Below are 288,358 nucleotides of genomic sequence, written 5' to 3'. Positions count from 1 at the left end.
TGCTCGCCAAAGTGTCGTTTCACCTCCTTTTTCTATCTTTCTTTGTTTTTGGCTGAAAAAACAATTAAAAATAAAGAAAAATATCTAATTTGATCCAAAAATTTGAGACAATTAGGTAATATCATAACAACCCACTATATACATCAATATGTAGTATTTTTGGTCGGATTTCTTTGTTTTCTCGCTTTTTCTTACTAAAAACCTCTAATTTTAGATATATACACACACTTAGAGGATCATCTTGGTGTTTGTCTTCTGTCATCTTGTTATTACTCAATATTTTAGGACATATATGTTCAACTTTCATCAAAATAATCACAATCAAACATAAAAATCCATAAACTCAAGGAAAACAGTGCCCTTTTACACTTGTAGCGTGTTGGTTCCTCCCCTGCCTAGTCGAAGTCCTCTTGGACGACCATGTCGATGTTGAAGCTTTGCAATGATGTATGCTCGTGGGGAAGTTGTCTGAACAGTAAGCTCTCAAGTATTCTTGCTCTTTCTTTGATTGTCAATAGAGTTTGGGAAGCAAGTCTGCTCAGTCTAATGGTATCTGTGATTGTTTTTTCTTAGGTCTCCACCACTGAACCGTCGATATATAGTTGATTAGAACTTGCATTTTGTCGGTTGTAGAAGTTGTGTATTGGCAGTTCTTGAGTTTGTTGCTTTCGAATCCAGATTTTGGTATGGTGGTTGTGAATGCTGAGTAGTTTCTTTGGTACCCATATCTGTCTTTGGCAAGAGTTTGGTTTTGGCTTCCTTTTTGTTTAATATGTGGTTGGAGGGTTACAATTAAATTCTAGTTTCTCCTCCTTGGTCAATTGATCTTTTCGGCCCAAATCTGCTTGATAGCTTTCTTGTACTGACCCTGTTGTTTGTGTTGGTATACACTTTGGTGACTTCTATTCTTTGTATTATGAGTCTTTGCCTTTGGGACTTGATCTTGCTACCTTGACGTGATCTTTGGAATTCCTTTTTGGTCCATGGTTACTATTTTTAGCAGTTTTCCGAATTCTGTCAGTGCCATGATGTTAAGAATGTTATAAAGCTTCGAAATGTGAATTAAAATAATTTTTGTGAAAATTTTCCAAATATAGTAAGTTTTTGGTCACCCGACCCGTCTAGTTTTGACCGTCTCGAAAATCTGCACCTGTACCCCAAATTTGAAAAAAATGCATTTTCGAACCCCGGGGAACTGCTAAATATGGCAGGTACTCGGTCCAGTACGCCTTAGTTAGAGCTCAGTATAGCAATTTACGGCATCAAAATCCGACTCGTATGGCCCGTTTTAGCCTAAAACCAATTTTTCATAAAATTGTCCAGGGAGGCACCGGGGGCCCGGGGCTGCGTGGGAACAAGTTCCAGGCCACTCCAGACCATCTTTAGCAGCTAGGGAGGCACCCTCTTGCCTTGTGGGAGTCTTTGGAAAGTTTCCGAGCTTGCAACTAAGTGTGAGAACAAGTTAACTAAACCAACTGGACACTTGGTGGGTAGGCAACTAGACTTGCCATGCAAGGACTGAGTGCTCACTCAGATGCTTATAGCAGCACAAATCGATTTTCAGCTTGAGGAGGCCTATTTAAAGGCATGCACACACACACGCACACACACACGCACACATGCTCACACACACACACCCAGTACACACACACACACACCTACACACACCTTGGGGAGGTGCTGCCGGTACACACACAGTTTTTGAAGGAGAAGCAAGGAGGGAGGTACTGCCGAAATTCTCATCTTGAGGATTCATTGGATCAGAAAAATCAGAGGATTCTCAGCCCCTAATCATGGTAATCATGGTTTAATTACTGCTCTTCTTAATTCTCATCTTTATTCTCCAAATTCCTTAGCTACTATGCTTAATCCTGGCTATAATTCCCTATAGCTGCTCTATAAATCTCCATAGCTATACTCCATTACATAATCATCATTCAATTAGCTAAATTATGCAGCCATTCATCATCCTTAACCAAGGATTAATGCATGATTAGGAAAGATTCTCTCTCTAGGCAGCATAGTTAATAAATTGTCAGCCAGTAATAGTGTAGATTTGATGAAATTCATTCTTTTACCACTCAATAGTGTTGTAATTAAAGTAGACTCAATCTTCTCCCACATTAAAATGTGATTAAGGTTGAAAATTAATCCGTCATTAGGCCATTAAGAAGAGAATTTTATGTCACACATGCCTGCAACAATTCTGCATCTTCATATTGCTCTAGGAAAATGAATGAGCTTGCTTACTTCATCTCTTTCGTGAATCAATTAGTAAAATTCTGAATTTCTTAATCATCTAAGCCAAGTAATTAGCCTTAGAGCCATTTCCCATAGGGTAAGTAAGGAATTACCCATAAAATTGCTAGGTCTCGAAGGAAAAATCTAATCTCTTGCCTAAGGAGGATTCTTTAATAATTCTAATCTGCCATTTGGTTGTTATGATACTCTCGGATTTTAGCTCTTTTCTTCAAGTTTATCATTTAAAGTAGTGAGTAAAATGGCCCCGGTTAAGAGAACTCGCTTCGGTGGTTGAGCTTCCGCATGAGATACGTTCAGAGTAGACACCTTTCTTCCCACCTTCCTTGGTGGTGCAACGGCATGGGCGTCCTTAGAACTTCGCATTACACGCTTCGGAGCCATAGCTTTGGAATAGAGAAAAGAAAAGCGTGTTGTTGGAGAGAGAGAGAGAGAGAGAGAGAGAGAGAGAAGAGAGAGAGAGAGAAGAGAGAGAGAGAGAGTGTGTTCACAAATCGGAGACGGCACGTCAACGATTGGAGATGGAGATGGCTTGAAGGTGAGAGGTTAAGGGAGAGAGCCTCCCTTCGGCGCGTCGTTGCAAGAGAGCTTCCACTTCCGTAGATGTGTGTGTTCAAAGTGAGAGGAGAAGGGTCCTTTATATAGGCCCTAGGGGCGGTGCTAAGAATACTGGGAGGGTTTCAAGAATAGGAGAAGGAGTAAAGAAAGAGAGAGAAAGAAAGAAGTATCCTAATTTTGACTCACATCTCTTTTTTTTAAAAAAATACCTGAACCCGATTTTCAATCCGATTGCTCTGATAAACTCATGATGACTCACAAAATTGAGAATCTCAATTACTTTGCAAAATAACTGAAATGACTTATATGGATAAATGTTGGGTACATTCAACTATTGTAGCTGAATCAAACTCCTCCGCTGGGGTTTGGTTATGTTTTTGTAGCTATGGTCTTTAAGGTTTATGTGCATCGTGGTTTCCATGTGTTTGAGGTATGTATGATCATATCCCCAGTCTTGAACCATCTTAAGTTGTCTCATAAATGGTCGTCCAAGTATGATGTCGTAATTGTTCTTCTTGTCAAAGTCAACTATGGAAAAGGCATGCTCATACTCAATGCCGCAAGAAGTAACAATCATTTTCTCTAGAAGTCCCAAGGGTTTTTCCATGTACCCATCTGTTAGTTGCAATGTCATTCTAGGAGCCCTCAAGGTAGGTTTCCCCCATTTTTTTGGTGGTGATAGCAACGCCAGCTCCAAAATCTAGAATTGCTACAGCTATGCACATATGAAAAATCGATCCATTTTGAGCACTTAGACATCATATACGTATGATGTCTTACAACATGAATCTGCACCCAAAATGCATTTTTGACCACATGCATAGCACCCTTAGGCCCTGATTAGCTTGTGTTTAAAATTTGAAGTCATTTGGATAGCTAGAAACTGAGTAAATGCCAGATTTTATAAACAACACTAACTTTTGCACTTGGAGTGCCCACAAGATCAATGGAAGCCATCAAATCACCAGCAACAAAGAAGATGTTGTCCTTGAAAGACATCATTGCAGCGGGGCAAAACCCTACACTATCCCTGACAAAACACTAAAACCAACCAAAGCTTGGATAGATGAAGCCACACTGGAAGATGAAGGAATCAAACTTTACCAAGGTACATTCAGAGATCCGCAGGGCAATACAGTAAATGTGCCCATGATCCTTAGAGAGCTCAGTGAGTATGCCAGCAAGAAAGGCATCCTCAACCACCTAGAGAGGTCCGATCTACATAATTTCTTTGCAGCAAAACTAGCAAGTGTGGACACTGAGGGTCTACGAGATAGCCAACTCCATTCAGAAAGACGGCAAGTGATTACTGCTTTGGATGGCCAGAAGACTAAGGTGGTATATACCCCTCAAATCATTACAGTTGCTCTAGAACTCCACAATAAGGGAAGCTGCAGCTGCTCTAGAACTCCACAATAAGGGAAGCTCTATCAGACAACAAAGACATTATGTGAAGGTCTACGCTCACACGAAGACAAGTCCCACCTTTGAAGACCTAGAGAATCCGAGGGCTGCAAAAATCTGTAAGCTTTACAACCAATACTTTCATGCTTGCAAAAGATGACCACAAAAGTGTACCACACCACCACATGGAGTAGCCACCATGATCACATGGACACTGAGAAGCAATATGCCCAAAGATATAAAGTTTGTCCAGTATATACATGAGCAAGTGGTTGGAATGGGAACAGATTAGCCGAAGTACATTGGTGGGACAAAAGTTCTCACAAGGATTGCCTATGAAGAAATAGGAGCAAGAGGATGATGGCCAGAAAAACCCACACAGAATGAGTGGTTGAGATTGAAAGAGGATGTTGAAGAAGAGACTCCAGCAACAGTAGCCCCACTTGTCTCTACACGGCTCAAGCAAAAGCTCAAGACCGTGCAAGAGGATACAGAAGAAGACATTAAAGGGAGACTTTGAAGAATATTGGGTACAAGACCCTACGAAGGTGGGTGGTAGCTCCTCTCGACCCCTCAAAGATTGGTTCGATCATTATATCAGGGCATACGGAGAGACATAGCGAGTAATAGAGCAACAAATCTTGAGCCATTTGTCCCTTACGAGGTGTAGACTATGAAGAAGAAATAACAAGAGAAACCTGAAGTTCAAGAAGAGAAGAAAGAGACAGAAGATGTCAAGACCAAAGAATAGAGTGCAACCCCACCAGAATCTCCCCTTGCACACATCCGATCGACAAGCCCTAAACCACCGACATCTCAACAGAAGGATTTACCAAAAAAGAGATCCGAAGCTCAACTGATGCCAGAAGAGAAAGAGCACAAAAATAGATGCACCTATGAAGACCTCCTCAAAGCTAGATACTCATTTTGAGGATGTGTCTGCGGCTGTGTATGCCACCTATATACCACCATGGGCTACAAAAGACAAAAAAAAAGGCTGAAGAAAATCTTATGGACCAAGACACACAAAGAAGACCACCAGAAGTGCAATCACCAGAACTTGAAGTACTAGGGTTGGTACAGATTCCACCTGTACAACAATGGAGGGCCAATGGATCACCCTTGGAGACCTCCTTCGATAGGAGTATTGCTAAGCATGGGCCACCAAGTTCCATTTTTTGGCCCACTCCTTAGACCATCGGCAAGAAGCATAATAGCTGCAAATGAAGAAGATGTGAGAGACGCCCATCAAATACTCAACAGGATCATAATGCGGTCTCTCACACTTGCCGAAGAAAACAGTATGCTACGCACCATGGAAGGCAATATGCAGGAAGAGTATAAGAGCATCACAAGGAATCTACAAATAGAAAATCAAAGAGCTGAGATGGCAGAATGAGAGCTTGAAACTCTCATTAAAATGCTAAGGGATGCAGAGAGAGAACGAGATACTCTTACACTGCAGATGGCAGAGATCTTGGCCAAAGTCAAGAGTTTACATGAAGAAAATGAAAGGAGGGAAGACGAGTTGGAGTTGGCTAAAGACACAGTACTGGAGCTACAAGCCAAGTTAGAGCTCCAAGATGTGACAATCCAAAGACTTAAAGCAACCCCAAGGGTTGCACGAACAAGTGCAGAAGTAGACAACGAGTCTATACAAGCCTTGGAGGCCCAGGTGGTAGGACTTCAGAGGAATTATGACTAGAACAAAGGCAAAGACTACACATGGCAGAAGGTTCCTTGGCCGCTGAAGAAAGATTGATGGCCAGTCAACAAGATCTAAAAAAAGAAAACGAATAGCTCAAACTCCAGCTAGAGAATCTGCAAGAGTTGTTAATAGATCAAGCAGAGGTGGCCACAAGAATGGATAGCCTTGCACAACAACAACTATTGGAGCTCCAACAAGAAGTAGAAGAGGCAAGAACACAAGAGACGGAGCAAGGGCCTAGAAACTTGGGCATCAATGCACAAAGTGATCCCATGGATATCCCCATAGGTATAGAAGACCTACAACACCTAGAAGAACAGTTACACTCACAAAGAGAAGGAGAACGACCATTGATAGCAAAAGAGGAGGCACACCTCTAGACTTTAATTGAACAATCCATAGCGAAGGACCAAAAAACATCCTTGGAATCGGAAAAGAGAATGATTCACTCCATTGGAGTCCAAGGCCACAGATGTACTTAGGGAAGAGTGGATGCAGCCATCCGTCCGCTACCCTCTCCTACAATATGAAGTTTTGGCAATAAAGAAGAGAATGGAAGTAGAAGCAATAGAGCCAGTAGATGAAGGGGATCTCAAGGACCCAGAGGCTACCAAGAAGATAGTGGTTTTCCAACCAAAATGGAGAAAAGGGTGTCTCCTCAAGTGTACACAAGATTTTTGCAATACTTGGTGGAAGCCCGAAAGAACATAAGGGATGACACTTTATTTTTCCCTATACCTCACGTACGCACTTGGGGAAACCATGCTAGACTACTGAAGAAACACCCTACCTGGCTCAACTACCCATCAATGCCACCACCTAAGGAGGGAGAGAGAATAGGTGTTTCTTATATGGTGAAAACCCTAAAGGGAATCATTAAGACTTTCACTGACTCTCCGGACTTAACGTGTATTATGATTCGAAGAATATGCAAGACCCTCATGGCTTGCCTTGACGTGTTCGCCCCATCAAATGCAATGGATTCCACATTACTATCAACGGGTGACACTGTAACCAGGATGAGATATGACTTGTCAAAGCAGCCATCCCTGGAGGTTCTACACTTGTTTTACCAAAGGCTAATGTTCTTGCTAAGCTATCACATGCAAGCCTTTGAGGAAGCCTTCTACACCGGCTTCTTCACTTATGACAGCAGGATCTTTAGCCCTACAATCACCTTGGAAACATAAGATATGAGTCATACTTAAAGCTATTGAAGCCTCACGGGCTCCATTGACACAAATGCCTAGAACACTACTACAACAATAGGACACGGGAGTTAACCACTAAACATGGGAATAGCCCAATTTTGTATTACTTGTTCCATCAGACTCAGTGTAATTATTTTTTGGGACTCGATTGATTTTTTAGATTGTAATATACTAAATATACGGATTAGCCGAACCCATGGTAGAAAGTAGGAGATGATTTTGATAAGTTAGAACCTCCAAGGCTGACGTTAAAAGCCAATTTTTGTAACCCTAAGGTCAACTTTTGAAGTAATCAATTTTTGAGCTCAACTAAGTGTGCCATGAGGTTTGTGTGAGAGAGTGAAGGTGTCTTCACCCTTGTGTTAGCAACGGCAAGAGCTACACACCAACGCCAAGCTTGCACGGTTTCAGTCTCTTCACGAAGAGCTCTCCCACAAGCTTCGAGGTGAGTTTTCTCTCTAACCGTGCACTCGATTACAGATTTCTATATGTCATTGCGTTCACGGCAAGTAGAAATACCCATTAGACTTAAACACGTCTAGAATCGGTGACGTGTAATTTTTAGCATGTCTTCATACACAATTTCTGCACCAAGTGTTTACAGGTAGAGAATTGGGCTAGAAACTTTAGGGTAGTTTCCTTTAGGTGTGTAGAGGTCATCCCTTGAGTTTTAGTGATGACTATGTTAGGTCTTGTTTTGGAGAGCGTAGCCATCATAGGTAAGATAGCTTTTGTGCAAACATAGTGTGCTTTAAGTTGGTTTTCCTTGTTAGTGGATTGTCCATAGAAGGTCGAGTAGATGAATGAAACCCATCTATTTGTTTCCACGCGCCTACGGGTCAAGCTCCGTCCTTGGTTGACATCTTGTTTGTTGGCCTCGTTCTCACTCTGCTAGCAATTGTGAGCAACGAATTTGCCCGACAACAGACGCCAATGTCTTAGGGGGCTTTTTACAACATATGTCACATCTCACAACGAGACAATCTCAAGACTATAATGTCAATCCTAGGGAATAGGTGACTCGACTAGGGCATGGAGGCATACCAAGAGGCTTGAACACGATACACTTTGTGGAAACAGTCTAAAACTCTCTAGCTATGGAAAATTTAATTTCTACCTCTTGTGGAAACAGTCTAAAACTCTCTAGCTATGGAAAATTTGATTTCTACCTCTCTGATCCATTCACACTTACACATGCAAAAGCAATAGCAAATCACCTTTGATCAATAGCACATTCCTTACTAGGTCAAAAACACTTTTGGACCAAAAAACCTAAAATCTACACACTAGAAAAAAACGTGATTTTTTTAGTAGAGAAGTAAAGGTCATCAAATTTGATGTTGGACACACCTAATAGGTGTTCCTTAGTGTTGGGAATCTAATGTAATTGATGGGATTTCAAAACAATGCTCAAATAGTGAGATATGTCACCTGGAAGGTCGTGGAGTGGACGTTCGAATCTCACAAAACACTTGCAATGTAGATATTGATGTGTATAGCTCCTCGAGAATAACACATTGATGCTTTCGGTTCATTGATATGGTAACAGTACAATGAGGTGCAAAGAGATGAAATCTTGATAGCATGAGAGTGCTCCCAACATACATAAAAAACCTTATCTGCTTATTTTTAATAATAAGAATTGAGTGTTCAAAACCTTACAATGTTGCCTTTTATACCCTAGCTAAGGGTCTTATATGTACAAAGGTTGAAGTTGCTTCAAAACTAAGTAACATATCTATGTAAATTGTTCAACTTATGATACAACTTGGAAGCTTACAGCCCCAGATTCCACATAAATAAAGTGAACAAGGATCTAATGGTTTTCTCGTGGGAAAATTATAACCTTTTTATGTTATAAGGGCTCAAAAACCTATCGAGCATCTCCTTCATTGGAGCACACATATATTGTTGGAATCTTCCAACATCCTTGTAGAACCATGCAAACACATCTCTATACTCTTTTAATGTGGCTACAAGAGCTCCTCTTCCTCTTCAGTGAGGTCAATGGAAATATATGCCGATTTTTATTCCTCTACCGTTTCAACTAAATCTATGTGCTTGGCTTTCTCAGGACCATCATATGATGTCCATGGTTCCTTAAGTTCCTACATTGGATGTTGAACTACTATCTTTCGATCTTGTATTGTGTATCTCTTGTAGTGATAAAGTACATAAAATTGATCACTATATGATTCCATTACCCATCCCATCTCGGTTGTGCAAATCGCTTTCAAGTTTGTTTCAATTTTTTATATTATTGCTTACGCTCAATTTTTGTCATCCTAGATGAAATTTTAGTTGTGCCTTTGGTTTTTGATTTACTTCATTTGTTATAACTTTCTGTTTTGGTTGAAGTAGGTTTGTAAATCTTCTTGTAATCTCGTCCTTAACACAATTTTTTGCTTCTATGAGCATGAAATACTACGCTTTATTCCTTGTGAGAGGCATATGTTTCCTTTCTTCTCTTGTGGGTTTTTGGTTAGAAAATTCATAGAAGATTGTCTCTTTTTCTTTTGGTTTTGTTTTGTTTTTAAAGCTACTCATCGCTAGCTAATCATCTGAATCCATCTCTCGAAGTTCAATCTCTTGTGACACCTAGACTCATCCTAGAATTCTTCCTCATTTTTTTCACTAAAATCTCTAATGGAAATCTCATCAACTATACATTTGCACTCAAAAGTTTCTTGTGTATCCAGGTCCCCGGTCTCTAACCCTAATTCCATGATAACACTCACCATCTGGAAGGGTGCCCTCTTTGTCACAAAATTTTGTTGGGGTTACCACGCTTACACATACATCTAGAGTAGACAATATATGGTTCCAACCAAAAGGTTCAAACAATTTCTTGGGAAATGGTTCCGGGATATAATCCTTATCCTCTACTAGTCTCTCTAGGATACAATCTTCTCTCACAAAGCTATCACACGCAGAAGCTCCACACATCCAAAGATTTGCTTTATTCTATAGCCATGCATGTATCTCTTACTCATTGACAGTTGTTGAGTCAAATTCCCCCAAAGAAGTCCAACTAGCATCTTTGTAGCTATGGTCTTTTACATTGTTCCTCATAGTAATCTCTTTGTGTCTCAAGTAGATGTGGTCATAGCCCCAATATTGTATCATTTTAAGTTGATGCATAAATGTACTCTATAAAATGACATCAAAGTTGTTGCTCTTGCCAAAAGCCACTATTACAAAGGTATGTTCATACTCTATCCCACACGAGGTTACTATAATCTGTTCCAACATACCTACAGGTCTCTCAACATAACCATCTATAAGTTATAATTTCATTCTTGTTTTTGAGAATTAGGTTACCCCATTTTTCCCATATCTCTTTGGTAGCAATGTCCACTCCATCCCCGCTATCAAGTATAGCAATTTTTCTTATCCCTTTATGTTTCACTAGCAAGGTGGCATTTCCTTCCTCCTCTTCACCATAATCACCCACTTGTTAACATGTATTGGTTTCACCTTTGGTTTGTCTTGTGTCATTTTATCCATTTGATCATCTAAGGAAATGTCTTGCAGAGAAACTTTCAATCCCATCTTCTCTAAGTTTCTTCCCACCTCTCATGTAGTCTAATCTGTAACAACTCAGTGAGAATTATCTTGCACTGCATATGAGTTGAGATTTGTTCATGCAGGCTTTTAGTGTCCATCATCTTTGGCATTGACTTCCATTGTGAGGGAAATGCCCTAACATTTGATTTTGTTTTGTATTCTCCTATGTTTTCAATGTTTCAGTTTACTCTCCATGGATGCTTCTATTCCAGTGTCACCATACAAAGATTGTATATCTCCTAGGTAAAGTGCATGATCTATGTTGATTTTAGTGATAGGTGTAGTATAAGACTTGCACTAGTATCCTTCGTATTTCTTATCATTTCCCATGAGGCTTGTGGCCAAGGCTCTTCCACCCCAGTAATTGGTATCATCACTTGTGACTTTCGGTCATCTATGGTATTCACCACTACCCTATTTTTCAATGGTGTTTCTATTTTAGGCTTCATTTTATCCTTTTTTTCATTATTCTTATGCTCAATTTTTTTGTCTCTTTGTGGATTAGTATTTCTTACGTCAAGATGTCTTATTTCTCTGGCTCCAATAGAGCTTCAGTTGTCTCTAGCCTTTTGAACATTTGAAGTCTTTGTTTCTTAATTTTTGGGTTTGGATATGTCTATCATCTCTGTTCTAATGTCTAATTGGTATTTAGTCTAGACTCGTAAGCTTTTAATATATCCTCTAAAGGTTCTATAACTTTATCAACCAGGATTGAACCTCTCGATGATGTCTTGGATGACACCACCCCTTCTGTTTTTTCCCAGTTTTCCTTTTCTTGTTTTAGTTGCTCTCTAGTTTGTTATAACTCAATTTCTAAGGCGGCTCTTTCAGTCTCTTTGCTTTCATTTTATCTCAATTAGTTTGTCATGATTTCCTTTGAGTCCTCAGTGATATGCTCACAAATTCCATTTGAACATGCAATTTATGATTCTCCTAGTCAGATTTTTTTTTGGCAGCTTTTTGAGCTTAAGCTCTAGTCACCACATTCTCTAGAATTGTAGGCTTGGTTTTAGGTCTACTCAAATAAGGTAGAATCCCAATAATATTCATCGTCTCTTTTCTTTGTTATCAGGATTTTTTTGACACTCTTAAAGAACATGATTGATTGCACATTCCTCACAATACCCAAAAATCTTTACACGTTCACCATTGTGTGGAGTCCAAATCCTTTTTCAATGATCATATTCACATTCATAGCATTGACCTGCCTATTGGGATGCTTATGGAGCCCCCATTAGTAGGATAACCCCTAGGTATATAGTTTTGGTTGGCTATGAGCATGAGTTTGTTCTCATCCGTCATATAATGATTTTTTGTTGGTTGTGTAACATATGATGGTTGTGCAAGCATCATTTGTACTAATCCAAGAAGGATGACCTTTGTCAACATACACATTACTCTCAAGTCCACTCTCAAATGATTCAATTGGCTCTTCATAGTATGAAGTTTGTGGTAGCATTCTTTGACTTGCAAGAGTTTCTACAGGGTTCACTACTGAGACAGAGAAATTGCATGCAATAGATGGAGTGATAATGCTACTACAGGGTGAGAAAACACAGAGTGCATGTGGTTTTAAATAGTATTTTGATTATCTAAAGGTGGTTTGTGGTGACTTAAAGGCTATCATGTGCATTAGATGGCTAAGTATGCCAAAAAGAGCTTGAGACATAATCGCTCAAAGAGAGAGAGAGAGAGAGAGAGAGAGAGAGAGAGAGAGAGTAAAAAAAAGGGGGGGGAGAGAGAGAGAGAGAGAGAGAGTGTTTGTGCCGAGCCTGATCCTATAAGTGAGAGAGAGAGAGAGAGAGAGAGAGAGAGAGAGAGAGAGATTGAATTATCATCCACGGAGGTCAAATATGACCTATGGGATCGGACACAAAAACAATACATTGTCAAGATACATCTCAGTTAAGGACTAAGGGTCCATCGAGGGGTGAACAAGATAAAATGAACAAAGCCTAAGGAGAGGTAGATGAGGAGGGAGCTGGTTTGGGAGTTTGAAGCTCCTGGATAATAGCTTTGCCTCCTCGATAAACTGCCCATTTTCTTGCAGTGTGCACCTCTCGACTCTTTTGTAGTTCTGCCTTCTTCTGCTTCAGTTGGGCGGGAGTAAGGTCTTCTGCGAACTAGATTTTACTATCTTTAAGAAGCCTTGATTGCTCGAGGAGTTTGATTCGGTCCGCCTTGGTCTTGAAAGTGATGATTGCATGGTTTGTACGGTGTTCGTGTGTAAGGGAGTTGATTGTGACTGGATCCTATTGTATCATGTGGGTTGTGGATTGGATGCGGGCAAAGAGCTATACTATCTTGCCGTTGTTGTTCGAGTAGCATGGACACCACACTTTGTGGAGGATGACTTGTTGCACTTGATTCTTGACCGTATTGGTGTGTGTGTGTGTGTGTGTGTGTGTGAGAGAGAGAGAGAGAGAGAGAGAGAGAGAGAGAGAGAGAAAGAGAGAGAGAGAGAGAGAGAGAGAGAGGGAAAGAGGGAGTTATTTTTTAACTAAAGTGTGCTCAACATTTTCAAAACTTAGAGACAGAAGGAGAGGAAAATAATAAAGGTATATATATATATATATATATATATATATATATATAGAGAGAGAGAGAGAGAGAGAGAGAGAATCTCTCCCCTTCTTCAAGAGATTCTCCTTGGTATTTGGGAATAGTCTATTAGTTGGTGGACTAGTCCCATGTTACAGAATTAACACTATCATATATTCAAATGTTAAACCTTCTTTTCATGGGACTGATTGTAGAACTAGACAAGCCCATATCTATTAAACTTTATAGTAATTAATACAGATGAATCTACAAATGTTACATCCTAGGAAGTTTATAAACAAGACTTTAGAGATACCATACAACCACAATCCAGAGTCATCGGTACACATAAATTTTCAGATTCTTCATTCATAAGAGAACAAAGTGGAATGTGGATACCAAATGTTTGTCTTTATTGAAATACAAAAGAACACAAAACCCCACAAATCTTGAATAATGTAGTTGTATGCAAACTACATATTTTGTCTTTCATTGCAGATCTTCTCCATGTTGGTTGCTACCCTGCACATAAACCAGCTATTTATGAGATGGTTGTTTTTGGTGACCTAGATAGCTCAATATGTGCGCTCAGTTGTTGAATCCATTTCTTGTTCATTAAACGTGTTTATTAAAGATTGAATATCAAAACTTATGCCTGGGAACTTACCTTTTGATAAAAATTATATGATTAACAATTTGATACAGGTTGTGTGAACCTATTAGATGTGCACATAAAACACAATCATTATAGATCATTATAGGCAATAATCATACTTGAAGCATTATAAATGAGAGGGAGAACCTGTGATACATAGACGTTGTATGCCATATTTTTAGGACGATTGCTAGCTGCTTGTATAAATGATACTTGATGCCCGCGTACAGTATCCTTCTTCCAAGATGTTTTCGTATTGTATTCACCGATAAAGGGTCTTTGCAAGCTTATTTTAGTGTTTAAATACGTGGAACCAACCTCTGTATGTGTTGGTTTCACAGAAATGATATCCGATGGTTGATAAATTGTAAAGGGGTCCTCAGGGACAAGGGTTTGTTGTGGTTCATGCATTGTGTGATATACGGATTCTTGATAAACATAAGATCATCCATATATCAGTTAGAGTGGATGAAAGCCAAGCGCATATCTCTTTCTTTGACTCTTGACAATTTCCTAGTGTATTCAAGTTCAAATCAAGCTAGGTATAAGCTACATCACAACAGAGAACATGAGTATCCCATAGGAATACCTTTAGTTTTCCGTATATAGTTGATCCTAGTTTTGAGCAGCAATTGCCGAGAACAAAGGTGCTAATGGTCTCAAAGAATTCAAAGGTCCATTTTACTTCTAATTTTGTATGACTACAAGCTTGTATAGGTGAGAATTCTAGGGATTCCAATCCCTCTTTAGCGTGAAGTCTAATGATTTGTTTACATTAAAAAAAAAATGGGAGTCTAGGCTGATTTACCCAAATCACATATAAAACTATGTTTCTGGATGAATTCTATCTCATCCATGATGTCTTTTTCCATGAACGAGGGGATCTGATTATGTCTATAGTTTGGGAAGGTGTCACGAAATTCTTTTTTTATTTTTTTCTTCAATTAAATGCAAGTGAAAGGGTGTACAATTTATGTCGAGCATATGGCAAAGTTTCTCCCACCCATGTTTTAATGCTAACTTGACCAAATGTAAGTGTATTGGGACCATGGGAATATGGTCGAGATCTTTATATAATATCCCTAAGTATGCAATGCCTTATAAACGTAGATTGAGTAGTTAAAACATGCTCATCACAAGTGCCAAAATCCCTCAAAAAGTTACTAAATCTTTTTTGGTATTGCATACCAAGGTTTCTGTGAGATCAAAAGGTTTTGCAAAGGTGGCAAATGGTTTACACAAATATTGTCCTATGCTATTCGTGTATTTGTAGCCAAACTAATTCAAAATTGAACTAGGTTTTTTTAGAAACCCAGATATTTCAACAATTGGTTAAAGAAAGAATGTCGGTATATGAAATCCATAAAATTTTTGCAAAAAGTTAAATGAATATGTAAGGTCTCTGCCACCCTTGGAGAGGGGATTCCCACGTAAAGGAATACACATCAAGCCATTCTAGTCATAAACAAAAAGTTACTAAGTTTGGTTGTTTTTTCACCTCTGATGAGCTAGTGATAAATACGTTATTGCAAGATTTTCAAAAATAAAATTTTTACTTTTTGTCATTTTCGTTTAAAAGTAAAAATTCTTGAGGTGCTTCCACCCACCTAGACGTGACCGTCTCGTCAAAATCTACCCCGTCCTGAATTTCCATAAAAATAGCTACCTGCTCCAAAAACTGCTAAATATAGCTAGTGTGTGCATCCGACACCTTAGATTGTCATCCTCAAGATTGTCTTTTAATAGCAACTTTCAAAATTAAATTCAGATAAGCCAAGCTCACTCTAGACAATTAATTGTCATCTTAGTGTTGATAAATTAATTCCTAGGTCTAAGGTATGCATGTGCATGGGCATGTATGTGCATGTGTATGTATGTCCATAAATGACCCATATCCATGGACTCATCTCTTATAGAATAATTGATTATGAGCATGGGGGCACTACATGAGGTGTATCACCCAAAAGGGTAAAGAGGGACACCTCTAATGGCTAAGTAGGAGCTTGTGACACCTCCACTCATTATTTTAGCAAGAGGGGGCAATCTAGGGAGGTATGGGGCTGATTCGGGCAACAAGGAACCTCCAAACTCTATATAAAGGGCATACACACTCAATTTTAAACACACTTGAACACAAATTGGAGATAGGGAGACTCTACTGCTGTGGCTACTCTTTGGTGAAGCTTCAACAAGGCTTTGATGAATAAATAACTTCAAAGCACATTTGGGTAATTTCAATCTATTATTCAATCAAGTTATTACCAATCCTTTCTCTCAATTGGAACCCTTTCCGATTGCTACCATTGTTAACCCTCACGGCTCACGGACACCCCATCACCTACGACGGACGTGTATTATGTATGATTTAGAGTCAGGTACCGGGCTTGTCGGACCAATAGGGAAAGGTAGAGTGATCGCCGATGAGAGGCGCACTTTAACTTGGACATTCAAGGGATTAGTTGGTTAAGCATGGGCGCCCAAGTGTGAATGGGGTGAGCTCCTATAAAAGCCAACTAAACCTAATTTTTACTCATTCTTTCATTTGTGCAATTGAAGAGTGCTCTTGCTCCATCTCCATCTTCTTCTTCTTCACCTCCCTTGTGTGTGTGTGTGTGAGAGAGAGAGAGGGGAGAGTGTGTGTGCGATCGAGCATTACGAAGGCACGACGGCGGCGAAGCGGTTGAGCGCGGCACGACTGCAGCTTCTTCTTCATCGCAGCGAGGAATCCACCACGAAGGCGAGCGTAGATGAGCGGTGAGTGTGACACACCCTTTGTTTCTTGAGCTTCGCTAGTTTAGTCTTGTTGTGTGCTTGGAGCCGTTTGTGGCTCGCATACGGTGTATTGGCAAGTCCCTTGCTTCGACAGTGCGGCAAGGAGCGCACATTTTTGGCGCCGCTGCCGGGGATATGCCTTACACTAAGCTCGGTTAGCACTTTACGCTTCCTTGTGGTGCAATTTGTATCATAGGAAAGGCAGGGAAGGGGTGTGTGGAGATTTCTGTTTTTTGCGTTTTCTGCATTTGCTGTCAAGTTTCAATTTCTGCTATTGTCTGCGTTTTTCAATTTCTGCAATTTCAAGTTCGGCGTGATCAATTTCTGTCAAGTTCTGCAATTTTTGCGTTTTTTCTGCAATTTCTGCGTTTTTCTGTATTTTCTGCATTTTCAGCAATTTCTGTGCATTTTCTGCATTTTCTGCAATTTCTGCGTTTTTCTGTCAGTTTTCTGCAATTTCTGCTTTTTTTTGCGTTTTTCTGCATTTTTTTAATTGCTGCGTTTTTCTGCATTTTCTGCATTAAAAAAAAAAAAACAAAAAAAAATAATTTTTTGGGAAAAAAAGTTTGTAGAGAAAAAAAAAAAATTCGAGAAAAAAAAAATAAAAAAAAAAAATAAAAAAATTCGGAAATAAAAAACGCGAGTGAGTGGGCGGCGAAATTTTTCGAAAATAAAAAACACGACTCTTAAAACGTACGGGTTGGTTTGTATAAAAGGTAGATCGGGATCGGGATTTTTCGGAAATAAAAAACGCGAGTGAGTGGGCGGCGAAATTTTTCGAAAATAAAAAACACGACTCTTAAAACGTACGGGTTGGTTTGTATAAAAGGTAGATCGGGATCGGGATCATTTTCCCAGGCCCAGGCCCAGGCCCAGGCCCAGGCCCAGGCCCAGGCCCAGGCCCAGGCCCAGGCCCAGGCCTCGGCCTCAGTCCTCAGTCTTATGATATATACTAGACTCACTCTTATATATATACCCTACTCCCTCAAGAGAGAATGAGAGCATGTGGACAAGTCCTCCACTCTCCTCCTTTCTCTTCCCACTTGCACCCTTAGACTTTCTAGTTTGGGCCTAGTTCCCTACTGGAAATTGACAGTTTTAGGGATTCCGAGGGCATAGAGTGACCAAACGGAGGGCTGTAAAGCACGGCACGACCCTCTGACCGATACGCTCGTTTCGAGCTATCACACGGCCCATTCCACGACACGCTCAAAAAAATCTAGCAAAAAAACAAACAAAAAACACGCTAAAAACTAGTCACAAGGCCTCCTAAAGCAGCTTTTTGACACCTTAGGGTATCAAAAGCACATGCACTTACGCTCTGGGCGGGTGCTAGAACACGAGCATATTGAGGGTGCCTCTGTTCATACGGACACCCATTACCCATCCACGATAAGCTCTTGACCCTCAGCGGGGACACAAGGTAGCACCACCCAAGACCCTAAAATAGCCGCTAGTGATTCCTCCTCCGACTCAGAAATCATGGAAGCATACCCTAACCAAAACACTGTGAGAGAAGGCCATGCACCTCCCGAAGCTCCACAGCCTAGTACTAGTATGTTTAGCCGTTTGATGGAAACATTAGGTAGAGCTACTCGCTCGGAACCTAATGCAAATGAAGCACACGAAGAGGATGGGTTGGACTCTGACACACCTCTACGATACCCCATTGAGTTAAATAGTGCCTATGGAAAAGTGCTATATAACGCCTTATTGGACACGGGTGCTAAATACAATCTGCTATCCTATGGGGTGTGGTGTCAGTTAGGGAAGCCACCTCTATCTGAGAGTATTATCCAAGTCAAGGGTGTCAACAAAAAAAAAACTACGGTTTTTGGAATCTGGCACACTTCTGTCAGTTATGACAATGGGGTGGTAGCTCAAGACTTTTTGGTCATGCCTACTGGAACTATGGAGGGTAATATAAACCTAGGCCGCACGTGGATGATAGCCACCAAATGCACTATTGATTGGGGGACTGGGGGTGTTACAACGCAAAAACCAACTCTTGGCCCTACCACTCAAGCCATAGTCCCTGAGATATTGCCCAAGGAAATAAAACCCAAGACATTGCATGTCCAGGAGGTTGAACCATACGTCCCCATAGCCCAACTCTCTAGAGCTTCAACTAATGTAGTTGAAAGAAAGCTTGAGACACACAAGAACCATCCTAATATAATAGAGAAAACATACAAGTGGGTCCCTAAAACCTCTGTAGTGAGCATGGTTGATGCAAAAAAACGGAAACCTAGTAAGAAACGTACCACTCGCTCCAAGAAAAGTAAGAAAATGTTGCGATGGATCCCTAAACGACTATTGGAAGCCCAAGGCTACTATCAAGGAAATGATCAAATCTGGGTGCCAAAACGTAGATTGTGCTCTTACCTATCACCTGACCCAAGTGAGCCCAATCCCGTAGCTCCAAAACGAATCAATGATCATGGAAAGAAAAAAATCACAGAATGCTACACACCCGCTCCCGAGCTAGTTTGGGTACCAAAGAAAGAACGATTTGTTCCACCTAGCTCAGGAAGGGGGGAGTCCCATGAAGATTCTAGCTCATCATGTAATACATCCATAGAGGTAAAAGCTTCTACGCAGCCTCCATCTATAGTAGTGGACCTCCATGAAGCTACAAAAGAATCCACACCTCCCAGTGTTCAAGAATCACCTGATGAACCACTTCAAGTTCGATCCTGGGAGAGTACCTTACCACCCTTACAACTTGACGAGGCACCTAGGGTAATAGCAAACTACTGGCAAAAATCCTCACCTATTACCAACTGGAACAATTGGTTTCAAAGGGTGACAAGCTCATTTCAAACGGTATGATCTACCCAAGGAAGGGGGGAGTGTTTGCTGACAGTCATCATTCACTTGTTTCCCTCTCAACCTTTTTCCCTGACCTCTTAATCTCCAATCTTAGGGAATGTATATATATAGCTTTATACTCACAAAAAAAAAGAAAAAAAAAAGAGCAAGAGCAATTAGCAAACGAGTATGCACATTAAAGTCAAAACATTGACTCAGACCTACACATGTCACATCTGGTACAGTGAAACAGAAACCTATGCCATAAAACACCTTTGATCCTCATCACTTGAGTGATGGAGGGTAGGTAAGATTAGTACGATAGGAGTGTTTCTGTTTTAGAGTTGAGTGATTAGCGAAGTTCTCTTTTCCCACTGATGTGCCTCCTAGAGGTATTGTTTTTGTTTCATAGTGTGTACAGGAGCGTGTTGCTATTGATAGGATTTGGATCTTCATGGAACCTTCAAATCAAGCGCGACCATCAACACAAACAGGTGTTTCTTGTCCATTAGCATTGCCCTTATCTTTTTGCATCTATGTTTGTCTGCTTTGATTGTGATTGGTAGCATAATATTCAGTGCATTTGCTTAGTATCCAACATTTAATTCAATGCAATCTTTTGTCATAATCACTTGTTTAGGTGTAAAAATCAAGCAGTCCGACTAAGCTAGTTTGACCAAGCTAGGTATTAGAAATCTTCTCTTAATACCATGGGGAATGCCTTCCTAATAAGCAATGGTTACTTAGGTTCTTAATCCGATTTAGGCAGCATTGTATGAAATGTACTAGGGCTTTCTAGTGGGCTTGAACCTATTGACCTTTAGCTTAAGTATTATAAAGGGAGTTTACTAATGTGATGAGCCTGGGGAGGGTAACAGTGTTATATGACCCCCCAAAGTTACAAAATTAAAATGATGAAAATGAACAAACAAAAAATCAAAGTGCCACAATGTAAAATTTTAAGCTGGAAGAGAAATCTCAGCTTGATTTGGTACTTCACTCACATGTATTGCCTATGGTACTAGAGCCCTAGAGGTTCCCAGTGTGGGGCCTTTTCCTTGAAAAGCAAAAAACCCAAGGCATACAAAATAAGCACACACATCATAATTGAATCAATGTGAAAAGACCTTGGGGGGTCAAAGAAAAAGTAATCAGTCAGGCGATGATTTCATGAGAAATTCCTTTTATGGTAGCTTAACTACAAGGTTTTCTAGATATAGCCTCTAGTCAGCCCTTGAACATGAATACTTGGCTCTCGCGATTAAACAACTTAATTGACCACAGAAAATTAAGAAGCTTACCCATGGTATTAATATTCGATCTCTAGTGCCTTTCGACCGTCATATTAGCGACCCCAGACTTGTTTAATTTTTTACCTTTACATCTGTTTATGCATTTGATTACATTGCAATTTAATGTTCATTGCTAACAAATTGTTTGAAATTCTTTTACCAATCAATGTGTCTACCTAAAACTGCATATGCTTTTTAAGAGAATGCAATTACTGTGCCAATGTTGTTTGATTTTGCAGTGACTGAAGAAGGCTAAGGACATTCATCTCAAATGCTCTTCCACCTCGACGAACCAGCTTCAACTCAATAGCTTCCGAGGACGGAATCTACATCAGGAAGGGGGGCATGTTAACCCTCACGGCTCACGGACACCCCATCACCTACGACGGACGTGTATTATGTATGATTTAGAGTCAGGTACCGGGCTTGTCGGACCAATAGGGAAAGGTAGAGTGATCGCCGATGAGAGGCGCACTTTAACTTGGACATTCAAGGGATTAGTTGGTTAAGCATGGGCGCCCAAGTGTGAATGGGGTGAGCTCCTATAAAAGCCAACTAAACCTAATTTTTACTCATTCTCTCATTTGTGCAATTGAAGAGTGCTCTTGCTCCATCTCCATCTTCTTCTTCTTCACCTCCTTGTGTGTGTGTGTGAGAGAGAGAGAGAGGGAGAGTGTGTGTGCGATCGAGCATTACGAAGGCACGACGGCGGCGAAGCGGTTGAGCGCGGCACGACTGCAGCTTCTTCTTCATCGCGGCGAGGAATCCACCACGAAGGCGAGCGGTAGAGCGGTGAGTGACACACCCTTTGTTGTTTTCTTGAGCTTGCTAGTTTAGTCTTGTTGTGTGCTTGGAGCCGTTTGTGGCTCGCATACGGTTGTATTGGCAAGTCCCTTGCTTCGACAGTGCGGCAAGGAGCGCACAACCATATTACTATTCAATTGGAATCCTTCCCAATAACTAACACATTATCATTCAATTCAAATCCTTTCTAATTTCTACTCTATTAACAAATACTATATACTCTTATTTACATGTCGTCAATTAGAACGAAAAATCATTATACCTATTTTATGGTAATTTCTTTACATTACAAAGTAATGAAGGTCTCACTACTCGATTACATAATCAATTATGTTGATTGCATGCACAATTCTTCATCAATGTAACCTAGATGCTTGCATGAATTATCTAATCATATTCAAGAATTTTGTCCAACTAAAATGATGGATTGTTCTTGCAAGTAGATATAAGTGATTAATCATGAGATTAATGTATGGGTTATAACGCATGTTTACCATAAGATTATGGCAGGATTAAGCAAGCATATGTTTTTGATTTGATGTGTAGAATAACCATATGTGTTTTGGAATTAAAACACTTATAATCATTTACCCTACTTCCATTGGATTTTTATACTTTAGCTTATAACTTCTCAAGTTAAGCTAAGTATCTAATAGTGGGGATGGCACCCAAGAGAACTCGCTATGGTGGATCACACGATCATGAAGCCGGAACCATTGATGGTAAAGTTAAAGGAAAGGCCCCAATGAATAAGGATGTGCCACTTATCCCACAAAATGATGTTATTGCTCATGAACAGGTAAGAAACTTCTTTTTTGTTCAATGCATCATGAGTAATTAGGAAGGAGAAAACCACCTTAAAAAATGTATTAGTCCCAATTCAAAACCGCATCAATTGAACTTGTTAATTCTTTGAGTTGTATTAATATGGAAGGATTGTTTGAAGATATATTGTCTGAAGTAGCAAAGAAATGTTTGCCTAGTAGAAGAACTCTTGAATCTTCTTCATTCAAAAATCCTATACTGATATAGTCAAAACTCACTTTGATATCCAAGGAGGAGAGTTTAGCGGAGTGAACGCTAAGGCAGTACATATGATTGAACACATCTTGTAGGTTGGTTCCTAGAATGCAAGATAATACTTGTGGAATGGTGCCCAGGTTGCAAGTTAGTCACTGCTTGTTTGTACCCAGGTTGCAGAGGACAATTTAGTTGTATGGGCAACTAAAGACATCGGGAGCAATAAATTCTGGCCAAGAGGAGTGAACTCTTGGGGTTTGGATATTTAAATGAAGAAGAGTGGTATGTTGTTTTTCTTCTAGGAAAGATTATCTTGGTGCTGATTTGATAATGGTTGAAGGGATGTCTTAACGACCTTGTGATGGAAATCATAAAAAGGAACTTTGTGATAAACAACCATGTTGTAGTAATTAGAAAACAAGCAAAACAAAGTGTGAGTGTGGGGGCGGAAAGTGGGGACTAGCTTAGGTTTCCAATCAAGGATGGATGGTCTCATTTAGTCGAGAAACTCTCCGCTCCTCATTGATAGAAGAAGCGAAACTAGAGATTCATTGTGCCAAGAGTTGAGAAGTCCCAATTGTACGTGCCTCTGAAAATTATGGGAAAAAAGGTATTTGGTTTGGGTTTCTCTCTTTGGAAGGTGAGAATTAGGAACGTTAGATTTTTGTGTTAGTTCATGATTTCCCAGCGAGGCATTGCTAGGAACCCTTTTCAATGGCTCGGCCTCAAGTTACTTGGTGACGAGAGTCTATCCATTAGAAATCTTGTCTATTTGACTATGCTTTTCTGAATCGATTAGGGCCTAGCAACCTATTAGGTACCGTCCTTTTGTGAAATGGATATGGTAACGGGGTGGGGACCTCACATGTGGTATTAGAGCCTAGGTTAGGAAACGGGAAAAAATCATTATTGTTTGAAATTTTGGAAAAATGAATTGGAGACTTAAGTTTGAGAACTTACTAGCATCAATGTTTTAGGAATATCCCGACGTTGAGTATCACAAGTTCGAAACCTTTGAGATAATGTATTTATAGGCTTGTCGCTCTTCAAATTTTGCTTTTTGATGCAACATGATGAAGATTTTGATGAAGTCTTTCTCTCCTCCATCAACAAGAATCCGAAGGGGATGGGAACTTGCGAGTTATCCAACTTTACTATTTTGTTGATACTACTAGGGATGACTACACTGTCATCTCTGAAGATGGGCTTGACATGACCTTAAATGAATGTGTTTTCAATCAAGTGGTGAAAGTGATCCCTACTTATAGGATCAAATTAAACCCATTTTTGTCCCTACTATCTTTCCTCAAAATAAGAGTCTTGTATTCTATGAATCCCATAAAGATGTGTATAAATCTACTACACAAACGAAATAGTGGATTATAAAAACTTATCCACAAATACCTATCAACTATACCACTATGTCCCAGGAAATCCATCTCTAAGAATCATATAGCATTTTAGCAGAGAGAGAGCTAACCTTTGTATACATCTTAATAGAATAAAAAGATGCTCACCTAGCTTCTTGATGAGATCTCAACTTTATACATATCTTGATATAAAGAAAGCTATGACATCTTGAATTTAATAAGTTATCCGCTTTTCAAATTTTGTCTTAAGCTGTGGAAGTTTAATGCACTTGGTATTGTGCTAAGTTTTAATCAAACCATCGACAAGCGTACTATTGCGTAGGTACCAACAAATGCTTTATACACGATCGTACAGGCCCAACCACCCACATTCAAAGACGATGGAACCCATGTCGAGCGTGATGCTGAAGCCTGGATTGAGGCAATGGAAGACTATTTCAAAGTTGCACGGACCCAACCTGTAGACCAAACTATGCTTGCAATGTTTTGTCTTACTAGCAATGCAAAAATATGGTGGAAACAACATTGCAATGGCTTGGTTGTTTCAAGATCTTCTCAGTCTGGGAGGATATTAAAGAAGTGGTTACAACATGATATCTTCCACCCACTCATCGAGATGCCAAAATGTATGAGTTCTTTGCTCTAAAACAACTCCCTTACTGGTGGCAGAGTACTACTCCAAATTTGTAACCTTGCAAAGATATGCCCCAAAAAATTCCGTTGAGAAACAGGTAGCACAGTTCTGTCAAGGATTGAATCATCCCTTGGATACCTGTCTTGAAGCAGTGAGACCCACATCACTTCAAGATGCTCTCTTAAGGGCAACACCTCTGGCTAAAGAGATGGCTAAAAATTAGGGAAGAGGAAACTTTAGAAACCAAAGGGCCAGGCCAAACAATTGGAGCCCCAAACCTGCTAATCAAGCTTATCAACCTCGCCCTGTAATAGAAGCAACTACAATAGCTCAACCGCAACATCCAAATGTTCGTTGCTTTGAGTGTAATGCGTTGGTGAACGTCGCCTTCCAAGTCTTCTAAATAACGTTCAATTAACCCAATGGTCCCCTAACTAACCTAGACGTGCACTAATTTGCCATAATTGTGCGGCTTTCAAGTTTCTTTTAGCAATTTTCTGATTATGTGTTCGTATTTCACTTACTTTACTATGCTTCGTAGTCCAAATATATCTGCCCTCCCAGTTTCGTAGTCCAACTCTCTAATATGCAAGATTTCTCATGTATGCATCTCTAGATATGCTATTTATGGTTAAATTTTGAATTCTCATATACATTTTTTAATGGAGTTTTTAACCAAGATTTATCAACACGCAATCATTTCGACATTTACTTGATCACTAGAATTCAAAACTACACTTCAGAACTCACAAAACAAATCAATCACTTACTGGACTTCAGATTATTGAACATTGCAACTAGAATCACTGAATATATTTGCAAACTCTTCAATGAAAAGCACCAGAATAATCTCGTAAAATGTAAATTTCTATTGAAATTGCCAAAAACTGTCAATGATCTAATTTCCCTTCCCAAATGCCATCAATCATGCAACAATATGCAGCATTTCATTTCCAAGTATGATTTTAATGTAGATACATCTTCAAATGATCCAATTTATTCTCAATTATGGAACATAATATTATTTTTAAGTTTTTAATGCTTCTATCTAATATGTTTTTAAAGATTTTAACATTTTGTTAATGTCTGTAAGTATTAAAAAAACTAATTTTTAATGTTTATTTCATTGAATGAACTTGACTAACCACTGTTCTCTTCAATTTCTTCTGAACACTTTCATGCCTAGAATCCCGTTCAGCTTCGTCTCTTCTTCTTTGCTCATTCAAAAATCAGTATTTCGCTCTTTTTCTCTCTCAAATACCTCTCAGGTAATGATATGCATAGTATTCTCTCTCTCTCTCTCTCTCTCTCTCTCTCTCTCTCTCTCTCTCTCTCTCTCTCTCTCTCTCTCTCTCTCTCTCTCTCTCTCTCTCTCAACTTCTTGCGACCCTCACACACTATGGCGCTCAATAAAGGAATACTCTCTCTCTCTCTTTCTTACTAGCCACACATAGTATGTCTGTAATACAACTCTCTCTATACTACCCATAAACATACACACTCAAGCTCTCACTCACTTGCTATGCAGGGTTTTCTCTCTCTATCTTACTCTCTAGTAGCGCTACAATCATGAACGAAATCTCTCTCTCTTTCTTGCAACTACTTCGGGCCCTACTCTCCTCTCTGGCAACCTGTGGTGCCTCTAATTGACACACACACACACAGAGCAGGTAATCAGCGTTTTCTTATTCTCTCTCTAATCCACACAGGACACACACACACTTAGCGCTATAGAGAATTCCCCTTCTCTCACTAGCATTAACAGAACATCTTCTCTCTCTCTCTAACTAACACTCACACATACAGCGCTATTGCTCATGACTATCCCTGCTCTCGACTCCTTGCGGCCTCTCACTATGGCAACCATCTCTCTCTAGCGCTATACAGAGATAGCTTCTCTCTCTCTCTAATAGCACTATAACAGGAAACTAATCCCTCAATCTCTCTCTGTTCAATATCGTTACATATAGGTGACTATTAGTTTCTTCCTCTATCTTGAATCCTACACAGAGATACGCTCACATGTGGCCTAATCTCTCTCTGCAAACAATCAGCGCTATAGAGAATTCATTTTCTCTCTCTCTACTACAGACATGGGCTCTCTCTCTCTCTCTCTTTCTCTAACACTCTCTCCATATCTCTCATTTCTCTCAACCGACCCCCCCTTTGGCGCACCTCTCAGCATGGCTCTGTTCGTATTCTCATCACTCTCACAGCTCCTCTTGCTTGGCGACCAAAATGGTGCCCCTTCGGCAGCAATCTCTTACTCAAAGCCTGCTCACACTGCCTCACCTTTCTCTCTCTAAAATGCTCCCTACAGGCAGCCTGCTCGCCACCTCCACTCGCATGGCCTGGTCTCTACGGATTCTATCATGGCATGCTTCAAAGCCTCATCATCATGGCCTCCTCTACCAAGTCGACCCTTCCCGCTTTGGGTCTGCCTCCTCACCACCTTTTCCCTTGGCGGCTCTGGCCTACCCTCGCTCTACCAACCTCCACACCTCGCAGCCCCTGGAGGCTCTCCCTGCTCCATGCAATCAACACACAGACATGCAAGGGTAGCCCTCTTGGGCTCCCTTCTCCCCACTCACCTGGCGACAATCCCCCCTCTCGTCTTCTGGCTTCCTCGCCTCCTGGCAGTTCCCCTCTCGTGACGGCTTCGACCTGGCTCAATAGCCATAAAAAACCTTTATTGTAAATTTTTTATAAATACCTATAAGCCCTTATTCCCACTACACACAAAAAGTCACTCTCGAAATCCTGTCCAGCAACCTCGACTCGGCTCTCATCGACTCTCTCGACCTCTTCTCAGAAAACCCCATGGATTTGCACTACAGGGAAACCCTCTCTACATCTTCTTAATGATTCGAAAAATTATTTCGCAATGCAGTCATCAAGTGAGAAATCTATCCGACTTCGAATCACGCCCATCCTATGACTTCAATTTAACAGATTATTTTTACCGTAGATATTTTATGCGAACGAGTCAGGAACTTCCACCTCTACCATGTCAATAGGCCATAGCTATTTCCCAAGCACCTGTGTTGATAACGTAATGGTACTTAGCTAGAAAAGCAACTACCTACTTAAGATCGTACACCCACTTTCCTCGCAAAATACTTCAATTAAGATGCATCTCACTCATCAAACAACAATCAACATCTGCAGGCATTAATTAACATTTTTGTGATGATATGCAATTCAATATGCCTAAATGCACTTAACATGCCCATGCAGACCCCAAATTAATGTCAAAAGTTTACAATTTTGGTGTAGATTGATGGGTCTACAGTTGGGTCATTACAGGATCACTGTCCTAGAAGAAATGTAGCAACAATTGCAAATGCTATTCCTATAGCTCCAAATGGTAGAGGCCAACCTGTTCGTCATGGAGGGAGGAACATAGGAAGAGGTCTTGGAAGAGGAGCGTTGGCTCAAACTCATGCCATTATTATGGAAGAGCCAACGGTAGGAGACCAAGCTGAAGAGAGAGCAACTTTACATGCCGCTATTGACAACCCTAATGCTCTCCATCAATATGTAGTCATTCAAGCACAAGGATCTTATTAAGGTGAACAAATCTAATTCTTAATTGATTGTGGAAGCACACACTTATTTCTCTCTCCTAAATGCATGAGGAAACTAAAACTAGAATAGTATCTTGCTCAAAGGCTAATTGTAGAACTAGCGAATGGAAAGGAAGTCCTAACTTAGCATACATCATGACAAGTAGAATTTGAACTAGGGGAAAACTCTACTTCTGCTCACTTTCGTACTTTACCTCTAGGAATATACGACGGGATATTGGGAATGGGTTGGTTGAAGCAAAACCAAGCTCATATTCACTATGCACAAGGTAGCTTTACCTTTACATATAAATTAGGGAATGAAGTTCTAGTTCAAGGGAGGAATGGGAAACCTAAAGCTCACTTAGTCAAAGCTAGTAGACTTCGTAAGGGTTTACAAAAGGGTCAACAAATCTATGCAATTAAATTTAACAAGGTAGAAGACACAGATTCAAACTTTCAACCTGAATGGTTGAGAGGGTATTCAAATGTGCTCCCTTAGGATCTTACAAGTCTTGCACCACCTGGAGAAGTTGATCACGAAATTACGACTATCCCTGGTTGTGAACCCGCTTCAAAGAGACCATATAAAATGTCACACGCTGAAGCAATTGAACTCAAAGGGCAACTTAGGCAGCTTATTGAGCAAGGATTTATCAAACCAAGTACTTCTCCTTGGGGTGCTCCAATCCTTTTCCAAAAGAAGAAGGATGGGTCTTTATTAAGTTTGCATAGACTACCACGGGCTTAATCAAGTTACTGTTAAGAACAAGTACCACATTCCTAGGATTGATGAGATATTGGATAGGCTTACACGGGGCTAAAATCTTCACAAAGATTGATCTTGCTCTAGATATTATCAGATAAGGATCAAAGAATCAGACTTTCCAAAGATGGCTTTTAATTTTAAAAAACTAGGTAAGGACATTATGAATTCACATATGTCTTCTTAGTAAATTTTCCATGCATTAAGCTATGGAGACGTTGTCTTCTCAGTCATAAATTTCAGTTAGTCACTAATCATAAAAGCTTGAAATGGATCTTTACACAACCCAATCTCAACATGAGGCAAAGAAGATGGATTAAACTTCTTCAAGAATACAACTTCGACATAAAATTTAGACTAAGGAAGGACAATGTAGTTGCAGATAGACTTAGTCGCAAAGTTTTCCTTAGTGCTATTTCTATACCTAATAATCCTATGTGGGAAAGAATTAAGGAAACAACCTTGAAAGACCTTGATTATCAGCAGTTGTCCTTGCAGATTCAACAAGGCATAACACCTGAGACAAAGAATATATCGATAAAGGATTACTCTGTTCAAGAGGGATTTTCGGCAAAGGCTTTGTGTACCTAAGGACCCAACACTGAAGAAAGCAACCCTATTTGAGGCTCATGATAGCCCAGCTTCAGGTCACCCTGGGTATGCAAAGACCTTAAACGCTATTAAAACAAGCTACTTCTAGCCCGGAAAGAAGGGGATGTTCTTTGCTATGTAAGCAATGTATCTCTGCCAACCGATTCAAACTGAAAGAATCAAACTACCTGGACAACTTCAACCTCTTGATGTACCTCAAATGAAATGGGAGTGTATCATTATGGACTTTGTCACAGGATTACCCTCTGTTGGAGGCTATGATTCAGTATTTGTAGTTGATGATATGCTTACTAAGGTAGCTCACTTGATGCTTGTAAAAACTACCTTCACTGCCTTTGATATTAGCTGAATTTTTGTAAAGGAAATCTTTAGACTACATGAACTACATAAGAGAATTGTTAGCGACAGGGATGCAAAATTTACCTCAAAGTTTTGGACTTCACTCTTTCAAGCCATTGGAACACAACTGTGTTTTAGCACAGCATATCATCCTCAGACAGATGGTCAAATTGAAAGAGTAAACTAGGTGATTGAGGAAATTATTAGAGCATATTGTTCACAGGAACCAAAGAAATGGATCCAATATCTTCCTTTGGTTGAATATGACTATAATTCCTCTGACCATAGAAGCATAGGCATGTCACCATTTAAGGATCTTTATGGACAAGAATTTTTGGCTCCATTAAATTTCTCAGATCCTACTATCAAGGTAGAAGCCTCAAAGCAAATGCTCGAATACATGGAAGCTCAAACCAAGGCGATTCGTAAGGATATTCAAGCCACTCATGATAGAAAATACTATGCAGATAAGAAGAGATTAGATCGAATCTTAAAGAAGGAGACAAGGTATTCCTTAGGGTCAGGCCCAAGAAAAGCAACCTATCCTTGGGAAGGTACAAGAACCTCATCCCGAGATACTATGGACCCTATGAGATTTTCAAAGTGATAAGTGATCAAGCTTACAAGCTAAAACCTCCTTCTAACCTCAAAATTCATGATGTCTTCCATGTTAGTCTATTAAAACCTTACGTTCCTAACCTTGATCAACTTTTGGATTCCGAACAAATAGTTGTTCCAACCCAAGGAGTCCTTGAGCTTCAACATGACTATATCCTAGAAACACGGAGAGAAAACTTAGGAATAGAAACATCATCGAACAACATCTCGTCAAATAGAAAGATTTCTGTGAAGAAGAGGCAATGTGGGAAGATGAAATCTTTCCTTAAAGATCATCCAGACTTTACTTTGAGATGAGGACATCACAATTCTTCAAGTTGGGTGAATGTAAGGTCTCTACCACCCTTGGAGAGGGGATTCCCATGTAAAGGAATACACATCAAGCCATTCTAGTCATAAAAAGAAAGTTACTAATATTAGCAGTTTTTCCACCTCTGATGAGCTAATGATAAAATATATTGTTGTAAGATTTTCAAAAATAAAAATTTTACTTTTTTTTTCATTTTCGTTTAAAAATAGAAAGTTTTGAGGAGCTTACACCCACCTAAACGCGATCATCTCGTCAACATCTACCACATCCTGAATTTCCATATAAATAGCTACCTGCTCCAAAAATTATAAATATAGCACGTGTGCATCCAACACCTTAGATTGTCATCCTCAAGATTGTCTTTTAATAGCAACTTTCAGAATTAAATTCTAATAAGCCAAGCTCCCTCTAAAAATTGTTTTTCATCCTAGCTATAGTAAATTAATTCCTAAGTCTAAGGTATGCATATGTATGCATGTGCATGGGCATGTATGTGCATGTGTATGTATGTCCATGTATGCCCACAAATGACCCATATCCATGGACCCATCTCTTATAGAATAATTGACTATGAGCATGGGGGCACTACATGAGGTGTATCACCCAAAAGGGTAAAGAGGGACACCTCGATCTAATGGCTAAGTAGGAGCTTGTGACACCTCCACTCATTATTTAGCAAGAGGGGGCCAGCTAGGGAGGTATGGGGCTCATTTGGGCAACAAGGAACCTCCAAACTCTATATAAAGGACATTCGCTTAAACACAAATTGGAGATAGGGAGACTCTGCTACTGTGGCTACTAGTTGGAGAAGCTTCAACAAGGCTTTGAGGGATAAATAACTCCAAAGCACATTTGGGTAATTTCAATCTATTATTAAATCAAGTTATTATCGATCCTTTCTCTCAATTGGAATCCTTTCCAATTGCTGTCATATTACTATTCAATTGGAATCCTTTCCAATAACTACCATATTATCATTCAATTGGAATCCTTTCCAATTTATACTCTATTAACAAATACTATATACTCTTTTTTACCTATCCTCAATTAGAAACCAACAATCATTATACCTATTTTATGGTAATTTCTCTACATTGCAAAGTAATGAAGGTCTCACTGCTTGATTACATAATCAATTATGTTGACTGCATGTACAATTCTTCATCAATGTAACCTAAATGTTTGCATGAATTATCTAATCATATTCAAGAATTTTGTCCAACTAAAATGATGGATTGATCTTGCAAGTAGATATAAGTGATTAATCATGAGATTGGTGTATGGGTTATAACGCATGTTTATCATAAGGTTATGGCAGGATTAAGCAAGCATATGTTTTTGGTTTGATTTGTGGAGTAACCATATGTATTTTGGAATTAAAACACTTATAATCATTTACCCTACTTCCATTGGATTCTTAAACTTTATCTAATAACTTCTCAAGTTAAGCTAAGTATCTAGTAGTGGGGATGGCACCCAAGAGAACTCGCTATGGTGGATCACATGATCACAAAGCCGGAATTATTGATGGTAAAGGCAAAGGAAAGTCCCCGATGAATGAGAATGTGCCACTTATCCCACAAAATGATGTTATTGCTCATGAACAGGTAAGAAACTTCTTTTTTGTTCAATGCATCATGAGTAATTAGGAAGGAGAAAATCACCTTAAAAAATGGATCGGTCCCAATTCAAAACCGCATCAATTGAACTTGTTGATACTGTCTGAAGTAGCAAATAAATGTTTGCCTAGTAGAAGAACTCTCGAATCTTCTTCATTCAAAAATCCTACACTGATATAGTCAAAACTCCCTTTGATATTCAGGGAGGAGAGCTTAGCGGAGTGAACGCTAAGGCAATGCTGATGATTGAACAAATATTGTGGGTTGGTGCCTAGAATGCAAGATAATAGTTGTGGATTGGTGCCAAGGTTGCAAGTTAGTCAGTGCGGGTTTGTACCCAGGTTGCAGGACAATTTAGTTGTAGGGGCAAGTAAAGAGACACGGGAGCAATAAACTCTCGCCAAGAGGAGTGAACTCTTGGGGTTTGGATATTTAAATGAAGAAGAGTTGTATGTTGTTTTTCTTCTAGGAAAGATTTTCTTGGTGCAAATTTGATAATGGTCAAAGGGTTGTCTTAACGAACTTGTGATGGAATCATAAAAAGGAACTATGTGTATGAACAATCATGTTGTAGTAATTAGAAAACAAGAAAAACAAAGAGTGAGCGCGGGGGAGGAAACTGGGGACTGGCTCAGGTTTCCAATCAAGGATGGGTGGTCTCAATTAGTGGAGAAACTCTCCGCTCCTCATTGATAGAAGAAGCAAAACTAGAGACTCATTGTGCCAAGAGTTGAGAAGTCCCAATTGTACGTGCCTCTGAAAATTATGGGGAAAAGTAATTTGGGCTTTCTCTCTTTTGAAAGGTGAGAATTAGGAACGTTAGATTATTGTGTTAGTTCATGATTTCCCTGCGAGACAATGCTAGGAACCCTTTCAATGGCTCGGACTCAAGTTACTTGGTGATGAGAGTTTGTCCATTAGAAATCTTGTCTATCTGACTATGATTTTCTCAATCGATTAGGGCCTAGCAACCTGCTAGGTACCCTACTTTTGCCAAATGGATATGGTAACAGGGTGGGGACCTCACAGAATGTATCGGTTATTTACATTATCAGCTTGTTTAAACCAATGTAGGCCATTGTGCGTGTTATATTCCAGCATTCTTGGAGTATCTCCAAAAAAATTTGATCCACAAAACTGACTTTGTTGTTTTGAAGATGAGCTCATATTTCTTGGTGTGCCAGCAATTCTTTTCAATTGCTCTTTACTCTTGGAAGACTTGAAAATAGTGTCATTGTTTTGTCTGAGTGGTCGGTGTTGTACCTAAGGAAGAAATGGTGTCCCTGGTGTATATAATACTAAGCCCTTGGCTGCATCTAATAAGTTCTCATGAATAGCATAAAATACCACAACTGCATGCCAAACTTCAATAGGAAAGAATGTTACCCAGCTGATGAAAGCAGACACCTATGCAAGTCTCCAGAAGAGTAAGGAAAAAACTTGGAAGACTCCAAAAGACAAACCACAGAAGGTGGTCAAACCATATAATTGTTAAGGGATAGCTGGATCTTGGATTTTTTTTTGCAGTTACACTTTATAAAGGCCTGTAAGTATTCCAATAGATTTTAAGGAATTTATGGATGTCATTTTCTTTATTGTGAGTGATAGTCCCATTGTACGGGCTACCATTGATGCATTAGAACACTTCTTGTTATCAATGTCTAATAACTTTATTTTCATCACTGTAAAAGCCTTATCCTGTGATAGTAAATGCTTAGATGGCATGGTTGAAGTTTTGCATTGTTCTACAACCTCCGGGGGACGACTGCAAAGATCGACTGCAAAGATGAGCTAAAGATTCAATGGTGAACGAAGCAAACTGATTCAAGATCTCAAAGTCCCAAAGTCTATTTTCCAAAGAGATGGCATCAAGCTCAATTTTCGTAGGAGGAAGAAGCAGAATTATTTCAAAAAATGCTTGGGCATAGATCTTTCTATTTATTGAATAGTGTGTCATCTGTGAAACCTAGGACATTCTTCTCATCCTGATTTAAGAGATTTAGATCCAAGAGAGGGTTAACAACCTCTTGAGACTGTCTAATTTCAAGTGGTAGAATAGGGAGGTTGTAAATGAAATAAACTTGTTAACAATAGTAGGCAAAGAAGAGAAGTAAAAATTCAAATCAACAAAGTCCTGAGCATCAATAAAGCATAAGGAGGCTAAAAAATTGCCTAAAGCATTACTCAATTGGGTTGGGTCTTTCCTTGCTAGGGCTAGAATCTTCAATCAATCATTTATCAAAGTTGTCTCAATGTAGAGAGCTACTGCTCTTGTATCGTCTTTTTCTCGTAATCTAGAAGACGTTTATGAAATTTAGTTCCTTTAAAATAGGAAAGTAAGCATTGGGTGCTGATAGGGGGGATATGGACGTATTTTTTCTCTGAATAGCCAAGACGTGTTCATGACAGTATCCAACCAACCTGAAAGAGATTATATACACCAAGATAAGCAATAGAAAAAAATGAAGTCAAGTTCTGTATATGGTGGTTGTCCGACCAAGGACAACTCGGGAAACAAGGAGAGAGAGCTTATATTTGACATCCCTTCATTCAAGAACCATATGCTGACCCTTGACACAAGAAAAATGACATAAACAAGTGACACAAGACAAAAGAAAGTTTTTTTAAAATTATTGAACTTATTCTTGGTACATCCGTTTCTCGTAGGGGACTGAACGAGCTCCAAAAGCCAAGAAAGAATAGGCATATACCTGCTACTATCCAACAAAAAAGCAGCAAGTTAGAACTTGGGCTACTTTGATGGGAAGACAGGTATCCAAACAACCCATTCTGCTTGTTATTGATGTCCCATAGCCCTAGACCCCCTCACTCTCCTTGTATAAATTAGGGGGTATGTTTTCTGCCTTCCTATCAGGCATAATCCGTTTCTTTATGAATTTTTTGTTGCCATGGCATGTTTTGGTTTTATGGGTACTTCTGGTTTGCTGAGGAGGCATGTCAACATCCTTTTGGGAAGTTTCTTATGGCAAATGGACGAGGCTTTCCATTGGTTAAGTATGCTCTCTTATGAGTTTTTGGATCAGCACCATCAAGAGAGAGTCTATTCCTTGGGATTGGAGTATGGGAATCAGCCTTCACATAACAATCCAAATCAAACTCATGGAAAAAATGGGGGGTTAAAGAGAGAAAAAGAAGAGGTGAATGGGAGTAATCAAGCTCCATCCCATCCTATCTACAAGGAAGCCAATAATGGCTTATACCATCTTGAGAGCATTAGTTATTCATAATTTGTTACCAGCCTCTTGTCAACAACTATTCCCTCGTGTTTTTTTAATATCTATTATGAGACCTTTATGGGACAACTAAGATTAAAACCAACCTCTATTTATGCATAAATGACCCACGTTTATACGAGTACTTCCAAAGAAATTACTAAGTCCCCATATTTTGGGAAATTTTGCCAGAGTTTCCCTTGTTTTCCGATAAGTTTTTAAAAAAAACCATGCGTCAAATTACCCATGGCGACTTCACAACGAGGATTTTTTATTATATTTCTCTTATCTTTCAAAAAACATCCCATAAAATCTCACAATGGGCTTAATCCAGCCAAGCACCTTATCAAATCAGCATACAATATTGTTTTCTTAAGCTGCCACAAGAACATATCAAAGTCAGCTATGTTACATTTTAAATGTGTTTTTATTAAACAATTGTGCATAGTTTAAACACAACAAACGCATTCCTGCATCAATTTAATTCCATCTTTTATGGAGCCAATTAGCCTAAAGCCATCTTTTATTTAAACCACTCATCCTTTTGTGGGTCGTCTAATTGTATAATTTACTTCTATTCATGTATAACATACCCATGTTTATATGATTATTTTAGAAATAATTTCCTAAATCCTCATTTTTTAGAAAATTTTGAAAGAGTTTCCCCTGTTTTTGATTATTTTATCCAAAAAACCTGATAAATCACCCATGGCAACCTCACATCGAGGATTTTCATACATCTTTTCATTCAAAAAGACCATATATTTGTAGTATGCGCTCTCCGGGCATCCACTAGAAAACATGTAACATAGCACGTGCAAACAAAATAAGGGACTTATAATTAGGTACATTTACGAAAATATGTACTTACATAAAGGGTTTTTTAGTTGAGAAATTGAAAATTTCCATACATAAGGACTAGTTTTTTAAAACAAAAATGCATACATAAAGGGTACATATAATACTTGAAAATATACAGGTAAGGGATTATTTAAATATCTCTTGTTCACGCGTGCTATATGCAAATTTTACATAGTGGACTCCTCGCGGGTATACACTTAACTTAGCCTGGTTCAAGTAGTGTTTTTGACACACATTATCTACTATCAGACCATAACAAAGTTTAGCACTATAAACATTTTTTAGTGTGTTTTTATTAAACAACATGCTCTGCTAAACCATCTATGCTCAGCCATGCATTAAGTACCCCATTCATCAATACAAAAAACCTTTTGTAAGTAGAGCAAATAAACATCATACAAAATACAAATCTTCTCTCAGTAGACCTCAAAGGAGTGTCTACCTGGTTTGTGAAGCCCCATCCATGAATGCGGTTGTGATGCAACAACCCGATGGTGGTTGCAACTTGGTTGAGTGCTGCCAGAAGGGAGCCTGCTGCTCCGAGGTTGATCGCCGAGCTATGTTCGTGAGTCCAAGCAGGTGTAGGGTCAACCCAAGTATTTTCTCATGATGATGTAGCGCTCATATACCTTGTGTGTGTGTGTGTGTGTGTGTGTGTGTGTGTGTAGGGGTGAATAGGGAGAGGGAGCTTGGAGTACTGATTAGCACGCGAGCAGATTCTTAGCTATGGGGTGAGCGTATTAGAACACAAGAAACCTTTGATGTATAAACACATGCAGATTGCAGGTGCTCAGAATAACTGTGTGTGAGGGTGTGATGCTCATGTGTCGTGTGTGTGTATAGCACTAGATTCTTAGCCAAGGCAATAGCACTCTAACTGTCACAATAATGAAGAACCTGTGTACACAGCTCCAATCCAAGATCCTTCGCTAGGCGAGCAAGCCAAATAGCTTCTTTGCATGCCTCACTCAATGCAACATACTCTGCCTCTGTAGTGGAAATGGATGTACAGTCTTGAAGAACTGATCTCCTAGAAATAACAAAACCAGCAAATGTGTAAATCCAACCTGTTGTTGATTTATGACTGTTAGCACATCCTGCATAATCACTGTCTACAAATCCCTTAATGGATAACTCTCCACAACCATAGCATAAATGTCTATCTATTGTGCCACTCAAGTATCTGAGAATTGACTTGACATCATCCCAATGCTTTTTACCAGGGTTAGACATAAATCTGCTGACAACTCCCACTGCATGTGCAATGTCAGGTCTTGTAGCCACCATGGCATACATGAGACTACCACAAGCTGAAGCATAAGGAACCTTAGCCATCGCAGCAGATTCGAGACAATCGTTCTTGCTAAGTTTCAAATATACAGGAAATGGGGTACTCAATGCCTTCCCCTTATGCAGGTTGAAATGCTCAAGAACTTTATGCAAATAATCCTTCTAAGATAAGTATAACAATCTCTTCTTACGGTCTCGAGTAATGCGCATACCCAAAATGTGATTTGCATTTCCCAAATCTTTCATGTCAAACTGACTCTTCAGCTTCATTTGAGGTCAGCAATGTCCTTCTTTGAATGACTAGCAATGAGCATGTCATCCACATAGAGAATAAGCATAATTAGTTGTCCATTGGGTTGTCTTTTCACATAAAGACATGGATCCTCAGTACTGTGCTTATAGCCTTGGGAACGCATAAATGCATCAAACTTTTGATACCATTGTCTAAATAATTGCTTCAAGCCATAGAGACTTTTCATAAGCTTACAGACTAAATGTTCCTTGCCCTTTAACACAAACCTTTCAGGTTGCTGCATATAAATCTCCTCATCGAGATCTCCATGTAAGAAAGTTGTAATGACATCCATTTGCTCAAGCTCCAAATCTTCAGTGGGGCAACCAAATCAAGCAACCTTCTCAGTGTCATCATCTTGACCACTAGAGAAAACATTTCTTGAAAATCTATACCATATTCTTGCTTGAAACCTTTGGCCACTAACTGAGCTTTGTAGTTTTCAACATTGGATGCAATCTTCTTCTTGTAAACCCATTTACAAGGTAGTGCTTTCCTACCTTTTGGTAATGGAACCAATTCCCAAATCTCTAATACTTGATACCCAACCAAAGCCCATGCAATCTTATGGTTGTCGGGGTCTGCTTTGGAAGCATCGCAATATTCATATGCAAACCCCCTCGCAAACCTCGTCATGAGCTCATCGTTGCAAGGGGAAGCCTGGTAGACCTTCTGATACAGAAGCCTACATGCATCATAAAGGTGGTCATGCACCTAGTGGAGGAAGATCTTAGTCTTCTTCTTCTCTGGCACCTTGAACAATGTTGACCACTGTTCATGTGGCAGGTCCTTGTCTGTTAAATCCTTGGGTAGATTTCCCTCCATGCTCAGTCCATATTCCTCATGCAAATGCAATGCAGAATAGCAAAACCTGGAAAGTATCAGATACTCCACCAATTCTGCAAGCAAAATCATGGAGGAAAATGATTTGCAACCAATGCTAAAAAAAGGATTTTTGGCCATGCATTGCCATGAGGCAATGTAGAACTCACCTTTTTGAGCATATTTTTCAATTGACAACATGCTTTTGGAGAGGGAAGTTTTGGCGGTCGTGTTTGTTGTTGGGATATGGCAAAGCGCGATGGGTGCAATGGGGGCAGAGAGCACGACTGCTACATTATGCAATGGGGGAGCACGAGCTATGGGAGCAGAGCGAGCACACAGGTACAAGCGAGATTCCGAGTGACAAGCTAGTTGCGTGAAAGGAAAGGAGAAAGAGGACAAAGGCCATGATGACTGTAAATTCAAAAAAAGGGGACCCACTCCCCCCCATAATGGCTCGCATGCATCTAGATTATAGGTACATAAATTATATTGCATGCAAATTTAGAATTTCCCTCTCCCTCTTTTCCCAAATTCGAAAAACGTTGAATTTCCCTCCAACTAGGTACTATTGGTGGTACCACCAAAAGGTGCAAAAAGTTGTACCACCTAAACATGCTATCACCCAAATGCATCTTTATAGGCTATGGACTAGATGGTCAATTTGGTTATCGTTTATGGGATCTGAAAAGCTGATCAGTAATCCGTAGCATTGGTGTTGTCTTTAATGAGATCAAGATGCATAGACAATTAGTGAAAGAGGTTGAATTTGGAAAGTGACATTTTCTGACGTATCACCTCCTTTATAGACAGCTCTAGAGCCAATTGCTACACCATCTAGTACAAGTTCTTATCAGCTTAGGAGATCTCAAAGAGTCTCACATCCGCCTGAATGGTTTGTTCTAGGAGTGGATTTTGTTTTGCCAACAGATAGTGGTCAGCCTTCTTGTTACAAAGAAGACATGCTAGCTAACGATAAGGTTCAATGGGAACATGCTATGAAGAGGGAGTTGTCTCTAGTATTCAGAAATACAGAAGTTCATGTCCGATTAAGGCGTGAAGGAAGCCCCCACATTTGAAGGGCTGATAGAGAATGCTGTGGATGGTCCTGTGGCATCCAACCACCCTCTACAACACATGTGGACAGCCTCTCAGCCCCTCTACACAGCATGGGTGGATAATCTTGCCGATGACATTGAGTAGCAGACAGTGAAGGTAGAAGAGAAGGTGAAGTCTACAAAGATAGTCCTAGTTGCAAAGCAGGACTTATGGTTGTGCAATGAAGGTACCTCCTCAGCTTGTGCACCCATCACTGCAGAGGTGGAGAGCCTCAGAGAGGAGGTGGAGAAACTGAAAGCCTCTCCAACAGAAAACGCAGCTGCGATTGCCAAAAAGGAGGCTGAAATTGGAGCCCTTACAAGGTACTATCCAAATCCTTTGGATTCAATGATGCTGCAAGGATGAAGGGGGAGGTGTCAGTCATGCAGATACTCCAGTCTTCTCTGTCTTTAAAGGGTATAAAGTGCTAGAAAGTGCTAACAATGGTTGAGAGTGGTCACCTTTTAAGCACTTGCATGCACTTTCAGCCACCTACAGGATGTTTGACGCACATGAAAACATCTGGAAATACCTACAACTGCTTGCAGGTGCATAAAAGTGGTTAACAGTTCTTGCAATTGCTAAAAAATTCTTGACTATTTAGCACTTGCAAACACCTTAACCACCCTGCAAGCACTTCCAAGCACTTTTAAACACCTAAAAATGCCTGCAAGTGCTAAAAAGTGCTAACTTTTATGCACTTGCAAGCACTTTGAACCACCATTTGACACATTAAAGCACTCTGAAGAACTTTCAACCACTCGCAAACTCTTGCAAGTGCTTGAAGAAGATTCAAAGTGGTTAAAATTGCCTTAAAATGCTTTCAAAGTGATTAAAAGTGCTTTCTGCAATCACTTCAAAGCACTTTTAACCACTTTAAAGCACTTGAAACAATTTTAAGACACTACAAGCAGCTGCAGGAGTTTGTAGGTAGTTGAAAGTGCTTCAAAGTGCTAAAAAGAGCTTCCAAGTGCTAGCAAGTGCCTTTCAAAGTGCTGCAAGTGGACAGATTGAGCACCTGAAAGCACATCCAAGCACTTCAAAAGACCTACAAATGCCAGCAAGTGCTAAAAAGTGCCTAACTTTTATGCACTTGCAAGCACTTTGAACCACCTGCACGGATATTAAAGCACTTTGAGCACTTTCAACCACTTGCAAAGTCTTGCAAGTGCTTGAAGGTGCTTCAAAGTGCTTAAATTTGCATCAAAATGCTTTCAAAGTGCTTAAAAGTTTATTCTGCAATCACTTCAGAGCACTTTGAGGCACTTTTAACCACTTTTAAGACCCTGCAAGTGCTTCAAAGTGCTAAAAAGAGCTTCCAAGTGCTAGCAAGGGCCTTTCAAAGTGCTGCAAGTGGACAAATTGAGCACCTGGAAGCACTTCCAAGCACTTTAAAAGACCTACAAATGCCAGCAAGTGCTAAAAAGTGCCTAACTTTTATGCACTTTGAACCACCTGCACGGATATTAAAGCACTTTGAGCACTTTCAACCACTTGCAAAGTCTTGCAAGTGTGAAGGTGCTTCAAAGTGCTGCAAGTGGACAAATTGAGCACCTGGAAGCACTTCCAAGCACTTTAAAAGACCTACAAATGCCAGCAAGTGCTAAAAAGTGCCTAACTTTTATGCACTTGCAAGCACTTTGAACCACCTGCACGGATATTAAAGCACTTTGAGCACTTTCAACCACTTGCAAAGTCTTGCAAGTGCTTGAAGGTGCTTCAAAGTGCTTAAGTTTGCATCAAAATGCTTTCAAACTGCTTTGAAGTTTATTCTGCAATCACTTCAGAGCACTTTGAGGCACTTTTAACCACTTTTAAGACCCTGCAAGTGCTTCAAAGTGCTAAAAAGAGCTTCCAAGTGCTAGCAAGGGTCTTTCAAAGTGCTGCAAGTGGACAAATTGAGCACGTGGAAGCACTTTCAAGCACTTTTAAACACCTACAAATGCCAGCTAGTGTTAAAAAGTGCCTAACTTTTAGGCACTTCCAAGCACTTTGAACCACCTCTGTAGGGATATTGAAGCACTTTGAAGCACTTGCAACCACTTGCAAAGTCCTGCAAGTGCTTGAAGGTGCTTCAAAGTGCTTAAATTTGCATCAAAATGATTTCAAACTGCTTAAAAGTTTATTCTGCAATCACTATGGAGCACTTTGAGACACTTTTAACCACTTTTAAGACCCTACAAGTGCTTGAAAGTGCTAAAAAGAGCTTCCAAGTGCTAGCAAGTGCCTTTCAAAGTGCTGCAAGTGGAGAGATAGAGCACTTGCAGGCACTTGCAAGTGTCTACAAGTACTTGAATGTTCCAGTAAGTGCTCCAAGGTGCTTGCAAGTGCCTGTTGTTGCTAGGGCCTGCATGTCCCCCATTATGATTGGTTGTGCAATAATCTTCCTTTGTTTTCAATTTTATACATAAACTCCCCCCCCCCCCCCCCGGGTGTATGAACAAGCCCCAATTGGGCACTGCCATAGTCAATCGACATCGCAAACGGATGCCACAATCCACCATCGGTGACAGTGGCTCCAACATTAATCACCATCTCATTGTGGGCACACATGCGAGAAGGCCACCATAGCAGCGCCCCACGGGCAAGGAGGGGAGGGAATCCATAGCTCCATCTCTCTCCCTCTTGGATACTTAGTTTCTCCCTCAATATATATACCACACCTCTTTGGACTCTATTGCACATATGGTTTAATCCCACGCCACGTGGCAGTCTCCCATGAAGTGCACCTTCAAGGGTTACCAAAACCACAAAATTTCCCAAAAAATCCCCATTTTCCCTGCTACTTTGACCTTTCCATTTCCAACTCCAATGTTAGATGGCCATGGTATAAAGCCAACGTGGAAGCTGACTCTGATCCATCAGGACCTTTGTGCATTTTGGCAAGTTGACAATAGTAAACAATCGTTCCCAAATGGGAAAAAACCATATGTAACCGCATCTCCTCTGCCAACTGTCAGCTTCAAACTTTAATATCTTGATGATCGCAACTCTGTTTGGCAGGCCGTCACTTTTGTCTAGCTCCACAAGCTTCACACTACCTCTACAAACCCTTGGCAAGCTTGAAAAACATATGATGGCACGTTTATAGAGGCAATCAAAATGGTGCAGCAGAAAAATTTAAACTTCTCATATCTTATCCATTTGGGATCCAATTACCAATCCAAAAGACCGACATACTCCATTCTGTTGCACTCATCCATTCTGTTGAGAATCTGTGAAGCACCCTTTTCTTCAAACTGTCATATCTTGAGTTGTACATTACAGATTGACAGGCCCTTTGGACTAGCCTATAAAGCACTTTGAAAACCACCTTTTGTACTTTCATTTATACACTTTAAGCTCTCCAATTAGCCAATTTGAGAAGCCCCATGGAAGAGCACGTTGGTCAAAATATCCCAAAACTGCACACACACATGGATCCACCTGTGTGCCCTTGACCTTCATACCTCCTTTATCACCCCCGGGGGATTCACCATGGAAAATTTATCGCACCACGTAAGTGCAGGGGAGGGGGGTTTTTTACAAGTTACATAAGCGTATAAGTTAGGGGCAGGCACCCAATAATTTATCTCCCAATCTTAAAAATAAGGGAGGGGGGTATCATATTTAAGAGGGGGGGGGGTACCTGAACCGGGTTGATTACTTTGTAATAATTGGTCACCGATCTGTACTAGAATTCAGATGAATTTAGGGGAAGTTTTTTATCAGGTCACACATCAAATTTTGCATCAAGCCAGTCATAAATAAGGGATAATTTGGAGCAGGTCAAGGGTTGATTTACACCAGCTGTAGATGGGTCAGAATTGGATGAGTAGCTAGAGTGCAGGTTGATCGGGCACATAATTTGAAAGTCAAACTAAGACACATTGAGGGTATATCTAGTTATCAACAAAAGTGGTTCCTTAGTACGTTGCAATTCACTATGCTACACACTCTTTGACTAGTTTTACTCAGTTAGATTATGTGCGACCTAAATTTTATATATAAGATAGGGGTATGATAGTTTTCTTCATTGATTGTCGTATAAGCGTAGAAAGGGGGGTCATATTCCCTAATATGAGTCGTATATAGGGGTTTTATCAAAGTTGTCCGCTCGCAGGTGGCGTCCTGTTTTGTATTATAAAGAGTGAATTCCCCCGGGTATCACCCTAGCATACACTTTAGACACCCATATCCCTGCTTCTTGCTCTTCCTAGCACAGACTCACTTTATCTGCACCAATGTCCCCAAAAGCAGCTTTCAAAAAGTAATGCTCAAAAGTTCTGAAAGTCAATGCTTTCAATAGTTGGCGCAAAGCTCCCAACATTGAGCTTGCCACGTCAACAACGTGTGGCCCATGTCTTCCACCAGAATTGTGCCACGTTTTGTGCTCATTATGGCCTTGACTCAGGTTCACCTTTTTGTTCACAAGCTCTCCTCTTTTCTTCCAGTCCAGAAGCAGACATGCCACATCACCAAGTTGTGACATATGCGGGAGCACAAACTCATGACTCTCCTTTTCTGACAGATCAAGATATTGGAACCATATCACCATGCATAGGCATATAACCAGGATCACTAATGAAATTAAAGAAATTAAGCCCCTTGACAAGAGATCTAATTAAACCTCTTGATAAGAGATCTCTAAAGCCGAGTATTTCCAACAAAAGTTCTAAAAGTCAAATGCTTTCATTAATTGACAGAAAAACTCCCAACATCCAACCTGCCACGTCAACAATGTACAGCCCCCTATCAGCTGAGGAATCTCAAAGAGTCTCACCATCCGCCTGAATGGTTTGTTCTAGGAGTGAATTTTGTTCCAACAGATTTGGTGTCAGCCTTCTTGTTACAAAGAAGGCATGCTAGCTAACGATAAGGTTCAATGGGAACATGCTATGAGAGGGAGTTGTCTCTAGTATTCAGAAATACAGAAGTTCATGTCCGATTAAGGCTGAAGGAAGCCCCCACATTTGAAGGGCTGATAGAGAATGCTGTGGATGGTCCTGTGGCATCCAACCACCCTCTACAACACATGTGGACAGCCTCTCAGCCCCTCTACACAGCATGGGTGGATAATCTTGCCGATGACATTGAGTAGCAGACAGTGAAGTAGAAGAGAAGGTGAAGTCTACAAAGATAGTCCTAGTTGCAAAGCAGGACTTATGGTTGTGCAATGAAGGTACCTCCTCAGCTTGTGCACCCATCACTGCAGAGGTGGAGAGCCTCAGAGAGGAGGTGGAGAAACTGAAAGCCTCTCCAACAGAAAACGCAGCTGCGATTGCCAAAAAGGAGGCTGAAATTGGAGCCCTTACAAGGTACTATCCAAATCCTTTGGATTCAATGATGCTGCAAGGATGAAGGGGGAGGTGTCAGTCATGCAGATACTCTCCAGTCTTCTCTGTCTTTAAAGGGTATAAAGTGCTAACAATGGTTGAGAGTGGTCACCTTTTAAGCACTTGCATGCACTTTCAGCCCCCTACAGGATGTTTGACGCACATGAAAACATCTGGAAATACCTACAACTGCTTGCAGGTGCATAAAAGTGGTTAACAGTTCTTGCAATTGCTAAAAATTTCTTGACTATTTAGCACTTGCAAACACCTTAACCACCTGCAAGCACTTCCAAGCACTTTTAAACACCTAAAAATGCCTGCAAGTGCTAAAAAGTGCTAACTTTTATGCACTTGCAAGCACTTTGAACCACCATTTGACACATTAAAGCACTCTGAAGAACTTTCAACCACTCGCAAACTCTTGCAAGTGCTTGAAGAAGATTCAAAGTGGTTAAAATTGCCTTAAAATGCTTTCAAAGTGATTAAAAGTGCTTTCTGCAATCAATCTTCAAAGCACTTTTAACCACTTTAAAGCACTTGAAACAATTTTAAGACACTACAAGCAGCTGCAGGAGTTTGTAGGTAGTTGAAAGTGCTTCAAAGTGCTAAAAAGAGCTTCCAAGTGCTAGCAAGTGCCTTTCAAAGTGCTGCAAGTGGACAGATTGAGCACCTGAAAGCACATCCAAGCACTTCAAAAGACCTACAAATGCCAGCAAGTGCTAAAAGTGCCTAACTTTTATGCACTTGCAAGCACTTTGAACCACCTGCACGGATATTAAAGCACTTTGAGCACTTTCAACCACTTGCAAAGTCTTGCAAGTGCTTGAAGGTGCTTCAAAGTGCTTAAATTTGCATCAAAATGCTTTCAAAGTGCTTAAAAGTTTATTCTGCAATCACTTCAGAGCACTTTGAGGCACTTTTAACCACTTTTAAGACCCTGCAAGTGCTTCAAAGTGCTAAAAAGAGCTTCCAAGTGCTAGCAAGGGCCTTTCAAAGTGCTGCAAGTGGACAAATTGAGCACCTGGAAGCACTTCCAAGCACTTTAAAAGACCTACAAATGCCAGCAAGTGCTAAAAAGTGCCTAACTTTTATGCACTTTGAACCACCTGCACGGATATTAAAGCACTTTGAGCACTTTCAACCACTTGCAAAGTCTTGCAAGTGCTTGAAGGTGCTTCAAAGTGCTGCAAGTGGACAATTGAGCACCTGGAAGCACTTCCAAGCACTTTAAAAGACCTACAAATGCCAGCAAGTGCTAAAAAGTGCCTAACTTTTATGCACTTGCAAGCACTTTGAACCACCTGCACGGATATTAAAGCACTTTGAGCACTTTCAACCACTTGCAAAGTCTTGCAAGTGCTTGAAGGTGCTTCAAAGTGCTTAAGTTTGCATCAAAATGCTTTCAAACTGCTTTGAAGTTTATTCTGCAATCACTTCAGAGCACTTTGAGGCACTTTTAACCACTTTTAAGACCCTGCAAGTGCTTCAAAGTGCTAAAAAGAGCTTCCAAGTGCTAGCAAGGGTCTTTCAAAGTGCTGCAAGTGGACAAATTGAGCACGTGGAAGCACTTTCAAGCACTTTTAAACACCTACAAATGCCAGCTAGTGTTAAAAAGTGCCTAACTTTTAGGCACTTCCAAGCACTTTGAACCACCTCTGTAGGGATATTGAAGCACTTTGAAGCACTTGCAACCACTTGCAAAGTCCTGCAAGTGCTTGAAGGTGCTTCAAAGTGCTTAAATTTGCATCAAAATGATTTCAAACTGCTTAAAAGTTTATTCTGCAATCACTATGGAGCACTTTGAGACACTTTTAACCACTTTTAAGACCCTACAAGTGCTTGAAAGTGCTAAAAAGAGCTTCCAAGTGCTAGCAAGTGCCTTTCAAAGTGCTGCAAGTGGAGAGATAGAGCACTTGCAGGCACTTGCAAGTGTCTACAAGTACTTGAATGTTCCAGTAAGTGCTCCAAGGTGCTTGCAAGTGCCTGTTGTTGCTAGGGCCTGCATGTCCCCCATTATGATTGGTTGTGCAATAATCTTCCTTTGTTTTCAATTTTATACATAAAATAGTTCAGGAAATGGACAAGGAGCTTGGTGAGTTCAAAAGGCAGGCCTCCTTCGTGAAGGGGTCTAGCAAGTTCATGAAAAGAGAGGGCAAGGCCCTTCTTGTGCCCACTCCACCTTCCAAGTCTAAATTTAGTGTGGATACTGTTTTATTGTCTGAAAATTGTGTGGCATGTGGTCAAGAACTGTGGAACAAATATGCGGCCGGTGTCTTTCAGCTGCCGTGTGCCCACAAATACCATCCGTTCTACTTTTTAGTGGTCAGTGCGACTGATCCCAAGTGTGTTTTACCGGACTGTAAATGGGAGATACCCCATATAACAAGATACTGGGCACTTGGGAATTCTTATGAGGAGCTTGAAGGTAGTTTGGTCATTTTATACAATAGAATGAAGGAGTACGAGTGGAAGTGCGACGCGAGAGAGAGTGCGAGAAGCAGAGCACAACGATATGGTGAACTCGCTCTACTGTAATGTGTAGAGCATAGTGAGTTCTTATTAGGTTTTTACAAAAGAATATGTGTACATACCTGGCGGCCCGCCCACTTACCTGGGCGACCACATTGGGCTTTATACCCCAACAACCTCCCACTTAAAGTCCAATGTGGTACTTTAAGTGTGAGAGAAGCTACTATACAAGCTAATATACAAGAGATGTAGAGAAGTGATGTACTACCCTACACCTAACTGCTTGCGAAAATGCGCAAAGCTCTCTGAGGGAAGTCCTTTTGTAAGTAGATCAGCAGGATTTTCTGTGGTGTGAACTTTGACAAGCTGAAGTTGCTTATCCTCGAGCATTTCCCTGATGAAATGATACTTCACATCCACATGCTTTGTCTTTGAGTGATAAACTGGATTGCGAGCCAATTGTATAGCACTTTGACTATCACAATATAACACAGGCATCTCTTCTTTGATTCCCAACAAATCTGTTACCAATTGATTCTTTGCATGCCTCTGATGCTGCAACATATTCAGCCTCTGTAGTAGACTGAGTAACACAATCTTGTAATCTAGAACGCCATGATACTGCTCCACCAGCCAATGTAAAGACATACCCTGACGTAGACCTTCGGTTGTCTAAGTCACCTGCATAATCTGAGTCTATAAAACCCTTTACACTTAGCTCCTGACTCCCACAGCATATACGCATACTCTTTGTAGCTTTCAGGTATCTCAATATTCCTTTCATTGCCTCCCAATGTTTCTTGCCTGGGTTTGACATGTATCGAACTACTCCCACTGCAAATGCAATGTCTGGGCGAGTAGCAATCATTGCATACATCAAACTACCCACTGCAGACGCATATGGAATCTTATCCATTTCAGCGTGTTCTTCCTCAGACACAGGACAATCTTGTTTGCTAAGTTTCACATATGGTGGCAATGGAACACTCAGTGCCTTTCCCTTCTCCATATTGAAACGTTACAAAACCTTGTCAATATACTCTGTTTGAGATAACCAAATCAACTTCTTTGATCTGTCTCTCTCAATGCGCATACCAAGTATATGACTTGCCTCACCCATGTCTTTCATGTCAAACGATTTTGCCATCTTTGACTTCAAAGCTGAAATTTCTTCCAAGTGCTTGCCAGCAATCAACATGTCATCCACATACAAAATAAGGATCAGCCAACTACCATCCTTAGCCTTCTTTGTATATAGACAGTGATCGAACTCACTACGTTTGTAGCCTTGAGAAAGCATAAACTTGTGGATTTTATGGTACCATGCCCTCGGTGATTGTTTTAAGCCATAAAGACTCTTTAACAACTGGCATACCCAATCTTCCTTGCCTTTCTCAACAAACCCTTCTGGCTGCTGCATGTAAATTTCCACATGTAAATCACCATGCAAGAACGTTGTCTTGACATCCATTTGGTGCAACACCAAATCTAATATGGCAACCAATGCAAGAAAGCATCTCAATGTAGTCATCTTGACCACCGGAGAGAAGACTTCATCAAAGTCAATGCCTTGTTCTTGCTTAAAGCCCTTGGCAACAAGCCTTGCTTTGTACTTTGGCTGACTATCATGAGCGGTGATCTTATACCTATAAACCCATTTACAAGGTAGAGCCTTTTTTCCCTGTGGTAATTTAACTAGCTTCCATGTCTTGTTTTTATGCAGAGCTGTCATCTCTGACTGCATGGCCAATTGCCAATTCCCGAGTCCTTCATTTGCACTGCTTCCTTGTAACATGAAGGCTCATTGCAATCAGTCAACATGACATAGTTCATAGATGGAACAAACCTATCAGGAGGTTGCGTGACACGTCCAGATCTACGCACAATAGGTGGCTCAAGCTCAGCCACAACCTGTGGTTCCACTCTATCCTGTCCTTGCTCCTCTTGAGCCCTGACATTTTGTCTTGCACGTGCAGGTCCATCTTCTTGGAAGACAACTCTTCTAATCTCCTCAACCCTCTCTGGTTTAGAATGATATTTGGATTCATTAAAGTGAACATCATTGCTGCGGACAACCTTTTGGATTCGGGATCCCAAAGTCTGTACCCCATCTCACCAGAATTACCATAGCCTAGAAAGATGCACTTTCTACTCTTTGGCTCAAGTTTGTTCCTAAATTCCTTTGGAACGTGAGTATATGCCTCACAGCCAAAGACTCTGAGATGCTTGTATGAGGGCATTTTGCCTGACCATACCATCTCTGGCACTGAATCCTTCTGCAAAACCTTGCTAGGAGATCTATTTACAAGATGAACAGCTATTGATACAGCTTCAGTCCAAAACCCATTTGGCAGCTGTGCATTAGACAACATACTTCTGACCTTCTCTTGTATGGTCCTATTCATCCTCTCAGCAACACCATTTTGAGGAGGATTGTAAGGAGCAGTAAGTTCACGTTTTATACCTTTTGACTCACAAAAGTCCTGAAAGGCCTTTGAAACATACTCTCCACCATTGTCAGTGCGTAAGCATTTAAGCTTCTTGCCACTCTGATTCTCCACAAGTGTCACAAACGTTTTGAAAACACTAAACGCTTCATCCTTGTGCTTGAGAAAGTAAACCCATACTTTCCTCGAGTAATCATCTATAAATGTCATAAAGTAAGAAGCTCCCCCTAGAGATAGGTTAGGCATAGGTCCACACAAATCACTATGAACAAGTGCCAACTGTGTATCTCTTCTACTGCTTCTATGCTTATGTGGCTGCTGTGTTTGCTTACCATACAGACAATGTTCACAGAATTCAAAATCATTAAATGAAAAGCCAGGCAAATAACCAGAACGAGACAAGATTTCCATTCCCTTCTTGGACATATGTCCTAACCGGCTATGCCACAAAGAAACGTTCGGCTGCTCGGCTACATTGATTACATTTTTAGAGACATTTGATACATAAATCATGTAAAGTCCTCCAGACTTTACTCCATGTGCTACTGTCATAGAGCCCTTGGATATCTTCCACATGTTCTGTCCAAAAGTGGTGACGTAGCCAGCATCATCAAGTAAACCTGTGCTGATCAAGCTCTTTGTAATTGCGGGAACATGTCTCACATTCTTCAGCGTGAAAGAAGAGCCATTCTGAAACTTCAATTGAACATCTCCAACACCTAAGATCTCACATATCTGCCCATTGCCTAGCCGAACATGATCTTTAGTGGTCACATAAGAGGTAAACCACTCCTTGTTTGGAGACACATGAAGTGATGCCCCTGAGTCTATAATCCAGTCACTCAGTGCATTTCTATCAGATGCTGTAAGAAGAGCTGAGTCCATTGTATTCTTCAAGAAGTAGATGTCTCCTGACACTAGACTGTCATCCTCTGCAACAGTGTTTGTCACATTTATTTCTTGAATCTTCACTGAGGACTTGTTCTTCTCACCATGGTCTTCAGCTTTCTCTTTGCCTTTTTCTGCTTTCCATTCTCTGCAGTCTCTTTTCATGTGACCCTTCTTGCCACAATGGTAGCATTCTATGTCACTCTTGCCTTTAGCACTGCGGGACTTGCTACGAGACTGATTCCTCTTTCCACCTTATTTGTACTTTTTCTTTGGTCCTTCCCCTGACAACTAAGGCTGTTCCTTTGCCTTTGTCCATTTTCTTTCTATTGGTTTCTTCAGTAAGCCAGACTTCCTTCTACACCTGCTATGTTCAAAACCATCTGGAGGTGCAGAATTACTCAAAGCTGTGCGAAAGTGTCCCAACTTTCCGCAATGTGATCAACAGTGAACATAGCTCAAACAGGTTCATCAAACTTGACACCTTGAGCTAACAACTGACTGTAGATTGTGTTGAATTCATTCAGATGATTGGACATAGGTGTCCCTTCTTTCATCTTCAAGTCAACAAGCTTCTTAAGCCAGTATACCTGTGAAGCTGCACTCTGCTTCTCATAAAGATCACTCAGCTTTAACCATGCTTGATAAGCCGACATCTCGTCTGCTACATTGAAGTAAACGCTTTCTGCCAAAGTCAGCATAATGGTAGAAAGTGCCAATTCATCCATTTCGCTCCATTCATCTTCGTCCAATATCTTCTGGTTTTGTCCCCTTGAGCTTTATAGTTTTATCTGCTTCTTTTGTACCAACACGTGCCAAATCTGGCTTCTTCCACAATGGGAAATTGGTTCCATCCAGCTTCTTGATATTGTAAAGAGCAGTGGCCTGTGATCCAGCCATAGCTATGCTTCACAGTGGTTTACTTTCCTGGGAAAAATTCGGCAGAGTTTCCTTTGTAAACTAACCTCTAAACCAATATCAACCTGTCAAATGAACCAAGAAAGCTTCAGATTCGTATAAATTTTGGCAGAGTCTCCTTTGTAAAATGGCTCTGGTGTACTCAAAAAACAGACCAAAAAACAGCTCAAAAAACACTGTCTCTCTGACACTGTAAGCTGCGGGAAAACCTGTGCTGCAACTGTACTTGTCTCTCACTGTCCTGTCACTGTCCTGTAAGCATAGACTGTGACAATGCCACAACGGCAGTAAAGCAAAGATGCAATCCCAACTATCTAACTCACAGTCAATACATCCTAGCTGCCTATCTAAGGGTGCTCGAGGGATTGCTCCAAGACCTGTATCACCGAAAGGATCTCAACATTCGAGAATCCCCCAGCTCAATAAAACCTCACTCGACCCTCAACAAAGGCTGCAGTAAATTTGACAGTACATAGACTTCCCACAAAGTCATACATCCACAAATTTCCCACTATATATGCTGTAACCGCTGCTGCGGTTGTTTGCTGCGTGACTCACAGCCAGCAAACCCTCAACAAACATACATCATCTCTGACAATACATCCCATGTGGAAGTACCTGCAATGCCAGGATGAAATCTGGAATATCAAGCAGCAAACACAAGCTACCTGATGAACTAGTGGATGTCGCCTACAGTCTGTGTCTAGATGCGCCCGTGTCGTATGTGACACGCCTCCGAGAACTGTGAGCCGTCCTTCGATGTGTAGACAGCCACAAATCAACACTCTGTGAGTGTCGATATCCTTAGCACCTGCAGTCGTAGGCCGAAAAACCCCAAATTTGCAGAGTCGGATCTGCACCCGCCGAGACCACGTAGTCGAAAATGGCCTGTGCAGACCTTTGTCGAAGCTGAACGGTGGCCGAGATGACCTCAGAATGAAATTCTGAGAACACCAAGCCCTATGGGCTATCCCACAAGATTTGGGCCGTGTCTTTGCCTGTCGAATTTCACTCCAATCTGAGCTGGTGACTCTAGCCTCCTGCAGTGCTGCCCCGACCCCTCGATCTGAGCTCTGATACCAGTTGAAGGAGTACGAGCGGAAGTGCGACACGAGAGAGAGTGCGAGAAGAAGAGCACGATGATATGGTGAACTCGCTCTACTGTAATGTGTAGAGCATAGTGAGTTCTTATTAGGTTTTTACAAAAGAATATGTGTACATACCTGGCGGCCCGCCCACTTACCTGGGCGACCACATTGGGCTTTATACCCCAACATAGAACTTATGCTAATCTGTTGTGGAGACTAATTGTGTGCGTTGGTTCAGTTGAGCCAGTGGATGAGAAAGAAGCTTCCACATCATCTATGCACGATGTGGACGAGGTCTTTGACCTTGATGCCATGCTGCTAAAGTACAAGAACTTTGAAGGTGGGAAAACTGTTGAGGGTGTGATCGAGACATTCTGAAGGAGACAACTCCGTCCGCAAGCAACCAAGGTAATGTCAGTTTTGTTATCTGTCTCCTCCCATGTCTGAATTATGGTCACCGTGTTCATTGTGGTCACAATATGCTGTCCAGGTACTGATGCCTATAAGGAGGACAATGTAGCTGAGGCAGAGGATCCTGAAATGGAATCAACCCTGCAATTTGTAGCGGTGGAGATGCGAAAGAAGAGAAAAAAGCAAATGGAGGACGAGCTGTCCCAGGATCCCAAAAAGAGTACTGGCATACTCCCCCAAAAACCAGAGCATGCAAGAAGCTTTAGCTTCTTGAAGCTTTGTATCTTTTTTTTTCATGCTATCTTTTTAGATTGCAGCTTTGTATCTTTTTCCCCCGGCAATATAAATTTAAGTATTCTCTCTTAGTTTCTCTACAGTTAAAATTCGTTTGATTGGCTCAAAACCCCCACCGCCCACTGATGAGGTAGAGCACATTAATCGCCAGCTAGCTTCCTTGCTACAAAATGTCTCGCTTCCCAATCCATAGAGATTTGGCAGTAATTGTAGACTTCAACAATGTGCTTGCTTGTGTGCATGATAAGCGCAAAGGATTGGAACCCCCAGATTTAAACACAATGTACTTTGACAAAGTAAAGGGGGATGATACCGTCACCTACTATGTACGGAACAACGCAGAATAATCATTGCTTGGACTCAGTCAGATAGTAGAGACTTTATGTGGTCGTCGCGCGCCTGCCACAATATTGAGAAGGGTATGGACAAGTGCCTATCTCAAGCCAAGCGCTGTCGGGTGAGTGGTGCTGGCACAAAACTGCTGCCATGTTAGCAGTTGGGAATTTGGAAACCCCCCAAAGCAAATGTTTTTCAAAACTTGAAACCTTTTGGCACCTCTTTCCTAAGTTCAATAAGTCTAACACTTTACTGCTGGATGATTCCCTTTATAAGATTTACTTCAATGATCCCAATAACTTTGTCATTCTGCCTGGGATAGAAAGAAAAATGAGAGGCAGCGGGAAAATTTTCTCAAAGAAGATGTTGCCTCATTCATAATACAGTGGGTTGAGACTCCTGACAGAGCCAAGAGTGTTAGGGAATGTCCATTTGATGCCAAGACGGATGAACTTGCACAAATGAACCGGAATCTGGCACATGGAAAAGTACAGGCACAACAAGAAATTCTTGCACCGAAAATGCAAGGTCCAGCAACCAACTATAAGCGGCCACGTCGGCAAGAATGGCCAGAGCAGTCTACTAACTGACTGACTTTACTCTTTGAAAACGCTAACTCCCTGTAAAGCAAAGTGTTCTTGTATCTAAACCTGAATATACTATGAAGAATTTTGAAAGTCAACTGTTTACTGCTGCTGTCAAGTGGAATTTGTGTTAAGTGTTGGTTAAGTGGTCAAGTGGTTTAAAGTGGGTGGTGATCAGGTGGTCAATAGTGCTTGTCAAGTAGTATAAAGTGCTTCAAAGTGCTGGTCAAGTGGTCAAAAGTGGTCCAAAGAGCTGGTCAAGTGGTTCATAGTACTTGTCAAGTAGTATAAAGTGCTGGTCAGGTGGTCCAAAGTGGTCTAAAGAGCTGGTCAAGTGGTTGTTAAGTGGTGGTCAAGTAGTACAAAGTGCTGTCCAAGTGGTTCAGGAGTTTGGTCAAGTGGTTCAAAGTGTTGGTCAGGTGGTTCAGAGTGCTTGTCAAGTGGTTCAGGGGGGTGGTTAAGTGGTTCAAGGGGCTTGTCAAGTGGTATAAAGTGCTTAAAAGTGTTGGTCAAGAGGTCCTAAGTGGTCTAAAGAGCTGGTCAAGTTTTTCAAGAGGCTAGTAAATTGTGGTGTAAGTGGAACAAAGTGTTGTCCAACCATCACTCTCTTCAAAACGGGACACAACAAGAGCCTTTTAATCCCGCAATCAGTGCATGTTCCCAAAAGAAATTTGCTGCGGTGAAAAGCACTATCAATTGGCTTTGGACACAATACAGAATCCCATAGTTCTGTCAAGGATGAAAAAGTGGTTTTTGATGCTGTGCATTGTGCTATTCCACCACTCGGACTGCACACAAGACACCTGCAAAAGCATGACATTCATGTAGCCCGTAGCTTCCATGACGCATCTGATTTAAGCCTTCCTTCAAGTAAACAAGCTAAACATGGTATTCACAATAGCAGTGTTGCGATCCTTCAACTTGCGTACGAAGTATGGCTTCAGACCCTCAAAGCATCTAAGGGATATCCTAATGTTAGGATTAGCCTCCTGGAACCGCATGTACAAATCCCTCTGCCACACAAAAGATATTTAAAAATACTATAAAGTAATGAAATCTAGTTGCAACACTTACACACTATGAAGCACTTTTAAGCACTTTGCAGCACTTTAAAGCACTTTTGGGCACTTGAAAGTACTATGAAGCACCATGTGAAACTTTCAAGAAACCTGTCATGTACTTTGGTGCCCTTTGAAGCACTAAAAAGCACTTTGGGACACTTGAAAGCACTTTGAAGTACTTCAGTGCACTTTAAGAGCATTCTGAGGCACTTTGTGGCACTTGATAGCACATTGAAGCACTAATCAGCACTTTGGTGTACTTTGAACTACATTGGTGTACTTTGGAAGCACTCTAAACTACTTGGTAGCACTTTAAAAGCACTTTCAAGCACTTTGTGGCACTTCAAAGCACTCTGAGGCACTCTGTGGCACTTTCAAGCACTCTGAAGTACCCAAGCGCTCTGAAGTACTCTAAAGTACTTTGAAGCGCTTTGAAACACTTTGAAGCACTATGCAAAACTTTAAAACACTTTTGGGCTCTTGAAGGCACTCTGAAGTGTACTTGGAGAACACTCTAAAGCACTTTGAAACACTTTTAAGCACTTTGCAGCACTTTAGGACCCCTGAAAGTACTGTGAAGCACTTTGTGGCACTTCCAAGCAACCTGTCATGCACTTTGGTGCCCTTTGAAGCATTATGTAGCGGCACTGTAAAGCACTTTGGGGCACTTGAAAGCACTTTGTGCCTTTAGAGCACTCTGAGGCACTTGATAGCACACTGAAGACACTTTACAACACACTTGGGTGCACTTTGGAAGCACTCTAAACTACTTGGTAGCACTTTAAAAGAACTTTGAGTACTTTGTGGCACTTCAAAGCGTTTTGAGGCATTGGTAGCACTCTCAAGCACTCTAAAGTACTTTGAAGCGCTTTGAAACACTTTGAAGCACTACGCAAACTTTAAAGCACCTTTGGGCACTTGAAAGCACTCTAAAGTGCACTTTAAGGACTCTTTGAAAGCACTTCAGTGCTATTAAAGAGAATTCTGAGGCACTTTATGGCACTCTGAAGCACTCCAAAGAACTTTAGAGTTTATAAAGCACTCTGAAGCACTGTAAAGTACTTTGTGGCACTTTCAAGCACCATGAATGAAGCACTTTTTTAGCACTTTCATGCACACAGAGATGCACTTTTCTAGCGCTTTCAAGCATTTGCAGGCTCTAAGTGATGCATTTTGAAGCACTTTGAGACACTTATATTCAAAGCTTTTGCAAGCACCCAAAATTACTAAGTAAAGCATTGTGACACACTTTTAAGATGTTCTGGATGATATACCTGAGGTAAATCGAGGAGATGCGCCAAATGCACCACATGTGCCCTCTTGCAGATTCTCTTTCGAACGACATCTTCGATGAAGTCCTACTGTCTTCGCAACATCATTATTTCTCATTACATTGTCAGCCCCATTGACTTCGTTGAGGCATGCCATGACAGTAGCCCGTTTCAAAAATAGCTCATTGTTTGAACGAGGAGTCTTCACCTCAAACAATGTATGACAAATGTTAGAGAAAATCAGCCTCCCAACTGTCTCCTATGTGGGTTGCAACACTGAGAACGTTGGATGACTGAGAAGTTGCTGTAGAATGCTCCATTAAAGACCCTCGAAAAGCCCGTTTGTTTGATTACGCCAATACTTAGCAACTGCCTTACATATTTTCTTTGCCTCCTGCTTATCAATGTCACCATCCTCTCACGCTCGTGCCATCCTTTTTTGCATGTTTCTTTGTTCTCTCTTCTTTACAGCGCCCAATAGTTTTGTAGACTCGGTAGAAGATCCCTTGGGATATGCTGTGTAGCAGATAATGGAGGAAGGTAAAGGGGGTTTGTACTACCATTATGAGTATTATGTGATTCCATGTGGAACGTGTGAGGATGCAATTGACACGACAATGAAGACAGTCAAAATAGTGCCATAGTACTCATGGAGAGAGAGAGAGAGAGAGAGAGAGAGAGAGAGAGAGAGAGAGAGAGAGAGAGAGAGAGAGAGAGAGAGAGGTTTTGTTGAAGCTGAATATGGCTAGCAATGAGGAGCTGGTTGATATGGCTTTGTGATGCGCCCGCAAGCACCTGCAACGGCTATGGAGGACCGAGAGAGAGAGAGAGAGAGAGAGAGAGAGAGAGAGAGAGAGAGAGAGAGAGAGAGAGAGAGAGAGAGAGAGAGAGAGAGAAGGGCACAAGAGGCGGAGGGACATTGAGGCCGCGTTGCAGAGAGCCCAGAGGAGTGGCGGTGAGGGGAATTTAAATGCACAGACAGTTTGCTACTTTAAGATTTAGTATTAAAGTGAAATGGAATTTCCAGCCCGCCTAAATTCAACCTCTCAGCCAAAAAGATTTTATCTTTCCTTTATATGAAATGAAAATGAATAATCCACCACCCATTTCATCTCCTCCCAAAGGAGTGTCCAAGACACTCCTTTTTGGTACCACCTAAACATGCTATCACCCATTTCCTAAACTTAAGATCTAGCTTAGCACGCAACTCCCTTGGTACATGTGCACAAGTCTCACAGTCGAATGTTCTAAGTTTATCATAATGTGTCTTGACCATACAACGATACATGAAATTGTAATGAGGCATGTGGTGATCTATTGATCAAATACACAGCAATGTATAATGCTTCAGCCAAAACCCTTGTGGTAGATTGGCTTTTGATAGCATAGACATTATCCTCTCTTGGATGGTGCTATTCATTCGTTTGGCAACACCATTTTGTGCGGAGCTGTAACTCATGCTTCATTCCACTACTTGAGAGTAGAAGTCTGTAAACTCTTCGGAGACATATTCTCCACCATTGTCTGATCTCAAAGCTTTCAACTTATGTTCAGATTGAGTTTCCACACTAGATAAGAATTTCTTGAAGCAAGAAAAGGTCTCATCTTTAGACTTCATGGCATAAACCCAAACATGTCGTGTTGCATTGTCAATGAATGTGACAAAGTAGGATGCTTCACCATGTGATTTAGAAGGCATAGGCCCACATAAATCACTGTGCACATGCTCTAAGGGTTTGCTTTCTTTTTCAAAAGAATGTGTACGATGTGTCCATGTTTGTTTTCCATATTGACAGTGCTCACAAAAAGGAAAATTTGAAAATGATAAAGACGGTAAGTAGCCCAAACGAGAAAGCGTTTCCATCCCTTCTTCGACATATGACCTAACCAGCTATGGCACAAAGCAACGGTTGGCAGCTTAGTTACAAAAAGAGCATTGTTTTTATCAAATACATAAAGAGGATATAATGAACCAACTTTTGAACCATGGGCTATAATAAGATGACCTTTAGCAATGCGCCAAGACTGTTGGTGAAAAGTGACTTTGTAACCCAAGTCATCAAGACGTCCAACTGAAATCAAATTGCGTGTTAGGATTGGAACACGACGCACATTATGGATTATAAACTTCATGCCATTAGCCATCTCCATGGCAATTGCACCTATGCCCACAATGTCACAAGAGTAACTGTCACTAAGTGTAACAAAGCCATTGGTATCTTTGTATGTAGTAAACCAATCTCTATGAGGTGTGACATGCAACAAAGCACCCGAATCAAGAACCCATGTGTGGGACACTTCACCACTAACAAGTAGTTCAGTTGGCATAGAACTTTGTAAAGTCAAAGTTTCTTGTGCATCAAAATACGTCTGAATGTTCAGTCAACACATTAATGTCTTGCGCATCATTGTCATCTTGAACTATGTTCAGCTCTTCAATCTTAACTGAACTCTTTGGCTTTTCGTCTTTCACATCATGATCCTTGACTTTGCTCTTGCCCTTATCATGCTTCCAAGCATGACAATATTTCTTTATGTGACCATACTTATCACAATAATGGCATTGTATATTGCGGCGACCACGAGACTTTGATCTACTTTTTGACGCATCTATATTGCCCTCTTTTTTGAATTCACTGTGCCAAGAACAACCTTTACATTGTTTATCATCCTTTTGCACATGATGAGCTTTGCCATGATGCGAGCTACTCATAGTCTTTCGAGCATTTCCTCTGACAAAAGAGAACTAGTGACATCATTGTACAAGAGTGTACCATTAGGAGCAATATCTTTAGTGACAATTGTGCAAAAGATATCCCATGATGGTGGCAGCGAACAAAGCAAGAAGATTGCTTTCATCTCATCAAAATTTGGCAAACAAAGAGTCAAAGTCACTGATATGACTGGCAACAATGGCTGACTCCTTCATGCGAAGGTTAAAGAGTTTTTGCATCATGAAAACCTTATTACTAGCCGTATCTTTTTTATAAGTGTTGCATAACTTTTGCCATAAAGCATAGGCAATATCACATTCTAACACTGATGAAAGTATACTAAATCGGCAAGGTGCAGTTTAATGGTAAACCTACATAGCTCATCAAGCTCTTCCCGCTGAAAGTGAGTCAAGTTCATGTCTTCAGTTCGGGCCGCATAGATAATAGGCAATTTCTGTTTCTTTTGGATAAGCACATTTGCATTTGGTTTTTCCAAAGCTAAAAATTAGTGCCATCAAACTTCTTTATGTCATAGATATCACGCTCGTTGTGTAGTAGACATTATGACAAGTCCAAGAGATTCTGGGAAAATTTTGGCAGAGTCTCCTTTATATTTGGGACTATATCAATCAAAATATAAGAGACAAATTGACCAATATGTCAATCAAAGTGCATACAGAGGACAATTCCACTCACAAGGCATACAATATAGAGATTAATTGAGGTGCATAAATTGTCACACTGATGATAGACCGCCAACTTGGCATCAAGAGCACCTATCCCACTCTATACATGTCCTAGGGCGAGGTCACGTAAGGGTAACTCAAGCTACCTATATCTCCGAAGGTATCTCCACATTTGAGAATACCTTAGCTCAAGAAAACCTCACCACGACCCTCTCAAATAGGATATGCAACAAACGTATAGCCAAGTCTCAAAAATGGCTATCTTTAGGACCAAGTCTCAAAAATGACCGGGACTGCCGTATAAGCCAAAAGTGGCTCCTCAAAGGGTGTACAAAGGCAGTATCCACAAATAACGTACAAGATCTGATAATGCGCTCAAACAGGCGCCAAAAGCATATGCATACAACCTTCCACCTGAGAGCGAAACCACTACCAAAAAACACGCTCTAAGAAAGAGCAAACACTGCCACAAAACAAAATGTGGAATCTTCAATGCACACTTACAAAAAACCGGTAGTAATATGATAGTAAATCGGCAAGCTATGCCAAACCATAGTCTCAAGTTGCACCAAATCACTTGCATAAAGCATAGCCAACTCAAGCAGGACTCAAATCTTATAAATATTTGTAGTTAATTTATTTATATGAAGTTGATGCTACATTGGACCTCAAGCTCAAGATTTGAGCCTAGACGGGGTCAAGGATAAGTTTTTGCAACACAAAGCTTAGATTGAACTCAACTCTCAACTTTGAATTCAACTCATTGTTCCGCTTCAACTGTAGTTCCATTCAAAGCAAGGTGCGAGAGTCCACAACATGAGTTTATGTTTCCAAGGTATCCATATCCAAGATAACTGGAAGTGTGGTTGGATCTTAAACTCAAAATTGAGATTTTTGGTTTTTAAATTTTTGAGATATTTGGTCAATAAACTATGAAGTGGAGTTTTGTAGATCAAACGCAATTGAAAAAGGCATGTTTTCCAATAAATCAAGGATCAAATATCCACCTATGTGTGTGTGTGTGTGTGTGTGTGTGTGTGTGTGTGTGTGTGTGAGAGAGAGAGAGAGAGAGAGAGAGAGAGAGAGATGGGTTTCTCCAAACAAAAGATGGGAATTATTTATAGTTGTATTAAAGCTCATGAGAAAGCACATGTATCGGCTAAATTTTGCAAAAATTGAAAAGAAAGTAAATTATGGTAATTACTCAAAGATATTTGTATTGTATTGTTAGAAAAACTATAAGCTCAAACGAATGTAGTGTAGATGTTATGATTTGGTTCTCTCTCATCTATATCTTCTCTCTTTACATTCAATACACACACACACACACACACACACACACACACACACACACATATATATATATATATATATATATATATATATATATATATATATATATATATATATATATATATATATATGGGGAAATTAAAAAAATTGGCCCCTTACATGGCAGAGGATTTTTAAGATATTGAGCTAGACCCCAAGCTCAATTTTTGAGCCTCAAAGCTTAGATTGAACTCAACTCATGAGAAAGCACATGTATCGGCTAAATTTTGCAAAAATTGAAAAGAAAGTAAATTATGGTAATTACTCAAAGATTTTTGTATTGTATTGTTAGAAAAACTATAAGCTCAAACGAATGTAGTGTAGATGTCATGATTTGGTTCTCTCTCATCTATATCTTCTCTCTTTACATTCTAATACATACATATATATATATATATATATTTATATGGGGAAATTTAAAAAATTGGCCCCTTACATGGCAGAGGATTTGTAAGATATTGAGCTAGACCCCAAGCTCAATTTTTGAGCCTCAAAGCTTAGATTGAACTCAACTCTCAAGGTTGAATTCATTAATCTTGTAATTTGTTCAACATTCAACTCATTGTTCCTCTTCAGACGTAATTCCATTCAAAGCAAGGTGTGAGAGTCCACAACATGAGTTTATGTTTCCAAGGTATCCATATCCAAGCTAAGTGGAAGTGTGTTTGGATCTTAAACTCAAAATTGAGATTTTTTGTTTTCAAAATTTTGAGATATTTGGTCGATAAATTATGGATTGGAGTTTTGTAGATCAAGCACAATTGAAAATGTATGTTTTCCAATAAATCAAGGATCAAATATCCACCTGTGTGTGTGTGTGTGTGTGTGTGTGTGTGTGTGTGAGAGAGAGAGAGATGAGAGAGAGAGAGAGAGAGAGAGAGAGAGAGGATGCTTCTCCAAAGAAAAGATGGGAATGTTTACAATTGTATCAAAGTTCATGAGAAAGCACATGCATCGGTCAAATTTTGCAAAATTTGAAAAGAAAGTAGATTTTGGTAATCACTCAAAGATATATATATTTCATTGTTAGAAAAACTATAAGCTCAACCGAATGCAGTGTAGATGCCCCTTACACGGTAGAGGATCTGTAAGATATAAAGCTAGAAGGTCTTAATAATGGACTGAAATTGACAAATTGGAGCATATGGTTCTTGAGGATATGCAGGAAAAAAAGAATTAAAAGTTTGATGGTGATTGCCAAGATATGCTTGCGAAAACTGTTAACAAGGAGAAACCATGCATTGCCTATAAATCAAGAGCCAGCTTCAAGTACCTTGTCTTAAATGCTCATACCAACCACACATGCCGTGATTGCCAAGATATGCTTGCGAAAAACTGTTTAACAAGGAGAAACCATGCCACAACCATGCATTGCCTATAATCAAGAGCCAGCTTCAAGTACCTTGGCCTTAATGTCCATACCAAGCACAAATGCCGTGAATGTTCGATGCATCATTTTGAAGCCATGAACTGAGCCTACTATTGTGCATTTGAAAACATGTGTCAATATCAAATGTTAGCTTCTCATGAAATATCTCTTTGACACCTGCTAATGCCTATATTTTGCTACGGCATTGAAATGTGGGGTTGTATCATTAGTGCACTCTCCACCAAGAGCATTAAAGACGCTAGTGAAGAATCACACAAACACAAGTGGGCATGGAGATGGAAGAAGAAGTACATACGAGCATGGTTTTCATCTCTACTAGTGTACTAGATAGCCATGAGGTATAGATAGAAAATTGCGACACGCATACCTTTTGAGTATCATTCTTCCTTCTTGGCTATTATCATGATGTGTAAACACACGTAGGATCGTCGGGTACGTGTTTTTGCCGCGGCACTAGGAGAGAGGCAGTTTTCTGGTGGCTTGTATATGCACCCACGACTCCAAAAGTAGGGAATTATCTCAATGCAATAAGGCCGGCGTGGCATCAGTCCCACAGGGCAAGCCGTGGGGCGGAGCAGGTATAAAAGCCAGAGAGAGCACGCTGGGTAGCGCATACCTTTCTCGGCCTTTTGGCTAAGATCAAGTGTAGTATCTGTTCTTATCAGTTTAATATCTGATACGTGGTCCATCGGGCCACATGATATTAACCTAATTTTTCTCACGGGGGCAGCCCCCTCCCGGCAGCTTGCTGCCCGGGGGCTGCGCGCGTCGCCTCTGTATTGCACTGCCTCAGAGGCCTGGCGCACCCCCCTTCCAAATTTTCAAACTCAAATCTCTTCTGCGATGGCCCCACAAAACGCTTTGAAACTTGTCTGCTGTGATGAGCAGTGGCTGATGACGAATTGGATTTCGTTGCTTTGAGACATGCCAATCGGGATTGCTCAGAGAAAAGAGGCTTGATAGCACATCAGAGAGCATGACCGGTGAAGTTTACCATCTCTCGAGCAGAACAACTCTAGCCCAACAAAGGGTGTCATGTCTAGGCATACAAGCACACACTGCAAGAAGGGCTTCCAAGGCTCATCCCACGCACTTGAGCATCTCGGCTTTGCCCAGACTAGGCAGAATAATAGTAGCGTGCCAAGCAACATGGGCGAGAAGGACAGATGCCCCTATCAGTGACGGTGATTCCATCTTGCATTGAGATTGCAAGGCTCTTAGGCCTACTGGAGGTTGTGTTTCAAGAGATGGCATGCTGGCTTTTGCATCACTTATTGAAAGTGTTACTTTCTTGCATCCTGTCAAAGCGCATGTTGAGGTTGCATCTGATGCAGGTCCTAAATCCTTGGTAATGAAGTTTGCATAAACCATACGCACCGGAATCCTGACAAGCCAAGACCTCTCTCTCATCGAAGTTGTCGCCCCTCAACGGAATGGCTCGATACCAATGGGAGGGCATCATAGAAAGATCTTAGACAATGATCATGCCTCCGCGGAGGAGGCCATACCACCCTATGCATACTTCCTATTGCATCCAAGATTGTTTTAAAAAAGTGGTTATGGTGGGGGGATTTTTTAATTTCTTTTGCTAAGGATTTGGTCTCGAGAGAGAATATTGTCCAGCCAACATGTTGAGCCTGAAGCTCAGCTCATGTGTGGTACAACTTTTCAATTAACTAAATTTTCTCTAAGAAATGGCAACTTCTTTTCGTCATTTGAGATGTGTGGATTGTTTGCTTTTGATCATGTCGATCCATATCACCTTTGAATCTAGCAAAGACCATGTTAGTTTTTTTCCTTGTTTACCCATTTCTTTTCCACTAGAAGTCATCTACTAAACTGTTCACTTCACCCATGAGCTAAAGGGGGGGCAATATGGGATAGTATCTAAGAAGTATTCCTGCAAGTTCTCCATACACTTGGTTGTATAAGACACCTTCCATTGTGCATTTGTACATCTCTCTCTCTCTCTCTCTCTCTCTCTCTCTCCTCCCATATAAGGGTATCCAAGTATGGCATTGCTATCAAGCAATTCTCCATCACAAGTCTCTTCCTATGGGAAACCAAGCTACAATCACAAGGAAGTGTTGACGGCCAAACACAGAAGGAGCCTTTCCAAACTTCTTGCATCATTATTTTTTGAAGCGGAATGACATCTTTGTAATGTTTTGTGCGGCCAATATTCTTTATGGGAACGAGCCTCTAAGGAGGAATTGCATATAAGCCTTTTTTGCTCGAGGTTTTTATCTATGTAAATATGGTATCAGAAAAAGATCTTAGACAATGACCATGCCTGAACGGAGGAGGCCGTACCACCCTAGGCATATTTCCTATTGCATCAAAAATTGTTTTAAAAAAAGTGGTTATGGTGGGGGGATTTTTTATTCTCTTTCGCTAAGGATTTGGTCTCAAGAGGGAGTATTGGCCAACCGGCAAGTTGAGCCTATAGCTCATGTGTGGGACAACCTTTCAATTAACTAAATTTTCTCTATGCAATGGCAGCTTCTTTTCATCATTTGAGACGTGTGGATTGTTTGCTTTTGATCATGTCGACGCATATCACCTTTGAATCTAGCAAAGACCATGCTAGTTTTTTTCCTTATTGCTACCATGTTTACCCATTTCTTTTCCACTAGACGTCATCTAAACTATTCACTTCACCCGTGAGCTAAAGGGGGGCAGGGGGCATATGGGCTGGTATCTCACTCTATAGAGCTTCTACTAGTGGGAATGTTCTACATTTGTACTCTCTCTCTCTCTCTCTCTCTCTCTCTACCATATAAGGTAATCCAAGTATGGCATTGGTATCAAGCAATTCTCCATCACATGTCTCTTCCCATGGGAAACCAAGCTACAATCACAAGGAAGGAAATAATTTGGAAGATAGTCACTAAAGATGAGCATGAGCATATTCATATAGATCCAAGCCAACAATTGGCATGTGCCCTCAGCTAATAATCTTTTCAAGATCTTAACCTCACTAAAATGGGCAATTATCTTTACTTTGGCAACCACGTTTGATATAAATTCACATCCCAAAGGAGCCTTGTCTAATGAAGAAACTATATACACTAAAGGTTGCCAGCAATGTCATTATATATTTAGAGCATGTTTCATACTTCTCATGCCTACTTGATAAGTACACATTGGTATGAGTACCACCATGTCCACAATAGAAACAAGGTGCATTCTTATAGGTGGTTTATTTGAAGGGTAAATTCTCGTCATTTATCGAACAATGTGGTGATGCAATAATTAGGACTCTATGTTAGTTATACAAGCGGGATAGAGCTATAGTCATGGGTTGCAAGCAATTGGAGGAGAAGACCGGGATCCACCAACATCTAAACAGTCCGAGGCCTACACTTGACCTTAGCCATAATAGCACCAAAGGTCAATCTATATTGTATATATTGATGGGAGAGACCCATGGGTGTTTTCTTGTGGTTGCAGCTAGGTTTAGGTATGTTTTCTTTGAGCCTTAGTAAGCACAAACATGTCACAATTCATGGCAAAAAAACACGGGCTGTACATTGTTGACGTGGCAGGTTGGATGTTGGGAGTTTTTCTGTCAATTAATGAAAGCATTTGACTTTTAGAACTTTTGTTGGAAATACTCGGCTTTAGAGATCTCTTATCAAGAGGTTTAATTAGATCTCTTGTCAAGGGGCTTAATTTCTTTAATTTCATTAGTGATCCTGGTTATATGCCTATGCATGGTGATATGGTTCCAATATCTTGATCTGTCAGAAAAGGAGAGTCATGAGTTTGTGCTCCCGCATATGTCACAACTTGGTGATGTGGCATGTCTGCTTCTGGACTGGAAGAAAAGAGGAGAGCTTGTGAACAAAAAGGTGAACCTGAGTCAAGGCCATAATGAGCACAAAACGTGGCACAATTCCTGGTGGAAGACATGGGCCACACGTTGTTGACGTGGCAAGCTCAATGTTGGGAGCTTTGCGCCAACTATTGAAAGCATTGACTTTCAGAACTTTTGAGCATTACTTTTTGAAAGCTGCTTTTGGGGACATTGGTGCAGATAAAGTGAGTCTGTGCTAGGAAGAGCAAGAAGCAGGGATATGGGTGTCTAAAGTGTATGCTAGGGTGATACCCGGGGGAATTCACTCTTTATAATACAAAACAGGACGCCACCTGCGAGCGGACAACTTTGATAAAACCCCTATATACGACTCATATTAGGGAATATGACCCCCCTTTCTACGCTTATACGACAATCAATGAAGAAAACTATCATACCCCTATCTTATATATAAAATTTAGGTCGCACATAATCTAACTGAGTAAAACTAGTCAAAGAGTGTGTAGCATAGTGAATTGCAACGTACTAAGGAACCACTTTTGTTGATAACTAGATATACCCTCAATGTGTCTTAGTTTGACTTTCAAATTATGTGCCCGATCAACCTGCACTCTAGCTACTCATCCAATTCTGACCCATCTACAGCTGGTGTAAATCAACCCTTGACCTGCTCCAAATTATCCCTTATTTATGACTGGCTTGATGCAAAATTTGATGTGTGACCTGATAAAAAACTTCCCCTAAATTCATCTGAATTCTAGTACAGATCGGTGACCAATTATTACAAAGTAATCAACCCGGTTCAGGTACCCCCCCCCTCTTAAATATGATACCCCCCTCCCTTATTTTTAAGATTGGGAGATAAATTATTGGGTGCCTGCCCCTAACTTATACGCTTATGTAACTTGTAAAAAAACCCCCCTCCCCTGCACTTACGTGGTGCGATAAATTTTCCATGGTGAATCCCCCGGGGGGTGATAAAGGAGGTATGAAGGTCAAGGGCACACAGGTGGATCCATGTGTGTGTGCAGTTTTGGGATATTTTGACCAACGTGCTCTTCCATGGGGCTTCTCAAATTGGCTAATTGGAGAGCTTAAAGTGTATAAATGAAAGTACAAAAGGTGGTTTTCAAAGTGCTTTATAGGCTAGTCCAAAGGGCCTGTCAATCTGTAATGTACAACTCAAGATATGACAGTTTGAAGAAAAGGGTGCTTCACAGATTCTCAACAGAATGGATGAGTGCAACAGAATGGAGTATGTCGGTCTTTTCGGATTGGTAATTGGATCCCAAATGGATAAGATATGAGAAGTTTAAATTTTTCTGCTGCACCATTTTGATTGCCTCTATAAACGTGCCATCATATGTTTTTCAAGCTTGCCAAGGGTTTGTAGAGGTAGTGTGAAGCTTGTGGAGCTAGACAAAAGTGACGGCCTGCCAAACAGAGTTGCGATCATCAAGATATTAAAGTTTGAAGCTGACAGTTGGCAGAGGAGATGCGGTTACATATGGTTTTTTCCCATTTGGGAACGATTGTTTACTATTGTCAACTTGCCAAAATGCACAAAGGTCCTGATGGATCAGAGTCAGCTTCCACGTTGGCTTTATACCATGGCCATCTAACATTGGAGTTGGAAATGGGACTAGGTCAAAGTAGCAGGGAAAATGGGGATTTTTTTGGGAAATTTTGTGGTTTTGGGTAACCCTTGAAGGTGCACTTCATGGGAGACTGCCACGTGGCGTGGGATTAAACCATATGTGCAATAGAGTCCAAAGGAGGTGTGGTATATATATTGGAGGGAGAAACTAAGTATCCAAGAGGGAGAGAGATGGAGCTATGGATTCCTCCCCCTCCTTGCCCGTGGGGCGCTGCTATGGTGGCCTTCTCGCATGTGTGCCCACAATGAGATGGTGATTAATGTTGGAGCCACTGTCACCGATGGTGGATTGTGGCATCCGTTTGGCGATGTCGATTGACTATGGCAGTGCCCAATTGGGGCTTGTTCATACACCGGGGGGGGGGGGGGGGGGGGGGGGGGGGCATGGGCCCTCCCCTTTTGTTTGGAGTATAAGAGGATACCCCACGATGGCGTTGAAGGGGCGGGGTCCCATGCAGTCAGAGAGATGTGGATGTGCCCCGGGCTGTTTGTGGAGTGCGCATGCGTGCGTGCACACACACACACACACACACACACACACACACACACACACACACACACACACACACACACACACACACACACACCACACACACACAGAGAGAGAGAGAGAGAGAGAGAGAGAGAGAGAGAGAGAGAGAGAGAGAGAGAGAGAGAGAGAGAGAGAGAGAGAGAGAGAGAGAGAGAGAGAGAGAGAGAGAGAGAGATTTGGGGGGGGGGGAGGGGATATATGCGTTGGGGGGGTGGGGGTTGTGTTTCCTTGGGACCATGTGGTGGTTTTTCACCCCGAGAGCGGCTTGTACTTGCTTTTTTTCCACTCAACCTAGAGGAGACTTGTTTACAGTCGTACATTCTTGGACTCTTCATGGCAATACTCGGTTACAGTGATCTCTTATAAGGAGGCTTAATTAGATCTCTTGCGGGCGTCTAAATTGCTTTACTTTCATTATTGGTCCCGTTTATTTGATCTGTCGGACAAGGAGAGTCGTCAGTCTCTGCTCCTATCTGTGACACCTTGCATTGAGACTCCTGCATAGGAGGATGTGTTGCAACAGATGGTCGAAAATTGTGTCTGTCACAACTTGGTGATGTGGCATGACTATTATTGGACTTGGAGTTGAGAGGAGAGCTTATGAAAAAAAAGGCATGACCTCGAGCCATAGTGAGCACAAAACATGGCACAATTCATGGTAGAAAACACGAGCCATACGTTGTTAACGTGGTAGGTTGGACGCTGGGAGCTTTTGCATCAATTAGTGAAAGTTTCACAACTTCACTTATCGAAAGCATGTACTTTTGGGGACGCCTTGTAAAGATGAGGCCAAGGGCCATTAAATATGTGGCTATGGGGAGTCTTATACACAATTGCAGAGTTAGCTCTCCCATGCAATTGTACACTAGCTGAGAGCATAATGAAACGAAGTACCACAAGGAGGCACCTACCTTAGCAACCAATGAATCCGAGTGGAATCTCAAGTGTTGAGTTCTCTTTCAAGTCCAAGTATGCGGTGATTATGAAAGAAGAGCAAAGAAAGAACATAGATTTCAACCTTTTATCAAACCTTTCTTACTAGAGGAATATTCAACAAGGCTTGTGGCACCTAAGAGATTAACACTTCAAGAAATTCTACATGCTACGAGACATACAATATGCTCAGAAACTTGCTACACAAAATCAAGCAAATGAGGATATTTCTATGAAGAGAGCTAGCCATGCAATTAACGCTTGAGCCACTTGATAGTGAGGACACCTTAACATCCATGAATTAGGTTTTTAGTTACACCTCATTGATAAATCAAATTCTTTTTTCCTCGAGTTTTTTTATCTTTGTAAATATGGCATCATAGAAAGATCTTAGCCAATGATCATGCCTCAGGAGAGGAGGCCATACCACCCTATGCATATTTCCTATTGCATCAAAGATTGTCTTAAAAAAGTGGTTATGGTGGGGGGGATTTTTTACTCTCTTATGCTAAGGATTTGGTTTTAACAGAGAATATTGGCCAACCAACAAGTTGAGCCTGAAGCTAATGTGTGGGACAACTTTTCAATTAACTAAATTTTCTCTAAGAAATGGGCAATTTCTTTTCATCATTTGAGATGTGTGGATTGTTTGCTTTTGATCATGTCGATGCATATCACCTTTGAATCTAGCAAAGACCATGCTAGTTTTTTTACTTATTGCTACCATTTTTACCCATTTCTTTTCCACTATAATTCATGTAAATTGTTCACTTCACCCATGAGCTAAAGGGGGAAATATGGGCTAGTATCTCACTCTCTAGAGCTTCTACTAGTGGGAATGTCTCTATGCTAGCTCCTTATCCACTAATCTAAGAAGTAGTCTTGCCAGTTCTCCATACATTTGGCTGTATAAGACACTTTCCATTGTATATTTGTACTCTCTCTCTCTCTCTCTCTCTCTCTCTCTCTCTCTCTCTCTCTCCATACAAGAGTACCGCAAGGAGGCACCTACCTTAGCAGCCAATGAATCTGAGTGGAGTCTCAAGTGTTGAGTTCTCTTTCAGGTCCAAGTATGTGGTGATTATGAGAGAAGAGCAAAGAAAGAGCACCTACCTTATAATCAATACAGATTATAAACAACCAATGTGGTTAAGTTTAGAGATTGAATAGTGAAATAAAGAAACTTTAAGTTTAGTCAATGTATCTACAAGCACCTAAACCGAGCCATGGCCTCTGAAGGTGATTGGTAGACCCACAATCAATCTCATAGAGATACTGTACATAAAATGAGGAATGCTTCATAAGCTATCAATTTTATGAATTTGCATGCCGCTTCAAATCTACCTTTGCTAAATACTAGGACCCATAACACCTAGTGCTCATGCATTTAACAAAAAATGATATGAACCTATATTTTCATGACTATAAGTACCGATGCTTATGAAATATGTGATGCTCAATGCACACATGGAAGAGAAGGGTATATAGTACTATGAAGAGAACTAAATACTTTCTACTACAATCACTTAAAAACCAAAATGTTTGAACCATAATAGAATGTGAAATATAAATCACATCTAAGCACAAACAATGAAATATTTTCATTAACAATACATAGCCTTGCTATACATACAAACAACCATTCGTGAATGTTGTTCAGTAGTACTTGTAAGCTTCACAAGTCTTACTATGTATCCTCGGATAATGTTTGACCACTAAAGACATGCTTGAAATGGTCTAATACATGGATATGACCACCACCTAGGGGATTTGTCATGACACATAATTGAAATAAAAGGTGCTAGTGTCAGTCCAAAGACTCATATTCTCAACATGTGGAATATGTCTCATATAATGATGTCTAAAAATATGACACCCATCAAGTACGAGATGTACTTGTCTGTGGAGGTAATTGTAAACACTCAACAAAATGAGTGAGAGGGACCCTGATAACTCGTACTCTGCACTCGCTAAACCAAAATCCATGAGTTTCTAGACGATGTTGCATACCTTATGACTATCAATGTGTGCCAAACAAAACCTTACTATGTAGGTCTATAAATGCAGGGTGCAAAAATGTATCTGGGACACTACATGCCCAAAATTCTTTGCTCCTACATGACCTTGTCATGTGTCTAAAGAGAAAAATGGATAAAAACATTTCTAGAATATGCATCCCACTTGGAAAACTCAATTTGGTTAGCATTGGGCAACTTGATCATGAGGGTTATCATACCGCTTTTGGAGATGCTGTTGTCAAAGGGTTATTTGATTGTGGAATTTTTTTTCAAAGATGGAACTCTTTACACTCTAGTGTGTGTGTGTGTGTGTGTGTGTGTGTGTGTGTGTGTGTGTGTGTGTGTGTGAGAGAGAGAGAGAGAGAGAGAGAGAGAGAGAGAGAGAGAGAGTTTATATTTGACATCCCTTTATTCAAGAACCATATACTGACACTTGACACAAAAATGACATAACCAGGGGACACAAGACAAAACACAAATTTTTTAAACTATTGAACTTATTCTTGGTACATCCGTTTCTGGTAGGAGATTGAGAGAGCTCCAAAAATCATACAAGAATAGGCCTATACCTACCACCATCCATCAAAAAAATAGCAAGTGGGCTACTTTGATGGGAAGTTAGATATCCAAGAAACCCATTCTACTCGTTATCGCTGTCCCATAGCCCAAGACCCCCTTAGTCTCCTTGTATATATTAGGGGGTCGGTTTTTTGCCTTCCTATTAGGCATAATCCATTTCTTTATGACTTTTTTTGCTACCATGGCATGTTTTGGTTTAATGGGTACTTTTGATTTTTTGAGGAGGTACCTCATCAACCATTAGCATATATTATTGTTTTCTTAACCTAAAGGTTTGTTGCCATCATAACATATCAAAGTCCAACTATGTTATATTTTATATGTATTTTTGTTAAACATTTGTGTGTAGTTTAAACACAACAAATACATCCATTCATCAATTTGATTCCATCTTTTATGGAGCCCCTAAGCCTAAAGCCATCTTTTATTTAAACCACTCATCCTTTTATGGGTCGTCTAGTGTACAATGTACTTCTATTTATGTATAATATACCCATGTTTATACGATTACTTTAGAAATAATTTCCTAAATCCTCAATTTTTAGAAAATTTCGATAGAGTTTCCCCCATTTTTGATTATTTTATCCAAAAAACCTTGAGATCACCCATGGCAACTTCATATCGAGGATTTTCATACATCTTTTTGTCCAAAAAAACCATATATTTGTAGTGTGCGCTTAACTTAGCATGGTTCATTGCTAAGCATGTAGTATTGTTTTCAAGGCACGTTACCTACTATCATACCATAACAAAGTTTAGCACTGTAAACTTTTTTTTTAGTGTGTCTTTTTAAACCAACATGCTTTGTGAGAACATCTATGCCCAACCATGCATTAAGTACCCCATTCATTAATAAAAAAAACCTTTTGTAAGTAGAGCAGATTAAACATCATACAAAATACAAATCTTCTCTCAATAGACCTCGAAGGAGTGTCTACCTGGTTTTGTGAAGCCCTAGCCACCATGAGTACGATTGTGATGCAATTTCTTGGTGGTGGTTGCAACTTGGTTGAGTGCTGCCAAAAGGGAGTATGATCTGAGGTTTATCGCCGAGCTATGTTTGTGAGTTTTGAGCAGGTGTAGGTTTGACCCGAGTATTTTCTCTTGATGGTGTAGTGCTCTTATGTCTTGTGTGTGTGTGTGTGTGTGTGTGTGTAGGGGTGAATAGGGAGAGGGAGCTCGGAACACACGGACGGATTCTTAGCTATGGGGTGAGCGTATTAGAACATAAGAAGTCTTTGATGAATAAATACATGCAGATTACAAGAGCTCAGAATAACCACGTTGATGGTGTGATGCTCATGTTCCATGTGTGTGTGTGTGTGTGTGTGTTGTGTGTGTTGTGTGTGTAGATGAGGGTTGAAAGTGAGTGCAAGGTATCAAGGGGCATCTCTAGCCTCAGAACCCCCACTAGGAACTCTAGTTGGATTTCCTTCTATGGCTCTCTCCTCAGGACACACAACTCTTGCTTTTGTTAAGGTAATCAGACCTCTTGTTGTATATATCATGCTATGAGCTTTATTGACCCTATGTGTAGTCATTGGAGCCCAAGGATCCCATCCGTCTAACCACTAAAAACTATTGTTGGCTTATTGAATCAACAATTCTTGATCTTTCAGGACTCAATCTTCTTATCTTTGATCTAGTCTCCGATACAGTAGGTCTGATTACACTAGGAGTGATAAAATATTGGTGGAGTGGACCTTCAAAAGATGTATATCTCTCAAGTTCTCTCTGGTCTATTGTCAAGTACCATTAGGAGAAAGTTGGACTCACTTTTGGGCCTTTCAGTTCTAGAGAGAGAGTGGCGCTCGACCAATGAGGAAGAGGCTAACATTACGTTGAGAATCGACATCTTGGAGCCAAGCTCTTTTAGAAAAAAGGGAGAAAATATTATTTTTGTTCATCAAATTGCACAACTTCATGCTTTCCAAGGCATAAATGCCATAATCATACTACTCTGTACCACGAATTTCAGAACTTTCATTGAAGACTCTATCTAGTATCTATGTTCCCACCCAAATATGACTTTGAGTTGCTCTACTTCCCTCTCAAAACTTTCTTCCCTTTTTATATTTGCGCTAACTTTATGTGTATTCTAGTGCACACCATGACCACTTCTTGACGGCCTAGCACTACCATTGACTCTGTTAGCATTTTGAACAGTTATAACTACAGATGATCAAGCATGGATACCATCTCAAATAACTATCAAAATTGGGTACTAGCAAACTAGGAGGAGGAAGAGGAGGCAACACAATGATTTCATGAAGGCTTTTAAGGGACAAGTTAAAGAGTTTAAAGTATGTGTATGAAGCAAGCGGGTGAAAGAGGTCCTCATACAACATGCTTTTCAGCATGCAGGCTTAAGGTTGCAAAAATCTCCTCCAAGTTTTCCATGGCATCAGCCCAACTGTAAGTTATTTTGAGCATCTCACTTGTGCATGATTGTATTTGAAGGTTAAATGGTGGATATCATCTTTGGTATGTTCCAGATATTTATCCATCGAATAGGACGGATTGGCAACTAGTTGAGAGCATAGTTGAGATTTTTGATGCTTTCCATGCATTTATTGGTGAGTAAATGTACCGAGGAAGACAACAAAAGAAATTTGCAGATAATGGAATATCCTTTTATGATATGTCAATTTGGAACCGAGAACTTCCTTTGGTTGGGGTCGTGTAGCTCCTTTGTCACTTCCATCCTTGACATCAAGGATTGGTCTTTGCCCAGCTTTGCAAACTAGTGAAAGCTTTAGGAATAGTTGTTTCAGGATATACAAAAGTCCCTCAAGTATTTAATTGCCACAAAAATAGTTCGGCTCGCACTATTTATGCCTCTTGAAGTGTTTGTATATTTCTTCTTTGATGAGTAAATAAGAACTACCGCAACAATGTTCATTTGCAAGTCTGAGAGCTGTTTGGACTTTTTAGATGATAATTGGGATAGGAAACAATCACAGGGCAAAATCTGTATTTTGCAAAAGAAGTCCATAATTTGCAAGTTTATAATAAGCTCTCAAAATTTCATAGTGTCGTTTTACTATTTTAGATATCATCTTCTTAGTGTGTAGCTTATTCCACTCGACCAAGATACAGAGTCTAGTCTCGAGAACAAACCTCTATCAATGGAGCTCTACTTTCGAGACTGCCTACTTGCTGGGATAGAGACAATGCCAAGCACAACTCTTGCACAGATCAGGGTAGATCGTATATGTGAAGAACTTCCACTTTTGCCGGAATTGTATGCATTTAGTCTCAACAATAGAAAGGTGCTTACTAAATGGATGAATTTTCATTGTCTTTAATACATTGAGACATAGAATCTAACTCTTTCATCTTCTCAGATTCCAAGACGCAAGGAGAAAACAAAATTGTGCAAGGAGTCCCTCTCAAATACACTTCACTTAATTGCTTCCATCGGAAGCTAAGTCACATACATTGTGCATGCAATGAGCTTTGATGCCATGCAAACCATGATGTACTCTTCAAAGTGACTAATACAGAGACATTTTTGTGCCGCTCAAACAATGTTTAAAAAATGTACACTTTTCATTGTCTCAAAACTTTACAAATTGTGTTTTTTTGTCAAGATGTATACAAAGAGAGGTAGTTATTACTCCTTCCCCTGCTACTGCTCCCTTGTCCTCTCCCCCGGTTGGTGCCACTGGTCCCCTTTCCTCTCCCTTGATTACTGCCACTGGTCCCCTGCCCTCTCTGCCACTGCTTCCTTGCCCTCTTCCCCGTTTGCTGCTTCTTCTCCCTCGGGGGACGCTCGTCTCCGGCATCCTTGCATCGTTCGAAATCATGGGTCTCTTTCATGGCTTCCCATGCATCTTGCACCTGTGAAGTTTCCCTCTACTCTTGCTCTTGTCGCTGATGTGTAGCCCATTCCTCTACTTCTGCGGCGTCCGGATCCGCATAATATTGATTGATTGCTTATTGCATATTTTGAACTTACTCTTGAGTCTGATGGCAGCGCTGCATCATTTTGTCAATGCGAGCCTGTTCAAACTCCTCAGCTCTCGCCCCTTCCTCTCTTGTATGTCTATTTATCGAGATTATAATATGTTGGATGGCCATTACAGAAAAATTTCACACATCGTTGGGGGTGTAGTTATGTAATTGAAATTCCTGTAGAAGCGTGATAATAAGAAAGTAAGTAAAGATGTTGCTTCTTTTAATACAAATGTTGCAACAAACAAACAATGAAACAACACGATTACTTATGTTTGGTCTATCCAAAATTTGACCGAGGAGCAACAAGGTATTCAAACAAGTTCGCCAGCAACAGCTATAGTCATCAACTTGCATGGGCACAGTGACCCGTTTGTGCCGGATGGTAGTCCCTAGATCATGTTCTAACAAAACATGCTCTACACAGCATACAAATTTTTTTGCGGCACTACATACGTAACCACTTGAGTCAGTAACACATTACAAAGAGATACTACTTCCAAATGTATCCAGATGTGCCTTACGTTTTTACACGAGCGTGAAACAACCTGCTTTACCCGGAGTTTGCGTAGTAGACAATCTTATCTTCAAGGTCAAATAACAACAGACTCCAATGATCACTACACCAAAACCATCAAAAGATCCTAAATCCAATATGGTTTTTACAAGGCAAAAAGAAACTCACGATTGATTGTATGCAATGACCAGAAAACGCACAAGATCAAAATTGACTCTGCTAAACTAGCGCAATAGAGCCAAAAAGGAAACTCCGTTGTTCTGTAGCATAGGCGAGATCAACGGATCTATTACGTATATTTTGTTCTGAACATCAGTGGGTAGTACCGAGATAGCGTGCCTAACATGAATCAATGGCAGAGATTAGACTTTAGATATTTTAGTGGGCTGTCACACTGCCACAAACACATGAGCCAATACCGAGCGATTGGGGCACCTATCAAATTCCATAAGCCAATGACTCGCTTGGTATTGACCCATGTCTTAGCGGTAGTGAGGTATCTAATGAACCAAGCGTGACTTATAAAGAAAATCTTGAGACGTAACACATAACAACATTGACGACTGCCACAAAGACATGGGTCAATACCGAGTGAGTGGTATAACTATCCAATTTCATAAGCCACTGACTCACTTGGTATTACCCATGTCTTGGCGGTAGTGAGCCATTCAATGAACCAAGCATGACTTATAAAGAAAATCTTGAGACGTAACACATAGCAACGTTGACAACTGCCGCTAAGACATGGGTCAATACGAAGGGAGTGGTATAACTATCCAATTCCATAATAAGCCACTGACCCATGACTTAGAGAAAGTGAGCCCTTCAATGAGCCAAGCATGACTTATAAAGAGCTTGAGACGTAACTACATAGCAAAGATGACGACCTGCATACGTTGCATTGGAGTTGGAGAAATGCGCTTGCACGAGAAGTTCCTTGTTTGAATGAGGTTGAAAATGCAACCCTCCTGTGACCTTCCAGACAGCAGTATCTGTGCATGCAGAGGCGCTGCACTAATCAGAACTTGCAACTTCTCTTCATTTTCTTTTTTGATTTGCTCTAAAATAATCAACTCCTCTGATAAAGGCCCCTCATTGGATGGCCCTTGTGAAGCAGAGCCTTTCCCTTGCCTTTGTTGAGCTTTATCTGTGGCTACTTCATTCTCCTCCCTTAATGGCACATGCTCTTCCCTAACAGGCACATGCTCTTTCCTAACAGGCACCTCCCTTACTGACACATGCTCCTCCCTAACAAGCACAAGCTCCTCCCTAACTAGCTCCAGATCCTCCATGCCTTGCTCATTTTGCTTCATAACTGGTTCCTCCATAACTATCTATGTTTCTTCAAGGATCGCCTCAGGGTCCACCCTAGCCTGCTCATGCCCCTCATTGGCTGGCTCAGTCTTCCCATCTGTGTCATTTCTCTTGACCCGTGATCGTGTCCTTCTGCTGTTTAATTCAGACCTAAAAGGCTTTGTCTATCGTGCATGAGGATGGAGAGGGGGGATGTTAAGAATATCCATGAATCTACTATCCCGGATAGGTACTGGCTAAAGCAGCCCATTGTAGCAGAAGTGAAGCCTTTGAAGACTGTCAAAACCCCGTTGTCTGATAGTAACACGCTGTGCATGGGCAGCTAGGATATATCCATCGCTGAAGAATTCAATGAGGTAGTCTTTTGCAATTTCTTGTAGGCAGAGAAGTGCACTACTGGCCCATCGCATGCCCACTCTCCAATGCTCGCAAATCTCTTGCACTACTCGCTGGAAAGGAAGTTGTGGAATGGCCGGTTGCATGTGCCGTTAAATCCTTTGCAGCTCTTGCATCGCAGCTCTTGCAGGACACCTCTGTGCTCCTCATATTGGTGCCTTCTTCCTTGAGCATGCAAAGAGTCACCTGTTGTCTTTCTACGTGTGGCCTTTGCACGAGGCATCTCTACAAATATCATAACAGAAAATTACATGTCATTTTTTTCACAAGGGACTTAAAATTTCTAGGGTCATCACAAAGCGAAGAAGTGCACCAAATACAGTTGTATTGCCTCTACTCGCTTGGTACTGACCTCAGAAAAGTATAATAGCAAACATCATTAATAAAGATGATGGTTAGTACCAAGCAAATAGGTGCAATGAACAGAGTTTTCCTTCCCTTATTCGCTTGGTACTGACCTCATAAAAGTGTAATAGCAAACATCATCAATAAAGATGATGGTCAGTACCAAGCGAACATGTGCAACGAAAAGAGTTTTCCTTCCCTTATTCGCTTGGTACTGACCTCATAAAAGTATAATAGCAAACATCATTAATAAAGATGATGGTAAGTACCAAGCGAACATGTGCAACGATGGTCAGTCCCAAGGGAATAGGTGCAATGAATAAAGTTGGCCTTCCCTTATTCTCTTGCTACCGACCTCAAAATAATATAATAGCAAACATCATTAATAAAGAAGATGGTCAATACCAAGCAAACAGGTGCAACGAACAGAGTTTGCCTTCCCTTATTTGCTTTGTACTGACCTTAAAAAAGTATAATAGCAAACATCATTAATAAAGATGATGGTTAGTACCAAGCAAACAGGTGCAACAAATAGAGTTTTCCTTCCCTTATTCGCTTGGTGCTGACCTCACAAAATACAAGTGCACAAAAGTGTAGTAGCATACCTCTTCACTGTGTGTAGAGTTCTACGTCACTAAAGCATTGCAGAATAGGAGGAAAAAGTATTAGGAAATATGACGTAGCTAAATAGATATTTGAGTAGGTTACTTAATGGAGAGAAATAGATTTCACACACACAAGATTATAGAGTAGGAAGAGAGAGAGAGAGAGAGTAAACACGATATACGTGGTTCACCCAATGTGGGCTACGTCCATGGGAAAGTATCCACTCAGTGGCTTTAGTACTTCAAAACAAGAAGTAGTTTACAAAGGGATTAGACCCTTAATAGAGCTCCCGCCTTGCTTCACTCTCACCACCTCACACTCACCTTGTTGCATCAACTTCACACTATGAAATATGTGTAGAAATGGCCTCCTTTTATAGGTCAAAAGGGTTGCCCTCTCTCATGAGAGGCAGCCATGTGTAGCCACCCTTGTAGATAAGTCCAAACCGGACCCTCCAATCCGCCCATGTGTGGCCGCCCTTGAGAAGACAAGTCCGGTTTTGAATTCGGCCACCGGCCAACTGGCCAACCGACCGGTGGTTTTTCGACCACTTTTCGGCGGCCATCTGGCCATAATATTCCGGTGAAAAGGAATATTCCGGCCCCTAAAGTTGCCCCTGAATTTTGGCCGTGAAAATTTTGGTCTCCGACGAGTGATTTTCCTTCACGCATGATGGCTTCTCCTCATAATGGGGGCCTTACAAATGTGCATTTTTACCACAAAAAATTACAAGGGGCAAATCAGGCTCCATACTTAACAATCTCCCACTTGGAGACTGATCTCCAAACCAAACCTGTGACTGCTTTCCATCCTAGCTTCTTATCCTTGAATGCCGATCGAAGATGAGAAAAAGCTCAACTTCTCCTTGTTGACCACCTTTGTAAACATGTCTGCAGGATTTTCACTTGTATGTACCTTTCCTAGCTTTAGATGTCCCTCTTCCAAAAGAGTGCGTATGAAGTGATATCTCACCTCAATGTGCTTTGTCCTTGAATGAAAGGCTGAGTTCTTCACAAGATGGATAGCACTTTGGCTATCACTGTACAATACACAATTGGCTTGTTTGAATCCAAGCTCTTCTAAGAATCTGTGAAGCCACATAATTTCTTTGCTTGCCTCCATCATTGCTACATACTCTGCTTTCGTGGTAGAAAGTGAGACCACTTTTTGCAGCTTTGAAGCCTAGCTTACTATTGTGCCTCCAACTGTGAAGACATAGCCAGTAGTGCTTCTTCGAGTATCATTGTCAGCTACCATATCTGCATTAGCATACCCTTCTAGAAAAATATCAGTTCCTCCAAAATACAAACCATTTGTTGTTGTCCCTTTTAGATACCTAAGTATCCACTTCACAGCTTGCCAGTGTTCTTTAGCTGGGTTGTCCATGAACCTACTCGCAACTCCCACTGCATGTGCAATATCTGGCCTTGTCCAGATCGTAGCATACATTAGAGAACCTACCATTGTAGCATATGGAACTTAGACATATAGGCTATCTCCTCTTGTGTCTTTGGACACACAGCCTTCATTAATTTAAAATGACCAGCCAAAGGTGTAGAAAGTGGTTTTGCATTTTGCATTGCAAACCTTTCTAGTACCTTCTTGATGTAATCCTCTTGAGATAGCTTTATTGTCTTCTTCGTCCTGTCCCTTGATATTTTCATACCAAGTATCCTCTTTGCAGCACCTAAATCTTTCATTGAAAAAGATTTAGATAGCTCCTCTTTTAGGTCTTTGATGTCCTGCATGTTAGCACTTGCAATCAGCATGTCATCAACATACAACATTAGGATGATGAACTTCCCATCTCCCAAATTCTTCGTGTAGACGCAATGATCTGAGTTGCATCTTCTAATCCATGATCTAACATCCATCGATCGAACTTCAAGTACCATTGTCTTGATGCTTGCTTTAATCCATACAAGCTTTTATTTAATCTGCAAACCATTTTCTCCTTACCTTTTACTTCATACCCCTTTGGTTGAAGCATGTAGATTTCCTCCTCTAAGTCACCGTGAGGGAATTCCGTATTTACATCCATTTGCTCGAGATTTAAATCATGAACAACCACAAGGCTTAAGACAAGCTTAATTGAGTTCATTTTTACAACATGAGAAAATATTTCATTGAAGTCAATACCTTTCTTTTGAGAAAACCCTTTTACCACAAGCCTAGACTTGTACCTTTCTTCCCACCATCTTCTTCCTTCACCTTGTGCACCCATTTGTTTTGAAGTGTCCACTTACCTTTAGGCAACTCAATTCCATGTTTGGTTGCGATGTAGTGAGTCCATCCCCACTTGCATGCTCTTCGTCCATTCTTCTTTGGATTCATGTTGCATAGCTTCTTTGTATGATTCCGGCTCTCTAGAATCTGAGATCAGGAGATGGTTGAAGGAAGGAACAAAACTTTTTGGAGGTCTACTTGCTCTTGTAGATCTTTGGGGAATATGTTGAGGCTCCTCAATTGGTTGACGTTGTTGCACATTGTCCCCGTTTGCAGTCCTTGAGTCTTCACCGTCCTCAAGCTCCATGTACTCATCACCTATTTCTTTTGTTTGTTTTCTTTCCAAAACATATTTTGTTCATTAAAAATTACATCCCTACTCCTTAATATTTTACCATCTTCAGGATTCCATAGGCGATACCCAAAGTCACCTTCTCCATAGCCAATGAAGAAACACTTTTTGGACTTTGCATCTAGCTTTGATCTTAGGATTCTGTCTATGTGCACGAAAGCCTCACACCCAAACACTTTGAGAAATGCATAATTCACCGGTTTACCTGTCCATGCCTCTTCTAGAACTCCCCCATCCAATGCCGTTGAGGGTGACCGATTGATTAAGTACACATACGTACTTACAGCTTCCACCCAAAGCTAAAGCGATAGGCCTGCATGTAGCTGCATGCTTCGTGCTCGCTCCATGACTGTCCTATTCATCCTTTCCGAAATCCCATTTTGTTGAGGTGTCCTTGGGGTTGTCCTTTGCCTCTGAATGCCATTGCTAGCACAAAAGCTTTCAAAGCTTAGCTGCAATATTCACCTCCATTGTCAGATCTGAGGCATTTAACCTTGGTACTTGTTTCATTCTCCACAAAGGCTTTCCACCTTTGAAATATGGAAAATACATCGGACTTATTCTTCATGACATAAACCCATGTTTTTCTAGTTGCATCGTCTATGAATGTTACATAGTACAATGAGCCCTCAAGTGATGGTGTACTTGCAGGACCCAAAACGTCAGAATGAACCAACTCAGGTTTTTTTTTTCTTTCATTTCCTGGTTTTTGAAAATTTACTCTCTTTTGTTTACCATAAACACAATCTTCACAGAACTCTAAGTCCACTTCTTTCAAACCTGGCAGAAGCTTCTTTGTTTGAAGGATTTGCATTCCTTTGGCACTCATATGCCCAAGCCGTAGTTCCACACCGCACTGTCAACTTCTGTACTTGCTGCACAAGCTGAAGGTTGCGTGCTCATAGTACACAAGTAAAGTGTACCAACCTTTTCTCCCTTCGCAACCACCAAAGATCCCTTTGAGATCTTCCACCGTTTGTTTTCGAATGCAATGTTGTGACCTTCATCATCCAATTGTCCTGTAGATATCAAATTTTTTTGAAGAGAAGGAACATGCCTAACATCTTTAAGCTTCCATTCATGTCCGTTAGCAGTTTTGACAGAAACTATACCTTTGCCGACAATCTCACAAGCTTCATCATCTCCCAAGTATACATACCCAAAATTACCTTTGGTGTAATCTTGGAAATGTTGCTTATGTGGTGTCGCATGGAATGAAGCCTCGGAATCTACTATCCAGGAATTAGACACATTGTCTAATGAGAGAATTAGAGCATCTTGTTCTACTTTACCTGCCACATTGGCCTCTGATGTTGGCTTGTTGTCTTGAGAGTCGAGACTCAGTCTCCTTCCTCTTCTTGGACCACCAATCCTTCTTGACGTGGCCCTTCTTTCCGCAATTCCAACATTCAAGAATTGACTTTGTGCGTGACTTGCTCTGTCTTAAGCGATCACGACCCTTTTGGTTTTTGAACCTCTCCTTAGGACTTCCTCTTGTTTCCACTGACAATGCAACACTTGATGATTCTCCTGTGCTTCTCCTTCGTATTTCCTCGCTTAGGAGAACACCCATAACATCATCAAACTTAAGAGTATTTGTGCCAAAATAGAATTACTTATAGCCATCACAAGGCTGTCCCAACTATCTGGTAGAGATGATAGTATAAGGAGAGCTCGCACTTCGTCATCGAAATTGATTTTCATCGATCGAAGTTGAATTATGTTTGTGTTAAAGTCATTTAGGTGTTCTACAACTGAACCATTCTCTGCCATCTTTAGATTGAACAAGCGCTTCATAAGAAATACCTTATTGGATGCCAATGGTTTCTCGTAGAAGTTGTCAAGTGACTTCATCAAGTCCTCCGAGGTCTTCATCTCCGAAACATTGAAGTCCACCGTTGATGCCAAGCTTAACCATATTGTTCCCAGTGCTTTTCGATCAAGGACAATCCACGCTTCATCTGCCATTGTTGCAGGCTTCTTTGCAAGACCGCCTAGTGGCAAATAGAGGTGCTTTTGGTAGAGATAGTCTTCAATCTGCATCTTCCAATGTTGGTAGTTTTTGCCGTTGAACTTCTCAATCTTGAGCTTCCCTTCCTCCGCCATAATTCCCACTCAATTCAAGGAATCATTTCCTTGAGATAACTTAGCTACGAGCAAACCTTGCTCTAATACCAGTTGTTGTTAGGAAATATGATGTAGCTAAATAGATATTTGAGTAGATTACTTAATGGAGAGAGATAGATTTCACACACACAAGATTATAGAGTAGAGAGAGAGAGAGAGAGAGAGAGAGAGAGAGAGAGAGAGAGAGAGAGAGAGAGAGAGAGAGAGAGAGAGAACACACGATATACGTGGTTCACCCAATGTGGGCTACATCCACGGGAAAGAAGCCACTCAATGGCTTTAGTACTTCAAAACAAGAAGTAGTTTACAAAGGGATTATACCCTTAGTAGATCTCCCACCTGAAATGTATGTAGAAATGGCCTCCTTTTATAGGTCAAAAGGGCTGCCCTCTCTCATGAGAGGCAGCCATGTGTAGCCACCCTTGTGTAGATAAGTCCAAATCGGACCCTCCAATCTGCCCATGTGTGGCCGCCCTTGAGAAGACAAGTCCGTTTTTGAATTCGGCCACCGGCCACCGGCCAACTGGCCAACCGACTGGTGGTTTTTCGACCACTTTCCGGCCGTCGTCTGGCCATAATATTCCAGCGAAAAGGAAAATTCTGGTCCCTAATGTTGCCCCTGAATTTTGGCCGTGAAAATTTTGGTTTCCGACGAGTGATTTTATTTCCGACGAGTGATTTTCTTCACGCACGATGGCTTCTCCTCATAATGGGGGCCTTACAAATGTGCGTTTTTACCACAAAAAATTACAAGGGTAAGCAGGCTCCATACTTAACAGAGGAGGATGCGCAAAAAGGAGGAGCACTAGAGAGTAAGATGAGGATGCACAAAAAGGGTTGGGAGCACAAAAGAGATGGTTGCTTACTGCGTAGCATCGACGGGGCAGAGTTAAAACGCTAGGCAGTAGAGGATGCAAAAAAGGAGGGAGAAGAGCGCTCAAGCTTTTTACTGTTTGCTCACTGTATGAGCGCTCATCTGGGCCTAGGGTTATAGTAAAATGTTGGCAGGGGTGCTTCCTCTAAACTTAGTATGCTTAACTCGACGAGGGTGACAATTCACTTATGCACATGATTACACCCAGATTGTGGTTGGTAGATCGTACTGCATGGGAATCTGATCCCGTTTATTACTCCTAAAATGGTTGTCCTTGTGAGCACAACCCACATGCCTTTTTCAAGTGACCGTTTAGAGTCAGATGTTGATTTTTGTTGCAGTCGACATCTCCATCTCCAAGTAGAACAAACAGACCGCCCTTGTCTTCGCCTTTTTGCACTCTTCCCCTTGGCCACCTCTCACGATCTTGCATTGACAGACCTCCACTGGCTTGAGTCCATTGCTACCACGTCGTCTTCGCCCTTGCCTTTTCCTTTTCTTCCTCTCCTCCTGGCCACCTTTTGGTTCTTTCTCTCAGCGACCTGCAACATCACCATCCAATTCGGCCATGGATTTTGTGAGAGAGGTTCTCTCTCTCTCTCTCCTCTCTCTCTCTCTCTAGGTCCCATAGGTCATATTTGACCTCCCAGGACGATAATAGAACATATCTATCTCTCTCTCTCTCTCTCTCTCTCCTCTCCCTCCTCTCCTCTCTCTCTCTCTCTCTCCCCCCCTCCCCCCCTTGCCTGTGGTTGTTAACTATGTGTGCACCAAAGCCCACTGTGTAACGGGGTTAGGGCACAAGGGGAACAACACTTCAAGGTCAAAGAGTGGTCGTTAGGGTAAGATTAGAAGTCTCCAACCTCAAGATTCGCATAGTTACAAATCGTACGTATTAGTTGAGATTCTCCATGCACCGCATGTTAGAATAAATACTCCTTATGTGACAGTGCCTGAGTTGTTATTCAATGCTATGTTTGGGCATAGTGAGTGAGTAGGCCAATATATCTTTTATTGATACATTAAATTCTCTGTTCCAATCCACCTGTTTTGAATGGACGTGGGTACAACGTAAATTCAACTTGAGTCAGAACCAAGCGAATAGGGCCCTTGAAGATTCTTGGGGTCCCTGTTCGCCTAGTTCTGACTCTAGTCATGTCACCTATTATGACATGAGTGCATGGGACAGAACCAAGCAAATAGAGATCGTGAGGGATACTCCAGGTCCAATATTCGCTTGGTTATGACACCAAATACAGACCAATTTTCAATAGTAGTTTTGCTTGCTTTTTCTTTTAGACATGGGGATCATAGTCCTGGAGACATACGATGTGGGCCAGGATACAAAGCATTTACTGATAACATTAAATGCTCTGTTCCAATCCACCTATTGTAAATGGACGTGGGTACAACATAATTCAAGTTGGGTCAAAACCAAGCGAATAGGGTCCTTCGGAGATTCTTGGGCCCCTATTCGCCTGGTTTTGACTCTAGTCATGTCACCTATTATGAAATTAGTGCACGGGACATAACCAAGAGAGTAGAGACCTTGAGGGATACTCCAGGCTCAATATTCACTTGGTTATGACACCAAAAACAGACCAATTTTGAAAAATAGTTTTGGATTGCTTTTTCTTTCAGTCATGGGGATCATAGTCCTGGAGAGAGACAATGTGGATGAGGATACATGTGAAGAAAAACTATTCACGTTCTTATTTAATGCCTATGCTCATCACCGTGCATCAGAACTATCAGGAATGTTTAATGCAGAGTTTTCTATAGAGAGGATCATAGATTGCTCATTTGAGTACCTACAAACCCATTTGCAACAGTATGAGGCAGTCATTTGTGACAATTCCATGACAATTGATGGCATGAGATATGTGCCCCCAGCCGACCTTGACCCTGACAAGAGTGCGGCAAGGAGACTGAATTGTTGTCTAGAAAAAAGTGTCCCTCCAATGCACTGCTTGTACAAGGACAGGTGTATGAAGCATTAAAAAAGTGTTGCTTAGTGGAATTCAACCACGAGGTTGTCTATTACTTGTATACAGACGGATGGTGAGTCAGAGACTTCCTAGTCAACAACTTTTGGTATTGTCCATTGGCGCTAGAGGAAGAGATAGAGGATGTGGAGGTGCAGTTTGACCCAGAAGAAGAGTGGGTAGAGGTATTAAGGAAGCATTTGATGCGGGCTTAACTCTTGCTTCTCTTGCGAATGCGCATCAAGGTGCAAGCAAGAAAGCCCAAATAAGGGAAGTGGACTTTGCCTCTGAATTGCTTCCCAGCTTTGCTTGGCAGGCGACACCCATATTTTCTGCTCACAATTATCATGCATGAGATAAATTATGGAGAGGACTACTGCCTAGCTGCAATTGCAGATTTTTGTGAGGCAGCATGGATTTGTGGATGATGATGGAGTGGACTAACAATTTATTGCGACATAAGCTATCCACAACTTACATTTTCACTTCAGGGGTGGCAACTGTCAAAGATCATTCAATGAAGTGAAGTTAGAAGAGGCCAATTTGCCAACAGATGAGCAGTTTCAATCGACAAAAAAACCACTCGGCTTGAAAACATTGGGTAGGGACCATGGCACAGAGCTCAGGTAATGAATAGTCAGTCAGTCTATCACTTGTGGGGAAGGTCGATTCTGGAAATGGACGAGAATTAGATGGTAGTTTTTAAAGGCATTCAGATGGTATTGGAGATGGCCCAGTGATGAAATATCATGAACAATTATTTTTGTGACACGTGCTAGTGTATGACAATAGTTTCCTTAGAAGAGGGAGGCTCACGGCAAGGCTTGTCACTGGAGTACAAGGCAAGGATGCAACGTTGTCCCAATACATCGAGCATTTCAACCGCAAAAAGGTTTGTGAAACAATTCAAGTACTTGGCAATTGTACTCAATCTCGCTTAGGGCCATAAAATGTTTTATTATTGTTTTGTAGATCATAATATACGACAAGGAAGAGGACAATGCAAAGTTCCCACTGTTTGCAATGAAAGTTATTACAAGATTTTGTGGTGGGCACCCCCTCCCACTAAACGCAGAAAGACTAATTTTGATTGAGAATAGTTTGCTCTACGAGTCTTGGGCATTGGGTCAGGGTGCCAAGCCAGAGCCCCCCATTTATGTCCTACATAGCTCAGGCTCTAGCTGCAGGGGTTGGAAGACCAGAGAGCTTAGATCCATACAACAAGTGGTTGTTTATGAGGAAAAGAAGATGCTTGATGCTCGTGGGGATGCTGCCATCAAACAAAGGAACGAGCCCGTCTACAGAGCTTGCACATCAAAGAGGTACAGAGTGAGGAAGAAGGAGGTGCATCTAAGAGGATAAAAACGAGGGGCTCAGTCCATCTTCTCCCTCAAGTCCATCTTTCTCCGCTCCTGACTCGTGAGTGTCGCCACCTCGCATGGCACTTCCCGTATTTGAATTTCCCCAAGCCATCTGTTTCTTCTCTTTTTCAGATGTGTTGTAAAGACCATGTAATTTTTGAAATCTTAAGAAGCTCCTTCTGCCTTGCTCTATGAATAAGTCGTCTATAAGTCCATTGGTGTAACTCTAATAGGCTATTGGCCTTATCATTTCCTCACCCATGTCTAGTGTGATTAAAGTAACCTGTCCTTGCCATTGATGGGGGCTTTTCACAAGCCAAGGTCCAATACCCCTCTTCTCTCGTCCCCACCCCATGAAAACCCCCTCTTAGGGAGGGAGTGATAAAAGACATTGGAAAAAAGTAAGGAAAAAAATAAAGTATGATTATGTAAATATATGAGAAAGGTAAAATAGGCCACCTCATGCCTGCGGGGCAGCCCATCCCCACCTTGCCTCCTTTTTCTTCACTGTTGCCCCACGTGTGTCCCTTTTCCTCTCCTCCACTCAAAAGGTCAACCCCCTCTCTCTTCCCTTTTTCCTTTCTCCTTTCTCTCTCCCCTCAAGCTACCCCACCTCTCACCAATAATGCATTCTAACTCACCAATAATGCACCCTAACTCACATGCAACTTACCCTATCTTCCAAAATAGTATACCCCACCCCCCCTTTCTCTCTCCTATCATATCCCATGACCCAAATACCCCCCCCTCTCTCTAAAGGGCGCCATGTCTCTTGTCTTGTAGCTAAATAACCTCCCCCACACTCACACACACTCAGTTTCACTAAAAAAGGTGCCCACAGACCCATCCCCACCCGGTGGTTACCTGATTTTTCTTGTGTTCACACACATCTGCACACAGATTCACCTCTGAACACACTCCTCTCTCTCCCCTCTTGTAATTACTTTATTCTCCATGTCACCTCTCACTTTTTTTCATCAACCCATCTCTCTCTCTTAGTCTCTCTCTCATGAGACTGCTGTTCTGGCACATATACACACAGCCAGACAAGTGGGGCCCACAGTCACATGGCCTATGTAGATAATGATTTCTTCATTTCTAAATTCTAGAATTTCTCCCCCCCCTCCTCCCCTATATAAAGAGGGTCACCATCACACAAAAACACACAACATCACCAAAGAACACACTATGCACTGTGTGTGCCTAGTGCACACACACACACACACACACACCACCATCACATCACCGCAATCACCATGCTTGTCTTGAGCATGACCTCTACACCCTTGGCTATGGAAGATGAAGGGCAACTAAATGAAGGATGATGGCCATAATCCTCGTGCGAGTCTTCGCCATCAACTCCCACCTATCCGCCATGTGCTCTACCACTCTCTCCCTTCTCATTCCCCTACCCTATGCTCCCCATTTCATCGCCTAATTCTCTAAATAAAGCTTGAGGTTTTGTGAGTATGTTTTCTTGCAATGTTTTGCCCATGTGAGGTGTGCGGAATCGCCACCTAGTCTTGTGTTTTGGAGTGAGCTTGTGTATGTGTGAAGGGTGTGCGGATTCGCCATCCTTTTGTGATGCCTAAGTACTAAGCCGCTATACCCCCTCCCTCACTCTCTCTCTCTCTCTCTCTCACTTGATCTCATTCCCTTTCCTTTTCATCATTACTCCCAAGCATCCATCTCTCTTGGATGAAAACTTTGTTATGGTGGTGTGTTGTTTGCGTCCTAGCCGCTGAAGCTAGGTGGTGCCCCCTGTTTGCTTTACCATGACAGGCTCGAGGCGCGCCATTCGGTCCCCGGTGATTTAGAGGCCGTCGGGGTTCGGGGTTCGCTTTGCTCCCGTCACCATGTAGTGCGCTTCTTCCATGCCTTGTGTGGACCATATTGATAGTGAGCCGTATGTCTTGGCAAAATATGGACCATGGTTGAACAGTATGTGCTGCATTGAAATAAAACAAAATGGTGAGTAGAGTACAATTTTAAATTTTGTTTGTATACGTAGAATGCTAACCCACCATGTAATGTGTGATATGTTGCCCACCCCACCCTGTAAGGTAAGCCTTCTTCCAATCCAGCAAAGCTGCTTGAAATGATGTGAGCTTACTTTGGTCCCAAGAATGCTGCTCAACGTAGTGGAAAATTTTATTTAGTGATTTCCACACGTTCACCTTGTGATTTTGGATTGCCCTACCACCAGCATTGTCTTTAACCACTTTATGTAATTGTTTTCATTTGTTGAACAAGTTTTTCCTCTCTTCTCTATCTGAATCTTTGAGGCTAAACCCAAGAAACCTTCTGGCCTTCACACTGCCTATTGATGCTTTCCTAGGTATCTTGTAACGACTTTGAGACATCTTAGGGTCCTCTTCGATTTTGACATTGCCTCCATGACAAACCATGTCGGAGAGAACTTCCTCTAATGATTTGATCACTCATTTTGATTTCACTCCTGGCTTTAATGTCCATGCAAAGCATATGTATAAATGAACCACCTTTTCAATTATTCGACAGAGTGCATGAAGTGTACAGACGTGAACTCTACTCAGAGGAATATCAAGCATTGGCCTAAAAGTTTTATCTTGAAGATGTCTGTTTGAGCTCTATACAATTGCACACTCTCAAGAGATTGTGCATCAGCCATGCAATATAAGCATGGATTTGCCACAACTGCTCCGTGTGTTATGTTGTACATACACTTAAGAGTCTTCAAGTCACCTGCCATGTGCCATTCCATTGTATAGTTACTAAATCCTTCCATTGAAAGAACGACTCTGTTTCTTTGTTCACTGATGATAGAAGGAATTTGGGTTTGACTAAAAACCCAATCGAGGATTTCAAAATCTTCCTTATCAACCAACACAATGAAAAATGAAAACGAAAAATCAACAACCAATACCAATATTTTTGTTATTATAGAGTGAACTAAGTATACTTGAAATGATCCTAGATTTAGAATGTTGTTTTTGGATTGCACGCTAAAGTATCATGGATCCTCTTTTGTTATTGATGGATCTAGAGCTTTGTTCATGAGGGTAATGGTGACTCTCTCCAGCTTCTTTTCTTCAGGACCTTGCACTCGTCGAGCTTCAAACAAACTTGAGAACCTCACCGCACTCCTCTCGACCGATGTCAAAGAAGTGAATTGCATACCTTTGCAATGCTTCAGGATCAACGAAGAGGTTGTTGTGCTCGTCAAACTGTACCTCTCGGCCACCCTAGCCTAAGAACGTTGCTTCAATAGGAATGGTGACCCAAGTTTCTTAAACACCTCATTGTTTACGTGCCGGCAAGCAGCCTTTACATGTGATTGCTTTGGCAGCAATGATCCTCTGTAGTTTATTTTGAGACTTTTTAGCTAATGCTTGAAGAGTGCCCTGTATCCATCTGCGAGATGCCACTGCCATCAAGTATTGCTTGCACTTCCATTGGTTCCAACTGATTCTTGTTCATGAAGTAGGTAAGGAGCCTCCCTTTCAACTTACGAATTTTTTTCCAAGTTATCATCTCTTCAACTACTTCTTCTGGAACTAGATGGCTGTAATGCACTATGGCATTGAAGCCTACATCATTTGAGTTTGGATGCAGTAAAGACATGCCAAAATCACCATGCATTATGATCATGTATAGGAAAGTGTATCCGTTCCTTAGTGAATCACATTGAAGATACAAAAGAAGAAACAAACTTTGAGTTACCTTAAAGCTCGTATTTGTTTTTTCCAGGCCACCACTACCAATCTTCGTGTTCTCAATGTTGCGCAGATCTCGTTTTCTTTTTTGACTACCAATCATGATGTCTTTCTCTCGCAAACTTGTGATCTTCTTCTCAAGGATTTGGATTGTCTCTTTGTTTGATGAAATCTTCCGAGAAGATGCTTCATTAAGTTTCTTCACCTGCATGTTCTCCATCACCAGCAGGTTTTGACACATTGAGCCACTTGATATGGTCTTAATCATTTGTGTTCAGCCACCAATCTAACCAATTTGTGGCCGCTTGGAAAGATGTCTCTCATTTTATCCTCTTGGCTTGGAGAAAATCCTGGTGGAATCCTCTCAGATATGTGCTCTGGCATCATTTTTGGTGAAAGTAAGTAGAGATCGGAGTACCCTTGTACGTACATCTCTCTAGATTAATTGGATTGATAAGTCTGTACTCTCTCCCATACTTATCTACCATCAAAAATTGCACTCCGTGGGCATCTGTATACGTGAATGAATAGAGATTCTTATGGGTGGTCAACTCTCTAGCATTGGGTTCTACACACCTGTAGAAGATGTATGGATCTCCATTTGTGAACCTATACAAGCCCTCATGAGCATAATATTTAAACACTCTCATGGATTCATTAGCTTTAATGAATCTCACATTTGGTTTTTGATCAAAGGATGCCTCTCCTCTAGGTATTCTCCTAATCCCCCAGTTGTCTGCATTGCAGTGTTTTTCATGTCTCTGAGTGGAGTAGAGAACCCTGGTGGTGGATGTTTTGTCATGGTTAAGGCTCACTCAAAACTCTCAAGATAGTCCTTGACAAGATCACTTTGGCTTAGTGCAAGTTATCCCTATTTTTTCTTGGAAAATTCTCTCAAAAGTCAGGAATTTGTGACTTTTTGGTCTCTAGAAACTAGTCTTAACAAGGTCCCTAAAAGTTTTGTCTAGGTGTGTGCATATTGCCACAAGATTTCTTCCTGGCTATACCTGACTCAATTTTGGAGTTTTGTTTTTCAAACGTTAGAGCACTTTTAGTGAACTGCACTTGAAACATCACACAAAGCAGTTTCAAGACCAGAACACAAAATTTTTGGCTTGTATCTTGGTTTCCAGAAGGTATTTTTAGCTCAAACTTGAGTTTTGGGATGTCCTCAAGTATTTCTATAAGATCATCAAATCAGATGCCCTTGTAGGGATTGGGTGGTGTGTGCAATGAGCTCAAGGTGGTTTGAAGCTTGGAGCAACCATGACTACACACAGTAGGGAGAGAGAGAGAGAGAGAGAGAGAGAGAGAGAGAGGAGAGAGAGAGAGAGAGAGAGGAGTAGAGAGAGAGGAGAGAGAGAGATAAAGAGGAGACACTCAATAAACTATAATGTACATACAATACATTTACAACATATATTATCATTCATATACTATTAAATACAAATGGAAGTGTTTATGTACAAAAGGTCTCAGAGCCAGCATCCGGTAGCTCATATCTGCAGGTGCCTTTTCAAATGGCTACACACATATATGTACTATGTGTCACATCAAAAATTGAACTGGGTGTCAAAGGAGTTCCCATGCCCATCTTTCAACCCTCCCATTGGGCATGTCATACATAATGAAGACCCAACTATCCACATAGGATGACAAGATCTATCCACACAGAATGATAAAAATAAATAAACCTCCCCTTGAACTAGAGAGAAGAAATGGCTTTAAAGTACATTTGTAACGATAGAAACTTCCCCTTCGTCCTCAGCTTCTTTTTCTTCGACTATATTAGCAGCTCCTCTGATAGGTCTCTTGCCTTTGTAGTTTATGTTGTTGTTGTTGCTATTGTTCATGTTAGCTTTTCCTTTGGATTTCTTCTTGCTAAAGGTATTTGACATAGATAACATAACTGGAATGTTACCTTCACATATTGAGGCCAACAATGTCGATAAATGCTTATCACATGTATAACATGCATTACAAAATGTGAGGCCTAATGAGTGAGGGTTTATATTGTGCTCCATGGTTTTACATCTAGCATACATCACAAAATTTTGGTCCTCCATGTGGATTTACCCCTTCAAAAAGCAATTTATGTGTGAAAGGCTGCGTACCGCACTTTGTGAGGTTCTACTGTGTGAATAGACACTTGTAGGAAATCTACAAAAGCCTAAAAAAATAAGTAGTTTAAAACAGAAAATGAGTTGAGAAAAGGCTTCTTGAGAAAAGCAGACAGTGTTTTCAAGCTGCTGGAAGATAAGGACGCCCACAATGCGTGTACGCTCATAGAGGATGGGGCCTCCTTGGCGTTTTTTGGTGCTCTCAAGTGTGTACGTAGTGCATACAACAGATTGCTGCAGCCTTTTGATTGTCTTTTGTAGTTGAGCATCAAGCTTGCACTTGAAAATTTTGGGCAATTCTAGCAGCTTCTCTGTGTGTGCGTGCGTGTGTGGACTCCGAATGTTGTGTGTGGACGCTTTCAACAAATCATGCCAATTTTAGAAAGTAGGGCCGTAGGGTGTAGCAAGGGAATCGATGATCTGCATGAGGCTGAGTTGTTGAATTCAATGAGTGTGCAACACTGTGTGACCTACATGGTGGAGCTGAGATAGAACCAGGTAAGGTGCGAATCATACAATTGAGTCCAAGGAGATGCTTGCAAAAGATGTGGCAACTGCTACAAATTGATTTGTAAGCCCACCTAATATTGAGCTGATTTTGATTTTGCTGCTTATGGCCTTAATTTATTCTAACAATTAGGTTACCTCCAATATAAATTTGCTGTGCTCTGAAACCTCTGTGGTGGTCAAATCTGAGCATGGTCGAATCCGAGCATTGCCAATTTGCTACGGCTTGCCTCACTGATGCTTACTAAGAAATTGCAAAAGCCTTGTGCTCAAATTGCAAATTTGACTTATAATGGAGATTGTGCTCACTACTTGCCTTGATTTGCTTGTTTCGACCTTGCTCAACTCAAATCTCAGCAATCCCCCAAGCTTATACTCTTGATTGCTTTCTTACTCAAACTCCGCCAGTTCTCCTAGTTTGCCCAATTCTCTCTTGATTGAATTCGCTTGCTTCAAATTTCTTTACTTGGACTTGGGGCCTGTACACGTGGGAATCCGCGACCACGCTCTGATACCAGTTATAGGGATTGGGTGGTGTGTGCAATGAGCTCAAGGTGGTTTGAAGCTTGGAGCAACCATGACTACACAGTAGAGAGAGAGAGAGAGAGAGAGAGAGAGAGAGAGAGAGAGAGAGAGAGAGGAGAGAGAGAGAGAGAGAGAGAGAGAGAGGAGAGAGAGAGAGAGACTCAATAAGCTATAATGTACATACAATACATTTGCAACATATATTATCATTCATATAGAAAAGGAAGTGTTTATGTACAAAAGGTCTGACAACCAGTATCGGCAGCTCATATCTTCAGGTGCCTTTTCAAATGGCTACACACATATATGTAGTACGTGTCACATCAAAAATTGAACAAGCCTCTAGGTGTCGAAGGAGTTCCCATGCCCACTTTTCAGTCCCCCACTATGCTGAGGTACATGGATCGCGATCTATGTTCCTCTGTCAAAAAATTTTCTCCAAATTTTGACTGTGTGTAGACAAGGTCATACGCAGGCTATATACCAATTTTTAGCAAATTCTGAGGTGGAGGTACATGGATCCCGGTTCATGTTCATATGGACTTGATCTCTTAGGAGTTTGTTCCTGACTATGTCCACAAGCTAAATCTCAATTTTTTTTGGATTTGGACTTGTTTTGACAGGTCAAATAGCCAACACTAGGTCTGTACTGTGATTTTTAGTCTGCCACCTGTTTGCTCCCTTTTGATACAAATTTGCTTACTTTTTTCCAAACCTGGACTTGTTTCTTTGTGTATGCACTACTAATCTAGAAAGTTTTAGGTCAAGCTGTCACTATGGGTACATGGATCGCCATCCATGTTTGGAGCCCAAATTGACTTCTCTTGGTACCATCAGATTCAACATGACTAGTAGATCCTATGGTATCAATTTTTTTGAAAATAACCCTCAGGATTGAAAGTTAGGTCAATTTTGGGACTTGCTTAGAGTACTTGACAATTCTGGACTTTTGGTTTAGTTTTTGATATCCAAATTCAGTTTTGAAAAGACCACTAGAGTCCTTGTGATGTCCCCTAGCTATGGGGCAAATTTGGTATCACTCTATGACAAAGGAACATGGATCGCGATCCATGTTCCTATGTGTCAGATGGTAATGAAACTTGGCACACAGCTTCCGCTTGGTCCACTGATCCCTGCTATATGGTTTTTATGTCATTTGGATCACTTTAGGTCGAGCAAAAGTCAATCCCTAGGTCTGTTTTAGGGTCTTCCTTTTTGCAGTGTTTTTGGCTCTTTTCACCCAATTTGTGAACTTTTTTGACAAAATTTATTTGGGGACTTTTGTTCACAATGGCCTCTGCTACTACAGGCTAATAAATTTTCTTTCCAAAAAATCCTCTGGGTAACATGGATCGCGATCCATGTTCCACCACTTTTGGACTTGATCTTTTGTGTGATGATAGCTTATGATGTTTGTAGCTTGCTCCACAAATCTTTTTGAATTTGGATCAGTTGTTGGAATTAGGGTTGCAAAAAAACACACACAGCTTGGAGAAGATGAAGGAAGCTCAAGGCACAGAATAGAGAGTCTGTTACTTAGTGTGCAATGGAAAGATAGATAGCCCTAGAGTGATGGGCGTATATACAATGCTCGGGGGAAAAGGACTCCTAAAGAGGGAAAAAATTCCCTGGCGGTCCTACTGTGTTCACACACATCACTACCACATGTATATGGTAACAAATCCCCCCTGGAGTGATGCGGTGAATGAGAGCTGGCACATGAGTAAAGGGAAGTGCACTATAATTTAAAAAAATACATTTGACAGCCTTATCATCGAATTTTCTGCGCTGCACTTGTGGCACTAAGCCATAAGCCAAACAACCAAAAACACGCATGTGCTCAATAGATGGCTTTCTATCATGCCATGCTTCATATGGAGTCATAGATTGCAACGCTTTTGTAGGACACCTGTTGAGTACATAAGTGGCACACATGATAGCCTCGAGCCAAAGCGAATGTGGTAAATCTTGACTCTTGACCATACATCTTGCCATTTCCATAAGAGACCTATTTTTCCTCTCAGCAACACCATTTTGTTGAGGTGTATACGTCGATGTACATTGGTGTTTTATCTCACCACTAACCAAAAATGCATTAAATTCATGAGACATATACTCCCCTCCTTGATTGGAGCGGAGGGTGCCCATAGTACATTTCGATACATTTTCAGCCATAGCGAGAAATTGTTTGAAGCACATAATGTAAGGTTTCCAGTTTCTGAAACCTTAAAGATTGTATAAAGCTTAATCAAATTGATATGATTATTGAAAAAGCAATGTAGAACTGTCCGATCGTGGAAAATATTGGTATTTTTGGAATCTTAAGCACAGCAAACCCGGGCTAGAAATTTTCAGAACAAAATTCCGATAAAATCTGGAAAAGTTACGGGCTCTGAAAGATTACATTAGGAATTTAATTAGTTAAGTAAAATTGGATGGTTTCAATAATTATTATCAATAGAGACTTTCTTATCCTAAGGTTCTAGAAATTACTGATATTTCCAATTTTCATCATTAAAAATTAGAGAAATTAGTAAAAATCGATTCTGTGTATCTGGCGGGCTGTGTGGGGTAATGATGAACTCTCCTAGACTAGTTTTAGCAGCAGGGGGCGTTTTTTAACCTGTAGAGCTGCTTGGGATGCAAGTTATTGCCATTTTCCAGCCTGTGAGTGCCCAGAAACCTATAACTATAACCCTTGCTTCACAATTTCAGACAGACTCGGAGCCTTGGCACACTCTCTCTCATCTAGAGAGATCACTACGCAGAAATCACTAGAGATCAAGCTCTAGTTGGTTAATTAAACGATAATTAGCCTAATCCTTCCTAATTAGCAAAGCTAGGTTAACCTATTTTCTTTATAAATTAAAAATTAATCGTATGTATACTCAAAAATCCTCTCTTAGTTAAATATTCTCTGCTGATTATTGTGATTAAGCTTAGGGATATTAAGCAAATTAATTATTATATCATATTAGGGCTTAAATGATCCATTTTAATCATAAATTAATGGGAATTATACTAATTAAGTTTAGATAAATTTGAGATAATTATCAGAGCTGTGTTTGACTCTCATTAAACTAGAAAAATTATCTTATAATTTTGTAAGTAATTTTTATAATTAATTAGGCAGAATTACACTGTTTTTGAGAGAAAATAAAGGGAAAAATAATCAAATTGATTGAAAATTCTTTGAGGTATTTATCAGAGGTTAATTAAATCTTAGGAAACCCGTGATAATTATGTTAACCTCAGACAAGTAGTTTATCTAATTATCTTAGTAGAATTAAACTGTTTTTAGGATAAATTAAAAGGGGGAAAATAGTAAATTGATTCAAAATGATTTAGGATAATTATCAGAGGTTAATTACATCTTAGAAAACCTGTGACAATTATTTTAACCTGAGATAATTAGTTTACCCAATTATCTTAGCAAAATTGCACTGTTTTTGGGACAAATTAAATGGGGAAAAATAGCAAACTGATTCAAAATGATTTAAGATAATTATAAGAGGTTAATTACATCTTTAAAAACTCGTGATAATTATGTTAATCTCAGATAAATAGTTTACCTAATTATCTTAGCAGAATTACACTATTTTTAGGACAAATTGAAAGGGGAAAAATAGAAAATTGTTTCAAAATGCTTTAAGATAATTATCAAAGGTTAATTACATTGTAGAAAACTCGTGATAATTATGTTAATCTTAGATAATTAGTTTACCTAATTATCTTAGCAGAATTACACTGTTTTTAGGACAAATAAAAAGGGAGAAATCAGCAAATTGATTCAAAATGCTTTGAGTTATTTATCACAGGTTAAATATATGCTAGGAAACCCGTGATAATTATGTTACCCTCAGATAATTAATTTACCTAATTATTTTAACAGAATTACTCTATATTTAGGACAAATTAAAAGGGGGAAATAAGCAAATTGATTGACAATGCTTTGAGTTATTTATCAGAGGTTAATTACATGCTAGAAAATTCGTGATAATTATGTTAACCACAGAAAATTAATTTACCTAATTATTTTAGCAGAATTACTCTATTTTTAGGACAAATTAAAAGGGGGAATTAGAAAATTGATTCTAAATACTTTGAATTATTTATCAAAGGTTAATTACATCTTAGGAAACCCGTGATAATTATGTTAACCTCAGATAATTAGTTTACCTAATTATATTAACAAAATTACACTGATTTTAGGACAAATTAAAAGAGGGAAAATAGAAAATTGATTTAAAATGCTTTTATTTATTTAACAAAGGTTAATCACATCTTATGAAACCCGTGATAATTATGCTAACCTCAAATAATTAGTTTAACTAATTATCTTGGTAGAATTACATTGTTTTTAGGGGAAAATAAAGAGGAAAAAAAAGTAAATTAACCTAAAACGTTTGGAGATAATTATCAGAGGTAAATTACATCTAGAGTAACCCGTGATAATAACTATAGATAATTATTTTAGATAATTATCCTAGTAGAAAACCACTATTACTGAGGATAAATTAAAGGGGAAAATTAGTAAATCATGTGCTATGATTACATGCTATTTATCAGAGCTATATTATATGACAAAGAGGCCGTGATAATTATGTCAAGGTTAGGAAAGTAGTATAGAGATTTATCGAAGTCAAATTATACCACTTCTAGATAAAAACTAAAGGGGAAAATTAGTAAATCATGCTATATGATTACATGCTATTTATTAGAGCTAGATTACACGATAAAAAGACGGTGATAATTATGTCAAGGTTAGAAAAGTATAAATATTTATTTAAGTCAAATTATCCTAATTTTAGCTAAAAATTGAAGATGGAAATTATATAATTAAGTTGGAAAATAATAAGATAATTACCAAAGGTCAAGAATATCCTTATCTACTTGTGGTAATTATACCACAGTTAATTAGTGATGTTAGGAAATTATAATTGACCAAAAGTCCTATTTTTAGCCAAAGATTAATTAAAGTAAATAGACTTTGCGGTCAAAAGTTTTTAGAAAAATTATAGTAAGTGTAAACCTATGATATAAAGCTGAGGAAATGAAATCTTTAAGAGAAAATAAATAGAATAAATATTAAGCCCAAAATAAGTAGATTCCAAGCTTAAAAGTCGATGGGAAAATGAGGAAAAACATATAGAAAATTAGGAGAGCTTAGAAAACCCTTAGGGAAGCGGTGGAAAAAGTTATCATGCCTATATAGGCAAATAAGAAATTACTAGGTCAAGAATTTACCAATTGAGACTATAAATTTAACCTTGGATGGGTTACAATTGAATACAAAGGTTAAGTTTAGATTTTGAATTATTTACCTAATGGTTAGACGTCCTTTTTATAAGGATAAGAAGTTATGGCACCTAAAAGGACCCGAGCCAATCCTACATCTGATGATGGAGGCAGAACTCTAAAAAGAACTAGAGCGTCAGACGACGATGAAGCTGGGCCTAGTAGTAGGCCTGTGTAGGAGAGTCTTCAGGCGCCAGCGCAGCAACAGATGGCCGATCAGTTTTAGGTGGGCTTCCCATTATTCAATTAAGTCTTTAAATAGTTTAAGTTCTTTAATAAGTTAACATTGCATACGTAAGGAGTGAGTAAGAATAAGAAAAGAATAATTGACCCAAAAAAAGGAGGGTAACTTCCAGCGTGCATTGTTTATAATGTAGAAAATAATTGTTTGGGTTAAAATTGGTTGAATTAGGAAAGATATGATTGATCATCCTTAAGACAGCTTGTCTCAAGACACCTCCGACTCCTTGGTATATTTTGATGAATAATGATGGCTTTCTAGCCACGGATAAGTCAGTTACCCCCATGAACGATGAGTTTCTACTCCGTGTCATGTCTTGATGTTTCTACATAAGTTAGGATACCGTTTTTTATCCTAGGGGAGCCGCTCGGTTGTATGGGAAACTCGTTTGGTGTATGGGCACCCGGAACCTTGGGTGGGGGTTTATCCACTCCGGATTGTGAATAAGGAATGGGTGCCGTTTTTTCACCCTTAGGTGGTCTTGAGACAAGAAGAGTACTGGTCATGGTTATTATGGACAATGTTTTGATAGACAGTACCCTATCTTAAGTTTAAAGATGTCTGTTTGTTAAAAGAATGTTTTCAATACTGTTTTCAAGGGTTGTTTTAATAAAATCCTGTTATGAAGGGATAAAAGAAATCATTATTTCAATTGTGATAAGAACGTGGTAGTAATTAAATAACAAAAGAATCATGTGTGAGTGCGGGGTGGTAAGTGGGGATTGACTAAGGCTGTCAATCATGGATGGGTGGACCTGATTAGTCAGGTAACTATCCATCCCTGCGCACTAAACATTTAGAAAACTTCTTCACTTGGAAGAGGAGTCCACCAGCGGTTGTGCCCTCACATCTGTTAGGGGGAAAAAAGTGTTGGTTGAGGATACCATAGCCCAATTGTGGCAGTTATAGGGCCGAAAAAAGTTTTTTTTTTTTGGACTTTAAATACGTTGTCCCGTTTTTGCTGCGAGACAGGACAAGGTCTTCTTCTAAGGCTATAGACCCAAGCCATTATCAATGGTAAAGGTCTATTCCTTGGATTTTTCTTGTTTAGAGACTCTGATTTTTATCAGACCTAGAGACCTGTCAAGGATCCCATCCCGATCTTGGTATTGGCAGGTTGGGGATCTCACACATAAAACTTCGGACTTCGCTTTAAGCGGAAATACCCTGGAGTAATCATCAATGAAAGTCACGAAGTACAGGTAATTGCCCAAGGACGGAGTTTGCATGGACCCACAAACATCACTATGCACAAGCTGCAACTTGCATGTGGCCCTAACTGAACCATCCTTTGGAAACTTAGAACGCTGCATTTTTTACCCAAAATACAGCCTTCACAAACATGTTTGATAGGTGCTTCAAGAGGCGGCAAAGAAGCAACCATATCTCTATCAATGCGCATACCAAGTATATGACTTGCCTCACCCATGTCTTTCATGTCAAATGATTTTGCCATCTTTGACTTCAAAGCTTAAATTTCTTCCAAGTGCTTGCCAGCAATCAACATGTCATCCACATACAAAATAAGGATAAGCCAACTGCCATCCTTAGCCTTCTTTGTATATAGACAGTGATCGAACTCAGCCTTGAGAAAGCATAAACTTGTGGAACTTATGGTACCATGCCCTCGGTGATTGTTTTAAGCCATAAAGACTCTTTAACAACTGGCATAACAAATCTTCCTTGCCTTTCTCAACAAACCCTTCTGGCTGCTGCATGTAAATTTCCACATCTAAATCACCATGCAAGAACGTTGTCTTGACATCCATTTGGTGCAACACCAAATCTAATATGGCAACCAATGCAAGAAAGCATCTCAATGTAGTCATCTTGACCACCGGAGAGAAGACTTCATCAAAGTCAATGCCTTGTTCTTGCTTAAAGCCCTTGGCAACAAGCCTTGCTTTGTATGGAGAAAGATCAGATCACTTTGAGTTTGAAACTCAACAAACGGAGATAGCAACTACAAGAACTAGAAAAGGCACGCAAGAGTCTGCAGATCCAACCACGACATCTACCTCGGAGTCGACCAAAGACGAAATTCACCGTTGGATCTCAGAAGTCAAAGACCCGTCGCACAAGGCATATCTGCAATATGAATTGAAAGTGCTGGAATCAGCTGCCCTCCTCATGATCACTCCAGATGAGGTTGTAAAAAATTTTGGGCACGAAATGATCGATCTACCGTTGATGCGGCAAGAGGTTCGATTATGGTAGCAAAAGATGCTCCCAGAAATTGAACCAAACAGTAGAGGGGATTACAGCGAGGTCCTAGTTACACCTTTTCAGATTGAAACAATCCTTGACAATCAACCCTCTGGAGAAAGAAATGGTTCGATCAGCGAACGACTGATGAAACGTATTACAGGAATGCACCCCAACATCTCTGACTATCATGAGCGGTGATCTTATACCTGTAAACCCATTTACAAGGTAGATCCTTTTTGCCCTGTGGTAATTTAACTAGCTTCCATGTCTGGTTTTTATGCAGAGCTGTCATCTCTGACTGCATGGCCAATTGCCAATTCCCGGAGTCCTTCATTTTGCACTGCTTCCTTCTAACATGAAGGCTCATTGCAATCAGTCAACATGACATAGTTCATAGATGGAACAAACCTATCAGGAGGTCGCATGATACGTCCAGATCTACACACAATAGGTGGCTCAGGCTCAGCCACAACCTGTGGTTCCACTCTATCCTGTCCTTGCTCCTCTTGAGCCTTGACATTTTGTCTTGCACGTGCAGGTCCATCTTCTTGGAAGACAACTCTTCTAATCTCCTCAACCCTCTCTGGTTTAGAATGATATTTGGCTTCATTAAAGTGAACATCATTGCTGCGGATAACCTTTCTGGATTCGGGATCCCAAAGTCTATACCCCATCTCACCAGAATTACCATAGCCTAGAAAGATGCACTTTCTACTCTTTGGCTCAAGTTTGTTCCTAAATTCCTTTGGAACATGAGTATATGCCTCACAGCCAAAGACTCATGAGATGCTTGTATGAGGGCATTTTGCCTGACTATACATCTCTGCCACTGAATCCTTCTGCAAAACCTTGCTAGGAGATCTATTTATAAGATGAACAGCTGTTGATATAGCTTCAGCTCAAAACCCATTTGGCAGTTGTGCATTAGACAACATACTTCTGACCTTCTCTCGTATGGTCCTATTCATCCTCTCAGCAACACCATTTTGAGGAGGATTGTAAGGAGCAGTAAGTTCACGTTTTATACCTTTTGACTCACAAAAGTCCTGAAAGGCCTTTGAAACATACTCTCCACCATTGTCAGTGTGTAAGCATTTAAGCTTCTTGCCACTATGATTCTCCACAAGTGTCACAAACGTTTTGAAAACACTAAACGCTTCATCCTTGTGCTTGAGAAAGTAAACCCATACTTTCCTCGAGTAATCATCTATAAATGTCATAAAGTAAGAAGCTCCCCCTAGAGATAGGTTAGGGTCTCAGTGCCAACTGTGTATCTCTTCCTATGCTTATGTGGCCGCTGTGTTTGCTTACCATACAGACAATGTTCACAGAATTCAAAATCATTAAATGACAAGCCAGGCAAATAACCATAACGAGACAAGATTTCCATTCCCTTATTGGACATATGTCCTAACCGGCTATGCCACAAAAAACGTTCGGCTGCTCGGTTACATTGATTACATTTTTAGAGACATTTGATACATAAATCATGTAAAGTCCTCCAGACTTTACTCCATGTGCTACTGTCATAGAACCCTTGGATATCTTCCATGTTCTGTCCAAAAGTGGTGACGTAGCCAGCATCATCAAGTAAACCTGTGCTGATCAAGCTCTTTGTAATTGCGGGAACATGTCTCACATTCTTTAGCGTGAAAGAAGAGCCATTCTGAAACTTCAATTGAACATCTCCAACACCTAAGATCTCACATGTCTGCCCATTGCCTAGCCAAACATGATCTTTAGTGGTCACATAAGAGGTAAACCACTCCTTGTTTGGAGACACATGAAGTGATGCCCCTGGGTCTATAATCCAGTCACTCAGTGCATTTCCATCAGATGCTGTAAGAAGAGCTGAGTCCATTGTATTTTTCAAGAAGTAGATATCTCCTGACACTAGACTGTCATCCTCTGCAACAGTGTTTGTCACATTTATTTCTTGAATCTTCACTGAGGACTTGTTCTTCTCACCATGGTCTTCTGCTTTCTCTTTGCCTTTTTCTGCTTTCCATTCTCTGCAGTCTCTTTTCATGTGACCCTTCTTACCACAATGGTAGCGTTCTATGTCACTCTTGCCTTTAGCACTGCGGGACTTGCTACGAGACTGATCCCTCTTTCCACCTTTGTACTTTTCTTTGGTCCTTCCCCTGACAACTAAGGCTGTTCCTTTGCCTTTGTCCATTGTCTTTCTGTTGGTTTCTTCAGTAAGCAGACTGCCTTCGACACCTGCTATGGTCAAACCATCTGGAGGTTGAAAATTACTCAAAGCTGTGCGAAAAGTGTCCCAACTTTTCGGCAATGTAATCAACAGGAACATAGCTCTAACAGGTTCATCAAACTTGACACCTTGAGCTAGATGGTGTTGAATTCATTCAGATGATTGGACATAGGGGTCCCTTCTTTCATCTTCAAGTCAACAAGCTTCTTAAGCCAATATAACTGTGAAGCTGCACTCTGCTTCTCATAAAGATCACTCAGCTTTGTCCATGCTTGATAAGCCGACATCTCGTCTGCTACATTGAAGTAAACGCTTTTTGCCAAAGTCAGCATAATGGTAGAAAGTGCCAATTCATCCATTTCACTCCATTCATCTTCGTCCATATCTTCTGGTTTTATCCCCTTGATTTATAGGTTTTATCTGCTTCTTTTGTACCAACACATGCCAAATCTACTTCTTCCACAATGGGAAATTAGTTCCATCCAGCTTCTTGATATTGTAAAGAGCAGTGTCCTGTGATCCAGCCATAACTACGCTTCACAGTAGTTTACTTTCCTGGGAAAAATTCGGCAGAGTTTCCCCTGTAAACTATCTTCTGAACCAATATCAACCTGTCAAATGAACCAATAAAGCTTCAGATTCTGCAGAAATTTTGGCAGAGTCTCCTTTGTAAAATGGCTCTGGTGTACTCAAAAACAGACCAAAAACAGCTCAAAGAACCACTGTCTCTCTAACACTGTAAGCTGTGGGTACACCTGTCCTGCACCTGTACTGTCTCTCACTGTCGTGTCACTGTCCTGTAAGCATAGACTGCGACAATGCCTCAACGGTAGTAAAGCAAAGATGCAATCCCAACTGTCTAACTCACAGTCAATACATCCTAGCTGCCTATCTAAGGGTGCTCGAGGGATCGCTCCAAGACCTGTATCACCGAAAGGATCTCAACATTCGAGAATCCCCCAGCTCAATAAAACCTCACTCGACCCTCAACAAAGGCTGCAGTAAATCTGACAGTACATAGACTTCCCACAAAGTCATACATCCACAAATTCCCCACTGTATGCTGTAACCGCTGCGGTGGTTGTTTGCTGCGTGACTCACAACCAGCAAACCCTCAACAGACATACATCATCTCTGACAATACATCTCATGTGGAAGTACCTGCAATGTCAGGATGAAATCTAGAATATCAAGCAGCAAACACAAGCTACCTAATAAACTGGTGGATGTCGCCTACAGTCTGTGTGTAGATACGCCCGTGTCGTATGTGACACGCCTCCAAGAACTGTAAGCCGTCCTTCGTTGTGTAGATAGCCACAAATCAGCACTCTGAAAGTGCAGATATCCTCAACACTTGTAGTCGTAGGCCGAAACTCCAAATTTGCAGAGTCGGATTTGCACCCGCCAAGACCACGTAGTCGAAAATGGCCTGCGCAGATCTTTGTCGAAGCCGAACGGTGGCCGAGATGACCTCAGAATGAAATTCTGAGAACACCAAACCCTTTGGGCCGTCCCACAGGAATTGGGGCCGTGTCTTCGCCTGTCGAATCTCACTCCAATCTGAGCAGGTGACTCTGGCTACCTGCAAATGCTGCCCCGAGCCTCGATCTGAGCTCTGATACCAGTTGAAGGAGTACGAGCGGAAGTGCGACGCGAGAGAGAGAGTGCGAGAAGAAGAGCACGATGATATGGTGAACTCGCTGTACTGTAATGTGTAGAGCATAGTGAGTTCTTATTAGGTTTTTACAAAAGAATATGTGTACATACCTGGCGGCCCGCCCACTTACCTGGGCGACCACATTGGGCTTTATACCCCAACAAATTTAACTACAAGTCCAAGTCTAGCAAGTGCAGATACAGAAAAAAGATTCTTCTTGATCCCAGGTACATAAAGTGCATCAACAAGTGTGAAAGAACTGCCATTTGCAGCAATAAGCACAATCTTTCTAACTTCTTGAACTGGATAAGAGGCATTGTTGGCACAAGTGACTGAATTCCCATGAGGGGCAGACTCGAGAGAGGTGAACAATTCACAGTGTAAGGTAATGTGCTTTGTAGCACCACTGTCAAAATACCACACATGTGAATCTACAGCAACTGACAAGCATGCATCATGGACAACAAAATTGTAAGTGCACTCTGCGCTAAAAGCCCATTCTGCATCAACATCAACATCACAGTCTCCTTTCATAGAAGACTCAACAATGGTTGCATTTGTAGTGGAACCAGCATTTGGAGTGGAACCACCCTCTTTCTTCTTAGCCTCTTTGGCCTTCAACTTAGGACACTGCTTGATCAAGTGATCATTTGCTTTACAGTAATGGCAACGCATCTTCTTTTTGCCCTTATCACCAGAATTTTTAGACAAATTGCTACTAGGAAAAGCATTAGGAACAGAATTTTTGCCACACGTAGCAGAATCATAAGAAGTGGCTGCATTGCCGTTACCACCCTTTCTTTGAGAAGCAATAAAAGCATGTTCAACTGCACACTGCCTAGTCCTATTTTTCTAGAAAGTGACTCTTGCAACAACAATGTGCATAATGCATCAAACTTGACAACTTCAGGATTTCCTTGGGTCATAAGTCTCCAAGTACTAGAAAAAGTACGGTAAGAATCTGGTAACCACTAGATTATAATATGAGGAGAGGGACACCTTTTATATTTTTGTTAATATCAATCTATTTTTCTACGTAACGTAGGCTCTTCTCTCATTGGAGGAGCTTATTTTCCTCTCTCTTCCAAAAGGCCCTCCAAAAGACCTCCGAAATCTCCATATATATGTGTTAGTGATGTGTGTGAACACACTAGGACCGCCGGGGCATTTTTTCCCTCTTTAGGAGGTTTTTCCCCCCCGTGCATTGTATATACGCCCATCACTCTAGGGCTATCTATCTTTCCATTGCATACGAAGAAACACACTCTCTATTGTGTGCCTTGAGCTTCCTTTCGTCTTCTCCAAGCTGTGTGTGTTTCTTTGCAACCCTCATTCCAACAATTGGTATCAGAGCAGGTCACGTCCTCCTGGGCTTAGTCGCCGGCTCCTCCAGCACACGCCTGCTCACTTTCTCCGATTTCAGTGAGCTTTGGCGAGCGTTCGCAGGTCGACAAATACTTTGGGCAAGCTCGTAGAGCTTGGTCTGCTCAGATTTTCGATTTGGGCTCATTTCGGCCTCCGTTTCCACTACAGGCAGTACTGCACAGGCTATTTCTTCATTTTGTGCAGAATTTTTGTGAGTGCCTTTTTTTTCATAACAGATGCCTTATAGTCTTCTACGGTTTGTGCTATATAGCACAGGTTGTTCCCGCCCCGTTTCTCCTATTTTCGGGCAGTTTTCACATCAAGTGCAACATTTACCATGGCTGACAACAACACAGATGTGTTCAAGATGTTTGCTGCCGAGGACAGGTTGGATGGGGACAACTACCCTATGTGGGCTTATATGATGCAACATGTTCTTGTGCCAAAGGGCGTCTGGAACATTGTGCACGGCATTGATGTACATCCTGGTTCTGAGGATGTAGGCGATGTTGAGGATGTTGCAGGTCTTGCTGCAAGGATTGCAGTTGTTAGAGTTGTTTTGCCTACGGTAGAACAAGCTCGTTGGGATGTTAAGGATGCGCAAGCACATGCATTGATTGCATTGTCTGTGAAGCGCACCATTGTTCCTCACATTCGTTCAGCAAAATCTGCAAAACAGGCTTGGGATATTCTAGCAGGTCTTTATGCAAGCCGCAATGAGGCTAAAATTTCTTTGCTGCGTAAAGAGATGGAGTCGAAGATTATGCATGAGGAAGATGATATGGAAACTTTCCTTGCTAGTGTGAAGGATATCAATGAGCAACTTATTTTTGCAGGTGAAGTTATTTCAGACAGTTCCCTTGTGCATACTGTTCTTGATGCCTTACCAGATTCTTACCAGACTTTTGCTAGTACTTGGAGACTTATGACCCAAGGAAATCCAGAAGTTGTCAAGTTTGATGAATTATGCACATTGTTGTTGCAAGAGTCACTTTCCAGAAAAAACAGGACTAGATAGCGTGCAGTTGAACAAGATTTTATTGCTTCTCAAAGAAAGGGTGGTAACAGCAATGCTGCCACTTCTTATGGTTCTGCTGCGAGTGGAAAAAATTCTATTCCTAATGCTTTTGCTGGCAGCAATTTTTTTGGAAATTCTGGTGATAAGGGCAAAAAGAAGATGCGTTGCCATTATTGTAAATCCAATGATCACTTGATCAAGTCATGTCCTAAGTTGAAGGCCAAAGAGGCTAAGAAGAAAGAGGGTGGTTCCACTACAAATTCTGGTTCAACTACAAATGCAGCCATTGTTGAGTCTTCTGTGAAAGAAGACTGTGTTGCTGTTGTTGATGTAGAATGGGCTTTTAGCGCAGAGTGCACTTACAATCCTGTTGTCCATGATGCATGCTTATCAGTTGCTGCATATTCACATGTGTGGTATTTTGACAGGGGTGCTACAAACCACATAACCTCACATCGTGAATTGTTTACCTCTCTAGAGTCTGTCCCTCATGGGAATTCAGTCACTTGTGCCAACAACGCCTCTTATCCAGTTCAGGGAGTTGGAAAGATTGTGCTCACTGTTGCTAATGGCAGTTTCTTCACACTTGTTGATGCACTTTATGTACCTGGGATCAAGAAGAATCTCTTGTCTATATCCGCACTTGCTAGACTTGGACATGTAGTCAAATTTGTGGATGACAGATGTACAGTTCATGATCTCAGTTTTGGTGATGAAATTGTTGCATCTGGGATTTTGTGCCGTGGGCTGTATAAGCTCACTTTGTATGACAAGTGTGGAAAAAATTTTGCAAATGCTGTTGCAGATTCAAGGGCTATTTCAGATGCAAAACTTTGGCATGCACATTTTGGTCATCTGAATTTTTCCAGTTTGCTGTGTTTGTAGAAATCTGATATGGTTGCTTCTTTGCCGCTTCTTGAAGCACCTGTCAAACATGTTTGTGAAGGCTGTATTTTGGGTAAGATGCAGGGTTCTAAATTTCCAAAGGATGGTTTATTTCGGGCCACATGCAGGTTGCAGCTTGTGCATAGTGATGTTTGTGGGCCCATGCAAACTCCGTCCTTGGGCAATTACCTGTACTTCGTGACTTTCATTGATGATTACTCCAGGCATGCATGGGTATTTCCGCTTAAAGCGAAGTCTGAAGTTTTTATGTGCTTCAAACAATTTCTGGCTTTGGTTGAAAATGTCTTGAAATGTACTATGGGCACCCTCCGTTTCGATCGAGGGGGGGAGTATATGTCTCATGAATTTAATGCATTTCTGGCTAGTCGTGATAAAACACCAATGTACAATGCCTTATACACCTCAGCAAAATGGTGTTTCTGAGAGGAAAAATAGGTCACTGACGAAAATGGCACGATGTATGGTCAAAAGTCAAGCTTTGCCGCATTCTTTTTTGCTTGAGGCCATCATGTGTGCCACTTATGTACTTAACAGGTGTCCTACAAAAGCTTTGCAGTCTATTACTCCATATGAAGCATGGCGTGATAAAAAGCCATCTATTGAGCACATGCATGTTTTTGGTTGTCTGGCATATGCTTTGGTGCCACTAGTGCAAGATGATAAGGCTGTCAAATGTATTTTTGTTGGTTATAGTGCTGAAAGAAAAGGTTACAGGTTGTATCATCCGCAAACAAAACGTATTCTGGTTTCACGGGATGTAGTGTTTGTGGAAGATTCTGTTCAGCCCTTGTTGTCATGTACTAGAGACAGTAATGTAAGCTCACAGGACATTTATGACACTTTTTTGCCTCTTATCAGTGGTGGAAATATGAATGTAAGTTCCAATGAGGCAAATGTACAGCCTATGGGGGTTTCTGAAAATGTTTTAGATTAGCCTATTACTGATGCAGATGTACATGATATACTTGATGAGGAAAGGGCTGAAAATGAGCAGGCTAGAGGTATGCCAAAATGGCTGGTGCACACTTTGCGTGACAGTAAACTGGATGCACCTTTGTCTAGTCGTACTCATTCAGGATCTCGCCATGCATCTTATGCATCAGATTGTTATGCTTTGGCTGTGTCTAGCTTACATGATGTTAAGGAGCCTCTGTCTTTTGATGAAGCACAGAATTTAGAAAATTGGATGGCTGCCATGCAATCAGAAGATGATGCACTTATAGAAAATGACACATGGACTTCATGTGATTTGCCTCCTGGCAAAAAGGCCATTGGTATGAAGTGGGTTTACAAGTTGAAACGCAAGCCGGATGGTGAGATCAATCGCCATAAGGCTCGACTTGTTGTAAAGGGTTATGCACAGCAAAAAGGCATAGATTATGAAGAGACTTTTTCTCCCACTTGTCGTATGACTACTGTGCGTTTTCTATGTGCATTGGCAGCTCATTTTGGTTGGGATGTACATCAATCAGACATTGTTACTGCTTTCTTGAATGGTGACATATTTGAGGAAGTTTATGTAACGTAGCCTCACGGTTTTGTCATAAAAGGACAAGAGGACAAAGTGTGCAGATGTAAGAAGGCTTTGTATGGGTTGAAGCAATCTCCTCGCGCTTGGTATGAGAAAGCTGACACTCATTTGGTTAAACGAGGCTTTCGTAACAGTCCAACAGAAAGCACATTGTATGTGAAGCGTGAGGGTGATGTACTTCTCATTGTGGTTCTTTATGTTGATGATTTGCTGATCACTGGACCAAATGAGAGACATATTGCTGAATTTAAGGCTGATTTGAATGCTACTTTCAAGATGAAATATTTGGGGTTGTTGCATCATTACTTGGGTATACAGTTTAAGCAGTGTGATGGTGGTATTGCCTTGTGTCAGAAAAGTTACATAGAGACATTGCTATGTAAGTTTGGACTTGAGGATTGCAATCCTATTGCCACTCCCATGGAAACAGGTTCTGAAGTTGAGTCTACATGATGCTGGCAATCCTGCTGATGTCACTCTTTACCAAACTGCTGTTGGCTGCCTCATTTATGTATGCAACACGAGGCCAGATATTCAGTTTGCAGTCTCACAGGTCAGTAGATTTATGCATAGCCCAGGGTCTAAGCATTGGCAGGCTGTCAAGAGGATTTTCCGCTACCTTAGTGGCACTTTACATCTTGGCTTGTTTTATCCCAAGGGGGGATCATTGCCGTCAGACTTACATGCTTTTTCGGACTCAGATTGGGCTGGTTGTTTTGACACGCGAGTGTCCACAAGTTTGTTTCATGCTTGGCAGTTCATGTATATCATGGTTGAGCAAGAAGCAACCTACTGTGGCCACTTCGAGTTGTGAGGCTGAGTACAGGGCAGTATTCACAGCTACAGTTGAGTGTGTATGGCTCAGACGCCTTATGGCTGATTTGGGTGTTGAACACGACACTGCCAACACTATCTACACTGACAGTCAGAGCGCATTGGCAGTTGCGAGGAACCCAGTTTTTCATGCTCGCACAAACCACATTGAGGTGCATTACCACTATGTCAGGGAGAGGCTCTCAGCAGGAGAGATCAGCTTGGCTTATGTGCCAACACAGGACAACCTTGCATATCTTTTCACAAAGGCATTGTCTCGTGAGAAGCTTGAAGCTTTCCGCAAAGCTTTGGGCTTACTCCCCTTTGTGGCACTTTCCTTTACTCATGTGCCAGCTCTCGTTCACCGCATCACTCCAGGGGGGATTTGTTACCATATACATGTGGTAGTGATGTGTGAACACACTAGGACCGCCGGGGCATTTTTTCCCTCTTTAGGAGGTTTTTTCCCCCGTGCATTGTATATACGCCCATCACTCTAGGGCTATCTATCTTTCCATTGCATACTAAGAAACACACTCTCTATTGTGTGCCTTGAGCTTCCTTTCGTCTTCTCCAAGCTGTGTGTGTTTCTCTGCAACCCTAATTCCAACAGTAAGAATACTCTCCTATGGTCAAAACAACTAAAAACAGTGATTTAAGCACTCAAATTTGCAATTAAGACTCACTAACACGTAGTCGCATAAACCACAACAAAACTGACAATGCTTACACTAGAATGAAAGAGCAAAGAAAGAGGAACACAATGTACATTTTAGGATTGAAAATAGATAACCCATTCATTAACTGCGATGATTACAAGTTGGAGCAGCTCATAGCTTGAGCGTACGTTTTTTGAGCTCCCTTCTTCTTCTAAAGATAAGCCTCCTTTCACATTAAGGTTATTGACCTTTATACCTAGGGAATTCTAAATGGCCAGTGGCCGGTTCACATGGACCTTTACAATTGTCATGACAGAATTACAACTCAGGGAATTGATCCACTACTCTGGAATCAGGATTACATAGAGTATTACTACACTAGCTCAGAAAACTAATAGAGTACAAATGTGGGGTCTGGCTATGTGTCCGACCAGTTGGTCACCCGTTTGATATGTCCTCAAACAGCAGGTGATCGAGGAAGCCCAAGAGGAAGCGTGCATTTGTGCTTTGAATAAGAGAGCAACACAACACTCAATTCCTCAAGTTCTACCCCTCAATACCCTCTAATTCAACCCGTAGCAAATGATGAGGTGGAGACCGATGATGAATGGCTATATGGACTTGATATGCGGGTCACAGTGAATGTGAAAGAGAATTACATGGTCAATGCCTTAGAAGCTACAGGTGCCAGAGTCAATGCAGTCAGCTATTCTACTTATTAAAAAGTAACTACTCAACCACGTGAGGATTGTTGGTCTACTGTCAAGAGATGCAACAAAAAAGTAACTCCAACTTTAGGGAAAATCAACTTGAATATCATTGTTTATGTATTCTTTTGCCCCCATACTTTAATATGAACAAAGACTTAATATTGGGAGTTCCATGGATGCGTACCTAAGAAGCAATCTAAGATTGGGATGTCAAAATTTTTGAGCTTACACTTAAAGGAAGACATCTAAAGGTGCCATTTGCATACGGCAAGGAATAATGGAAAGCAAGTCTTGGTGACTTCTAGTTAACAAGACACGAGCCGTCTGATTCACTTACAATGGCTGCTTTGCAAGAGATCTCTTCTCACCGTCATAACATGCAGTGAACCAGGAAAATTTTGATACCTAAAAGTCAGCTCATCAATCACCCTCAACAAATCTGGGTACCTAAAAAGCTGACGTATACAAACTAGCAGCCTATTGTGGCACCATCCAACCCACATCAGCGATGAAGATTGCAATTACAAATGACAAAGTGGGTTTGGAAACCTAAGCTGAAACCTATCATCAAGTCCAAACTGAAGACTAATTATAGCAAGATTTTCCATGCAAAACCAAACACAATCAAGTACAAATGGGTTCCATCATCCACAACCATGCCCACTGATTTCAATACTCCTGCTACGGATTGTGTGTATTACACAATCAAACAACAAGCTCAACTACTACAAGATTTACTCTTCAATAGAGTTCCAACATAGCATACCTCTCCATCAACAACCCTTGAGTACACTACTCAAGACCCACCTCTTGCAATACATAGTATGTTTACATGCATAGACATCAATAGCATGATAGGGCCAATCTTGGCCATGCATAGACATAATTTTTATCGCCATACATTGCACAAATTGGGATGTATCCTATTGTCTTGAAAAAATTGAGCAAGGAGGGGGGGAGACATTCTAGATGTCAACCCAAGCATATGAACTTGATAGAGAAAAGGGCAATGTTTTAAAGTAATTGTGTTAATGTGTAAGTTTTTTTGGGAAAATTAGATGAGATGCCCTGATAACTAGGTGATAACCCCTAGGTGTGTGTATATATTGTAAGTACAATTCATAAAAGCCAAAAATATTACAACTTTTACTCTTGTTGTGTGTTTTCAAGCCAAAAAGATGATCAAAATGGAGCAATTCACAAAAATATGGCCAAATGATCAAATTAGAAGTATTTTCATATTTTTGAGCGAGGAATGAAAGTTTTATGAGTGGTTGGGATAATTTTATTCAATTATTGTTAATAAAAGCTAATAAAGGTTCAAAATAAGTAAATAAATAAGTAGGAATGTCATAATTGGAATTTGACTTCAAACGCCAAATCTTGAAGTTCAATGGAACGACCATAAAAATGTTGGGGTATTTTTGATCAAAAAGTTTGACGGCCACTCCGACTCACCAATAGAAAGGTCCTCAGGCCTTGTTTTTCAAAAATTTGGATCCCAATATATGTTGTGAAGGCTACTTGGCTCAATGGGTAGGTACACGATGGGGGGTGTCAGGAAAGCCCAAGTATGCATAGTCCTTCAGGCCATTGCTACTCTCATTTGCATTCTAGTCCCTTGAGAGAGAGCTCCAACTAGTGGTTTTTGGACCTTTTGCACGCTTCTATGCACAATCTGTCGGTTCTTACTCACTCCAATCATGAGGGGTAAGGTCCTAGCTATATCAAAAAGCATTTTGATTACCACTTTGTCCACCATCAAAGCCATAGGGCCCGGACAACACAGGGCAATCTGGGAATTTTTGAGAACAAGGAAGCTTACACCGACCACACATCGGACATCCAAATTACACCAAAATTGAACCATAGACTCACCTCTAGTATGAGAACACAATAGCAAGCTCCAAAGTGCAAAACTTGACCAAAAACCTGATCTAGTATCTTAGGCGTGCCGAAGATAAAAGTTTCAGAATTTGACCAGAATTGACCCATGTGTAGAGGCCATCATGTAGAAGAACTGTAGAGAATTTGGGGTGCATCAAAGTCCATCGCATCATCAGGATAGGGCAAAATAACCATATTACCACCGCGAAGTGACATTTTGCACTTCTGTGCAAAATATTGATATGTTTGCCATCAAAGTCAAGAGGGGCACTCTATACACTTTGCCCGACTTCTACTAACCTTCAATGGGCCCACAAACACAGGCTAGTGACCCAGATCAAGCTCTACTCAAAAAGGGACAACCAACTTCACCAGGATCAACACTACAAGATACAGAACCGGGGCCATCACCTACCTTAACTTACATATTAGAAGCTATATAAAGCAAGTTGAGGGCATAAATGACAATAAAATGCAAAGTTTATCTTAGGCGTGCTTAAGATAATCTTCCATGATTGAAGCACTTTTTACACATCTTTTCACATAAGCAAAATCCCCTTAGCTGACACATTCTATCGAGAATTTTGTTTTTATTGTACCTTGATTGTTGTATTAGCTTTTCTACTTGTTGGGAATTGTTGGAAGAAGGCTTACAACCGTAATTGATGATTTTGACTTAGAATCTCTCATCCACTTTGGGAGCTCCAAAGAAGAAAACTATGAAGGCAAAGCTAGCCAAGATTTCATCGTATCAGATAGAAGAAGATTCCCTAAAGGAGGCCAATGTACATGGCTAGCCAAAGAATACCTAGAGAAGTGTACCCAAAGATGCATCTTTATGCTAAGTAGGATGTATTTCATCTTGAATGTATGCTACTTAGCATACATATATGCTGCTTCATGAAAAGAAGCATACATGCAATAGGACTCGTCTAGCTGGCATACACTTCTAAACTATGTGCGCTACCTAGAAAACCAATGCTACTTGGAATATATGTATGTTACCTAGAAAACAAATGTTGTATTGTTGAGCATACTTCAACAAAGAGCTTGTATCCTAGTTAGCATAGACTCCTAGATCGGCATTTGCTAGCTAGCATACTTTTGAGAGAAGATATTTGCCTACGTAGGTTTTCTACGTACTCTTTCTCTTCAAATCTTTGCTTTGATGTGCCTATGTAACAAACAAGACATTTTTGTTTTGTTAAGCATCCTTCATATGCTAATGAACATCCCATGTATGCTATTAAGCATCATGTGTATGCTAAATAAAAATAGGGGTAATGGGCACAAGGCATGTGCTCACAAACATTCCACATATGGTAAAAAGCAAAGTTTTGGATTAGGCATGAAACATGTGCTATCAAGAATCCCCAAGTATGCTAACTAGCATAGGCATGCGCCATCATGTATCTTGTATGTGCTAAAAAGCATCTTGTATATGCTAAAAGAAAGAACACATTGTATTGGGCATAGGTTAAGAAGCATGCTAGAATATTATTGTAGTTAACATGCACGGTAGGAATGCTAACAAGCATAGCTGGTACGCAAGGTTATAGCATAGTTCGCATAAAAGAAATTATTGCTTATGTCAACAAGCACATGATGTGTTAGCATGCACATAATAGTATTGTAGGTATGTTAATTGGCATAGCTAGTAGACAAGTTTATAGCATACTTCACATTAAAAAAAAGCATTGCTTATGTTAGAATGCACGTAATAGGATTATAACATGGAAAGCTATTGGAAGTAATCTTGTGAGTTGTAACATGCATGGTAGGTATGCTAACTAGCATAGTTAGTAGGCAAAGTTATAGCATAGCTCGCATAAAATAAATCCATGCTTATGTTAGCATGCGCATAATAGTATTGTAGCAAATAGTGTTAGACTTACTATTCAAATAAACTACATATGCTAACACATATAGTATGATAGCATGCATCTTATTTACAAAATTTCATGCAGTATGAGGCTATTCAGAGTGAGTTATTTATGTGTTGAAGAATCACATTACTCCCTAGTTCCATGCTCTAAATACATAATGATATTGCAAGCATCCTTTTGTGTATATGAACTATAATCTATTAGACAAGACTCCTTGTGATGTGAATTTATATAAAATGAGGTTGCCTAACTAGAGTAGTCCAAATTTTGTTTCCCATTTTAGTGAGTTAAAGATGTTGAAAAATATTATTTGCTAAGGACAGATGCAAAATGTCAGCTTGGATCTATCCAAATATGCCCATGATCATAATTAGTAAATTGTCTTTCGGACTCTTTCTTTCCTTGCGACTTCAACTTCCCTTTCCATAGAGACTAAACTAGTGGTGGAGAATATCTTGATAGCAGTGCCATACTTGGATAGCCTTATATTTTTTAGAAAGAGAGGGGGAGAGAGAGAATAACCAAGGAGAGAGAAGCTAATTAATGATCACCAAAACAATAATAATGCCCAATGTACTTGATGGAAAGGTGGCTTATATAGCCAAATGCATACAAACTTGCAAGACAACTACTTAGATTAGTGGATAAGGAGCTAGCATAGAGAGATTCCCATTAGTAGAAGCTCTAGATAGTGAGATACTAGTATGTAATGACCCTTAAGCTCATGGATGAAAAGAGCAGTCTAGATGATATCCAGTGGAAAAGAAATGAGTAAACATGGTAGAAATAAGGAAAAAACTATCATCATGGTCTCTACTAGATTTAAAGATGATGTGCCTCAACATGATCAAAAGCAAACAACTTTCACATCTCAAATGATGAAAAGAAGCTACCATTGCTAAGAGGAAACATAGTAATTCAAAGGTTGTGCTACACATGAGCTTTAGGCTCAACTTGATAAATGGCCAATATTCCCTCCTCTTTTGAGACCAAATACTTAGGGAAAGAGAAAGAAAAAATTCCCCCACCAAGACTACTCTCTAGAAACAATCTTTAGTGCAATACTGAATGTGCATAGGGTTGCTTGCATCCTCCATTGAGACATGCACATTGTCTAAGATTTTTCTATGATACCATATTTATAGAGATAAAAACCTCGAGGAAGAAAGCCTTTGATTTATCAAAGACATGAAACTAAAAACCTAATTCATGAAGCTTAAGGTGTCCTCTCTATAAATTGATTCAAGCATTAATATCATGAATTTCTTCATAGAAACCTCCTCATTTGCTTGATTTTGTGTAGCAGGATGTTGAGCATATTGTATGTCTCATAGCATGTCCAAAATCTTGGAGCATTGGTGCCACAAGCCTTTTTGAATATTCTTTTAGTAAAAAAGGGTTTGATAAAAGGTCAAAATCTATATTTTGTCTTTGCTCTTCTTTCATAATAATAACATACTTGAAATTGAAAGAGAACTCAACATTTGAGAAGGAGTTCTCCACTTGGATGTATTGGCCTCTCAGGTAGGTGTCTACTTGTGGTACTTTGTTTCATTATGCTCTTAGCTAGATATATAGCTCCCGAGGAGGTCTCAAACTACCATTGTGCACGTGTATAAGGATATCCATAGGCACATATTTAAAGCGCCTTGGCCTCAATTTTACAAGGTGCCCCCAAAAGAATATGCTTTCAAAAGCTCTAAAGTGAATCTTTTAATAACTGACGCAAAAGCTCTCAGTGTCTATCCTACCACATGAGCAATGTGCGGAAAATGTTTTCCACACGAATTGTGCCACATTTTGTGCTCAATTTGGACTTGAATCTGGTTGACCATTCTGTTCACAAGCTCTCCTCTCATCTTTCAATCTAGTAGCAATCATGCCACATCACCAAGTTGTGACATACATAAGTTTTTACCATCTTTTGCAACTTATCCTCCATATAATCGCTTGCAGTCAATGCAAGAAGTCACCAATAGGAACATAAAATTATGGCTCTCCTTTTCGATAGATCAAGATATTGGAACCCGTATCACCATAGATAGCATAAAATTGGGATCGCCAATGAAATTAAAGCAATTAAGGCTCCCAATAAGAGATAAAGTAAGCCTCCTGATAAGAGACTCTATAGCGGAGTATTTCCATCACAAGTCCAAGAATGTGTGAGCTAAAAATCACAAAACAAAGTGATCAAGGTTGCTTATCTTTAAAACTATATTTTGAGAACATTGCCAATAAGGGAAGGTAGACTAGTATGCACAATTGTCCAGACTCCAAAAGAAGCTTCCTTATTTGTATTGTTTGTTCTTGGAATTTCCTCATGTTCAAAATGCTCTGATTTTATAATATGTATGGTAGGTGCTTGAAAGAATGCTACATTGGCAGAGTGTGGCAAGCTTTAGAGTCTTTGACGGTTTTGAAGACAAAAATGCAAGGCTATATCCCTTTTCAATTCATGAGAAGAGGAGGATCCTTGAGTGGTGAGAGGAGAGGATACAAGTGTAACATGCATAGCCTTCACCAATATAGTGCACTCTCACAGCACAAAATAGGAGGTCTTTCAAAAATAATGGGCTAGGCCTTATTTGTGTTAGGCCATATGCTTTTGATGTTCAAGGAAATATTTTGCATAACATGCTAATCAATACAGAGAGAGAGAGAGAGAGAGAGAGAGAGAGAGAGAGAGAGAGAGAGAGTGAGAGAGAGAGAGAGAGAGAGAGAGAAGAGAGAGAGAGAGGAGCAGAGAGAGAGAGAGAGAGAGAGAGAGATGTGTTTTGGTGGAGCTAATTCTCACACTATGTATGAGCTCCTTATCATTCGTATTATCAATAAGAAAGAATGAGATTAGGATTAGTGTAGTGGTTAGTTTGTGATGGTATTGGCCTATGGCCTTTATTCCAACAACCTCCCACTTAAAAGGCCAATGTGCCAATAAGCAAAGAAAGGGGTACGGAGGGTTTGATGGCACTACCCAAAACCATCTAAGTCATGACGGTATGCAATATACTCAGGAGGTAAACCCTTCCTGAGAAGGTTAACAAGGTTGTCATGTGTGTTCACCCTGACAAGCTATGGATGCACTTATTCTCAAGCATATCCCGAATGAAATGAAACTTGGTCTCAATAGCACTTTAATTGTCACAATGCAACATCAAAATCTCGGCATTAATGTCCAAATTTCCTACTAGAAAAGCAAGCCAAATAGCTTCTTTGCAAGCTTTAGAGGTGGTTAAATATTTTGCCTCAGTGATTGATTGAGTAATGTAGTCTTTCAAATGATATCTCCATGATATTCCACCCCCAAGAAATGTGAAAACATAGCCACTAGTGGACCTTCTATTGCCCACATTCCCTACATTATCAGACTCTATGTATCCTTTTACACATGCCTCCTTGATCCCAAAACATAAGCATTTGTCCTTTGTACTACTCAAATATCACATCACCACTTTCACTGCCTCCCAATGCTTCTTTAATAGGATTAAACATGTATATGCTAACTATTCCCACTGCAAATGCAATGTTTGGATGTGTAGAAATCATGGCACACATCAAGCTATCAACATTAGATGCATAAGTGTCGGCCGACTGAAAAACCTCACCATATCAATGCTAGCAAAGTGAGAACCACAGACATAAAATGTCAATCTGTGGGACGTAGCAACCCGACTAGTGCATGGAGGCTACAAGAGATAGCTAATCTCTTGGAAATCCCAATTCTAATGTACTCTTACCTAGATCGGTCTTAGATGTGTGTCAAACATCAAAAGCCACTTTCCTTACCACAAGCTTAACCCGATGAATTTGTATAGCTATGAAGCTCCAAATGCAATGACACTTACTAGAGTATCATCAACATTCTCATATGCTCAAAAGTCATTTTTGACACTAAAAACAAATCCTGCAAAGATAAACAACCTATTTTGGGCAAGTCGATTTTAGTCTTTGAAGCACTCTATAGCTTCCTTAAGACGTGATCTATCTATTTCTATGGTCCAAAACCAATTTGGATGTGTGTATTGTGTGTAGGGAACGAAAATAGCTAGTAGACAGGCACGACTAAAACCACAACTTCATCACGTAAAACTTACATAGAAAGGGAGATCTTTCCCCTGTGAGTGCATTGGTATGCTCAAAATCACAATGCAACACCGCATGAGGGAGACACAAACACTTGAAAAATAGAGAACTCATAGTATTGTACTACAACGTATGCTCATTTTCATTATCCAAAAACGTAGATCAAAAGTTACAAAACTTGGATTTTATACCTTAGCCAAGGTTTAAGAAATGGATTCCTAGCTAATTGGGCTCAATGATAAAGCTTAGGAAGTGCATTTGACAATCTTTAAACTTTCATGGGATTTCTCATTAATGATGAAGTTGTGTCATTTGCAACATAGCTACTTAGGGTGCTAAGTACTGTTTGGGATTTTTGGCTTTAGTCCTCTTTGCATGTTGTTTGAGATCCTTGTGATCTGTCTACTCTGTGGGATGGAAGGTTTGTAGGCATGTAAGTAGTTATCTTCAAGATCTTGACAACATAATTCAAGCCAAGTATAGTATTCTGCGGAAGAGTTGGATAGTTGATGAGAGGTTTTCCACATGTAATCTTAAAGGGATTTTTGTTCGGTGGTGGTGGGAACCTTGGATAGTTTATCCAGGTTGGCCTCTTCTGTTGTATGATAGAGTGTTGTTGCCTGCTTATTGGAACGGGACACTACACAAGATCTTGTTGTATACTCGGTGATGCATTGGTGTATCCGATGAGATATCTGGGGTGTCGGTTCAACCAGATCTCATGCCACTTGGGATGTACCATTGTAATGTTGGCTGCAATATCCTTGAGAAATATTTCTTTGATTTGTAACACTTTGAAATTGATGAGTGGGAAGGGAAGAGCCTGGTGATGCCATTTCTTCATTAATATTTTTGCTAGTGTGAGAAAATTAACATTGATGTAATGCATGATCCTCTCCTCCCATTGCATAACTTATTTCCATATTTGCTCTTGTTTATCTTCCACTTATTTCTTTAGCGGGGACTCTTGATCTATAGTTAAGCTTTTGGGTGGAGCAAAGGTTTTGGATTCTTCTTGGGTAATCACAAGCTCTGGAGATTGCCTTCTTGATTGTTGGCTTCTTCAAAGTTCATAAACTGCAAGGCATTTGTATCTCCCATTGTTGTGTGTGGTTGATCTTCCCATGATGTGGATGCTTGAGAATTAGTAGCCTCTTGAGATTTGCTAAGTTCTTCCTTCAACTGAGTAATTGCCTTTTGGTAGCTCTCTTCCCGCTACATGAACTCAATGGAGAGTTCGCGGTGCTGCATTTTCTCTAGCTTTATATCCATTTCAAAGTTTGTCAAAGCTTGATCTTCTTCTTCACACTACACTCTCTCCCTCATCTCTCCTAATTCTCAAGCTTTCCATAGCTTGAATTCCTTTTGCCTCTCACCATTTTCTCATAGCCAAATTGGGGGTCTTCACAAGCAAAGCGAAGAGCCAACTACATCCAAAGCAAGGAGAAGACTAGACCATACACACACTAAGGTGATGTTTTCTTGTTCTTTTTATGCTCTTGAATTTGCTTGAAAGTGATCTACTTTCATGCTTACATAAATTTATGCTTAAGCTCTCATTTTTCCATAAGCAAGCCTTTTGGTTGGGAAGAAGAAATAACTACTTAATTTTGTTATTTCCCTCTAATTATTGTTCATTACTAATCATAACTAACCATGTTACTAACAACTAATCCTGATGTTATTTCAAGTTTCGTTGTTTCAAGTTCTCTAGATTACCAAGCAAATATGGCATAGAGAGAGTAGAAAGCACTCTCTTTAACCATAGGTTACTGAAGATCATACTTATATTTCAAGTTCCGTTCTCTAGATTACTACACTAATATGGCATAGAGAAAGTAGAAATCACTCTCTTTAACCATAGTGACTGGAGATCATACTAGAATAGCATGCATGTTGGATGATGACTAATATCTATACATATCCTTAAACCCCACCAGAAATATATTTTTCTATTTTTAAGATGCACGAGATAATTGCCACATAATCACGGGCAATGAAGTATTGGAAATTTTTGGAATTAATCATTTTATTCAAAGTGGCATTATAATTTACTCTAAAAAGAATGATCTTATGAAATGTTCACAAGTTTTTCTTTAAATTTAAGAAATAGGATTTTTCTTCTTTCAAAGAGAAAAAGAGCATGTGTGTAAGATTTGTTTAGTGATACCCATAAAGTTAATACTAATTCTCTCAAGGAGAGTTAAGTTTTGAAGGGTAGCTCTATCTTAATCAAAGGAGTTTTTCTTTGGAAGTGGAAATTTCCTTCCAATTAAGGTTTTCCCCATCTCTTATCAATTGGAAGGTCCCAAAACCATAAGCCTCTTCTAGCTACATAATTAATCCTCTCCACGGTAGCAAAGGTATGCCTAAATCCCTTCTTAAAGAAGAATTTGTTAATCATTCATACACTATTGCATGATTATTTTTCACTATACTAGCATGTCCACTCTTAGGAACTTTATCGAGAAGATTTGACATGGATAGCCCTAGCATAACATAGAAGATTTAAGAGTGAACTTTGTCTTATATGCTTGGAAAAGGCCGATGTAGGTGTTTACCTGTGGGATACAACAAGGGATGGTCCTTTTTGGCTAGGATTGATAACCGTTGGTCTATGTTTTGAGCTCGAGTTCATTCATTGCCCTAGAAATGGGATTGAATGAGAGTGAGTCTCGGTTGGGTGATAGGGATCCGTGGATTCATCTAGAAATCGGCCTAGTCTGGGTAGGCCTGATGCTGACGGGAAAAGGGGGAAGGAAAATGGATCCATGAAGGGATCATGATAAGGAAGGAGGATGTGATTTAATTAAGGAACTCTTCTAATTGTTTGGTAAAAGGGAACCTTGGAAAGGTGAATAACCTAAACGGGCTATTCTGTAATTGTCCTCATTCGCTGGACCTTTGCTCCACTTCTCAGATTATTGATTTAAAAAGAATCTAGAGTATATTATTTTTGTAAGCCTTTCCCACACAAGATAAAGAAAAATAAGAATTGAAAATTGTGTCAAGGCGTCGTCTCCACACGTGGCGGAGGAGTATGGTACCCAAGTCTTGGGACGAGGATAGGGATATGCTTGGAGTAGTATAGGTGATTTCTGAAAGATAACTAGATAATTTTACTAATACTAAAGGAAAAAGGAAGTAAAATATTCTAAAAGGAAAAAAAGGTGGGAACAACCTTATAAAGGCACACTTGCAAGGGTATGCAGCAATTTCATGCTACTTTCAAATGCTTGAAATCTTGATTCAACATGATTGGAATAATTTTTATAGTATCATATTACTACCTTGGGAAGGTGCATTTACCAAACGATTCGGTGGGAGGGTGGATTTCGGAGGGTTAATTTGTTGGCCTGAAAGTTGAACCTAATTTTATGTTGTCCATTAAGTTAAGATCTGAGGAAAAGGATTCCGATCTACGGAGTGGAGATCAAACTTGGGAATGAGGGTTTTGGGTAGCTATTAAATACACTCATCTTAGGGGAACGCTCTGACTGTTGTGCTTGGCCACAACCAAGAAAAAAGCGTTATTGAACTTGAACCAAGGGTGAACTAGAGAACTCCCACCAGTTGACCCTGGAAGGTGGAATTCGAGTTTAGTCTGACGACTTTGATTGGAAAGTTGGACCGGTAAGCAATGGTGCTTCGGGGCTAAGGGATCCATATGAGAGAAAGTGAATTTTATCACCCCCTTGAGTTGGCATCGAAGAGCAGGAGGAGTCTTGTCTTGGTGTTAGTCTCAAGTGGGAGGGATTTCGGAGATCACGGTGTATCCATTTGGAGATGGTACAACCGGTGATCCCTGGCATGGCCCTCACATCAAAAGAAGATTCTACAATAACTCCTCCTTCATCCAGCATTCTCAGTGTTGCAACCCACATCAAAAACAATTGAGAGAGTCATTTCTCTAACATTTGTCATACATTATATGAGGTGAAGACACCTAATTCAAATAACAAGCTATTTTTGAAACAGCTATCTACTCCATTCACCTCAGGTATATCAGCCCGAACATCTTGGATTGTGCCATAATGCTCTACTTAGTGTTATTTAGATGCGTTACTATGTGCGCTTGTAATCTTTTCAAAATGAATTTACAGCTTGAAGGTGTCTCCAATTGTTTTCGTGTGTATGGTAGTCCATTATAGTACTTAACCATGCGATTTTGTGCTTGACTGAGATTGATAAATGATTCCAACTGCTCATGATTGCCTATTAGTGCATCCAAGTGCTTCCAATTGTCCCATGATGATTATAAATGCTTCAAGGTCTCCCAAGTTCTTGACAAACATCGTGGCATTGATAGGTTGTTGTTGTGTCCAAGAGAACAGAGTGACGATATCTCTAGGATAACTGTGAAGATTTTTGATGAGGTTCCTATGAAGGAAGTGAATGAGAAAGGTAACACAAAATCCCAAAAGGACCTCATGGTTTGGTAGGTCAGTCCGATGTGTTTTGTTTCCTTGCTTCAAGGAAATCAATGAATTTCTTCAAACACAATTATGTCTACAGATGACAAGCTCAACAACTCAAGGAATGTTTGGATAACTTTTCTAATGATGTAGTGGCGTCTGTAGTATATTTTGTAGAGGACTACAGGTGCAGAATGAGATTCAGTCAATGCATTGGTATTCAACTCAGGTCACAACTTTGGTTCACATTCTATACTTACGTGATGCACTTGGTGCCATTCAAAAGATGAGTCACTTCTACGTCTCTGATGACAAAACCCATGACACTTTGTTTGTGCAACAATGTTTTCTTTTGCACAATGAGTGGCTAAAAAATTCAAGGCTATAGTGTCAAGTGACACTGGGTGTGGTTTGGTGGTGCTGCTTCACAATTCATGTCAAGGTAGCCATTGTATTTTGACGCCCAATTCTTCATTATGACTGGAATACGAGATGATGATGAATTTATTTTCTTTTGGCCATGGGAAGGTGAACACGCTATGGGCCAGTGCAATGCTCAAAAGATCTCCCATAGAAGAGCAGGTATTTGAACAAATCTACATAGCATGCCCCTAGAGGAGAACTTGTAAGTTATATCTATGTGATCATTCAAAGTTTACCCATAGTTTGTACTCAATCCATTAGAGTAATTTAACCAAGTGACCACATTTTTCTAGGACTTCACCACCACAAAAGCACCACTTAGCAACACTTTATAGGACCTCACCACCACTGAGCACTACTTTTCCAGCACTTCACCAAAACACAACATTCCTTTGATAGCACTTTCCAGCACTTCACCACCAATAAGCACTACTTGACAACACATTTCTAGAACTTTACCACTACAAAATCACCACTTTATAGGACCTCACCACCAATGAGCATTACTTTTCCTTCACTTCACCAAAACACAACACTCCTTGATAGCACTTTCCAGCATTTCACTACCAATAAGCACTATTTGACATCACACTTTCATCACCTTATCACCACTTAGCACCACTTGAAAGCACATTTCCAGCACTTTACCACCAATTAGCACCATCGGACAACACTTTAAAGGACCTCATCACCACTCAGCACTACTTTTATCCACTTCACCAAAGAAAAACACTTGATAGCACTTTCCAACACTTCACCTTCAATAAGATTTACTTGACAACACATTTCCATGACTTTACCACCTGTTAGCACCACTTGATAGTAGTTATCATCTCTAATAACATACGCAGGCTCTAGAGCTTATCAAAATGTTTTACTGGCTTGAAAGCATTAACTATGCACTTTGTTCTTAGAGAGAGGTCGAGTTTGAATTAGTGCAAAAATCACCCCTCGCCACATTTTTTGTGAGAAGCCAAAGATACTACCAATGAAGACAAGCTAGTCTTGGGAGGAGCCAAAGAAGGAGCTCACAAAGGAAGAACCTATGTTTCTAGATAAATAATGGAGGACAAGGTGATCCATACGTCAACACGAAGGATCAAGGAAGACACAAAAACTACAACAATTTTGTGAAGGAAGAGGCAAGTTGATTTGCAAGGAAATCAGCCACCTATGTGCATAATATTGAAGGTTCTCAACATACACAATCACTAGTCTTTAAGGAAGATACAATCAAGTTGAAGTAAACCTACATGAAGGTCTCAAATCAGGGAAAATACCAGCCATGGAAGAGGCAAGGACAACTTTTCAAAGGACATGGAGATTACAACATTTGTTGGAGCCAAAGTCAAGAAAACATCAGCCTCTCTTTCCCCCATGAAGTGTGGCAAGAGGATGTCACTTGTGTCTTTCTCAAAGTGTAGCTTGAGGAAGAGGAAAAGCACCACAATGATGTGTTGTTGCAGGTATGAGATGCAAGCAATGGAAGTGTTTGCATGAGGACTACAAGGAGGCAAGATGGAGATGGAAGATTGGATGCCCATCTCATCTCACACAAAAGGAGGCAAAGAATCTATGGTGGAAAATGGAACATTGGTGTCTACTTTATTCTTATTTTGAGGGTGATATAAAGTGCTAGTCAAGTAGTGTGAACATACTTTACACGCGTATGATGTCTCAGGGGCATATTTAGTGACCAAAACTACCAACAAGATTACAAAGGTGTTAAACATCTCAAGGCAAGCCTAAGGACCAAGTTTCACCCAATTTGGATTAATTTTGACCTGGTTAACCTCTTGGGTAAGCCAGCAAGAACCAAGGCCTACATAGGAGAGATTAACTTACCAACAGGGGTTAGAACTTCAAAGTGGGCCCAGGTTTGAATCAAAAACATCATGGAGAGTGCATGGTTCAAGTTTGAGTCAATTATGAGGAACATACATCATACACATATGATGTCTGCAGACCGATTTTAGTGCTCAAACTAAGAATCTACTCCTCCAGAAGCCTTTGTTGATATCCTAGCAATCCATTTGTCCTAAAAATTACAATCAATATGGAGACAATGTAGCAAAAGGAAGATGGTTATGGCTCTCTTGTCATGAATGTAGTAGGCCCCGAAAAGAGTGAGTTTAGGAGGTATCACTTGAGTGAAAAGAATAATGACAATCCATGAAAACATTGGGATTTACAAACACGTCACCTCTTACTACCGATGCATGGAACCCCATGAACAAGTTAAGCATGGACTTATTTTCATATGAGTCGATAACACGAAACCATTTTTTTTATATAAGTACGAACAAGAATATGAGCCAATTCACCCAGACGATATAGGGAGAGTGATAATGCAAGAATTGATGGCACAAGCTTCAGTAGGGAAGCAAAATCCCATAGAAACCCCAAGCAAGTCTACAAATCCCTTCTCAGAGGATTACGACACCCACAACAAAATCAAATAAACAACCACTGCCTAACCCTCAGAGCTCACAAGCATCACCACTATCATTTCAAGCGGGGCTCGAACAGTTTGCAACACCATATGAAAATACAAAAGGGGGTGGATATCAAGCAAGTCAGGGCTTGAACCACCACCAAAACCACCACTCCATCTGCAATACCAAAATGAGAGTAGGACGAGAACGCTAAATCCTATCAAGACAGAAGCATCACAAATAGAACGAGAAGAAAGAAGTCAAGCAGAAGAACGAACAATTGCTAGACCAGTGAAGAACTATGGATTAGGAGCACCTCTAGAGGAGAAACATGTACCATATCCCAAGCCAGAAAGGTCTTATAGAGGAGGAATAGAGGATCCTATGTTGAGGATGGTTGATCACCGGAGGATCAGACCCTCTCAAGTCCAAAAATGGGTTAACAAGAAATATTTAGAAAATAAAGATCCAAGGGACCACGTGGAAGCCTTTGTGCATATTGTCAAGGCTGAGGAAGTACAGGACTTTTCCACACAGTTCGCAAGGTTAACCTTAGAGAAGGATGCCACCACCTGGTTCTACCCTGTTGGACATAGAGATTTTGAATCAATGGAGGAGGTATTTGACAAGTTCATTGAGGAATTCTCTCAAAGATGGATAACTCATAACACAGTCTCATAAATCCATAAGTTCAAGCAAAAAGAAGGAGAATCCATGAGAAAGGCAGCCTTAAGGTTGAAACTCTATGTAAAAGTTTTCCCTATGGAAGAATTACCGACTCGGTCCCGACTCATACTGATAATTAACCAAGGGCTGAGAAATGCAGATCTTCAAAAGGATTTGCATATGTCTACAAGGAAGGCGACTACAAAGACTTATATGATGACTCATCATCACAACAAAGCGGAGCTAAGTCTATAAAATCAGCACAAAAGAGCGAGGTAACGATGAATCAAGAGAAACTTGTTGAGGAAGTTGTGCAAGCCCGTTTTCCAAGCCATGGGCTAAGCAACCTACGTGGTGTGCCATTGAGCAAAAATAGACAAATCATGCTATGGAAGAGTGTTACTACAACAAGGGGTATGTGAGAGAGTGATATTATGCCCCACCAGCCCAAGCACAACTCCTCAGGTACCACCAATGCCTAGGTATGCAGTAGGAAGTTTGCAAGAACCACGAGGGGTTTGAATGGACATAGACAATTTTGGGGCAATAACCACCTATTCCAAGAACATGACCAGTGGGCATCAGATATACACCCACTATAAAGTAATTGAAGGAACAAGATTTAGTGCATGTGCCTATGTATTACAAAGAGCCAAGTACGGGGTTAGTTCAACATACTATCCACCCAAAGAGCCAAAAGCACATGAACCTTGGATCATGATTGGAATGTTGGACCACCAACAGCATCTCAAGTTTTTGGAGAAGGTAGATACAGCTTGGATAAATGCACATCGTTGTTCATAGCCAATGGGGGGTTAACATGACCAAGACTTGCCTATCATCAGAGAGTGGCTCTAGGAGCACCTCACCAACCCTTAAGACCGTGCTACAAGTGTGGTGGTGACCACCTTATGAAAGATTGTCCTCACATAGAGATCATGAGAGTGAATGTGTATTGTCCATATTGCAAGATTACTCATTTGATTAGTGACTGTTTGAAAAACCCAGATAAAACAGTTGAAAACTACATTAAACATAGTGGGGGTGATCCCATCAAGCAGCGGTTCAGGAAATGAAATGCTCATACCCATACAGGTCATCACAAGAGTGCAGTCTCATAAAGCAAGGGAGGAATGTTAATTGAGGAACCTAAAACAAATGTGCTTGGTTATGAATAAAAAAGTCAACAAAATACCTAGAAACTAGGAAGGCACATATGAAAGCTAGAAAGAAGCATGAACAGACATCCCTAGTGGAGGAGTTAAACAAACCAAGGATAGATTAGTGAGATTAGAGAGCCAAACAAACCTTGAGTTGGAGAACCCTGAGACCAGAGAGCCTAATGAGACAAAGATACCAAAGAGTGCAAGTTCCGGAAGATTAGTACTAGTTGAATGAACCTCTAGACGCACTTATGAAAGCCTACAAAGCGTTGAGGCGGGTCCGGGGCGGGCAACAGAAGAGCAACCTCTAGACACCCTTCAAGGCTCCCGTGCTGCTCAATGGGGCTGGGGCACAACACAACACAAACCAAAACAACAAACCCACATCCAAATCCCAACTACACAAGGGGCACCACCTAGTTTAAGAGCGAACTAGGACGCAAAAGAGGAGAATCGTTAGAGCAACCCACAAACAAGCAAGGAATTTACACTAACCCTAACACCAATGGAACACTCTCACACACTAAAAGAGAGAGAGAGAGAGAGAGAGAGAGGAGAGAGAGAGAGAGAGGAGAGAGAGAGAGAGAGAGAGATGGTGTACAACTTAGCTTCAAATTTATATTTTTGCACAAAAAGGAACTTAGAGCTTGCGGAATCAAGTGACAAGATTTGGTTATAGCATCACTAGCACATTGTCTTAGGGTTATGGGAGCCATCTCACCATCCACCCTCTTACAATGGTAGCCAAACAATAGCCAATGAATCACAAGCAACAAAACAACAACCTTCAATGAAACAAGTCACCTTATGAAGCTGAATGAGTTTGCCAAGCCAAATTGGAGGAGAAGCGTGAGCCTTTGGACATGAATTGCACCCAAAACTACCAATTCATTGATGTTGGGGTAGATACAACAATGGTAGGAAGAATATCTTCTACTCGCACTCACTCAAACTAGCTCAAGCTTTTCTATGCACCAAGGTGATGGTGTATAGAAAGCTTACTCCTCTTTACAACCAAGATAGAACTGGCGTGTGGTACGCTCAATCTAGTGTGCAATGGTATAGTGATGTCTTTTACAAGGAGGAATGGGTTCTATTTATAGGTTTTAGAAGCCTTGATTAGGATTAAGCTTAATCAATTTTATTAGGAAAGATCAAGGATTATGAATTTTTATGAATTTCAAATGATAATGGGGTCTCTCTTTTCTCTTGAGTCACATGGATGTGGGCTCAAGTAAGAGAATTATTGATGTGGTGAAAGGAGAGAAACTTCCATGGGAGTGAATGAATTTGGTTTACTTGTGCGGTTGCCTACTCCATATGTTGATAGTGTGGGTGCATTTTTACAAGAGAAGTTAGTTGTTAGTGGTAATAATCACTAGAATTGTTAGTGATACATTTACAATGGGTAGGATGAGTTGATTTGATGAAGGAAGAGGGGTGAATTAAAAGAGAATCATTGAGATGGTGAAGCTTTGAAGAAGCTTGAACTCACCCTTGTGTAGATTGTTGAAAAAATGACCGTTGGTCTTCTTCTTCTTCTTCGCTTCTTTACGCCGCCGCCACGGTTGACCACCACGATGAAAAGAGGATTTTTTGATGAAAAATCCTCAATTTTCAGAAGCTATCATGGTTAAGATGCTAAATTTTAGATATTTTTAGGAGAGGTAAATGAAATTGTAACATAGAAGCAATAGAGAGAGACATGGAGAGGGTGTATGTATGTAGAGGTTCATAAAAGAACTATAGGGATGAAAGAGAAGGGTAATGGTGAAGAGGGTGGGAGAAGCCATGGAAATTGCAGGTTTGAGTGAGGGAAGGAGAGGGAGGGATGTGTAAGAGTGAGTAGGTGTGTGGAAGGGTGAGAGAAGACTAAGGGCTACTTGTGAGAAAAGTGGGCAGATTGGGGTCCACTCAAAAAATCATAGCTCACCGCTGGTAGCTCCAAAAATCATGAAAAAATTTGAGGTGATTATTCAGAGCGTGGGATACATTTTCTCCTTTGACCACCGCTCTAAATTCGGAGTGGAGATAGGTGCCAAAGTTTCACCAAAAAGCCTGTTTTTATGCCTGCAAAAGTCTTTTAGTGGCCCCCTCCTTTGTTGAATTTGTACAATGCATCCAAGAGTGAGCCCCTCCTTTGTCATATTATAATACAAAGCATCCAAGTTGCCCTTGACCCATGCATGGAGGAGGATTATTGGTGAATAAAGAAATATATACATGGTGGGACTAGTGTATGGACTATTCATGGCTTTAGCTCAATGAGCACATGGTGTTAGAATAATGAGTAAAAATAATAATAAAAATATGGAGGAGTTATGGATATGAAAAGATATTGGAATCATATGATATGGTCCCTCCTTGAATTATTTTGGGTGAAAGAGGAAAAGGTATGCAAGTAAATAATATAATAAACGTAACCAATGAGTAGAAATCAATTTTTTGTTTTCACGGGGGTGAGGGTGAAAATGTGGGAGTGATTTGTATAAAAGAAAAATATGAGGTTAGAGTATGTACATATTGGCAAAAATATAATTATGGTGTAAGAGGATGAAAGAAGGTGTACATAGGTTTAATAAAACACACACCTAAGTAGAAATATTTAAATAAAATACCAAAATAATTATAAAAACCCTATATTTAGGCCATATAAAATGAAATATTTACACACAAAGAGGCCGTAATATACTTTTATTTTTATTTTATTTTATTTTTTTGGCTCAACTAGCCCAGTGACTAGCTAGCTGAGGGTTTTTAAGAAGATATGGGAAAGCCCCCTAACTCACACATGCCTATGTACAGTGAAATGGTAGGGATAGCCATAGCGTTTGGGTGAATTTGGTAGGGTGGAGTAACTTACTATGGCAATTATAGAGAGCCGAAAAAAACGCTATCATTAGCCCTCCCCCAGGATGATGGCATATTCATGTACCATCATAGAGCATCTTTTCCAAAGAGAGTGCTTCAGAGTCCTTGACGAGATATGAGACAGTGGCCTTGTCCGTCGATTGTCATACCTTAGCACAAGGCTCTCCTTCCTTGATGCCTTTGTCCTTCAGTTTCTTGTCGTGCGTTTCTTTCGCTTGTGTGGCTTTCCTCTTGTAGCACTCATATGCTGCTTCTCTTTTCACTCAAGATCCACTAACGTAAGAAGTCGATCCATCCATACCTCTTGATCATCTTGTGCTCCTTTGCCATGAAGTTGCATTTTGGAATGTTGAGCTCGATAGGCTGCAAAGCCTCTTGACCATAGACCAAGTGAAATGGTGTGAACTCCGTGGCTTCCCTATATGTGGTTCGATATGCCCACACAGGCACACCATCCAAGAAGTCATCCCATAATTTTGTCTTGTTTTGCACCATCTTTCAATGATTCCTGCAATGACACCATTAGCCTTCTCCACCAAACCATTTGATTGTGGGTAGTATGGTGTGCTATGACGATGTAGAATGTGAAGCTCTTCACAAACTTCTGTGAGCAAGCCCTTCCTAAACCCTGGACCATTATCAAAAACAATCTCCAAAGGTGTGCCAAATCTGCAACAAATGTGATTGTACACAAAACTTGCTAACTGTCCTCTCATTCACTCTTGCCACACTTTGAGCTTCCACCCACCTAGTCATATAGTCTACAGCCACTAGAATGTAGAGTTTACCATTTTTTGTCCTAGGCAGAGGACCCATAGCATCAATGCCCCACTTTTCAAAGGGTCCATTTGCAAGAACTATTTGCCTTGGCCATGCACCAACCTTCTATTTCCATTTATCTGACAATTGTGACAGCTTTTACACCAATGTTGAACATCCACATGCAAGCTTGGCCAAACATACCCCGCAAGCAAAATCTTCTTCACAGTTGATTCTTGGGCAAAATGACCACTACATGCCTCTTCATGCAAACCTTTTAGAATGGCTGGAATTTCTCGATAGTTGGTACTCTTCTGCACACTTGATCCTTCCCTCTTTGATAGAGGGAGCCTTCTAGGAAGAGATAGAAACTTGCCTTCTTCATGAGTCTCCTCTTCTGAGCCTTCGTGAAGTCTTGTGGAAACTCACCCTCCAAAATGTAGCCATAATGGGAGCCAATGACTCCAATCCCTGGTATCTCGGTTGCTTGACAGCTGCTGCCACCATGATGACCTGCACTTCTCTCAACACATGTAACTGCTTGTTGTGCAAGTAATCGGCATCTTCATTTTGTTTCCTCGGAATATGATATAGTTGCACTTCTTCAAACTGATTAAACATCCTACGAATGGCATGAACTTTTGTCCTTAAGCTTTCATTCTTGCATGCCCAAATGCCTAAAATCTGTTTAACAATGAGAAGTGCATCTCCCTTTACCATGAGACGTTTTATCCCTTGGCCAATGCACATCTTCAAACCATGAAGTAGTGTGTCGTATTCTGCTTCATTGTTGCTAGTTGAACCTGTTAGATTGACCTTCTCTTTCATGACCACCTCTCCACTTGGGTTGAGCAACACTAGCCCTCCCCTGCTTTCCCTGTGGCTCGTCGAAAAGCTCCATCAAAGAACAAGGTAAAATCATTGGGAATACTTTTTGGTGGTGGCAATGGTAGGGTCTTTACTTGAGGCACCTTAATTTCCTTCTCATGTACCCTATAAGTGAGAATCCCTGCTAATTGTGCACGCACACTATCTTCTACCTTGAAAGAGTATTGGAACTCTTGCAACTCCATAATCCACTTTGAGATCCTAGTACTAAGATTCATTTGAGATGACACCCAAGGGAACAAATTTTCTGCAGTGAGAATTACAAAGGTTTTGGTAGCAGGTAGGATCTAACTTTCTCACCGCAAACATGAGAGAAAGCATCATGAGTTCTGCTTCTGTGTAGTCTCTCTCCAAAGCATTCATGACCCTACTAGCAAAGTAGATGGGTCGTATCCTTGTACTGTGGGGATCTTGTTGTAGCAACACAGCACCAATTGTTTCCCTTCCAACACTAGAGCTAACAAAGAATGTGTACTCCCAACAAGGAGGCATGAGTGTTGGTAGCTCTGACAAAATGACTTTAATGTTACAAAAATACTCTTCAAGCTCATCAGACCATGCAAATTCTACTTGTTGTGTCAACTTTTGCAAAGAATGAAGCAACTCCGAGGCTAAGTGAATGAAGCGTGATATATACTTCACCTTCTGAATGAAAGAGATGACCTCCTTAAGACTCTTCGGTGATGGGAGCTCAATAAGAGCCTTTGCCTTTGAAGGATCCACCTCAATGCCTTTATAGAAAACCTTGTGACCGAGCAAGATCACTTCATCCTCACCTATGTGGCACTTGTCGGGGTTGAGTTGACCTCCCATGTCGTAGAGCTTCTTTAAACCTTCTTCTACCCTTTGTAGATGCAATGATTTTGAGCTATAAATGCAGAAATCATCAATGAACACCCTAATTGACTTTCCAAAGAATGCTTGAAACACCATGTTCATGAAACGTTGGAATGTTGCAGGAGCATTTGTCAGACCAAATGGCATGACTCTAAAAGCATAACAACCCCAAGGAGTGATAAAGGTTGTTTTCAATTGATCTTCCAATGCGATACCTATTTGAAAGTAGCCTGAGTAGCCATCACACAGAGTGTACTTCTCATGACCAGCTACCTCATTTAGTATCTCATCCTGAAATGGGAGGGGAAAGTGATCTCTTTTTGTTGCCTCATTGAGTGGATGGTAATCCACACACACCCTCCACTTTCCGTTTTTCTTAGGAGTGACAACAACGGGAGAGACCCACTCTGAATTCTCCACTGGATAAATGAAACCTGCTGCTAGAAGCTTTCTTACCTCCTTGAGTAAAGCCTGCTCCTTGATGACTCCTAGCCTTCGTAGCTTCTGAGCCTTAGGTGTGGCCTCTGGCTTCAACTCAATTTTGTGTTGAACAGCATCTACTCCACGCACATCGGTGTAGTCTTTAGCAAAAAGCCTAGGAAATTTCCTTAGCACACATTTGAACTCCTCTCTTTCATCCTTTGTAAGTGTTGTAGATAGCATACCTTCTAGCATTATTTCATCTTCCACTTTTTGGTTCTCTTGGGAACCTACCTCCTCCAAACCTTGACAAGAGGTCTCTTGGTTGGTTGGCTTAAACCTTACCCCCATGACTTCGATGGAAGACTCCTCTTCAGTAATGCTGCCGCTACTTTCTTCTTCTGAAGTGTTATCGGTCCAACCTTCTTCCGTCTCACTTTGAGATGATTCTTCATGGAGCTCCTCTTGGCGTTGCTCCTTCATGTCAAAGACAACCTTCTTATGATTGTCGTTCCTGCAAATTAGCTTTCCACTCTCCCAATCTTGCAAAGCTCGCATTTTCATTAGCCATGGTCTCCCTAGGATAAATGGGTAACCATTTCCTTTGGTAGACATAACATAGAAATCCACTGCCTTCTTAATGCAAAGGCCTCCACAAAAACATTTTTACAAATGCCTACGCTATTGTTTGCCATCTTGACCTAATTTCAGGTGTCTCATGGATATGCATGCCTAGTTTTTGCATGAGTCTCTCTGTCATGATGCAAATTTGTGCACCCCCATCCACTAGACTTTCCTAACCAATCTCCCTTTTATGTAACAATCTAGTGATGGGGCTTTTCACAAGCCAAGCTCCCATACCCCTCTTCTCTTGTCCCCACCCATGAAAACCCCCTCTTAGGGAGAAAGTGAATAAAAGACATTGGAAAAAAAGTAAGAAAAAAATAAAGTATGATTATGTAATATATGAGAAAGGGTAAAATAGGCCACCTCATGCCTGCGGGGCACAGCCCATCCCCACCTTGCCTCCTTTTTCTTCACTGTTGCCCCGCCATGTGTCCCTTTTCCTCTCCTCCACTCAAAAGGTCAAACCCTCTCTCTTCCCCTTGTCCTTTCTCCTTCTCTCTCCCCAACTACCCACCTCTCACCAATAATGCATTCAACTCCACCAATAATGCACCCTAACTCACCTCTCACCAATAATGCATTCTAACTCTCAAGCATCCATCTCTCTTGGATGAAAACTTTGTTATGGTGGTGTGTTGTTTGCGTCCTAGCCGCTGAAGCTAGGTGGTGCCCCCTGTTTGCTTTACCGTGACAGGCTTGAGGCGCGCCATTCGGTCCCCGGTGATTTAGAGGCCGTCGGGGTTCAGGGTTCGCTTTGCTCCCGTCATTTGGTGCCCCCACGGAGGATCTTTTCATGAAACCCTTCAGTTTACAAGACTGAAACCCTTAAACTATTGTGAATGGATGAATGGCTAGCAGGATTTGCTAATTGGACGACAGAAGAAGAAGATCTCCAAGCACAACTAGACGAACTCCGCATCTCCATCGAAGCTCGAGTGCCAGGCGTAACGGTAATCGATTTGCAGTGGGAGAGTCAACCAACACGCCAAACCCAGTGGATATACATAGGCCAAGTGCCAAGAAGAAGAAGGAGAAGGTCGAAACCATGTCCACAACCTACAACCAACCCACAACAACAAAATGGAAGGAGCTCTACACAATAGAGAATCAACACTATTCTACTTTGAGAATCGGGTAACTCAAATCACCGAGGTAATTATCACAGTCAGTTTTCAAGTCGCACCTGATGCTGCAGCACAGATAACGGAAGCATTGGCTCACACTCTCACTAGAGAAACTAGGGATCTACTAAGTTTGTTTCAGGAAAGAACACCACCCCCTCTCCCACAAGCTTGGACAGTGACTAAGCACCTCTAAGCTTCACATGAATCAATACAACCTACCTCAAGACAGATCACACATACCAACACGTGTACGCTCAATCAAGGTAATACTGGATTTGAAGGCTCACTACCAGCACGTCATTGACACCATGCCGGGTGGGGAGCAGTTTTTGGAGGTTCTGGCATCAGATCAACCATTTGTCTTACCTTTGGTACAAGGCAATGTACCATTGAAGTTTTAATCTATGTCCTAGTATAAGAGGGTATACATGCCTCCTTGTAAAGAAGAAAAAAACTTTTGCAAGTTAAGCAGTGTGTCTTTCTAGATCTCTCTCAGTAATCATGGCAAGTGTAGCATTTCCAACATTTAAAGGAAAGAAGGGGGAGGATTTGGTAACAGACTTCCTAGATGACTTTGAAGTAGCATGTGTAGTGAGCAACAAAGATACGGATGAATCCCAGGTTAGAATCTTTAAGCATCTCATGAAGCTAGAAGCTAGATCATGGTACAATGCACTTCCACAAGCAACCAAGGATGACTGGGAACCCTTAAAAACCGCTTTTAAGAGGCGCTTTGGGGGAGGTACCACTTCAGAAAAGTTGTGGGACAAGTTGAGAGACTTGAAGCAGGAGGGTCTTTTAGAATATGCCACCTATGAGTCCAAATTTGTGGATTTGTGGGAACGGTGGTTGAGTCACTGGCTAGGGGGGAATCTGCACCGATTTCCTAAAAAAAGATCGGTTCACGCATGGCTTATGGCCGCTTCTCGAGGAGAAGGTGAAAGGTAGATTCCCGCTACGTACGAGTTAGCCGTTGAGATTGCTCGCCTTAAAGACAAGAAGCTGTGAATGAAAGCCAAAGAAACCGAGTCAACAGAATCGGAACATCGCTCGACCAGCAACTACGACAACCACCATTCCACCACCACCACCGGCTCTTGGGGTAAGAGATGACCAACAAGATATGTTGGCCCATATTACTGACCAACTGCAGAATTTGTCTGTCCACTTAATACACAGGGAGGAGTCAAGAAAGAGATCAAGACCTTGGAAGAGCACGACGACAAAACAGGGAGTATCATTGCTACAACTGCGGAGAAGACGGTCACGGTATGTACTACTGTCCCAAACCACGACAAAACTATAATAGAGGAGTAGGAGGAACCAATTGTCACCCCCTAGAGAAAGAACACCCCCACCCCCGAGCACCACCCCCACAACACAAATTCTACGTCCACCCCAGACACCACTACAAGCATCCATCCCACCTCTTCACCAGCCCCACACCTGATCGCCCTGTAAACATCATAAGGCTAGAAGAGAAAGGAAAAGCCATAGTAGTGGATCCACCCAGAGCAAAGGAGAGGGACAAGGTAAGGAGAAGGTAACCTTTTAGAACCACTTGAAGCCATGACTGTGAAAAGAGCTAGGAGGGAGAAAGCTACACAATCAGATGATGAGAGAAGCATGAGAGGAGAAACTAGCAAGAGGCCATCCAGGCCACGACGAAATTGGGCATCACCGACTTCCAGCTAGGGGAAAGTTTTAAGCCCTATGATCTAACATTGGATGTGGCAGAGCAAGGACCGAAGATTACATGGCCACAGCTGCTACATCTTGCACCAAAAGTAAGGCGACAATGGTCTAAAATGGTAAGTACAAGACGCTCCAAAACAAAGGTAGCCGGAGCAATTTCGGGATGCAACATGGATGACATCCTTCCAATTGTCGACGTAAACATAAAAGGAAAGAGGGTTGGAAACACCTACATTGATGGAGGTGCACAAATCTGTGTAATGAGCGAAGCTATGATGCTTCGATTAGGGCTCGAGGTTGACAAGCCTTCTCCATGCAAGGCAAAGATGGCAAACAACGCAAAAGTAAAGTGTGTGGGTGTGGTAAGTGCCGTGAAAATCAAAGCTTTCAACACTGAGGTAGAGGTAGATGTTTTTGTAATGCCTACTAAGGGGGAGGGCTATCCACTAATTTTGGGAAGGCCATGGTTGATGGCCATGAAGGCAAAACAGGACTGGGGTACTGGCCTTCTACGCATGACCGGTAAGAAAGGGGAGACAATCTACTACGACATGAGGATTGGCAAGCAGAAGCAAATGAATCTGGAAACATCGGCAGATGAAACCACTAGCGAATCTTCCAGTTCTGAGGAGGAGACCACATCCACCGACGAAAGTGACAGTTCCATTGATGTGATGGGTATCATTATGAAGGATCCACAAAGGGTAAGCACAACTGGTGATCCATCACCAAAAGGGAAACCCAATGAAGAGGAGAGAAAATCACCTGGCCTAGGAGGAAGTAGGTTGCTGAAGGGTATGTTGTCTACGAATTAACACTTGCGGAGAAGATAGTTTTTTGCAAATGTTGATGGGATTTCCTAACCTGTTCATTGACAACTATGAAAGAATCACAGGCATTACAGTGGTGGAACATCATATTAAGCTGAAGGAGGGGTAAAACCAGTTGTGCAAAAGCTACGACGCTGGGGGTTACAAGAAAAGGCACTCTTGGCCGAGGTAAGGAAACTGTGGAGGCGGGATTCATCTATCCTGTAGAAAACTCAGAATGGGTGTCACCCGTAGTGGTGACGCCTAAAAGAATGGTAAGTGGAGGGTCTGTGTTGACTACAAACCACTAAATGCAGCTACAAAGAGAGACCACTTTCCTCTCCCTTTCTTGGATGAAATTCTGAATGAAGTAGCGGGTTTTGAATGCTATACCGTCTGTGATGGTTATTCTGGATACTTTCAAATACGCATAGCCTTGGAAGATCAGCTAAAAAACCACTTTTAATCACGCCATGGGGTTGTTTTGCATACAGGGTTATGCCATTTGGTCTCACAAATGCACCTGCCACATTCCAAAGATATGTCACATATGTTTTTCAACCGTTCTTTGGACATCCATAAGAGTGTTCATTGATGATTTTTGTATATATAGCTCCCGTATTTCACATTTAGAAAAGGTAACTGAAGTTTGGCCAGGTTGCAGAGCCTAGGTGGGCAATTAAATGTGGATAAATGCCACATTGGGGAGAGTAAGTCATTCTACTAGGCCATGAAATTTTCAGCAAAAGGTATCAACGCCGACCCACGTAAGGTGTCCGCACTCATAGCCCTACCTTCACCAACGACCGCACGTCAACTGGTCTCTTTTCTACAGAAGGTGAGGTACTAAGTAGATTCATACATCTACTATCACAACTTGTTCTACCACTGCAACAACTCACTCAAGATCAACTTTCACTTGGGACGAGGAAAGCGAACATCACTACAACAAGGTAAAGGAGGTCTTAGCCACTCTGCCAACTATCTCACCACCTAAGTGGGATGAAAAATTCTATGTCACCTCAAGTGTTGGTGATGACTCATTGGGGGCTGTGCTACTCCAAAAGGATACGACGACATCTTTCATGAGGCCAATCTACTTCTCTAGTCGAATGATGACAGCAGGAGAGAAAGGTTTCACCCATGTGGAACACTTAGTCCTAGCTCTTAGATTTGCAACTACAAAGTTTAGGTCATATTTGTTGCCTAAGCAATTTGTGATTTCTAACCACGGATGAAATATTTCCCTATGTTGTACAACACATGGATATGTCTGCTAGAATTACTAAATGGCTAGTTCGTCTGCAAGAGTTTGACTACACGGTACAGGTAGAAAGCACGACAAGGGCAAGTTTGGGGGACTCATGGACCTACCAAGTCTTTGAAAGGAAGGAGAAGAAATCTAAGGAAGGAGAAGTTCGATTACCTCCAGTACCACCGATGGTAGAAGGAGCATACTCTCTCTACTTTGATGGAGCCTACAAGCGAGCGTCCGACAAAGCAGCTGCAGGCATAGTGGTCTTTGATGACAAAGGGACAAAGGTATTTTCGTTGGGCCAATTGTTAGATTCACATTCTAACAATGAAGCTGAGTATGCAGCACTAACCAAGGGTCTACAATGGTGCGTCTCGCAAGGTGTACAACGCCTTAATGTATTTGGGGATGCTCTACTTCTGGTAAGGCAAGTAAATGGAGCATGGACATGCAAGAATCCTAGTTTAAGGACTCACTTAAGTGGTGTAAAAACTTTGTTGGGTAAGTTTGAAGAAGTTCAAATACACATATCCCAAGGGCTCAAAACAAAGAAGCACATGCCCTAGCAAGTGAAAGACTACAGGAAAGTGGTGGTTGAGCAATAAAACTAAATCTCCCTCTATTTCAAGAAGTGATGCCTTGCCTGACATCATGCATTTTTTGGAAACAGGGGGGAATGCCCATCAGATTTAACAAAGGGACAGAAGCAATGGCTGACGCGGAAGGCCACAAGGTATCGACCATCAATGACGGTTCGTACTGTAAGGTAAGGACCAAATACTCAGGAAGGTGCCTCTCTCTCAGGAAATCACGGGAGTAATTGCTAGCTGTCACGACGGGGTTTGTGGTGGTCACTTTGCCCTAGACATAACAAGTAGGAAAATCTTGCGGCAGGCTTCATATGGCCTAGCCTCAACCGTGATGTACCACTGGTGCAAAACATGTAAGTTGTGTCAAAAGGCCGGCACTAGGTCACTTATGCTTGAACCTCAGACACCTATTCTCTCGTATGGCCCATTTGAAAAATGGGGTATCGATGCCATTGGGCCATTACCTAGGCCAACTCAGGAAAATTTCTACATTATCATGGGGGTCGACTACATGACTAGCTGGGCAGAGGCTACAGCCACCACTAGAATCACAGCGGTAGAGGTAGCTAAATTTATCTACGAGCACATATGTTGTAGGTTTGGCACACCTTTAGAGATCATCTCTGATAGAGGGCCAGGTTTCAGAGCAGACTTGGTAGGAGAATTAATGCAGAAACTGGGCATTACAAGGAGGCACTCTTCACCATATTACCCTCAATGTAATGGCCTAGTTGAAAAGGTAAATGGAATGGTTTCTAAAATTATTACCCAATCAGGTAAACAATCATCCTGGAGGACTTGGGATAAGTATCTACTGCCCAGCTTTATGGGCCTACAGAACATCATTTCGTACATCCTTGGGATTCACACCGTATCATCTAGTATTTGGTAAGGAAGCAATCTTGCCATTGAAGTGCAACTACACAAGTCTCAGAGTAATGGCAAGCCAGCTTCAACAGCCAACATGCATTTGAGAGATCACATCATCAACTTGGAAAGACTGCAGCTGGACAGAGAAGAAGCAATAAATTATTATGCAGCACAAGCAGAGCATAGACGCTTAGCTTGAACGAGCATCTCGGAAAAAGAATTGAAGAAAGGAATGTTGGTGCTCCGCTAGACAATCGCTTCGACACGCGCAAGGATAAGAAACTCCTACTCCGATGGGAAGGTCCTTTCATCGTCAGGGAAAAGTATGCCAATGGAAGCTACCAGCTTATGGAGGCTGATGGAAAACTTCATAAAACCAGGGTAAATGGTTGGCGACTTAAACCTTATTTTCTTCGATTTGACCAGGCTCCACCAATTGACATTCCAGATGAGGACACACCATCAGCCGCCACCTCCGACGATAATGATCAAACAGATGAGCTAGAGACATGAATGCCTCTAGCCAAAAGGGGAGGGCTAATGATGGGGCTTTTCACAAGCCAAGCTCCCATACCCCTCTTCTCTCCTCCCCACTCCATGAAAACCCCCTCTTAGGAGGGAGTGATAAAAGACATTGGAAAAAAGTAAAGAAAAAAATAAAGTATGATTATGTAAATATATGAGAAAGGTAAAATAGGCCACCTCATGCCTGCGGGGCAGCCCATCCCCACTTGCCTCCTTTTTCTTCATTGTTGCCCCGCCGTGTGTCCCTTTTCCTCTCCTCCACTCAAAAGGTCAACCCCCTCTCTCTTCCCCTTGTCCTTTCTCCTTTCACTCTCCCTCAAGCTACCCCACCTCTCACCAATAATGCATTCTAACTCACCAATAATGCACCCTAACTTACATGCAACTTACCCTATCTTCCATAATAGTATACCCCACCCCCCTTTCTCTCTCCTATCTATCCCATGACAAATACCCCCCCCCCCTCTCTCTAAAGGGCGCCATGTCTCTTGTCTTGTAGCTAAATAACCGCCCCCACACTCACACACACTCAGTTTCACTAAAAAAGGTGCCCATAACCCATCCCCACCTGGTGGTTACCTGATTTTTCTTTGTTCAACACATCTGCACACAGATTCACCTCTGAACACACTCCTCTCTCTCCCCTCTTGTAATTACTACTATTCTCCATGTCACCTCTCACTTTTTTTCATCAACCCATCTCTCTCTCATGAGACTGCTGTTCTGGCACATATACACACAGCCAGACAAGTGGGGCCCACAGTCACATGGCCTATGTAGATAATGATTTCTTCATTTCTAAATTCTAGAATTTCTCCCCCCCCTCCTCCCCTATATAACGAGGGTCACCCATCACACAAAACACACAACATCACCAAAGAATACACTATGCACTGTGTGTGCCTAGTGCACACACACACACATCCACACCATCACCATCCCCGCAATCACCATGCTTGTCTTGAGCATGACCTCTACACCCTTGGCTATAGGAGATGAAGGGCAACTAAATGAAGGATGATGGCCATAACCTCGTGCGAGTCTTCGCCATCAACTCCCACCTATCCGCCATGTGCTCTACCACTCTCTCCCTTCTCATTCCCTACCCTATGCCTCCCCATTTCATCGCCTAATTCTCTAAATAAAGCTTGAGGTTTTGTGAGTATGTTTTCTTGCAACGTTTGCCCATGTGAGGTGTGCGGATCGCCACCTAGTCTTGTGTTTTGGAGTGAGCTTGTGTATGTGTGAAGGGTGTGCGGATTCGCCATCTTTTGTGATGCCTAAGTACTAAGCCGCTATACCCCCTCCTCACTCTCTCTCTCTCTCTCTCTCTCTCTCTCTCTCTCTCTCTCTCTTCTCTCTCTCTCACTTGATCTCATTCCCTCTCCTTTTCATCATTACTCCAAGCATCCATCTCTCTTGGATGAAAATTTTGTTATGGTGGTGTGTTGTTTGCGTCCTAGCCGCTGACGCTAGGTGGTGCCCCCTGTTTGCTTTACCATGACAGGCTCGAGGCGCGCCATTCGGTCCCGGCGATTTAGAGGCCGTCGGGGTTTGGGGTTCGCTTTGCTCCCGTCACTAGACAGGTGTAATGTCCTCATTCATTTCAGCGTGTGCAATTTTTACAACAGGCACACTCTCTTTTACCTTTCTCCTAGGTGCTAACTGCCCTTGTTTAATCCCTCCTAACTTGTGGACATAATGCAAGAAATTGAGGCCATGAGATATCAGGACCCTTACCTCTCATGTCTTCCAACAGGTTGTATGGAGCCATTCCATGTCCAAGAGGAAAGTCTTGGAGGTTGATACGACGTCGAGTCCTCTTGGCTTCCTTGGTCTCCTTTGCCTTCTTTTCTCGTCCATGGTCACTTTGTGATGTAACACCTTCTTTCTCCTTACCTTTCCCTCGGCCACGCTTAATGCCATTTGCTTCCATGTCAACTCTCTTGAATTTGTCACCTCTTCCACATGCACGTTTGGGTCTGGCAAAGGTGGAACTCCTTCCACTCCTTGTGGAGGTGGTCTTGCTCCATTGGCCTTTGTATAAGCCGTGGTTGCTGACTAGTTCCTTCACCTGCCTTCATCACTGGGTAATTCAAGTTAGGTCTCCCTGGCTCCCCACGGGGCCAAGGACAATTATACATCCCATGTCCAGACTCACCGCAATTCCAACATTGCAAGACTCTCCTAGGTCGTGGGTCTCGCTCTTCAGACTTCTTTGCTTGTCCTTTGGACCTACAGCTTGTGCAAGGTGAATTACAAGCTGCTTAAAGATTCATTTAACTTCTCAATCACTTCCGCCGTTACCTCAGGAAGCTCCTTAGATGTTGATGCTTGTGACTTACCTTTGGGTCTAAGACCTTCTATTGGAACCTCCCCCCTTAAGCACTTGAGTTTCCTATATTTCTCAGCAGCCCTAGTTTCAGCCGCATCAAAGTAGCAGGTGCACCCGCCTCAACTTTTACCTTAGGTCAGGAAAGAGTTCGGCTATGAACCTCTCCTTCTTTAGAAATTCTGCACCATCACCAAGGTTAGCAAACATTTCGTATCCATAGAGCCAAAGACGTAGGAACTCTTGCTTGTACAAGTAGTAGTCATCTAAGTCTTTTTTCTTATGAGAAACAATGTCTTGCCATAAATTTCTGAGTGTTTTGGGGATCAAAGAAGTATTTCTTGAAACGATTCAAAACTTCCGTGTAATCCCTTTAACTTCCTCAGGCAAAGAGTCAAACAAGTGCTAGCATCTTTCCTAAGGACCACCTCAAACATTTCTACACGTTCTTGATCAGTTACTATCCTCTTGATACGGCAAGACATCTTGAAATTCGCTAGAAAATAATTCTGCATCCTCTCCAGGCTCTCCAAAGAAAAGAGGATATCCAGACATTTGGCGTTGGCTCTCCATTGAATTGATTTCAAAGTGACGCGTTTTTGTTTTTTTCTTTCTTTAAAGATTTACACACAATAATATTTTCTAAATTGCAATCTATTCTACAACAAAATAAAAATATTCACATCAAATGACCTATGATAATCAATAGAGGGTAGAATGACAGGGTTGGTGACGCGAGAATTTCTCCTACTCTTTGGGCACCAAACATGAATACCATACGTTGTTGAAAATGGATTTTTCTACTAATTGCAATGTTTACTCAAATGTGTGGAGTGAAATGAAAGGGAAAAACCTGTATTCCTGGTCCATTATCCATGGTCTATGCATGACCTAATTCTTAAAACAAAACAAAAATATAGACGTCCAAACTAAGGTCGTACCTAATGAGAAGCAAAATAAAAGGATTTATTGATGCGTTTATCTCTACCAACCTAAGAGGACCTAAAATTCTACGAATTACTCGCTTAAATTGCAACTTACAAACACTAACAATTATGTGTACCTTTTGCCTTGCAATGGGAATGAAGGGATCATACAAATTCTCGTGATTCATGCAAGCTACTTGATTATGCTAAAGGTTGAGCCTTCACAAAACATACACAAGCCTGTCCTCAGTGGGGGCACCAAAATTGAGGCGGTCGGGGCGCGTAGATTAGTACTAGTTGAAATGAACCTCTAGACGCACTTATGAAAGCCTACAAAGCGTTGAGGCGGGGGTCCGGGGCGGGGGCAACAAGAAGAGCAACCTCTAGACACCCTTCAAGGGCTCCCGTGTGCTCAATGGGGCTGGGGCACAACACAACACAAACCAAAACAAACAAACCCACATCCAAATCCCAACTACACAAGGGGCACCACCTAGTTTAAGAGCGAACTAGGACGCAAAAGAGGAGAATCGTTAGAGCAACCCACAAACAAGCAGGAATTTACACTAACCCTAACACCAATGGAACACTCTCACACACTAAAAGGAGAGTGAGAGAGAGAGAGAGAGAGGAGAGATGGAGAGAGATGAGAGAGAGAGAGGAGAGAGAGAGAGAGAGAGATGGTGTACAACTTAGCTTCAAATTTATATTTTGCACAAAAAGGAACTTAGAGCTTGCGGAATCAAGTGACAAGATTTGGTTATAGCATCACTAGCACATTGTCTTAGGGTTATGGGAGCCATCTCACCATCCACCCTCTTACAATGGTAGCCAAACAATAGCCAATGAATCACAAGCAACAAAAACAACAACCTTCAATGAAACAAGTCACCTTATGAAGCTGAATGAGTTTGCCAAGCCAAATTGGAGGAGAAGCGTGAGCCTTTGGACATGAATTGCACCCAAAACTACCAATTCATTGATGTTGGGGTAGATACAACAATGGTAGGAAGAATATCTTCTACTCGCACTCACTCAAACTAGCTCAAGCTTTTCTATGCACCAAGGTGATGGTGTATAGAAAGCTTACTCTCTCTTTACAACCAAGATAGAACTGGCGTGTGGTACGCTCAATCTAGTGTGCAATGGTATAGTGATGTCTTTTACAAGGAGGAATGGGTTCTATTTATAGGTTTTAGAAGCCTTGATTAGGATTAAGCTAATCAATTTTATTAGGAAAGATCAAGGATTATGAATTTTTATGAATTTCAAATGATAATGGGGTCTCTCTTTTCTCTTGAGTCACATGGATGTGGGCTCAAGTAAGAGAATTATTGATGTGGTGAAAGGAGAGAAATTTCCATGGGAGTGAATGAATGTTTGGTTTATTGTGCGGTTGCCTACTCCATATGTTGATAGTGTGGGTGCATTTTTACAAGAGAAGTTAGTTGTTGGTGGTAATAATCACTAGAATTGTTAGTGATACATTTACAATGGGTAGGATGAGTTGATTTGATGAAGGAAGAGGGGTGAATTAAAAGAGAATCATTGAGATGGTGAAGCTTTGAAGAAGCTTGAACTCACCCTTGTGTAGATTGTGAAAAAATGACCGTTGGTCTTCTTCTTCTTCTTCGCTTCTTTACGCCGCCGCACGGTTGACCACCACGATGAAAAGAGGATTTTTTGATGAAAAATCCTCAATTTGCAGAAAGCTATCATGGTTAAGATGCTGAATTTTAGATATTTTTAGGAGAGGTAAATGAAATTGTAACATAGAAGCAATAGAGAGAGACATGGAGAGGGTGTATGTATGTAGAGGTTCATAAAAGAACTATAGGGATGAGAGAGAAGGGTAATGGTGAAGAGGGTGGGAGAAGCCATGGAAATTGCAGGTTTGAGTGTGGGGAAGGAGAGGGAGGGATGTGTAAGAGTGAGTAGGTGTGTGGAAGGGTGAGAGAAGACTAAGGGCTACTTGTGAGAAAAGTGGGCAGATTGGGGTCCACTCAAAAAATCATAGCTCACCGCTGGTAGCTCCAAAAATCATGAAAAAATTTGAGGTGATTATTCAGAGCGTGGGATACATTTTCTCTTTTGACCACCGCTCCAAATTCGGAGTGGAGATAGGTGCCAAAAGTTTCACCAAAAAGCCTGTTTTTATGCCTGCAAAAGTCTTTTAGTGGCCCCCTCCTTTGTTGAATTTGTACAATGCATCCAAGAGTGAGCCCCTCCTTTGTCATATTATAATACAAAGCATCCAAGTTGCCCTTGACCCATGCATGGAGGAGGATTATTGGTGAATAAAGAAATATATACATGGTGGGACTAGTGTATGGACTATTCATGGACTTTAGCTCAATGAGCACATGGTGTTAGAATAATGAGTAAAAATAATAATAAAAATATGGAGGAGTTATGGATATGGAAAGATATTGGAATCATATGATATGGTCCCTCCTTGAATTATTTTGGGTGAAAGAGGAAAAGGTATGCAAGTAAATAATATAATAAACGTAACCAATGAGTAGAAATCAATTTTTTGTTTTCACGGGGGTGAGGGTGAAAATGTGGGAGTGATTTGTATAAAGGAAAAATATGAGGTTAGAGTATATACATATTGGCAAAAAATATAATTATGGTGTAAGAGGATGAAAGAAGGTGTACATAGGTTTAATAAAACACACACCTAAGTAGAAATATTAAATAAAATACCAAAATAATTATAAAAAATCCCTATATTTAGGCCATATATAAAATGAAATATTTACACACAAAGAGGCCATAATATACTTTTATTTTTATTTTATTTTATTTTTTTGGCTCAACTAGCCCAGTGACTAGCTAGCTGAGGGTTTTTAAGAAGATATGGGAAAAGCCCCCTAACTCACACATGCCTATGTACAGTGAAATGGTAGGGATAGCCATAGCGTTTGGGTGAATTTGGTAGGGTGGAGTAACTTACTATGGCAATTATGGAGAGCCGAAAAAAACGGCTATCATTAGCCCTCCCCCAGGATGATGGTATATTCATGTACCATCATAGAGCATCTTTTCCAAAGAGAGTGCTTCAGAGTCCTTGACGAGATATGAGACAGCGGCCTTTGGACAGATCTTTGGTAGATCCTTTGGTAGAAGACGACTCAAATAGGGCTTCAAGCGATACCCGTTTACCTTCCTGGAGTGCTCTTTACCATTCAAGTCCATAAGCTGATAGTAACTAGAATTGAAAGCCTTCTTGACTATGTATGGTCCTTGCCATCTAGTTTCAAACTTGGCATCAAAACAATTGTGAAGTCGATTGTCATACCTTAGCACAAGCTCTCCTTCCTTGATGCCTTTGTCCTTCAGTTTCTTGTCGTGGTTTCTTTCGCTTGTGTGGCTTTCCTCTTGTAGCACTCATATGCTGCTTCTCTTTTCCACTCAAGCTCCACTAACGTAAGAAGTCGATCCATCCATACCTCTTGATCATCTTGTGCTCCTTTGCCATGAAGTCGCATTGTTGGAATGTTGAGCTCGATAGGCTGCAAAGCCTCTTGACCATAGACCAAGTGAAATGGTGTGAACTCCGTGGCTTCCCTATATGTGGTTCGATATGCCCACAAGGCACCATCCAAGAAGTCATCCCATAATTTTGTCTTGTTTTGCACCATCTTTCTAATGATTCCTGCAATGACACCATTAGCCTTCTCCACCAAACCATTTGATTGTGGGTAGTATGGTGTGCTATGACGATGTAGAATGTGAAGCTCTTCACAAACTTCTGTGAGCAAGCCCTTCCTAAACCCTGGACCATTATCAGAAACAATCTCCAAAGGTGTGCCAAATCTGCAACAAATGTGATTGTACACAAACTTGCTAACTGTCCTCTCATTCACTCTTGCCACACTTTGAGCTTCCACCCACCTAGTCATATAGTCTACAGCCACTAGAATGTAGAGTTTACCATTTTTTGTCCTAGGCAGAGGACCCATAGCATCAATGCCCCACTTTTCAAAGGGTCCATTTGCAAGAACTATTTGCCTTGGGCCATGCACCAACCTTCTATTTCCATTTATCTGACAATTGTGACAGCTTTTACACCAATGTTGAACATCCACATGCAAGCTTGGCCAAACATACCCCGCAAGCAAAATCTTCTTCACAGTTGATTCTTGGGCAAAATGACCACTACATGCCTCTTCATGCAAACCTTTTAGAATGGCTGGAATTTCCTCGATAGTTGGTACTCTTCTGCACACTTGATCCTTCCCTCTTTGATAGAGGGAGCCTTCTAGGAAGAGATAGAAACTTGCCTTCTTCATGAGTCTCCTCTTCTGAGCCTTCGTGAAGTCTTGTGGAAACTCACCCTCCAAAATGTAGCCAATAATGGGAGCCAATGACTCCAATCCCTGGTATCTCGGTTGCTTGACAGCTGCTGCCACCATGATGACCTGCACTTCTCTCTCAACACATGTAACTGCTTGTTGTGCAAGTAAATCGGCATCTTCATTTTGTTTCCTCGGAATATGATATAGTTGCACTTCTTCAAACTGATTAAACATCCTACGAATGGCATGAACTTTTGTCCTTAAGCTTTCATTCTTGCATGCCCAAATGCCTAAAATCTGTTTAACAATGAGAAGTGCATCTCCCTTTACCATGAGACGTTTTATCCCTTGGCCAATGCACATCTTCAAACCATGAAGTAGTGTGTCGTATTCTGCTTCATTGTTGCTAGTTGAACCTGTTAGATTGACCTTCTCTTTCATGACCACCTCTCCACTTGGGTTGAGCAACACTAGCCCTCCCCCTGCTTTCCCTGTGGCTCGTCGAAAAGCTCCATCAAAGAACAAGGTAAAAGCATTGGGAATACTTTTTGGTGGTGGCAATGGTAGGGTCTTTACTTGAGGCACCTTAATTTCCTTCTCATGTACCCTATAAGTGAGAATCCCTGCTAATTGTGCACGCACACTATCTTCTACCTTGACAAAGAGTATTGGAACTCTTGCAACTCCATAATCCACTTTGGATCCTAGTACTAAGGATTCATTTGAGATGACACCCAAGGGAACAAATTTTCTGCAGTGAGAATTACAAAAGTTTTTGGTAGCAGGTAGGATCTAAACTTTCTCACCGCAAACATGAGAGAAAAGCATCATGAGTTCTGCTTCTGTGTAGTCTCTCTCCAAAGCATTCATGACCCTACTAGCAAAGTAGATGGGTCGCATCCTTGTACTGTGGGGATCTTGTTGTAGCAACACAGCACCATTGTTTCCCTTCCAACACTAGAGCTAACAAAGAATGTGTACTCCCAACAAGGAGGCATGAGTGTTGGTAGCTCTGACAAAATGACTTTAATGTTACAAAAATACTCTTCAAGCTCATCAGACCATGCAAATTCTACTTGTTGTGTCAACTTTTGCAAAGAATGAAGCAACTCCGAGGCTAAGTGAATGAAGCGTGACATATACTTCACCTTCTGAATGAAAGAGATGACCTCCTTAAGACTCTTCGGTGATGGGAGCTTAATAAGAGCCTTTGCCTTTGAAGGATCCACCTCAATGCCTTTATAGAAAAACCTTGTGACGAGCAGATCACTTCATCCTCACCTATGTGGCACTTGTCGGGGTTGAGTTGACCTCCCATGTCGTAGAGCTTCTTTAAACCTTCTTCTACCCTTTGTAGATGCAATGATTTTGAGCTATAAATGCAGAAATCATCAATGAACACCCTAATTGACTTTCCAAAGAATGCTTGAAACACAATGTTCATGAAACGTTGGAATGTTGCAGGAGCATTTGTCAGACCAAATGGCATGACTCTAAAAGCATAACAACCCCAAGGAGTGATAAAGGTTGTTTTCAATTGATCTTCCAATGCGATACCTATTTGAAAGTAGCCTGAGTAGCCATCACACAGAGTGTACTTCTCATGACCAGCTACCTCATTTAGTATCTCATCCTGAAATGGGAGGGGAAAGTGATCTTTTTGTTGCCTCATTGAGTGGACGGTAATCCACACACACCCTCCACTTTCCGTTTTTCTTAGGAGTGACAACAACGAGAGAGACCCACTCTGAATTCTCCACTGGATAAATGAAACCTGCTGCTAGAAGCTTTCTTACCTCCTTGAGTAAAGCCTGCTCCTTGATGACTCCTAGCCTTCGTAGCTTCTGAGCCTTAGGTGTGGCCTCTGGCTTCAACTCAATTTTGTGTTGAACAGCATCTACTCCACGCACATCGGTGTAGTCTTTAGCAAAAAGCCTAGGAAATTTCCTTAGCACACATTTGAACTCCTCTCTTTCATCCTTTGTAAGTGTTGTAGATAGCATACCTTCTAGCATTATTTCATCTTCCACTTTTTGGTTCTCTTGGGAACCTACCTCCTCCAAACCTTGACAAGAGGTCTCTTGGTTGGTTGGCTTAAACCTTACCCCATGACTTCGATGGAAGACTCCTCTTCAGTAATGCTGCCGCTACTTTCTTCTTCTGAAGTGTTATCGGTCCAACCTTCTTCCGTCTCACTTTGAGATGATTCTTCATGGAGCTCCTCTTGGCGTTGCTCCTTCATGTCAAAGACAACCTTCTTATGATTGTCGTTCCTGCAAATTAGCTTTCCACTCTCCCAATCTTGCAAAGCTCGCATTTTCATTAGCCATGGTCTCCCTAGGATAAATGGGTAACCATTTCCTTTGGTAGACATAACATAGAAATCCACTGCCTTCTTAATGCCAAAGGCCTCCACAAAAACATTTTTACAAATGCCTACGCTATTGTTTGCCATCTTGACCTTAATTTCAGGTGTCTCATGGATATGCATGCTAGTTTTTGCATGAGTCTCTCTGTCATGATGCAAATTTGTGCACCCCCATCCACTAGACCTTTCCTAACCAATCTCCCTTTTATGTAACAATCTAGTGATGGGGGCTTTTCACAAGCAAGCAAGCTCCCATACCCCTCTTCTCTCGTCCCCACCCCATGAAAACCCCTCTTAGGGAGAAAGTGATAAAAGACATTGGAAAAAAGTAAGAAAAAAATAAAGTATGATTATGTAAATATATGAGAAAGGTAAAATAGGCCACCTCATGCCTGCGGGGCAGCCCATCCCCACCTTGCCTCCTTTTTCTTCACTGTTGCCCCGCCGTGTGTCCCTTTTCCTCTCCTCCACTCAAAAGGTCAACCCCTCTCTCTTCCCCTTGTCCTTTCTCCTTTCTCTCTCCCCTCAAGCTACCCCACCTCTCACCAATAATGCATTCTAACTCACAATAATGCACCCTAACTCACATGCAACTTACCCTATCTTCCAAAATAGTATACCCCCCCCCCCTTTCTCTCTCCTATCATATCCCATGACCCAAATACCCCCCCCTCTCTCTAAAGGGCGCCATGTCTCTTGTCTTGTAGCTAAATAACCTCCCCCACACTCACACACACTCAGTTTCACTAAAAAAGGTGCCCACAGACCCATCCCCACCCGGTGGTTACATGATTTTTCTTATGTTCACACACATCTGCACACAGATTCACCTCTGAACACACTCCTCTCTCTCCCCTCTTGTAATTACTTTATTCTCCATGTCACCTCTCACTTTTTTTCATCAACCCATCTCTCTCTCATGATACTGCTGTTCTGGCACATATACACACAGCCAGACAAGTGGGGCCCACAGTCACATGGCCTATGTAGATAATGATTTCTTCATTTCTAAATTCTAGAATTTCTCCCCCCCCCCTCCTCCCCTATATAAAGAGGGGTCACCATCACACAAAAACACACAACATCACCAAAGAACACACTATGCACTGTGTGTGCCTAGTGCACACACACACACACCCACACCATCACCATCACCGCAATCACCATGCTTGTCTTGAGCATGACCTCTACACCCTTGGCTATGGAAGATGAAGGGCAACTAAATGAAGGATGATGGCCATAATCCTCGTGCGAGTCTTCGCCATCAACTCCCACCTATCCGCCATGTGCTCTACCACTCTCTCCCTTCTCATTCCCCAACCCTATGCTCCCCATTTCATCGCCTAATTCTCTAAATAAAGCTTGAGGTTTTGTGAGTATGTTTTCTTGCAACGTTTTGCCCATGTGAGGTGTGTGGAATCGCCACCTAGTCTTGTGTTTTGGAGTGAGCTTGTGTATGTGTGAAGGGTGTGCGGATTCGCCATCCTTTTGTGATGCCTAAGTACTAAGCCGCTATACCCCCTCCCTCACTCTCTCTCTCTCTCTCTCTCTCTCTCTCTCTCTTGATCTCATTCCCTTTCCTTTTCATCATTACTCTCAAGCATCCATCTCTCTTGGATGAAAACTTTGTTATGGTGGTGTGTTGTTTGCGTCCTAGCCGCTGAAGCTAGGTGGTGCCCCCTGTTTGCTTTACCATGACAGGCTTGAGGCGCGCCATTCGGTCCCCGTCGATTTAGAGGCCGTCGGGGTTCGGGGTTCGCTTTGCTCCCGTCATTTGGTGCCCCCACGGAGGATCTTTTCATGAAACCCTTCAGTTTACAAGACTGAAACCCTTAAACTATTGTGAATGGATGAATGGCTAGCAGGATTTGCTAATTGGACGATAGAAGAAGAAGATCTCCAAGCACAACTAGACGAACTCCGCATCTCCATCGAAGCTCGAGTGCCAGGCGTAACGGTAATCGATTTGTAGTGGGAGAGTCAACCAACACGCCAAACCCAGTGGATATACATAGGCCAAGTGCCAAGAAGAAGAAGGAGAAGGTCGAAACCATGTCCACAACCTACAACCAACCCACAACAACAAAATGGAAGGAGCTCTACACAATAGAGAATCAACACTATTCTACTTTGAGAATCGGGTAACTCAAATCACCGAGGTAATTATCACAGTCAGTTTTCAAGTCGCACCTGATGCTGCAGCACAGATAACGGAAGCATTGGCTCACACTCTCACTAGAGAAACTAGGGATCTACTGAGTTTGTTTCAGGAAAGAACACCACCCTCTCTCACAAGCTTGGACAGTGACTAAGCACCTACTAAGCTTCACATGAATCAATACAACCTACCTCAAGACAATCACACATACCAACACGTGTACCTCAATCAAGGTAATACTGATTTGAAGGCTCACTACCAGCACGTCATTGACACCATGCCGGTGGGGAGCAGTTTTTGGAGGTTCTGGCATCAGATCAACCATTTGGTCTTAACCTTTGGTACAAGGCAATGTACCGTTTGAAGTTTTAATCTATGTCCCTAGTATAAGAGGGTATACATGCCTCCTTGTAAAGAAGAAAAAAACTTTTGCAAGTTAAGCAGTGTGTCTTTCTAGATCTCTCTCAGTAATCATGGCAAGTGTAGCATTTTCAACATTTAAAGGAAAGAAGGGGAGGATTTGGTAACAACTTCCTAGATGACTTTGAAGTAGCATGTGTAGTGAGCAACAAAGATACGGATGAATCCCAGGTTAGAATCTTTAAGCATCTCATGAAGCTAGAAGCTAGATCATGGTACAATGCACTTCCACAAGCAACCAAGGATGACTGGGAACCCTTAAAAACCGCTTTTAAGAGGCGCTTTGGGGGAGGTACCACTTCAGAAAAGTTGTGGACAAGTTGAGAGACTTGAAGCAGGAGGGTCTTTTAGAATATGCCACCTATGAGTCCAAATTTGTGGATTTGTGGGAACGGTGGATGAGTCACTGGCTAGGGGGAAAGCTGCACCCGATTTCCTAAAAAAAGATCGGTTCACGCATGGCTTATGGCTGCTTCTCAAGGAGAAGGTGAAAGGTAGATTCCCGGCTACGTACGAGTTAGCCGTTGAGATTGCTCGCCTTAAAGACAAGAAGCTGTGAATGAAAGCCAAAGAAACCGATTCAACAGAATCAGGAACATCGCGTCGACCAGCAACTACGACAACCACCATTCCACCACCACCACCGGCTCTTGGGGTAAGAGATGACCAACAAGATATGTTGGCCCATATTACTGACCAACTGCAGAATTTGTCTGTCCACTTAATACAACAAGGGAGGAGTCAAGAAAGAGATCAAGACCTTGGAAGAGCACGACGACAAAACAGGGAGTATCATTGCTACAACTGCGGAGAAGACGGTCACGTATGTACTACTGTCCCAAACCACGACAAAACTATAATAGAGGAGGTAGGAGGAACCAATTGTCACCCCCTAGAGAAAGAACACCCCCACCCCGAGCACCACCCCCACCAACACAAATTCTACGTCCACCCCAGACACCACTACAAGCATCCATCCCACCTCTTCCACCAGCCCCACCACCTGATCGCCCTGTAAACTTCATAAGGTTAGAAGAGAAAGGAAAAGCCATAGTAGTGGATACACCCAGAGCAAGGAGAAGGTAACCTTTTTAGAACCACTTGAAGCCATGACTGTGAAAAGAGCTAGGAGGGAGAAAGCTACACAATCAGATGATGAGAGAAGCATGAGAGGAGAAACTAGCAAGAGGCCATCCAGGCCACGACGGAAATTGGGCATCACCGACTTCCAGCTAGGGGAAAGTTTTAAGCCCTATGATCTAACATTGGATGTGGCAGAGCAAGGACCGAAGATTACATGGCCACAGCTGCTACATCTTGCACCAAAAGTAAGGCGACAATGGTCTAAAATGGTAAGTACAAGACGCACCAAAACAAAGGTAGCCGGAGCAATTTCGTGATGCAACATGGATGACATCCTTCCAATTGTCGACGTAAACATAAAAGGAAAGAGGGTTGGAAACACCTACATTGATGGAGGTGCACAAATCTGTGTAATGAGCGAAGCTATGATGCTTCGATTAGGGCTCGAGGTTGAAAAGCCTTCTCCATGCAAGGCAAAGATGGCAAACAACGCAAAAGTAAAGTGTGTGGTGTGTGGTAAGTGCCGTGAAAATCAAAGCTTTCAACACTGAGGTAGAGGTAGATGTTTTTGTAATGCCTACTAAGGGGGAGGGCTATCCACTAATTTTGGAAGGCCATGGTTGATGGCCATGAAGGCAAAACAGACTGGGGTACTGGCCTTCTACGCATGACCGGTAAGAAAGGGGAGACAATCTACTACGACATGAGGATTGGCAAGCAGAAGCAAATGAATCTGGAAACATCGGCAGATGAAACCACTAGCGAATCTTCCAGTTCTGAGGAGGAGACCACATCCACCGACGAAAGTGACAGTTCCATTGATGTGATGGGTATCATTATGAAGGATCCACAAAGGGTAAGCACAACTGGATCCATCACCAAAAGGGAAACCCAATGAAGAGGAGAGAAAATCACCTGGCCTAGGAGGAAGTAGGTTGAAGGGTATGTTGTCTACGGAATTAACACTTGAGGAGAAAGATAGTTTTTTGCAAATGTTGATGGGATTTCCTAACCTGTTCATTGACAACTATGAAAGAATCACAGGCATTACAGTGGTGGAACATCATATTAAGCTGAAGGAAGGGGTAAAACCAGTTGTGCAAAAGCTACGACGACTGGGGGTCATACAAGAAAAGGCACTCTTGGCCGAGGTAAGGAAACTGTTGGAGGCGGATTCATCTATCCTGTAGAAAACTCAGAATGGGTGTCACCCGTAGTGGTGACGCCTAAAAAGAATGGTAAGTGGAGGGTCTGTGTTGACTACAAACCACTAAATGCAGCTACAAAGAGAGACCACTTTCCTCTCCCTTTCTTGGATGAAATTCTGAATGAAGTAGCGGGTTTTGAATGCTATAACGTCTGTGATGGTTATTCTGGATACTTTCAAATACGCATAGCCTTGGAAGATCAGCTAAAAACCACTTTTATCACGCCATGGGGTTGTTTTGCATACAGGGTTATGCCATTTGGTCTCACAAATGCACCTGCCACATTCCAAAGATATGTCACATATGTTTTTCAACCGTTCTTTGGAACATCCATAAGAGTGTTCATTGATGATTTTTGTATATATAGCTCCCGTATTTCACATTTAGAAAAGGTAACTGAAGGTTTGGCCAGGTTGCAGAGCCTAGGTGGGCAATTAAATGTGGATAAATGCCACATTGGGGAGAGTAAAGTCATTCTACTAGGCCATGAAATTTCAGCAAAAGGTATCAACGCCGACCCAAGTAAGGTGTCCGCACTCATAGCCCTACCTTCACCAACGACCGCACGTCAACTGGTCTCTTTTCTACAGAAGGTGAGGTACTTAAGTAGATTCATACATCTACTATCACAACTTGTTCTACCACTGCAACAACTCACTCAAAGATCAACTTTCACTTGGGACGAGGAAAGCGAACATCACTACAACAAGGTAAAGGAGGTCTTAGCCACTCTGCCAACTATCTCACCACCTAAGTGGGATGAAAAATTCTATGTCACCTCAAGTGTTGGTGATGACTCATTGGGGGCTGTGCTACTCCAAAAGGATACGACGACATCTTTCATGAGGCCAATCTACTTCTCTAGTCGAATGATGACAGCAGGAGAGAAAGGTTTCACCCATGTGGAACACTTAGTCCTAGCTCTTAGATTTGCAACTACAAAGTTTAGGTCATATTTGTTGCCTAAGCAATTTGTGATTCTAACCACGGATGAAATATTTCCCTATGTTGTACAACACATGGATATGTCTGCTAGAATTACTAAATGGCTAGTTCGTCTGCAAGAGTTTGACTACACGGTACAGGTAGAAAGCACGACAAGGGCAAGTTTGGGGGGACTCATGACCTACCAAGTCTTTGAAAGGAAGGAGAAGCAATCTAAGGAAGGAGAAGTTCGATTACCTCCAGTACCACCGATGGTAGAAGGAGCATACTCTCTCTACTTTGATGGAGCCTACAAGCGAGCGTCCGACAAAGCAGCTGCAGGCATAGTGGTCTTTGATGACAAAGGGACAAAGGTATTTTCGTTGGGCCAATTGTTAGATTCACATTCTAACAATGAAGCTGAGTATGCAGCACTAACCAAGGGTCTACAATGGTGCGTCTCGCAAGGTGTACAACGCCTTAATGTATTTGGGGATGCTCTACTTCTGGTAAGGCAAGTAAATGGAGCATGGACATGCAAGAATCCTAGTTTAAGGACTCACTTAAGTGGTGTAAAAACTTTGTTGGGTAAGTTTGAAGAAGTTCAAATACACCATATCCCAAGGGCTCAAAACAAAGAAGCACATGCCCTAGCAAGTGAAAGACTACAGGAAGTGGTGGTTGGAGCAATAAAACTAAATCTCCCTCTATTTCAAGGAAGTGATGCCTTGCCTGACATCATGCATTTTTTGGAAACAGGGGAATGCCCATCAGATTTAACAAAGGGACAGAAGCAATGGCTGACGCGGAAGGCCACAAGGTATCGACTCATCAATGACGGTTCGTACTGTAAGGGTAAGGACCAAATACTCAGGAAGGTGCCTCTCTCTCAGGAAATCACGGGAGTAATTGCTAGCTGTCACGACGGGGTTTGTGGTGGTCACTTTGCCCTAGACATAACAAGTAGGAAAATCTTGCAGGCAGGCTTCATATGGCCTAGCCTCAACCGTGATGTACACCACTGGTGCAAAACATGTAAGTTGTGTCAAAAGGCCGGCACTAGGTCACTTATGCTTGAACCTCAGACACCTATTCTCTCATATGGCCCATTTGAAAAATGGGGTATCGATGCCATTGGGCCATTACCTAGGGCCAACTCAGGAAAATTCTACATTATCATGGGGGTCGACTACATGACTAGATGGGCAGAGGCTACAGCCACCACTAGAATCACAGCGGTAGAGGTAGCTAAATTTATCTACGAGCACATATGCTGTAGGTTTGGCACACCTTTAGAGATCATCTCTGATAGAGGGCCAGGTTTCAGAGCAGACTTGGTAGGAGAATTAATGCAGAAACTGGGCATTACAAGGAGGCACTCTTCACCATATTACCCTCAATGTAATGGCCTAGTTGAAAAGGTAAATGGAATGGTTTCTAAAATTATTACCAATCAGGTAAACAATCATCCTGGAGACTGGGATAAGTATCTACTACCAGCTTTATGGGCCTACAGAACATCATTTCGTACATCCTTGGGATTCACACCGTATCATCTAGTATTTGGTAAGGAAGCAATCTTGCCCATTGAAGTGCAACTACAAAGTCTCAGAGTAATGGCAAGCCAGCTTCAACAGCCCAACATGCATTTGAGAGATCACATCATCAACTTGGAAAGACTGCAGCTGGACAGAGAAGAAGCAATAAATTATTATGCAGCACAAGCAGAGCATAGACGGCTTAGCTTGAACGAGCATCTCCGGAAAAAAGAATTGAAGAAAGGAATGTTGGTGCTCCGCTACGACAATCGCTTCGACACGCGCAAGGATAAGAAACTCCTACTCCTACTCGATGGGAAGGTCCTTTCATCGTCAGGAAAAAGTATGCCAATGGAAGCTACCAGCTTATGGAGGCTGATGGAAAACTTCATAAAACCAGGGTAAATGGTTGGCGACTTAAACCTTATTTTCTTCGATTTGACCAGGCTCCACCTATTGACATTCCAGATGAGGACACACCATCAGCCACCGCCACCTCCGACGATAATGATCAAACAGATGAGCTAGAGACATGAATGCCTCTAGCCAAAAGGGGAGGGCTAATGATGGGGGCTTTTCACAAGCCAAGCTCCCATACCCCTCTTCTCTCCTCCCCACTCCATGAAAACCCCCTCTTAGGGAGGGAGTGATAAAAGACATTGGAAAAAAGTAAGAAAAAAATAAAGTATGATTATGTAAATATATGAGAAAGGTAAAATAGGCCACCTCATGCCTGCGGGCAGCCCATCCCCACCTTGCCTCCTTTTTCTTCATTGTTGCCCCGCCGTGTGTCCCTTTTCCTCTCCTCCACTCAAAAGGTCAACCCCCTCTCTCTTCCCCTTGTCCTTTCTCCTTTCTCTCTCCCCTCAAGCTACCCCACCTCTCACCAATAATGCATTCTAACTCACCAATAATGCACCCTAACTTACATGCAACTTACCCTATCTTCCAAAATAGTATACCCCACCCCCCTTTTCTCTCTCCTATCATATCCCATGACCCAAATACCCCCCCCTCTCTCTAAAGGGCGCCATGTCTCTTGTCTTGTAGCTAAATAACCTCCCCCACACTCACACACACTCAGTTTCACTAAAAAAGGTGCCCATAGACCCATCCCCACCTGGTGGTTACCTGATTTTTCTTGTGTTCACACACATCTGCACACAGATTCACCTCTGAACACACTCCTCTCTCTCCCCTCTTGTAATTACTTTATTCTCCATGTCACCTCTCACTTTTTTTCATCAACCCATCTCTCTCTCATGAGACTGCTGTTCTGGCACATATACACACAGCCAGACAAGTGGGGCCCACAGTCACATGGCCTATGTAGATAATGATTTCTTCATTTCTAAATTCTAGAATTTCTCCCCCCCCTCCTCCCCTATATAAAGAGGGGTCACCATCACACAAAAAACACACAACATCACCAAAGAATACACTATGCACTGTGTGTGCCTAGTGCACACACACACACACACCCACACCATCACCATCACCGCAATCACCATGCTTGTCTTGAGCATGACCTCTACACCCTTGGCTATGGAAGATGAAGGGCAACTAAATGAAGGATGATGGCCATAATCCTCGTGCGAGTCTTCGCCATCAACTCCCACCTATCCGCCATGTGCTCTACCACTCTCTCCCTTCTCATTCCCCTACCCTATGCTCCCCATTTCATCGCCTAATTCTCTAAATAAAGCTTGAGGTTTTGTGAGTATGTTTTCTTGCAACGTTTTGCCCATGTGAGGTGTGCGGAATCGCCACCTAGTCTTGTGTTTTGGAGTGAGCTTGTGTATGTGTGAAGGGTGTGCGGATTCGCCATCCTTTTGTGATGCCTAAGTACTAAGCCGCTATACCCCCTCCCTCACTCTCTCTCTCTCTCTCTCTCTCTCTCTCTCTCTCTCTCTCTCTCTCTCTCTCACTTGATCTCATTCCCTCTCCTTTTCATCATTACTCCCAAGCATCCATCTCTCTTGGATGAAAATTTTGTTATGGTGGTGTGTTGTTTGCGTCCTAGCCGCTGAAGCTAGGTGGTGCCCCCTGTTTGCTTTACCATGACAGGCTCGAGGCGCGCCATTCGGTCCCCGGCGATTTAGAGGCCGTCGGGGTTCGGGGTTCGCTTTGCTCCCGTCACTAGCACAGGTGTAATGTCCTCATTCATTTCAGCTTGTGCAATTTTTACAACAGGCACACTCTCTTTTACCTTTCTCCTAGTGCTAACTGCCCTTGTTTAATCCCTCCTAACTTGTGGACATAATGCAAGAAATTGAGGCCATGAGATATCAGGACCCTTACCTCTCATGTCTTCCAACAGGTTGTATGGAGCCATTCCATGTCCAAGAGGAAAGTCTTGGAGGTTGATACGACGTCGAGTCCTCTTGGCTTCCTTGGTCTCCTTTGCCTTCTTTTCTCGTCCATGGTCACTTTGTGATGTAACACCTTCTTTCTCCTTACCTTTCCTCTCGGCCACGCTTAATGCCATTTGCTTCCATGTCAACCTCTCTTGAATTTGTCACCTCTACCACATGCACGTTTGGGTCTGGCAAAGGTGGAACTCCTTCCACTCCTTGTGGAGGTGGTCTTGCTCCATTTGGCCTTTGTATAAGCCGTGGTTGCTGACTAGTTCCTTCACCTGCATTCATCACTGGGTAATTCAAGTTAGGTCTCCCTGGCTCCCCACGGGGCCAAGGACAATTATACATCCCATGTCCAGACTCACCGCAATTCCAACATTGCAAGACTCTCCTAGGTCGTGGGTCTCGCTCTTCAGACTTCTTTGCTTGTCCCTTTGGACCTACAGCTTGTGCAAGGTGAATTAACAAGCTGCTTAAAGATTCATTTAACTTCTCAATCACTTCCGCCGTTACCTCAGGAAGCTCCTTAGATGTTGATGCTTGTGACTTACCTTTGGGTCTAAGACCTTCTATTGGAACCTCCCCCCTTAAGCACTTGAGTTTCCTATATTTCTCAGCAGCCCTAGTTTCAGCTGCATCAAAGGTAGCAGGTGCACCCGCCTCAACTTTTACCTTAAGGTCAGGAAAGAGTTCGGCTATGAACCTCTCCTTCTTTAGAAATTCTGCACCATCACCAAGGTTAGCAACATTTCGTATCCATAGAGCCCAAAGACGTAGGAACTCTTGCTTGTACAAGTAGTAGTCATCTAAGTCTTTTTGCTTATGAGAAACAATGTCTTGCCATAATTTCTGAGTGTTTTGGGGATCAAAGAAGTATTTCTTGAAACGATTCAAAACTTCCGTGTAATTCCCTTTAACTTCCTCAGGCAAAGAGTCAAACCAAGTGCTAGCATCTTTCCTAAGGACCACCTCAAACATTTCTACACGTTCTTGATCAGTTACTATCCTCTTGATACGGCAAGACATCTTGAAATTCGCTAGAAATAATTCTGCATCCTCTCCAGGCTCTCCAAAGAAAAGAGGATATCCAGACATTTGGCGTTGGCTCTCCATTGAATTGATTTCAAAGTGACGCGTTTTTGTTTTTTCTTTCTTTAAAAGATTTACACAATAATATTTTCTAAATTGCAATCTATTCTACAACAAAATAAAAATATTCACATCAAATGACCTATGATAATCAATAAGAGGTAGAATGACAGGGTTTGGTGACGCGAGAATTTCTCCTACTCTTTGGGCACCAAACATGAATACCATACGTTGTTGAAAATGGATTTTTCTACTAATTGCAATGTTTACTCAAATGTGTGGAGTGAAATGAAAGGGAAAAACCTGTATTCCTGGGCCATTATCCATGGTCTATGCATGACCTAATTCTTAAAACAAAACAAAAATATAGACGTCCAAACTAAGGTCGTACCTAATGAGAGGCAAAATAAAAGGATTTATTGATGCGTTTATCTCTACCAACCTAAGAGGACCTAAAATTCTACGAATTACTCGCTTAAATTGCAACTTAGTACTAACAATTATGTGTACCTTTTGCCTTGCAATGGGAATGAAGGGATCATACAAATTCTCGTGATTCATGCAAGCTACTTGATTATGCTAAAGGTTGAGCCTTCACAAAACATACACAAGCCTGTCCTCAGTGGGGGCACCAAAATTGAGGCGGTCCGGGGCGGGCAACAAGAAGAGCAACCTCTAGACACCCTTCAAGGCTCCCGTGCTGCTCAATGGGGCTGGGGCACACACAACACAAACCAAAACAACAAACCCACAGCCAAATCCCAACTACACAAGGGGCACCACCTAGTTTACGAGCGAACTAGGACGCAAAAGAGGAGAATCGTTAGAGCAACCCACAAACAAGCAAGGAATTTACACTAACCCTAACACCAATGGAACACTCTCACACACTAAAAGAGAGAGAGAGAGAGAGAGAGAGAGAGAGAGAGAGAGAGAGAGAGAGAGAGATGGTGTACAACTTAGCTTCAACTTTATATTTTGCACAAAAAGGAACTTAGAGCTTGCAGAATCAAGTGACAAGATTTGGTTATAGCATCACTAGCACATTGTCTTAGGGTTATGGGAGCCCTCTCACCATCCACCCTCTTACAATGGTAGCCAAACAATAGCCAATGAATCACAAGCAACAAAACAACAACCTTCAATGAAACAAGTCACCTTATGAAGCTGAATGAGTTTGCCAAGCCAAATTGGAGGAGAAGCGTGAGCCTTTGGACATGAATTGCACCCAAAACTACCAATTCATTGATGTTGGGGTAGATACAACAATGGTAGGAAGAATATCTTCTACTCGCACTCACTCAAACTAGCTCAAGCTTTTCTATGCACCAAGGTGATGGTGTATAGAAAGCTTACTCTCTCTTTACAACCAAGATAGAACTGGCGTGTGGTACGCTCAATCTAGTGTGCAATGGTATAGTGATGTCTTTTACAAGGAGGAATGGGTTCTATTTATAGGTTTTAGAAGCCTTGATTAGGATTAAGCCTAATCAATTTTATTAGGAAAGATCAAGGATTATGAATTTTTATGAATTTCAAATGATAATGGGGTCTCTCTTTTCTCTTGAGTCACATGGATGTGGGCTCAAGTAAGAGAATTATTGATGTGGTGAAAGGAGAGAAATTTCCATGGGAGTGAATGAATTTGGTTTACTTGTGCGGTTGCCTACTCCATATGTTGATAGTGTGGGTGCATTTTTACAAGAGAAGTTAGTTGTTGGTGGTAATAATCACTAGAATTGTTAGTGATACATTTACAATGGGTAGGATGAGTTGATTTGATGAAGGAAGAGGGGTGAATTAAAAGAGAATCATTGAGATGGTGAAGCTTTGAAGAAGCTTGAACTCACCCTTGTGTAGATTGTGGAAAAAATGACCGTTGGTCTTCTTCTTCTTCTTCGCTTCTTTACGCCCCGCCACGGTTGACCACCACGATGAAAAGAGGATTTTTTGATGAAAAATCCTCAATTTGCAAAGTTATCATGGTTAAGATGCTGAATTTTAGATATTTTTAGGAGAGGTAAATGAAATTGTAACATAGAAGCAATAGAGAGAGACATGGAGAGGGTGTATGTATGTAGAGGTTCATAAAAGAACTATAGGGATGAGAGAGAAGGGTAATGGTGAAGAGGGTGGGAGAAGCCATGGAAATTGCAGGTTTGAGTGAGGGAAGGAGAGGGAGGGATGTGTAAGAGTGAGTAGGTGTGTGGAAGGGTGAGAGAAGACTAAGGGCTACTTGTGAGAAAAGTGGGCAGACTGGGGTCCACTCAAAAAATCATAGCTCACCGCTGGTAGCTCCAAAAATCATGAAAAATTTAAGGTGATTATTCAGAGCGTGGGATACATTTTCTCTTTTGACCACCGCTCCAAATTCGGAGTGGAGATAGGTGCCAAAATTCTCACCAAAAAGCCTGTTTTTATGCCTGCAAAAGTCTTTTAGTGGCCCCCTCCTTTGTTGAATTTGTACAATGCATCCAACAAGAGTGAGCCCCTCCTTTGTCATATTATAATACAAAGCATCCAAGTTGCTTGACCCTGCATGGAGGAGGATTATGGTGAATAAAGAAATATATACATGGTGGGACTAGTGTATGGACTATTCATGGACTTTAGCTCAATGAGCAATGGTGTTAGAATAATGAGTAAAAATAATAATAAAAATATGGAGGAGTTATGGATATGGAAAGATATTGGAATCATATGATATGGTCCCTCCTTGAATTATTTTGGGTGAAAGAGGAAAAAGTATGCAAGTAAATAATATAATAAACGTAACCAATGAGTAGAAATCATTTTTTGTTTTCACGAGGGTGAGGGTGAAAATGTGAGAGTGATTTGTATAAAGGAAAAATATGAGGTTAGAGTATGTACATATTGGCAAAAAATATAATTATGGTGCAAGAGGATGAAAGAAGGTGTACATAGGTTTAATAAAACACACACTTAAGTAGAAATATTTAAATAAAATACCAAAATAATTATAAAAAATCCCTATATTTAGGCCATATATAAAATGAAATATTTACACACAAAGAGGCCATAATATACTTTTATTTTTATTTTATTTTATTTTTTTGGCTCAACTAGCCCAGTGACTAGCTAGCTGAGGGTTTTTGAGAAGATATGGGAAAAGGCCCCTAACTCACACATGCCTATGTACAGTGAAATGGTAGGGATAGCCATAGCACTTGGGTGAATTTGGTAGGGTGGAGTAACTTACTATGGCAATTATGGAGAGCCGAAAAACGGCTATCAGCGTGACTTCAGACTACACAAAACCAAGAACAAAAATGGATGATGTATTGTTGATAGGTACGCCACGAGCGGATGCTAGCATGGCGAGAACAAAACCAACAACTCTATGCCGAGGATGAAGCTTAACCCGTAGGTGCATGGAAACAAGAAGAGGGTTATGAACCTACTTCTAGCGAGAACAAAACCAACAACTCTATGTCGGCCGAGGATGAAGCTTAACACGTAGGTGCATGGAAACAAGAAGAGTGTTATGAACTTACTTCTCGACCTTGTAAGACAATCAGTAATAAAAAAGACGAGTCAAAGATCGCTCTAGTGAAGACAATCCTAACTACAATGCTAACACTCACCGAATCTAGGTCAAACGCATTTGAAACATCACGAAACTCATAAGGTACACTCTCCTTACCTTGAGATCAATATCCTATGGACTATGATTGGATAACCCACCTCCAACTACCCCTTGCAAAAATTGCGAATAAAGAAGGCAGCAAAATAAAAGTTACCATTTTTCGTGGCGTATGGTTCTAACATGTAGTCCTACTTGCCGTGAACCCATAGGTACAAAGAAGTCAACAAATGGACACCCGGTTTGCAAGAAAACTCACCCAGAAGCTTGTAGGTGCTCTCTTTGAGTTGTCGTCAAAATCATACACTATTGGTGTCAGAGGAAAGCCCTTGCAGTTGCTAATGCAGTGGTGGTGTCACTTCAGCAATGGGACTTCCGTAGCACGCGTAGCAAAGAGATCAAGTCACACACACACACTCTCTCTCTCTCTCTCTCTCAAACTCCACGCACAGTGATAAAACCGATTTGATTAATTCCAAAAAGTTGGGTTTAGGTTACAAAAGTTGAATTATATACATTCCTCCATAGAGGCTCGTTCCCACAAGGTCTATTGGCAGCTCAAATATTACAAAGGTGCCAAAAATAGTAGTATAATGTAATTGGGAAACCTCTTCTATATCTTGTTGTCAACACTCCCCCCTTCCGCGTCCATGTCCTCCTGACATGACTGATCTTACTTTAGTAAGAGCTACTCTTGTGTTAGTGGAAGTCTGGTCGTTTTAGCAGCTTTAGGTACGATTAGTAGCAGATGTTCCCCAAAGTGACCACGCTGGGCCAAATATCTTGCTATCATAAGTAAAGAATCCCGTGTAGAAAGCTTCTTCAAAGGCTTGCATGTGATAGCTAGCCAGAAACATGATTCTCTGATATAGTAGATGTAAAACCTCTGGAGATGGTTGTTTTCACAGATCAGATGTCATTGCAGTGACAGTGTCGCCCGTTGAGAGGAGTGTAGAATTCGTCGCTTTAGAAGGCGCGAACACTTCAAAACAAGCCAACAAGGTTTTGCAGATTTTTTTGGTCATGACGCACGTCAAATTTGGAGAGCCTGTGAAGATCTTAATGGTGCCCTTCAGGGTTTTCACCATATAAGAGACACATATTCTCTCTCCTGATTTGGATGCAGGCATAGACGGGTAGTTTAGCTAGTTGGGACGAGCCTTCACGAATTTGAAATGGTTTGCCCAAGTGCGAACACGAGGGACTGGGCAAATTAGGAGGTCATCTCTGATAATCTTTGGAGCCTCCACCAAGTATTTCAAAAAAACTGGGTACTTTAGGAGCCAAGATTTTTTCCATCTTGGTTGTGAGTCCACTATTCTACCTGTATCCTCCATCTTCTTGGCATCTCCTTCATAGACCGGCTTTGTGGCTTCCTCTTTGACTCTTTTCCTGATTATGTTACCTCATACTTTAGGAGAGGATATGGGAGTGTGGGTTGCATCCATTCCTCCCTAAGTACATTTGCCGCAGCCCTTGGCCCCTTCAGGAATTTCCATGGGCTCATCTCTAGCATTTGTTTCTATTTCACTATGCCCTGATTCTGATTCTTGTGTCCTTAAAGCCGCTATTTCCTTTTGCAAGTCAGCGATCTGTCTTTGTGTCAATGTGTCTTGTTGAGTTGCTTTCTCGGCCATGTCAACCATTTGATTTTGCAATGTCTCCAGGCTCTTTTGAAGTTCCTCATGTTCTTTCTGAAGAACTATGTGTTCTGCTCTCATTCTTTCTTCGGCGGTTGAAGATTCTTCTCCCTTATGCATCCTTTGTCTTTGCTAGATGCAGTATTTCTATAGGGTGGTGATTTGTGCCTTCAATGCTTGTATGAATTGGGCGTCTGCTCTTGCACTTGTTCTCTTGATCCTTGGTGTAGCCCTTAGTCTTTTGATTGTCTTGTCTTGGAGCTCTGACTTTTCCTTCAACTCTAGGACTTCATCCATTGCTGATTCTAAGTCATCCAAGGCCTGATCTTTTTGCTCTTGGAGAGTCTTGATTGCTCTCGATGCTTCAATTATCTCTAGCAAGAGAGTGTCTTGTCTGCCTTCAGATTCCCTTAGTGTTGCAGTAAGAGTGTCGAGCTCTTTTTCTGCTTCTTTAGCCTTCAGGTGGGTATCTTGTACCATATTTGATAGGTTCTCATGTTCTGTTTGCATGTTGTCATGCCTGGTACGCAGCATGTTGTTCTCTTCAGCAATGGCAAGAGACCACGTCCTGACTCTATCAAGTATCTGATAAGCGGCTCTTAGTTGTTGCTGTGACAAGGTTTCAAGTTGTGGGTCTATTGATTGGACCAGCTAGTGGAACCTGATAACTCATACTGATTAGCATTGGTGTCGGTGGTGCTTGGAATGGGCTAGCTAAGAGTCTCCATTGAGGCACCGTGGGGAATTGAACCATCCTTGGCACTCCGGATTGTGGTGAGTATCTCTCTGGAGTTCTTTGTTGAGATCCATGGTCTACCTTCTGTTTTCCGCCTCATCATCTCTTTCTCTGTTTCTTGGGGGATCTTGTCTTTCTTCTTCTTTCCTTGCAGCCCATGGTGGGTTCGGAGTACCATATACCACTATGGAAGCTTCTGCCATAGTATATCCAGCTTGGATAAGATCTTCATAAGTATTTTTTTCATTATGTTCCTGATCTCCATGTGTAGATGTGGCCCCTTCTGTTGTTTTTGGTGAAGATTGAGATTCGGGTGTAGATGGTTTTGAGCTCGGAGGAGGTGTGGGAGATCTTGGTGGAGAAGGTGATGTTTCCTCTTTCTTCTGCTCTTCCTCTTGATCCTTCTTCTCATGTTCTAATGTTTCTTTCAGCTTCTGTTTGATGTTTTCGATTTCCTCCATCGTGAAAGGCTCTAATTTTTGTTGATCAAGTACCCTTTCCGTCTCTTCATACGCCCGGATGAATGGTCAAATTGGTCCTCTAGTGGTTTAGAGGAGCTTCCTCCCACCTTGGCTGGGTCTGGCACCCAGTATTCTTCGAAATCTCCTTTTAGTACCCTTTCTGCTCTAAACTGTTCTATCAATCTTTCAATACGAGCAGCTTTTTGACTCTGTTTCCTTGGATCTGGATTCCCTGGCTTATGCTTCCCTTTCTTCCTTAGTGGCTCCACAGGCTCGTCTTTTGGCACTATTTCCAAATTTCTTCTTAGCCTCATGGTGATGGGCAGAGATGTTGCTTTTACCGGCGCATCTTCAATATCAGGTTTTACCTTGAACCACTCATTCTGTGTTGGTGGCTCTGGCCAATGTCCTCTTGCTCCGATTGCCTCATATGCAATCTTTGTCAAGGTTTCTCCTCCTCCAATGTACTTGGCCTTTTCCATGCCTATGCCAATCACCTGCTCATGCAGATATTGAGCGTAGTTCACCTCTTTTGGTACACTGCTCTTCAAAGCCCAGGTTATAGTGGTTTCCACTGCATGAGGAGGAGTTGTGTATTTATGTGGCCTCTTGCCGCAAATTTGAAAGTATTGGTTGTATAGTTTGCATATCTTTCCAGCTCATGGGTCCACCAGATTTTCCAATGTCCGATTAAACTTCTTTTGTGCATAAACTTTCACCTGGTCTCTTCTTTCTCTAACTGAGATTCCCTGTTGTGGAGCCCAAGTGCATCTGCTATGGTTTGATGTGTGATTAGAGTTTTTGTCTTCTGGCCATCCAAACCTATTATCACTGCCTTTCCATCTTTTTGAATAGAGCTGAATAGCTCATATACTCTCTGAACATCCACACCTGTTGGTGGAGCCATGTAGAAGTTATGAAGGTCCGCTCTTTCTAGCTGGGTAAGGGTATCTTCTTTGTTTGCCATTTCTAACATCTCTTGTGGATTCATTGGGATATCCACTGTGTTGCCTTGTGTGTCTTTGAAGGTGCCTTGATACACTTCAACTCCTTCCTTTTCTAATCTTGCCTCGTCTATCCAGGCCTTGGCTGGCTTGAGTGTCTCCTCTGGCAGTGTATATGGTTCACTGGTCGCAATTATGCCTTTTACATACATGCTCTTCTTCTTTGCTGTTGATTTATTAGACTCCATAGATCTTGCGCGGACACTTCAAGTGATTAGCCAATCTTGCATTTTCTTAGTTTCTATCTGTCCAAATGACTCTTAAATTGAAAAACAGGCTACCTAGGGCCTAAGGGTGCAATGCATAGGATGATGATTGCTTTTGGGTGTTGATTGATGCTGTGAGACTTCATACGCATTTGAAGTCTAAATGCTCAAAACAAAGTGATAGTTTACATAAGCACAACACTTATCATATACTTCAGGAATATATGTCTTGATTTTAATTTGGATGTTGTTTGGACCAGCTATGACCATTTGACTCTTTGCCGACTTGAAACTGAATTTGGGCTCACTTCTGAGTATTTGAGGCTTAAATGGGATGAAATTGGGTAAGTGTAGTCATAATCCTGTTGTTGAGGCTTAGATTGGTCAATGTTGATCTCTAGGTTCATCTCCACATCAGAGAGACTTTACATGCGTATGAAATCTAATGTGTTAGATATGACTCAGACCTTGGCTGTAAGTAGTCATTAGCATGTTATACACATCTATGACAGTGAAATTGGATTTTGGATTCTCCTTCTGAGTCTGGAGTCAGATTTCACCTTGAAGTGTAGAGTTTTGCCCTAATCCATCGTTTAACCATTATGAGACTTCATACGTCTTCATTGAGTTTTCTGGCCTTGGCTTCTTCTGGAGCTTCCTTTGGTGATTGGGACACCCAATATCAATTCTGATTCCCATTTGGATATGGACTAATTGGATGGGGTCTAGAATACTCCATAGGAGGAATTTTTGATTTTGTACTACCAATGGTCATTATCTAGCCCAAACTTGTCCAAATAGAAGGTATGCATTGTATGTAACATGGTGCACAAATTAGTGCTGAGAAATTGTTGGTTGGGCTCTCAAATAATAGTTTAGACTTTATACGCGTATAAAGACTATTGATGCAAAACAGTTAGAAAATCCATAGGCTGGTGTTGTATGGCCTGTGTAAAGTGTCCATGAACTTTGTTATGACTTTGGGCTTGTGAATTGTGTTAGAAAGGCTTCAAAAGATGTCATGACACATGTTTAGCTTTTCTGATTGGATGAAGGTCATATCACCTCCAGTTGTGATTGATGTGTGTTAGAGGGCTCATGATGATGTTTTCCAAGTGCTAAAAGCCTAAAATCCCAGCTAGCCTGCTATATCAAGGCTTGTAGACTTTATACACACTAAATATAAATTCTACTTGGGAATCCTTGATCCAAATTTGTTGCAGACCTAGTCCATGATGTTTATAAGGCTGTGATAGGTGCACACATGAAATTGGGTAAGAGTTCTTGAGCTTAATGCCATAATTCAGGCTAAGACACTTTGTTTTTGAAACTGAAGTGAGTGATGACCAATACATTCACAATTTGGTCCAAATTTGGTGTAGAGGCTTGGCATGATATATTTTATAGGCTTGGGTGATCAGTTTGTGAGCAGTACTCCCTTATTATAGAGTTAGTCTTTATACGCGTATAAAGTCTCTTTGCACAGAATGCATTTTTTAGCATAGTCATAAGATATTTGGGCTAAGTTTATGCTGTGCACAAAATTTCACATGATTTGGAGCATTTTTTATAAGTCTAAAGCCAAATATTGAGATTAGGCTGAGACTTTGCGTTTTTTGGTTCTTGGGGGCCTAAAAAGCTCCAAATTCCATGAAATTTTTTGTATTGCATCTAGAGGGTATGCAGAATGATGTCATGATTTCATGAGAGTGTTTCTTGTGCAAAAACTATCTATGAGACTTCATACGCGTATGAAGTCTGCTGTGATAAAAACTGATTTTGATGCTTTGAGGTGATTTGTGATTGTGCCTTAAGCCCTGTTAGCTATTTTTCACTTTAAAAAGTCACGTGATCAGTTTTGAAACTCCCTGCTTGATATTTCAGTTTTCAAAAGGGATTTCTCTATTGTGGCCCCATTGACTTAGAGATTCTTCTTGATCTCTATTTCCCTCGCATGTGGATGTCCTTAGGCACCCTTCTATGGCTATAATGAATCCTTTGGATTCATAAATGCCACATTTGGTGATTTGTCACTCAAATAGCATCTTTTGTTGAGGAGACTACGGTGATAGTTTTTCTTGATGTTTGACTTTATGTATTGGTTGTTGATGATATGTTGATGAAGCCTGTGAAGTTTGGTGGAAAACGGACCTCTATCTCAGCCGTGAGGCCCAAATGACACTTTGCGGACCCCGAAGCTTTGCCCCATGTTTTGACCCACTTTTGATGGTGGATTCAGGCGGAGACTTACTTGACTTAAAAACATGCTTGAGATGTATCTTCTCCTGAAGTTTTGCGTCGTTTTGGCCATTCTTTCCCGATCAGTCTTTGTCGTGCCCAAAGAAGTTAGGGTTTTTCCGGTTTACCTAAACGTGCATTGGAAGTTGTCAATGTGTTCTTTTAGCTTAGGGTTAACCCCCCATCAAATCTCGTAGCAACCCGTTGGATGGATGATGCGTTACGGGCTCTTTTCGATTTCTTTCTCGCGAAGCTACATTGTCGATTTTTGAAATTTTTCGCGACAAAGAGAGTGTAGGACAAGAAAACTCATGGTAACAAGCCTACTTCTCATATCTGGCATCGATCGGTGTGTTGTGTGCGTCATACAGAGTCGCAAAAGATTCGATCGCTCTAGGTCTCTCAAGCTGTCTCTCACTTGTGAATAGTGAAAATGAGCTATTGAGTGGGCCCAAAAGAACTTATATCGGGATTCCGAGACCACTTTTTACCAAATTTGACATGTGCTCCTATCTTGTTGTGAAATGTACTTTAGGCTCAGAAATTTCTTTATTTGGACTCCGTTTGCTCTGTTTTTGAAAATTTTGTCAATTAGCCCAAGATCTTCCAATTTGGCTTTCCGCAACTTTTTCGCATATTTGCACCCCGTCTTCACCATAAGTTTCAATTGTTTATTGACCACTCCTATATTTTTCTTTTGCTCGCCAAAGTGTCGTTTCACCTCCTTTTTCTATCTTTCTTTGTTTTTGGCTGAAAAAAACAATTAAAAATAAAGAAAAATATCTAATTTGATCCAAAAATTTGAGACAATTAGGTAATATCATAACAACCCACTATATACATCATATATGTAGTATTTTTGGTCGGATTTCTTTGTTTTCTCGCTTTTTCTTACTAAAAACCTCTAATTTTAGATATATACACACACTTAGAGGATCATCTTGGTGTTTGTCTTCTGTCATCTTGTTATTACTCAATATTTTAGGACATATATGTTCAACTTTCATCAAAATAATCACAATCAAACATAAAAATCCATAAACTCAAGGAAAACAGTGCCCTTTTTACACTTGTAGCGTGTTGGTTCCTCCCCGTGCCTAGTCGAAGTCCTCTTGGACGACCATGTCGATGTTGAAGCTTTGCAATGATGTATGCTCGTGGGGAAGTTGTCTGAACAGTAAGCTCTCAAGTATTCTTGCTCTTTCTTTGATTGTCAATAGAGTTTGGGAAGCAAGTCTGCTCAGTCTAATGGTATCTGTGATTGTTTTTTCTTAGGTCTCCACCACTGAACCGTCGATATATAGTTGATTAGAACTTGCATTTTGTCGGTTGTAGAAGTTGTGTATTGGCAGTTCTTGAGTTTGTTGCTTTCGAATCCAGATTTTGGTATGGTGGTTGTGAATGCTGAGTAGTTTCTTTGGTACCCATATCTGTCTTTGGCAAGAGTTTGGTTTTGGCTTCCTTTTTGTTTAATATGTGGTTGGAGGGTTACAATTAAATTCTAGTTTCTCCTCCTTGGTCAATTGATCTTTTCGGCCCAAATCTGCTTGATAGCTTTCTTGTACTGACCCTGTTGTTTGTGTTGGTATACACTTTGGTGACTTCTATTCTTTGTATTATGAGTCTTTGCCTTTGGGACTTGATCTTGCTACCTTGACGTGATCTTTGGAATTCCTTTTTGGTCCATGGTTACTATTTTTAGCAGTTTTCCGAATTCTGTCAGTGCCATGATGTTAAGAATGTTATAAAGCTTCGAAATGTGAATTAAAATAATTTTTGTGAAAATTTTCCAAATATAGTAAGTTTTTGGTCACCCGACCCGTCTAGTTTTGACCGTCTCGAAAATCTGCACCTGTACCCCAAATTTGAAAAAAATGCATTTTCGAACCCCGGGGAGCTGCTAAATATGGCAGGTACTCGGTCCAGTACGCCTTAGTTAGAGCTCAGTATAGCAATTTACGGCATCAAAATCCGACTCGTATGGCCCGTTTTAGCCTAAAACCAATTTTTCATAAAATTGTCCAGGGAGGCACCGGGGGCCCGGGGCTGCGTGGGAACAAGTTCCAGGCCACTCCAGACCATCTTTAGCAGCTAGGGGGCACCCTCTTGCCTTGTGGGAGTCTTTGGAAAGTTTCCAAGCTTGCAACTAAGTGTGAGAACCAGTTAACTAAACCAACTGGACACTTGGTGGGTAGGCAACTAGACTTGCCATGCAAGGACTGAGTGCTCACTCAGATGCTTATAGCAGCACAAATCGATTTTCAGCTTGAGGAGGCCTATTTAAAGGCATGCACACACACACGCACACACACGCACACATGCTCACACACACACACACACCCAGTACACACACACACACACCTACACACACCTTGGGGAGGTGCTGCCGATACACACACAGTTTTTGAAGGAGAAGCAAGGAGGGAAGTACTGCCGAAATTCTCATCTTGAGGATTCATTGGATCAGAAAAATCAGAGGATTCTCAGCCCCTAATCACGGTAATCATGGTTTAATTACTGCTCTTCTTAATTCTCATCTTTATTCTCCAAATTCCTTAGCTACTATGCTTAATCCTGGCTATAATTCCCTATAGCTGCTCTATAAATCTCCATAGCTATACTCCATTACATAATCATCATTCAATTAGCTAAATTATGCAGCCATTCATCATCCTTAACCAAGGATTAATGCATGATTAGGAAAGATTCTCTCTCTAGGCAGCATAGTTAATAAATTGTCAGCCAGTAATAGTGTAGATTTGATGAAATTCATTCTTTTACCACTCAATAGTGTTGTAATTAAAGTAGACTCAATCTTCTCCCACATTAAAATGTGATTAAGGCTGAAAATTAATCCGTCATTAGGCCATTAAGAAGAGAATTTTATGTCACACATGCCTGCAACAATTCTGCATCTTCATATTGCTCTAGGAAAATGAATGAGCTTGCTTACTTCATCTCTTTCGTGAATCAATTAGTAAAATTCTGAATTTCTTAATCATCTAAGCCAAGTAATTAGCCTTAGAGCCATTTCCCATAGGGTAAGTAAGGAATTACCCATAAAATTGCTAGGTCTCGAAGGAAAAATCTAATCTCTTGCCTAAGGAGGATTCTTTAATAATTCTAATCTGCCATTTGGTTGTTATGATACTCTCGGACTTTAGCTCTTTTCTTCAAGTTTATCATTTAAAGTAGTGAGTAAAATGGCCCCGGTTAAGAGAACTCGCTTCGGTGGTGACCACGAGGCGGGAACAAGCAATACAAATGGGAAAGGAAAAGCTCCCATGGTCGAACAAGCACCGGCCATCTCACGAGCCAATGAAGAAGAAATGGAAGAGGTAGATCACAGTTTTATTCAAGTTGTTTAATTTAACATTGCATACGTTTAGCTAGGAATGAACACATCCCCAAACATGTTGGAGAAATCCGACGGAAACCTCGACAATTGAATTCATTTGTATATTAAAGTCTAAAGTAGGAAAGAAATGATTGATGGATATACTGTTTGCAATAGGAAAGAATGTCTGCTAGGGAAAATTTAGCTCGGCATGTTCATTCTATTTCCAATGTTGAATTAGTCATGAACCCCCTCCTGATCACAGGGGGCAGGGTTCCTGGTTAAGGGCTCTTGAATCCACGTCTACTGGTTAAGCGGTGGATACCCACGACTGCTGGTTAAGCGGTGGGAACCCACGTCTGTTGGTTAAGTGGTGGGAATGTCCATGTCGTGCTTTCTATGCGGTGGACGTACCTAGTTGTATGGGCAGCTAGGCGACAACGAGAGCTCGCTGGAGGGGGGATGTTGTACCTCCAGAACATTGGAATTTTAATGAATAAGTTTGAGTAGAATTTTTACTAGAATAATGTCTTGGTGCCGCTTGCAATACTGGTTGAAGGGCTGTCTTAACGAACATTGTGACTCGGAATCTAATCAAGGAATTTTTATGTTGAACAACCATTGTGGTAGTAATTAGGACACACAAGGAAGTGTGAGTGTGGGGGTGGAAAGTGGGGGCTTGGCTCAGGTTGCCAATGCCTATGAGATGGGTGGTCCCGATTGGTCAGGAACTCTCTGTACCCATAGTGCTTACTTCGATATTAGTAACACTCATTGGCCCTAGAGTGGTGAAATCTCAAGAGTACGTGCCTCTGAAACATGGGGAAAAAGGCACTCGGGTTTTCTCTCCTCTTGGAAGGTGGGTCTTAGGATCGCTAGATAGTTTAAGAACGCTTCCCCTGCGAGGTGGAGCTAGATCTCCTTGCTAGTAGGCTCGAACTCGACTCACTTTGTGATGAGAGATTGTCCGCTAGTCGAACCCTGAACCATTTTGTTTGCTTCCGCAATAGATCTAGTGGCCACCAGGTTCACCATCAAATCCGCTGGTTGATACGGCGGGGTGGGGACCTCACACCCGATCCATAAACCATAAATATGATATGAGACTTAGTCTAAACTAAAAAGTAATCTTGTGTCACGTAGATTTGGGTCATCTCGACTCTTGGCACAATGAGTCTTTAACTTCACTTCTCTTGAAAAGAGGGAGTGGAGAGTTTCTTGACTAATCGAGACCACCCATCCTTGATTGGTAACCTGAGCCAGCCCCCACTTTCCACCCCACACGCGCACTTTTTACCACACTATTTTACATATACAAACATGTTCCTTAATTAATTCCAAACACAGGTTCTTTTATACAGCCCTTCAAACAAAACCAAAACAATTGAAACAAGGCCTAATGAAGACAGCCCTATTATTCAACAAAAATAACTTTTCCAATTTCTCATGAGTTGCCGCTACCCACGGACTTTCTCTATCAAACCAACAGAGCCTTTGCAAAGGATTTATTCGCTAACCATGAATTGCGCAACCTTCCCATCTCGCTAACCGCGAGGCATCTTGCTACCCGCGAGGCATCTCGCTACCCGCCAGGCATCCGCTAACCGCCAGGCATCCCGCTACCCGCGAGGCATCCTGCTAACTGCGAGGAACAAAAGAGAGCCGATAACCTCATCTTAATCTCCACTAACCGCGGAATCATCTCGCTACCCGTGAGGAACAAAAGATATTCTTTCAGCAATTCTTCTCTTTAAATGATTCTTCAAACATAGTCAACCAATTCTTCATATCAAACAGAATCCACTCATCACACAATAACAATTTATTAAGCAATAACAAATCAACAAACAGTGACAATTTATCAAACAGCTCTTTCACTAATCTATAAAACACGTTTTTTGGACAGTTTAAGGGGTATCTATGCTTAGTTTCCCAAGTCAAACATGAATATCAATGCAGAACTATAAATTTGTCTTATCGTATTTGGAGCGCGTGCGGCTAACTCCTGTACTAGAGGTTGGACGGCTTTGACTTCTTCTTCGGTTGATGCTTCCGCATGAGATACGTTCAGAGTAGACACCTTTCTTCCCACCTTCCTTGGTGGTGCAACGGCATGGGCGTCCTTAGAACTTCGCATTACACGCTTCGGAGCCATAGCTTTGGAATAGAGAAAAGAAAAGCGTGTTGTTAGAGAGAGAGAGAGAGAGAGAGAGAGAGAGAGAGAGAGAGAGAGAGAGAGAGAGAGAGAGAGTGTGTGTGTGTTCACAAATCGGGAGACGGCACGTCAACGATTGGAGATGGAGATGGCTTGAAGGTGAGAGGTTAAGGGAGAGAGCCTCCCTTCGGCGCGTCGTTGCAAGAGAGCTTCCACTTCCGTAGATGTGTGTGTTCAAAGTGAGAGGAGAAGGGTCCTTTATATAGGCCCTAGGGGCGGTGCTAAGACTACTGGGAGGGTTTCAAGAATAGGAGAAGGAGTAAAGAAAGAGAGAGAAAGAAAGAAGTATCCTAATTTTGACTCACATCTCTTTCTTTTTTTAAAATACCTGAACCCGATTTTCAATCCGATTGCTCTGATAAACTCATGATGACTCACAAAATTGAGAATCTCAATTACTTTGCAAAATAACTGAAATGACTTATATGGATAAATGTTGGGTACATTCAACTATTGTAGCTGAATCAAACTCCTCCGCTGGGGTTTGGTTATGTTTTTGTAGCTATGGTCTTTAAGGTTTATGTGCATCGTGGTTTCCATGTGTTTGAGGTATGTATGATCATATCCCCAGTCTTGAACCATCTTAAGTTGTCTCATAAATGGTCGTCCAAGTATGATGTCGTAATTGTTCTTCTTGTCAAAGTCAACTATGGAAAAGGCATGCTCATACTCAATGCCGCAAGAAGTAACAATCATTTTCTCTAGAAGTCCCAAGGGTTTTTCCATGTACCCATCTGTTAGTTGCAATGTCATTCTAGGAGCCCTCAAGGTGGGTTTCCCCCATTTTTTTGGTGGTGATAGCAACGCCAGCTCCAAAATCTAGAATTGCTACAGCTATGCACATATGAAAAATCGATCCATTTTGAGCACTTAGACATCATATACGTATGATGTCTTACAACATGAATCTGCACCCAAAATGCATTTTTGACCACATGCATAGCACCCTTAGGCCCTGATTAGCTTGTGTTTAAAATTTGAAGTCATTTGGATAGCTAGAAACTGAGTAAATGCCAGATTTTATAAACAACACTAACTTTTGCACTTGGAGTGCCCACAAGATCAATGGAAGCCATCAAATCACCAGCAACAAAGAAGATGTTGTCCTTGAAAGACATCATTGCAGCGGGGCAAAACCCTACACTATCCCTGACAAAACACTAAAACCAACCAAAGCTTGGATAGATGAAGCCACACTGGAAGATGAAGGAATCAAACTTTACCAAGGTACATTCAGAGATCCGCAGGGCAATACAGTAAATGTGCCCATGATCCTTAGAGAGCTCAGTGAGTATGCCAGCAAGAAAGGCATCCTCAACCACCTAGAGAGGTCCGATCTACATAATTTCTTTGCAGCAAAACTAGCAAGTGTGGACACTGAGGGTCTACGAGATAGCCAACTCCATTCAGAAAGACGGCAAGTGATTACTGCTTTGGATGGCCAGAAGACTAAGGTGGTATATACCCCTCAAATCATTACAGCTGCTCTAGAACTCCACAATAAGGGAAGCTGCAGCTGCTCTAGAACTCCACAATAAGGGAAGCTCTATCAGACAACAAAGACATTATGTGAAGGTCTACGCTCACACGAAGACAAGTCCCACCTTTGAAGACCTAGAGAATCCGAGGGCTGCAAAAATCTGTAAGCTTTACAACCAATACTTTCATGCTTGCAAAAGATGACCACAAAAGTGTACCACACCACCACATGCAGTAGCCACCATGATCACATGGACACTGAGAAGCAATATGCCCAAAGATATAAAGTTTGTCCAGTATCTACATGAGCAAGTGGTTGGAATGGGAACAGATTAGCCGAAGTACATTGGTGGGACAAAAGTTCTCACAAGGATTGCCTATGAAGCAATAGGAGCAAGAGGATGATGGCCAGAACAACCCACACAGAATGAGTGGTTGAGATTGAAAGAGGATGTTGAAGAAGAGACTCCAGCAACAGTAGCCCCACTTGTCTCTACACGGCTCAAGCAAAAGCTCAAGACCGTGCAAGAGGATACAGAAGAAGACATTAAAGGGAGACTTTGAAGAATATTGGGTACAAGACCCTACGAAGGTGGGTGGTAGCTCCTCTCGACCCCTCAAAGATTGGTTCGATCATTATATCAGGGCATACGGAGAGACATAGCGAGTAATAGAGCAACAAATCTTGAGCCATTTGTCCCTTACGAGGTGTAGACTATGAAGAAGAAATAACAAGAGAAACCTGAAGTTCAAGAAGAGAAGAAAGAGACAGAAGATGTCAAGACCAAAGAATAGAGTGCAACCCCACCAGAATCTCCCCTTGCACACATCCGATCGACAAGCCCTAAACCACCGACATCTCAACAGAAGGATTTACCAAAAAAGAGATCCGAAGCTCAACTGATGCCAGAAGAGAAAGAGCACAAAAATAGATGCACCTATGAAGACCTCCTCAAAGCTAGATACTCATTTTGAGGATGTGTCTGCGGCTGTGTATGCCACCTATATACCACCATGGGCTACAAAAGACAAAAAAAAAGGCTGAAGAAAATCTTATGGACCAAGACACACAAAGAAGACCACCAGAAGTGCAATCACCAGAACTTGAAGTACTAGGGTTGGTACAGATTCCACCTGTACAACAATGGAGGGCCAATGGATCACCCTTGGAGACCTCCTCCGATAGGAGTATTGCTAAGCATGGGCCACCAAGTTCCATTTTTTGGCCCACTCCTTAGACCATCGGCAAGAAGCATAATAGCTGCAAATGAAGAAGATGTGAGAGACGCCCATCAAATACTCAACAGGATCATAATGCGGTCTCTCACACTTGCCGAAGAAAACAGCATGCTACGCACCATGGAAGGCAATATGCAGGAAGAGTATAAGAGCATCACAAGGAATCTACAAATAGAAAATCAAAGAGCTGAGATGGCAGAATGAGAGCTTGAAACTCTCATTAAAATGCTAAGGGATGCAGAGAGAGAACGAGATACTCTTACACTGCAGATGGCAGAGATCTTGGCCAAAGTCAAGAGTTTACATGAAGAAAATGAAAGGAGGGAAGACGAGTTGGAGTTGGCTAAAGACACAGTACTGGAGCTACAAGCCAAGTTAGAGCTCCAAGATGTGACAATCCAAAGACTTAAAGCAACCCCAAGGGTTGCACGAACAAGTGCAGAAGTAGACAACGAGTCTATACAAGCCTTGGAGGCCCAGGTGGTAGGACTTCAGAGGGAATTATGACTAGAACAAAGGCAAAGACTACACATGGCAGAAGGTTCCTTGGCCGCTGAAGAAAGATTGATGGCCAGTCAACAAGATCTAAAAAAAAGAAAACGAATAGCTCAAACTCCAGCTAGAGAATCTGCAAGAGTTGTTAATAGATCAAGCAGAGGTGGCCACAAGAATGGATAGCCTTGCACAACAACAACTATTGGAGCTCCAACAAGAAGTAGAAGAGGCAAGAACACAAGAGACGGAGCAAGGGCCTAGAAACTTGGGCATCAATGCACAAAGTGATCCCATGGATATCCCCATAGGTATAGAAGACCTACAACACCTAGAAGAACAGTTACACTCACAAAGAGAAGGAGAACGACCATTGATAGCAAAAGAGGAGGCACACCTCTAGACTTTAATTGAACAATCCACAGCGAAGGACCAAAAAACATCCTTGGAATCGGAAAAGAGAATGATTCACTCCATTGGAGTCCAAGGCCACAGATGTACTTAGGGAAGAGTGGATGCAGCCATCCGTCCGCTACCCTCTCCTACAATATGAAGTTTTGGCAATAAAGAAGAGAATGGAAGTAGAAGCAATAGAGCCAGTATATGAAGGGGATCTCAAGGACCCAGAGGCTACCAAGAAGATAGTGGTTTTCCAACCAAAATGGAGAAAAGGGTGTCTCCTCAAGTGTACACAAGATTTTTGCAATACTTGGTGGAAGCCCGAAAGAACATAAGGGATGACACTTTATTTTTCCCTATACCTCACGTACGCACTTGGGGAAACCATGCTAGACTACTGAAGAAACACCCTACCTGGCTCAACTACCCATCAATGCCACCACCTAAGGAGGGAGAGAGAATAGGTGTTTCTTATATGGTGAAAACCCTAAAGGGAATCATTAAGACTTTCACTGACTCTCCGGACTTAACGTGTATTATGATTCGAAGAATATGCAAGACCCTCATGGCTTGCCTTGACGTGTTCGCCCCATCAAATGCAATGGATTCCACATTACTATCAACGGGTGACACTGTAACCAGGATGAGATATGACTTGTCAAAGCAGCCATCCCTGGAGGTTCTACACTTGTTTTACCAAAGGCTAATGTTCTTGCTAAGCTATCACATGCAAGCCTTTGAGGAAGCCTTCTACACCGGCTTCTTCACTTATGACAGCAGGATCTTTAGCCCTACAATCACCTTGGGAAACATAAGATATGAGTCATACTTAAAGCTATTGAAGCCTCACGGGCTCCATTGACACAAATGCCTAGAACACTACTACAACAATAGGACACGGGAGTTAACCACTAAACATGGGAATAGCCCAATTTTGTATTACTTATTCCATCAGACTCAGTGTAATTATTTTTTGGGACTCGATTGATTTTTTAGATTGTAATATACTAAATATACGGATTAGCCGAACCCATGGTAGAAAGTAGGAGATGATTTTGATAAGTTAGAACCTCCAAGGCTGACGTTAAAAGCCAATTTTTGTAACCCTAAGGTCAACTTTTGAAGTAATCAATTTTTGAGCTCAACTAAGTGTGCCATGAGGTTTGTGTGAGAGAGTGAAGGTGTCTTCACCCTTGTGTTAGCAACGGCAAGAGCTACACACCAACGCCAAGCTTGCACGGTTTCAGTCTCTTCACGAAGAGCTCTCCCACAAGCTTCGAGGTGAGTTTTCTCTCTAACCGTGCACTCGATTACAGATTTCTATATGTCATTGCGTTCACGGCAAGTAGAAATACCCATTAGACTTAAACACGTCTAGAATCGGTGACGTGTAATTTTTAGCATGTCTTCATACACAATTTCTGCACCAAGTGTTTACAGGTAGAGAATTGGGCTAGAAACTTTAGGGTAGTTTCCTTTAGGTGTGTAGAGGTCATCCCTTGAGTTTTAGTGATGACTATGTTAGGTCTTGTTTTGGAGAGCGTAGCCATCATAGGTAAGATAGCTTTTGTGCAAACATAGTGTGCTTTAAGTTGGTTTTCCTTGTTAGTGGATTGTCCATAGAAGGTCGAGTAGATGAATGAAACCCATCTATTTGTTTCCACGCGCCTACGGGTCAAGCTCCGTCCTTGGTTGACATCTTGTTTGTTGGCCTCGTTCTCACTCTGCTAGCAATTGTGAGCAACGAATTTGCCCGACAACAGACGCCAATGTCTTAGGGGGCTTTTTACAACATATGTCACATCTCACAACGAGACAATCTCAAGACTATAATGTCAATCCTAGGGAATAGGTGACTCGACTAGGGCATGGAGGCATACCAAGAGGCTTGAACACGATACACTTTGTGGAAACAGTCTAAAACTCTCTAGCTATGGAAAATTTAATTTCTACCTCTTGTGGAAACAGTCTAAAACTCTCTAGCTATGGAAAATTTGATTTCTACCTCTCTGATCCATTCACACTTACACATGCAAAAGCAATAGCAAATCACCTTTGATCAATAGCACATTCCTTACTAGGTCAAAAACACTTTTGGACCAAAAAACCTAAAATCTACACACTAGAAAAAAACGTGATTTTTTTAGTAGAGAAGTAAAGGTCATCAAATTTGATGTTGGACACACCTAATAGGTGTTCCTTAGTGTTGGGAATCTAATGTAATTGATGGGATTTCAAAACAATGCTCAAATAGTGAGATATGTCACCTGGAAGGTCGTGGAGTGGACGTTCGAATCTCACAAAACACTTGCAATGTAGATATTGATGTGTATAGCTCCTCGAGAATAACACATTGATGCTTTCGGTTCATTGATATGGTAACAGTACAATGAGGTGCAAAGAGATGAAATCTTGATAGCATGAGAGTGCTCCCAACATACATAAAAAACCTTATCTGCTTATTTTTAATAATAAGAATTGAGTGTTCAAAACCTTACAATGTTGCCTTTTATACCCTAGCTAAGGGTCTTATATGTACAAAGGTTGAAGTTGCTTCAAAACTAAGTAACATATCTATGTAAATTGTTCAACTTATGATACAACTTGGAAGCTTACAGCCCCAGATTCCACATAAATAAAAGTGAACAAGGATCTAATGGTTTTCTCGTGGGAAAATTATAACCTTTTTATGTTATAAGGGCTCAAAAACCTATCGAGCATCTCCTTCATTGGAGCACACATATATTGTTGGAATCTTCCAACATCCTTGTAGAACCATGCAAACACATCTCTATACTCTTTTAATGTGGCTACAAGAGCTCCTCTTCCTCTTCAGTGAGGTCAATGGAAATATATGCCGATTTTTATTCCTCTACCGGTTCAACTAAATCTATGTGCTTGGCTTTCTCAGGACCATCATATGATGTCCATGGTTCCTTAAGTTCCTACATTGGATGTTGAACTACTATCTTTCGATCTTGTATTGTGTATCTCTTGTAGTGATAAAGTACATAAAATTGATCACTATATGATTCCATTACCCATCCCATCTCGGTTGTGCAAATCGCTTTCAAGTTTGTTTCAATTTTTTATATTATTGCTTACGCTCAATTTTTGTCATCCTAGATGAAATTTTAGTTGTGCCTTTGGTTTTTGATTTACTTCATTTGTTATAACTTTCTGTTTTGGTTGAAGTAGGTTTGTAAATCTTCTTGTAATCTCGTCCTTAACACAATCTTTGTTGCTTCTATGAGCATGAAATACTACGCTTTATTCCTTGTGAGAGGCATATGTTTCCTTTCTTCTCTTGTGGGTTTTTGGTTAGAAAATTCATAGAAGATTGTCTCTTTTTCTTTTGGTTTTGTTTTGTTTTTAAAGCTACTCATCGCTAGCTAATCATCTGAATCCATCTCTCGAAGTTCAATCTCTTGTGAAACCTAGACTCATCCTAGAATTCTTCCTCATTTTTTTCACTAAAATCTCTAATGTAAATCTCATCAACTATACATTTGCACTCAAAAGTTTCTTGTGTATCCAGGTCCCGGTCTCTAACCCTAATTCCATGATAACACTCACCATCTGGAAGGGTGCCCTCTTTGTCACAAAATTTTGTTGGGGTTACCACGCTTACACATACATCTAGAGTAGACAATATATGGTTCCAACCAAAAGGTTCAAACAATTTCTTGGGAAATGGTTCCGGGATATAATCCTTATCCTCTACTAGTCTCTCTAGGATACAATCTTCTCTCACAAAGCTATCACACGCAGAAGCTCCACACATCCAAAGATTTGCTTTATTCTATAGCCATGCATGTATCTCTTACTCATTGACAGTTGTTGAGTCAAATTCCCCCAAAGAAGTCCAACTAGCATCTTTGTAGCTATGGTCTTTTACATTGTTCCTCATAGTAATCTCTTTGTGTCTCAAGTAGATGTGGTCATAGCCCCAATATTGTATCATTTTAAGTTGATGCATAAATGTACTCTATAAAATGACATCAAAGTTGTTGCTCTTGCCAAAAGCCACTATTACAAAGGTATGTTCATACTCTATCCCACACGAGGTTACTATAATCTGTTCCAACATACCTACAGGTCTCTCAACATAACCATCTATAAGTTATAATTTCATTCTTGTTTTTGAGAATTAGGTTACCCCATTTTTCCCATATCTCTTTGGTAGCAATGTCCACTCCATCCCCGCTATCAAGTATAGCAATTTTTCTTATCCCTTTATGTTTCACTAGCAAGGTGGCATTTCCTTCCTCCTCTTCACCATAATCACCCACTTGTTAACATGTATTGGTTTCACCTTTGGTTTGTCTTGTGTCATTTTATCCATTTGATCATCTAAGGAAATGTCTTGCAGAGAAACTTTCAATCCCATCTTCTCTAAGTTTCTTCCCACCTCTCATGTAGTCTAATCTGTAACAACTCAGTGAGAATTATCTTGCACTGCATATTAGTTGAGATTTGTTCATGCAGGCTTTTAGTGTCCATCATCTTTGGCATTGACTTCCATTGTGAGGGAAATACCCTAACATTTGATTTTGTTTTGTATTCTCCTATGTTTTCAATGTTTCAGTTTACTCTCCATGGATGCTTCTATTCCAGTGTCACCATACAAAGATTGTATATCTCCTAGGTAAAGTGCATGATCTATGTTGATTTTAGTGATAGGTGTAGTATAAGACTTGCACTAGTATCCTTCGTATTTCTTATCATTTCCCATGAGGCTTGTGGCCAAGGCTCTTCCACCCCAGTAATTGGTATCATCGCTTGTGACTTTCGGTCATCTATGGTATTCACCACTACCCTATTTTTCAATGGTGTTTCTATTTTAGGCTTCATTTTATCCTTTTTTTTCATTATTCTTATGCTCAATTTTTTTGTCTCTTTGTGGATTAGTATTTCTTACCTCAAGATGTCTTATTTCTCTGGCTCCAATAGAGCTTCAATTGTCTCTAGCCTTTTGCACATTTGAAGTCTTTGTTTCTTAATTTTTGGGTTTGGATATGTCTATCATCTCTGTTCTAATGTCTAATTGGTATTTAGTCTAGACTCGTAAGCTTTTAATATATCCTCTAAAGGTTCTATAACTTTATCAACCAGGATTGAACCTCTCGATGATGTCTTGGATGACACCACCCCTTCTGTTTTTTCCCAGTTTTCCTTTTCTTGTTTTAGTTGCTCTCTAGTTTGTTATAACTCAATTTCTAAGGCGGCTCTTTCAGTCTCTTTGCTTTCATTTTATCTCAATTAGTTTGTCATGATTTCCTTTGAGTCCTCAGTGATACGCTCACAAATTCCATTTGAACATGCAATTTATGATTCTCCTAGTCAGATTTTTTTTTGGCAGCTTTTTGAGCTTAAGCTCTAGTCACCACATTCTCTAGAATTGTAGGCTTGGTTTTAGGTCTACTCAAATAAGGTAGAATCCCAATAATATTCATCGTCTCTTTTCTTTGTTATCAGGATTTTTTTGACACTCTTAAAGAACATGATTGATTGCACATTCCTCACAATACCCAAAAATCTTTACACGTTCACCATTGTGTGGAGTCCAAATCCTTTTTCAATGATCATATTCACATTCATAGCATTGACCTGCCTATTGGGATGCTTATGGAGCCCCCATTAGTAGGATAACCCCTAGGTATATAGTTTTGGTTGGCTATGAGCATGAGTTTGTTCTCATCCGTCATATAATGGTTTTTTGTTGGTTGTGTAACATATGATGGTTGTGCAAGCATCATTTGTACTAATCCAAGAAGGATGACCTTTGTCAACATACACATTACTCTCAAGTCCACTCTCAAATGATTCAATTGGCTCTTCATAGTATGAAGTTTGTGGTAGCATTCTTTGACTTGCAAGAGTTTCTACAGGGTTCACTACTGAGACAGAGAAATTGCATGCAATAGATGGAGTGATAATGCTACTACAGGGTGAGAAAACACAGAGTGCATGTGGTTTTAAATAGTATTTTGATTATCTAAAGGTGGTTTGTGGTGACTTAAAGGCTATCATGTGCATTAGATGGCTAAGTATGCCAAAAAGAGCTTGAGACATAATCGCTCAAAGAGAGAGAGAGAGAGAGAGAGAGAGAGAGAGAGAGAGAGAGAGAGAGAGAGAGTAAAAAAGGGGGGAGAGAGAGAGAGAGAGAGGAATGTTTGTGCCGAGCCTGATCCTATAAGTGAGAGAGAGAGAGAGAGAGAGAGAGAGAGAGAGAGATTGAATTATCATCCACGGAGGTCAAATATGACCTATGGGATCGGACACAAAAACAGTACATTGTCAAGATACATCTCAGTTAAGGACTAAGGGTCCATCGAGGGGTGAACAAGATAAAATGAACAAAGCCTAAGGAGAGGTAGATGAGGAGGGAGCTGGTTTGGGAGTTTGAAGCTCCTGGATAATAGCTTTGCCTCCTCGATAAACTGCCCATTTTCTTGCAGTGTGCACCTCTCGCATCTTTTGTAGTTCTGCCTTCTTCTGCTTCAGTTGGGCGGGAGTAAGGTCTTCTGCAAACTAGATTTTACTATCTTTAAGAAGCCTTGATTGCTCGAGGAGTTTGATTCGGTCCGCCTTGGTCTTGAAAGTGATGATTGCATGGTTTGTACGGTGTTCGTGTGTAAGGGAGTTGATTGTGACTGGATCCTATTGTATCATGTGGGTTGTGGATTGGATGCGGGCAAAGAGCTATACTATCTTGCCGTTGTTGTTCGAGTAGCATGGACACCACACTTTGTGGAGGATGACTTGTTGCACTTGATTCTTGACCGTATTGGTGTGTGTGTGTGTGTGTGTGTGTGTGTGTGTGTGTGTGTGTGTGTGAGAGAGAGAGAGAGAGAGAGAGAGAGAGAGAGAGAGGGAAAGAGGGAGTTATTTTTTAACTAAAGTGTGCTCAACATTTTCAAAACTTAGAGACAGAAGGAGAGGAAAATAATAAAGGTATATATATATATATATATAGAGAGAGAGAGAGAGAGAGAGAGAATCTCTCCCCTTCTTCAAGAGATTCTCCTTGGTATTTGGGAATAGTCTATTAGTTGGTGGACTAGTCCCATGTTACAGAATTAACACTATCATATATTCAAATGTTAAACCTTCTTTTCATGGGACTGATTGTAGAACTAGACAAGCCCATATCTATTAAACTTTATAGTAATCAATACAGATGAATCTACAAATGTTACATCCTAGGAAGTTTATAAACAAGACTTTAGAGATACCATACAACCACAATCCAGAGTCATCGGTACACATAAATTTTCAGATTCTTCATTCATAAGAGAACAAAGTGGAATGTGGATACCAAATGTTTGTCTTTATTGAAATACAAAAGAACACAAAACCCCACAAATCTTGAATAATGTAGTTGTATGCAAACTACATATTTTGTCTTTCATTGCAGATCTTCTCCGTGTTGGTTGCTACCCTGCACATAAACCAGCTATTTATGAGATGGTTGTTTTTGGTGACCTAGATAGCTCAATATGTGCGCTCAGTTGTTGAATCCATTTCTTGTTCATTAAACGTGTTTATTAAAGATTGAATATCAAAACTTATGCCTGGGAACTTACCTTTTGATAAAAATTATATGATTAACAATTTGATACAGGTTGTGTGAACCTATTAGATGTGCACATAAAACACAATCATTATAGATCATTATAGGCAATAATCATACTTGAAGCATTATAAATGAGAGGGAGAACCTGTGATACATAGACGTTGTATGCCATATTTTTAGGACGATTGCTAGCTGCTTGTATAAATGATACTTGATGCCCGCGTACAATATCCTTCTTCCAAGCTGTTTTCGTATTGTATTCACCGATAAAGGGTCTTTGCAAGCTTATTTTAGTGTTTAAATACGTGGAACCAACCTCTGTATGTGTTGGTTTCACAGAAATGATATCCGATGGTTGATAAATTGTAAAGGGGTCCTCAGGGGACAAGGGTTTGTTGTGGTTCATGCATTGTGTGATATACGGATTCTTGATAAACATAAGATCATCCATATATCAGTTAGAGTGGATGAAAGCCAAGCGCATATCTCTTTCTTTGACTCTTGACAATTTCCTAGTGTATTCAAGTTCAAATCAAGCTAGGTATAAGCTACATCACAACAGAGAACATGAGTATCCCATAGGAATACCTTTAGTTTTCCGGTATATAGTTGATCCTAGTTTTGAGCAGCAATTGCCGAGAACAAAGGTGCTAATGGTCTCAAAGAATTCAAAGGTCCATTTTACTTCTAATTTTGTATGACTACAAGCTTGTATAGGTGAGAATTCTAGGGATTCCAATCCCTCTTTAGCGTGAAGTCTAATGATTTGTTTACATTAAAAAAATGGGAGTCTAGGCTGATTTACCCAAATCACATATAAAACTATGTTTCTGGATGAATTCTATCTCATCCATGATGTCTTTTTCCATGAACGAGGGGATCTGAATATGTCTATAGTTTGGGAAGGTGTCACGAAATTCTTTTTTTATTTTTTCTTCAATTAAATGCAAGTGAAAGGGTGTACAATTTATGTCGAGCATATGGCAAAGTTTCTCCCACCCATGTTTTAATGCTAACTTGACCAAATGTAAGTGTATTGGGACCATGGGAATATGGTCGAGATCTTTGTATATAATATCCCTAAGTATGCAATGCCTTATAAACATAGATTGAGTAGTTAAAACATGCTCATCACAAGTGCCAAAATCCCTCAAAAAGTTACTAAATCTTTTTTGGGTATTGCATACCAAGGTTTCTGTGAGATCAAAAGGTTTTGCAAAGGTGGCAAATGGTTTACACAAATATTGTCCTATGCTATTCGTGTATTTGTAGCCAAACTAATTCAAAATTGAACTAGGTTTTTTTAGAAACCCAGATATTTCAACAATTGGTTAAAGAAAGAATGTCGGTATATGAAATCCATAAAATTATTGCAAAAAGTTAAATGAATATGTAAGGTCTCTGCCACCCTTGGAGAGGGGATTCCCACGTAAAGGAATACACATCAAGCCATTCTAGTCATAAACAAAAAGTCACTAAGTTTGGCTGTTTTTTCACCTCTGATGAGCTAGTGATAAATACGTTATTGCAAGATTTTCAAAAATAAAATTATTACTTTTTGTCATTTTCGTTTAAAAGTAAAAATTCTTGAGGTGCTTCCACCCACCTAGACGTGACCGTCTCGTCAAAATCTACCCCGTCCTGAATTTCCATAAAAATAGCTACCTGCTCCAAAAACTGCTAAATATAGCTAGTGTGTGCATCCGACACCTTAGATTGTCATCCTCAAGATTGTCTTTTAATAGCAACTTTCAAAATTAAATTCAGATAAGCCAAGCTCACTCTAGACAATTAATTGTCATCTTAGTGTTGATAAATTAATTCCTAGGTCTAAGGTATGCATGTGCATGGGCATGTATGTGCATGTGTATGTATGTCCATAAATGACCCATATCCATGGACTCATCTCTTATAGAATAATTGATTATGAGCATGGGGGCACTACATGAGGTGTATCACCCAAAAGGGTAAAGAGGGACACCTCTAATGGCTAAGTAGGAGCTTGTGACACCTCCACTCATTATTTTAGCAAGAGGGGGCAATCTAGGGAGGTATGGGGCTGATTCGGGCAACAAGGAACCTCCAAACTCTATATAAAGGGCATACACACTCAATTTTAAACACACTTGAACACAAATTGGAGATAGGGAGACTCTACTGATGTGGCTACTCTTTGGTGAAGCTTCAACAAGGCTTTGATGAATAAATAACTTCAAAGCACATTTGGGTAATTTCAATCTATTATTCAGTCAAGTTATTACCAATCCTTTCTCTCAATTGGAACCCTTTCCGATTGCTACCATATTACTATTCAATTGGAATCCTTCCCAATAACTAACACATTATCATTCAATTCAAATCCTTTCTAATTTCTACTCTATTAACAAATACTATATACTCTTATTTACATGTCGTCAATTAGAACGAAAAATCATTATACCTATTTTATGGTAATTTCTTTACATTACAAAGTAATGAAGGTCTCACTACTCGATTACATAATCAATTATGTTGATTGCATGCACAATTCTTCATCAATGTAACCTAGATGCTTGCATGAATTATCTAATCATATTCAAGAATTTTGTCCAACTAAAATGATGGATTGTTCTTGCAAGTAGATATAAGTGATTAATCATGAGATTAATGTATGGGTTATAACGCATGTTTACCATAAGATTATGGCAGGATTAAGCAAGCATATGTTTTTGATTTGATGTGTAGAATAACCATATGTGTTTTGGAATTAAAACACTTATAATCATTTACCCTACTTCCATTGGATTCTTATACTTTAGCTTATAACTTCTCAAGTTAAGCTAAGTATCTAATAGTGGGGATGGCACCCAAGAGAACTCGCTATGGTGGATCACACGATCATGAAGCCGGAACCATTGATGGTAAAGTTAAAGGAAAGGCCCCAATGAATAAGGATGTGCCACTTATCCCACAAAATGATGTTATTGCTCATGAACAGGTAAGAAACTTCTTTTTTGTTCAATGCATCATGAGTAATTAGGAAGGAGAAAACCACCTTAAAAAATGTATTAGTCCCAATTCAAAACCGCATCAATTGAACTTGTTAATTCTTTGAGTTGTATTAATATGGAAGGATTGTTTGAAGATATATTGTCTGAAGTAGCAAAGAAATGTTTGCCTAGTAGAAGAACTCTTGAATCTTCTTCATTCAAAAATCCTATACTGATATAGTCAAAACTCACTTTGATATCCAAGGAGGAGAGTTTAGCGGAGTGAACGCTAAGGCAGTACATATGATTGAACACATCTTGTAGGTTGGTTCCTAGAATGCAAGATAATACTTGTGGAATGGTGCCCAGGTTGCAAGTTAGTCACTGCTTGTTTGTACCCAGGTTGCAGAGGACAATTTAGTTGTATGGGCAACTAAAGACATCGGGAGCAATAAATTCTGGCCAAGAGGAGTGAACTCTTGGGGTTTGGATATTAAATGAAGAAGAAGAGTGGTATGTTGTTTTTCTTCTAGGAAAGATTATCTTGGTGCTGATTTGATAATGGTTGAAGGGATGTCTTAACGACCTTGTGATGGAAATCATAAAAAGGAACTTTGTGATAAACAACCATGTTGTAGTAATTAGAAAACAAGCAAAACAAAGTGTGAGTGTGGGGGCGGAAAGTGGGGACTAGCTTAGGTTTCCAATCAAGGATGGATGGTCTCATTTAGTCGAGAAACTCTCCGCTCCTCATTGATAGAAGAAGCGAAACTAGAGATTCATTGTGCCAAGAGTTGAGAAGTCCCAATTGTACGTGCCTCTGAAAATTATGGGAAAAAAGGTATTTGGGGTTTCTCTCTTTTGGAAGGTGAGAATTAGGAACGTTAGATTTTTGTGTTAGTTCATGATTTCCCAGCGAGGCATTGCTAGGAACCCTTTTCAATGGCTCGGCCTCAAGTTACTTGGTGACGAGAGTCTATCCATTAGAAATCTTGTCTATTTGACTATGCTTTTCTGAATCGATTAGGGCCTAGCAACCTATTAGGTACCGTCCTTTTGTGAAATGGATATGGTAACGGGGTGGGGACCTCACATGTGGTATTAGAGCCTAGGTTAGGAAACGGGAAAAAATCGTTATTGTTTGAAATTTTGGAAAAATGAATTGGAGACTTAAGTTTGAGAACTTACTAGCATCAATGTTTTAGGAATATCCCGACGTTGAGTATCACAAGTTCGAAACCTTTGAGATAATGTATTTATAGGCTTGTCGCTCTTCAAATTTTGCTTTTTGATGCAACATGATGAAGATTTTGATGAAGTCTTTCTCTCCTCCATCAACAAGAATCCGAAGGGGATGGGAACTTGCGAGTTATCCAACTTTACTATTTTGTTGATACTACTAGGGATGACTACACTGTCATCTCTGAAGATGGGCTTGACATGACCTTAAATGAATGTGTTTTCAATCAAGTGGTGAAAGTGATCCCTACTTATAGGATCAAATTAAACCCATTTTTGTCCCTACTATCTTTCCTCAAAATAAGAGTCTTGTATTCTATGAATCCCATAAAGATGTGTATAAAAGCTACTACACAAACGAAATAGTGGATTATAAAAACTTATCCACAAATACCTATCAACTATACCACTATGTCCCAGGAAATCCATCTCTAAGAATCATATAGCTTTTTAGCAGAGAGAGAGCTAACCTTTGTATACATCTTAATAGAATAAAAGATGCTCACCTAGCTTCTTGATGAGATCTCAACTTTATACATATCTTGATATAAAGAAAGCTATGACATCTTGAATTTAATAAGTTATCCGCTTTTCAAATTTTGTCTTAAGCTGTGGAAGTTTAATGCACTTGGTATTGTGCTAAGTTTTAATCAAACCATCGACAAGCGTACTATTGCGTAGGTACCAACAAATGCTTTATACACGATCGTACAGGCCCAACCACCCACATTCAAAGACGATGGAACCCATGTCGAGCGTGATGCTGAAGCCTGGATTGAGGCAATGGAAGACTATTTCAAAGTTGCACGGACCCAACCTGTAGACCAAACTATGCTTGCAATGTTTTGTCTTACTAGCAATGCAAAAATATGGTGGAAACAACATTGCAATGGCTTGGTTGTTTCAAGATCTTCTCAGTCTGGGAGGATATTAAAGAAGTGGTTACAACATGATATCTTCCACCCACTCATCGAGATGCCAAAATGTATGAGTTCTTTGCTCTAAAACAACTCCCTTACTGGTGGCAGAGTACTACTCCAAATTTGTAACCTTGCAAAGATATGCCCCAAAAAATTCCGTTGAGAAATAGGTAGCACAGTTCTGTCAAGGATTGAATCATCCCTTGGATACCTGTCTTGAAGCAGTGAGACCCACATCACTTCAAGATGCTCTCTTAAGGGCAACACCTCTGGCTAAAGAGATGGCTAAAAATTAGGGAAGAGGAAACTTTAGAAACCAAAGGGCCAGGCCAAACAATTGGAGCCCCAAACCTGCTAATCAAGCTTATCAACCTCGCCCTGTAATAGAAGCAACTACAATAGCTCAACCGCAACATCCAAATGTTCGTTGCTTTGAGTGTAATGCGTTGGTGAACGTCGCCTTCCAAGTCTTCTAAATAACGTTCAATTAACCCAATGGTCCCCTAACTAACCTAGACGTGCACTAATTTGCCATAATTGTGCGGCTTTCAAGTTTCTTTTAGCAATTTTCTGATTATGTGTTTGTATTTCACTTACTTTACTATGCTTCGTAGTCCAAATATATATGCCCTCCCAGTTTCGTAGTCCAACTCTCTAATATGCAAGATTTCTCATGTATGCATCTCTAGATATGCTATTTATGGTTAAATTTTGAATTCTCATATACATTTTTTAATGGAGTTTTTAACCAAGATTTATCAACACGCAATCATTTCGACATTTACTTGATCACTAGAATTCAAAACTACACTTCAGAACTCACAAAACAAATCAATCACTTACTGGACTTCAGATTATTGAACATTGCAACTAGAATCACTGAATATATTTGCAAACTCTTCAATGAAAAGCACCAGAATAATCTCGTAAAATGTAAATTTCTATTGAAATTGCCAAAAACTGTCAATGATCTAATTTCCCTTCCCAAATGCCATCAATCATGCAACAATATGCAGCATTTCATTTCCAAGTATGATTTTAATGTAGATACATCTTCAAATGATCCAATTTATTCTCAATTATGGAACATAATATTATTTTTAAGTTTTTAATGCTTCTATCTAATATGTTTTTAAAGATTTTAACATTTTGTTAATGTCTGTAAGTATTAAAAAAACTAATTTTTAATGTTTATTTCATTGAATGAACTTGACTAACCACTGTTCTCTTCAATTTCTTCTGAACACTTTCATGCCTAGAATCCCGTTCAGCTTCGTCTCTTCTTCTTTGCTCATTCAAAAATCAGTATTTCGCTCTTTTTCTCTCTCAAATACCTCTCAAGTAATGATATGCATAGTATCTCTCTCTCTCTCTCTCTCTCTCTCTCTCTCTCTCTCTCTCTCTCTCTCTCTCTCTCTCTCTCTCTCTCTCTCTCTCTCTCTCTCTCTCTCTCAACTTCTTGCGACCCTCACACACTATGGCGCTCAATAAAGGAATACTCTCTCTCTCTCTTTCTTACTAGCCACACATAGTATGTCTGTAATACAACTCTCTCTATACTACCCATAAACATACACACTCAAGCTCTCACTCACTTGCTATGCAGGGTTTTCTCTCTCTATCTTACTCTCTAGTAGCGCTACAATCATGAACGAAATCTCTCTCTCTTTCTTGCAACTACTTCGGGCCCTACTCTCCTCTCTGGCAACCTGTGGTGCCTCTAATTGACACACACACACACAGAGCAGGTAATCAGCGTTTTCTTATTCTCTCTCTAATCCACACAGGACACACACACACTTAGCGCTATAGAGAATTCCCCTTCTCTCACTAGCATTAACAGAACATCTTCTCTCTCTCTCTAACTAACACTCACACATACAGCGCTATTGCTCATGACTATCCCTGCTCTCGACTCCTTGCGGCCTCTCACTATGGCAACCATCTCTCTCTAGCGCTATACAGAGATAGCTTCTCTCTCTCTCTCTAATAGCACTATAACAGGAAACTAATCCCTCAATCTCTCTCTGTTCAATATCGTTACATATAGGTGACTATTAGTTTCTTCCTCTATCTTGAATCCTACACAGAGATACGCTCACATGTGGCCTAATCTCTCTCTGCAAACAATCAGCGCTATAGAGAATTCATTTTCTCTCTCTCTACTACAGACATGGGCTCTCTCTCTCTCTCTCTTTCTCTAACACTCTCTCCATATCTCTCATTTCTCTCAACCGACCCCCCCTTTGGCGCACCTCTCAGCATGGCTCTGTTCGTATTATCATCACTCTCACAGCTCCTCTTGCTTGGCAACCAAAATGGTGCCCCTTCGGCAGCAATCTCTTACTCAAAGCCTGCTCACAGTGCCTCACCTTTCTCTCTCTAAAATGCTCCCTACAGGCAGCCTGCTCGCCACCTCCACTCGCATGGCCTGGTCTCTACGGATTCTATCATGGCATGCTTCAAAGCCTCATCATCATGGCCTCCTCTACCAAGTCGACCCTTCCCGCTTTGGGTCTGCCTCCTCACCACCTTTTCCCTTGGCGGCTCTGGCCTACCCTCGCTCTACCAACCTCCACACCTCGCAGCCCCTGGAGGCTCTCCCTGCTCCATGCAATCAACACACAGACATGCAAGGGTAGCCCTCTTGGGCTCCCTTCTCCCCACTCACCTGGCGACAATCCCCCCTCTCGTCTTCTGGCTTCCTCGCCTCCTGGCAGTTCCCCTCTCGTGACGGCTTCGACCTGGCTCAATAGCCATAAAAAACCTTTATTGTAAATTTTTTATAAATACCTATAAGCCCTTATTCCCACTACACACAAAAAGTCACTCTCGAAATCCTGTCCAGCAACCTCGACTCGGCTCTCATCGACTCTCTCGACCTCTTCTCAGAAAACCCATGGATTTGCACTACAGGGAAACCCTCTCTACATCTTCTTAATGATTCGAAAAATTATTTCGCAATGCAGTCATCAAGTGAGAAATCTATCCGACTTCGAATCACGCCCATCCTATGACTTCAATTTAACAGATTATTTTTACCGTAGATATTTTATGCGAACGAGTCAGGAACTTCCACCTCTACCATGTCAATAGGCCATAGCTATTTCCCAAGCACCTGTGTTGATAACGTAATGGTACTTAGCTAGAAAAGCAACTACCTACTTAAGATCGTACACCCACTTTCCTCGCAAAATACTTCAATTAAGATGCATCTCACCTTATCAAACAACAATCAACATCTGCAGGCATTAATTAACATTTTTGTGATGATATGCAATTCAATATGCCTAAATGCACTTAACATGCCCATGCAGACCCCAAATTAATGTCAAAAGTTTACAATTTTGGTGTAGATTGATGGGTCTACAGTTGGGTCATTACAGGATCACTGTCCTAGAAGAAATGTAGCAAACAATTGCAAATGCTATTCCTATAGCTCCAAATGGTAGAGGCCAACCTGTTCGTCATGGAGGGAGGAACATAGGAAGAGGTCTTGGAAGAGGAGCGTTGGCTCAAACTCATGCCATTATTATGGAAGAGCCAACGGTAGGAGACCAAGCTGAAGAGAGAGCAACTTTACATGCCGCTATTGACAACCCTAATGCTCTCCATCAATATGTAGTCATTCAAGCACAAGGATCTTATTAAGGTGAACAAATCTAATTCTTAATTGATTGTGGAAGCACACACTTATTTCTCTCTCCTAAATGCATGAGGAAACTAAAACTAGAATAGTATCTTGCTCAAAGGCTAATTGTAGAACTAGCGAATGGAAAGGAAGTCCTAACTTAGCATACATCATGACAAGTAGAATTTGAACTAGGGGAAAACTCTACTTCTGCTCACTTTCGTACTTTACCTCTAGGAATATACGACGGGATATTGGGAATGGGTTGGTTGAAGCAAAACCAAGCTCATATTCACTATGCACAAGGTAGCTTTACCTTTACATATAAATTAGGGAATGAAGTTCTAGTTCAAGGGAGGAATGGGAAACCTAAAGCTCACTTAGTCAAAGCTAGTAGACTTCGTAAGGGTTTACAAAAGGGTCAACAAATCTATGCAATTAAATTTAACAAGGTAGAAGACACAGATTCAAACTTTCAACCTGAATGGTTGAGAGGGTATTCAAATGTGCTCCCTTAGGATCTTACAAGTCTTGCACCACCTGGAGAAGTTGATCACGAAATTACGACTATCCCTGGTTGTGAACCCGCTTCAAAGAGACCATATAAAATGTCACACGCTGAAGCAATTGAACTCAAAGGGCAACTTAGGCAGCTTATTGAGCAAGGATTTATCAAACCAAGTACTTCTCCTTGGGGTGCTCCAATCCTTTTCCAAAAGAAGAAGGATGGGTCTTTATTAAGACTTTGCATAGACTACCACGGGCTTAATCAAGTTACTGTTAAGAACAAGTACCACATTCCTAGGATTGATGAGATATTGGATAGGCTACACGGGGCTACAATCTTCACAAAGATTGATCTTCGCTCTAGATATTATCAGATAAGGATCAAAGAATCAGACATTCCAAAGATGGCTTTTAATACTAGGTATGGACATTATGAATTCACAATAATGTCTTCTGGTCTTACTAATGCTCCTGCAAGCTTCAATTGACTAATGAAGGATATTTTTAGACCTTACCTAGATGATTTTGTCTTGGTTTTCTTTGAAGACATCTTGATCTATTCCAAAGATGAGGTAGATCATGAAGAGCACGTCCGTAAAGTATTACAGCTCTTACGATAGTATGAGCTTTATGCTAAGAAGAGTAAATGTACCTTTTGTTCTTCCCAAGTCAGCTATCTTGGCTTTATTATATCTTCCAAAGGTATCTCAGTTGAACCAGATAAAGATAAGGACATCGTAGAATGGCCTCAACCTACTTCTCTCAATGAAATAAAGGGATTTCTTGGAATCATAGGATGGTATAGGATAATTGTAAAGGATTATGCTCTCATTCCATCACCTTTAACAAAATTGCTAAGGAAAGGAATGAGAATTGAATGGAGAGCAAAATAGGAGGCCAATTTTGCAGAGTTAAAATGATACCTAGTATAAGTCCCAATTCTTAAACTTCCGGATTTCAGCAAGGAGTTTGATGTTATAACATATGCTAGCAAACTCGCTTTAGGGGGAGTCCTTAGTGAAGACAGTAGGCCTGTAGCCTATACTTCTCAAAAGCTCAGAGATCATGAGAAGAATTACCGACCCATGACTTGGAACTCTTAGCAATTTTCCATGCATTAAAGCTATGGAGACGTTGTCTTCTCAGTCATAAATTTCAGTTAGTCACTAATCATAAAAGCTTGAAATGGATCTTTACACAACCCAATCTCAACATGAGGCAAAGAAGATGGATTAAACTTCTTCAAGAATACAACTTCGACATAAAATTTAGACTAAGGAAGGACAATGTAGTTGCAGATAGACTTAGTCGCAAAGTTTTCCTTAGTGCTATTTCTATACCTAATAATCCTATGTGGGAAAGAATTAAGGAAACAACCTTGAAAGACCTTGATTATCAGCAGTTGTCCTTGCAGATTCAACAAGGCATAACACCTGAGACAAAGAATATATCGATAAAGGATTACTCTGTTCAAGAGGGATTTTCGGCAAAGGCTTTGTGTACCTAAGGACCCAACACTGAAGAAAGCAACCCTATTTGAGGCTCATGATAGCCCAGCTTCAGGTCACCCTGGGTATGCAAAGACCTTAAACGCTATTAAAACAAGCTACTTCTAGCCCGGGAAAGAAGGGGGATGTTCTTTGCTATGTGAAGCAATGTATCTCTGCCAACCGATTCAAACTGAAAGAATCAAACTACCTGGACAACTTCAACCTCTTGATGTACCTCAAATGAAATGGGAGTGTATCATTATGGACTTTGTCACAGGATTACCCTCTGTTGGAGGCTATGATTCAGTATTTGTAGTTGATGATATGCTTACTAAGGTAGCTCACTTGATGCTTGTAAAAACTACCTTCACTGCCTTTGATATTAGCTGAATTTTTGTAAAGGAAATCTTTAGACTACATGAACTACATAAGAGAATTGTTAGCGACAGGGATGCAAAATTTACCTCAAAGTTTTGGACTTCACTCTTTCAAGCCATTGGAACACAACTGTGTTTTAGCACAGCATATCATCCTCAGACAGATGGTCAAATTGAAAGAGTAAACTAGGTGATTGAGGAAATTATTAGAGCATATTGTTCACAGGAACCAAAGAAATGGATCCAATATCTTCCTTTGGTTGAATATGACTATAATTCCTCTGACCATAGAAGCATAGGCATGTCACCATTTAAGGATCTTTATGGACAAGAATTTTTGGCTCCATTAAATTTCTCAGATCCTACTATCAAGGTAGAAGCCTCAAAGCAAATGCTCGAATACATGGAAGCTCAAACCAAGGCGATTCGTAAGGATATTCAAGCCACTCATGATAGAAAATACTATGCAGATAAGAAGAGATTAGATCGAATCTTTAAAGAAGGAGACAAGGTATTCCTTAGGGTCAGGCCAAGAAAAGCAACCTATCCTTGGGAAGGTACAAGAACCTCATCCCGAGATACTATGGACCCTATGAGATTTTCAAAGTGATAAGTGATCAAGCTTACAAGCTAAAACCTCCTTCTAACCTCAAAATTCATGATGTCTTCCATGTTAGTCTATTAAAACCTTACGTTCCTAACCTTGATCAACTTTTGGATTCCGAACAAATAGTTGTTCCAACCCAAGGAGTCCTTGAGCTTCAACATGACTATATCCTAGAAACACGGGAGAGAAAACTTAGGAATAGAAACATCATCGAACATCTCGTCAATAGAAAGATTTCTGTGAAGAAGATGCAATGTGGGAAGATGAACCATCTTTCCTTAAAGATCATCCAGACTTTACTTTGAGATGAGGACATCACAATTCTTCAAGTTGGGGTGAATGTAAGGTCTCTACCACCCTTGGAGAGGGGATTCCCATGTAAAGGAATACACATCAAGCCATTCTAGTCATAAAAAGAAAGTTACTAATATTAGCAGTTTTTCCACCTCTGATGAGCTAATGATAAATATATTGTTGTAAGATTTTCAAAAATAAAAATTTTACTTTTTTTTTCATTTTCGTTTAAAAATAGAAAGTTTTGAGGAGCTTACACCCACCTAAACGCGATCATCTCGTCAACATCTACCACATCCTGAATTTCCATATAAATAGCTACCTGCTCCAAAAATTATAAATATAGCACGTGTGCATCCAACACCTTAGATTGTCATCCTCAAGATTGTCTTTTAATAGCAACTTTCAGAATTAAATTCTAATAAGCCAAGCTCCCTCTAAAAAATTGTTTTTCATCCTAGCTATAGTAAATTAATTCCTAAGTCTAAGGTATGCATATGTATGCATGTGCATGGGCATGTATGTGCATGTGTATGTATGTCCATGTATGCCCACAAATGACCCATATCCATGGACCCATCTCTTATAGAATAATTGACTATGAGCATGGGGGCACTACATGAGGTGTATCACCCAAAAGGGTAAAGAGGGACACCTCGATCTAATGGCTAAGTAGGAGCTTGTGACACCTCCACTCATTATTTAGCAAGAGGGGGCCAGCTAGGGAGGTATGGGGCTCATTTGGGCAACAAGGAACCTCCAAACTCTATATAAAGGACATTCGCTTAAACACAAATTGGAGATAGGGAGACTCTGCTACTGTGGCTACTAGTTGGAGAAGCTTCAACAAGGCTTTGAGGGATAAATAACTCCAAAGCACATTTGGGTAATTTCAATCTATTATTAAATCAAGTTATTATCGATCCTTTCTCTCAATTGGAATCCTTTCCAATTGCTGTCATATTACTATTCAATTGGAATCCTTTCCAATAACTACCATATTATCATTCAATTGGAATCCTTTCCAATTTATACTCTATTAACAAATACTATATACTCTTTTTTACCTATCCTCAATTAGAAACCAACAATCATTATACCTATTTTATGGTAATTTCTCTACATTGCAAAGTAATGAAGGTCTCACTGCTTGATTACATAATCAATTATGTTGACTGCATGTACAATTCTTCATCAATGTAACCTAAATGTTTGCATGAATTATCTAATCATATTCAAGAATTTTGTCCAACTAAAATGATGGATTGATCTTGCAAGTAGATATAAGTGATTAATCATGAGATTGGTGTATGGGTTATAACGCATGTTTATCATAAGGTTATGGCAGGATTAAGCAAGCATATGTTTTTGGTTTGATTTGTGGAGTAACCATATGTATTTTGGAATTAAAACACTTATAATCATTTACCCTACTTCCATTGGATTCTTAAACTTTATCTAATAACTTCTCAAGTTAAGCTAAGTATCTAGTAGTGGGGATGGCACCCAAGAGAACTCGCTATGGTGGATCACATGATCACAAAGCCGGAATTATTGATGGTAAAGGCAAAGGAAAGTCCCCGATGAATGAGAATGTGCCACTTATCCCACAAAATGATGTTATTGCTCATGAACAGGTAAGAAACTTCTTTTTTGTTCAATGCATCATGAGTAATTAGGAAGGAGAAAATCACCTTAAAAAATGGATCGGTCCCAATTCAAAACCGCATCAATTGAACTTGTTGATACTGTCTGAAGTAGCAAATAAATGTTTGCCTAGTAGAAGAACTCTCGAATCTTCTTCATTCAAAAATCCTACACTGATATAGTCAAAACTCCCTTTGATATTCAGGGAGGAGAGCTTAGCGGAGTGAACGCTAAGGCAATGCTGATGATTGAACACATATTGTGGGTTGGTGCCTAGAATGCAAGATAATAGTTGTGGATTGGTGCCAAGGTTGCAAGTTAGTCAGTGCGGGTTTGTACCCAGGTTGCAGGACAATTTAGTTGTAGGGGCAAGTAAAGACACCGGGAGCAATAAACTCTCGCCAAGAGGAGTGAACTCTTGGGGTTTGGATATTTAAATGAAGAAGAGTTGTATGTTGTTTTTCTTCTAGGAAAGATTTTCTTGGTGCAAATTTGATAATGGTCAAAGGGTTGTCTTAACGAACTTGTGATGGAATCATAAAAAGGAACTATGTGTATGAACAATCATGTTGTAGTAATTAGAAAACAAGAAAAACAAAGAGTGAGCGTGGGGGAGGAAACTGGGGACTGGCTCAGGTTTCCAATCAAGGATGGGTGGTCTCAATTAGTGGAGAAACTCTCCGCTCCTCATTGATAGAAGAAGCAAAACTAGAGACTCATTGTGCCAAGAGTTGAGAAGTCCCAATTGTACGTGCCTCTGAAAATTATGGGGAAAAGTAATTTGGGCTTTCTCTCTTTTGAAAGGTGAGAATTAGGAACGTTAGATTATTGTGTTAGTTCATGATTTCCCTGCGAGACAATGCTAGGAACCCTTTCAATGGCTCGGACTCAAGTTACTTGGTGATGAGAGTTTGTCCATTAGAAATCTTGTCTATCTGACTATGATTTTCTCAATCGATTAGGGCCTAGCAACCTGCTAGGTACCCTACTTTTGCCAAATGGATATGGTAACAGGGTGGGGACCTCACAGAATGTATCGGTTATTTACATTATCAGCTTGTTTAAACCAATGTAGGCCATTGTGCGTGTTATATTCCAGCATTCTTGGAGTATCTCCAAAAAAATTTGATCCACAAAACTGACTTTGTTGTTTTGAAGATGAGCTCATATTTCTTGGTGTGCCAGCAATTCTTTTCAATTGCTCTTTACTCTTGGAAGACTTGAAAATAGTGTCATTGTTTTGTCTGAGTGGTCGGTGTTGTACCTAAGGAAGAAATGGTGTCCCTGGTGTATATAATACTAAGCCCTTGGCTGCATCTAATAAGTTCTCATGAATAGCATAAAATACCACAACTGCATGCCAAACTTCAATAGGAAAGAATGTTACCCAGCTGATGAAAGCAGACACCTATGCAAGTCTCCAGAAGAGTAAGGAAAAAACTTGGAAGACTCCAAAAGACAAACCACAGAAGGTGGTCAAACCATATAATTGTTAAGGGATAGCTGGATCTTGGATTTTTTTTTGCAGTTACACTTTATAAAGGCCTGTAAGTATTCCAATAGATTTTAAGGAATTTATGGATGTCATTTTCTTTATTGTGAGTGATAGTCCCATTGTACGGGCTACCATTGATGCATTAGAACACTTCTTGTTATCAATGTCTAATAACTTTATTTTCATCACTGTAAAAGCCTTATCCTGTGATAGTAAATGCTTAGATGGCATGGTTGAAGTTTTGCATTGTTCTACAACCTCCGGGGGACGACTGCAAAGATCGACTGCAAAGATGAGCTAAAGATTCAATGGTGAACGAAGCAAACTGATTCAAGATCTCAAAGTCCCAAAGTCTATTTTCCAAAGAGATGGCATCAAGCTCAATTTTCGTAGGAGGAAGAAGCAGAATTATTTCAAAAAATGCTTGGGCATAGATCTTTCTATTTATTGAATAGTGTGTCATCTGTGAAACCTAGGACATTCTTCTCATCCTGATTTAAGAGATTTAGATCCAAGAGAGGGTTAACAACCTCTTGAGACTGTCTAATTTCAAGTGGTAGAATAGGGAGGTTGTAAATGAAATAAACTTGTTAACAATAGTAGGCAAAGAAGAGAAGTAAAAATTCAAATCAACAAAGTCCTGAGCATCAATAAAGCATAAGGAGGCTAAAAAATTGCCTAAAGCATTACTCAATTGGGTTGGGTCTTTCCTTGCTAGGGCTAGAATCTTCAATCAATCATTTATCAAAGTTGTCTCAATGTAGAGAGCTACTGCTCTTGTATCGTCTTTTTCTCGTAATCTAGAAGACGTTTATGAAATTTAGTTCCTTTAAAATAGGAAAGTAAGCATTGGGTGCTGATAGGGGGGATATGGACGTATTTTTTCTCTGAATAGCCAAGACGTGTTCATGACAGTATCCAACCAACCTGAAAGAGATTATATACACCAAGATAAGCAATAGAAAAAAATGAAGTCAAGTTCTGTATATGGTGGTTGTCCGACCAAGGACAACTCGGGAAACAAGGAGAGAGAGCTTATATTTGACATCCCTTCATTCAAGAACCATATGCTGACCCTTGACACAAGAAAAATGACATAAACAAGTGACACAAGACAAAAGAAAGTTTTTTTAAAATTATTGAACTTATTCTTGGTACATCCGTTTCTCGTAGGGGACTGAACGAGCTCCAAAAGCCAAGAAAGAATAGGCATATACCTGCTACTATCCAACAAAAAAGCAGCAAGTTAGAACTTGGGCTACTTTGATGGGAAGACAGGTATCCAAACAACCCATTCTGCTTGTTATTGATGTCCCATAGCCCTAGACCCCCTCACTCTCCTTGTATAAATTAGGGGGTATGTTTTCTGCCTTCCTATCAGGCATAATCCGTTTCTTTATGAATTTTTTGTTGCCATGGCATGTTTTGGTTTTATGGGTACTTCTGGTTTGCTGAGGAGGCATGTCAACATCCTTTTGGGAAGTTTCTTATGGCAAATGGACGAGGCTTTCCATTGGTTAAGTATGCTCTCTTATGAGTTTTTGGATCAGCACCATCAAGAGAGAGTCTATTCCTTGGGATTGGAGTATGGGAATCAGCCTTCACATAACAATCCAAATCAAACTCATGGAAAAAATGGGGGGTTAAAGAGAGAAAAAGAAGAGGTGAATGGGAGTAATCAAGCTCCATCCCATCCTATCTACAAGGAAGCCAATAATGGCTTATACCATCTTGAGAGCATTAGTTATTCATAATTTGTTACCAGCCTCTTGTCAACAACTATTCCCTCGTGTTTTTTTAATATCTATTATGAGACCTTTATGGGACAACTAAGATTAAAACCAACCTCTATTTATGCATAAATGACCCACGTTTATACGAGTACTTCCAAAGAAATTACTAAGTCCCCATATTTTGGGAAATTTTGCCAGAGTTTCCCTTGTTTTCCGATAAGTTTTTAAAAAAAACCATGCGTCAAATTACCCATGGCGACTTCACAACGAGGATTTTTTATTATATTTCTCTTATCTTTCAAAAAACATCCCATAAAATCTCACAATGGGCTTAATCCAGCCAAGCACCTTATCAAATCAGCATACAATATTGTTTTCTTAAGCTGCCACAAGAACATATCAAAGTCAGCTATGTTACATTTTAAATGTGTTTTTATTAAACAATTGTGCATAGTTTAAACACAACAAACGCATTCCTGCATCAATTTAATTCCATCTTTTATGGAGCCAATTAGCCTAAAGCCATCTTTTATTTAAACCACTCATCCTTTTGTGGGTCGTCTAATTGTATAATTTACTTCTATTCATGTATAACATACCCATGTTTATATGATTATTTTAGAAATAATTTCCTAAATCCTCATTTTTTAGAAAATTTTGAAAGAGTTTCCCCTGTTTTTGATTATTTTATCCAAAAAACCTGATAAATCACCCATGGCAACCTCACATCGAGGATTTTCATACATCTTTTCATTCAAAAAGACCATATATTTGTAGTATGCGCTCTCCGGGCATCCACTAGAAAACATGTAACATAGCACGTGCAAACAAAATAAGGGACTTATAATTAGGTACATTTACGAAAATATGTACTTACATAAAGGGTTTTTTAGTTGAGAAATTGAAAATTTCCATACATAAGGACTAGTTTTTTAAAACAAAAATGCATACATAAAGGGTACATATAATACTTGAAAATATACAGGTAAGGGATTATTTAAATATCTCTTGTTCACGCGTGCTATATGCAAATTTTACATAGTGGACTCCTCGCGGGTATACACTTAACTTAGCCTGGTTCAAGTAGTGTTTTTGACACACATTATCTACTATCAGACCATAACAAAGTTTAGCACTATAAACATTTTTTAGTGTGTTTTTATTAAACAACATGCTCTGCTAAACCATCTATGCTCAGCCATGCATTAAGTACCCCATTCATCAATACAAAAAACCTTCTGTAAGTAGAGCAAATAAACATCATACAAAATACAAATCTTCTCTCAGTAGACCTCAAAGGAGTGTCTACCTGGTTTGTGAAGCCCCATCCATGAATGCGGTTGTGATGCAACAACCCGATGGTGGTTGCAACTTGGTTGAGTGCTGCCAGAAGGGAGCCTGCTGCTCCGAGGTTGATCGCCGAGCTATGTTCGTGAGTCCAAGCAGGTGTAGGGTCAACCCAAGTATTTTCTCATGATGATGTAGCGCTCATATACCTTGTGTGTGTGTGTGTGTGTGTGTGTGTAGGGGTGAATAGGGAGAGGGAGCTTGGAGTACTGATTAGCACGCGAGCGGATTCTTAGCTATGGGGTGAGCGTATTAGAACACAAGAAACCTTTGATGTATAAACACATGCAGATTGCAGGTGCTCAGAATAACTATGTGTGAGGGTGTGATGCTCATGTGTCGTGTGTGTGTATAGCACTAGATTCTTAGCCAAGGCAATAGCACTCTAACTGTCACAATAATGAAGAACCTGTGTACACTGCTCCAATCCAAGATCCTTCGCTAGGCGAGCAAGCCAAATAGCTTCTTTGCATGCCTCACTCAATGCAACATACTCTGCCTCTGTAGTGGAAATGGATGTACAGTCTTGAAGAACTGATCTCCTAGAAATAACAAAACCAGCAAATGTGTAAATCCAACCTGTTGTTGATTTATGACTGTTAGCACATCCTGCATAATCACTGTCTACAAATCTATTAATGGATAACTCTCCACAACCATAGCATAAATGTCTATCTATTGTGCCACTCAAGTATCTGAGAATTGACTTGACATCATCCCAATGCTTTTTACCAGGGTTAGACATAAATCTGCTGACAACTCCCACTGCATGTGCAATGTCAGGTCTTGTAGCCACCATGGCATACATGAGACTACCACAAGCTGAAGCATAAGGAACCTTAGCCATCGCAGCAGATTCGAGACAATCGTTCTTGCTAAGTTTCAAATATACAGGAAATGGGGTACTCAATGCCTTCCCCTTATGCAGGTTGAAATGCTCAAGAACTTTATGCAAATAATCCTTCTAAGATAAGTATAACAATCTCTTCTTACGGTCTCGAGTAATGCGCATACCCAAAATGTGATTTGCATTTCCCAAATCTTTCATGTCAAACTGACTCTTCAGCTTCATTTGAGGTCAGCAATGTCCTTCTTTGAATGACTAGCAATGAGCATGTCATCCACATAGAGAATAAGCATAATTAGTTGTCCATTGGGTTGTCTTTTCACATAAAGACATGGATCCTCAGTACTGTGCTTATAGCCTTGGGAACGCATAAATGCATCAAACTTTTGATACCATTGTCTAAATAATTGCTTCAAGCCATAGAGACTTTTCATAAGCTTACAGACTAAATGTTCCTTGCCCTTTAACACAAACCCTTTAGGTTGCTGCATATAAATCTCCTCATCGAGATCTCCATGTAAGAAAGTTGTAATGACATCCATTTGCTCAAGCTCCAAATCTTCAGTGGGGCAACCAAATCAAGCAACCTTCTCAGTGTCATCATCTTGACCACTAGAGAAAACATTTCTTGAAAATCTATACCATATTCTTGCTTGAAACCTTTGGCCACTAACTGAGCTTTGTAGTTTTCAACATTGGATGCAATCTTCTTCTTGTAAACCCATTTACAAGGTAGTGCTTTCCTACCTTTTGGTAATGGAACCAATTCCCAAATCTCTAATACTTGATACCCAACCAAAGCCCATGCAATCTTATGGTTGTCGGGGTCTGCTTTGGAAGCATCGCAATATTCATATGCAAACCCCCTCGCAAACCTCGTCATGAGCTCATCGTTGCAAGGGGAAGCCTGGTAGACCTTCTGATACAGAAGCCTACATGCATCATAAAGGTGGTCATGCACCTAGTGGAGGAAGATCTTAGTCTTCTTCTTCTCTGGCACCTTGAACAATGTTGACCACTGTTCATGTGGCAGGTCCTTGTCTGTTAAATCCTTGGGTAGATTTCCCTCCATGCTCAGTCCATATTCCTCATGCAAATGCAATGCAGAATAGCAAAACCTGGAAAGTATCAGATACTCCACCAATTCTGCAAGCAAAATCATGGAGGAAAATGATTTGCAACCAATGCTAAAAAAAGGATTTTTGGCCATGCATTGCCATGAGGCAATGTAGAACTCACCTTTTTGAGCATATTTTTCAATTGACAACATGCTTTTGGAGAGGGAAGTTTTGGCGGTCGTGTTTGTTGTTGGGATATGGCAAAGCGCGATGGGTGCAATGGGGGGCAGAGAGCACGACTGCTACATTATGCAATGGGGGAGCACGAGCTATGGGAGCAGAGCGAGCACACAGGTACAAGCGAGATTCCGAGTGACAAGCTAGTTGCGTGAAAGGAAAGGAGAAAGAGGACAAAGGCCATGATGACTGTAAATTCAAAAAAAGGGGACCCACTCCCCCCCATAATGGCTCGCATGCATCTAGATTATAGGTACATAAATTATATTGCATGCAAATTTAGACAATTTCCCTCTCCCTTTTTCCCAAATTCGAAAAAACGTTGAATTTCCCTCCAACTAGGTACTATGGTGGTACCACCAAAAGGTGCAAAAAGTTGTACCACCTAAACATGCTATCACCCAAATGCATCTTTATAGGTATGGACTAGATGGTCAATTTGGTTATCGTTTATGGATCTGAAAAGCTGATCAGTAATCCGTAGCATTGGTGTTGTCTTTAATGAGATCAAGATGCATAGACAATTAGTGAAAGAGGTTGAATTTGGAAAGTGACATTTTCTGACGTATCACCTCCTTTATAGACAGCTCTAGAGCCAATTGCTACACCATCTAGTACAAGTTCTTATCAGCTTAGGAGATCTCAAAGAGTCTCACATCCGCCTGAATGGTTTGTTCTAGGAGTGGATTTTGTTTTGCCAACAGATAGTGGTCAGCCTTCTTGTTACAAAGAAGACATGCTAGCTAACGATAAGGTTCAATGGGAACATGCTATGAAGAGGGAGTTGTCTCTAGTATTCAGAAATACAGAAGTTCATGTCCGATTAAGGCGTGAAGGAAGCCCACATTTGAAGGGCTGATAGAGAATGCTGTGGATGGTCCTGTGGCATCCAACCACCCTCTACAACACATGTGGACAGCCTCTCAGCCCTCTACACAGCATGGGTGGATAATCTTGCCGATGACATTGAGTAGCAGACAGTGAAGGTAGAAGAGAAGGTGAAGTCTACAAAGATAGTCCTAGTTGCAAAGCAGGACTTATGGTTGTGCAATGAAGGTACCTCCTCAGCTTGTGCACCCATCACTGCAGAGGTGGAGAGCCTCAGAGAGGAGGTGGGAAAACTGAAAGCCTCTCCAACAGAAAACGCAGCTGCGATTGCCAAAAAGGAGGCTGAAATTGGAGCCCTTACAAGGTACTATCCAAATCCTTTGGATTCAATGATGCTGCAAGGATGAAGGGGGAGGTGTCAGTCATGCAGATACTCCAGTCTTCTCTGTCTTTAAAGGGTATAAAGTGCTAGAAAGTGCTAACAATGGTTGAGAGTGGTCACCTTTTAAGCACTTGCATGCACTTTCAGCCACCTACAGGATGTTTGACGCACATGAAAACATCTGGAAATACCTACAACTGCTTGCAGGTGCATAAAAGTGGTTAACAGTTTTTGCAATTGCTAAAAATTTCTTGACTATTTAGCACTTGCAAACACCTTAACCACCTGCAAGCACTTCCAAGCACTTTTAAACACCTAAAAATGCCTGCAAGTGCTAAAAAGTGCTAACTTTTATGCACTTGCAAGCACTTTGAACCACCATTTGACACATTAAAGCACTCTGAAGAACTTTCAACCACTCGCAAACTCTTGCAAGTGCTTGAAGAAGATTCAAAGTGGTTTAAAATTGCCTTAAAATGCTTTCAAAGTGATTAAAAGTGCTTTCTGCAATCACTTCAAAGCACTTTTAACCACTTTAAAGCACTTGAAACAATTTTAAGACACTACAAGCAGCTGCAGGAGTTTGTAGGTAGTTGAAAGTGCTTCAAAGTGCTAAAAAGAGCTTCCAAGTGCTAGCAAGTGCCTTTCAAAGTGCTGCAAGTGGACAGATTGAGCACCTGAAAGCACATCCAAGCACTTCAAAAGACCTACAAATGCCAGCAAGTGCTAAAAAGTGCCTAACTTTTATGCACTTGCAAGCACTTTGAACCACCTGCACGGATATTAAAGCACTTTGAGCACTTTCAACCACTTGCAAAGTCTTGCAAGTGCTTGAAGGTGCTTCAAAGTGCTTAAATTTGCATCAAAATGCTTTCAAAGTGCTTAAAAGTTTATTCTGCAATCACTTCAGAGCACTTTGAGGCACTTTTAACCACTTTTAAGACCCTGCAAGTGCTTCAAAGTGCTAAAAAGAGCTTCCAAGTGCTAGCAAGGGCCTTTCAAAGTGCTGCAAGTGGACAAATTGAGCACCTGGAAGCACTTCCAAGCACTTTAAAAGACCTACAAATGCCAGCAAGTGCTAAAAAGTGCCTAACTTTTATGCACTTTGAACCACCTGCACGGATATTAAAGCACTTTGAGCACTTTCAACCACTTGCAAAGTCTTGCAAGTGCTTGAAGGTGCTTCAAAGTGCTGCAAGTGGACAAATTGAGCACCTGGAAGCACTTCCAAGCACTTTAAAAGACCTACAAATGCCAGCAAGTGCTAAAAAGTGCCTAACTTTTATGCACTTGCAAGCACTTTGAACCACCTGCACGGATATTAAAGCACTTTGAGCACTTTCAACCACTTGCAAAGTCTTGCAAGTGCTTGAAGGTGCTTCAAAGTGCTTAAGTTTGCATCAAAATGCTTTTCAAATGCTTTGAAGTTTATTCTGCAATCAAACTTCAGAGACACTTTGAGGCACTTTTAACCGCCTTTTAAGACCTTGCAAGTGCTTCAAAGTGCTTTTTAATAAAAGAGCTTCCAAGTGCTAGCAAGGGTCTTTTCAAAAGTGCTGCAAGTGGACAAATTGAGCACGTGGAAGCACTTTTCAAGCACTTTTTTAAAACACACAAATGCAGCTAGTGTAAAAAAGTGCCTAACTTTTAGGCACTTTCCAAGCACTTTGAACCACCTCTGTAGGGATATTGAAGCACTTTGAAGCACTTGCAACCACTTGCAAAGTCTGCAAGTGCTTGAAGGTGCTTCAAAAGTGCTTTTTTAAATTTGCATCAAAATGATTTCAAACTGCTTAAAAGTTTATTCTGCAATCACTATGGAGCACTTTGAGACACTTTATAAACACTTTTAAGACCCTACAAGTGCTTGAAAGTGCTAAAAAGAGCTTCCAAGTGCTAGCAAGTGCCTTTCAAAGTGCTGCAAGTGGAGAGATAGAGCACTTGCAGGCACTTGCAAGTGTCTACAAGTACTTGAATGTTCCAGTAAGTGCTCCAAGGTGCTTGCAAGTGCCTGTTGTTGCTAGGGCCTGCATGTCCCCCATTATGATTGGTTGTGCAATAATTCCTTTGTTTTCAATTTTATACATAAAATAGTTCAGGAAATGGACAAGGAGCTTGGTGAGTTCAAAAGGCAGGCCTCCTTCGTGAAGGGGTCTAGCAAGTTCATGAAAAGAGAGGGCAAGGCCCTTCTTGTGCCCACTCCACCTTCCAAGTCTAAATTTAGTGTGGATACTGTTTTATTGTCTGAAAATTGTGTGGCATGTGGTCAAGAACTGTGGAACAAATATGCGGCCGGTGTCTTTCAGCTGCCGTGTGCCCACAAATACCATCCGTTCTACTTTTTAGTGGTCAGTGCGACTGATCCCAAGTGTGTTTTACCGGACTGTAAATGGGAGATACCCCATATAACAAGATACTGGGCACTTGGGAATTCTTATGAGGAGCTTGAAGGTAGTTTGGTCATTTTATACAATAGAATGAAGGAGTACGAGTGGAAGTGCGACGCGAGAGAGAGTGCGAGAAGCAGAGCACAACGATATGGTGAACTCGCTCTACTGTAATGTGTAGAGCATAGTGAGTTCTTATTAGGTTTTTACAAAAGAATATGTGTACATACCTGGCGGCCCGCCCACTTACCTGGGCGACCACATTGGGCTTTATACCCCAACAACCTCCCACTTAAAGTCCAATGTGGTACTTTAAGTGTGAGAGAAGCTACTATACAAGCTAATATACAAGAGATGTAGAGAAGTGATGTACTACCCTACACCTAACTGCTTGCGAAAATGCGCAAAGCTCTCTGAGGGAAGTCCTTTTGTAAGTAGATCAGCAGGATTTTCTGTGGTGTGAACTTTGACAAGCTGAAGTTGCTTATCCTCGAGCATTTCCCTGATGAAATGATACTTCACATCCACATGCTTTGTCTTTGAGTGATAAACTGGATTGCGAGCCAATTGTATAGCACTTTGACTATCACAATATAACACAGGCATCTCTTCTTTGATTCCCAAATCTGTTACTAGTCGATTAAGCCAAATTGATTCTTTGCATGCCTCTGATGCTGCAACATATTCAGCCTCTGTAGTAGACTAAGTAACACAATCTTGTAATCTAGAACGCCATGATACTGCTCCACCAGCCAATGTAAAGACATACCCTGACGTAGACCTTCGGTTGTCTAAGTCACCTGCATAATCTGAGTCTATAAAACCCTTTACACTTAGCTCCTGACTCCCACAGCATATACGCATACTCTTTGTAGCTTTCAGGTATCTCAATATTCCTTTCATTGCCTCCCAATGTTTCTTGCCTGGGTTTGACATGTATCGACTTACTACTCCCACTGCAAATGCAATGTCTGGGCGAGTAGCAATCATTGCATACATCAAACTACCCACTGCAGACGCATATGGAATCTTATCCATTTCAGCGTGTTCTTCCTCAGACACAGAACAATCTTGTTTGCTAAGTTTCACATATGGTGGCAATGGAACACTCAATGCCTTTCCCTTCTCCATATTGAAACGTTACAAAACCTTGTCAATATACTCTGTTTGAGATAACCAAATCAACTTCTTTGATCTGTCTCTCTCAATGCGCATACCAAGTATATGACTTGCCTCACCCATGTCTTTCATGTCAAACGATTTTGCCATCTTTGACTTCAAAGCTGAAATTTCTTCCAAGTGCTTGCCAGCAATCAACATGTCATCCACATACAAAATAAGGATCAGCCAACTACCATCCTTAGCCTTCTTTGTATATAGACAGTGATCGAACTCACTACGTTTGTAGCCTTGAGAAAGCATAAACTTGTGGAATTTATGGTACATGCCCTCGGTGATTGTTTTAAGCCATAAAGACTCTTTAACAACTGGCATACCCAATCTTCCTTGTTGCTTTCTCAACAAACCCTTCTGGCTGCTGCATGTAAATTTCCACATGTAAATCACCATGCAAGAACGTTGTCTTGACATCCATTTGGTGCAACACCAAATCTAATATGGCAACCAATGCAAGAAAGCATCTCAATGTAGTCATCTTGACCACCGGAGAGAAGACTTCATCAAAGTCAATGCCTTGTTCTTGCTTAAAGCCCTTGGCAACAAGCCTTGCTTTGTACTTTGGCTGACTATCATGAGCGGTGATCTTATACCTATAAACCCATTTACAAGGTAGAGCCTTTTTTCCTCCTGTGGTAATTTAACTAGCTTCCATGTCTTGTTTTTATGCAGAGCTGTCATCTCTGACTGCATGGCCAATTGCCAATTCCCGGAGTCCTTCATTTGCACTGCTTCCTTGTAACATGAAGGCTCATTGCAATCAGTCAACATGACATAGTTCATAGATGGAACAAACCTATCAGGAGGTTGCGTGACACGTCCAGATCTACGCACAATAGGTGGCTCAAGCTCAGCCACAACCTGTGGTTCCACTCTATCCTGTCCTTGCTCCTCTTGAGCCCTGACATTTTGTCTTGCACGTGCAGGTCCATCTTCTTGGAAGACAACTCTTCTAATCTCCTCAACCCTCTCTGGTTTAGAATGATATTTGGATTCATTAAAGTGAACATCATTGCTGCGGACAACCTTTCTGGATTCGGGATCCCAAAGTCTGTACCCCATCTCACCAGAATTACCATAGCCTAGAAAGATGCACTTTCTACTCTTTGGCTCAAGTTTGTTCCTAAATTCCTTTGGAACGTGAGTATATGCCTCACAGCCAAAGACTCTGAGATGCTTGTATGAGGGCATTTTGCCTGACCATACCATCTCTGGCACTGAATCCTTCTGCAAAACCTTGCTAGGAGATCTATTTACAAGATGAACAGCTATTGATACAGCTTCAGTCCAAAACCCATTTGGCAGCTGTGCATTAGACAACATACTTCTGACCTTCTCTTGTATGGTCCTATTCATCCTCTCAGCAACACCATTTTGAGGAGGATTGTAAGGAGCAGTAAGTTCACGTTTTATACCTTTTGACTCACAAAAGTCCTGAAAGGCCTTTGAAACATACTCTCCACCATTGTCAGTGCGTAAGCATTTAAGCTTCTTGCCACTCTGATTCTCCACAAGTGTCACAAACGTTTTGAAAACACTAAACGCTTCATCCTTGTGCTTGAGAAAGTAAACCCATACTTTCCTCGAGTAATCATCTATAAATGTCATAAAGTAAGAAGCTCCCCCTAGAGATAGGTTAGGCATAGGTCCACACAAATCACTATGAACAAGTGCCAACTGTGTATCTCTTCTACTGCTTCTATGCTTATGTGGCTGCTGTGTTTTCTTACCATACAGACAATGTTCACAGAATTCAAAATCATTAAATGAAAAGCCAGGCAAATAACCAGAACGAGACAAGATTTCCATTCCCTTCTTGGACATATGTCCTAACCGGCTATGCCACAAAGAAACGTTCGGCTGCTCGGTTACATTGATTACATTTTTAGAGACATTTGATACATAAATCATGTAAAGTCCTCCAGACTTTACTCCATGTGCTACTGTCATAGCCCTTGGATATCTTCCACATGTTCTGTCCAAAAGTGGTGACGTAGCCAGCATCATCAAGTAAACCTGTGCTGATCAAGCTCTTTGTAATTGCGGGAACATGTCTCACATTCTTCAGCGTGAAAGAAGAGCCATTCTGAAACTTCAATTGAACATCTCCAACACCTAAGATCTCACATATCTGCCCATTGCCTAGCCGAACATGATCTTTAGTGGTCACATAAGAGGTAAACCACTCCTTGTTTGGAGACACATGAAGTGATGCCCCTGAGTCTATAATCCAGTCACTCAGTGCATTTCTATCAGATGCTGTAAGAAGAGCTGAGTCCATTGTATTCTTCAAGAAGTAGATGTCTCCTGACACTAGACTGTCATCCTCTGCAACAGTGTTTGTCACATTTATTTCTTGAATCTTCACTGAGGACTTGTTCTTCTCACCATGGTCTTCAGCTTTCTCTTTGCCTTTTTCTGCTTTCCATTCTCTGCAGTCTCTTTTCATGTGACCCTTCTTGCCACAATGGTAGCATTCTATGTCACTCTTGCCTTTAGCACTGCGGGACTTGCTACGAGACTGATTCCTCTTTCCACCTTTGTACTTTTCTTTGGTCCTTCCCCTGACAACTAAGGCTGTTCCTTTGCCTTTGTCCATTTTCTTTCTATTGGTTTCTTCAGTAAGCAGACTTCCTTCTACACCTGCTATGTTCAAACCATCTGGAGGTGCAGAATTACTCAAAGCTGTGCGAAAAGTGTCCCAACTTTCCGGCAATGTGATCAACAGGAACATAGCTCTAACAGGTTCATCAAACTTGACACCTTGAGCTAACAACTGACTGTAGATTGTGTTGAATTCATTCGAGATGATTGGACATAGGTGTCCCTTCTTTCATCTTCAAGTCAACAAGCTTCTTAAGCCAGTATACCTGTGAAGCTGCACTCTGCTTCTCATAAAGATCACTCAGCTTTAACCATGCTTGATAAGCCGACATCTCGTCTGCTACATTGAAGTAAACGCTTTCTGCCAAAGTCAGCATAATGGTAGAAAGTGCCAATTCATCCATTTCGCTCCATTCATCTTCTTCCATATCTTCTGGTTTTGTCCCCTTGAGCTTTATAGGTTTTATCTGCTTCTTTTGTACCAACACGTGCCAAATCTGCTTCTTCCACAATGGGAAATTGGTTCCATCCAGCTTCTTGATATTGTAAAGAGCAGTGGCCTGTGATCCAGCCATAGCTATGCTTCACAGTGGTTTACTTTCCTGGGAAAAATTCGGCAGAGTTTCCTCTGTAAAATGACCTCTAAACCAATATCAACCTGTCAAATGAACCAAGAAAGCTTCAGATTCTATATAAATTTCGGCAGAGTCTCCTTTGTAAAATGGCTCTGGTGTACTCAAAAAACAGACCAAAAAACAGCTCAAAAAACACTGTCTCTCTGACACTGTAAGCTGCGGGTAAACCTGTGCTGCAACTGTACTGTCTCTCACTGTCCTGTCACTGTCCTGTAAGCATAGACTGTGACAATGCCACAACGGCAGTAAAGCAAAGATGCAATCCCAACTATCTAACTCACAGTCAATACATCCTAGCTGCCTATCTAAGGGTGCTCGAGGGATTGCTCCAAGACCTGTATCACCGAAAGGATCTCAACATTCGAGAATCCCCCAGCTCAATAAAACCTCACTCGACCCTCAACAAAGGCTGCAGTAAATTTGACAGTACATAGACTTCCCACAAAGTCATACATCCACAAATTTCCCACTATATGCTGTAACCGCTGCTGCGGTTGTTTGCTGCGTGACTCACAGCCAGCAAACCCTCAACAAACATACATCATCTCTGACAATACATCCCATGTGGAAGTACCTGCAATGCCAGGATGAAATCTGGAATATCAAGCAGCAAACACAAGCTACCTGATGAACTAGTGGATGTCGCCTACAGTCTGTGTCTAGATGCGCCCGTGTCGTATGTGACACGCCTCCGAGAACTGTGAGCCGTCCTTCGATGTGTAGACAGCCACAAATCAACACTCTGTGAGTGTCGATATCCTTAGCACCTGCAGTCGTAGGCCGAAAAACCCCAAATTTGCAGAGTCGGATCTGCACCCGCCGAGACCACGTAGTCGAAAATGGCCTGTGCAGACCTTTGTCGAAGCTGAACGGTGGCCGAGATGACCTCAGAATGAAATTCTGAGAACACCTAGCCCTATGGGCTATCCCACAAGATTTGGGGCCGTGTCTTTGCCTGTCGAATTTCACTCCAATCTGAGCTGGTGACTCTAGCCTCCTGCAGTGCTGCCCCGAGCCTCGATCTGAGCTCTGATACCAGTTGAAGGAGTACGAGCGGAAGTGCGACACGAGAGAGAGTGCGAGAAGAAGAGCACGATGATATGGTGAACTCGCTCTACTGTAATGTGTAGAGCATAGTGAGTTCTTATTAGGTTTTTACAAAAGAATATGTGTACATACCTGGCGGCCGCCCACTTACCTGGGCGACCACATTGGGCTTTATACCCCAACATAGAACTTATGCTAATCTGTTGTGGAGACTAATTGTGTGCGTTGGTTCAGTTGAGCCAGTGGATGAGAAAGAAGCTTCCACATCATCTATGCACGATGTGGACGAGGTCTTTGACCTTGATGCCATGCTGCTAAAGTACAAGAACTTTGAAGGTGGGAAAACTGTTGAGGGTGGTGATCGAGACATTCTGAAGGAGACAACTCCGTCCGCAAGCAACCAAGGTAATGTCAGTTTTGTTATCTGTCTCCTCCCATGTCTGAATTATGGTCACCGTGTTCATTGTGGTCACAATATGCTGTCCAGGTACTGATGCCTATAAGGAGGACAATGTAGCTGAGGCAGAGGATCCTGAAATGGAATCAACCCTGCAATTTGTAGCGGTGGAGATGCGAAAGAAGAGAAAAAAGCAAATGGAGGACGAGCTGTCCCAGGATCCCAAAAAGAGTACTGGCATACTCCCCCCAAAAACCAGAGCATGCAAGAAGCTTTAGCTTCTTGAAGCTTTGTATCTTTTTTTTTCATGCTATCTTTTTTAGATTGCAGCTTTGTATCTTTTTCCCCGGCAATATAAATTTAAGTATTCTCTCTTAGTTTCTCTACAGTTAAAATTCGTTTGATTGGCTCAAAACCCCCACCGCCCACTGATGAGGTAGAGCACATTAATCGCCAGCTTCCTTGCTACAAAATGTCTCGCTTCCCAATCCATAGAGATTTGGCAGTAATTGTAGACTTCAACAATGTGCTTGCTTGTGTGCATGATAAGCGCAAAGGATTGGAACCCCCAGATTTAAACACAATGTACTTTGACAAAGTAAAGGGGGATGATACCGTCACCTACTATGTACGGAACAACGCAGAATAATCATTGCTTGGACTCAGTCAGATAGTAGAGACTTTTATGTGGTCGTCGCGCGCCTGCCACAATATTGAGAAGGGTATGGACAAGTGCCTATCTCAAGCCAAGCGCTGTCTGAGTGGGTGGCTGGCACAAAACTGCTGCCATGTTAGCAGTTGGGAATTTGGAAACCCCCCAAAGCAAATGTTTTTCAAAAAACTTGAAACCTTTTGGCACCTCTTTCCTAAGTTCAATAAGTCTAACACTTTACTGCTGGATGATTCCCTTTATAAGATTTACTTCAATGATCCCAATAACTTTGTCATTCTGCCTGGGATAGAAAGAAAAATGAGAGGCAGTGGGAAAATTTTCTCAAAGAAGATGTTGCCTCATTCATAATACAGTGGGTTGAGACTCCTGACAGAGCCAAGAGTGTTAGGGAATGTCCATTTGATGCCAAGACGGATGAACTTGCACAAATGAACTGGAATCTGGCACATGGAAAAGTACGGGCACAACAAGAAATTCTTGCACCGAAAATGCAAGGTCCAGCAACCAACTATAAGCGGCCACGTCGGCAAGAATGGCCAGAGCAGTCTACTAACTGACTGACTTTACTCTTTGAAAACGCTAACTCCCTGTAAAGCAAAGTGTTCTTGTATCTAAACCTGAATATACTATGAAGAATTTTGAAAGTCAACTGTTTACTGCTGCTGTCAAGTGGAATTTGTGTTAAGTGTTGGTTAAGTGGTCAAGTGGTTTAAAGTGGGTGGTGATCAGGTGGTCAATAGTGCTTGTCAAGTAGTATAAAGTGCTTCAAAGTGCTGGTCAAGTGGTCAAAAGTGGTCCAAAGAGCTGGTCAAGTGGTTCATAGTACTTGTCAAGTAGTATAAAGTGCTGGTCAGGTGGTCCAAAGTGGTCTAAAGAGCTGGTCAAGTGGTTGTTAAGTGGTGGTCAAGTAGTACAAAGTGCTGTCCAAGTGGTTCAGGAGTTTGGTCAAGTGGTTCAAAGTGTTGGTCAGGTGGTTCAGAGTGCTTGTCAAGTGGTTCAGGGGGGTGGTTAAGTGGTTCAAGGGGCTTGTCAAGTGGTATAAAGTGCTTAAAAGTGTTGGTCAAGAGGTCCTAAGTGGTCTAAAGAGCTGGTCAAGTTTTTCAAGAGGCTAGTAAATTGTGGTTAAGTGGAACAAAGTGTTGTCCAACCATCACTCTCTTCAAAACGGGACACAACAAGAGCCTTTTAATCCCGCAATCAGTGCATGTTCCCAAAAGAAATTTGCTGCGGTGAAAAGCACTATCAATTGGCTTTGGACACAATACAGAATCCCATAGTTCTGTCAAGGATGAAAAAGTGGTTTTTGATGCTGTGCATTGTGCTATTCCACCACTCGGACTGCACACAAGACACCTGCAAAAGCATGACATTCCATGTAGCCCGTAGCTTCCATGACGCATCTGATTTAAGCCTTCCTTCAAGTAAACAAGCTAAACATGGTATTCACAATAGCAGGTGTTGCGATCCTTCAACTTGCGTACGAAGTATGGCTTCAGACCCTCAAAGCATCTAAGGGATATCCTAATGTTAGGATTAGCCTCCTGGAACCGCATGTACAAATCCCTCTGCCACACAAAAGATATTTAAAAATACTATAAAGTAATGAAATCTAGTTGCAACACTTACACACTATGAAGCACTTTTAAGCACTTTGCAGCACTTTAAAGCACTTTGGGGCACTTGAAAGTACTATGAAGCACCATGTGAAACTTTCAAGAAACCTGTCATGTACTTTGGTGCCCTTTGAAGCACTCTACAGCACTATAAAGCACTTTGGGACACTTGAAAGCACTTTGAAGTACTTCAGTGCACTTTAAGAGCATTCTGAGGCACTTTGTGGCACTTGATAGCACATTGAAGCACTAATCAGCACTTTGGTGTACTTTGAACTACATTGGTGTACTTTGGAAGCACTCTAAACTACTTGGTAGCACTTTAAAAGCACTTTCAAGCACTTTGTGGCACTTCAAAGCACTCTGAGGCACTCTGTGGCACTTTCAAGCACTCTGAAGTACCCAAGCGCTCTGAAGTACTCTAAAGTACTTTGAAGCGCTTTGAAACACTTTGAAGCACTATGCAAAACTTTAAAACACTTTTGGGCTCTTGAAGGCACTCTGAAGTGTACTTGGAGAACACTCTAAAGCACTTTGAAACACTTTTAAGCACTTTGCAGCACTTTAGGACCCCTGAAAGTACTGTGAAGCACTTTGTGGCACTTCCAAGCAACCTGTCATGCACTTTGGTGCCCTTTGAAGCATTATGTAGCACTGTAAAGCACTTTGGGGCACTTGAAAGCACTTCAGTGCACTTTAAGAGCACTCTGAGGCACTTGATAGCACACTGAAGCACTTTACCAACACTTTGGTGCACTTTGGAAGCACTCTAAACTACTTGGTAGCACTTTAAAAGAACTTTTGAGTACTTTGTGGCACTTCAAAGCGTTTGAGGCACTTTGTAGCACTCTCAAGCACTCTAAAGTACTTTGAAGCGCTTTGAAACACTTTGAAGCACTACGCAACACTTTAAAGCACCTTTGGGCACTTGAAAGCACTCTAAAGTGCACTTTAAGGACTCTTTGAAAGCACTTCAGTGCTATTAAAGAGAATTCTGAGGCACTTTATGGCACTCTGAAGCACTCCAAAGAACTTTAGAGTTTATAAAGCACTCTGAAGCACTGTAAAGTACTTTGTGGCACTTTCAAGCACCATGAATGAAGCACTTTTTAGCACTTTCATGCACACAGAGATGCACTTTTCTAGCGCTTTCAAGCATTTGCAGGCTCTAAGTGATGCATTTTGAAGCACTTTGAGACACTTATATTCAAAGCTTTTGCAAGCACCCAAAATTACTAAGTAAAGCATTGTGACACACTTTTAAGATGTTCTGGATGATATACCTGAGGTAAATCGAGGAGATGCGCCAAATGCACCACATGTGCCCTCTTGCAGATTCTCTTTCGAACGACATCTTCGATGAAGTCCTACTGTCTTCGCAACATCATTATTTCTCATTACATTGTCAGCCCCATTGACTTCGTTGAGGCATGCCATGACAGTAGCCCGTTTCAAAAATAGCTCATTGTTTGAACGAGGAGTCTTCACCTCAAACAATGTATGACAAATGTTAGAGAAAATCAGCCTCCCAACCTGTCTCCTATGTGGGTTGCAACACTGAGAACGTTGGATGACTGAGAAGTGCTGTAGAAGCTCCATTAAAGACCCTCGAAAAGCCCGTTTGTTTGATTACGCCAATACTTAGCAACTGCCTTACATATTTTCTTTGCCTCCTGCTTATCAATGTCACCATCCTCTCACGCTCGTGCCATCCTTTTTTGCATGTTTCTTTGTTCTCTCTTCTTTACAGCGCCCAATAGTTTTGTAGACTCGGTAGAAGATCCCTTGGGATATGCTGTGTAGCAGATAATGGAGGAAGGTAAAGGGGGTTTGTACTACCATTATGAGTATTATGTGATTCCATGTGGAACGTGTGAGGATGCAATTGACACGACAATGAAGACAGTCAAAATAGTGCCATAGTACTCATGGAGAGAGAGAGAGAGAGAGAGAGAGAGAGAGAGAGAGAGAGAGAGAGAGAGAGAGAGAGAGAGAGAGAGAGGTTTTGTTGAAGCTGAATATGGCTAGCAATGAGGAGCTGGTTGATATGGCTTTGTGATGCGCCCGCAAGCACCTGCAACGGCTATGGAGGACCCGAGAGAGAGAGAGAGAGAGAGAGAGAGGAGAGAGAGAGAGAGAGAGAGAGAGAGAGAGAGAGAGAGAGAGAGAGAGAGAGAGAGAGAGAGAGAGAGAGAGAATGGGCACAAGAGGCGAGGGATCCATTGAGGCCGCGTTGCAGAGAGCCCAGAGGAGTGGCGGTGAGAGGGAATTTAAATGCACAGACAGTTTGCTACTTTAAGATTTAGTATTAAAGTGAAATGGAATTTCCAGCCCGCCTAAATTCAACCTCTCAGCCAAAAAGATTTTATCTTTCCTTTATATGAAATGAAAATGAATAATCCACCACCCATTTCATCTCCTCCCAAAGGAGTGTCCAAGACACTCCTTTTTGGTACCACCTAAACATGCTATCACCCATTTCCTAAACTTAAGATCTAGCTTAGCACGCAACTCCCTTGGTACATGTGCACAAGTCTCACAGTCGAATGTTCTAAGTTTATCATAATGTGTCTTGACCATACAACGATACATGAAATTGTAATGAGGCATGTGGTGATCTATTGATCAAATACACAGCAATGTATAATGCTTCAGCCCAAAACCCTTGTGGTAGATTGGCTTTTGATAGCATAGACATTATCCTCTCTTGGATGGTGCTATTCATTCGTTTGGCAACACCATTTTGTGCCGGAGCTGTAAACTCATGCTTCATTCCACTACTTGAGAGTAGAAGTCTGTAAACTCTTCGGAGACATATTCTCCACCATTGTCTGATCTCAAAGCTTTCAACTTATGTTCAGATTGAGTTTCCACACTAGATAAGAATTTCTTGAAGCAAGAAAAGGTCTCATCTTTAGACTTCATGGCATAAACCCAAACATGTCGTGTTGCATTGTCAATGAATGTGACAAAGTAGGATGCTTCACCATGTGATTTAGAAGGCATAGGCCCACATAAATCACTGTGCACATGCTCTAAGGGTTTGCTTTCTTTTTCAAAAGAATGTGTACGATGTGTCCATGTTTGTTTTCCATATTGACAGTGCTCACAAAAAGGAAAATTTGAAAATGATAAAGACGGTAAGTAGCCCAAACGAGAAAGCGTTTCCATTCCCTTCTTCGACAACATATGACCTAACCGGCTATGGCACAAAGCAACGGTTGGCAGCTTAGTTACAAAAAGAGCATTGTTTTTATCAAATAGATAAAGAGGATATAATAAACCAACTTTTGAACCATGGGCTATAATAAGATGACCTTTAGCAATGCGCCAAGACTGTTGGTGAAAAGTGACTTTGTAACCCAAGTCATCAAGATGTCCAACTGAAATCAAATTGCGTGTTAGGATTGGAACACGACGCACATTATGGATTATAAACTTCATGCCATTAGCCATCACCATGGCAATTGCACCTATGCCCACAATGTCACAAGAGTAACTGTCACTAAGTGTAACAAAGCCATTGGTATCTTTGTATGTAGTAAACCAATCTCTATGAGGTGTGACATGCAACAAAGCACCCGAATCAAGAACCCATGTGTGGGACACTTCACCACTAACAAGTAGTTCAGTTGGCATAGAACTTTGTAAAGTCAAAGTTTCTTGTGCATCAAAATACGTCTGAATGTTCAGTCAACACATTAATGTCTTGCGCATCATTGTCATCTTGAACTATGTTCAGCTCTTCAATCTTAACTGAACTCTTTGGCTTTTCGTCTTTCACATCATGATCCTTGACTTTGCTCTTGCCCTTATCATGCTTCCAAGCATGACAATATTTCTTTATGTGACCATACTTATCACAATAATGGCATTGTATATTGCGGCGACCACGAGACTTTGATCTACTTTTTGACGCATCTATATTGCCCTCTTTTTGAATTCACTGTGCCAAGAACAACCTTTACATTGTTTATCATCCTTTTGCACATGATGAGCTTTGCCATGATGCGAGCTACTCATAGTCTTTCGAGCATTTCCTCTGACAAAAGAGAACTAGTGACATCATTGTACAAGAGTGTACCATTAGGAGCAATATTAGTGACAATTGTGCAAAAGATATCCCATGATGGTGGCAGCGAGCAAAGCAAGAAGATTGCTTTCATCTCATCAAAATTTGGGCAAACAAAGAGTCAAAGTCACTGATATGACTGGCAACAATGGCTGACTCCTTCATGCGAAGGTTAAAGAGTTTTTGCATCATGAAAACCTTATTACTAGCCGTATCTTTTTTATAAGTGTTGCATAACTTTTGCCATAAAGCATAGGCAATATCACATTCTAACACTGAAAGTATACTAAATCGGCAAGGTGCAGTTTAATGGTAAACCTACATAGCTCATCAAGCTCTTCCCGCTGAAAGTGAGTCAAGTTCATGTCTTCAGTTCGGGCCGCATAGATAATAGGCAATTTCTGTTTCTTTTGGATAAGCACATTTGCATTTGGTTTTTCCAAAGCTAAAAATTAGTGCCATCAAACTTCTTTATGTCATAGATATCACGCTCGTTGGTAGTAGACATTATGACAAGTCCAAGAGATTCTGGGAAAATTTTGGCAGAGTCTCCTTTATATTTGGGACTATATCAATCAAAATATAAGAGACAAATTGACCAATATGTCAATCAAAGTGCATACAGAGGACAATTCCACTCACAAGGCATACAATATAGAGATTAATTGAGGTGCATAAATTGTCACACTGATGATAGACCGCCAACTTGGCATCAAGAGCACCTATCCCACTCTATACATGTCCTAGGGCGAGGTCACGTAAGGGTAACTCAGCTACCTATATCTCCGAAGGTATCTCCACATATGAGAATACCTTAGCTCAAGAAAACCTCACCACGACCCTCTCAACATAGGATATGCAACAAACGTATAGCCAAGTCTCAAAAATGGCTATCTTTAGGACCAAGTCTCAAAAATGACCGGGACTGCCGTATAAGCCAAAAGTGGCTCCTCAAAGGGTGTACAAAGGCAGTATCCACAAATAACGTACAAGATCTGATAATGCGCTCAAACAGGCGCCAAAAGCATATGCATACAACCTTCCACCTGAGAGCGAAACCACTACCAAAAAACACGCTCTAAGAAAGAGCAAACACTGCCACAAAACAAAATGTGGAATCTTCAATGCACACTTACAAAACACCGGTAGTAATATGTAGTAAATCGGCAAGCTATGCCAAACCATAGTCTCAAGTTGCACCAAATCACTTGCATAAAGCATAGCCAACTCAAGCAGGACTCAAATCTTATAAATATTTGTAGTTAATTTATTATGAAGTTGATGCTACATTGGACCTCAAGCTCAAGATTTGAGCCTAGACGGGGTCAAGGATAAGTTTTTGCAACACAAAGCTTAGATTGAACTCAACTCTCAACTTTGAATTCAACTCATTGTTCCGCTTCAACTGTAGTTCCATTCAAAGCAAGGTGCGAGAGTCCACAACATGAGTTTATGTTTCCAAGGTATCCATATCCAAGATAACTGGAAGTGTGGTTGGATCTTAAACTCAAAATTGAGATTTTTGGTTTTCAAATTTTTGAGATATTTGGTCAATAAACTATGAAGTGGAGTTTTGTAGATCAAACGCAATTGAAAAGGCATGTTTTCCAATAAATCAAGGATCAAATATCCACCTATGTGTATGTGTGTGTGTGTGTGTGTGTGTGTGTGTGTGTGTGTGTGTGAGAGAGAGAGAGAGAGAGAGAGAGAGAGAGAGAGAGAGAGAGAGATGGGTTTCTCCAAACAAAAGATGGGAATTATTTATAGTTGTATTAAAGCTCATGAGAAAGCACATGTATCGGCTAAATTTTGCAAAAATTGAAAAGAAAGTAAATTATGGTAATTACTCAAAGATATTTGTATTGTATTGTTAGAAAAAACTATAAGCTCAAACGAATGTAGTGTAGATGTTATGATTTGGTTCTCTCTCATCTATATCTTCTCTCTTTACATTCAATACACACACACACACACACACACACCACACACACATACATATATATATATATATATATATATATATATATATATATATATATATATATAGATGGGGAAATTAAAAAATTGGCCCCTTACATGGCAGAGGATTTTTAAGATATTGAGCTAGACCCCAAGCTCAATTTTTGAGCCTCAAAGCTTAGATTGAACTCAACTCATGAGAAAGCACATGTATCGGCTAAATTTTGCAAAAATTGAAAAGAAAGTAAATTATGGTAATTACTCAAAGATTTTTGTATTGTATTGTTAGAAAAACTATAAGCTCAAACGAATGTAGTGTAGATGTCATGATTTGGTTCTCTCTCATCTATATCTTTCTCTCTTTACATTCAATACATATATATATATATATATATGGGGAAATTAAAAAATTGGCCCCTTACATGGCAGAGGATTTGTAAGATATTGAGCTAGACCCCAAGCTCAATTTTTGAGCCTCAAAGCTTAGATTGAACTCAACTCTCAAGGTTGAATTCATTAATCTTGTAATTTGTTCAACATTCAACTCATTGTTCCTCTTCAGATGTAATTCCATTCAAAGCAAGGTGTGAGAGTCCACAACATGAGTTTATGTTTCCAAGGTATCCATATCCAAGCTAAGTGGAAGTGTGTTTGGATCTTAAACTCAAAATTGAGATTTTTTGTTTTCAAAATTTTGAGATATTTGGTCGATAAATTATGGATTGGAGTTTTGTAGATCAAGCACAATTGAAAATGTATGTTTTCCAATAAATCAAGGATCAAATATCCACCTGTGTGTGTGTGTGTGTGTGTGTGTGGTGTGTGTGAGTGAGAGAGAGAGAGAGAGAGAGAGAGAGAGAGAGAGAGATGGGCTTCTCCAAAGAAAAGATGGGAATTGTTTACAATTGTATCAAAGTTCATGAGAAAGCACATGCATCGGTCAAATTTTGCAAAATTTGAAAAGAAAGTAGATTTTGGTAATCACTCAAAGATATATATATTTCATTGTTAGAAAAACTATAAGCTCAACCGAATGCAGTGTAGATGCCCCTTACACGGTAGAGGATCTGTAAGATATAAAGCTAGAAGGTCTTAATAATGGACTGAAATTGACAAATTGGAGCATATGGTTCTTGAGGATATGCAGGAAAAAAAGAATTAAAAGTTTGATGGTGATTGCCAAGATATGCTTGCGAAAACTGTTAACAAGGAGAAACCATGCATTGCCTATAAATCAAGAGCCAGCTTCAAGTACCTTGTCTTAAATGCTCATACCAACCACACATGCCGTGATTGCCAAGATATGCTTGCGAAAACTGTTTAACAAGGAGAAACCATGCCACAACCATGCATTGCCTATAATCAAGAGCCAGCTTCAAGTACCTTGGCCTTAATGTCCATACCAAGCACAAATGCCGTGAATGTTCGATGCATCATTTTGAAGCCATGAACTGAGCCTACTATTGTGCATTTGAAAACATGTGTCAATATCAAATGTTAGCTTCTCATGAAATATCTCTTTGACACCTGCTAATGCCTATATTTTGCTACGGCATTGAAATGTGGGGTTGTATCATTAGTGCACTCTCCACCAAGAGCATTAAAGACGCTAGTGAAGAATCACACAAACACAAGTGGGCATGGAGATGGAAGAAGAAGTACATACGAGCATGGTTTTCATCTCTACTAGTGTACTAGATAGCCATGAGGTATAGATAGAAAATTGCGACACGCATACCTTTTGAGTATCATTCTTCCTTCTTGGCTATTATCATGATGTGTAAACACACGTAGGATCGTCGGGTACGTGTTTTTGCCGCGGCACTAGGAGAGAGGCAGTTTTCTGGTGGCTTGTATATGCACCCACGACTCCAAAAGTAGGGAATTATCTCAATGCAATAAGGCCGGCGTGGCATCAGTCCCACAGGGCAAGCCGTGGGGCGGAGCAGGTATAAAAGCCAGAGAGAGCACGCTGGGTAGCGCATACCTTTCTCGGCCTTTTGGCTAAGATCAAGTAGTATCTGTTCTTATCAGTTTAATATCTGATACGTGGTCCATCGGGCCACATGATATTAACCTAATTTTTCTCACGGGGGCAGCCCCCTCCCGGCAGCTTGCTGCCCGGGGGCTGCGCGCGTCGCCTCTGTATTGCACTGCCTCAGAGGCCTGGCGCACCCCCTTCCAAATTTTCAAACTCAAATCTCTTCTGCGATGGCCCCACAAAACGCTTTGAAACTTGTCTGCTGTGATGAGCAGTGGCTGATGACGAATTGGATTTCGTTGCTTTGAGACATGCCAATCGGGATTGCTCAGAGAAAAAGAGGCTTGATAGCACATCAGAGAGCATGACCGGTGAAGTTTACCATCTCTCGAGCAGAACAACTCTAGCCCAACAAAGGGTGTCATGTCTAGGCATACAAGCACACACTGCAAGAAGGGCTTCCAAGGCTCATCCCACGCACTTGAGCATCTCGGCTTTGCCCAGACTAGGCAGAATAATAGTAGCGTGCCAAGCAACATGGGCGAGAAGGACAGATGCCCCTATCAGTGACGGTGATTCCATCTTGCATTGAGATTGCAAGGCTCTTAGGCCTACTGGAGGTTGTGTTTCAAGAGATGGCATGCTGGCTTTTGCATCACTTATTGAAAGTGTTACTTTCTTGCATCCTGTCAAAGCGCATGTTGAGGTTGCATCTGATGCAGGTCCTAAATCCTTGGTAATGAAGTTTGCATAAACCATACGCACCGGAATCCTGACAAGCCAAGACCTCTCTCTCATCGAAGTTGTCGCCCCTCAACGGAATGGCTCGATACCAATGGGAGGGCATCATAGAAAGATCTTAGACAATGATCATGCCTCCGCGGAGGAGGCCATACCACCCTATGCATACTTCCTATTGCATCCAAGATTGTTTTAAAAAAGTGGTTATGGTGGGGGGATTTTTTAATTTCTTTTGCTAAGGATTTGGTCTCGAGAGAGAATATTGTCCAGCCAACATGTTGAGCCTGAAGCTCAGCTCATGTGTGGTACAACTTTTCAATTAACTAAATTTTCTCTAAGAAATGGCAACTTCTTTTCGTCATTTGAGATGTGTGGATTGTTTGCTTTTGATCATGTCGATCCATATCACCTTTGAATCTAGCAAAGACCATGTTAGTTTTTTTCCTTGTTTACCCATTTCTTTTCCACTAGAAGTCATCTACTAAACTGTTCACTTCACCCATGAGCTAAAGGGGGGGCAATATGGGATAGTATCTAAGAAGTATTCCTGCAAGTTCTCCATACACTTGGTTGTATAAGACACCTTCCATTGTGCATTTGTACATCTCTCTCTCTCTCTCTCTCTCTCTCTCTCCACCATATAAGGGTATCCAAGTATGGCATTGCTATCAAGCAATTCTCCATCACAAGTCTCTTCCTATGGGAAACCAAGCTACAATCACAAGGAAGTGTTGACGGCCAAACACAGAAGGAGCCTTTCCAAACTTCTTGCATCATTATTTTTTGAAGCGGAATGACATCTTTGTAATGTTTTGTGCGGCCAATATTCTTTATGGGAACGAGCCTCTAAGGAGGAATTGCATATAAGCCTTTTTTGCTCGAGGTTTTTATCTATGTAAATATGGTATCAGAAAAAGATCTTAGACAATGACCATGCCTGAACGGAGGAGGCCGTACCACCCTAGGCATATTTCCTATTGCATCAAAAATTGTTTTAAAAAAAGTGGTTATGGTGGGGGGATTTTTTATTCTCTTTCGCTAAGGATTTGGTCTCAAGAGGGAGTATTGGCCAACCGGCAAGTTGAGCCTATAGCTCATGTGTGGGACAACCTTTCAATTAACTAAATCTTTTTCTCTATGCAATGGCAGCTTCTTTTCTCATTTGAGACGTGTGGATTGTTTGCATTTGATCATGTCGAAGCATATCACCTTTGAATCTAGCAAAGACCATGCTAGTTTTTTTCCTTATTGCTACCATGTTTACCCATTTCTTTTCCTACTAGACGTCATCTAAACTATTCACTTCACCCGTGAGCTAAAGGGGGGCAATATGGGCTGGTATCTCACTCTATAGAGCTTCTACTAGTGGGAATGTTCTACATTTGTACATCTCTCTCTCTCTCTCTCTCTCTCTCTCTCTACCATATAAGGTAATCCAAGTATGGCATTGGTATCAAGCAATTCTCCATCACATGTCTCTTCCCATGGGAAACCAAGCTACAATCACAAGGAAGGAAATAATTTGGAAGATAGTCACTAAAGATGAGCATGAGCATATTCATATAGATCCAAGCCAACAATTGGCATGTGCCCTTAGCTAATAATCTTTTCAAGATCTTAACCTCACTAAAATGGGCAATTATCTTTACTTTGGCAACCACGTTTGATATAAATTCACATCCCAAAGGAGCCTTGTCTAATGAAGAAACTATATACACTAAAGGTTGCCAGCAATGTCATTATATATTTAGAGCATGTTTCATACTTCTCATGCCTACTTGATAAGTACACATTGGTATGAGTACCACCATGTCCACAATAGAAACAAGGTGCATTCTTATAGGTGGTTTATTTGAAGGGTAAATTCTCGTCATTTATCGAACAATGTGGTGATGCAATAATTAGGACTCTATGTTAGTTATACAAGCGGGATAGAGCTATAGTCATGGGTTGCAAGCAATTGGAGGAGAAGACCGGGATCCACCAACATCTAAACAGTCCGAGGCCTACACTTGACCTTAGCCATAATAGCACCAAAGGTCAATCTATATTGTATATATTGATGGGAGAGACCCATGGGTGTTTTCTTGTGGTTGCAGCTAGGTTTAGGTATGTTTTCTTTGAGCCTTAGTAAGCACAAACATGTCACAATTCATGGCAAAAAAACACGGGCTGTACATTGTTGACGTGGCAGGTTGGATGTTGGGAGTTTTTCTGTCAATTAATGAAAGCATTTGACTTTTAGAACTTTTGTTGGAAATACTCGGCTTTAGAGATCTCTTATCAAGAGGTTTAATTAGATCTCTTGTCAAGGGGCTTAATTTCTTTAATTTCATTAGTGATCCTGGTTATATGCCTATGCATGGTGATATGGTTCCAATATCTTGATCTGTCAGAAAAGGAGAGTCATGATGAGTGCTCCCGCATATGTCACAACTTGGTGATGTGGCATGTCTGCTTCTGGACTGGAAGAAAAGAGGAGAGCTTGTGAACAAAAAAGGTGAACCTGAGTCAAGGCCATAATGAGCACAAAACGTGGCACAATTCCTGGTGGAAGACATGGGCCACACGTTGTTGACGTGGCAAGCTCAATGTTGGGAGCTTTGCGCCAACTATTGAAAGCATTGACTTTCAGAACTTTTGAGCATTACTTTTTGAAAGCTGCTTTTGGGGACATTGGTGCAGATAAAGTGAGTCTGTGCTAGGAAGAGCAAGAAGCAGGGATATGGGTGTCTAAAGTGTATGCTAGGGTGATACCCGGGGGAATTCACTCTTTATAATACAAAACAGGACGCCACCTGCGAGCGGACAACTTTGATAAAACCCCTATATACGACTCATATTAGGGAATATGACCCCCCTTTCTACGCTTATACGACAATCAATGAAGAAAACTATCATACCCCTATCTTATATATAAAATTTAGGTCGCACATAATCTAACTGAGTAAAACTAGTCAAAGAGTGTGTAGCATAGTGAATTGCAACGTACTAAGGAACCACTTTTGTTGATAACTAGATATACCCTCAATGTGTCTTAGTTTGACTTTCAAATTATGTGCCCGATCAACCTGCACTCTAGCTACTCATCCAATTCTGACCCATCTACAGCTGGTGTAAATCAACCCTTGACCTGCTCCAAATTATCCCTTATTTATGACTGGCTTGATGCAAAATTTGATGTGTGACCTGATAAAAAACTTCCCCTAAATTCATCTGAATTCTAGTACAGATCGGTGACCAATTATTACAAAGTAATCAACCCGGTTCAGGTACCCCCCCCCTCTTAAATATGATACCCCCCTCCTTATTTTTAAGATTGGGAGATAAATTATTGGGTGCCTGCCCCTAACTTATACGCTTATGTAACTTGTAAAAAAACCCCCCTCCCCTGCACTTACGTGGTGCGATAAATTTTCCATGGTGAATCCCCGGGGGGTGATAAAGGAGGTATGAAGGTCAAGGGCACACAGGTGGATCCATGTGTGTGTGCAGTTTTGGGATATTTTGACCAACGTGCTCTTCCATGGGGCTTCTCAAATTGGCTAATTGGAGAGCTTAAAGTGTATAAATGAAAGTACAAAAGGTGGTTTTCAAAGTGCTTTATAGGCTAGTCCAAAGGGCCTGTCAATCTGTAATGTACAACTCAAGATATGACAGTTTGAAGAAAAGGGTGCTTCACAGATTCTCAACAGAATGGATGAGTGCAACAGAATGGAGTATGTCGGTCTTTTCGGATTGGTAATTGGATCCCAAATGGATAAGATATGAGAAGTTTAAATTTTTCTGCTGCACCATTTTGATTGCCTCTATAAACGTGCCATCATATGTTTTTCAAGCTTGCCAAGGGTTTGTAGAGGTAGTGTGAAGCTTGTGGAGCTAGACAAAAGTGACGGCCTGCCAAACAGAGTTGCGATCATCAAGATATTAAAGTTTGAAGCTGACAGTTGGCAGAGGAGATGCGGTTACATATGGTTTTTTCCCATTTGGGAACGATTGTTTACTATTGTCAACTTGCCAAAATGCACAAAGGTCCTGATGGATCAGAGTCACTTCCACGTTGGCTTTATACCATGGCCATCTAACATTGGAGTTGGAAATGGGACTAGGTCAAAGTAGCAGGGAAAATGGGGATTTTTTTGGGAAATTTTGTGGTTTTGGGTAACCCTTGAAGGTGCACTTCATGGGAGACTGCCACTTGCCTTCGTGGCGTGGGATTAAACCATATGTGCAATAGAGTCCAAAAGGAGGTGTGGTATATATATGGCATGGGAGAAACTAAGTATCCAAGAGGGAGAGAGATGGAGGGCTATGGATTCCTCCCCCTCCTTGCCCGTGGGGCGATTGCTTTGGTGGCCTTCTCGCATGTTGTGCCCACAATGAGATGGTGATTAATGTTGGAGCCACTGTCACCGATGGTGGATTGTGGCATCCGTTTGGCGATGTCGATTGACTATGGCAGTGCCCAATTGGGGCTTGTTCATACACGGGGGGGGGGGGGGGCTGGGCCCTCCCCCTTTTGTTTGGAGTATAAGAGGATACCCCACGATGGCGTTGAAGGGGCGGGGTCCAATGCAGTCAGAGAGATGTGGATGTGCCCCCGGGCTGTTTGTGGAGTGCGCATGCGTGCGTGCACACACACACACACACACACACACACACACACACACACACACAACACACACACACACACACACAGAGAGAGAGACAGAGGAGACGAGTGAGAGAGAGGAGGAGAGTGAGAGAGAGAGAGAGAAGAGATGGGAAGAGGAGAGAGAGAGAGAGAGAAGAGAGAGAGAGAGAGAGAGAGAGAGAGAGAGAGAGAGATTTGGGGGGGGGAGGGGATATATGCGTTGGGGGGGTTGTGTTTCCTTGGGACCATGTGGTGGTTTTTCACCCCGAGAGCGGCTTGTACTTGCTTTTTTTCCACTCAACCTAGAGGAGACTTGTTTACAGTCGTACATTCTTGGACTCTTCATGGCAATACTCGGTTACAGTGATCTCTTATAAGGAGGCTTAATTAGATCTCTTGCCGGGCGTCTAAATTGCTTTACTTTCATTATTGGTCCCGTTTATTTGATCTGTCGGACAAGGAGAGTCGTCAGTCTCTGCTCCTATCTGTGACACCTTGCATTGAGACTCCTGCATAGGAGGATGTGTTGCAACAGATGGTCGAAAATTGTGTCTGTCACAACTTGGTGATGTGGCATGACTATTATTGGACTTGGAGTTGAGAGGAGAGCTTATGAAAAAAAAGGCATGACCTCGAGCCATAGTGAGCACAAAACATGGCACAATTCATGGTAGAAAACACGAGCCATACGTTGTTAACGTGGTAGGTTGGACGCTGGGAGCTTTTGCATCAATTAGTGAAAGTTTCACAACTTCACTTATCGAAAGCATGTACTTTTGGGGACGCCTTGTAAAGATGAGGCCAAGGGCCATTAAATATGTGGCTATGGGGAGTCTTATACACAATTGCAGAGTTAGCTCTCCCATGCAATTGTACACTAGCTGAGAGCATAATGAAACGAAGTACCACAAGGAGGCACCTACCTTAGCAACCAATGAATCCGAGTGGAATCTCAAGTGTTGAGTTCTCTTTCAAGTCCAAGTATGCGGTGATTATGAAAGAAGAGCAAAGAAAGAACATAGATTTCAACCTTTTATCAAACCTTTCTTACTAGAGGAATATTCAACAAGGCTTGTGGCACCTAAGAGATTAACACTTCAAGAAATTCTACATGCTACGAGACATACAATATGCTCAGAAACTTGCTACACAAAATCAAGCAAATGAGGATATTTCTATGAAGAGAGCTAGCCATGCAATTAACGCTTGAGCCACTTGATAGTGAGGACACCTTAACATCCATGAATTAGGTTTTTAGTTACACATCATTGATAAATCAAATTCTTTTTTCCTCGAGTTTTTTTATCTTTGTAAATATGGCATCATAGAAAGATCTTAGCCAATGATCATGCCTCAGGAGAGGAGGCCATACCACCCTATGCATATTTCCTATTGCATCAAAGATTGTCTTAAAAAAGTGGTTATGGTGGGGGGGATTTTTTACTCTCTTATGCTAAGGATTTGGTTTTAACAGAGAATATTGGCCAACCAACAAGTTGAGCCTGAAGCTAATGTGTGGGACAACTTTTCAATTAACTAAATTTTCTCTAAGAAATGGGCAATTTCTTTTCATCATTTGAGATGTGTGGATTGTTTGCTTTTGATCATGTCGATGCATATCACCTTTGAATCTAGCAAAGACCATGCTAGTTTTTTTACTTATTGCTACCATTTTTACCCATTTCTTTTCCACTATAATTCATGTAAATTGTTCACTTCACCCATGAGCTAAAGGGGGAAATATGGGCTAGTATCTCACTCTCTAGAGCTTCTACTAGTGGGAATGTCTCTATGCTAGCTCCTTATCCACTAATCTAAGAAGTAGTCTTGCCAGTTCTCCATACATTTGGCTGTATAAGACACTTTCCATTGTATATTTGTACTCTCTCTCTCTCTCTCTCTCTCTCTCTCTCTCTCTCTCTCTCTCCATACAAGAGTACCGCAAGGAGGCACCTACCTTAGCAGCCAATGAATCTGAGTGGAGTCTCAAGTGTTGAGTTCTCTTTCAGGTCCAAGTATGTGGTGATTATGAGAGAAGAGCAAAGAAAGAGCACCTACCTTATAATCAATACAGATTATAAACAACCAATGTGGTTAAGTTTAGAGATTGAATAGTGAAATAAAGAAACTTTAAGTTTAGTCAATGTATCTACAAGCACCTAAACCGAGCCATGGCCTCTGAAGGTGATTGGTAGACCCACAATCAATCTCATAGAGATACTGTACATAAAATGAGGAATGCTTCATAAGCTATCAATTTTATGAATTTGCATGCCGCTTCAAATCTACCTTTGCTAAATACTAGGACCCATAACACCTAGTGCTCATGCATTTAACAAAAAATGATATGAACCTATATTTTCATGACTATAAGTACCGATGCTTATGAAATATGTGATGCTCAATGCACACATGGAAGAGAAGGGTATATAGTACTATGAAGAGAACTAAATACTTTCTACTACAATCACTTAAAAACCAAAATGTTTGAACCATAATAGAATGTGAAATATAAATCACATCTAAGCACAAACAATGAAATATTTTCATTAACAATACATAGCCTTGCTATACATACAAACAACCATTCGTGAATGTTGTTCAGTAGTACTTGTAAGCTTCACAAGTCTTACTATGTATCCTCGGATAATGTTTGACCACTAAAGACATGCTTGAAATGGTCTAATACATGGATATGACCACCACCTAGGGGATTTGTCATGACACATAATTGAAATAAAAGGTGCTAGTGTCAGTCCAAAGACTCATATTCTCAACATGTGGAATATGTCTCATATAATGATGTCTAAAAATATGACACCCATCAAGTACGAGATGTACTTGTCTGTGGAGGTAATTGTAAACACTCAACAAAATGAGTGAGAGGGACCCTGATAACTCGTACTCTGCACTCGCTAAACCAAAATCCATGAGTTTCTAGACGATGTTGCATACCTTATGACTATCAATGTGTGCCAAACAAAACCTTACTATGTAGGTCTATAAATGCAGGGTGCAAAAATGTATCTGGGACACTACATGCCCAAAATTCTTTGCTCCTACATGACCTTGTCATGTGTCTAAAGAGAAAATGGATAAAAACATTTCTAGAATATGCATCCCACTTGGAAAACTCAATTTGGTTAGCATTGGGCAACTTGATCATGAGGGTTATCATACCGCTTTTGGAGATGCTGTTGTCAAAGGGTTATTTGATTGTGGAATTTTTTTTCAAAGATGGAACTCTTTACACTCTACGTGTGTGTGTGTGTGTGTGTGTGTGTGTGTGTGTGTGTGTGTGTGTGTGTGTGTGTGTGTGAGAGAGAGAGAGAGAGAGAGAGAGAGAGAGAGAGAGAGAGAGAGAGAGAGAGTTAGTTTATATTTGACATCCCTTTATTCAAGAACCATATACTGACACTTGACACAAAAATGACATAACCAGGGGACACAAGACAAAACACAAATTTTTTAAACTATTGAACTTATTCTTGGTACATCCGTTTCTGGTAGGAGATTGAGAGAGCTCCAAAAATCATACAAGAATAGGCCTATACCTACCACCATCCATCAAAAAAATAGCAAGTGGGCTACTTTGATGGGAAGTTAGATATCCAAGAAACCCATTCTACTCGTTATCGCTGTCCCATAGCCCAAGACCCCTTAGTCTCCTTGTATATATTAGGGGGTCGGTTTTTTGCCTTCCTATTAGGCATAATCCATTTCTTTATGACTTTTTTTGCTACCATGGCATGTTTTGGTTTAATGGGTACTTTTGATTTTTTGAGGAGGTACCTCATCAACCATTAGCATATATTATTGTTTTCTTAACCTAAAGGTTTGTTGCCATCATAACATATCAAAGTCCAACTATGTTATATTTTATATGTATTTTTGTTAAACATTTGTGTGTAGTTTAAAAACACAACAAATACATCCATTCATCAATTTGATTCCATCTTTTATGGAGCCCCTAAGCCTAAAGCCATCTTTTATTTAAACCACTCATCCTTTTATGGGTCGTCTAGTTATACAATGTACTTCTATTTATGTATAATATACCCATGTTTATACGATTACTTTAGAAATAATTTCCTAAATCCTCAATTTTTAGAAAATTTCGATAGAGTTTCCCCCATTTTTGATTATTTTATCCAAAAAACCTTGAGATCACCATGGCAACTTCATATCGAGGATTTTCATACATCTTTTTGTCCAAAAAAACCATATATTTGTAGTGTGCGCTTAACTTAGCATGGTTCATTGCTAAGCATGTAGTATTGTTTTCAAGGCACGTTACCTACTATCATACCATAACAAAGTTTAGCACTGTAACTTTTTTTTTAGTGTGTCTTTTTAAACCAACATGCTTTGTGAGAACATCTATGCCCAACCATGCATTAAGTACCCCATTCATTAATAAAAAAAACCTTTTGTAAGTAGAGCAGATTAAACATCATACAAAATACAAATCTTCTCTCAATAGACCTCGAAGGAGTGTCTACCTGGTTTTGCGAAGCCCTAGCCACCATGAGTACGATTGTGATGCAATTTCTTGGTGGTGGTTGCAACTTGGTTGAGTGCTGCCAAAAGGGAGTATGATCTGAGGTTTATCGCCGAGCTATGTTTGTGAGTTTTGAGCAGGTGTAGGTTTGACCGAGTATTTTCTCTTGATGGTGTAGTGCTCTTATGTCTTGTGTGTGTGTGTGTGTGTGTGTGTGTGGGGGTGAATAGGGAGAGGAGAGCTCGGAACACACGGACGGATTCTTAGCTATGGGGTGAGCGTATTAGAACATAAGAAGTCTTTGATGAATAAATACATGCAGATTACAAGAGCTCAGAATAACCACGTTGATGGTGTGATGCTCATGTTCCATGTGTGTGTGTGTGTGTGTGTGTGTGTTGTGTGTGTGTGTGTAGATGAGGGTTGAAAGTGAGTGCAAGGTATCAAGGGGCATCTCTAGCCTCAGAACCCCCACTAGGAACTCTAGTTGGATTTCCTTCTATGGCTCTCTCCTTAGGACACACAACTCTTGCTTTTGTTAAGGTAATCAGACCTCTTGTTGTATATATCATGCTATGAGCTTTATTGACCCTATGTGTAGTCATTGGAGCCCAAGGATCCCATCCGTCTAACCACTAAAAACTATTGTTGGCTTATTGAATCAACAATTCTTGATCTTTCAGGACTCAATCTTCTTATCTTTGATCTAGTCTCCGATACAGTAGGTCTGATTACACTAGGAGTGATAAAATATTGGTGGAGTGGACCTTCAAAAGATGTATATCTCTCAAGTTCTCTCTGGTCTATTGTCAAGTACCATTAGGAGAAAGTTGGACTCACTTTTGGGCCTTTCAGTTCTAGAGAGAGAGTGGCGCTCGACCAATGAGGAAGAGGCTAACATTACGTTGAGAATCGACATCTTGGAGCCAAGCTCTTTTAGAAAAAAGGGAGAAAAATATTATTTTTGTTCATCAAATTGCACAACTTCATGCTTTCAAGGCATAAATGCCATAAGTCATACTAACTCTGTACCGACGAATTTCAGAACTTTCATTGAAGACTCTATCTAGTATCTATGTTCCCACCCAAATATGACTTTGAGTAGCTCTACTTCCCTCTCAAAACTTTCTTCCCTTTTTTATATTTGCGCTAACTTTTATGTGTATTCTAGTGCACACCATGACCACTTCTTGACGGCCTAGCACTACCATTGACTCTGTTAGCATTTTGAACAGTTATACTACAGATGATCAAGCATGGATACCATCTCAAATAACTATCAAAATTTGGGTACTACTGCAAACTAGGAGGAGGAAGAGAGGCAACACAATGATTTCATGAAGGCTTTTAAGGGACAAGTTAAAGAGTTTAAAGTATGTGTATGAAGCAAGCGGGTGAAAGAGGTCCTCATACAACATGCTTTTCAGCATGCAGGCTTAAGGTTGCAAACATCCTCCAAGTTTTCCATGGCATCAGCCCAACTGTAAGTTATTTTGAGCATCTCACTTGGTGCATGATTATATTTGAAGGTTAAATGGTGGATATCATCTTTGGTATGTTCCAGATATTTATCCATCGAATAGGACGGATTGGCAACTAGTTGAGAGCATAGTTGAGATTTTTGATGCTTTCCATGCATTTATTGGTGAGTAAATGTACCGAGGAAGACAACAAAAGAAATTTGCAGATAATGGAATATCCTTTTATGATATGTCATATTTGGAACCGAGAACTTCCTTTGGTTGGGGTCGTGTAGCTCCTTTGTCACTTCCATCCTTTGACATCAAGGATTGGTCTTTGCCAGCTTTGCAAACTAGTGAAAGCTTTAGGAATAGGTTGTTTCAGGATATACAAAAGTCCCTCAAGTATTTAATTGCCACAAAAATAGTTCGGCTCGCACTATTTATGCCTCTTGAAGTGTTTGTATATTTCTTCTTTGATGAGTAAATAAGAACTACCGCAACAATGTTCATTTGCAAGTCTGAGAGCTGTTTGGACTTTTTAGATGATAATTGGGATAGGAAACAATCACAGGGCAAAATCTGTATTTTGCAAAAGAAGTCCATAATTTGCAAGTTTATAATAAGCTCTCAAAATTTCATAGTGTCGTTTTACTATTTTAGATATCATCTTCTTAGTGTGTAGCTTATTCCACTCGACCAAGATACAGAGTCTAGTCTCGAGAACAAACCTCTATCAATGGAGCTCTACTTTCGAGACTGCCTACTTGCTGGGATAGAGACAATGTCAAGCACAACTCTTGCACAGATCAGGGTAGATCGTATATGTGAAGAACTTCCACTTTTGCCGGAATTGTATGCATTTAGTCTCAACAATAGAAAGGTGCTTACTAAATGGATGAATTTTCATTGTCTTTAATACATTGAGACATAGAATCTAACTCTTTCATCTTCTCAGATTCCAAGACGCAAGGAGAAAACAAAATTGTGCAAGGAGTCCCTCTCAAATACACTTCACTTAATTGCTTCCATCGGAAGCTAAGTCACATACATTGTGCATGCAATGAGCTTTGATGCCATGCAAACCATGATGTACTCTTCAAAGTGACTAATACAGAGACATTTTGTGCCGCTCAAACAATGTTAAAAAATGTACACTTTTCATTGTCTCAAAACTTTACAAATTGTGTTGTTTTTGTCAAGATGTATACAAAGAGAGGTAGTTATTACTCCCTTCCCCTGCTACTGCTCCCTTGTCCTCTCCCCGGTTGGTGCCACTGGTCCCCTTTCCTCTCCCTTGATTACTGCCACTGGTCCCCTGCCCTCTCTGCCACTGCTTCCTTGCCCTCTTCCCCGGTTGCTGCTTCTTCTCCCTCGGGGGACGCTCGTCTCCGGCATCCTTGCATCGTTCGAAATCATGGGTCTCTTTCATGGCTTCCCATGCATCTTGCACCTGTGAAGTTTCCCTCTACTCTTGCTCTTGTCGCTGATGTGTAGCCCATTCCTCTACTTCTGCGGCGTCCGGATCCGCATAATATTGATTGATTGCTTATTGCATATTTTGAACTTACTCTTGAGTCTGATGGCAGCGCTGCATCATTTTGTCAATGCGAGCCTGTTCAAACTCCTCAGCTCTCGCCCCTTCCTCTCTTGTATGTCTATTTATCGAGATTATAATATGTTGGATGGCCATTACAGAAAAATGTCACACATCGTTGGGGGTGTAGTTATGTAATTGAAATTCCTGTAGAAGCGTGATAATAAGAAAGTAAGTAAAGATGTTGCTTCTTTTAATACAAATGTTGCAACAAACAAACAATGAAACAACACGATTACTTATGTTTGGTACATCCAAAATTTGACCGAGGAGCAACAAGGTATTCAAACAAGTTCGCCAGCAACAGCTATAGTCATCAACTTGCATGGGCACAGTGACCCGTTTGTGCCGGATGGTAGTCCCTAGATCATGTTCTAACAAAACATGCTCTACACAGCATACAAATTTTTTTTGCGGCACTACATACGTAACCACTTGAGTCAGTAACACATTACAAAGAGATACTACTTCCAAATGTATCCAGATGTGCCTTACGTTTTTTACACGAGCGTGAAACAACCTGCTTTACCCGGAGTTTGCGTAGTAGACAATCTTATCTTCAAGGTCAAATAACAACAGACTCCAATGATCACTACACCAAAACCATCAAAAGATCCTAAATCCAATATGGTTTTTACAAGGCAAAAAGAAACTCACGATTGATTGTATGCAATGACCAGAAAACGCACAAGATCAAAATTGACTCTGCTAAACTAGCGCAATAGAGCCAAAAAGGAAACTCCGTTGTTCTGTAGCATAGGCGAGATCAACGGATCTATTACGTATATTTTGTTCTGAACATCAGTGGGTAGTACCGAGATAGCGTGCCTAACATGAATCAATGGCAGAGATTAGACTTTAGATATTTTAGTGGGCTGTCACACTGCCACAAACACATGAGCCAATACCGAGCGATTGGGGCACCTATCAAATTCCATAAGCCAATGACTCGCTTGGTATTGACCCATGTCTTAGCGGTAGTGAGGTATCTAATGAACCAAGCGTGACTTATAAAGAAAATCTTGAGACGTAACACATAACAACATTGACGACTGCCACAAAGACATGGGTCAATACCGAGTGAGTGGTATAACTATCCAATTTCATAAGCCACTGACTCACTTGGTATTACCCATGTCTTGGCGGTAGTGAGCCATTCAATGAACCAAGCATGACTTATAAAGAAAATCTTGAGACGTAACACATAGCAACGTTGACAACTGCCGCTAAGACATGGGTCAATACGAAGGGAGTGGTATAACTATCCAATTCCATAAGCCACTGACCCATGTCTTAGAGAAAGTGAGCCATTCAATGAGCCAAGCATGACTTATAAAGAGCTTGAGAAGTACTACATAGCAATGTTGACGACCGCATACGTTGCGTTGGAGTTGGAGAAATTGCGCATGCACGTGAAGTCTTGTTGATTGAGGTTGAAAATGCAACCCTCCTGTGACCTTCCAGACAGCAGTATCTGTGCATGCAGAGGTGCTGCACTAATCAGAACTTGCAACTTCTCTTCATTTTCTTTGTTGATTTGCTCTAAAATAATCAACTCCTCTGATAAAGGCTCCTCATTGGATGGCCCTTGTGAAGTAGAGCCTTTCCCTTGCCTTTGTTGAGCTTTATCCGTGGCTACCTCATTCTCCTCCCTTAATGGCACATGCTCCTCCCTAACAGGCACATGCTCTTTCCTAACAAGCACCTCCCTTACTGACACATGCTCCTCCCTAACAAGCACAAGCTCCTCCCTAACTAGCTCCAGATCCTCCATGCCTTGCTCATTTTGCTTCATAACTGGTTCCTCCATAACTATCTATGTTTCTTCAAGGATCGCCTCAGGGTCCACCCTAGCTTGCTCATGCCCCTCATTGGGTGGCTCAGCCTTCCCATCTGTGTCATTTCTCTTGACCCGTGATCGTGTCCTTCTTCTGTTTAATTCAGACCTAAAAGGCTCTGTCTATCGTGCATGAGGATGGAGAGGGGGGATGTTAAGAATATCCATGAATCTACTATCCCGGATAGGTACTGGCTAAAGCAGCCCATTGTAGCAGAAGTGAAGCCTTTGAAGAGTGTCAAAACCCCGTTGTCTGATAGTAACACGCTGTGCATGGGCAGCTAGGATATATCCATCGCTGAAGAATTCAATGAGGTAGTCTTTTGCAATTTCTTGTAGGCAGAGAAGTGCACTACTGGCCCATCGCATGCCCACTCTCCAATGCTCACAAATCTCTTGCACTACTCGCTGGAAAGGAAGTTGTGGAATGGCCGGTTGCATGTGCCGTTCAATCCTTTGCAGCTCTTGCATCGCAGCTCTTGCAGGACACCTCTGTGCTCCTCATATTGGTGCCTTCTTGCTTGAGCATGCAAAGAGTCACCTGTTGTCTTTCTACGTGTGGCCTTTGCACGAGGCATCTCTACAAATATCATAACAGAAAATGACATGTCATTTTTTTCACAAGGGACTTAAAATTTCTAGGGTCATCACAAAGCGAAGAAGTGCACCAAATACAATTGTATTGCCTCTACTTGCTTGGTACTGACCTCAAAAAAGTATAATAGCAAACATCATTAATAAAGATGATGGTTAGTACCAAGCAAACAGGTGCAATGAACAAAGTTTTCCTTCCCTTATTCGCTTGGTACTGACCTCATAAAAGTGTAATAGCAAACATCATCAATAAAGATGATGGTCAGTACCAAGCGAACATGTGCAACGAAAAGAGTTTTCCTTCCCTTATTCGCTTGGTACTGACCTCATAAAAGTATAATAGCAAACATCATTAATAAAGATGATGGTAAGTACCAAGCGAACATGTGCAACGATGGTCAGTACCAAGCGAACAGGTGCAATGAATAAAGTTGGCCTTCCCTTATTCTCTTGCTACCGACCTCAAAATAGTATAATAGCAAACATCATTAATAAAGAAGATGGTCAATACCAAGCAAACAGGTGCAACGAACAGAGTTTGCCTTCCCTTATTTGCTTTGTACTGACCTTAAAAAAGTATAATAGCAAACATCATTAATAAAGATGATGGTTAGTACCAAGCAAACAGGTGCAACAAATAGAGTTTTCCTTCCCTTATTCGCTTGGTGCTGACCTCACAAAATACAAGTGCACAAAAGTGTAGTAGCATACCTCTTCACTGTGTGTAGAGTTCTACGTCACTAAAGCATCGCAGAATAGGAGGAAAAAGTATTAGGAAATATGACGTAGCTAAATAGATATTTGAGTAGGTTACTTAATGGAGAGAAATAGATTTCACACACACAAGATTATAGAGTAGGAAGAGAGAGAGAGAGAGAGAGTAAACACGATATACGTGGTTCACCCAATGTGGGCTACGTCCATGGGAAAGTATCCACTCAGTGGCTTTAGTACTTCAAAACAAGAAGTAGTTTACAAAGGGATTAGACCCTTAATAGAGCTCCCGCCTTGCTTCACTCTCACCACCTCACACTCACCTTGTTGCATCAACTTCACACTATGAAATATGTGTAGAAATGGCCTCCTTTTATAGGTCAAAAGGGCTGCCCTCTCTCATGAGAGGCAGCCATGTGTAGCCACCCTTGTAGATAAGTCCAAACCGGACCCTCCAATCCGCCCATGTGTGGCCGCCCTTGAGAAGACAAGTCCGTTTTTGAATTCGGCCACCGGCCATTGACTTCCGACCACCGGCCAACTGGCCAACCGACCGGTGGTTTTCCGACCACTTTTCGGCGGCCATCCGGCCATAATATTCGGTGAAAAGGAATATTCCGGCCCCTAAAGTTGCCCTGAATTTTGGCCGTGAAAATTTTGGTTTCCGACGAGTGATTTTCCTTCACGCATGATGGCTTCTCCTCATAATGGGGGCCTTACAAATGTGCATTTTTACCACAAAAAATTACAAGGGGTAAATCAGGCTCCATACTTAACAATCTCCCACTTGGAGACTGATCTCCAAACCAAACCTGTGACTGCTTTCCATCCTGGCTTCTTATCCTTGAATGCCGATCGAAGATGAGAAAAAGCTCAACTTCTCCTTGTTGACCACCTTTGTAAACATGTCTGCAGGATTTTCACTTGTATGCACCTTTCCTAGCTTTAGATGTCCCTCTTCCAAAAGAGTGCGTATGAAGTGATATCTCACCTCAATGTGCTTTGTCCTTGAATGAAAGGCTGAGTTCTTCACAAGATGGATAGCACTTTGGCTATCACTGTACAATACACAATTGGCTTGTTTGAATCCAAGCTCTTCTAAGAATCTGTGAAGCCACATAATTTCTTTGCTTGCCTCCATCATTGCTACATACTCTGCTTTCGTGGTAGAAAGTGAGACCACTTTTTGCAGCTTTGAAGCCTAGCTTACTGTTGTGCCTCCAACTGTGAAGACATAGCCAGTAGTGCTTCTTCGAGTATCATTGTCAGCTACCATATCTGCATCAGCATACCCTTCTAGAAAAATATCAGTTCCTCCAAAATACAAACCATTTGTTGTTGTCCCTTTTAGATACCTAAGTATCCACTTCACAGCTTGCCAGTGTTCTTTAGCTGGGTTGTCCATGAACCTACTCGCAACTCCCACTGCATGTGCAATATCTGGCCTTGTCCAGATCGTAGCATACATTAGAGAACCTACCATTGTAGCATATGGAACTTAGACATATAGGCTATCTCCTCTTGTGTCTTTGGACACACAGCCTTCATTAATTTAAAATGACCAGCCAAAGGTGTAGAAAGTGGTTTTGCATTTTGCATTGCAAACCTTTCTAGTACCTTCTTGATGTAATCCTCTTGAGATAGCTTTATTGTCTTCTTCGTCCTGTCCCTTGATATTTTCATACCAAGTATCCTCTTTGCAGCACCTAAATCTTTCATTGAAAAAGATTTAGATAGCTCCTCTTTTAGGTCTTTGATGTCCTGCATGTTAGCACTTGCAATCAGCATGTCATCAACATACAACATTAGGATGATGAACTTCCCATCTCCCAAATTCTTCGTGTAGACGCAATGATCTGAGTTGCATCTTCTAAATCCATGATCTAACATCCATCGATCGAACTTCAAGTACCATTGTCTTGATGCTTGCTTTAATCCATACAAGCTTTTATTTAATCTGCAAACCATTTTCTCCTTACCTTTTACTTCATACCCCTTTGGTTGAAGCATGTAGATTTCCTCCTCTAAGTCACCGTGAGGGAATTCCGTATTTACATCCATTTGCTCGAGATTTAAATCATGAGCAACCACAAGGCTTAAGACAAGCTTAATTGAGTTCATTTTTACAACATGAGAAAATATTTCATTGAAGTCAATACCTTTCTTTTGAGAAAACCCTTTTACCACAAGCCTAGACTTGTACCTTTCTTCCCACCATCTTCTTCCTTCACCTTGTGCACCCATTTGTTTTGAAGTGTCCACTTACCTTTAGGCAACTCAATTCCATGTTTGGTTGCGATGTAGTGAGTCCATCCCCACTTGCATGCTCTTCGTCCATTCTTCTTTGGATTCATGTTGCATAGCTTCTTTGTATGATTCCGGCTCTCTAGAATCTGAGATCAAGAGATGGTTGAAGGAAGGAACAAAACTTTTTGGAGGTCTACTTGCTCTTGTAGATCTTTGGGGAATATGTTGAGGCTCCTCAATTGGTTGACGTTGTTGCACATTGTCCCCGTTTGCAGTCCTTGAGTCTTCACCGTCCTCAAGCTCCATGTACTCATCACTGTTTCTGTTTTTTTTGTTTGTTTTCTTTCCAAAACATATTTTGTTCATTAAAAATTACATCCCTACTCCTTAATATTTTACCATCTTCAGGATTCCATAGGCGATACCCAAAGTCACCTTCTCCATAGCCAATGAAGAAACACTTTTTGGACTTTGCATCTAGCTTTGATCTTAGGCTTCTGTCTATGTGCACGAAAGCCTCACACCCAAACACTTTGAGAAATGCATAATTCACCGGTTTACCTGTCCATGCCTCTTCTAGAACTCCCCATCCAATGCCGTTGAGGGTGACCGATTGATTAAGTACACATACGTACTTACAGCTTCCACCCAAAGCTAAAGCGATAGGCCTGCATGTAGCTGCATGCTTCGTGCTCGCTCCATGACTGTCCTATTCATCCTTTCCGAAATCCCATTTTGTTGAGGTGTCCTTGGGGTTGTCCTTTGCCTCTGAATGCCATTGCTAGCACAAAAGCTTTCAAAAGCTTAGCTGCAATATTCGCCTCCATTGTCAGATCTGAGGCATTTAACCTTGGTACTTGTTTCATTCTCCACAAAGGCTTTCCACCTTTGAAATATGGAAAATACATCGGACTTATTCTTCATGACATAAACCCATGTTTTTCTAGTTGCATCGTCTATGAATGTTACATAGTACAATGAGCCCTCAAGTGATGGTGTACTTGCAGGACCCAAAACGTCAGAATGAACCAACTCAGGTTTTTTTTTTCTTTCATTTCCTGGTTTTTGAAAATTTACTCTCTTTTGTTTACCATAAACACAATCTTCACAGAACTCTAAGTCCACTTCTTTCAAACCTGGCAGAAGCTTCTTTGTTTGAAGGATTTGCATTCCTTTGGCACTCATATGCCCAAGCCGGTAGTTCCACACCGCACTGTCAACTTCTGTACTTGCTGCACAAGCTGAAGGTTGTGTGCTCATAGTACACAAGTAAAGTGTACCAACCTTTTCTCCCTTCGCAACCACCAAAGATCCCTTTGAGATCTTCCACCGTTTGTTTTCGAATGCAATGTTGTGACCTTCATCATCCAATTGTCCTGTAGAGATCAAATTTTTTTGAAGAGAAGGAACATGCCTAACATCTTTAAGCTTCCATTCACGTCCGTTAGCAGTTTTGACAGAAACTATACCTTTGCCGACAATCTCACAAGCTTCATCATCTCCCAAGTATACATACCCAAAATTACCTTTGGTGTAATCTTGGAAATGTTGCTTATGTGGTGTCGCATGGAATGAAGCCTCGGAATCTACTATCCAGGAATTAGACACATTGTCTAATGAGAGAATTAGAGCATCTTGTTCTACTTTACCTGCCACATTGGCCTCTGATGTTGGCTTGTTGTCTTGAGAGTCGAGACTCAGTCTCCTTCTTCTTCTTGGACCACCAATCCTTACTTGACGTGGCCCTTCTTTCCGCAATTCCACATTCAAGAATTGACTTTGTGCGTGACTTGCTCTGTCTTAAGCGATCACGACCCTTTTGGTTTTTGAACCTCTCCTTAGGACTTCCTCTTGTTTCCACTGACAATGGCAGCACTTGATGATTCTCCTGTGCTTCTCCTTCGTATTTCCTCACTTAGGAGAACACCCATAACATCATCAAACTTAAGAGTATTTGTGCCAAAATAAATTACTTATAGCCATCACAAGGCTGTCCAACTATCTGGTAGAGATGATAGTATAAGGAGAGCTCGCACTTCGTCATCGAAATTGATTTCATCGATCGAAGTTGAATTATGTTTGTGTTAAAGTCATTTAGGTGTTCTACAACTGAACCATTCTCTGCATCTTTAGATTGAACAAGCGCTTCATAAGAAATACCTTATTGGATGCCAATGGTTTCTCGTAGAAGTTGTCAAGTGACTTCATCAAGTCCTCCGAGGTCTTCATCTCCGAAACATTGAAGTCCACCGTTGATGCCAAGCTTAACCATATTGTTCCCAGTGCTTTTCGATCAAGGACAATCCACGCTTCATCTGCCATTGTTGCAGGCTTCTTTGCAAGACCGCCTAGTGGCAAATAGAGGTGCTTTTGGTAGAGATAGTCTTCAATCTGCATCTTCCAATGTTGGTAGTTTTTGCCGTTGACTTCTCTATTTTGAGCTTCCCTTCCTCCGCCATAATTCCCACTCAATTCAAGGAATCATTTCCTTGAGATAACTTAGCTACGAGCAAACCTTGCTCTAATACCAGTTGTTGTTAGGAATATGATGTAGCTAAATAGATATTTGAGTAGATTACTTAATGGAGAGAGATAGATTTCACACACACAAGATTATAGAGTAGAGAGAGAGAGAGAGAGAGAGAGAGAGAGAGAGAGAGAAGAGAGAGAGAGAGAGAACACACGATAACGTGGTTCACCCAATGTGGGCTACATCCACGGGAAAGAAGCCACTCAATGGCTTTAGTACTTCAAAAACAAGAAGTAGTTTACAAAGGGATTATACCCTTAGTAGATCTCCCACCTGAAATGTATGTAGAAATGGCCTTCTTTTATAGGTCAAAAGGGCTGCCCTCTCTCATGAGAGGCAGCCATGTGTAGCCACCCTTGTGTAGATAAGTCCAAATCGGACCCTCCAATCCGCCCATGTGTGGCCGCCCTTGAGAAGACAAGTCCGTTTTTGAATTCGGCCACCGCCACCGGCCCACTGGCCAACCGACTGGTGGTTTTTCGACCACTTTCCGGCCGTCGTCTGCCATAATATTCCAGCGAAAAGGAAAATTCTGGTCCCTAATGTTGCCCCTGAATTTTGGCGTGAAAATTTTTGGTTTCCGACGAGTGATTTTTATTTCCGACGAGTGATTTTCCTTCACGCACGATGGCTTCTCCTCATAATGGGGGCCTTACAAATGTGCGTTTTTACCACAAAAAATTACAAGGGGTAAGCAGGCTCCATACTTAACAAGAGGAGGATGCGCAAAAAGAGGAGCACTAGAGAGTAAGATGAGGATGCACAAAAAGGGTGGGAGCACAAAAAGATGGTTTGCTTACTGCGTAGCATCGACGGGGGCAGAGTTAAAACGCTAGGCAGTAGAGGATGCAAAAAGAGGGAGAAGAGCGCTCAAGCTTTTACTGTTTGCTCACTGTATGAGCGCTCATCTGGGCCTAGGGTATAGTTAAAATGTTTGGCAGGGGTGCTGCCTCTAAACTTAGTATGCTTACCTCGACGAGGGTGACAACTTCACTTATGCACATGATTACACCCGAGATTGTGGTTGGTAGATCGTACTGCATGGGAACTGATCCCGTTTATTACTCCTAAAATGGTTGTCCTTGTGAGCACAACCCACATGCCTTTTTCAAGTGACCGTTTAGAGTCAGATGTTGATTTTTGTTGCAGTCGACATCTCCATCTCCAAGTAGAACAAACAGACCGCCCTTGTCTTCGCCTTTTTTGCACTCTTCCCCTTGGCCACCTCTCACGATCTTGCATTGACAGACCTCCACTGGCTTGAGTCCATTGCTACCACGTCGCCATCGCCCTTGCCTTTTCCTTTTCCTCTTCCTCTTCCTCCTGGCCACCTTTTGGTTCTTTCTCTTAGTGACCTGCACATCACCATCCAATTCGGTGCCATTGGATTTTGTAGAGAGAGGTTCTCTCTCTCTCTCTCTCTCTAGGTCCCATAGGTCATATTTGACCTCCCAGGACGATAATAGAACTATATCTATCTCTCTCTCTCTCTCTCTCTCTCTCTCTCTCTCTCTCTCTCTCTCTCTCTCTCCTTCTCTCTCTCTCCTCCCCCCCCCCCCCCCTTCCCCCCTTGCCTGTGTGTTGTTAACTATGTGTGCACCAAAGCCACTGTGTAACGGGGTTAGGGCACAAGGGGAACAACACTTCAAGGTCAAAGAGTGGTCGTTAGGGTAAGATTAGAAGTCTCGCAACCTCAGATTCGCATAGTTACAAATCGTACGTATTAGTTGAGATTCTCCATGCACCGCATGGTTAGAATAATTACTCCTTATGTGACAGTGCCTGAGTTTATTCAATGCTATGTTTGGGCATAGTGAGTGAGTAGGCCAATATATCTTTTATTGATACATTAAATTCTCTGTTCCAATCCACCTGTTTTGAATGGACGTGGGTACAACGTAAATTCAACTTGAGTCAGAACCAAGCGAATAGGGCCCTTTGAAGATTCTTGGGGTCCCTGTTCGCCTAGTTCTGACTCTAGTCATGTCACCTATTATGACATGAGTGCATGGGACAGAACCAAGCAAATAGAGATCGTGAGGGATACTCCAGGTCCAATATTCGCTTGGTTATGACACCAAATACAGACCAATTTTCAATAGTAGTTTTGGCTTGCTTTTTCTTTTAGACATGGGGATCATAGTCCTGGAGACATACGATGTGGGCCAGGATACAAAGCATTTACTGATAACATTAAATGCTCTGTTCCAATCCACCTATTGTAAATGGACGTGGGTACAACATAATTCAAGTTGGGTCAAAACCAAGCGAATAGGGTCCTTCGGAGATTCTTGGGGCCCCTATTCGCCTGGTTTTGACTCTAGTCATGTCACCTATTATGAAATTAGTGCACGGGACATAACCAAGAGAGTAGAGACCTTGAGGGATACTCCAGGCTCAATATTCACTTGGTTATGACACCAAAAACAGACCAATTTTGAAAAATAGTTTTGGATTGCTTTTTCTTTCAGTCATGGGGATCATAGTCCTGGAGAGAGACAATGTGGATGAGGATACATGTGAAGAAAAACTATTCACGTTCTTATACAATGCCTATGCTCATCACCGTGCATCAAAACTATCAGGAATGTTTAATGCAGAGTTTTCTATAGAGAGGATCATAGATTGCTCATTTGAGTACCTACAAACCCATTTGCAACAGTATGAGGCAGTCATTTGTGACAATTCCATGACAATTGATGGCATGAGATATGTGCCCCCAGCCGACCTTGACCCTGACAAGAGTGCGGCAAGGAGACTGAATTGTTGTCTAGAAAAGTGTCCCTCCAATGCACTGCTTGTACAAGACAGGTGTATGAAGCACTTAAAAAAGTGTTGCTTAGTGGAATTCAACCACGGGTTTGTCTGTTACTTGTATTACAGACGGATGGTGAGTCAGAGACTTCCTAGTCAACAACTTTTGGTATTGTCCATTGGCGCTAGAGGAGAGATAGAGGATGTGGAGGTGCAGTTTGACCCAGAAGAAGAGTGGGTAGAGGTATTAAAGGAAGCATTTGATGCGGGCTTAACTCTTGCTTCTCTTGCAAATGCAGCATCAAGGTGCAAGCAAGAAAGCCCAAATAAGGAAGTGACTTTGCCTCTGAATTGCACTCCCAGCTTTGCTATGGCAGGCGACACCCACTATTTTTGCTCACAAATATCATGCATGAGATAAATATATGGGAGGACTACTGCCTAGCTGCAATTGCAGATTTTTGTGAGGCAGACATGGGATTTGTGGATGATGATGGAGTGGACTAACATCTTATTGCTGACATAGCTATCCACAACTTACATTTCACTTCAGGGTGGCAACTGATCAAAGATACATTCAATGAAGTGAAGTCTAGAGAGGCCAATTTGCCAATAGATGAGCAGTTTCAATCGACAAAAAAACCACTCGGCTTGGAAAACATGGGTAGGACCATGGCACCCAGAGCTCAGGTAATGAATAGTCAGTCAGTCTATCACTTGTGGGGAAGGTCGATTCTGGAAATGGACGAGAATTAGATGGTAGTTTTAAAGGCATTCAGATGGTATTGGAGATGGCCCGTGATGAAATATCATGAACAATATTTTTGTTGACACGTGCTAGTGTATGACAATAGTTTCCTTAGAAGAGCGGGAGGCTCACGGCAAGGGCTTGTCACTGGAGTACAAGGCAAGGATGCAACGTTGTCCCACTACATCGAGCATTTCAACCGCAAAAAGGTTTGTAGAAAACAATCAAGTACTTGGCAATTGTACTAATCTCGCTTAGGGCCCATAAATGTTTTATTATTGTTTTGTAGATCATAATATACGACAAGGAAGAGGACAATGCAAAGTTCCCACTGTTTGCAATGAAAGTTATTACAAGATTTTGTGGTGGGCACCCCCCCCACTAAACGCAGAAAGACTAATTTTGATTGAGAATAGTTTGCTCTACGCGTCTTTGGCATTGGGTATGGGTGCCAAGCCAGAGCCCCCCATTTTATGTCCTACATAGCTCAGGCTCTAGCTGCAGGGGTTGAAGACCCAGAGAGCTTAGATCCATACAACAAGTGGTTGTTTATGAGGAAAAGAAGATGCTTGATGCTCGTGGGGATGCTGCCATCAACAAAGGAACGAGCCCGTCTACAGAGCTTGCACATCAAAGAGGTACAGAGTGAGGAAGAAGGAGGTGCATCTAAGAGGATAAAAACGACGGGCTCAGGTCCATCTTCTCCCTCAAGTCCATCTTCTCCCGCTCCTGACTCGTGAGTGTCGCCACCTCGCATGGCACTTCCCCGTATTTGAATTTCCCCAAGCCATCTGTTTCTTCTCTTTTCAGATGTGTTGTAAAGACCATGTAATTTTTGAACTCTTAAGAAGCTCCTTCTGCCTTGCTCTATGAATAAGTCGTCTATAAGTCCATTGGTGTAACTCTAATAGGCTATTGGCCTTATCATTTCCTCCCCCATGTCTAGTGTGATTAAAGTAACCTGTCCTTGCCATTGATGGGGGCTTTTCACAAGCCAAGGTCCAATACCCCTCTTCTCTCGTCCCCACCCCATGAAAACCCCCTCTTAGGGAGGGAGTGATAAAAGACATTGGAAAAAAGTAAGAAAAAAATAAAGTATGATTATGTAAATATATGAGAAAGGTAAAATAGGCCACCTCATGCTTGCGGGGCAGCCCATCCCCACCTTGCCTCCTTTTTCTTCACTGTTGCCCCGCCGTGTGTCCCCTTTTCCTCTCCTCCACTCAAAAGGTCAACCCCCTCTCTCTTCCCCTTTTCCTTTCTCCTTTCTCTCTCCCCTCAAGCTACCCCACCTCTCACCAATAATGCATTCTAACTCACCAATAATGCACCCTAACTCACATGCAACTTACCCTATCTTCCAAAATAGTATACCCCACCCCCCCTTTCTCTCTCCTATCATATCCCATGACCCAAATACCCCCCCCTCTCTCTAAAGGGCGCCATGTCTCTTGTCTTGTAGCTAAATAACCTCCCCCACACTCACACACACTCAGTTTCACTAAAAAAGGTGCCCACAGACCCATCCCCACCCGTGGTTACCTGATTTTTCTTGTGTTCACACACATCTGCACACAGATTCACCTCTGAACACACTCCTCTCTCTCCCCTCTTGTAATTACTTTATTCTCCATGTCACCTCTCACTTTTTCATCAACCCATCTCTCTCTCTTAGTCTCTCTCTCTCATGAGACTGCTGTTCTGGCACATATACACACAGCCAGACAAGTGGGCCCACAGTCACATGGCCTATGTAGATAATGATTTCTTCATTTCTAAATTCTAGAATTTCTCCCCCCCCCCTCCTCCCCTATATAAAGAGGGTTCACCATCACACAAAAACACACAACACATCACCAAAGAACACACTATGCACTGTGTGTGCCTAGTGCACACACACACACACCACACACCATCACCATCACCGCAATCACCATGCTTGTCTTGAGCATGACCTCTACACCCTTGGCTATGGAAGATGAAGGGCAACTAAATGAAGGATGATGGCCATAATCCTCGTGCGAGTCTTCGCCATCAACTCCCACCTATCCGCCATGTGCTCTACCACTCTCTCCCTCTCTTCATTCCCCTACCCTATGCTCCCCATTTCATCGCCTAATCCACTAATTTTGGGAAGGCCATGGCTGATGGCCATGAAGGCAAAACAGGACTGGGGTACTGGCCTTCTACGCATGACGGGTAAGAAAGGGGAGACAATCTACTACGACATGAGGATTGGCAAGCAGAAGCAAATGAATCTGGAAACATCGGCAGATGAAACTACTAGCGAATCTTCCAGTTCTGAGGAGGAGACCACATCCACCGACGAAAGTGACAGTTCCATTGATGTGATGGGTATCATTATGAAGGATCCACAAAGGGTAAGCACAACTGGTGATCCATCACCAAAAGGGAAACCCAATGAAGAGGAGAGAAAATCACCTGGCCTAGGAGGAAGTAGGTTGAAGGGTATGTTGTCTACGGAATTAACACTTGAGGAGAAAGATAGTTTTTTGCAAATGTTGATGGGATTTCCTAACCTGTTCATTGACAACTATGAAAGAATCACAGGCATTACAGTGGTGGAACATCATATTAAGCTGAAGGAAGGGGTAAAACCAGTTGTGCAAAAGCTACGACGACTGGGGTCATACAAGAAAAGGCACTCTTGGCCGAGGTAAGGAAACTGCTGGAGGCGGGATTCATCTATCTTGTAGAAAACTCAGAATGGGTGTCACCCGTAGTGGTGACGCCTAAAAAGAATGGTAAGTGGAGGGTCTGTGTTGACTACAAACCACTAAATGCAGCTACAAAGAGAGACCACTTTCCTCTCCCTTTCTTGGATGAAATTCTGAATGAAGTAGCGGGTTTTGAATGCTATACCGTCTGTGATGGTTATTCTAGATACTTTCAAATACGCATAGCCTTGGAAGATCAACTAAAAACCACTTTTATCACGCCATGGGGTTGTTTTGCATACAGGGTTATGCCATTTGGTCTCACAAATGCACCTGCCACATTCCAAAGATATGTCACATATGTTTTTCAACCGTTCTTTGGAACATCCATAAGAGTGTTCATTGATGATTTTTGTATATATAGCTCCCGTATTTCACATTTAGAAAAGGTAAATGAAGGTTTGGCCAGGTTGCAGAGCCTAGGTGGGCAATTAAATGTGGATAAATGCCACATTGGGGAGAGTAAAGTCATTCTACTAGGCCATGAAATTTCAGCAAAAGGTATCAACGCCGACCCAAGTAAGGTGTCCGCACTCATAGCCCTACCTTCACCAACGACCGCACGTCAACTGGTCTCTTTTCTACAGAAGGTGAGGTACTTAAGTAGATTCATACATCTACTATCACAACTTGTTCTACCACTGCAACAACTCACTCAAAGATCAACTTTCACTTGGACGAGGAAAGCGAACATCACTACAACAAGGTAAAGGAGGTCTTAGCCACTCTGCCAACTATCTCACCACCTAAGTGGGATGAAAAATTCTATGTCACCTCAAGTGTTGGTGATGACTCATTGGGGGCTGTGCTACTCCAAAAGGATACGACGACATCTTCATGAGGCCAATCTACTTCTCTAGTCGAATGATGACAGCAGGAGAGAAAGGTTTCACCCCATGTGGAACACTTAGTCCTAGCTCTTAGATTTGCAACTACAAAGTTTAGGTCATATTTGTTGCCTAAGCAATTTGATTCTAACCACGGATGAAATATTTCCCTATGTTGTACAACACATGGATGTGTCTGCTAGAATTACTAAATGGCTAGTTCGTCTGCAAGAGTTTGACTACACGGTACAGGTAGAAAGCACGACAAGGGCAAGTTTGGGGGGACTCATGACCTACCAAGTCTTTGAAAGGAAGGAGAAGCAATCTAAGGAAGGAGAAGTCCCGATTACCTCCAGTACCACCGATGGTAGAAGGAGCATACTCTCTCTACTTTGATGGAGCCTACAAGCGAGCGTCCGACAAAGCAGCTACAGGCATAGTGGTCTTTGATGACAAAGGGACAAAGGTATTTTCGTTGGGCCAATTGTTAGATTCACATTCTAACAATGAAGCTGAGTATGCAGCACTAACCAAGGGTCTACAATGGTGCGTCTCGCAAGGTGTACAACGCCTTAATGTATTTGGGGATGCTCTACTTCTGGTAAGGCAAGTAAATGGAGCATGGACATGCAAGAATCCTAGTTTAAGGACTCACTTAAGTGGTGTAAAAACCTTGTTGGGTAAGTTTGAAGAAGTTCAAATACACCATATCCCAAGGGCTCAAAACGAACAAGAAGCAGATGCCCTAGCAAGTGAAAGACTACAGGAAGTGGTGGTTGGAGCAATAAAACTAAAGCTCCCTCTATTTCAAGGAAGTGATGCCTTGCCTGACATCATGCATTTTTTGGAAACAGGGGAATGCCCATCAGATTTAACAAAGGGACAGAAGCAATGGCTGACGCGGAAGGCCACAAGGTATCGACTCATCAATGACGATTTGTACTGTAAGGGTAAGGACCAAATACTCAGGAAGGTCCCTCTCTCTCAGAAATCACGGGAGTAATTGCTAGCTGTCACGACGGGGTTTGTGGTGGTCACTTTGCCCTAGACATAACAAGTAGGAAAATCTTGCAGGCAGGCTTCATATGGCCTAGCCTCAACCGTGATGTACACCACTGGTGCAAAATATGTAAGTTGTGTCAAAAGGCCGGCACTAGGTCACTTATGCCTGAACCACAGACACCTATTCTCTCATATGGCCCATTTGAAAAATGGGGTATCGATGCCATTGGGCCATTACCTAGGGCCAACTCAGGAAAATTCTACATTATCATGGGGGTCGACTACATGACTAGATGGGCAGAGGCTACAGCCACCACTAGAATCACAGCGGTAGAGTAGCTAAATTTATCTACGAGCACATATGCTGTAGTTTGGCACACCTTTAGAGATCATCTCTGATAGAGGGCCAGGTTTCAGAGCAGACTTGGTAGGAGAATTAATGTAGAAACTGGGCATTACAAGGAGGCACTCTTCACCATATTACCCTCAATGTAATGGCCTAGTTGAAAAGGTAAATGGAATGGTTTCTAAAATTATTACCAAGCAGGTAAACAATCATCCTGGAGACTGGGATAAGTATCTACTACCAGCTTTATGGGCCTACAGAACTTCATTTCGTACATCCTTGGGATTCACACCGTATCATCTAGTATTTGGTAAGGAAGCAATCTTGCCCATTGAAGTGCAACTACAAAGTCTCAGAGTAATGGCAAGCCAGCTTCAACAGCCCAACATGCATTTGAGAGATCACATCATCAACTTGGAAAGACTGCAGCTGGACAGAGAAGAAGCAATAAATTATTATGCAGCACAAGCAGAGCATAGACGGCTTAGCTTGAACGAGCATCTCCGAAAAAAGAATTGAAGAAAGGAATGTTGGTGCTCCGCTACGACAATCGCTTCGACACGCGCAAGGATAAGAAACTCCTACTCCGATGGGAAGGTCCTTTCATCGTCAGGAAAAAGTATTCCAATGGAAGCTACCAGCTTATGGAGGCTGATGGAAAACTTCATAAAACCAGGGTAAATGGTTGGCGACTTAAACCTTATTTTCTTCGATTTGACCAGGCTCCACCTATTGACATTCCAGATGAGGACACACCATCAGCCGCCACCTCCGACGATAATGATCAAACAGATGAGCTAGAGACATGAATGCCTCTAGCCAAAAGGGAGGGCTAATGATGGAGGCTTTTCACAAGCCAAGCTCCCATACCCTCTTCTCTGTCCCCACCCCATGAAAACCCCCTCTTAGGGAGGGAGTGATAAAAGACATTGGAAAAAAGTAAGAAAAAATAAAGTATGATTATGTAAATATATGAGAAAGGTAAAATAGGCCACCTCATGCTTGCGGGGCAGCCCATCCCCACCTTGCCTCCTTTTTCTTCACTGTTGCCCCGCCGTGTGTCCCTTTTCCTCTCCTCCACTCAAAAGGTCAACCCCCTCTCTCTTCCCCTTTTCCTTTCTCCTTTCTCTCTCCCCTCAAGCTACCCCACCTCTCACCAATAATGCATTCTAACTCACCAATAATGCACCCTAACTCACATGCAACTTACCCTATCTTCCAAAATAGTATACCCCACCCCCCCTTTCTCTCTCCTATCATATCCCATGACCCAAATACCCCCCTCTCTCTAAAGGGCGCCATGTCTCTTGTCTTGTAGCTAAATAACCTCCCCCACACTCACACACACTCAGTTTCACTAAAAAAGGTGCCCACAGACCCATCCCCACCCGGTGGTTACCTGATTTTTCTTGTGTTCACACACATCTGCACACAGATTCACCTCTGAACACACTCCTCTCTCTCCCCTCTTGTAATTACTTTATTCTCCATGTCACCTCTCACTTTTTTTCATCAACCCATCTCTCTCTCTTAGTCTCTCTCTCATGAGACTGCTGTTCTGGCACATATACACACAGCCAGACAAGTGGGGCCCACAGTCACATGGCCTATGTAGATAATGATTTCTTCATTTCTAAATTCTAGAATTTCTCCCCCCCCTCCTCCCCTATATAAAGAGGGTTCACCATCACACAAAAACACACAACATCACCAAAGAACACACTATGCACTGTGTGTGCCTAGTGCACACACACACACACACCCACACCATCACCATCACCATCACCGCAATCACCATGCTTGTCTTGAGCATGACCTCTACACCCTTGGCTATGGAAGATGAAGGGCAACTAAATGAAGGATGATGGCCATAATCCTCGTGCGAGTCTTCGCCATCAACTCCCACCTATCCGCCATGTGCTCTACCACTCTCTCCCTTCTCATTCCCCTACCCTATGCTCCCCATTTCATCGCCTAATTCTCTAAATAAAGCTTGAGGTTTTGTGAGTATGTTTTCTTGCAATGTTTTGCCCATGTGAGGTGTGCGGAATCGCCACCTAGTCTTGTGTTTTGGAGTGAGCTTGTGTATGTGTGAAGGGTGTGCGGATTCGCCATCCTTTTGTGATGCCTAAGTACTAAGCCGCTATACCCCCCACCCTCACTCTCTCTCTCTCTCTCACTTGATCTCATTCCCTTTCCTTTTCATCATTACTCCCAAGCATCCATCTCTCTTGGATGAAAACTTTGTTATGGTGGTGTGTTGTTTGCGTCCTAGCCGCTGAAGCTAGGTGGTGCCCTGTTTGCTTTACCATGACAGGCTCGAGGCGCGCCATTCGGTCCCCGGTGTTTTAGAGGCCGTCGGGGTTCGGGGTTCGCTTTGCTCCCGTCACCATGTAGTGCGCTTGTCATAATAATCAATATCTAATTCTCCTAAATGATTTTCTCATATTAAACTGATCATTTAATGTGGGGAAGTGCCAAGGGAGAAAAAGCTAGAATATTGGTTAAGTTAGCAGACCGGCCCACAGTAGGGATCCAAAGGAGGGAAAATAGGGATCCAAAGGGGGGCCCTCTGCAAAAGAGCCATGTGAAACAATGGGCCAAAAAGACCCTAAGGTTCAGCCCATTAAGACTTCCAAAATGCTAAGGTTCCAAAATTCAAAGGTTGTGTCCAAAAGTCAACCCTAGGGAAAATTGGATGCTTAGTGTGTGCCCAAAAAGTCTTTCTACAATCCCTACATGGGAGGGGCGAGCCCCAAAGCTAGGGATGAGAGAGAAAGCCACACACACACACAGGCTCCCTTTACACAAAGGGAATGAGGACACATGTCAGCTCCCTAGGCCAGATGCCCACAAGGTGTGCCCAATTCCTATTGGAAGACCTTGAAGTGGACCAATGAGAATTAAGCTAGAGTAAATCTAGTTTAATTATTTAAAAACATTTAATAAAAGAGACCAATGAAATTAAGTCTCCTAAAGACTATTGGGCAGTCCCCAAGGGGTCCAATGAGCATTCAGGAGCCCCCTGGCTTGCCTGATTCCTATTGCCAGGAGGCAAAGGGTCCAATGAGAGTTTAGTTTAATTATTTAATTACCTAAAGCTCTCACAAAAGGGAAAGGACACATGTCTAAAGGCTATCACTTATGCTGCTAATTCCTATTGGCTTGACCTGGGGAGGTCCAATGAGGCAAAGGCCCAACTTATTTAGCAGCTAGGGCTCGCCCAAGAGAGGGGGGGGGCTGATTTTTGCTTGGCATTGACACACACACTCTCACACTGACCATGTGTGAAGGAAAATACTCTATCTCCTCCCAAGCTTTAATGGAGAGCTCATCACCTACTCAAGCTTGTGAGATAGAAGCCTACATCAACACTCTCTTGGCTGTGGATGCAAATCCAACCAAGAGCCAAGCTTCAATGCATGCTCATCTTCTCTACCAAGCAATTACTAAGCTAAGCTATGCTAATATGAGTGAATGTGAGGAGATGTACTTCTTTCTCGTAAGATACTTCTTTTTCCTCTCAATCTACTCTCATACCCTGCTAGCTCTCACCATCTTCGAAGGTGTGAGGTCTTGGGTCTGAGAACGGGGATAATTCAAGTTGTGTTTGATTAAGTGTTTTTGCTTGGTGTATGAAGCTTCATCTTCATTACACTAGCTAGTCTTGAAGGAACACAAAGAATTGTATTTGTACAATGTCTCTCTTGATGGGAAAACCATAATACAAAGCCTTTTGGAGGGGGGACCGGCTCCATGCAAATCCGTCCTCAACTGTTGTCAATAGCTTAATTGCTCTCTCTTTGAAAGTATTGTCGATGCTATCAAACTAGTGTTATGCTTTTTTGTTGCTCTCTCCACCCAAGCACTCTTGTAATTCTCATTAGGAATCTATCTAATGAAATGCCCACTATATTCATGCTAATTTCCGCTACACATAAGATTTTAGGCCATTAAATGTTACATTCGCTTCTATTTCCATGCCTTGTGTGGACCATATTGATAGTGAGCCGTATGTCTTGGCAAATATGGACCATGGTTGAACAGTATGTGCTGCATTGAAATAAAACAAAATGGTGAGTAGAGTACAATTTTAAATTTTGTTTGTATACGTAGAATGCTAACCCACCATGTAATGTGTGATATGTTGCCCACCCCACCCTGTAAGGTAAGCCTTCTTCAATCCAGCAAGCTGCTTGAAATGATGTGAGCTTACTTTGGTCCCAAGAATGCTGCTCAACGTAGTGGAAAATTTTATTTAGTGATTTCCACACGTTCACCTTGTGATTTTGGATTGCCCTACCACCAGCATTGTCTTTAACCACTTTATGTAATTGTTTTCATTTGTTGAACAAGTTTTTCCTCTCTTCTCTATCTGAATCTTTGAGGCTAAACCCAAGAAACCTTCTGGCCTTCACACTGCCTATTGATGCTTTCCTAGGTATCTTGTAACGACTTTGAGACATCTTAGGGTCCTCTTCGATTTTGACATTGCCTCCATGCAAACCAATGTCGGAGAGAACTTCCTCTAATGATTTGATCACTCTTTTTGATTCACTCTCTGGCTTTAATGTCCATGCAAAGCATATGTATAAATGAACCACCTTTTCAATTATTCGACAGAGTGCATGAAGTGTACAGACGTGAACTCTACTCAGAGGAATATCAAGCATTGGCCTAAAAGTTTTATCTTGAAGATGTCTGTTGAGAGCTCTATACAATTGCACACTCTCAAGAGATTGTGCATCAGCCATGCAATATAAGCATGGATTTGCCACAACTGCTCCGTGTGTTATGTTGTACATACACTTAAGAGTCTTCAAGTCACCTGCCATGTGCCATTCCATTGTATAGTTACTAAATCCTTCCATTGAAAGAACGACTCTGTTTCTTTGTTCACTGATGATAGAAGGAATTTGGGTTTGACTAAAAACCCAATCGAGGATTTCAAAATCTTCCTTATCAACCAACACAATGAAAAATGAAAACGAAAAATCAACAACCAAATACCAATATTTTTGTTATTATAGAGTGAACTAAGTATACTTGAAATGATCCTAGATTTAGAATGTTGTTTTTGGATTGCACGCTAAAGTATCATGGATCCTCTTTTGTTATTGATGGATCTAGAGCTTTGTTCATGAGGGTAATGGTGACTCTCTCCAGCTTCTTTTTCTTCAGGACCTTGCACTCGTCGAGCTTCAAAACAAACTTGAGAACCTCACCGCACTCCTCTCGACCGATGTCAAAGAAGTGAATTGCATACCTTTGCAATGCTTCAGGATCAACGAAGAGGTTGTTGTGCTCGTCAAACTGTACCTCTCTGCCACCCTAGCCTAAGAACGTTGCTTCAATAGGAATGGTGACCCAAGTTTCTTAAACACCTCATTGTTTACGTGCCGGCAAGCAGCCTTTACATGTGATTGCTTTGGCAGCAATGATCCTGTCTGTAGTTTATTTTGAGACTTTTTAGCTAATGCTTTGAAGAGTGCCCTGTATCCCATCTGCGAGATGCCACTGCCATCAAGTATTGCTTGCACTTCCATTGGTTCCAACTGATTCTTGTTCATGAAGTAGGTAAGGAGCCTCCCTTTCAACTTACGAATTTTTTTCCAAGTTATCATCTCTTCAACTACTTCTTCTGGAACTAGATGGCTGTAATGCACTATGGCATTGAAGCCTACATCATTTGAGTTTGGATGCAGTAAAGACATGCCAAAAAAGCACCATGCATTATGATCATGTATAGGAAAGTGTATCCGTTCCTTAGTGAATCACATTGAAGATACAAAAGAAGAAACAAACTTTGAGTTACCTTAAAGCTCGTATTTGTTCTTTTTTCCAGGCCCACACTACCAATCTTCGTGTTCTCAATGTTGCGCGATCTCGTTTTCCTTTTTTGACTACCAATCATGATGTCTTTCTCTCGCAAACTTTGATCTTCTTCTCAAAGGATTTGGATTGTCTCTTTGGTTTGATGAATCTTCCGAGAAGATGCTTCATTAAGTTTCTTCACCTGCATGTTCTCCATCACCAGAGGGTTTTGACACATTGAGCCACTTGATATGGTCTTAATCATTTGTGTTCAGCCACCAATCTAACCAATTTTGTGGCCGCTTGGAAAGATGTCTCTCATTTTATCCTCTTGGCTTGGAGAAAATCCTGGTGGAATCCTCTCAGATATGTGCTCTGGCATCATTTTTGGATGAAAGTAAGTAGAGATCGAGAGTACCCTTGTACGTAAATCTCTCTAGATTAATTGGATTGATAAGTCTGTACTCTCTCCCATACTTATCTACCATCAAAAATTGCACTCCGTGGGCATCTGTATACGTGAATGAATAGAGATTCTTATGGGTGGTCAACTCTCTAGCATTGGGTTCTACACACCTGTAGAAGATGTATGGATCTCCATTTGTGAACCTTACAAGCCCTCATGAGCATAATATTTAAACACTCTCATGGATTCATTAGCTTTAATGAATCTCACATTTGGTTTTTTGATCAAAGGATGCCTCTCCTCTAGGTATTCTCCTAATCCCCCAGTTGTCTGCATTGCAGTGTTTTTCATGTCTCTGAGTGGAGTAGAGAACCCTGGTGGTGGATGTTTTGTCATGGTTAGGCTCACTCAAAACTCTCAAGATAGTCCTTGACAAGATCACTTTGGCTTAGTGCAAGTTATCCCTATTTTTTCTTGGAAAATTTCTCTCAAAAGTCAGGAATTTGTGACTTTTTGGTCTCTAGAAACTAGTCTTAAGGTACCCTAAAAGTTTGGTCTAGGTGTGTGCTATTGCCCACAAGATTTCTTCCTGGCTATACCTGACTCAATTTGGAGTTTTGTTTCAAACGTTAGAGCACTTTTAGTGAACTGCACTTGAAACATCACACAAAGCAGTTTCAAGACCAGAAACAAAATTTTTGGCTTGTATCTTGGTTTCCAGAAGGTATTTTTAGCTCAAACTTGAGTTTTGGGATGTCCTCAAGTATTTCTATAAGATCATCAAATCAGATGCCCTTGTAGGGATTGGGTGGTGTGTGCAATGAGCTCAAGGTGGTTTGAAGCTTGGAGCAACCATGACTACACACAGTAGGGGGAGAGAGAGAGAGAGAGAGAGAGAGAGAGAGAGAGAGGAGAGAGAGAGAGAGAGAGAGAGAGGAGAGAGAGAGAGTGAGAGAGAGAGAGAGAGAGAGAGAGATGAGAAGAGAGAGAGACACTCAATAAACTATAATGTACATACAATACATTTACAACATATATTATCATTCATATACAAATGGAAGTGTTTATGTACAAAAGGTCTCAGAGCCAACATCCGGTAGCTCATATCTGCAGGTGCCTTTTCAAATGGCTACACACATATGTACTATGTGTCACATCAAAAATTGAACTGGGTGTCAAAGGAGTTCCCATGCCCATCTTTCAACCCTCCCATTGGGCATGTCATACATAATGAAGACCCAACTATCCACATAGGATGACAAGATCTATCCACACAGAATGATAAAAATAAATAAACCTCCCGTTGATCTAGAGGCAAGAAATGGCTTTAAAGTACATTTGTAACGATAGAAACTTCCCCTTCGTCCTCAGCTTCTTTTTCTTCGACTATATTAGCAGCTCCTCTGATAGGTCTCTTGCCTTTGTAGTTTATGTTGTTGTTGTTGCTATTGTTCATGTTAGCTTTTCCTTTGGATTTGTTCTTGCTAAAGGTATTTGACATAGATAACATAACTGGAATGTTACCTTCACATATTGAGGCCAACAATGTCGATAAATGCTTATCACATGTTTATACATAACTGCATTACAAAATGTGAGGCCTAATGAGTGAGGGTTTATATTGTGCTCCATGGTTTTACATCTAGCATACATCACAAAATTTTGGTCCTCCATGTGGATTTACCCCTTCAAAAAGCAATTTATGTGTGAAAGGCTGCGTACCGCACTTTGTGAGGTTCTACTGTGTGAAATAGACACTTGTAGGAAATCTACAAAAGCCTAAAAAAATAAGTAGTTTAAAAACAGAAAATGAGTTGAGAAAAGGCTTCTGAGAAAAGCAGACAGTGTTTTCCAAGCTGCTGGAAGATAAGGACGCCCCACAATGCGTGTACGCTCATAGAGGAGGGGCCTCCTTGGCGTTTTTGGTGCACTCAAGTGTGTACGTAGTGCATACAACAGATTGCTGCAGCCTTTTGATTGTCTTTTGTAGTTGAGCATCAAGCTTGCACTTGAAAATTTTGGGCAATTCTAGCAGCTTCTCTGTGTGGTGCGTGCGTGTGTGGACTCCGAATGTTGTGTGTGGACGCTTTCAACAAATCATGCCAATTTTAGAAAGTAGGGCCGTAGGGTGTTAGCAAGGGAATCGATGATCTGCATGAGGCTGAGTTGTTGAATTCAATGAGTGTGCAACACTGTGTGACCTACATGGTGAGCTGAGATAGAACCAGGTAAGGTGCGAATCATACAATTGAAGTCCAAGGAGATGCTTGCAAAAGATGTGGCAACTGCTACAAATTGATTTGTAAGCCCACCTAATATTGAGCTGATTTTGATTTTGCTGCTTATGGCCTTAATTTATTCTAACAATTAGGTTACCTCCAATATAAATTTGCTGTGCTCTGAAACCTCTGTGGTGGTCAAATCTGAGCATGGTCGAATCCGAGCATTGCCAATTTGCTACGGCTTGCCTCACTGATGCTTACTAAGAAATTGCAAAAGCCTTGTGCTCAAATTGCAAATTTGACTTATAATGGAGATTGTGCTCACTACTTGCCTTGATTTGCTTGTTTCGACCTTGCTCAACTCAAATCTCAGCAATCCCCCAAGCTTATACTCTTGATTGCTTTCTTACTCAAACTCCGCCAGTTCTCCTAGTTTGCCCAATTCTCTCTGATTGAATTCGCTTGCTTCAAATTTCTTTACTTGGACTTGGAGGGCCTGTACACCATGGGAATCCGCGACCACGCTCTGATACCAGTTATAGGGATTGGGTGGTGTGTGCAAATGAGCTCAAGGTGGTTTGAAGCTTGGAGCAACCATGACTACACACAGTAGAGAGAGAGAGAGAGAGAGAGAGAGAGAGAGAGAGAGAGAGAGAGAGAGAGAGAGAGAGAGAGAGAGAGAGAGAGAGAGAGAGAGAGAGAGAGAGAGAGAAGAGAGAGAGAGAGAGACTCATAAGCTATAATGTACATACAATACATTTGCAACATATAATATCATTCATATAGAAAAGGAAGTGTTTATGTACAAAAGGTCTGACAACCAGTATCCGGCAGCTCATATCTTCAGGTGCCTTTTCAAATGGCTACACACATATATGTAGTACGTGTCACATCAAAAATTGAACAAGCCTCTAGTGTCGAAGGAGTTCCCATGCCCACTTTTCAGTCCCCCACTATGCTGAGGTACATGGATCGCGATCTATGTTCCTCTGTCAAAAAATTTCTCCAAATTTTGACTGTGTGTAGACAAGGTCATACGCAGGCTATATACCAATTTTTAGCAAATCTGAGGTGGAGGTACATGGATCCCGGTTCATGTTCAACCACATATGGACTTGATCTCTTAGGAGTTTGTTCCTGACTATGTCCACAAGCTAAATCTCATTTTTTTTGGATTTGGACTTGTTTTGACAGGTCAAATAGCCAACACTAGGTCCTGTACTGTGATTTTTAGTCTGCCACCTGTTTGCTCCCTTTTGATACAAATTTGCTTACTTTTTTTCCAAACCTGGACTTGTTTCTTTGTGTATGCACTACTAATCTAGAAAGTTTTAGGTCAAGCGTCACTATGGGTACATGGATCGCCATCCATGTTTGGAGCCCAAATTGACTTCTCTTGGTACCATCAGATTCAACATGACTAGTAGATCCTATGGTATCAATTTTTTTGAAAATAACCCTCAGGATTGAAAGTTAGGTCAATTTTGGGACTTGCTTAGAGTACTTGACAATTCTGGACTTTTGGTTTAGTTTTTGATATCCAAATTCAGTTTTGAAAAGACCACTAGAGTCCTTGTGATGTCCCCTAGCTATGGGGCAAATTTGGTATCACTCTATGACAAAGGAACATGGATCGCGATCCATGTTCCTATGTGTCAGATGGTAATGAAACTTGGCACACAGCTTCCGCTTGGTCCACTGATCCCTGCTATATGGTTTTTATGTCATTTGGATCACTTTAGGTCGAGCAAAAGTCAATCCCTAGGTCTGTTTTAGGGTCTTCCTTTTTGCAGTGTTTTTTGGCTCTTTTCACCCAATTTGTGAACTTTTTTGACAAAATTTATTTGGGGACTTTTGTTCACAATGGCCTCTGCTACTACAGGCTAATAAATTTTCTGTCCAAAAAATCCTCTGGGTAACATGGATCGCGATCCATGTTCCACCACTTTTGACTTGATCTTTTGTGTGATGATAGCTTATGATGTTTGTAGCTTGCTCCACAAATCTTTTTGAATTTGGATCAGTTGTTGGAATTAGGTTTGCAAAAAAACACACACAGCTTGGAGAAGATGAAGGAAGCTCAAGGCACAGAATAGAGAGTCTGTTACTTAGGTGCAATGGAAAGATAGATAGCCCTAGAGTGATGGGCGTATATACAATGCTCGGGGGAAAAGGACTCCTAAAGAGGGAAAAAATTCCCTGGCGGTCCTACTGTGTTCACACACATCACTACCACATGTATATGGTAACAAATCCCCCCTGGAGTGATGCGGTGAATGAGAGCTGGCACATGAGTAAAGGGAAGTGCACTATAATTAAAAAAAAAACATTTGACAGCCTTATCATCGAATTTTCTGCGCTGCACTTGTGGCACTAAGCCATAAGCCAAACAACCAAAAACACGCATGTGCTCAATAGATGGCTTTCTATCATGCCATGCTTCATATGGAGTCATAGATTGCAACGCTTTTGTAGGACACCTGTTGAGTACATAAGTGGCACACATGATAGCCTCGAGCCAAAGCGAATGTGGTAAATCTTGACTCTTGACCATACATCTTGCCATTTCCATAAGAGACCTATTTTTCCTCTCAGCAACACCATTTTGTTGAGGTGTAATACGTCGATGTACATTGGTGTTTTTATCTCACCACTAACCAAAAATGCATTAAATTCATGAGACATATACTCCCCTCCTTGATTGGAGCGGAGGGTGCCCATAGTACATTTCGATACATTTTCAGCCATAGCGAGAAATTGTTTGAAGCACATAATGTAAGGTTTCCAGTTTCTGAAACCTTAAAGATTGTATAAAGCTTAATCAAATGATATGATTATTGAAAAAGCAATGTAGAACTGTCCGATCGTGGAAAATATTGGTATTTTTGGAATCTTAAGCACAGCAAACCCCGGCTAGAAATTTTCAGAACAAAATTCCGATAAAATCTGGAAAAGTTACGGGCTCTGAAAGATTACATTAGGAATTTAATTAGTTAAGTAAAATTGGATGGTTTCAATAATTATTATCAATAGAGACTTTCTTATCCTAAGGTTCTAGAAATTACTGATATTTCCAATTTTCATCATTAAAAATTAGAGAAATTAGTAAAAATCGATTCTGTGTATCTGGCGGGCTGTGTGGGGTAATGATGAACTCTCCTAGACTAGTTTTAGCAGCAGGGGGCGCTTTTTAACCTGTAGAGCTGCTTGGGATGCAAGTTATTGCCATTTTCCAGCCTGTGAGTGCCCAGAAACCTATAACTATAACCCTCGCTTCACAATTTCAGACAGACTCGGAGCCTTGGCACACTCTCCTCTCATCTAGAGAGATCACTACGCAGAAATCACTAGAGATCTTCAAGCTCTAGTTGGTTAATTAAACGGTAATTAGCCTAATCCTTCCTAATTAGCAAAGCTAGGTTAACCTATTTCTTTATAAATTAAAATTAATCACTATGTATACTCAAAAATCCTCTCTTAGTTAAATATTCTCTGCTGATTATTGTGATTAAGCTTAGGGATATTAAGCAAATTAATTATTATATCATATTAGGGCTTAAATGATCCATTTTAATCATAAATTAATGGGAATTATACTAATAAAGTTTAGATAAATTTGAGATAATTATCAGAGCTGTGTTTGACTCTCATTAAACTAGAAAAATTATCTTATAATTTTGTAAGTAATTTTTATAATTAATTAGGCAGAATTACACTGTTTTTGAGAGAAAATAAAGGGAAAAATAATCAAATTGATTGAAAATTCTTTGAGGTATTTATCAGAGGTTAATTAAATCTTAGGAAACCCGTGATAATTATGTTAACCTCAGACAAGTAGTTTATCTAATTATCTTAGTAGAATTAAACTGTTTTTAGGATAAATTAAAAGGGAGAAAATAGTAAATTGATTCAAAATGCTTTAGGATAATTATCAGAGGTTAATTACATCTTAGAAAACCTGTGACAATTATTTTAACCTGAGATAATTAGTTTACATAATTATCTTAGCAAAATTGCATTGTTTTTGGGACAAATTAAATGGGGAAAAATAGCAAACTGATTCAAAATTATTTAAGATAATTATAAGAGGTTAATTACATCTTTAAAAACTCGTGATAATTATGTTAATCTCAGATAAATAGTTTACCTAATTATCTTAGCAGAATTACACTATTTTTAGGACAAATTGAAAGGGGAAAAATAGAAAATTGTTTCAAAATGCTTTAAGATAATTATCAAAGGTTAATTACATTGTAGAAAACTTGTGATAATTATGTTAATCTTAAATAATTAGTTTACCTAGTTATCTTAGCAGAATTACACTGTTTTTAGGACAAATAAAAAGGGAGAAATCAGCAAATTGATTCAAAATGCTTTGAGTTATTTATCACAGGTTAAATATATGCTAGGAAACTCGTGATAATTATGTTACCCTCAGATAATTAATTTACCTAATTATTTTAACAGAATTACTCTATATTTAGGACAAATTAAAAGGGGGAAATAAGCAAATTGATTGACAATGCTTTGAGTTATTTATCAGAGGTTAATTACATGCTAGAAAATTTGTGATAATTATGTTAACCACAAAAAATTAATTTGCCTAATTATTTTAGCAGAATTACTCTATTTTTAGGACAAATTAAAAGGGGGAATTAGAAAACTGATTCTAAATACTTTGAATTATTTATCAAAGGTTAATTACATCTTAGGAAACCCGTGATAATTATGTTAACCTTAGATAATTAGTTTACCTAATTATATTAGCAAAATTACACTGATTTTAGGACAAATTAAAAGAGGGAAAATAGAAAATTGATTTAAAATGCTTTTATTTATTTAACAAAGGTTAATCACATCTTATGAAACCCGTGATAATTATGCTAACCTCAAATAATTAGTTTAACTAATTATCTTGGTAGAATTACATTGTTTTTAGGGGAAAATAAAGAGGAAAAAAAAGTAAATTAACCTAAAACGTTTGGAGATAATTATCAGAGGTAAATTACATCTAGAGTAACCCGTGATAATAACTATAGATAATTATTTTAGATAATTATCCTAGTAGAAAACCACTATTACTGAGGATAAATTAAAGGGGAAAATTAGTAAATCATGTGCTATGATTACATGCTATTTATCAGAGCTATATTATATGACAAAGAGGCCGTGATAATTATGTCAAGGTTAGGAAAGTAGTATAGAGATTTATCGAAGTCAAATTATACCACTTCTAGATAAAAACTAAAGGGGAAAATTAGTAAATCATGCTATATGATTACATGCTATTTATTAGAGCTAGATTACACGATAAAAAGACGGTGATAATTATGTCAAGGTTAGAAAAGTAGTATAAATATTTATTTAAGTCAAATTATCCTAATTTTAGCTAAAAATTGAAGATGGAAACTATATAATTAAGTTGGAAAATAATAAGATAATTACCAAGGTCAAGAATATCCTTATCTACTTGTGGTAATTATACCACAGTTAATTAGTGATGTTAGGAAATTATAATTGACCAAAAGTCCTATTTTTAGCCAAAGATTAATTAAAGTAAATAGACTTTGCGGTCAAAAGTTTTTAGAAAAATTATAGTAAGTGTAAACCTATGATATAAAGCTGAGGAAATGAAATCTTTAAGAGAAAATAAATAGAATAAATATTAAGCCCAAAATAAGTAGATTCCAAGCTTAAAAGTCGATGGGAAAATGAGGAAAAACATATAGAAAATTAGGAGAGCTTAGAAAACCCTTAGGGAAGCGGTGGAAAAAGTTATCATGCCTATATAGGCAAATAAGAAATTACTAGGTCAAGAATTTACCAATTGAGACTATAAATTTAACCTTGGATGGGTTACAATTGAATACAAAGGTTAAGTTTAGATTTTGAATTATTTACCTAATGGTTAGACGTCCTTTTTATAAGGATAAGAAGTTATGGCACCTAAAAGGACCCGAGCCAATCCTACATCTGATGATGGGGGCAGAACTCTAAAAAGAACTAGAGCGTCAGACGACGATGAAGTTGGGCCTAGTAGTAGGCCTGTGTAGGAGAGTCTTCAGGCGCCAGCGCAGCAACAGATGGCCGATCAGTTTTAGGTGGGCTTCCCATTATTCAATTAAGTCTTTAAATAGTTTAAGTTCTTTAATAAGTTAACATTGCATACGTAAGGAGTGAGTAAGAATAAGAAAAAGAATAATTGACCCAAAAAAAAAGGAGGGTAACTTCCAGCGTGCATTGTTTATAATGTAGAAAATAATTGTTTGGGTTAAAATTGGTTGAATTAGGAAAGATATGATTGATCATCCTTAAGACAGCTTGTCTCAAGACACCTCCGACTCCTTGGTATATTTTGATGAATAATGATGGCTTTCTAGCCACGGATAAGTCAGTTACCCCCATGAACGATGAGTTTCTACTCCGTGTCATGTCTTGATGTTTCTACATAAGTTAGGATACCGTTTTTTATCCTAGGGGAGCCGCTCGGTTGTATGGGAAACTCGTTTGGTGTATGGGCACCCAGAACCTTGGGTGGGGGTTTATCCACTCCGGATTGTGAATAAGGAATGGGTGCCGTTTTTTCACCCTTAGGTGGTCTTGAGACAAGAAGAGTACTGGTCATGGTTATTATGGACAATGTTTTGATAGACAGTACCCTATCTTAAGTTTAAAGATGTCTGTTTGTTAAAAGAATGTTTTCAATACTGTTTTCAAGGGTTGTTTTAATAAAATCCTGTTATGAAGGATAAAAGAAATCATTATTTCAATTGTGATAAGAACGTGGCGTAGTAATTATAACAAAAGAATCATGTGTGAGTGCAGGGTGGTAAGTGGGGATTGACTAAGGCTGTCAATCATGGATGGGTGGACCTGATTATCAGGTAACTATCCATCCCTGCGCACTAACATTTAGAAAACTTTTTCACTTGGAAGAGGAGTCCACCAGCGGTTGTGCCCTCACATCTGTTAGGGGGAAAAAGTGTGGTTTGGAGGATACCATAGCCCAATTGTGGCAGTTATAGGGCCGAAAAGTTTTTTTTTTTTTGGACTTTTAATACGTTGTCCCGTTTTTTGCTGCGAGACAGGACAAGGTCTTCTTCTAAGGCTATAGACCCAAGCCATTATCAATGGTAAAGGTCTATTCCTTGGATTTTTCTTGTTTAGAGACTCTGATTTTTATCAGACCTAGAGACCTGTCAAGGATCCCATCCCGATCTTGGTATTGGCAGGTTGGGGATCTCACACATAAAACTTCGGACTTCGCTTTAAGCGGAAATACCCTGGAGTAATCATCAATGAAAGTCACGAAGTACAGGTAATTGCCCAAGGACGGAGTTTGCATGGACCACAAACATCACTATGCACAAGCTGCAACTTGCATGTGGCCCTAACTGAACCATCCTTTGGAAACTTAGAACGCTGCATTTTTTACCCAAAATACAGCCTTCACAAACATGTTTGATAGGTGCTTCAAGAGGCGGCAAAGAAGCAACCATATCTCTATCAATGCGCATACCAAGTATATGACTTGCCTCACCCATGTCTTTCATGTCAAATGATTTTGCCATCTTTGACTTCAAAGCTTAAATTTCTTCCAAGTGCTTGCCAGCAATCAACATGTCATCCACATACAAAATAAGGATAAGCCAACTGCCATCCTTAGCCTTCTTTGTATATAGACAGTGATCGAACTCAGCCTTGAGAAAGCATAAACTTGTGGAACTTATGGTACCATGCCCTCGGTGATTGTTTTAAGCCATAAAGACTCTTTAACAACTGGCATAACAAATCTTCCTTGCCTTTCTCAACAAACCCTTCTGGCTGCTGCATGTAAATTTCCACATCTAAATCACCATGCAAGAACGTTGTCTTGACATCCATTTGGTGCAACACCAAATCTAATATGGCAACCAATGCAAGAAAGCATCTCAATGTAGTCATCTTGACCACCGAGAGAAGACTTCATCAAAGTCAATGCCTTGTTCTTGCTTAAAGCCCTTGGCAACAAGCCTTGCTTTGTATGGAGAAAGATCAGATCACTTTGAGTTTGAAACTCAACAAACGGAGATAGCAACTACAAGAACTAGAAAAGGCACGCAAGAGTCTGCAGATCCAACCACGACATCTACCTCGGAGTCGACCAAAGACGAAATTCACCGTTGGATCTCAGAAGTCAAAGACCCGCCGCACAAGGCATATCTGCAATATGAATTGAAAGTGCTGGAATCAGCTGCCCTCCTCATGATCACTCCAGATGAGGTTGTAAAAAATTTTGGGCACGAAATGATCGATCTACCGTTGATGCGGCAAGAGGTTCGATTATGGTAGAAAAAGATGCTCCCAGAAATTGAACCAAACAGTAGAGGGGATTACAGCGAGGTCCTAGTTACACCTTTTCAGATTGAAACAATCCTTGACAATCAACCCCTCTGGAGAAAGAAATGGTTCGATCAGCGAACGACTGATGAAACGTATTACAGGAATGCACCCCAACATCTCTGACTATCATGAGCGGTGATCTTATACCTGTAAACCCATTTACAAGGTAGATCCTTTTTGCCCTGTGGTAATTTAACTAGCTTCCATGTCTGGTTTTTATGCAGAGCTGTCATCTCTGACTGCATGGCCAATTGCCAATTCCCGAAGTCCTTCATTTTGCACTGCTTCCTTCTAACATGAAGGCTCATTGCAATCAGTCAACATGACATAGTTCATAGATGGAACAAACCTATCAGGAGGTCGCATGATACGTCCAGATCTACACACAATAGGTTGCTCAGGCTCAGCCACAACCTGTGGTTCCACTCTATCCTGTCCTTGCTCCTCTTGAGCCTTGACATTTTGTCTTGCACGTGCAGGTCCATCTTCTTGGAAGACAACTCTTCTAATCTCCTCAACCCTCTCTGGTTTAGAATGATATTTGGCTTCATTAAAGTGAACATCATTGCTGCGGATAACCTTTCTGGATTCGGGATCCCAAAGTCTATACCCCATCTCACCAGAATTACCATAGCCTAGAAAGATGCACGTTCTACTCTTTGGCTCAAGTTTGTTCCTAAATTCCTTTGGAACATGAGTATATGCCTCACAGCCAAAGACTCTGAGATGCTTGTATGAGGGCATTTTGCCTGACTATACCATCTCTGCCACTGAATCCTTCTGCAAAACCTTGCTAGGAGATCTATTTATAAGATGAACAGCTGTTGATATAGCTTCAGCTCAAAACCCATTTGGCAGTTGTGCATTAGACAACATACTTCTAACCTTCTCTCGTATGGTCCTATTCATCCTCTCAGCAACACCATTTTGAGGAGGATTGTAAGGAGCAGTAAGTTCACGTTTTATACCTTTTGACTCACAAAAGTCCTGAAAGGCCTTTGAAACATACTCTCCACCATTGTCAGTGTGTAAGCATTTAAGCTTCTTGCCACTATGATTCTCCACAAGTGTCACAAACGTTTTGAAAACACTAAACGCTTCATCCTTGTGCTTGAGAAAGTAAACCCATACTTTCCTCGAGTAATCATCTATAAATGTCATAAAGTAAGAAGCTCCCCCTAGAGATAGGTTAGGCATAGGTCCACACAAATCACTATGAACAAGTGCCAACTGTGTATCTCTTCCACTGCTTCTATGCTTATGTGGCCGCTGTGTTTGCTTACCATACAGACAATGTTCACAGAATTCAAAATCATTAAATGACAAGCCAGGCAAATAACCATAACGAGACAAGATTTCCATTCCCTTATTGGACATATGTCCTAACCGGCTATGCCACAAAAAAACGTTCGGCTGCTCGGTTACATTGATTACATTTTTAGAGACATTTGATACATAAATCATGTAAAGTCCTCCAGACTTTACTCCATGTGCTACTGTCATAGAACCCTTGGATATCTTCCATGTTCTGTCCAAAAGTGGTGACGTAGCCAGCATCATCAAGTAAACCTGTGCTGATCAAGCTCTTTGTAATTGCGGGAACATGTCTCACATTCTTTAGCGTGAAAGAAGAGCCATTCTGAAACTTCAATTGAACATCTCCAACACCTAAGATCTCACATGTCTGCCCATTGCCTAGCCAAACATGATCTTTAGTGGTCACATAAGAGGTAAACCACTCCTTGTTTGGAGACACATGAAGTGATGCCCCTGGGTCTATAATCCAGTCACTCAGTGCATTTCCATCAGATGCTGTAAGAAGAGCTGAGTCCATTGTATTTTTCAAGAAGTAGATATCTCCTGACACTAGACTGTCATCCTCTGCAACAGTGTTTGTCACATTTATTTCTTGAATCTTCACTGAGGACTTGTTCTTCTCACCATGGTCTTCTGCTTTCTCTTTGCCTTTTTCTGCTTTCCATTCTCTGCAGTCTCTTTTCATGTGACCCTTCTTACCACAATGGTAGCGTTCTATGTCACTCTTGCCTTTAGCACTGCGGGACTTGCTACGAGACTGATCCCTCTTTCCACCTTTGTACTTTTCTTTGGTCCTTCCCCTGACAACTAAGGCTGTTCCTTTGCCTTTGTCCATTGTCTTTCTGTTGGTTTCTTCAGTAAGCAGACTGCCTTCGACACCTGCTATGGTCAAACCATCTGGAGGTTGAAAATTACTCAAAGCTGTGCGAAAAGTGTCCCAACTTTTCGGCAATGTAATCAACAGGAACATAGCTCTAACAGGTTCATCAAACTTGACACCTTGAGCTAGATGGTGTTGAATTCATTCAGATGATTGGACATAGGGGTCTCCTTCTTTCATCTTCAAGTCAACAAGCTTCTTAAGCCAATATAACTGTGAAGCTGCACTCTGCTTCTCATAAAGATCACTCAGCTTTGTCCATGCTTGATAAGCCGACATCTCGTCTGCTACATTGAAGTAAACGCTTTTTGCCAAAGTCAGCATAATGGTAGAAAGTGCCAATTCATCCATTTCACTCCATTCATCTTCGTCCATATCTTCTGGTTTTATCCCCTTGAGCTTTATAGGTTTTATCTGCTTCTTTTGTACCAACACATGCCAAATCTACTTCTTCCACAATGGGAAATTAGTTCCATCCAGCTTCTTGATATTGTAAAGAGCAGTGTCCTGTGATCCAGCCATAACTACGCTTCACAGTAGTTTACTTTCCTGGGAAAAATTCGGCAGAGTTTCCCCTGTAAACTATCTTCTGAACCAATATCAACCTGTCAAATGAACCAATAAAGCTTCAGATTCTGCAGAAATTTTGGCAGAGTCTCCTTTGTAAAATGGCTCTGGTGTACTCAAAACAGACCAAAAACAGCTCAAAGAACCACTGTCTCTCTAACACTGTAAGCTGTGGGTACACCTGTCCTGCACCTGTACTGTCTCTCACTGTCGTGTCACTGTCCTGTAAGCATAGACTGCGACAATGCCTCAACGGTAGTAAAGCAAAGATGCAATCCCAACTGTCTAACTCACAGTCAATACATCCTAGCTGCCTATCTAAGGGTGCTCGAGGGATCGCTCCAAGACCTGTATCACCGAAAGGATCTCAACATTCGAGAATCCCCCAGCTCAATAAAACCTCACTCGACCCTCAACAAAGGCTGCAGTAAATCTGACAGTACATAGACTTCCCACAAAGTCATACATCCACAAATTCCCCACTGTATGCTGTAACCGCTGCGGTGGTTGTTTGCTGCGTGACTCACAACCAGCAAACCCTCAACAGACATACATCATCTCTGACAATACATCTCATGTGGAAGTACCTGCAATGTCAGGATGAAATCTAGAATATCAAGCAGCAAACACAAGCTACCTAATAAACTGGTGGATGTCGCCTACAGTCTGTGTGTAGATACGCCCGTGTCGTATGTGACACGCCTCCAAGAACTGTAAGCCGTCCTTCGTTGTGTAGATAGCCACAAATCAGCACTCTGAAAGTGCAGATATCCTCAACACTTGTAGTCGTAGGCCGAAACTCCAAATTTGCAGAGTCGGATTTGCACCCGCCAAGACCACGTAGTCGAAAATGGCCTGCGCAGATCTTTGTCGAAGCCGAACGGTGGCCGAGATGACCTCAGAATGAAATTCTGAGAACACCAAAACCTTTGGGCCGTCCCACAGGAATTGGGGCCGTGTCTTCGCCTGTCGAATCTCACTCCAATCTGAGCAGGTGACTCTGGCTACCTGCAAATGCTGCCCCGAGCCTCGATCTGAGCTCTGATACCAGTTGAAGGAGTACGAGCGGAAGTGCGACGCGAGAGAGAGTGCGAGAAGAAGAGCACGATGATATGGTGAACTCGCTGTACTGTAATGTGTAGAGCATAGTGAGTTCTTATTAGGTTTTTACAAAAGAATATGTGTACATACCTGGCGGCCCGCCCACTTACCTGGGCGACCACATTGGGCTTTATACCCCAACAAATTTAACTACAAGTCCAAGTCTAGCAAGTGCAGATACAGAAAAAAGATTCTTCTTGATCCCAGGTACATAAAGTGCATCAACAAGTGTGAAAGAACTGCCATTTGCAGCAATAAGCACAATCTTTCTAACTTCTTGAACTGGATAAGAGGCATTGTTGGCACAAGTGACTGAATTCCCATGAGGGGCAGACTCGAGAGAGGTGAACAATTCACAGTGTAAGGTAATGTGCTTTGTAGCACCACTGTCAAAATACCACACATGTGAATCTACAGCAACTGACAAGCATGCATCATGGACAACAAAATTGTAAGGGCACTCTGCGCTAAAAGCCCATTCTGCATCAACATCAACATCACAGTCTCCTTTCATAGAAGACTCAACAATGGTTGCATTTGTAGTGGAACCAGCATTTGGAGTGGAGCCACCCTCTTTCTTCTTAGCCTCTTTGGCCTTCAACTTAGGACACTGCTTGATCAAGTGATCATTTGCTTTACAGTAATGGCAACGCATCTTCTTTGCCCTTATCACCAGAATTTTTAGACAAATTGCTACTAGGAAAAGCATTAGGAACAGAATTTTTGCCACACGTAGCAGAATCATAAGAAGTGGCTGCATTGCCGTTACCACCCTTTCTTTGAGAAGCAATAAAAGCATGTTCAACTGCACACTGCCTAGTCCTATTTTTCTAGAAAGTGACTCTTGCAACAACAATGTGCATAATGCATCAAACTTGACAACTTCAGGATTTCCTTGGGTCATAAGTCTCCAAGTACTAGAAAAAGTACGGTAAGAATCTGGTAACCACTAGATTATAATATGAGGAGAGGGACACCTTTTATATTTTTGTTAATATCAATCTATTTTTCTACGTAACGTAGGCTCTTCTCTCATTGGAGGAGCTTATTTTCCTCTCTCTTCCAAAAGGCCCTCCAAAAGACCTCCGAAATCTCCATATATATGTGTTAGTGATGTGTGTGAACACACTAGGACCGCCGGGGCATTTTTTCCCTCTTTAGGAGGTTTTCCCCCCGTGCATTGTATATACGCCCATCACTCTAGGGCTATCTATCTTTCCATTGCATACGAAGAAACACACTCTCTATTGTGTGCCTTGAGCTTCCTTTCGTCTTCTCCAAGCTGTGTGTGTTTCTTTGCAACCCTCATTCCAACAATTGGTATCAGAGCAGGTCACGTCCTCCTGGGCTTAGTCGCCGGCTCCTCCAGCACACGCCTGCTCACTTTCTCCGATTTCAGTGAGCTTTGGCGAGCGTTCGCAGGTCGACAAATACTTTGGGCAAGCTCGTAGAGCTTGGTCTGCTCAGATTTTCGATTTGGGCTCATTTCGGCCTCCGTTTCCACTACAGGCAGTACTGCACAGGCTATTTCTTCATTTTGTGCAGAATTTTTGTGAGTGCCTTTTTTTTCATAACAGATGCCTTATAGTCTTCTACGGTTTGTGCTATATAGCACAGGTTGTTCCCGCCCCGTTTCTCCTATTTTCGGGCAGTTTTCACATCAAGTGCAACATTTACCATGGCTGACAACAACACAGATGTGTTCAAGATGTTTGCTGCCGAGGACAGGTTGGATGGGGACAACTACCCTATGTGGGCTTATATGATGCAACATGTTCTTGTGCCAAAGGGCGTCTGGAACATTGTGCACGGCATTGATGTACATCCTGGTTCTGAGGATGTAGGCGATGTTGAGGATGTTGCAGGTCTTGCTGCAAGGATTGCAGTTGTTAGAGTTGTTTTGCCTACGGTAGAACAAGCTCGTTGGGATGTTAAGGATGCGCAAGCACATGCATTGATTGCATTGTCTGTGAAGCGCACCATTGTTCCTCACATTCGTTCAGCAAAATCTGCAAAACAGGCTTGGGATATTCTAGCAGGTCTTTATGCAAGCCGCAATGAGGCTAAAATTTCTTTGCTGCGTAAAGAGATGGAGTCGAAGATTATGCATGAGGAAGATGATATGGAAACTTTCCTTGCTAGTGTGAAGGATATCAATGAGCAACTTATTTCTGCAGGTGAAGTTATTTCAGACAGTTCCCTTGTGCATACTGTTCTTGATGCCTTACCAGATTCTTACCAGACTTTTGCTAGTACTTGGAGACTTATGACCCAAGGAAATCCAGAAGTTGTCAAGTTTGATGCATTATGCACATTGTTGTTGCAAGAGTCACTTTCCAGAAAAAACAGGACTAGATAGCGTGCAGTTGAACAAGATTTTATTGCTTCTCAAAGAAAGGGTGGTAACAGCAATGCAGCCACTTCTTATGGTTCTGCTGCGAGTGGCAAAAATTCTATTCCTAATGCTTTTGCTGGCAGCAATTTTTTGGAAATTCTGGTGATAAGGGCAAAAAGAAGATGCGTTGCCATTATTGTAAATCCAATGATCACTTGATCAAGTCATGTCCTAAGTTGAAGGCCAAAGAGGCTAAGAAGAAAGAGGGTGGTTCCACTACAAATGCTGGTTCAACTACAAATGCAGCCATTGTTGAGTCTTCTGTGAAAGAAGACTGTGTTGCTGTTGTTGATGTAGAATGGGCTTTTAGCGCAGAGTGCACTTACAATCCTGTTGTCCATGATGCATGCTTATCAGTTGCTGCATATTCACATGTGTGGTATTTTGACAGGGGTGCTACAAACCACATAACCTCACATCGTGAATTGTTTACCTCTCTAGAGTCTGTCCCTCATGGGAATTCAGTCACTTGTGCCAACAACGCCTCTTATCCAGTTCAGGGAGTTGGAAAGATTGTGCTCACTGTTGCTAATGGCAGTTTCTTCACACTTGTTGATGCACTTTATGTACCTAGGATCAAGAAGAATCTCTTGTCTATATCCGCACTTGCTAGACTTGGACATGTAGTCAAATTTGTGGATGACAGATGTACAGTTCATGATCTCAGTTTTGGTGATGAAATTGTTGCATCTGGGCTTTTGTGCCGTGGGCTGTATAAGCTCACTTTGTATGACAAGTGTGGACAAAATTTTGCAAATGCTGTTGCAGATTCAAGGGCTATTTCAGATGCAAAACTTTGGCATGCACGTTTTGGTCATCTGAATTTTTCCAGTTTGCTGCGTTTGTAGAAATCTGATATGGTTGCTTCTTTGCCGCCTCTTGAAGCACCTGTCAAACATGTTTGTGAAGGCTGTATTTTGGGTAAGATGCAGGGTTCTAAATTTCCAAAGGATGGTTTATTTCGGGCCACATGCAGGTTGCAGCTTGTGCATAGTGATGTTTGTGGGCCCATGCAAACTCCGTCCTTGGGCAATTACCTGTACTTCGTGACTTTCATTGATGATTACTCCAGGCATGCATGGGTATTTCCGCTTAAAGCGAAGTCTGAAGTTTTTATGTGCTTCAAACAATTTTGGCTTTGGTTGAAAATGTCTCGAAATGTACTATGGGCACCCTCCGTTTCGATCGAGGGGGGGAGTATATGTCTCATGAATTTAATGCATTTCTGGCTAGTCGTGATAAAACACCAATGTACAATGCCTTATACACCTCAGCAAAATGGTGTTTCTGAGAGGAAAAATAGGTCACTGACGAAAATGGCACGATGTATGGTCAAAAGTCAAGCTTTGCCGCATTCTTTTTTGCTTGAGGCCATCATGTGTGCCACTTATGTACTTAACAGGTGTCCTACAAAAGCTTTGCAGTCTATTACTCCATATGAAGCATGGCGTGATAAAAAGCCATCTATTGAGCACATGCATGTTTTTGGTTGTCTGGCATATGCTTTGGTGCCACTAGTGCAAGATGATAAGGCTGTCAAATGTATTTTTGTTGGTTATAGTGCTGAAAGAAAAGGTTACAGGTTGTATCATCCGCAAACAAAACGTATTCTGGTTTCACGGGATGTAGTGTTTGTGGAAGATTCTGTTCAGCCCTTGTTGTCATGTACTAGAGACAGTAATGTAAGCTCACAGGACATTTATGACACTTTTTTGCCTCTTATCAGTGGTGGAAATATGAATGTAAGTTCCAATGAGGCAAATGTACAGCCTATGGGGGTTTCTGAAAATGTTTTAGATTAGCCTATTACTGATGCAGATGTACATGATATACTTGATGAGGAAAGGGCTGAAAATGAGCAGGCTAGAGGTATGCCAAAATGGCTGGTGCACACTTTGCGTGACAGTAAACTGGATGCACCTTTGTCTAGTCGTACTCATTCAGGATCTCGCCATGCATCTTATGCATCAGATTGTTATGCTTTGGCTGTGTCTAGCTTACATGATGTTAAGGAGCCTCTGTCTTTTGATGAAGCACAGAATTTAGAAAATTGGATGGCTGCCATGCAATCAGAAGATGATGCACTTATAGAAAATGACACATGGACTTCATGTGATTTGCCTCCTGGCAAAAAGGCCATTGGTATGAAGTGGGTTTACAAGTTGAAACGCAAGCCGGATGGTGAGATCAATCGCCATAAGGCTCGACTTGTTGTAAAGGGTTATGCACAGCAAAAAGGCATAGATTATGAAGAGACTTTTTCTCCCACTTGTCGTATGACTACTGTGCGTTTTCTATGTGCATTGGCAGCTCATTTTGGTTGGGATGTACATCAATCAGACATTGTTACTGCTTTCTTGAATGGTGACATATTTGAGGAAGTTTATGTAACGTAGCCTCACGGTTTTGTCATAAAAGGACAAGAGGACAAAGTGTGCAGATGTAAGAAGGCTTTGTATGGGTTGAAGCAATCTCCTCGCGCTTGGTATGAGAAAGCTGACACTCATTTGGTTAAACGAGGCTTTCGTAACAGTCCAACAGAAAGCACATTGTATGTGAAGCGTGAGGGTGATGTACTTCTCATTGTGGTTCTTTATGTTGATGATTTGCTGATCACTGGACCAAATGAGAGACATATTGCTGAATTTAAGGCTGATTTGAATGCTACTTTCAAGATGAAATATTTGGGGTTGTTGCATCATTACTTGGGTATACAGTTTAAGCAGTGTGATGGTGGTATTGCCTTGTGTCAGAAAAGTTACATAGAGACATTGCTATGTAAGTTTGGACTTGAGGATTGCAATCCTATTGCCACTCCCATGGAAACAGGTTCTGAAGTTGAGTCTACATGATGCTGGCAATCCTGCTGATGTCACTCTTTACCAAACTGCTGTTGGCTGCCTCATTTATGTATGCAACACGAGGCCAGATATTCAGTTTGCAGTCTCACAGGTCAGTAGATTTATGCATAGCCCAGGGTCTAAGCATTGGCAGGCTGTCAAGAGGATTTTCCGCTACCTTAGTGGCACTTTACATCTTGGCTTGTTTTATCCCAAGGGGGGATCATTGCCGTCAGACTTACATGCTTTTTCGGACTCAGATTGGGCTGGTTGTTTTGACACGCGAGTGTCCACAAGTTTGTTTCATGCTTGGCAGTTCATGTATATCATGGTTGAGCAAGAAGCAACCTACTGTGGCCACTTCGAGTTGTGAGGCTGAGTACAGGGCAGTATTCACAGCTACAGTTGAGTGTGTATGGCTCAGACGCCTTATGGCTGATTTGGGTGTTGAACACGACACTGCCAACACTATCTACACTGACAGTCAGAGCGCATTGGCAGTTGCGAGGAACCCAGTTTTTCATGCTCGCACAAACCACATTGAGGTGCATTACCACTATGTCAGGGAGAGGCTCTCAGCAGGAGAGATCAGCTTGGCTTATGTGCCAACACAGGACAACCTTGCATATCTTTTCACAAAGGCATTGTCTCGTGAGAAGCTTGAAGCTTTCCGCAAAGCTTTGGGCTTACTCCCCTTTGTGGCACTTTCCTTTACTCATGTGCCAGCTCTCGTTCACCGCATCACTCCAGGGGGGATTTGTTACCATATACATGTGGTAGTGATGTGTGAACACACTAGGACCGCCGGGGCATTTTTTCCCTCTTTAGGAGGTTTTTTCCCCCGTGCATTGTATATACGCCCATCACTCTAGGGCTATCTATCTTTCCATTGCATACTAAGAAACACACTCTCTATTGTGTGCCTTGAGCTTCCTTTCGTCTTCTCCAAGCTGTGTGTGTTTCTTTGCAACCCTAATTCCAACAGTAAGAATACTCTCCTATGGTCAAAACAACTAAAAACAGTGATTTAAGCACTCAAATTTGCAATTAAGACTCACTAACACGTAGTCGCATAAACCACAACAAAACTGACAATGCTTACACTAGAATGAAAGAGCAAAGAAAGAGGAACACAATGTACATTTT

The 288,358-nt window shown here is 41.1% G+C and overlaps 2 non-coding genes and 1 pseudogene across 2 annotated transcripts; 2 read left to right on the top strand and 1 right to left on the bottom strand.

The window, feature by feature from the left end:
• Positions 1-63,848: 63,848 nt before the first annotated feature.
• On the top strand, positions 63,849-64,047 carry LOC147451733 (U2 spliceosomal RNA). Its single transcript, XR_015189064.1, has one exon. It is a non-coding gene; the product is annotated as a U2 spliceosomal RNA (small nuclear RNA).
• Positions 64,048-232,021: 167,974 nt separating this feature from the next.
• On the top strand, positions 232,022-232,218 carry LOC147451732 (U2 spliceosomal RNA). The gene has a single exon (XR_015189072.1). It is a non-coding gene; the product is annotated as a U2 spliceosomal RNA (small nuclear RNA).
• Positions 232,059-233,367, bottom strand: LOC147451731 (uncharacterized; annotated as a pseudogene).
• Between the last annotated feature and the right edge of the window lie 54,991 nt (positions 233,368-288,358).

Source organism: Adiantum capillus-veneris, chromosome 8 (genome assembly GCF_014529385.1).
Source record: "Adiantum capillus-veneris isolate H3 chromosome 8, ASM1452938v2, whole genome shotgun sequence".
In the NCBI taxonomy this organism is placed as follows: Eukaryota; Viridiplantae; Streptophyta; class Polypodiopsida; order Polypodiales; family Pteridaceae; genus Adiantum; species Adiantum capillus-veneris.
The sequence above is the reverse complement of the archived record's forward strand: the minus strand, read 5'-3'. Positions and strand labels throughout refer to the sequence as shown.